The sequence below is a fragment of the Equus caballus genome, chromosome X (assembly GCF_041296265.1).
Source record: "Equus caballus isolate H_3958 breed thoroughbred chromosome X, TB-T2T, whole genome shotgun sequence".
In the NCBI taxonomy this organism is placed as follows: Eukaryota; Metazoa; Chordata; class Mammalia; order Perissodactyla; family Equidae; genus Equus; species Equus caballus.
Genome location: NC_091715.1, coordinates 40473652 through 40757327, shown reverse-complemented (window position 1 = coordinate 40757327; position 283676 = coordinate 40473652). Strand labels below are relative to the sequence as shown.

General features: G+C 41.3%; 1 protein-coding gene and 2 long non-coding RNA genes across 8 annotated transcripts; 1 reads left to right on the top strand and 2 right to left on the bottom strand.

Moving 5' to 3' along the window:
• Positions 1-40430: 40430 nt before the first annotated feature.
• On the bottom strand, positions 40431-43489 carry USP27X (ubiquitin specific peptidase 27 X-linked). The gene is given in 1 exon segment (NM_001433620.1): positions 40431-43489. A coding segment is annotated over 1 exon segment (1317 nt). The 5' UTR covers positions 42663-43489; the 3' UTR covers positions 40431-41345.
• Positions 43490-87768: 44279 nt separating this feature from the next.
• LOC138921999 (uncharacterized) lies at positions 87769-271657 on the bottom strand. Of its 6 annotated transcripts, none has more exons than XR_011435090.1 (5): positions 271569-271657; positions 91212-91297; positions 90635-90743; positions 89038-89164; positions 87769-87888 (listed from the first exon to the last, which is right to left on the bottom strand). It is a non-coding gene; the product is annotated as an uncharacterized lncRNA (long non-coding RNA). The 6 variants fall into 6 exon arrangements; XR_011435086.1 differs by lacking the exon at positions 271569-271657 and adding an exon at positions 270593-270692; XR_011435085.1 differs by lacking the exon at positions 271569-271657 and adding an exon at positions 93388-93480.
• LOC138922000 (uncharacterized) lies at positions 180165-182295 on the top strand. Its single transcript, XR_011435091.1, has 2 exons — positions 180165-180304; positions 182204-182295. It is a non-coding gene; the product is annotated as an uncharacterized lncRNA (long non-coding RNA).
• Positions 271658-283676: the final 12019 nt, after the last annotated feature.

Here is a 283676-nt window from a genome sequence, read left to right as displayed (position 1 = left end):
ATATGTATTTTGGGCAAGCTAAGTGGTCAGGGACACAAAAGCTGTATTCTAGCCAGGTCAGCATAAGGCCACCAAGAACAAATCTGTAATCCGAAAAGTTAGGCTTTTTGACCCATTGCAATGAGGGAGACCACACAGCAGAGAAAGCGTGGGGCATCTCACCAAAGAGAAAGAGCCATTATTAGATTTGGGGGAAGGGTGGAGTTTAGGTGAATTTTAAACAAAGCATTGTTTTGGTAAGCTTAAAGCAGGGCTGTGTGAAGGGGTCAACATCAGGTCTGGACTGCAAAGTGAACCCAGAGTCTTGTTTCCTTGGGAACCACAAAGTAAAGCTAGATGTGGGATGTGTGTCCAGATACCCCTTATCTGGAGCTCTGCACCTGGTTTGGAAATCAAGGCTGCTTCTCTGTGTCTGAAAAACTTATGTCCTCCAGACAAATGGGGGATGTTTTATTCTCACTGATATGATTTCAAGCAGCAAAGTCTCTGATAGTCTGTGATTGTAGAGAATGAAGTTTCTCAGTGAATAAAAAAACATGGTGGTCATTCAAATAAGGGGGTGGTTATCCCCTAACAGCTGCAGCATGTCTTTGGGAGAAATATTGTTCCCTGTTAAATTTGCAGCTGGCTTTATCTGTGTCTGTTATTCCAGCCTGATGAATGGCCGGATTTTTGCTTTCTCTGTCCAAGCTAATTTTTCCTTTCTCATCTGGTAGCATTTAGTCTCTGCCTTCAGGCACTCACGGTATGGGGGGGAGAGATGCCCACAAGTAACTAGAAAGAATCGGAGCAGTTTGGGCTACGTCCTCTGATAAAGGTAAATCCAAGTGGAGGTAACACCTTGTGCAAATTTGTGCAGGCAGGAAATCACATATGAGGACCTGTGACTAGTCCTGCATGGTTGAAGCTTAGGGTAGGGAAGTGTAGGGGAGTTGTGGGAGATATAATCAGAAGGTAAACTGAGGCTCAATTTTGGAGGATCCTGAGTGTTGGACTGAGACTTGTGCTTAATTCAGAAAGTGATTGAAAAAGAATTAAGGTTTTTGAGCAAAGCAATCTCTTCATTGGAACTCTTCTTTTTGTTCAACTGACATATAATTGATATATAACATATTAGTTTCAGGTGTACAACATATAATGATTTGATATTTGTATGTATTGCAAAATGGTCACCACAATAAGTCTAGTTAACATCTGTCACTCTTCTATACGAAGGTAAATATGGGGTCATTGTTCAAGGAGAGGTTGGTTTGTTTGCTTTGTTTGTTATTGCAGGATAGGAGAAACCAGAACTTATTTGTAGATTGAGCAAGAAGAGCCACTGGTGAAACAAATTGAAGACTCAAAAAGGAGGGGATAAATAATGGAGTAGGATACTGTGGACGTACAAATGAGATGCAAAATACAAGCTAACCTTGGGAAAGACTCCTCTTCTTCTGAGACAAGAAAAAAGAGTTGAAGGGTAGCAATAGTTGGAAGCAGACTTGTCATGAAGCCTCCTCTGTAGACAAGCATATTGGCTTTACTTGGAATATAGCTTTGTTTGGGAGAGTTTGGGCGGGAGTGATTTATGGCGAGCGTGAGAGGGCTGCAGTACACCAACATTACCACTTGGTGTCGCCACTGACCGGTGACAGCGCGGAGGGCCCCTGTTGGGGATTTTAGGACTACATTTCAAAAAAGAACATTTTATCTTTTGCGAATTGCAAAACAAAACAGTTATGAGACTGGGCTCTGGAGTCAGACTGCCTGGGCTCAGAACCAACCAGACTCAGATGCTTGCTAGCTGTGTCACCTCGTTTAAGTTACCCGATTTTACTCTCCTACAGGTTTCTTATTTGTAAAATGGATAAAGATAAAACGTATTAATCGATGTAAAACGGGTAGAAAAGATTAAATGCTCTATCAATGTTAGCTAGTATTACTATTGAGGATGATAAAGAAGGCTCGTTCAGCCTTTGGATCCCCAAGTTTCAGGAGGTATTTATGTGGTAAGTAGTAAATGTCTGTACAAGACCTGCCCAAGTGAAGCGGTTAGTGTGTGGTGATAATGAGGCAAAGTTAATAATTGAATCGAGAGGTCTAGATTCTGTTAACTCTGTTCTCTCCCCCATGAGAACCTTAACCAGGTGTCCTGTACGTGTGTGCACATGGTCACAGTGGAATTGGCCAAAAGAGTGTAGATAGGTCAACATAAATGAGTCCTCTGCTCTCCTCCCCCTTCCTTGGAAAACATTGCAAACATGTTCCCACTCCCCCCACAGTGGTCAACAGACTTTTGGTCAAAAGCCAGTTCAGGCCTTACAAAGCAAAGAGTAAACACAATGTGATTTTAAGAGTTAATTACAAGGAAAGAATAAAACGGTGAGTTTCTCTGTGTAATAAAAGATAGCACTTTAGAGTTAATTTTGCGAAAGAAAAACCTCCAGAGCAGTAAATCATGGTGGCACCTAAACTGTCATGTCTAAAGAAGCTTTATCTTTAATTTTGAAATTGTCGTTGCAAATAGGGACTAAAATACTTACATGAGTACACACCATGTAAAGTAGTAACTGAATGTTTCTGGTATTGTTCTTATTTATTGGTTCCACATTTTTTGGAGCCCTTACCATTGTGCCAGGCACTATGTTAGCCCCTAGGAATACTGGTTTTAAAATAAAATATCTGGGCTGCACAAGGAATGCCTAGAATAGTTCTAGAAAAATAGGACAGAATAAAAGGAAGTGAATAAAGTTCTCCAGCTCAGGGTATCTATCGAGAGAGTAGGTGAGGAAATTCTGAAAATAGAGTGATTTAGGATCATTTGCAATTGCCCTATACCTGGAGAGCTGAGTATCAAAATTAACAAATGGCTTCTATGCCAATAATGGTAACTAACCTCATGATTGGAGAAATACTAATGAAAACTACAGTGAGATACCATTGGTAAAGTATAAAAGTATTGATAATACACTGTGTTGACAGAGCTGGGGGAGAGTCCTCTCATAAACTGCTGGGGGGAAGGCAGTTAGTCAATTGAGAGCAATTTTGCAATAACTATAAAAATTACCAATACTTGAGACTTTGCTCTCAAAATTCCATTTCTAGTAATTTCTCCTCCAGTTATGTTTACATAGGTGTAAACTGTTGTATGTTCAAGATTATTCACTCTAGCATTGTTTGTAATAACAAAAAATGAGAAACAGCCAGATATCCATCAACAGAGGACTGATCAAATAAATAGTGGCACATCCACCTAATGAGAAAGTTCTTTATGTATGTATGTGGAAAATTTTATGGAAAAACCAAGATGTGGAGCTGTGTACTTCCTCAATTTTGTGCCGTGGAAGTGTATTACCTATTCAATTATATATCTTAAAAAGCAATATAGAAAACTTTTGAATAGCCTGTCAAAGATAGTGTTTAGGTTGAAGAGCCAGTTGATTAGCTTACGGCCTTAGTGCCAGCTGAAGAAAGACCCCGTTAGCCTGTGAGCATGTATTATAAAGTCTATGATATGCAAACACAGTCTTTATAGTTCTCTGATTGGGCCCAGCATAATTTTTGACAAATGGTTTTCATGAGAAATTTTACTTTTTAGAAATCCCATATCACATTGCCCTGTATTTGAGAGTAGTCCGATTCTCTCTAGATTAGAGCTGCTAGTATTCTCAGGGAACAAATGTGAACGTTTGTTTAGCGAGTGGTTTTGAGGCTTTGCAGATCTCTCTGTCATCTGTAAGTCCATCCAGCTCTGCACAGCCTTCTGTTCCATGAAGGGGTTGAAACATGTGGAATGTGGCAGTGTGATACCTGTTCACCCACTAGCGTGAGAGCTCTTTGAGGGCACAGACCGTGTCCTACACTTCCTTTATATTCATCACAGCAGGGCTCTTCAAATCATTTGTGAGGAAGGACCATTTTCCCCCAAATCCATCCTGTACCGATACTTTTATAAAATACAATAAAAATGAATTACTAGAAAAATGAAATCAAAACAAAAACATACAAAATACAAGCCCAATTCTTCTATGATTATATTCAACAGACATAAAATTACTCTGTCAAATTGTTGTTAAGGTTTTGAAGCATTTACTCTCGGTTTCTCGTCGTGGACCAGTAATAAACAGTTTGTGGACTGGCACTGGGCCATCGACCACACTTTGAGTAGTACTGTCTTACAGCACTACCACAGTGCCCAGCTCATTGTAGGCGTTCGACAAATGCTGGGTTTAATACAGCATCCGTATAGAGTTTTCTACCTTGTAGAATGTTTTCACATCTCTTTCTCCTTCTATCCTCACACTACCTACAGAGTTAAGTGGAGCAGATTGTGTCATTCACATTTGACAGAAGAGGAAATTGAGGCATGCGGATTAAGTGATTTGCCTGGTCTGAAACAGCAACTTAGTGTCAGAACCCAAATTAGTCTCTGCCTCCTATTGCATTTTGTGGCAGTGGCCTAAGAAAGCCCTCCAGTCAAAGAGGGCTTCCAAAGAGTTCCACCAAGTAGAAAAAAGAAAACCTGCCTTAGGCTTTCCACATGACAGCAGGTTGACAGGGTGGCGTAATAGAAAGAGCAGAGACTCTGGAATCAGAAACCCTGTTTGGAATCCAGGCTTGAGCAAGAGGTTTTACCTTTGAGCTGTCTCCTTATCTCTAAAGTGGGGATAATAACAGCTTCTCCATAAACTTGTACTGAGAACTAAATGGTGAGTGTAATAGCCAGGCACGTAGTTCAGAAAGAATTGTTATTATTAATATTAGGCTCAGTTTAGAAAGCCTGCATTGAAGGGCTGGCTCTGTAATCTAATCACGTGGAACGCACGCCATCTTCTGGTGAAGTAAAGAACATGGCTCTGGGAAGACAGCGTTGCTTTCTGTAGGAATGAGCTCAGTGAATCATGCCCTTCTTGTCTTTCTTAGCTGCTAGAAAGCTTGGACCCAAATGTTTGGCCCACCCATCGCAACTGAACGGTACTTTACAGATTGTGTTTTGTCAACCTCGCCTCTAGCTCCATTTTATTTTTCCTATCTGTATTTTTCTCTTGGCTTAATTATCTCATTTTTTAAGATACTTTTGTAGATCATTTTAAATACCCTTTAGAATATGCAGAATGGTGATTCATTAAACTGAATAAGAATATGAAAAGCATACATTCTAGTTTTGGTTACCGTGAGTCCATTATCCCGGTGACCTCCAGAATCTAACAATAAGTACAAGAATAGATAAGTTGACTCTAAGATGTAATGGAGGTAAAAAAAAAAAAAGTAATTCAAATTTAAAATAAAACTTTAAGACTCCAAGCCTGTGAAAATTGAAATGGCCCCTACCAATTAGTACTGGGACACTACAACCTGAGTTAGGTGATAAATTCAGTTTTTTACACACTGGGTACTTGCTATGTGCCATACACTGTTCCAGGTACAGAAAATACAGCAGTGAACAGAAAGACAAATGTCCATGCCCTCACTGAGCTTACGCTTTTCTGGGGGGCAGATAGGAAAGACAAATGATGAACATGATAAATAAGAATATTATATGTTATATGTAGGAAGTAAGTGCTATGAAAAAAAATTAAGCTGTGAATGGATATAGAGAGATCTGGAGAGTTACAATTTAAAATAGAGTAGTCACAGAAGGCTTCAAGAGAAGGTGACACTTGAGAAGGTGAGGCGTGAGAAAGAACTTGAAGGAAGTGACAGAGTAGGCCATGCTGGTACCTAGAGGAAGGGTATTTCAGGCAAAGGGAAAGCAGGTGTGAAGGCTCTTGGATGGGAGCATGCCTGGTGTGACTAGGAACAGTGAGGGGGCTGGTGTGGTGGAAACAGTGTGAGCAAGGAGAAGAGTAGTTGGTGGTGAGGTTAGAGAACTCACAGTGGGCCGGATCACGTACAGCTGTGTAGGCTAATGTAAGGACTTTGACCTTTGCTCTTGCTTGAGCCATGGCTTTGGAGCCATGGGAGGGTCTCAGAAAAGGGGTGCTATGGTTGAGTCCTCTCTTAAAAGAATTGCTCTGGTTACTGTGTTAAGTGAGAGAGTGAAGCACAAGTTAGGAGGCTATACAGCAATCTGGACAAGAGATAATGGTGGCTTGGACCAAGGTGATGGCAGTGGGGGTGATCAGAAATGGCCAGATTGTGCATTTGTTTTCAAGGTAGCATCCTGAAGATTTGCTGATGGATTGAATGTGACGTGTTAGAGAAAGAGGAAAGTCAAGAATGATCCCAAGGTTTGTGGCCTGAGCAATTGGGAATAATGAAAGACAAATAAGTTTGGGGAGGGTGGAGATCAGAAATTCAGTTTTTAACATTTAAAATTTGAAATATGTATTAGATATCCAAGTGGAGATACTAAATAGGCAGCTAGACGTGCAAGTTGTAGTTTAGGGGAGAAGTTTGGACTGGAGATACAAATTTGAGGGTTGACAGCAGATGACATTTAAAGCCATGAGATCAGATGAGATGACCAAGGGAGAAAGTAGAGCTATAGGAGAGAAGAGGACAGGATCGAGCCCTGGCCGACTCCTACATTAAGAAATCAGGAAGTCAAGAAGGAAGTGAAAAGAAAACTAAGAAAGAGTAGCCATGTGATGGGAGAAAATCCAAGGCAGTGTGGTCTCCTGGAAACAAGTGAAGAAAGTGTTTTAAGAAGGAGGGAGTGATCAGCTGAGTTTAATGTTACTGATGGGTCAAATAAAATGGGGACAACCTTCAATTTGGCAATGCAGAATCCCCAGTGACTTTGACAAGATCAGTTTTGGTAGAGCCATAAAAGATGGAAGGTTGATAAGAATGGGTTAAGGAGAAAACGGAAGAGAAGGAACTTCCAGTTCACAAAATGGAGAGAACACACTTATCCCTATTCCTCCTGCTAAGTAAAAATTCTGGACAGTATATATAAAACAAACCTAAGATTTTGAAACATGAAGAGAAGAAGGAAAACCAACTAGGGACCTTACAACCTGAGGAATGACACAGTGCTGGAAAGGTGTCAGAGGAGGCCTAGAGGGGAGCTTGAATTTTCACCCCTTCCCAATAGTAATGAGGCGTCTATCCTGCCTCACAGTGAAAACCAGGTGGGGAATATGGTCTTCCACCTGCAGCTGGCAGTGACCAGGCAGAGCTCCCTTCTTGACACGGTTTCTCAGGAAGTCAGCTAAACAGAAGACTGAAATAAGATCCTGAGTCTCATCACATAAGATCCAAAATGTCCGGGTTACAAATGAAAATCACTTGTCATTACAAGAAACAGGAAAATCTCAACTTAAATAAGAAAAATCAATCAACAGACACTAAGACCTATGTGACACAGATTTTTGAATTATATTAGAAGGATTTTAAAGCGTTCAACATAAAAATGCTTCAAAGAGCAGTTCTGAACAGATTTAAAATAAAAAGATAAATCGGAAGTCTCAGCAAAAAAGTAGATGATATTAAAGGAGGACCAAATGGAAATTTTAGAACTGAAAAATATGTCTAAAAATTTCCAAAATTTGGGAAAAAAACAAACCCACAGATTCAATAGCTGAGCAAACTGTAAACTGAGTAAACCCAAAGAAATCCAGGCCAAGATACATCATAATCAAACTTTTGAAAACAAAAGACAAAGAAAAAATCTTGAAAGCACCAAGTGAGAAATGACACCTTACTTAGGGGAGAAAAACTGTTTGAAGGAAGACACATTTCTCATCAGAAAGTATGGAGGCCAGAAGGAAGTGGCACAACATTTTTCAAGCACTAAAAAAATAGAATATGTAAAGAACACTCAAAATTGAACAGTAAAAGAAAACAATCCAATTAGAAAATGAGCAAAACATGAAGAAGCATTTCACTGAAGAGGATATACAGAAAGCAAATAAACACATAAGAAGATGCTCGACGTCACTAGCCTTTGGGGAAACGCAAATTAAGACTATGATGAGACATCACTACACATCTACTAGAACTGAGAAACTGAAAAAACAGTGATAATAGTAAAGGCCTACAGAACTCCATGCGGACCATCCTCGCCTGGCTGCTCAACCGCTGCCTTTGCCTCAGCACCGCTGGCCAAGAAGATCAGCACCAAAGCCCAACATCGTCCTAGAAGACCTGGAGACCAATGGCATCACTGCCTACTGCTAGCCCCATGGATGCTGCTGCTGCCCCTGTGCACTGCCTCCCACCCCCTTTTTCTGTATGAAACACAAGGAAAAGAGGGGGAAAAGATTGCTACATGCAATAATTTTAATGGATCTCAAGGATGTTATGGGATCTCCAAAGGTCACATATTGTAGGATTCTGTTTACTTAACATTTTTGAAATGAGAAAATTGTAGAGATGGAGAACACATTAATGGTTGCCATGGGTTAGGGATGGTGAAGGGAGGGGAGTGGGTGTGACTATAAAGGAGGGAGGTCTTGGGGTATGGAACAGTTTTGTATCTTGATTGCAGTGGTGGTTACACGAATCTACACATATGATAAAGTGTCATAGACCTATTCACACACTTTGTCCCAATGTCAGTTTCCTGAATTAGATATTATACTATAGTTTGTAAATGTAACTATGGGGGCAATCTGGGTGAAGTGTACAAAGGACCTCTCTGTCGTATTTTTACAACTTCTTGTGAATCTATAACTATTCCAAAATAAAGTTTTTAAAAGAATGGGAAAAGAGGAATTGTACATCGAGTAGAGACAATTCTGTGAGGAATTTTGCTGTGTAGGGAAACAGAGGAATGGGATGGGTAGTGAGCAAAGAAAGGTGGCTCAAAGTAAGACTTTTTAAATTTTTAGTGGGAGCAATAATAGCATGATTGAAGCTAATGGGAAAGAACATGTAGAGGGAAAAAAATTTGTGCTCGAGACGCAAGACAGGAGAGAATTGCCAGAAGAGGATGGGATCCAGTGAAAAAGTGGAGGGCTTGGCCTTAGCTAGGAGCAGGGACAGCTAATCCACAGTCATAGGAGAAAGGGTAGAGTATATACAGAGATTTAGGTAGACGCAGTGGGAGATTTGTGGGCTTTGTTTTCTGATTGCCTCTGTTTTCTCAGTGAAATCAGAAGCAAGGTCATGAGCTGAGAGCGAGGACGGGTGCGGAGGTGTTAGAGGCTTGAAGGGAGAGGAGAAGGTATGAAATAGTTGTCTAGGAAACCGGGACAGTAAATGGACTAGGATATTATTATGTTATTTCCTGGCAACATTAAGTGCCCACTTCAGGTTCATGGTCTTGAATTTAAAGCGAGAGTGTCATTTTGTGTTTCTCTCCAGCCATGTTCAGCTCCAGGGGTATAGGAGAGGGGCAGGAGTTATTGGCAATGATAAGATGGAGGCAAGTGACTACAGTTAGGTGGAGGACAAAACTGGAAGAGAGGATTTCAAGGAATTGAGAGGCTAGGGTGTTGGAAGGATCGGGTATTGAGATATTGAAATCACAAAGAATTAAGACAGGATTCATTGGAGAGAGTTACACTGAGAAGCTAAAATCTTTGAGAAACTGGAGGCGCACCTGAGGGTCTATAGATAACAACTACAAGGCAGGATACAAAAATGTATAATTATACATATTATTTATATTATATATTATATAATATATTCTATGACAAGGAATTCAAAGGCAGGGATTTTTAAGGAGGAGAAAGGGAGAATGATTTGGAAGTGGCAGTGAGGGATCTCAAGCTGTGGGAGAAAAAATTGCCACTGCTTGAGAGGGCTCTAAGGTCCTTAGATAGAGCCAGATTTCAGCCAGATCAAGGTAAGGGAAGCATTCCGCAGACAGGGAAAGGACATAGGGGATTTTGCGGGAGTCTTTGAATTCTAGATAAGGTGACTATATGTATAATTTATCATCCAATCGGGGCCACTTTTAGAATGACAAATGTTAAACTGGGCAGGGCAGTGGCATACTGTATAATGTCTCCTAAATTCCAGATCCTATATGTAACTGCCTTCTTGACATCTCAACTTGGATATCTAATAGATGTCTCAAATTTAATATGTTCAACACTGAACCCCTGATGTTTTTCTTAAAAATTTGCTCCACCCCTAGCATGCCGCCATCGCAGTTGATGGAAAACTATCCTTCCAGTTACTCAAGCCAAAATACCTTGGCTGTAACTTTGACCCTAATTTTATCCCCAATTCTCTTTGGTTTGTCTCTTTTTCTCACAATGCACAGCCAATCTATTAGCAAATCCTTTTTGCTTTCTCTTCAAAATGTAACCAGAATTGCGCCACTTCTCACCTTCTTCATTGCTACCACACCATTCCTAAACATCATGATTGCTCATCTGGATTACTATAATATTTTCCTAACTAGTCTCCCTGATTCTACCCTTGACACCCTATATTCTATTCACAAGACACAAGTCAAAGTGATCCTTTTATAACACAAGTCAAATTATGCTACTCCTGTGTTCAAAACCCTTTAATGGCTTCTCCATCTTACTCAAACAAAAATCCATACTCTTTATCATGGTTTACAAGACAGGCCCTATGATCTGTTCTCTGCATAACTCTCCTTTAGCCACAGGAACCTTGTGTTGCTGCCTTAGACCTGCCATGCTCTTCCCACCTTGGGGCCTTGCACTTGCTGTTCTCTCTGCCTGGAAAGCTCTCCTTCCCCCACCCCATCAGATAGCCCCTTGGCAAGCTCCCCATTTCATTTGGGTCTCTGTTTATAAATCTTCTCCTTCCCTTCTACCACTCTTTCAAAAATACCACCTCCTTTGTCATCCATTCCCTTAACTTGATTTTTTCTCCAAACACTTTTTACAAGGCTATATACTTTGCTCGTTTTATGTATTATCACTTTCTCCTACTAGAATGTAAGCTTCATGAAGGCTAGAACTTTGTTTCATTCATCACTACATCTCTGGCCCTAACAAAAGTGCCTGGCACACAGTAGGTACTCAAAATTTTGATTGAATGGAGACAAAAGTATAAATAATTAGATAGAAATACATTTTAAATGAAATCATATGTATATATATAATTTTAAGTAAAATATTGGTTTTAGATTTATTCCTAGATACCTTATAGTTTTTTTTCTATTGCAAATGAGAGCCTTCTTTAAAATTACATTTTATCTGCTAATTGCTACTATATAGGAACTCTGTTGACGTTTGTATGAAACTGTTGTATGTAGCAACTTTGTTGAATTCTCTTATTCTAATAGTTTGTTTATAGATTCTCATAGATTTTTTACACAGCCATATCATCTGTGAATTATGTTTTATCTTCTTTTTAAATCTTTATTTCTTCTTTTTATTGTCTTAGTTCATTTGATAGAACCTCCAATAAAATGTTGAATAATAATGGCACTAAGTTTGGTGCTGGTTTTGAGTAGATACCCTTTTTCACCTGTGTATCTGTTGTGTTTTATTGTTTGTTTTTAAATTATGAATGGATGTTTAATTTTATCAGTTGCTTTTTCTACAACTAACATGATCATATGGTTTTTCTCCTTTCTATCTATTAATGTGGTTAATCACATTAACATTCTCTAATTAAACCACTCTTGAAATAATGTAATAAACCCCACTTGTTGGTATTTTTTTAACATACATTAGGGAATAAATCTGCTTGTATTCTAGCTAGGGGTTTTCATTTATGTTTATAATCAAGATTGGCCTATTGAATTTTTTCATGCACTGTCGTGGTCAGGTTTGGGCATCAAGATTATTCTAGCCTCAGATGATGAGTAAGGTTTTCCTATTCACCAGGAAAGTTGAAGTTATATAATTTTTGAAAGTTGGTTCAACAAAAACTACTGTGGTATATTCATTTTGGCCTCATACCTTTCTTTAAGGGGATTTTTTTTCACTACCAATTTGACTTATTTAATAGTTACTTGTCTATATAAAGAATTTTTAAAGTTCTTTATATATTTTGGATACAAGTTCTTTGTTAAGTATGGACTTGCAAGTATTTTATCCCAAGCTGAAGTTTGTCTTTTCATTCTCTTAACAGGATCTTTCTAAGAACAGATTTAAATTTGATGAAGTCCAATTTACCAATTTATTCTTTTATGGACCATGCTTTCAGTGTTATATATGAGAAATATGTGCCTAACTCAAGGTTAAAAAAAAAAAAAGATTTTCTACTATGTTTTCTTCAAGGAGTTTTATAGCTTTAGGTTTTCCATTTAGGTATATGACCATTTTGAGTTAATTTTTATAAGTCGAAAAAAGCCTGCATCAAAGTTTATTTATTTTTTTGCATATGGATATCGAATCATTTGAGCACCATTTTTTGTAAATACTATACTTTCTCTAGTAAATTGCCTTTGCATCTTTGTGAAACATCAATTCCGTGGGCCAATTTTTAGACTCTCTATTCTGTTCCATTGATTTGTTTACCTATGTTCATGCCAATACCACACTGTCTTGATTACTGTACCTTTATAATAAGTGTTGAAATTGGTTATAAGTATTCCAACTTTAGTCTCCTTTTTCAAAATTGTGTTTGAATATGTATATCAAATCATCACATTCTACACCTTAAACTTATACAATGTTATGCTTGAATTATATCTTAATAAAGCTGGAAAAACTTAATCAGGCATCAAAAAACTCAGTAATCAAAAAAATAGTAGTTTAATGCAGTAATTTTAAAAATCAAAATTGATGTAAACTATCTGTACTGAACAAAATATAAAATTTTAAATAAAGACAGGATCTGACCCTGCAATCAACCAATCAATCAATCAATTCATGTCCCTTAAAAAGTTGTATTTGACTATTCTAGGTTCTTGGAATTAACATATGAATTTTAGAATCTGTTTGTCAGTTTCTTAAAAATTCTGAGGATTTTGATTGAGAAGGTGTTGAATCTTTAAATCAATTTGGGAACAACCAACATCCTAGCAATACTGAGTCTTCATATCCATGATTATGATATACCTTTATTTGGGTCTTTTATAATTACTTTCAGCAATAATTTCTAGTTTTCAATGCACAGATCTTCACATATGCTGTTAGATTTTTATCTCTAAGTATTTTATGGTATAGATTTGTTTAAAATTCAATTTCCAGTAGTTTTAAGCTAGTATATAAAATGCAATTGATTTTTGTATATTGATCATGTATCCTACAACATTGCTAAACTTATTTATTAGTCCTAGTAGCTTCTTTTGTGAATTTCTTAGCATTCTCTACATAGCCCATCGTGTCATCTGAGTATTTTTACCTCTCCCTGTCTATTCTATATACCTTTCATTTCTTTCTCTTGCTTTATTGTTTTGGCCAGGACCTCCAATAGAATAACAAATATAAGTGGAGAGCAGATATTCTTGCCTTGTTCCTGATTTTGGGATCAAAGCACTCTGTCTTTCACCATAAGTATGATGTTACATATAGGTTTTTTGGGACTGTCTTTAACAGATTGAGGACGTTCCCTTCTTTTCCTAGTTTGCTGAGAATTTTTATCATGAATGGATGTTGGATTTTGTAAAATACTTTTTTTGAACCTGTTGAAGTGATCATATGGTTTGTTATTTTTTTCTTCTTTTAATATTGTGAATTAGATTGATTGGTTTCCAAATGTTAAACCCTCCTTGTATTCTTGGAATAAATTACTTGTTCATGATATATTAGATTATTTGCTTAAATTTTGTTAAGAATTTTTGCATTTATGTTCATGAGGGGTATTGGTCTATAGTTCCTTTTTCTTTTACTTTCTTTTTACATTTATTTGTATCATTTTTGTATCAGAGTAATGCTGGCCACATACCATTAGTTAGAAAGTGTTCCTTCCTCTTCTATCTTCTGGAAGAGTTTGTATAGAATTTATATTATTTTTTTCATAAATGTTTGGTAGAATTTATCCGCGAAGCCGTCTGTGCTAGGAGTTTACTTTGTGGGAAGGTTTGTAAATAAAAATTCAATTATCTATTTCTTCTAGAGTGAGTTTTGGTAGTTTGCGTCTTTCAGATCATTTGTTCATTTTATCCATGTTTCTGGATTTATTGGCATCAAGTTGTTCATAATATTCCCTCATTATCCTTTAAATACGTCTAGGATCTATAGTGGTGTTCCCCTATTTCATTTGTGATACCAGTAAATTGTATCTTCTCTTTTTTTTCCTATGCAGTCTGAATAGAGGTTTATTAATTATATTGATTTTTTTTCAAACAACCTACTTTTGGTTTCATTGATTGTTTTCTATTTTACATTACAGTGACTTCTGCTGTAATATTTATTATTTCTGTTTTCTGTTCAATGTGTTTTGGGTTTACTTCTCTTTTTCTAGATTCCTAATACGGAAGCTTAGGTCATTTATTTGAGACCTTTCTTCTTTTCTAGTGTAAGTGTTTAGTGCTATAAGGTTCCAACTAAACACTGCCTTAGTTGTTGCCCTCATATTCTGATGAGACATATTTTCATTTTCATTCAGCTCAAAATGCTTTCTAATTCCGCCTGTGATTTCTCTTCTCTGACCCATGGGTTATTTACAGGTGCGTTCATTAGTTTCCAAATATTTGGGGATTTTATAGATATCTTTCTGTTAGTGATTTACAATTTTATTCCTTTGTAGTTGGAGAACATACTTTGTACTACTTGAATACATTTAAATTTATTGAGACTTTTTATGGCTCAGAATTTGGTGTCTTGTTAAATATTCTGTATGACTCTTGAAAATAATGCATATTCTGCTGTTTGGGGTGAAGTGTTCTTTTTTTTTTAAGATTTTATTTTTTCCTTTTTCTCCCCAAAGCCCCCCGGTACATAGTTGTATATTCTTCGTTGTGGGTTCTTCTAGTTGTGGTATGTGGGACGCTGCCTCAGCGTGGTTTGATGAGCAGTGCCATGTCCGCGCCCAGGATTCGACCCAACGAAACACTGAGCCGCCTGCAGCGGAGCACGCGAACTTAACCACTCGGCGACGGGGCCAGCCCCCCTTTTTTTTTTTTTAAAGATTGAAGTGTTCTATAAATGTTAATTAGGTCATGTTGATTGATAGTTTTGTTTGTCTTCTGTATCCTTATTGATTTTCTGTCTACTTGTTCTATTGATTATTGAGAAAGAGGTGTTGAAATCTCATACTTGTGAATTTGTCTATTTCTCCTTGCAGATCTATTAGTTTTAACTTCACACATTTTGAAGATCAGTTGTTTAATGAATTTACCATTTTATCATTATGAAATAACACTCTATCTCTGATAATATTCTTTGCCCTGAAATCTATTTTGTCCTATAATAATATATCCACTTCAGCTTCCTCCTAATTATCATGGAATATCTTATTCTATTTTTTAATTTTTAATCTATTTGTGTCTTTATATTTGAAGTGGATATCTTGTAGACAGCCTATAGTTGGGTCACGCTTTTTCATCCAGTCTGACAATCTCTGCCTTTTAATTGGGTTGTTTGGACCACTTACCTTTAATGTGATTGTTGATATGGCCACATTTAAATCTGCCATCTTGCTATTTATTTTCTCTTTATCCCATCTGTTCCTTGTTCTCATTTTGTCCTTTTATTGTCTTCTTTTTGGATTAATGAGTATTTTTTTTAGATTCCACGTTATCTCCTTTTTGGCTTATTAGATATATTTTTGTTGCATTACTTTAGTGATTGTTTTTATATATTTACAGTATACATCTCTAACTTAACACAACAGACCTTGAGGTAATATTATAACAGTTATATAAACTTACAACAGTATCCTTCTATGTTCCCTTTCCTTGCCTTTGTGCAACTGTTTTCATACATTTTGTTTCTGCATGTTATAAACCCCAAAATACATTGTATCCTTTTTGCTTTAAGCTGTCAATTATCTATTAAAGAGATTTTAAAAATAAGGAAAAGAAACCATTTACCCACATAGTTTCCTTTTTCAATCTTTTTATTTCTTTATGTAGATCCAGGTTTCAACCTGGTATTTTCTTTCTTCCTGAAAGATTTTCTTTAGCACTTCTTGTAGTACTGGTCCACCGGTGATGAATTATTTCAGCTTCTCTGTCTCTGCAAAGGTCTTCACTTTTCCTTATTTTTGAAAATATTTTTGCTGGGTATAGAATCACAGGTTTTTCTTTTCAGTCCTTTAAAGATGTCGCTTCACTGTTTTCTGCCATACATGGTTTCTTCTGAAAAATCTGTATCATTTTTATATTTATTCCTCTACATGATGTGTCTTTTTCCTGATTCCTTTTAGGCTCTTTTTTTTTCTTTATTATTGTTTTTTAAGCATTTAATTTTTGCATGCCTTAATGTAGTTTTCTTTATGTTTCTTGTGCCTAGAGTCCACTGAGCTTCTTAGATTTGTGGGTTTACAGATTTATCATATTTGGGAGCATTTTAGCCATTATTTCTCCTAAAAATTTTTCTGTGCCCTCCTCTCCTGGGAATCATACATATATTAGGCTGCTTGCAGTCACCCCACAGCTCACTAATATTCTATTCATTTATTCTCAGACTTTTCCTCTGTGTTTCTTTTTGAATCGTTTTTATTGCTATGTCCTCAAGTTCACTAATCTTTTTTATTGGAGCATCTAATCTGCTCTTAATTCCCATCCAGTGTATTTTATATCACTCTATTTTCATCTCTACATTTATTTTCATCTCTATAACTTCAATGTGGATCTTTATTTATATCTTCCATTTCTCTCCTTAACATACTCATGCTTTCCTCAACATATATAGAGTATATTTATAACAGTTGTTTTGATGGCCTTGTCTACTAACTCTATTATCTGTGCCATTTCTAGATCTGTTACAGTTGGTTATATTGTCCTTATTATGAGTCATATTTTCCTGATTTTTTGCATACCTGGTAGTTTTTTATTGGATGCCAAACATTGTTAATTTTATGTTGTTTGGCACTAAATTTTTTGTATTTCTTTTAATAATTTTTAGCTTTTTCTGGGATGCAGTTAAGTTACTTGAAAAGAGTTTGATCCTTCAAGGCTTGCTTTTAATCTTTGTAAGGTAAAATCTGGAAGGGTAAATAAAAATAACATTGAACTTTCCCTATTGCCAAAAAGGAAAGAGACCTTTTCTCCCTCTCTTTCCTTAGAGTATTTCCTTGAGAAACCTAATATTTATGAATCCTTCCTCTGTCCCTTTGATATGTATGTAAATCTTCTTAAGGATTAAATAAGCCTCTTGCCAGCCTTATAACCCAGAAATGTTTTTCTTAAAGGATTGGGAACCATGTCGTTGAAATGCAAACATCAAGGAAGATAGTGCCCCTATATTTCTCTGTCATCCTAGGAGTTTAGCGGAGGTGCCTTGCAAGAAACTTGTAAGCACTTGTTTGTTGTAGAGATATGAGAAGTTTTATTTTTTCTTCAGATAAAGGCAATTAACTAGCACAGATGGCTACTCCAATTACCAGGTGAACTTAGAATGAACTATGAAAGAATGTATAGCGAACAGTGACTTCAAGTCCTCTTACATAAGGACAATTTACCATTTATTTTAAGACCACATATGTAATGTATCCATTACATACATAAGAATGGGATTTATTTCTGTCTTTGCAATCTCATTAGCAGATTGCCTATAATGCATCACAGTCTGGTTTAATGCTTATTCAATAATAAAATTGTTTTCTTTCTTTTCTGCATTCATGGAGAGAATTTCTGGGATTGGCAAAAAAATTTATTTTTAATTTTTCCCCAACAGATCAGAGCAGCAGTTTAAGGCTAATATTGTCCTCTAATAAGACACTACACTTCTGAGGACTCTACGCAAACTCCTTGTATTACAAGATTTCTCCACTCTGGATATTGGGGATGTGAACTCTTCCCAGCCTGTTTGAGCTCCAAAACTTGTTCTCCATGCACATTTCTTGTGATTCAGTCCCTAGCCTTGAGTAGCTTCCTTATCTACATGTGCTGATCAGTACTCAGCTGAAGACTCTAGGAGAACCCTCTGCATATTTCCAGAACACTAGCGTGCTCTCCCTCACCCCACCACACCCCCAGTACTCTGCCCTGTAAATCTAATCACCTTGTCCTCCTTGAATTTTTAGCTCTGTCTTCTTGACTCGGGGAGACTGCCAGGCTCTGTTTAGATTCCCCCTGCCTGTGCTGTGACCTGAAAACTCACCAGGCAGTAAGCTGAGGTAATCATAGGGCTCACTTTGTTTGTTTTCTTTCTCTCAAGGTTCAGTGTCCTTTGCTGCCTGATGTTCAATGTCTGAAAACTAGTGTTTCATATAACTTATCAACTTTTTTTAGTTGTTTAAGGCAAGAATGTAAACCCAGTTCATTTTACTCCATCATGATTGGAAGAGAAATTCCCTATGTTTTGTTTGAACCATATTTTCTTCTTTTCCTCCCTCCTTTCTGCCTCTGTTGGATTAATCACTTCTTTAAAAAATCCCTATTTCTCTAAAGATTTTGAAGTTAGATGCCCCTTCTTTTAGAGATGAATATTTTTCCACCTATTGTCCTGGACAAATGGTGAACTTCCTTGCCATATTTTTGGCCCTGTGTGTAAAATTTTACTAGTTTCCTATGTTTGAAAGGGTGGCTCATGGCTTAATGGGTGGAACTCAGTTCCCGTTTCATGACCTCATCGTCCATCTCTGTGAGAGTACTAAAACTGCAGTCCCTAAAGTGCAGTGGTTCTCAAACTTTTTCACTTGAGGACTCATTTATACTTAAAAATTATTGTTTTGTTCTGGTACAGATGGAGTAAACAAACTCCAAACTGTCTCTCCCACTAAATACAGCTGTAAAACCTGGACAGAATGCATGGAACAGCTATTTGAGTACTCTGAAAGTAAATAAGAGAGTGGATTGGGGAAGAAGACCAGATTTTTTAGTATCACCAAATTATCAATGAGTTTACTGCTTTATTTTTTCTGGTATAACTGGCATGGACTCATGGAAGTCCAAAACCCAAAAGTGTATACTGAAAATTATAAAATGCTGATGGAAGAAACCAGTAAAGGCCTAAATAAAGGAAGGGACATATCATGTTCATGGATTGGAAGATTCAACATAGTATAGATGTCAGTTCTCCCCAAATTAATCTATACATTTAACACAATTCCATTTAAAAAATCCAAGCAATATTTTTTGTCAATATTGACATGCTAATACCAAAATTTATATGAAAAGACAAAGGAATGAGAATAGCTAAAAATTTTTGAAAGGAATAAAGTTGAAGTAATCACACCACCTGATTTTAAGACTTACTATGAAGTTACAGAAATCAAGACAGTCTTGTATTGGTGAAGGAACACACACATAGATCAATGCAGAATAAATAGTCTGGAAATAGAACTACACCAATATGACCAATTGATTTTTGACAAAGGTGTAATGGTAGTTCAATGAAGAAAGGATAGTCTTTTCAACAATTGACATCGGAACAACTGGATTTCCATGTACATAAAAAATGAACTTGGGGTCAGCCCGGTGGTGCAGCAGTTAAGTTCACATGTTCCACTTCTCAGCGGCCCGGGGTTCGCCAGTTCGGATCCCAGGTGCGGACACAGCACTGCTTGTCAAGCTATGCTGTGGGAGGCGTCCCACATATAAAGTAGAGGAAGACGGGCATGAATGTTAGCTCAGGGCCAGTCTTCCTCAGCAAAAAGAGGAGGATTGGCAGTAGTTAGCTCAGGGCTAATCTTCCTCAAAAAAAAAAAAAAAAAGAACTCAACTTTAACCTTATACTTTATAAAAAATTAACTCAAAATCAAAAGTAGATCCAAGTATAAAACATAAAAATATGAAACTTTTAACAGGAAACATAGGCAAAATAGCTTCATGACCTGAGGTTAGGTAAAGAGTTTTTTCATATGACACCAAAAGCATAATCCATAAAAGAAAAAAATGATAAATTGGACTTTATCAAAGTCTAAATTTTTTGTTCTGTGAAGACACTGTTAAGAGAATGATAAGAGGAGCTACAGACTGGGAGAAAATATTTGTAATTCCCGCATCTGACAAGGAACTTGTATCCAGCATATATAAAGAATTCTCACAACTCAACAGTAAGAAAATAAATTTTTGCAAATCTCTTCAATGTCTGGCTTAGTAGAAGACAGCTGGGTTCTCATATCTTTCTTCTGCATCAATCTGTTGCAACGTCATAGGTCATGTAGCTTCAGGAAAACTGCTATGCACTTGATAGCGTAATAAATGAGACTGATAGATTCAAATAAAATCTCAGTATTATTGTGAAAATAGTTTTGACTTTGTGGACCCCTAACAGGATCTTAGGGGCCTCTAGGGGTCCCCAGACCTCTCTTTCATTCTTGCTGCTAGAGTATGCCAAAATCTGATACCCTCTTATGTCATTTTCAGCTTCAGTTCAGGGTCACTGATCTAACTCGGCCTTCCCTCTTTGTCTCTGGTACTTGGGGATTTCCCTTTCTTGAGTCTAAACATGGCTATATATGTTTTGTTTCCATTGCATTTATCCAGCATTTATGAGTCTGAGGTGGGATGAAGGATTTTTCACCTCAGCTTCATTTACCTTATCAGCTGTAATTCTTTCTATAATCATGGTCCTATTGTCTTTTCCATTTTGTTTGGTATGATTTCCTTGAGCCTTTTCACAATGCTTCTATCTTTTCAGTTGTGAGGTTTGCTTGATTGTTTACTTCTAATGTGGCTTTGTAATTTATTTTTCTTTTCTATTTTGTTTTGAGATTTATAAACTTGTTTTCTTAATCTCCTACTGTCTTAAATATCTTCTGTGAACGCTTGTATTTCTTGATTGTGCCCTTTTAAAAGAGCCATCATGATACCTATAATATCTATATCCCATTCGGATACCTATAACACTTCCAGTGTTTCTCTGGTAAACCTCCTCATTGTGTATGCTCTTCATTTGCCTTTTGCTTATGTTTCATTCTCTTTTTCCTCATTTCCTCCCAGTTTCTATGCATGGGTCTTGAACTGGTTCCTTTTTGATTACTACTCACCTGTTGAAAAATACTGTAAAGCAGCCCACATCCCTGACGTAGGTTATTGTATCAAATATCTTGTCTCAAATTATATTAATTCATTTGTTCTAGGAGAACATCTCTCCTCTGTCTTTGTCATTCTGTGCCAAGGGCAAGGGTGGTGGGAACAGCTTTTTGCACTGGGTGGCAAAGCAATAAAGGGGTGTATTGTTTTTAGATAATTAAAAAAAATAAAAACAACTAAAAGTCATTCTGCTTTTTATTATCACCAAGCATCAACAATTCTAAATAATATCAGTGATAAAATACTCCTCCCCCCAGGGAATACTCTCATTGCTCTCCCCCAACCCCCTCCCTGCCCATGGCTCTGATTCATCAGCCCCATGGAATTCAAGTCCTTTATGACACAGGATCTTTAGAAAAGAGACTTCCAGTGTTTGCTGGGCCGTGTGTGCATATTTGGGGTGGGAGTGAGGGCAACAGACTCACCTGTCCCATAGACAAATCTTTAATCCATCCCCCTATTTTCAGCCCCACTTCTCATTCCTACCAACCCTCAAATCCTGTCTAGGATTCCATAGGCAAGATGGGCTTCAATCTCCACTCCAGTTTTCTCATAAAAGTACTCTGGAGTTAGGTTCCTTCTCCTCTTCCTCTAGAACATAGGCTCCAAGAAGGCAGGGATTTTCATCTGTTTTGTTCACCTCTATATCCCCAGTGTCCAGTACAGTGTCTGGTACATAGCAGATGATATCTATCTATCTATCTATCTATCTATCTATCATCAGCCACAATCATACATTTATCTGTATTGCGGTGTGGTACATCTCAGCAGACGGTACCATAGGCAGTATTAAGAAAGAGTTACATGTCCCAATGTGGCAAGGATTCATCAGATAGCCACCAGACTCCATGGGGCTCAAGGCCCAAGATTTTCTCAGCGGCGAACTATGCAGACAGGTGATTGAGGATTAGCTGCCAATCCCCAATATCCTAGCACTATCTATGATATCAGAATTGCGATACCATCTTGGCGGTAGATGGGGAGATAGGTTTAAAATAGTATTACTGGTGAAACTGTGGCTCAGAGACGGAAATTAGGTTGAATTATTGAAAATAAAGTATAATTATTTCACACAAGTTTATGGGTGGAGATTAATACCAGGTACACATATATAGCTTACATAATTGAAACTATATCTTTGGAAGAGATAATACATTCACATGCAGTGGTAGAATTTCATGCTTACTATTCCACACTTTGCCTTTTTTTTTTTTTTTTTTGGTGAGGAAGATTGTCCCTGAGCTAACATCTATGCTAGTCTTCCTCTATTTTGTATGTGGGATGCTGCCACAGCATGGCTTGATGAGTGGTGTGTAGGTCTGTGCTCGGGATCCGAACACACAAACCCCATGCCACCAAAGCAGAGCACACAAACTTAACCACTCAGCCACAGGGCCAGCCCTCACGCTTTGGTTTTTTTCACTTAGTATATCTTGCCAATTTTCCATATGAGTACATAAAAAGTTCATTTGTTTTTAAACAGTTGCATTTTAGTCCATTGTATAGAAGTACCATAATTTATTTAACCAGTCCTCTATTGATAGATATTTAGGTTGTCTCCAATGTTGTGGTAAATAACCTTATACATCATTTTACATGTGTGTGAGTATATCTGTAGGATGAATTCCTAGAAGTGGAAATGCTTAGTATAAGTATATGAATTTGTAATTTTGATAGATATTAATTGTTCTATAGAGAGGCTGTACCAGTTTAACAACTACCAACAACATATGACAGTGTCTGTCTCTTCACATTCTCACCACTATGGTGAGTTAGCAGACATTTTTTTATCCTTGCCAACCTGATATTATAAATATGGCATCTCAACTTAGTCATAATTTGCATTTCTCTTCTTATGACTGAGGTTGAGAATTGTTTATGCATAAGAGCCGTTTGTTTTCTTTTTCCGTGAACTGTCAATATTCTTTGCCCATATTTTTATTGTGGTCTTTTTCAGATGGATTTGTAGGAGTTCTTTGTATTTTAGAAAAATGAGTTGTAACTATTTTTCACAGTTTCTTATCAGTCTTTTGGCATTGCTTATGGCAGGTTAGAGTAATAAATCACACTTTTATTATGAAATATTTCAAACACATGAAAAAGTGCACAGAACAATATAACAAATACTCATGTACCTTACATTTTGTTATTTTGGCATGTTTACATAAATTCTTTTTCTTTTTAAAGAAATAAAATGTTACAAATACAGACGAAGCCCCCTTTGTACTCCTTCCGGATGCATTCCCTTCTCTCCTTTCCCCACGGTAACCACTATTCTGAAATTAGTCTCTACTCTTCCTATGAACGTTTCTATACTTTCACTATATGTATGTGTCCTTAAAAACAGTACCTACAGGGCCAGCCCGGTGGCACAGCAGTTAAGTGCACATGTTCCACTTTGGTGGCCCAGGGTTCGCTGGTTCAGATCCCGGGTGCAGACATGGCACTGCTTGTCAAGCCATGCTGTGGTAGGCGTCCCACATATAAAGTAGAGGAAGATGGGCACGCATGTTAGCTCAAGGTCAGTCTTCCTCAGCAAAAAGAGGATTGGCGGCAGATGTTAACTTAGGGCTAATCTTCCTCAAAAAAATAAAAATACAGTACTTAGTGCTGTTTGGTATATTTTAAAAATCTACATGAATAATATCAAACTGCACGTATCACTCCCAAACTCCTTTTTTCTTTTTTTACTCAATATTATGTTTGTGGGGTTTATCCATGTGGCTATATATAGATCAAGTTAATTGATTTTCATTTCTATAAAGCATTCCATTGTATTAATATATCAACATTTATTCGTCCCTTTCTTCACTGGTGGAAATTTTACTATAAAAAGCAATACGCTGTGTGCAAGAGTTCTCTAGGCTTTATACCTAGAAGCACAGTTGCTGGCTGGTACCACACGCTCTCAAAAATTGTGAGCAAAACAAACAAACTCTCCAAACTGCTCTCTAAAGTGGTATCACTAATTTATACTCCAATCCATAGCATATGAAAATCCCAGGTACTCTAACATCCTTGCTAATGCCAACTTGGTATTTTCAGACTTTTTAAAATTCCCAATCTGATCAGTATGAAAATGGTGTCTCAATATTGTTTAATTTGCATTTCCTTTTTTTTTCTTAAAGGTTGGCACCTGAGCTAACATCAGTTGCCAATCTTCTTTTTTTTCTTCTTCTTCTCCCCAAAGCCCCTCAGTACATAGTTGTATATTCTAGTTGTAGGTCCTTCAAGTTGTGCTATGTGGGATGCTGCCTCAGCATGGCCTGATGAATGGTGCTAGGTCCGTGCCCAGGATCTGACCCAGTGAAACCCTGGGCCACCAAAGTGAAGCACATGAACTTAACGACTCAGCCACTTGGCCGGCCCCCTGCATTTCCTAATTGCTAGTAAAATTGAATATCATCCATCTGGATTTCCTCTTCTGTAAATTGCCTGTTCATATCTGTTGCTCATTTTTCCCATTGGCTTGTGCATCCTTATTGATTGATAAGAATGATTTCTATATTCTGGATAATAGAGGTACATAGAACACACATGAATGACATTTGTGTTCAGTCAGAGCCAAGGCCAAAGCTGAATATTATTTTCATAGAATAAACTCCTGGAATACAAGAATAATTCTGAAATTTTATCAGTAAGCATATTTACAATTATATATTTTTAGATAGATAGATAGATAGATAGATAGATATTGTGGGGAAGATTGTCCCCTGAGCTAACATCCATTGCCAATCTTCTTCTTTTTGCTTGAGGAAGATTGTCACTGAGCTAACATCTGTGCCAGTCTTCCTCTATTTTGTATGTGGGACTCCACCACAGCATGGCCTTATGAGTGGTGTGTAGGTCTTTGCCCAGGATTCAAACTGGCGAACCCCAGGCTACCAAAGTCAAGTGCACGAACTTAACCACTGCACGACCAGGCTGGCCCCACAATTATAATTTTATTAATGAACTTTTAACAATTTGACATCATAATGTAGGAATATGAATTTCTCAGCACCGTCAGTAGCTAGACTCCTCCTATGCTCACTAGAATGCACATTTTCAGCACTAAATACTCACTTTTGATTGAGATCAGTGAAAGAATAAGATATTTTGTGGGCTTCTCATTTTCCTCTAAAACTTTTTTCTTTTCTTTGAACTCTTTATCATCTTTATTACATCCGAACTAAAGATGATTTAAAATGAACGTTGTTATACATTATTTGGGAGTTTTTCCACCACTTAAAATTTTGAGGTGGAAAAGAGGACATTTTGCTTTTAATTCATCTTCACAAGATATGAGGAATTCTTAAATAAGGCTTTTTCTGAAAAGATTTATAGTTTAAATGAAATTAAGCAACTAAAAATTAAATATAATTCTTAAAATTCATTTTGTTTAATGTTATGAATGCTCTGTATGCAAATAACTCTTACAGAGAATAAAATTATTATAGAATCAAATATTTGTCATTCTGCCTTGGATTATTATGTAAAATAATATATACAACTGTTAGGTCAAAAAGCATATAATGCCTTTCCTAAAATTGTCTAACTAATACACTCTCTCAATATTGGCATTAAAGGTCAACCTATGTCCCTATTTAACTATTTGAAATTTCTTAATTTCTTTTTGACATAAAATTAACAGGCTGTCCAATCATTAATTATTGCAGAATTTGCTCTTGCAATAAATAAAAATTTATTCTTCAAGGGACTGATCAAATTTCAATACATAAAACGAGTAAGTTTTTTTGGCTGCAGTTTACATCTGGAATCTTCTCCTTTATGTTTTTTGCTTTTTATGTTCTGTTTAAGAAATCCTGAGGTTATAATATTCTCCTATATTTTCTTATGAAAGTTTTAAAGTTCTGTTTTTCACATATAGGTCTTTGCCTGAGTTTTTTTCCAGGGTATGATGTCAATTACCGTCTTAATTTAATTTTTTCATGTGGGTAGCCAATTGTCCCAACAGATTTATTGAGTGATCTATCTTTCCCCACTAATTTTTAATGCTACCTATGTCAAATACCAAGTTTCCATATATATGTGGATTATTTTCCCTGGATTCCTATTCTGCTCTATTGATCTATCTCCTGTACCTTGTCCTTCAAAATTATCTTGGCTGTCATTGGCCCTTTGTTTTTCCATATAAATTTTAAATTTGTTTTTCCAGCTAGATGAAAAAACCTTTTGGGATTTTTATTGGATTTGCATTAAATTTCACATTAGTGACATTTCTTAAAATCCGTGAACATGCTGTATTTCTCCACTTACTTAGGCCATATTTATGTTTTACAATGAAAATTTTTACCACATTCCATATTAAGTTTTGCATCTTTGCCTAGATATTCCTAGGAACCTTATACATTTTGTTGCTATTGTGAAATACCTTTTTAAAAAACATTTTCTAACGGGTTGTTGCTGGCATATAGGAATGCTCAATTTTTGTACACTCGTCTCTAGCAACATGGCTGAACTCGCTTTTATTTGTTCTAATAGTTTGTTGTAAACTCTCTTGAATGGGGTGCTGTTGATGCCCTGTCTCATACCCCTTGGCCCACCTCTGAGTTCATCTATAGCTGTCATAGAAAGTTTCATCAAGCTGACTGCTTCCCACCTGAAGCACATGAGTCTGCTTCTGTGCTTGAGGGCTGTGTTCAACAATACAAGAGGCTAGCTAATATACTCTGGGAAGGTTGTTGGGGAGATAACACCTCTGGGAGTACTAGTCAACCAATGAGTGGGGGTAGTCAGTGGATAAATGCTCCTGTCTCCCTGTCCTTCAGGAGGATGATTCTGACACATGTGCCATATAGTTTTTCAGGTACTCCTAATGAAGTCGATTTCCAGATATGTACAGTGCTAACCAGCTCATGAATACATCTTTTTTTTTTTTTTTTGGAGGAAGATTAGCCCTGAGCTAACTACTGTCAGTCCTCCTCTTTTTTGCTGAGGAAGCCTGGCCCTGAGCTAACACCTGTGCCCATCTTCCTCTACTTTATATGTGGGACGCCTACCACAGCATGCCAAGCGGTGCCGTGTCCGCACCCGGGATCCGAACCGACCAACCCCGGGCCGCCGAGAAGTGGAACGTGCGGACTTCACCGCTGCGCCACCGGGCCCGCCCATATGAATACATCTTGTATTGGCCTTTCTCCCTTTCCCATGTAACTTTCTCACTCCCTCACTTGTGCTTCTTTGAATCAACTCTTAAATAAACTACTTACCTCCAAATCCTATTCTAAGGGTCTGCTTTTAGAGGAACCCTAAGTGGTTTATCTAGTTAATCTTATAGTCTTTAAATAATGAAAATTTTGTTTCTTCTTTTCCAATCCTCATACCTTTTTCTCCTGATTTTACTATACTGGTTAGGACGCCTGCCCCCACAACGTGAATGTAAAATAGTGTGATAAAGGCATCCTAGTCTCATTTCCAACATTATAGGGACTGCTTCTAACATTTTATTTTCATGTATGATGTCTGCTGTAGATTTTTGGTACTCTACAAAGCTAAGGAAAATTCTTCTAACTTTGAGAACTTTTTAAAGTCGTGAATGGGTATTATGTTTTATTAAAAGTTTTTAATGTATTTGTAAATATTGTTTTTCTTTAGCTTGTTAATGTGATGAGTTATTATAGATTTCTTTTAAATAACCTTTCAATTTAGCTTTATGTCTTATCAAAATTATACAAGCATTGAGTTAGAGTCAAATAATGCTACAAGATTTCTTATGAAAAGCAACATTCCTCTCCAGCCTTCACCCATTTCCCACTCCCCAGAGGCAACCACTTCCAACTCATGTTATTTTATTTTGATATTGTTAAAAGAATTGTTCTGACACTTGTTAAAATGATAAGGAAGAGTTTATTCAGGACTATTGTCCTAGGTGTCAAGACTATCACAACAGGGAAGAGAGATTGGGCTCAACTCCGAATACAACAAGGATAAATGGGAATTCATAGCCAACAAGCAGAATGAGGGGTCAATGGGTAGGAAATTACTGAGAGGAGACATCAAGTGTAGGGGAATTCTTGCTAAACCAACTCAACAGGATTCTTTTTTTGTTTGTTTGTTTACTTGACTTTTTTTTTATTATTGAGTTAATGATAGGTTACAATCTTGTGTAATTTCAGTTGTACATTAATGTTTGTCAGTCATGTTGTAGGTGCACCACTTCACCCTTTGTGCCCACCCCCCACCCCACCTTTCCCCTGGTAGCCACTAAACTGTTCTTGGTCCATAATTTTAAATTCCTCATATGAGTGGAGTCATACACAGATTATCCTTCTCTCGCTGGCTTATTTCACTTAACATAATTCCCTCAAGGTCCAGCCATGTTATTGCAAATGGAATGATTTTGTTCTGTTTTACAGCTGAGTAGTATTCCATTGTATATATGTACCACATCTTCTTTATCCATTCGTCTGTTGCTGGGCACTTAGGTTGCTTCCATGTCTTGGCTATTGTAAATAATGCTGCAATGAACATTGGGGTGCATAGGACTTTTGGGATTGCTGACTTCAAGCTCTTTGGATAGATACCCAGTAGTGGGATGGCTGGATCGTATGGTAGTTCTATTTTTAATTTTTTGAGGAATCTCCATAGTGTTTTCCATAGTGGCTGCACCAGTTTTCAACAGGATTCTTACTGAAGGCAAACCAGGGGGAGCAGATAGCAAGGGTAGGGGGATTCTCGCGAAACTGACGTAGCAGGATTCTTGCTACAACTGGACTAGGCAGGCAAAGGACAGGGTCCAAGGGCAAGGTGTAGTTGAAAAGAGGACTCAGAGGAGCCCGACTCAAGTTTGGTCAAGGGGAGAGACTTTGTCAGCTTTGACCTTGTGACAGAGATTGTTAGTTTTGCTCACCCAAATCTAGCTGGGCACACAGCATTTTTGCAGCTTCCCTTGCAATTAGGTAGGTCATTCATTTTGTAAAATTTCATCTAACCCCCTGCTTTCAAGATAGCTTCATCTATGTTTTGTGTCCCCTAATCTAGAAATCCTTTTTTTAACCCTCTCCAAAGAACAAATTTCCAGTCTTCTCAGCTTAGGTGGGAGGGAGAGGAAGTTGTATGGCTGAAGACTGGGAGAGAGGGCAGGTTCTGGGGTCTAACTGCTGCTTCTTTTTTTTCTGAAAGAATTGCACCTTTAATTTATTGAACACCTATGATGGTGCCAGAAATACATGCATTTGAATCTTCACAACTCTTTAGGAAACATTCTATTATTATAATTTACATTTTAAAATTGAGATACAATTCACATACTATAAAATTCACCCTTTTAAAGCATACAATTAGGTGGGTTTTAGTATATTGACAAGACTGTGTAACAATCACCAATATTTAATTCCAGAACATTTTCATTACCCCCAAAGGAAACTCTGTACCCATTAGCAGTCACTCCAATTCTCCACTCCCCCTAACCACCCCTGCCCCCGCAGCCACTAATCTAATTTCTGCCTTATGGGTTTGCCTATCCTGGACATTTCATATAAATATATTACACAATATGCGACCTTTTGTGTCTGTCTTCTTTCGCTTAGCATAATGTTTTCAAGATTCACCCATGTTGTAGCATGTATCAGTACTTTATTCTTTTAATAACTGAATAATATTCCATTGTATAGATACACCACATTTTCTTTTTCCATTAATCAGTTTAGGGTCATTTGGGTTGTTTCCAGATTTTGGCTATTGTGAATAATGCTGCCATGACCATTCATGTACAAGTTTTTGTGTGAACATGTGTTTTCATATTTCTTAGGTATATTCCTAGGAGTGGAATTGCTGGGTTATATGGTAACTCTGTGTTTAACTTTTTGAGGAACTGCCAAACTCTTTTCCAAGCAGATGCATCATTTTACATTCCCCCCAGCAATGTACAAGGGTTGCAATTTCTCCACATCCTTGCCAACTCCTGTTATTTTCTGCTCGGGTTTTTTTTGTTTTGTTTTGTTTTGTTTTGTCAAATGCCTTTTCTGCATCTAGTGAGGTAATCATGTGTTTTTTTCCTTCATTCTATTAATATGATGTATTACAGTGATTGATTTTCATATGTGGACCCAACCTTGTGCTGGGGCATAAATCCCACTTTGTCATGGTGTGTAATCCTTTTAATATGCTGCTGGACTTGGTTTACTAGTATTTTGTTGAGGATTTTCACATCTATTTTCAGAAAGTAAATTGGTCTATAGTTTTCTTGTAATGTTTTTGCCTGGCATTGGTGTGAGGGTAATACAGGCCTCATAGAACGAGTTTGGAAGTGCTCCACCCTCTAGTATTTTTGAGGAGAGCTGTGAAGGATTGTTGTAAATTCTTCTTATACATTTGGTAGAATTCACTAGTGAAATCATTTGCTCCTGGGCTTTTCTTTGTGTACTAACTACTTCTTAAACAAATTTTCAACCAAGCCTCCTTCTTTTAGTCTCACCATCACCCCTCCTTTCAGAGATCCTTGGTGCCATCAATTCCTAAGTGTTTGGAAAATCTCATGGTGTAAACTGGGTTGTCTCTCTACTTGTTCCACTGTCATTTTAGGATTCAACTTTCTTGGGACTGCTAAGTCAGTTATTCATCCATCTGCTTTCTCTGTCTTCTTTCAAGACTTTCTCTGTCTTTGGTTTTCTGAAGTTTGCATATACCTAGGTGTGGGCGTTTTGAATTTTATTTATTTATTTATTTGGTGTTTATCTTGCTTGTTTTTCTCTGAGCTTCCTGGAACTGTGGTTTTATGTAATTAATTTTGGACCAGTTTTGTCCATTATTGTTTCAAATTGATTCAAATATTTCTCCTGCCCTTGTATTAATCAGGGTTCTTCAGAGAAACAGGATCAACAGGATGTCTTTCTATACATAGATACAGATACAGATAAATATATCCATATATGCTATATTCTCTGTGTGTATAGACACTATATATGCATATATACACACACTATATATGTATGTATATATTCCAGTCCATACTCAGTTTCCAGCAATATGTCAAAATTACTAGTTAAGTAAGTCGTCTTACCACTATGGCTTCCACTGATTTCTATTCCAGGTAAGCACATCTTGGGTGCTGAATCTCTTTGCATCTGCCTGCCTCTCCAGATTTCAAGGTGGCAGTTTTCCCTGCGACTTCAGTTCTCTGATGGGTCTAAGAAAATTGCCTGTTTTCAGTTGGCCCAGCTTTCTTGTTGTAAGGATGGGAGTGATAACTTCCAAGTTTTTTACATGTTGGAACTGAAACCAGAGCTGCTTTCTAGATCCCCCAATTTTATTGCTCTTATATACTCTCATTCTCCTTGTCTTTGTGGATTTGTTACTTTTTAAAATCCCTTCACCATCAATTTAGTGAGGTCTTGGGAAGGAGGAAAAGCTATTGTGGGATTCAGTCCTCCATCTTCAACCAAAAGTCTCAATAGATTTTCCAATATTAAGCCATCCTTGCATTCTTGAGAAAAATAAAATTTGGTCATGACCTATCTTTTTTACAGACACTGCTAATTCAGTTTGCTAGTATTTTTAGGATTTTCATAACTAGGTTTGTAAGTGGGACTGGTTATTATCCATAAAGATTATACATCAGTTGGATTCAATGATGTGGAAGTGTTTCCTCCTTTTATATTTCCTGGAACAGTTTATATTAGGTAGGTTTGGTGGATCTCACCTTAGAAATTTTTTTTTTAATATTGTCTAGGAGAGAGGAGATTTTTAACTATCATTTCAATTTTTTAAAATATTTATATATTTTTTAGTTTTTCTATTTCTTCTTAAATAAGTTTTGCAAAGTTTTTCTCTGGAAAATTGTTCACTCCATCTACAATTTTATATTTATTGGTAGAAAGTTGTCAGTAGTATTTTTAAATTATTTTAAAATCTTTATTGTATCTATAGTTTTGTCCCTCTATTCATTCTTAATATTATTCACTTTGTTCCTTCTCTTTTGTTTTCTTGTTCAATCTTGCCAGAGGTTTGTCTTTTCAAAGAACCAAGTTTTGGTTTTATTGATTTTCTCTATTGCATCCTTGTTTTCTAGCTCATCGATTTATGAATCGATTTACATAGATGATGCCTTTCGTTCTGATTTTATTAGGTTTAATTTGTTGTTGGTTTTCTAACTTCTTGAATTAAATGCTTATATCATTAAATTTTAGCCTTCTCTTCTAATAAAAAGCATTCAAAGCCATACAGTTCCCTTTAAGTTCTGCTTTAGCTGTATCTCATAAGTTTTGATATCTATATTATCATTCCGTTCTAAATACTTTCTAATTTACTCTATGATTTTCCTTTAACCCATGAGCTATTTAAAAGTGTTTTTTAAACATTCCAAACAACTTTTTAAATGTTTTTGTTGTTGTTGTTGCTTTTTATTTCTAACTAAAATTACACTGTGATCAGGGAATGTGGTCTGAGTGAAATCAATTCTGTGGTATTTATTGAGACTTACTTTATGGCCAAGAATGTGGTCGCTATCCCAAGTGTGCTTGAAAAGAAAGTGTATGTATTAACTTAGGTGCATGGAGATAGTATACATACATACACAAACACACACACACATCCATTGATTAGATTGAACTTGATAGTTGTGCTGTTCAAACCCATGTTCTGATTGACATTTTTGTCTGATTAATCTAACAGTCTCTAAGGAAGGTTTGTTAAAATCTCCCACTACAATTATAAATTTGTCAGTTTCTCTTCATGAGTCTATTTTTGCCTTATATATTTTGAAGCTACGTTACTAAATATTATAGAATTTAGAATTTTTACATCTTCCTACTGAACTGTTCCTTTTATCATTATATAGTGATGTTCTCTATCACTAATAATGATTTTGGCCTTATGATCAATTTTTTATGTTATAAACAGAGCTACACTAGCTTTTTTTCGGTTAGGATTTTCCTGAATAGCTTTTTTCACTCCTTAATACTTCCAGTCTGTGACTTTCTGTTTTAGATATGTCTCTTTTAAAGAGCACATGGCTGGATTTTTCAAAATCCAGTCTGACACTATTAACTGGAGAGTTTAATTCATGAGAGTTTTATTATTATCATTGTTCTATGGCATTTGGATTTGTTTCCACCATTTCAATTTGTGCTTTCTATTTACCCTAGTTTTTCAATGCTTCTTTACGTCTTCTCTCTTTTCCTGCCTTCAATTTGATTGATGGGGTTACCCCCCTTTTTTCCCTTCAGTGGCTAGGAAGTTATATTGTCTTTTTTTATTATTCCATTTTCCCCCTCTACTAGTGTGTAAGTTATGCGCTCTGTATTTATTTATGGTTACCTCAGAAATAATGACACACATAATTAACTTACAAAAGTCTAAAATTTTTTTTAAAATCCTTTACCTTCCTTCCAGATAAGACAAGAGCTTAGAACATTTTAACTCCATTGACCCTCCCAATGCATATGCTTATTGTTGTCTGGTATTTTAAGTCTAGATTGCTTTCAAACCTCCCTAGCAATGATTATTATTGTTTTATACTTCCATATTTATTTAAATTTGTCCAGGCATTTACCATCATCTTTACTTTTTATTCTTTCATTCATCACAGATCTTCTGCTTGGGATCATTTTCCTTCTACTTTTTACTTACAATACACTCTTTTGATTTCCTTTAGTGAAGATTTGCTGGTGAAGAACTATCTCAATGTTTGTGTGAAAATGTCTTTATTTTACTCTCATTCTTTTAAAAATATTTTTCCTGAGTAGAGTATACTAAGTTAACAATCAGCAAATTGAAGATCACTCCACCATCTTCTGTTTGTTGAGAAGTCAGCTGTCAGTCTAATCACTGTTTCTATGACACAATCTGTCATCTTTCTCTGACTCCATTTCCTCTTTCTCTTTGGTTTTCTGCAGTGTCTGGTGTAGATCTCTATTTATCCTATGGAGGATTTGTTGGGCTTCTTGAATGTGTGGATTGATTTCTTTCATTAGGTCTAGAAAAATTCTCAGCCATTATCTCTTCAAATATGACTCTGCCTCATTAATATTCATTTTCATATTCTCTTTCTCTCACACTGTAGTCAGATGTGTGCTAGATTTACTCATTGTATCTCTACATCTCTTACTCTCTCTCCTATATTTTCTTTTTTTTTTCCCTCTCTCCATACTGCATTCTTGCTCATGTCTTCAGGTTTATCTTCTAGTTCATTAACACTCTCTTTGCTTATATCTACATTTCTGCCAGAGACATTCATTGAGTTGGTATTTTTCACTTTTAGAAGCTCTTTTTTCCCCAATATGCTATGCCACTTTTTATAGACTTCTCTTCCCTGTAGACATTTTCAAATTAATAGTTTGCTTCTTTGAACATGGTTCACAGAGTTGTTTTAAAATATGTGTCTGGTAATTCTATTATCTGAAATCTGTGTGGGTCTGTTTCTGTTGTTTCTTATCCTTGCTGTTTCTAACTCACGTTCCCTTGTTTCCTTGTGTGCCTGATTATTTTAGTCTGCTTTCTGATCATTGCCCATGAAAATTTATTTGTGAGGCTGAGGCCTGGAATGGATACATTCTCCTCCAGAGCCTTTGTATTTGCTTCTACCAAGCACTGGGGCATACTACCTGTCTGGGAGCCACCTAAAATCAAGTTTGTAGCTTCAAGTTCCCTGGCTGATTCAGGCAATGGGTGACAGGGATGCAAATCTGTTTGAGTACTGGAGTGTGGCCTCATTTTCTCAGGGATGGATTTTTTTTACCCCCCCCCCCACTTTGTTTTACCCTTTATTTTTAGCAGGAGCACTCTGCTTAGTGCCAAGGCAGCTTTCTGTACAGTTCTCTGAGATTGTTGGGAAAAGGGACAGGCTTCATTCTGGTTTGCCCTTATGCTGCTGGTGTAGCCTTTTGGGGTCTCTGCCTGATGTGTAGAGGGTCCCCTATTAAATTCCTACATTGGTCTTGCCCTGAGCCTTGACTTCTCTCCTTCTCGCCCTGTGTGGTCACTGAGTCAAAGCTCAGGTATGCAATGTAGGCAAATGCCCTCAGAGCAAATCGGCTTTGGTGCACCAATATTCTGCTTACCTGTCTGGTTACAAGCTTTCATCCAAAAATTGGCCTGGAAGTTTCCCTCTGTCCTCTCAGCTCTTCATTGCTTTTAAAGTGGTTTTGAAAGATTTTATCCAGCATATTTCATTACTTCAATAAAGAAAGATGAATCAAATAACCAAGCCTGCCATTGCCAGAAACTAGAAGTCCGTATTCTTAAATGCTTAAAGATTCATACTTGATTTAACAAGGTCTAAATTCAGGCAATATCCCTACCCTCTTCCCAAAGAATACAAGAACCTTAGAATGCTTTACCTACTAATAGTTCCCTGTTGTCTTACATGTTTTTGTGCTCATGTTTTTCGGGCCAGCTTGTTTTCATACCTCCATGTTACTCAACATTATTATTGTTTTATATACTTAAGGATTTCCCCCATGTTTACCAATTTTTGCTCACTGCTCTTTGCCTCCTATTCACCCCTTTTCTCTGATTTCAATTTCCTTCCTCCTGAAGTATATCTTTCAGTAGTTATTTTAGTAAGAGTCTGTTATTACTAAACTTTCTTAGGTTTGTTTTTTCTGAATGTCCTCATTTCATTCTCAAAAAGAGTAGTAGTTCTTCTCATGAGTACTTCATGGGGGTACTAGTTCTCCTTGTGGCAACTGATACCTCCTTCATGTTGTATCATTTCTCTGCAAGTACTATATTTTTATTGTTTGTTTCTGAGCACATCTTCAGCAGATATTCTTTTTCTGTGGGGTTCCATGTGCCCTGAATTGTAAAAATGCATTTGCTTTTGCTGAAGTTCTAGAGATTTCAAAGGTTCTGCTCTAATTTTTATTATAAATTTTCAGTATGCGGTTCCCATAATACACAGTAGGGAAAATTTAGACCCCGCATCCACATATGACATAGGCCTGGGGATTTTATTTCTTCTAGTGGCTCCAGAGAGAGCATGACTTTTCACTGCTTACTTTCCAAAACCCCTTGTAAAGGACAGAGAAGCTACTAAAGGCTTTTTCCAGAGGTTTCAGTTGCAGTTTCTCTGCCTCTGGTGGACTTGAGGCTGTGCTGCCAGTAACTGCATGGGCATCAGATTCCCAGCTCTAAGCCCACAGCCCCTCGGTCCCGATATCTGGAACCAATACCACAAGGGGTTAATGCAGTGTCTGTCTACAATTACTAGACTGGCTTTTTCTTTTTGCTTCTCTGGAGATTTTACTTTTTGTTTTTTTAAGTTCAGATATAAATTTAAATTTTTGTTATAGTTTATCTAGTGTTAATATGTGTTTGTAGTCGGGCAGGAGCTATTCGTGTCATCTTAGTGTGCTATATTGCCAGAAAAAAACATACTTTGTACGTGTGATGTTTCACCTTATTTATAATTAAGCATTTTTCCTTATCACTTCCATCATCATAAACACATACTTCTTTAAGTTCCAAGGAACTTAAGTCCCCTCAGGACCATCTAGGTTAAAGGTACATTTGAGACCAGGTCTCTGTAGCATGTTGGATTATTTTCCAGATATACTAGCCATGTAGTTTAAATACATCACTCCCTGGTGGTCTAAAATTCCTTAGCATCGTGATTTCCAACCTTTAAAGATTTTAGTAGCAGAGCCCTTTCTTCAAATATTACTTGGAACCCCAAAATATAAAATAAGAGGGGAACTGCTCTGGTTGAAGTGGGGTTGAGAGTTCCCGAGCTTCACCAACATACCCTCCCCCTTGCTCCACAGTGTGAAGACAAGTTGAATAGATCAGTGGTTCTCAAAGTGTGGTCCCAGAACCAGAAGCATGAACGTCACCTGGGAATGTGTTAAAAATACAAATTTCCAAGCCCCCATCCCAGATCTACTGAAATAAGAAATTCTGGGGGTGGGGCCCAGCAGTCTGTGTGTTAACAAGCCCTCCAGGTGATTCTGATGCGCATTAAAGTTTGAGAACTTACTAGAATAGAGTTTCCCATTCGGGAGCTATTGGAACAGGGCCACAGTCCAATATTATTGGACAGAATAGGGGCCAAGATGAACATTTCTGGGTACTTAAATTATCCCAAACTTATCTGGAAGGCTGTTTTTCATCCACCATTTTCTTGTACCTGAGTGAGATTATAAACACTCTCGCGGTCCAACTTTGCAATGGCCTGGGTCCCTGTGAACTGGTTCAATATGTCAGAAATCACTGGGAAGAGCAGGGATTCTGACTTTTAGTTCATTAAACAGAAATAATGACACTCATGATTTTTTGACAAAAATACTTCAGATCTGAAGCTCATAAAATAATATTGAGCAAAAGAAGCCAGATGCAAAAGTATACATATTGAAAATTCCATTTATAGAAAGCATAAAAAAAGCGACCCTAATCTACAGTGAAAGAAGTCAGGATAAGGATTAGCCTTTGGGGTTATTGACTGGAAGGAAGCAGGAGGGGGGCCTAACTTATGGGTAATGTTCTATTTCTTGATCTGTCGTTTACAGTGATATGTTCATTTTCTAGAAATTAAGTTGTACCCTTATGATATATGCATTTTCCTGTATATTTGATATACTTCAACACAAGAGCTTAAAAATGGTATCAGGTCACCTGCAGGGGAAGGTCAGTGTGTAATGACACTGCTGTGGGCGCTGTGCTTCATATTCTCAGAGGACCTGGGCCTTCACTGCTGGGTGTGAAAACATATTTGGTGCAAACACAGGTTCCTGGCACCAGGTCTGCTGCATTATGACAATATGAGTTCAATGGGGGCCACTCTGTTTCTTGATTGGAAAAGACCTCTTGGTTGATGGCATCCCTGATCAGGATTCCCTGTGGATGGGGAAGAAGTGAGGCAGTTACCTATGTGAACTGTGGGCCAGAATAAGTTTCAGCATCTGGCTACTCCAGGAAATGGGAAGTGGTAGAGTTCCAGATTTTCAACCAGGTTAGGCCAAGAAACACATGGGAAGCACGTGTAATGGGTGAAAAGGAAGTACCCCATTGTTTGGCCCCTCATTCTGAGCTCTTAGGGTAGATAAGGCCCCCAGTTGTGAGCACCCATCTTTAACCTGTGCCCTTCTGGACCTAGACTATAAATCTACATGTGAACTGAGTCGCCCTGGCCTTACAGGGTGAGATGGAATCTTAGTTAAAGAATTAACTTAAATTTCACCATCTCATGCCCACATGTACTTACACAGGAATTCCAGTCCTCAGGTAAAATAGTCCGATTGTGTCTGAAAGTTCCCAGCAGGTCACAAACCAATCTGTTTTTGGTATCTCTCACGTTCTTTCTTACTTATTCTGGGCCCCATCTTTGTGTCCTCTGCCCATGAAGCTGCTTAAAAAGTACGCGCCCCTTCCCTGCCCCCTCAACTGCTGCTGTGCCCACCATGGGAATGTTGATAAAGGTGCCAAGGGTGTTACTTCCTGATCCCCCTAAAGGCCCCAACCGTGGAGGTGCCCACCCATGTGCCAGACATGCTCAAACAGGCCTGAATCTCCATGTGAGCTCAAGGTAATACATACCTGCTGAATACGTGATGCCCCGGGTCCCACGGTGGTGAGATCTGAAAGCAGGCCCTGGCTGCTGTTACATTCCATGGCTCAATATGGGGGTTGGTGATGGATAGGGGCATAGGGCTGGGCTTGAATGGCTCCCCTGTTGCTGAGGGACAATGGTGTTTTCCAGAGAAGGTGCGTGCTTCAATCAGGAAGTGCCAGGCACAGCTGCTCCCTCTGGTGGTCTGTGCCTTCCACCAGTGCAGACAGGGAGGTCAGCTTCAGCAGTCTCGCGCCATTCATATTTCTTAGAACTAGTCCTGAGTGCAGGGTATTTAAAAGACAGTTTCTGTATCAGACAAACCCAAAATGAGGTACATTCTATTAAAAAATGCTAATGCCATACAAGACCAAAAAGAAAGGTTGTGGAAATATTCCATATTAATGGAGGCTAAAGAGACACAACACTAACAGCAATCCCTCGCCCTAGACTAGATCCTGTGATGGAGAGGGAAAATGCTGTGAAGGACGTTAGCGGGTCAACAGACACAACTGGAGTACAAATGGTAGACTAGATCATCAATGTTAAATTTACAGAGGCTGTTAACTATACCACGATGTAGAGGATATGCCTATTCTTAGGAAATGCACGCCGAAGTACTCAGACACGAAGGGCCATGATGTATGTATGTAAACTTTGCCCTCATATGGTTCAAATACACACACACACACACACTTATGAGAGAGTGCATACATGCAAACGATAAAGCAAATGGGGTAAAATGTCAGCAAAAGGTGAATCTGGTAAAGGGTATCCAGATGTCCTTTATACTATTTTTAGTTTTGCAACTTTCCCGTAAGTTTAAAATTATTTCCAAATAAAAATGTTTAAAAAATGTAAAAGGCGGTTTCTGTGCAAGCAGTCAGAATCTGGTGGCACATGCCTGACTGAGGCAGGGATGAGGGTTGATGGCTGTCTTCCCGGGCAGGGCTACCAGACACATCCCAAAAAGTAGTCAGATGCCCCGCATGAAGTTGCAAAGTGGCATCTGAAGCCATTCACCTCTTGACCTCCTCCATCATACAAGATATCAAAAATAACACTTTTTACATTCTCTCCTAAGGGTTATCGGCCCTGGGTGTTGGTGAAAATTTGGTTACGAAAGTAAGGTGTACTGGTTCATTCATCCATCTAATAAATGTTTTGCATATCTACTTACTTTGTGCCAGGAACTGTGCTAGGGGCTGAGGATGTCCCTCAGAGGAGACACAACCCCTGTCCCAAAAAGCCTATGAGCTAGCTGGGGATGAACCCACAACCACATAAATAAATGTCTATTTCCAAATGAGTTGACCATGAAGCAGACTTGGGAAGCCCTGGGGGAGCCCAGCCTTTGACCAGAGCCAATGGATCCAAGCCCCATGGGGCTGATATACAATCAGCACCCCCCAACCCCACCTCTGGATTTTCTAGGTTATAGGTATTTTTGTATCTGATGCTGAGGGGAAAAGAAGGAACCACCAGTGCTTACCCCATCCTGGAGGCATCCCATCTGTTTCGGCTTAGCTCTCTGCAGGCTGCTCTGCCCTCTGTGAGACTCAGGGGAGAGGCCAACATGCCACCCCATCCCTATCCCTGAGCTGGTGAGCCAGTGAGCTTCGGAAAACAGTGTTTCAACTGATCTATGCCTTCATGTGAATGTAGCAGCTATGCCTATAATGCTTTTGGAAGGCAAAGACCACCAACACTCTCATGTGGAAGCCTGGCAGCCTCCTGGCCCTGAGTCCCATCAGTGGGGTGCTGAGTCACGAAAACAACATGATTGTCTTCCAAATGGACAGAATAATGACTTTTGGGGACAAGTGTGGTTCTACCCCCCACCCTCGTGTGGCACCGACTGTGATGCCCTGTACACAGGGACAATAGTGGAGTCCAGTGCCCTGGGGCTCCGAGGAGACAGCGTTGGGAAGGAGTTGTAAGAGTGTGTGTGACTGCATGTGACACAATGTGTGTCCCTTCTGTCCATGGGTCTCAGGTGGGACTGACCTCACCTCTAATGCACTCTGGTCCTGGTTCAAAGAAGTTTCAGATCCAACAAACGTTTACTGAGCCCCTACAAAGTTCCAAGCCTTTTACTTTATACTTCGACACATTTTATATCATTTAATCTTTAACAATAACCCTTTAAGGTAGGAATTATCTGCATTGTACAGATGAGAAAACAATCGCAAAGAGGTTCATTGATTTGCTCAAGTATATCATACAGCTTTTTTTTTTTTTTAACACTCACACGCTATACTCTTAGCTGAGGCCTGTCTGTGCTGGTTGCTTATCTTACAGTATTTCTTGTCTTCTCTACTTTTGGAGCAGTTGCTCCCCTTATACAAGCCCCCTTCTGTCTTCTCCTTTCACTAGCCCACGTGGGCTTTTCTTTTTTTAATACTGCATTTAATAGCACAAAAAATCACGAATACAAAGAAACTGGCAAAGGTGTTTGTCAATGAGATATCCCTGCCTCCTCCACTTTTCCGCTTTCATACCCATATATGTAATGGGCTACATTTTTATAAACTTTTCTTTTTCCCCCCAAAACATGTAACTGTTATGTGATTGGTCAGTTGAAGCTGAAACACCCATGGAGAAAGATGTTTTACGGTTACAAGGGCACACACCCCCCCCACACCCCCCCTCCCACCCCACACTTTCCCACACAATCTTTTGGAGGAATATAGGATATGTACCAGTGTCAGGATTTCCCTGCTCCTGCCTCGCCCACTCAGAGCATTCCTGCCATTTAATTTTCCTTTAAGGGACTGCTTAGACTAGAGCCTCTTCTCCCACCCCTTCTACTTCTCTTCCAATCAGGACCTGTTAGACACTGGGTACTGTTCAATTCTTACTCTGTCAGGCCCATGGGCCATGCAAGTAGGTCCTTTAAAATCTCGATGCCAGTTGTAGTATGGGTGTCGTCATCTTCCATTACAGGTAGGTCTGTGTGTCACTTCAATAGGCTTGCGTATTCATTTCTTTCACTTTTTCTGACTCATGTTCCAGGACCTGTTTGTGATAGAACAGTAAATACCCTTCACTGTCCAGGACGTCCTTAATACTGGCCTTGGTGATGACAGCATCATCACACTTGAACCACTGGTCCTTGTGGTGCCGGATGAAGCTGGTGTAGTGGCCACTCTCCAAGGTTCCTTGGTGATTAACCACAGCAAACAAGGAATACTTATTCTCGTCGTTTCCACTATTGGTTGGCAGCTGCAACTGTCCATTCATCCTGCTCTCTTTACTCGAGGCCATAAACGGTGTCATATCCAGCTCCAGAGGAAAAGATATGTATGTAGTGATCTTGCGCCTCTGTTTGGCAGAGTGTTCAAACCGTTTGAAATGAAAACAGGCAACAACAGGTAATTTATTCATTGTGAGCTGTTTGGTGGATTCCTGGTAGCTTTGGCAACTACCACATTTGATTTTGGCACTGCTTCCTAAGTGCTCTGGCCTCGTAAACCTTCGCAAACAGTCCGTGAGGGTGGTAATTCCTGGTATGTGGCTTTCCCCATTCACACTGCTCTCCCTCCCTGGGCTCATGGGCCAGAAGGAGGTGCAAGAGCCAGGCAAGTCCAAACTGATGTCCCAGCACGGGTCTATCGTGGTGGAGACACCATGGCAGGCTTGACAGGTGACATCAGACTGCATGCCACCCGTGAAGATTTGGTCTATGATGCAGTTACAGTGGTTGGGATTGTTGGCCGCCTTCCCGGCATCATCACCTTTGCAGTGCCTGTGCAGGACATCTAACGCTGCAATGAGGAACTCATGGGCGTCCTGCTGCCTGTACCCTGCTAAATGACGCGCATGGATCCACACCAGGTGCAGTAATTTATAGGGAACGTGAGGAGATGGGTTTCCAGAATACAACTCTCGAAAAAGCGAAGACATCTCACAGACCAGACACAACTCGGGACTTGGCATTTCACATCTGTGCCTGTCAGAGAGGAAGAAATCTCTCAGTATCGGAGTATGGGTAAGGGCCTGGACGATGCAGTTCATAAAGCACGTGTTGCCAAGATTGATTAGTCCTCTTAAACCGATGGTAAAGCTGGAGGTGATTCTCCTTCTTCTCGGGTTGTGTCCCAGCAGTTCTAACTCGGGTTTGGTTGTCTCCCAGGTTGGATATTTCTCACCGAGGCCTGGCATTGAACACTGCTGGTGAGAAACCTCAGTTGAGGTGGAGGCTTGTAATTTCAAAGCTTCCCCTTGCTCTTCTTTGGCAATTTGCTCAATGTCTTTGTCATATACATAATCCTTACACATAAAGCAGTATATACCTCCATAATAAAGGTCTACGGCTAAGTTGTGTTGTTTTGTCTCAGCGTGCTCATGAATGTGTTTCTCTGTGAAGCAGCCAAAGAAGACACAGGAAAGGCAAGAGTGGAGTCTGTTCAAATGGGTGCCACACACATGGCAGATGCACGACTTTGCCTTGCTTTTCCTGGTCTCTGGGGTTCCACACCACACGAAGCACTGGTAGATCACCCGCAGTTCCTGCCTCCAGTTCTCTCCCACCTTAAAGCTGTTCACGTGGGAACAGCCTGGTGGACCCACAGTGAAATCCACATCCAGGCATCCGCCCCCAGGGCCGCGCCGGGGCCGGGGCCGGGGCGGGGGCCGTGGCCTAGGCTGCGGCGGGGTACGGAGCCGGGTCTGTGGCCGCGGCCGGGGTCGGCGGCGGGGGGCACGACTGCGCCGCGGAGAGGGATCGGGGGGCCGCGGGGGGTCGGAGGGAAGGGTAGGGGGAGGAACCTCGTCGCTGCTGCCGCCACCGCCGCTCCGCGCTGGGTTCTCATCCTCCAGCTCCTGCTTCGGCTCCCCCTTCGGCTCCTGCTCCGCCTCCCGTACCGGCTCGGGTTCGGGCTCCAGCTTGAGCTCAACCCGGCGGCCCGGACCCTCCGCCGTCTCCACCTTCCCGGCGGCGTCCACCTTCCCCGCCGCCTCCACCTTCTCGGCGGCGTCCACCTTCCCCACCGCCTCCACCTTCCCCTCCACCTTCGCCTCCGCCTCCACCTTCCTCTCCGCCTTCTCCGCCGTCTCCGCCGTCTCCGCCTCCTCTACCTCCTCCGCCTCCACTGGCGGCGGCTCCTCCCCCTGCTCGCAGGGCTCGGGCGGCCACTGGGCGTGGCGGCGCGGGGGCCACGCAGACCTGGGGTGTCCCCCGCCCGGCCTGAGGGAGCGCGGTGGCTGTGGCAGCTGGACCCAAAAGGGACTTTCACTGAAGGAGGCGGCGGCGGAAGCAGGCGACGCCCCCGGGAATCCTCCCGCCGTAGCCCCCTAGCGGAGGCCGCTTCTGCAGCCAGGCCCCGTTTCCTTTAATTCAATATTTCCCAAACTTGCTTGTTCACGAGAATCACGTGGGGAGCGTGTTAAAATTACAGATTCCTCGGCTCCACCCGCAGACCTACTGAATCAGAATCTCGAAGGGAGGCGCTCCGGAACCTGTATCTTTAACTAGGGCCCGAAAGGATTCTTATGATCAGGCAAGTTTGGGAAACACAGCTCTAATTCATTGAGGCTGGCGGGAAGGGGGGCGGGGACCGCGCAGTCTCTTTAAGGCGCTTCCAGTTCTCGGCTCCAATCGCTGCTCTGACCCCCTTCATCGTCTCCTCCCCTCTCCTCGTCCTTCCCTTCGTCTGTGCGGCTTCCCCAGCGCTGTGGGGCTGCGGACGGAGGGGTAGCCTAGTCCAGAAGTGTCTCTGGGGCTGTGAAATGTCCCCTCAGAGGGTGGGTCCTGAGGAGAGCAGTCAGAAGCTGTGATAGGCCATCATCTCTGTGGCTGAGCCTGCCCCCAGCCGTGTCCCAGGCTCCCCTCCCACCCCAGCTTCTGCTCTGCCAGATAAGGATGAAGTCCCAGCTCCATTCTGGGTCAGGCCTGGACCCCAGATCCGGAGGGGCAGAGCTCCCAAGGCCACTGGGCCTAAAGAGTCACGTCCCTTTGCCCATCTTATTGGTGCTCTGCACAGTCTGTGCCTGCTCCTCGCCTCCTGCTCGGGCTCCCAAGGCCACGGGTGGGTTGAGGATTTGGCAGCCAGCCTTCTGGCCCAGCAGACGCTGAGAACTCGGGGGCAGCGGGAGGGACAAGGCACTACAAGGCCATGCCTACAGCTGGCACCTCCCCTATGGCCCAGAGAAGGGCCTGAACTACAGGACACCGCCTCAAGCCCCTGAAGCCCTAGCAGAGGCCCGGGTCGGGCAGCAGGTGGGACTGGGAGGGAAGCAGCTTCGGTCATGGGGCTGCCAGTGGAGGGAACGGGCAGGCATGGGTCTGAGGACCTCTGGAAGCCCCTGTGCTGAGAGCTGCTGGCAGTGGGCAGCCGCACCACGGAGCCCAAGAGGAGGGAGCCCAGAACAAGTGGCTCGGGTCTTGGGCACACTGGGGCATGTCGGGAAGCAGCCCCAAGTGCCGGTCCCCGGGAGGGAGTGCTGCCCAGGGCAGGCTTCAGGACCTGGCTCAGAAGTAGAGGCCAGCCAGTGCTCGAGGATGAGGGAGTGTGTTCTAGGAAGAGTCTGGTCCCCGAGTCCTGGGGATGGCTGGCCTTGGCCCAGTACCTACTGCCCGGCTTGTGGGGCTTTGCTGCCTGATTTTACCCTAGCAGAGTTCTCCTTGGTTAGCAGCTGACATCACCCCTCGACCTGACCCTTCCCTCCAGGGAGGGGGGTGACTAGGCCTCCTGGGGTTAGCAGCAGGAGTTGGTTGTCAGGAATCAGGAGCCCTTAGGGAGAATAGGATGTCTGATTCCCATACAGCTGAGGTTCCCAGAGCTGCCCTGGTGCCTCCCCTTCCTAAGCCAACTCTCACTTCAATTCCTTGAAGCACCTCAGCATCCTTCCAGTCAACGCCTGCCCTTTGTGCCTTGCAACCAGAGGAACTGCAACTAGTGCATTCAGTGAAGGAATCTTGCTCCTGCTGCTGCTGCTGCAAATGACTGAGGTCATGGAGTGGGACCAGGGAATGGGAGGTACTCTCATCCCACCTCCACAGAATAACAGACATCAAAGAGACCTAAAGATCTCTGTATACCTGGGACAGTCTATGACTGAAGACTAAGCATGGCGACCTGACTGCCTTACTGATCAACTTCCTGCAGAAGCTCACAGGTCCAGCATGTTCTAGAAGTGGGGGGCTCTGCCATCATTCACTCAACAAATGAGTAGATTCAGCTCCAACCCAGTGCCAGGAGTTGTACTAGGAGCTGTGGACACAGCACTGAACCAAACAAACCTGCTCCAGGGCCAGAATCAAGGCTGGATTCCCCAGAAGGCAGACTAAGGAAGTGTCTAGGTCACCAGCAGAGAAGAGGCACCAAAAACAAAAGAATCAAGAAAAAAATCTCGGAAACAGTTTGACATTTGATTTTTTTTAAAGTAGTCCTCATGGGAAAAGTCAGAATTTTGTTGTACTTCCTTCCATTCATTTCCTGATTGCATGTTGCTTTTGCTCTGAATCACGTGTGGGGGAGTGTCAGCATAATCCTTTTGATGCTTGTGCTTGTATGGGTCTGGATTCAGTCCTGGGCAAATGTCACCATCTCTGCCTCACAAAGACCCCACTGAAGTCTAGCAGGAGGGACTGACCTAAGGAGAGACCCCTCCTCATCGCAGTTGTGGCTCCTAGGGTTGAATACAGCTCTGACCACAAGGTGGCAAAAGAGTATATGACACTTTTTATGTTTGTTTTATATGTTTATATAAAACTATTGGTTTATATCAAAATACTCTCTAAAAATATGTTTTAACGTTGTGCTCCTTCACACATTTTTAGGTTGACATCTAAAATTTTGCATCAGAAATGTCAGCTGAAAAAATAATGTGATTTCTGACAAATATTAATATTCACAAACAAAACTGTTATGTCATGATTTTACATAAAACTGGTGAAACCTAAATCCTTGAGTGATTTGAGAGCCACCATCATCAGTTTTAAAAATTCATAACTGAGCTCCTCTTTGATGGTTGGAAATTGTACATTTTCCCTTTTCTCCCTGAGTTCTTAATTCCATTCTATTCTTCTAACAGAATTTTATCCCAATAATTTATATTTTTGCACTTGAAATGATTTTGTTGATTATCCTATTTCCCTGCAGCAAAAATATGTATGTATTTTGCTATTTAAGTGCCTTTTAAATTTCCTGTGATTCTAAAGCTCTATGTGTTGTTTAAAATTTCACTCTCATTTGAGTTATGACAATTTGTATTAGGATCCGATGGATCAAAACATTATAAATATATTACAAATTTTGATAGGTAATTATTAAACATAAAGACAAAAATTTATTAGTAAGTCTTTTTTGGAAAAAAGTTAGTGGGTGTATCTGTGGATAAATATTGCGTATTTTTAGAATGAGACAGGATTCAGCATCAATTGTCTTCCTATTTTTTGTTTGGTTAAATGTTAGCGCACAGAAGCCTTGTTTATATAAATAAGTAAATGGGAATGGACATTTTGTTTCAGCAATGTCACTTGAGTCTTTGAATTCCTTTGGAGATATATAGGGGGAAATTACACAATGATTTATCTTGAGAATTATTTTTCATGATTTATCAGCTGACAGCTCCGTTGGGTTCTCCTTCAGTTTTATTGGAAGCCATCTCAGTTGCTAAAGGGTTTGATACCTATTCATTTGTTAGAGCAATTTGTTTCTTCTCCACTGACAGCAGGGTTTGGAACTGTTTTTCTGGTGCCCTGAGGATTTACACCACAGGGCAGTGTACCCAGGTAAGATTCAAGTTGGGTAAAAATATGCTTTTCTTTTGTAAAGTGCATAAAGGGCTATTGTAAAAAGGCAGATGGAAAAAGAGAAGCAGCTTGACTCCTCCACCACAAGTGTGTTCTCTGGCAGATCAATTTGAGGAAATACGAAATATGAAATTTGAGGTTGTAGAAATTGATCCCCTTAAAACTCTAAGTGCTGAGGCTGGCCCAGTGGCATAGTGGTTAAGTTCACGTGCTCCGCTTTGGTGGCCCAGGGTTCGCAGGTTCAGATCCCAGGCACAGACGTAGCACCACTCATCAAGCCATGCTGTGGCCACATCCCGCATAAAATAGAGGAAGATTGGCACAGATGTTAGCTCAGAGGCAATCTTCCTCAAGCAAAAAGAGGAAGATTGGCAATGGATGTTAGCTCAGGGCCAATCTTCCTCACCAAAAAAACAACAACAGAAAACCTCTAAGTGCTTATTTACCCCATGGAAACTCTGTCTGTACCCCCAGGGTAATGCACACTCCACTTTTAAGGTTGCTGGTTTATGTTTATAACTATAAAAGTAATGTATACAATATTTGTAGTTTTAAAAAGAGGTACAGAAGAGAGCATAACATGAAAAGTTAAAGCCCCTCTCTCCTCTGCCAATCACACCCCATTCTATTCCCCTGGAATAAGTGCTCGTTAACAGTGTCTCGTTAACAGTAGCCTTTAAGGGATTTTCTATGCAAATCCAAGCATGTTTTATACATTTATCCTTTTATGAAATATAAATGTGACTGTAATATACGTACTGACCTACCACTTAGCGGTATATATCAGTCATCAGGCTGCTTTCTGCAAGTCGATCTGCACATCCAGGGCAATGCCAAGAAAAATTACAATGAGTTTTTGGGGGGAGACTTTTACAAAATTAATATGGAAGAATAAAAGGCATTTCCCCCCTTTCTCATTTCTCCTTTTTTTCTCCCAGAAATAAGGATTTAATGGCTATAGCTGAGTAGCCATCTTGCAACCAAAAAAGTGATTACCTCTGGACCTGTTCTTACATGAGAAAAAAAAAAGCCATATTTTACCAACTCTAAGAAGTACGTCTTTTCATGTTTCAGCATCTCTGAAATCTTTGAATGACAGTTTAGGATTGTATTTGGCAGCATTTTTTTCTTTCTTAGTGGCACATAAAATAATGGTGTGTCTTACAGTTAATACTGTCTTTGAATCAATGTAACACTTGAAACATCATCCTGTTTGAGCCTTTGTTATTTGGAGCCCAGTTACGTGTAGCTGAATACAATTCCTAAGAGATAGCAGGCTTTCTGTTTCACTCCTACTCAAGTCCCAAGTCCTCACCCCCGCCTTTAAAGCCCTACACAATTTGGCCTTGGTCACTTAGACCTTGCCTGAAACAAACTAGATTTGCTGCTGTCCTTGAGTAAGCTAGGCTGGCTCCTGCTTCCAGGCCTCTGCCCTTATTGTTTTCTCTGCTTGAAAACTCTTCTCCTGGAAATCCTCATGGCGTTCTCCCTCACTTCTTCAGACCCCTGCTTAAATGTCACCTTACCTCAGAGTCTTTCCTTGACCTCTATATAAAATAACACCCCATCCTTGCTTTATTTATCTTCAAAACACTATCACCACATGATGTATTAAATATTACACACACATGCACACACACGTAAAATTACCATAATGTAAACTCCATGAGAGTAAGATGTTCAGTATTCTATTCCCAATGCCTCTTTAGCACTTAATACATACTTCAATATTTGTGCAATAAAGAAATGACTGCTTTTCATCATGAGTGAGGTCAACCATATTTTCGTGTTTATTGGTCATTTTGTATTGCCTTTATTTGTGAACTGCCTGTTCACATCTTTTGCCTACTTTTCTTTTGGGTTCTTATTAACCATAATAATAAGTAACACATATAGCACTTGAAGTATGCCAAGAGTTGTTCTATTAAATTGCTTAATCCTCGCTACAACATGAAGAAGTAGGTACTGTTACGATCTCCATCTTATAGGTGAGAAAACTGAGGCAGAGAGAGATTGAGTGGCACCCAAGGTCACACAGCTAGTAAATGATGAACCTGGAATTCAAACCCAGCAGTCAGAATCTAGAGTTTGGTCTCTTAACTACTAAAGTATGAGCCCTTTGTCTGTCATGGTCTAGTATCTATATCTATATACATATAGATATAGATATCCACAAGAGGAGGGTGAGGATAGACATGCAGGAAGGGATCAGATCCCCTGGAGCCTTGTAGACCACTGTGTAGAATTTGAATATTATCCCAATTGCAATTGGAATCATTTAGGGGGTTTAGCAAGGGAATGACATGATATGATTTATGATTTACATACAATAATTATAATCAAATAATGATAATAGTAACTAACATTTATTGATTGTTTATGATATGCCAGGCACTATTTTATAAGTACTTTACTAAGTTATTTAAACCTCACAACACCCTGATGAGGTAGATCCCAGTATTATTCTTACTATACAAATGAAACTGAGGCACAAAAACATCAAGTACCTTGAATTTGCTAATTCTTACTCTCTGCTTCTATCCCTGTTCCTACTCAGACCTACTATCGACAATGAGATGTCTAACACCTTCTTTGCCCAGGTCCCCTGATGTCCCACTAGTGGTCTGCAAGTCTTCACTGGGCTAAAGAAAGGGAAATGGCAAGTCCACTCAGCACCAGGGCCCTTAGGTCTTGGAGCTGGTCAGTGGGAAGACCCATCCCATTTGAACCATGCCAAGGTGCCCTAAGCTCGGGAATAGCTAGCTTGCAGACCCATTCATGATGACCAAAGTAACCAGCTTACCAGCCCATGCTTGCCATTAGAGCAAGACAAGGCCTTGCACTCTGCATTCCCATAGCCATACCAGCAACCAGGAACTGGCTCATTAGGATCCACCACAGGCTTCCAGGAGATGCCAGGCCTATAGAGGGAAGCAGCAAGCTTACTGGTGTGGAAGGGGCAGAGAATGGAGGAGCTCAAGGCCTCCTTCAAGCACACATCTTGCCATGGGTAGTCTATACCCATGTGATTCCAATGGCCTGGGCCCTTCTCTAGCTGAAAGAAAGGAAAGGCTCACAGACAGAGCAAAGTCATGCTTGTGAGGGATGAAAACAAAGCTGTAGGTTACACCGCATCATATCCTAACCAGCCATCTTCCCAGTTTTCACCACATATTGCCTCCGGGAGTCTGTTTGATAGCCTCCCTCTGTCTTCAGCAACTCTGACTATACCCCTTTAGACTGCTTCCCCATTTGACCTACACTTTTGATTCTCTTTACCTGTCTGCTTCATAACATGAGTGCTGATTAGCCTCCTGAGTGCTGGCACAGCATCTGGCCAACTACCCATCTTACCCCAGCCTTTTAGGAAAACCCTGGAATCCCAAAATCTGTGTCCAATGCTGGAGATTGGCCCTGTGGGATATGGCATGGCCCTGGGCCTGAGCTAAGAGGCACAATGAAGAACAAATTCTCAAATTTTAATCACCAAAATGTGGACTCTAACTTCTTGTACTTCCTGTCCTAAAAGTGTCTCTATGAAATTTGAATGGTGAGAAGGGTAGATGTTGTTATATTGTACCAACACTGGTAGTTAAAAATCCTAATCAGGGGTCAGCCTGGTGGCGTAGGTTAAGTTCTCAAGCTCCACTTCAGCGGCCCAGGGTTCATGGGTTCAGATCACAGGCTCAGACCTACACACTGCTCATCAAGCCATGCTATGGTGGCATCCCACATATAAAATAGAGGAAGATTGGCACAGATGTTAGCTCAGCAACAATATTCCTCAAGCAAAAAGAGGAAGATGGGCAACAATTGTTAGCTCAGGACCAATCTTCCTCACCACAAAAAAAATACTACTCACACTTTTTATTCTTTTTCAAAATCTTATCTCTTATATTATTTTACAGTCGTGTACCACATAACAACGTTTCAGTTGACAAAAGACTGCATGTATGACAGGGGTTCCATAAGATTAGTACCATACAGCCTGGGTGTGTAGTAGGCTCTGGCATCTAGATTTGTGTACTCTCTATGATATTCACACAATGATGAAATCACCTAACAACACGTTTCTCAGAATGTGTGCCCGTCGTTAAGTGACACATGACTGTATTTTTCTTCTTTATTTTTACTGAAATGTATTTGACATATAACATTGTGTAAATTTAAGGTGTGCAACATGTTGATTTGATACATTTATATATTGTAATATGATTGCCATTGTGGTGATAGTTAGCACCTCTATCATGTCACATAATTATCATTTTTGTGGTAGGAATAATTAATATCTAGTCTCTTAGCAAGCTTGGTGATTGTAATATAGCATTATTGTCTATATTGACTATACTATGCATTAGGTCTCTAGTGCTTATTTACTACTAGTTGCAAGTAAATCTTATTCCTTTTAAAACCACAAAAATCAATATAGCAAAAATTACATACAATTTTGAAATTAATAGAGGGAAATTTAGTAATGTCTAACAAAATTACATACGTATACACTATTTGACTCAGTAATCCCACTTCTAGGAATCTAACCCAAAGATACACCAGCAAAAGTACAAACTGACATATGCAGAAGGTCATTCATTGCAACACCATATTCATTCAACATTCATTGCAACAAAAGACTGGGGAAAAAACAACAAATGTCCACCAGTAGGGGGCCAGTTGAATAAATTATAGTCGAGTCATAAAATGGAAAGCTGGAAAAAAAAATTTAATAAAATAAAATAGAATACTATGGAATTAGATAGATTTCTATATAATTAGGAGTAATATCTAGGATATATTATTAAGGGGAAAAAACAAAGTATAGAACATCTTATATTGTATACCACCTTTTGTGTAAGAAAGTTGGAGAAACACAAATATTTACAGCAACATTATGAACTTATGATTTATTTTTCTCTCTCTAAAAAGTAAATATTTCCTAGCTCTTTCCTCTGAAAACACGTAGCAGCAATAGCAACCTAGTAGCAATGAGTGTGTCTAATGCCCAGACTGTGGTCTCTAAATATCATTTCTTATCAAGTGGAGCCAATCCTCCTTGAAGAAATAATTGTTTACCGGTCTGTAGCGGTAAATGTACAAAATGAACCTAGGACATCTTGTTTTGCCAAAAAGCAGGGGAGGTGTCAAAGACTAATGTAGTCCAGTCAAAAGAACATGGGATCCAAAGTGAAAGGGAGTTTCCCCTTGCCTATATTGAGACAATTAGAGCATTAAAAAAATCTGCAATTAATCAAGCATTAAATGTATAAAGTACATGATTTTATAATGACTTTAAAAAACATTGGTCATCCCTGGTTGATGCTAGGGCGCCAAATTATTATTGTAAAAATTAGTTAAGGAAAAAATCAAGAATTTATCCCACCCTTCCTGTGTGAACTGTATTTCAGGGTAATCAAATAGTTAATGATAGTCTTCTTTATGCAACAATTCCAGATAGAAAATGCAGAAGGAATGATGGAATTAGTATTTCACCACTTACAATCCCTAATGAAATAATAAATCTAGGCTACAGTTTCTCAACCTCAGCACTATTGACGTTTGGGGCTAGATAATTCTTTGTTTGGTGGCTGTTCTATGCATTGTAGGATATTTAGCAGCATCTCTGGCCCCTTCTCACTAAATGCCATTAGCACACACACCCCCAGTTGTGACAATCAACAATATCTTCAGACATTGTCAAATGTCCCCTGCAGGGGGACGTAAAATCATCTCTGGTTGAGAATCACTAATTTAGGACAATGATCATGAATGGATAAAAAAAGATTAGGGAAAATGATAGTGGGGAACTTTGCAATGGAGGGATCGCACTAATAACAGCTGAACCCACTGGTCCATTTTAGCATCACTAAGATATTACACAATATCGTATGCAGCTAGATATTATGTGCCTCCTGATGTGACGGAATAGGAAGCATACAGCACCACCTAGGATATATTGATGCCAGAAATAAACACTGAACTTAAATCTAATCAAGTGTCAAGCTATAACTCCAAGTTTATGGTGAATATAGGAGATAGAAGAACAAGTTTAATGTCACCACTAGGAAAAAATCGGCCAAATCCAGAATGTGGACTATTTTATAGGAAGAATTACCTGTTTTCTTCAATGACAAATGGCATTTAAAAGGGGATGAGGAAAAGAAAAATGGGAAACTTACTGATTCTTTTCCAGCTTTATTGAGGTATGATTGACAAATAAAAATTGTATGTATTTAAGCTGTACAACATGATGTCTTGGTAAACATATACGTTGTGAAGTGATTGCCACAATGGAGCTAATTAACATATCCATCACCTCACCTAGTTACCTTTTTTTATGTGAGAACAATTAAGATTTACTCTTAGCGAATGTCAAGTATACCGTACAGTATTATTAACTATATTCACTATGCTGTACGTTAGAACTCCAGAACTTATTCATCCTGCATAATAAAACTTTGTACCCTTTGACCAACATTTCTCCGCTTCCCCCTCCCCCAAGCCCCTGGTAACCACCATTCTATTCTCTGCTTCTATGAGTTGGACTTTTTTAGATTCCACATATAAGTAATATGCAGTGTTTGTCTTTCTGTGTCTGGCTTAGGAAATTTATGGGTTTTTTAAAGAGACTTAAGAGAAATAAATAAATGCAATGTTACGTTTGGTTTGGATCCTATTTTAGAAAAGGTCAACTTTAAAAACACTTCTTGAAACAATCATGGAAACTTGAATATGCACTAGTATTGAATTACATTAAGGAATTATTGTTAATGAGTCAATTGTGATAATGTCATTGTGGTTATGTAAAAATAATATTTTTCTGTTAGAGATGCATACACGTTGAGTGAGATAATATATCTAGGATTTGACTTAAGAGACTCCAACAAACCTTAGAGTGGGGAGAATAAATGAAAAAAGATTGGGAAAATGTTGAAAGTTGTTGATGCTGAGTAAAGAGGATTCATTCTACTAATCTCTCTACTCTTGTGTATGTTTAAATTTTTCCATAATAAAATGAAATTTAAAAACAAAGCAAGTGAGACTTCTGCTTATGGAAAGAAGTAGTAGATGTACCTCTCTATTCCTCCTGCTATGTACAGTTAAAAACTCTGGACATTGTATATAAAACAAACAGAAGAAGACTCTAGAAAGTAGACAAAAGCAGCAGACTGGTTATAGACCTCAGAACCCAAGGAATGACACAGCAGTGAGTTCCCTGAGGTTTTGTTTTGTTTTGCTTTGCCTAATATATCCTAGACTGAGTGCTGGAGAAGCTGAAAACCTAGAAACATCAATGGACATAGGCAAAAATACACAGCCCCAAGAAAAGCCTGCTCTCTCTAGGCAAAGGACCACAAAACGGGCAACCTTGCAAGACAGAAAAGTTTTAGATACTAACCGCTCTCTTCCAATCAAACACCACAGAAAAAATTGCAGCACCACCCATACCAACAAAGGCCAAGTGGAGAACTTAGATTTCCACCCTTGGCAGGACATGATAAAGAGCAAAACCCCTCCTGCTGGGACAGTGTCAGAAAAGAGCAAATTGGGAGCCAGAACTTTCATTCCTCCTGGGCAGTAACAAGCCCCCTCTGGCATAGTGTCAGTGGAGAATACATGGGAAGCCTGGAATTCATGCTCACTTGGTGATAATAAGGGGTCCCTCCTCTTCTCCCACTGGGGTGGTGTCAGAGGAGTCCCAGTGGAGAATCAGCACTTTCACTACCATCCAGCAGTAACAAGCATCTCCCCCCAAACTGTGGCATCAGTGGGGGTCATGAAAGGAACTATAACAAGGCATCCCTGCTCCTCTCAGCCAGGGTGGTATCAGCAGAGGCATGGAGGAGAGCCTGAACTCCCACCTTGCCAAGCAGTAATGAGGAGACCCTCCCCCCCAGGTATCAATGAAGGCTGAATGAGGAACCTGGACTTCCACTCCACCTGGCAGCAATGAAGTGGCATTCCCCTTCCCCTGCCAAAGCAGTGTCAGAAGAAGCATGAAAAAAAAGGTTTAAATAAGATCCAGAGTCTCATAACATAATACCCAAAATGTCCAGGTTTCAATTAAAAATCACTCATCATATCAAAAGCCAGGAAAATCTCCACTTGAATGAGAAAAGACACCAACAACAAGACAGCATAGTTGTTCATAAAGATGCTTCAACAAGCATTTACAAGCATAATAGAAACAAATGAAAAATAATAAAAGGCCTCATCAAAGAAATAGAAGACAGAAAAGAGAACTAAATGGAATTTTTAAAACTAAAAATGCAATAGCTAAATTTAAAAAAAAAATAATAGATGGGCTCAACAGTGGAATGGAAGAGACAGAGGAAAGGATCAGTGGACTTGAAAATAGAACAATAGAAATTATCCAGTGTGAACAACAGAAAGAAAATAGACTAGGGGAAAAAATGAACAGATCCTAAGGAACAAGTGGAACTATAGCAAAAGATTGAACATCTGTGTCATCAAAGTTAGGAAAGGAGAGGAGAAAAAAGGTGGAGCTGAAAAAGTATTCAAAGAAATAATGGCTGAAAATTTCCCAAAAGACATAACCCTACAAACTCAAGAAGCTGAACAAACCCCAAACTGTATAAACATAAATAAACCCATGCCAAGACCCATCATACTCAAACTTCTAAAAACAAAGGACAAAAGAAAAAGGAAACAATAGAGAAATGACACCTTGCCTATGGGGAAAAACAATTTGAATCACAGAGGATTTCTCATCAGAAACCATGGAGGTCAGAAGGAACTGGCACATTTTTCAAGTGCTGAAAGAAATAACTGTCAATCCAGGATTCCATGTCCAGTGAAAATATCTTTCAGGAATGATGGGGAAATCAAGACATTCTCAGATAAAGAAAAATTAAGAGAATTTGCCAGGGTAGCAAACCTACCCTGAAAGAACGACTAGAAATGAAGTTCTCTAAACAGAAAAAAAATCATAAAAGAGGGAATCTTGGAATATCAGGAAAGAGAAAAAGCATAACAGAAAGTAAAAATATGGGTAAATACAATAGATTTTCCTTCTACTCTCAAGTTTTCGTGTTTGATGGTTGAAGCAAAAATTGTAACAATATCTGATGTGGTTCTCAATATCTGCAGAGGAAATATATAAGGCAATTATATTATAAATGAAGTAGAGTAAGGGGGCATAAGGTTTCTACACTTCACCCAAAATGGTAAAATGTTGACACCAGTAGACTGTGATAAGATATGTATGTGTATATAATGTAATACCTAGAGTAAAAGCTCTATGTGTATGTATATAAAAGTTCTATGTAATATAATGTAATACAAAAATTTAAAAAGTGATACAAAGAGATACACTTCAAAAACACTTTAGGTAAATAAAAATTCAATCCTTAAAAAAAGTTCAAGTAACACACAGGAAGGCAGGAAAAAGAATACAGAGAAACAAGAAACAGAAAGATCAAAAAAAAATAAATGTCAGGCTTAAGCTAACATATCAATAATTAAGTTAAAGTGTAATGTAATGATCAACATGGTCAAAATACCATTAATTAAAAGTAAGAGATTGGTAGAGTGGATAAAAAACATGACCCAACTATATGCTATCTACAAGAAACTCACTTCAAATATAGCAGAATCGGTAGTTTGAAAGTAAAAGGATATAAAAATATATGCCATGCAAATATTAATCAAAAGAAAGCAGGAATGGCTATACTAATATCAGATAAAGTAGACTTCAGAGCAAAGAAAATTACCAGGGATAAATATCCATGAGTCCCTACTGATATAAATAAAAGCTTAAATGAATTAATAAATAGAGAGAAGAAACAAGTCTCCCTTGCAGAATTCCAAATAATTTATGTAGATACTCTGCTCTCAAGGAGGCCAAGCGCTCCCCCCTCAACTGTGGGTTGCGCATAGTGACTTCCTTCTGAAGAGGATAGTATGGGAAGAGTGAAACAGTGGAGAAACCTGACAAACGCTACTTCAGCTGGGTGATCAAAGCCAACACCATGTTGATAATTGTAATCTTGATATGATGTGATAAGAATGGCAATTTACTTCTGTGATGTCCCTCCCTAAAGTCCATAATCTCAGACTAATCATAAGAAAAACATCAGACAAATTCCAAAAGAGGAGCATCCTACAATATGCCTGACCAGTACTCCACAAAACTGTCAAGGTCACCAAAAACAAGGAAAGTCCGAGAAGCTGTTACAGCCAGCAAAGAGGAGCTTAAAGAGACACAATGACTAATTGTAATGTGGTATCCTGGATCAGATGCTGGGACGGGAAAAGGGCATTAAGTAAAAACTAAGGAAATCTGAGTAAAGTATGGACTTTAGTCAATAATAATGTATCACTATTGGTACATTAATTGTAACAAATGTACCAGACTAATGTAATATGTTAATAATAGGGGAAACTGTGTTCAAGGAGTATATGGGAACTCTCTGTACTATCTGCTCATTTTTTTGTAAATCTAAAACTATTCTTAAAAAATTAAGTCTATTAATTAAAAAATTATCAGGGGCATTACATAATTATAAAAGGATTAATCTACCAAGAAGGCATAGCAATCATAAATATGTACAAACCAAATAGCGGAGCTGCAAATTCATTAAGCAAAAACTAACAGAACTGAAGAAAGAATCAGACAAATGCATAATTAAAGTTGGAGACTTCAACATACGCTGATTTCAACAACTACATGAAAATCAGCAAGGATATAGGAAGATCTCAAAAACACTATCAAACAACAGGATCTAACTAGCATTTATACAACACTCCACCCAACCACAGCAGAATACACATTCCTTGCAAGCATCCACAGAACAGTTACCAAGATAGACCATAACCTGAGCCATTAAAAAACCTCAACAAATTTAAAAGAATTAAAATCATACACACTGTGTTCTCTGACTACAGTGAAATCAAACTAGAAATCAATAACAGAAAGATAATAGGAAAATTTCCAAACACTTGGAAACTTAAGAACACACTTCTAAATAATCCATGGATCAAAGAGGAAGTCTTAAGGAACAATTTTTTACAAATATATATAACTAAATGAAAATAAAAACACAATATATCAAAATTTGTGGGACACAGCTACCAGAGCTGCTGAGAGAGAAATTTACAGCATTAAATACTTACAATAGAAAAAAGAAAAAGTCTCAAATCAATAATCTAAGCTCCTACCCCAAGAAAATAGAAACTAGCAGGCTTAAGGCAGGAAATAATAAACAGCAGAAATCAATAAAACTGAGAATGGGAAAACAATAAAGAAAATCAATGAAACAAAAAGCTGGTTATTTGAAAGATCAATAAAATTGACAAACCTCTAGTAATACTGACAAAGAAAAAGAGACACAAATTACCAGTATCAAGAATGAAGCAAAAGATATCACTATAGACCCTGTAGACATCAAAGAAATAATAATAATAACAAGAGAATACTGCTAACGACTCTACACACATAAATTTGAGAATTTAGATGAAATGGACCAATTCCTCAAAAAGTACAAACTACCACAACTAACTAAATAGAAAATAAATAATTTGAATAGACCTATAACTATTAACGAAACTGAATTTGTAATTATAAAAACTCCCAAAACAGAAATCTTAGGCCCAGATGCTTTCACTGGAGAATTCTACCAAATGTTTAAAGGGGAATTACCAATTTTATATAATCTCTTATAGAAAATACAAGAGGAAGAAATACTTACATTTCATTCTATGAGGCCACTGTTACCACAATACCAAAACTAACCCAAGACAGTCAGAAAAGAAAACTGCAGACCAATATCCTTCATGAACATAGACACAAAAATCCTTAACAAAATACGGTATTAGCAAACTCAGTAATATATAAATCCAGCAATATATAAAAATAATTATACACAATGACCAAATAGAGTTTGTTCCAGGAATGCAAGAATGCTTCAAAATTTGAAAATCAATCAATGTAATCTACCAAGTCAACAGACTAAAGAAGAAAAATCATAAAATCATGTCAGATCAATTTATGCAGAAAAATATTCAACAAAATTCAACATCCATTCACAATAAAAAATTTCAGAAAATTAGGAACACAGAGAAACATCCTAAACTTTATAAAGAACATCTACAAAAAATCTATAGGTAACATACTTAATGGTGAAAGACTGAATCTTTTCCCCCTAAGATTGGGAACAAGGCAAGGCTGTTCATTCTCACTACAACTATTTAACATAGTACTGGAAGTTTAGCCAGTGCAATAAGTCAAGAAAGAAAATAAAAGGAATGGAGACCAGAAAGAACAAATAAAACTGTCTCTATTTTCAGATGACATGATCGTCTAGATAGAAAATCCCAAGGAATCTACAAAACTCCTAGAACTAATAAGTGAGTTCAGCAAGTTTGAAGGATACAAGATTAACACAAAAATGTCAATCATATTTCTATATATTACCATCAAATATATGGAAACCAAAATTACAAACACAATACCATTTTCAATTGCTCCAAAAAATGAAATGCCAAGGCATATATCTAACAAAACACATACAGGATGTGTACGTTGAAAATTTCAACATTCTGATAAAAGAAATCAAAGAAGATCTAAATAAATAGAGAGGCATACTATGTTCGCAGGTTGGAAGACTCAACATATAAAAATGTCTATTCTCCCCAAATTTATATACAGCTTTAATACAATTCCTATGAAAATTTCAGCAAGACTTTTTACAGATATAGGCAAGGTTATTCTGAAACATATCTAAAAAGTCAAAGGAACTAGAATAGCTAAAACAATATCAAAATAGAGAAATAAAGTTGGAGAAATCACACTGCCCTATTTTAAAACTTCCTATATAGCTACAGAATATGTGGTGTTGGTGGAGAGATGGACAAATCAATGGAAAAGAATAGAGATCAATGACAGATAATTGCTGATCAGTGGAATAGAATTGAGAACCCAGAAATAGACCCACACAAGTATGGCCAACTGATCTTTGACAAAGACGCAAAAGTAATTCAATGGAGGAAGGATAGTCTTTTCAGCAAATGGTGCTGGAGCAATTGGATATCTATAGGCAAAAACACGAACCTCTACCTAGACCTCAAGTCTTATACAGAAATTAACTCAGAATGAATCATAGATTTAAATGTAAAACTATAAAACCCTTAGAAGAAAACAGGAGAAAATCTTCAGACCCTAGGGCTTGGTGAAGAATTCTTAGACAATGCCAAAAGTATGATCCATAAAATTAAAAAATGATAAATTGTACTGCATCAAAATAAAAAACTTTTATTTTGTGAAAGTCTGTTAGGAAAATGAAAAGATAAGTTACCGACTTGGAAAAAATATTTGCAAATCACACATCTGACAAGGGACTCATAACTAAAATATATAAAAGTCAACAGTAAAAACTAATCCAATTAGAAAATAGATAAAAGACTTGAAGAGCTATTTCACTGAAGAGAATAAACAGATGACAAATAAACACATCAAAAGATGTTCAACATTACCAGCCATTAGGGAAAAGCAAATTAAGATCGTGATGAGGTATCACCACACACCTAATAGAACAACTAAAATAAAGAATAGTGACAATACCGCTACTGATAAGGATGCAGAGAAACCAGACCTTTCATGCGTTGCTGGTGGGAACGTACATTCTGGAAAATAATTTAGTAGTTTCTTTTTTTTCTTTCTGCTTTTTCTCCCCAAATCCTCCCAGTACATAGTTGTATATTTTAGTTGTGGGTCCTTCTAGTTGTGGTACGTGGGATACCACCTCAACATGGCCTGATGAGCGGTGCCATGTCCGTGCCCAGGATCTGAACCAGCGAAACCCTGGGCCGCCATAGCAGAATGCGCGAACTTAACCACTCGGCCACGGGGGCAAGCCCCAAGTAGTTTCTTAAACAATTAAACTGCCATATGAGCCAGTAATCTCACTCCCAGAAAAATGAAAACTTATGTCCACACAAAAATGTGTACTTGAATGTTCATAGCAGCTTTATTTGTAATAGCTAAATTTGGAAACAACCAAAATGTCCTTTAAGTTGGTTAAACAAACTGTAGTACATTCATGCTATGGAATACTATTCAGCAATACAAAAGACAAATTATACACACAATAATTTGGATGGATCTCAAGGGCACTGCACTGAGTGGAGAGCGCCAATCTTAAAAGATCGTAAACTGTATGATTCCATTTGTATAACATTCCTGAAGCAAAAAAATTAAGAGATAGAAAACAGATTAGTGGTTGCCAGGGGTTAGGGATGGGTGGGGGGAGTGGGTGTGACTATAAAAGGCAGCAGGAAGATCTTCACAGAGATGGAATAGTTCTGTATCTTGATTGTGGTGGTTGTTACACCAATCTACACGTTATGAAATGACATAGAACTATGCATACACGTTGTCCCAATGCCAATTTTCTATTACACAAGATGTAAGTTTTGGGGGAAACTAGGTGAAGGTTACACAAAACAAAACAAATACAAGCTCTTGAAGAAGGAATTTCAAATAAAAATAGGATGAAATTGAATTCTCAGCAATAATTTTGTACCATATTGTTTTCAACCAGAATGGCAAGGTTTTTTCCTGAATGTGGAGGTTCCCAAGTGTCCCCAGAGGCTTTAATAAGACTGATCTCATAGGGATCTATGTGACAAACGTCTTTTCCTGCTCCCCTGGGCAACATTGGTGGAATATAAGAAGCCCAGGACTTCATCCAGGATCACAGCTATAGGAGGAGTCCCCAGGACTCTGTGGGCTCTCACTGGACGTGTCTCCACAATAAGGAGACATAGTGGACTTGACTCAGGTTTCTTCTGTTCTTCTCTAGACCATAGGCCTCCAGCTAAATCAGAGTTAACTATGCTTCACCCCAGCCTAACCAGTGGCTGGTGAATACAAAATCTTTTTGTATGAACATGCTCCTTCATTCACACAACAGTGATTTGTATAAATTAAATATAACTCCCATGTCTGCTATCCTTGCTGGCACTCTGTTATTTCTTGGCCACCGTGTGTTGTCCTGCTGAGAAAATGAGCCTGCTTGGCCAATATCCTGCTTGGCCACCACGAGCCATCCTGCTGGGAGGGATGAACTGTGGAACTAGTTTCATGAAGTCACACTGAAGGTGAGCTTAAGAAAGATATTTAACCCAAACCTCAGGGCCTGGAGTTGCAAGCAGTAGAAGATTCAGATGCTGCTCTTTCTGTCTACCATTATTTAGGCCTCTGTGACTTTTATTTTTAAAAATTTCGTTTCCCAGTTATAAATTCATCTTCTTAAAAAAAGATTATTATTTTTGAGTGGAAACAACAGTGGCAACAGATCAGAGTTAGGCAAGCTTTGAGTCAGCAAATATATCAGGAAGACACCTCCCACAGAATTGGAAAGACCTCTAACGCCTTCACACTGTCAGTACAAGTTTGGGAAGCCCTACGTACGCCAGAAAAATATGCTGTCAAGAAATGTGACGTGGCGGGGTTGGGGGGAGTCCGTCATCCTGGGGAAATTTTGGGAGAGTGTTTTATGAGTGGATGGATCAGCTGGGATGGGGTTTCTTAAGAAAGATTTGTTCCGAAAATGAGCTCACTTTACTTAAAAGTCAGATTAAGAAAGATTGGGGAGAGAGGGGCAGAACATTCTGGGACTACATTCTCTTGGGTGAAGACAATTTTATCCCGAGTGGAGCAACAGGAAACCAAGAAGGTTAAAATCAGAGAGAAAAGGATCACATTACCGGAATTTGTGACAGCTTTCTCTTTCTATGAGGTGGGGGAGAGAGAGGATCAACAAACTGAATAAAGTGTGGTACAGCACTGACCTATTTTTTGTGGACAAAGGAAAGTGGCAGGCCAGACTGTTTCAGTTCTACAGGTCAAAGGGCAACAGCTCTAACAAATGGAAAGAAAATTGTGGAGAGCTGTAAAGATAGTGATTCTCAGTGATTCGCTAGGGACTCCACCCTAAGAAGTAAATGGAAAGAATCTGTCTGAAAGTGATGAGGTATTTGAGGAATGCTAAGGCAAGGAACAAACCCCTTTCATTACGGTGCACCCACCACCAGTTGAGCTTCACTAAGAGGGCAAGTCTGCACACGGGGCTGTCAAGGTGAATCAAACAAGGAAGATGATTTGGAATGCAGACGATAAACCTGCAGGTGGGAGGAGGGACAGGGCAGCCTGGGGCAACCCAAAAAAACCTACCCTGCTCAGCCATCCACCTACCCTGAAGTGGAATGAACATTTACCATAGAAAATCCTGAAGTCCAGTGAGTCTAAGAATGTTTTCAAGACCATGGAAGATGTTCTAAGGACTGAAAAGTTTTCCACCTGGCTGATGGAGATGAGCTAAGGTGTGCGGCAACATAACCCTGGAGACAGAAGAAGTGTGGGGGCCTTTGCTTGGACAGTTGATATGGGGATATGTAGAAGGAGGTCAGAGAACATACAGGGGGCATTTAGGGATTGGATCAATTAGAAGGCAATAGTAAATCAGGAGAGAGAGAGAGCGGTCGTCATGAGAATCACTAGGAGAACTTTTTGCTGGTCATCACAAAGGCTAGACCCTGGACAGCCACTCCATTTAATTAGGATGGAGCTCCTGGGCTTCCCAAACCTAGGAAGGGCAATAGCCACTCCAAAATAAAAAAAACAAACTTGAAAATTCGGCACCTGGCTCCATCATGTGAAATATGGAAAGACTATACGACTTTCCAATTATTACAACCAAAAGAACTAGAAAGTCAAAACAAAATGATTGATGCCAATTGCTTTCCAGAAAACAAACTTTTGGTGGTGAACTAAGGCTTGGGGATGGTGAATCCCTGCAACCAACCAATGGTAGTTACCATTTCAGAGACGAATGGGCAGAGACTGGGGAAGAATGAGAGGACTTCAAATTTCTTATAAAGTCAGGTATACACTTGCCGTATGACCCTCCAATCGCATTCCTAGGTATTTACCCTAAAGAAGTGAAACTTTATGTTCACACAAAAACCTGTACATGAATGTTTATAGAAGCTCCAAACTGAAAACAACCCAAATGTCCTTCATGGGTAAATGGGTAAACAGATTTTCCTGTGTCCATACAATAAAAGGACAATAATTGTCTGCAATAGAAAGGAATGAACTATTGATACACACAATAACATGGATGAATCTCAAATGCATTATGCTGAGTAGAAGAAACCAAAATAGAAAACTACATGCTGTATAATTGTATTTATGTTCTGGAAAAGGCAAAACTATGGGGATAGAAAACAGATCGGTGGTTGCCAGAAGCTTGCGGGCAAAAGGAGGAGTTGACTACCAAGGGACACAAGGGGGCATGTTGTGGTATGGAAATTTTCTATATCTTGATTGTGATAGTGGTTACGCAACTGTATACATTTGTCAAAACTCATGTGACTGTACTTCTGAAAAGGGTGAAGCTTACTGTATGTAAATTCTATTTTAATAAACCTGACTTTAAAAAGTGCTGAGTAAAAAAAAATTTTAAACTGACTATCCAAAAAGGATACATTGGAGCAAATAGGCCAATCTGCTTGGTTCCTGTTTGAAACCAGTTTCAGATCAAGGGCAGGGCCACAAACAAAAAAACTCACATGAACTCACCTATCATCTCTGGGAAGAGACCAGTGTCTCTACTCTTTAGGGAGAATTGGTGTGTCCTGAGGCACTATGATGAGCAATACATTTTGCCTGCCTGTTATTGTACTTTACACATGGAACTCTGAATCCAGGGGGAAATGGAAGAAGTTGTTTTGCTTCTGAACTAGGAATATTCAGAATCATCCGACTATTCCACTTTCACAAATTTTAAACTAAGAAGGCAAGAGTACTGAGTTCCCAGCACATAATTACTTCCCAAGGCCACACTGGGAGTCGATGGCTGGACTTTCCCACTAAACTCTGGGTACAGATCTAATTTATTAAAAACTCTTCAACTGTAGGCATTGTTTATGGGATGGGAGAATTTTCAGAAATACCTGAAATCCCACAAGCAGCACCCAAGATTGAACAGGGTTTAAAGTGGGCATGTCTTAAGAAGCTCAAGGATCTCTTGTCTTCTTTTTTTTTAATTTTATTTTTTTATTGCAGTAACATTAGATTATAACATTATATAGCTTTCAGATGTACATTGTAATATATTCCAAATTGTGTAGATTATATCATGTTCAACACCCAAAAACTAATTATAGTCCATCACCACATCTGAGCCTAATCACCCCTTTTGCCCTTCTTTTTTTTTCCTAATCCTAACAGTCATCAGTTTTTAAATAGGGTCTAGAGGAAGAAACGACTGCCACAATGCAATTAATTTTGACAGAGGAGTTGGTTGGATGGTAAAATCCATCAACAGGGTCATGCATTCATACTTGAGCTCAAGTTGGTGTAAGGACTATGGCTACCTCAAACTCCAATAAAAACGTAACCCCACTGCTGTCGATGTCATAGAAGAAATGAAGATAATAGTTCAAAAATTGTTGGCTTGGAAGTAGAGCTATTACCAAGGTTCATCCATAAACATTCCTTTCTGATTTGGAAACCAAATGGAACTTGGTGAACAACTATGCTCTGTTATGGAGGCTTCAATTTGTCCATAAAATCCCTGGCACTAATAGTAGCCTATGACTATTAATTGAGACGAGAAATTTCAAGCCTCCAACTTCTCCACGGGAAATAGTTGTATCAATATCAATTAACGTCTATGTGTCTCTAACTTACTCATTTTTATCCTCTAAATAGTCTTGTGAGAGAAATACTAACTGCAGGAGAAAACAAATTATACTTAGAGGATAACTCTTTTGCACAAGGCAAAGCTGGAATGGGGGTCCAGGGACCTGGGATCTAAATGAGATACCTTGGAAAATGGAATTGGGTCTAGGAAGTTGAAACTGCAGCCTTTGGGCTTCCAAAAGAGCAATCCATTTTGAGGAAGTCCAGACACCATGCTAACAAAGTAGCCCTATTTATTCTGACAGTCAGTAGGTTGTGGGCTAGTGGGACATCCAGTACTAGGCAAACTCTATTCGGCACTGCCTCTGCCATGCTATGTATTAGAGAAGGAAGCAGTCTGGCGTAACACTTAAGCACACAAATTCTGGAGCCTTTGTTACTAGTGTTCAAATCTTATCTCTGCCATTTCCTAGCTATGGGACCTTTGGCAGATTATTTAACATCTCTGTATTTCAATTTCTTCATCTGTAAAAATAGATATAGTAACAATAAATGACTCCATTTTAGCATTGTTGTAAGTGATGACTTCATAAATGTAAAAGCACTCAGAACAAGCAAGAGCTCCTGTATTATCTATTAGTATTACTATTTTCATTTCCAGGAGCCCAAAGTATAAAAATGAGTGGAGAAATAAGAATTGGGAACATTGGATGCCTTGGCCAAAGTGCAGTGAGATTTAACTATTAAGACTTCAGAACTAGAGACATGAGCTGGACCCTCTTCTCTCATTTATGTTCCTGGCCAATACATCTTAGAGCAGGACCAGGAACACCAAAGTATTGCACACACCCCTCTCTGATGGGTAGGTCCCAACTTTTCCCTTTTATATTTCTGGAAACTCCTGCCATAACTAACCAAAGTCAGTATAGGGATCTATATTAGTCTCCTAGGACTGCCATAACAAATTACCACAAAGTGGGTGATTTTAGACAACATAAATTTATTCTCTCATAGTTCTGGAGGTAAATCAAGGTGTCAGCAGTGCCATGCTCTCTCTGAGGGCTCTAGGAGAGAATCTGTTCCATGCCTTTCTCCTAGCTTCTGGTGTTGCCAGCAATCCTTGGCATTCCTGGGCTTGTAGACACATCACTCCAATCTCTCCCTCTGTTGTCACATGGCATTCTCCCTATGGATCTCTGTCTCTGTGTCTCTTCTCCTCTTCTTATAAGGAGATGAGTCATACAGGATTGAGGGCTCACCCTAATGACCACGTCTTAACTTGATTACATCTGCAAAGATTCTATTTCCAAAGAAAGTCACATTCACAAGTACTAGGGATTAAGACTTCAAAATATCTTTTTGGGGACACAGTTCAACCCATGACAGGATCTAAGACAATAAAACATTTCAGTATACCTGAAACCATGGTGCTGTCACACACATTGGCTAGTGGAAAGAAGTAAACGTTGAAGGGGAGGACTCTTTTTCTGCTTGCCTAGAATGCTCCCCATGATGGTCCCACACCAGCCTCTCTAAGAATTCCTTTCAGGCGACCTCTAGTTGGAGGCATAACTTTAAGTGAACTTTGCAAATTACTGCTTGAGGTTGACTCTTCTTGGTGGTAGTTCACAGCTACTCTCGTTGAGTTGAGGTCATTCCAACTATGAAGGAGGATGCCCCCACCACTGGAAACCCTCCAATTAACATGTTTTGCTGCTAAGGCAAGGAGGGTACTTCCAACTAAGAAATGACGTGGTAAATAGCAAACCTAGCAGATATGGATGGGCAGCCACACGTATCTTACATCTCCGACCCTGTGGACATTGCAGAGAGAATGAATCAGGTCTAAAGGTTGAGCTGCCTAAGGGCTGCAATGTCATAGGGTCTAATTGGGCTAATGCCTTTCTCTTTAGGTTGATGAGCCTGAGGAAGCAAGAAGTATACATATTAAGGCCTGACTGGTAAGTTTGTATGGAGGCCTTAATCCATTGGGGGTCCAAGAGTGGGGGTCGGAGGTCAAATACAGTTTGGCATAGAGTTACAACAGCTAGTCCGGGGTTTTACATTTTAAATCAATCAGCTATTTGCTATAATCTAAGGTCCAAGCCAGGACTCTACTCAGGCCAAAGAGAAGGCCCTAAAATGATTAAGAATTGGTCATTGCACGTTGCCAGGTTCCATTCCTGTTCCCAAACTTGAGTGAAGGGTGGAGGATGAGGGAGACTTTCTCAGTAATGTGCAAGCTTGTACTGGGTGTATACACATCGGATAAGAGGATCAATCAGCCCCGGTTTGTCCATGCATTGCAGTTAATAAGGCATGGGCAGAAGCCCTCAACCCTTTCCCCAGGGGTCAAAACCAGAGACCCATGCAAGGCTTGCTCCTAGAATGCTACCTGTAATAGTGATAAAAATGTGCCACTGAGACCTCCTGCTGCAGGAAGCATAGTTGACTAATAGCCCCAGCTTCCACCTGACTTGGTCCACCACCATGTTTGCACCAAGACCATGATTCCCCAGGCTACCAATTGCCACTGAATGAGCATGGTGAAAGTACTAGTGCTGGCCCATTCTTGTGGGACACAAGATTCCTCTAACCCATCTGCCGGCTCAAACTTTCTCTAAACTGTGCTACAGACTGGAACTCTTTCTAGCCAATCCTCCTTCCTTCCCCGTCTCCTTTCACAGATGTCAGACATGAATTGCAGTCTGAAGGCTCTCCCTGCGTCCCTCTACTTCTACCTCTTTATCACCCACAGGCATTTCTCCTCATAAATTTCTTGCACATCTAATCCCATCTTGCCACCTGCTTCTTGAAGGTTTTGAACAGACATAAATTGTACTGTCAATGCGATCCAAGAAAGCAGATGATGGGTTGGGGTTTGGAGACTGGGTCACTCCTGACCTTTTGGGTAAAGAGGATGCCATCCTGAGTCGTAGATGGGGATAGATATTCCTTTCCACAAGGTGTTAACTCAAATGCTGAAGATTTCACCAGTAGTGACTAGGGAAAATGTCTGGTGGAAGGGGATGCCCTTGCAGGTACAATGATTCCAGCATTTGAAAGATAGGTCAGCAAAGATAGGTCATGGCTGGTTATTACTAATTTGTATTGATGCCCTACAAAGTGGTAATGAGATTGAGAGCTGTTAACAAGCAATTAATGGCTAAGTATAAGAGCCAAAGGATCATGTTGATGGCTTATAAAGATGCCCTTTTCTCCTTCAGTAGAAGAGCAGACACATCAGAGGAGCAGACTCAGGGCTTGATAGTAAGAGCCTCGAGATGATTAAATGCTCATCCCAGGCAAGTCTGTCACGCTAAAGTCAGAGCTCTGGTTGGAAAAACCTGGGGCCTGAAAAATAGAATGGAGCCATCTGGATGGATACTCCTGAGATGTTGGCTCCAAAGATTTCCCTGAACTCTCAGAAACTGCAGAGGTGGCCCACCCTTCCCTAGTAATGGCTAGTACTTGTCTCATGCTGGAAGATACCAGTGAGGCTTCACCTCACAAAGCAAATGGTTTCCCTTTCAGGAGCTGCCTCAATCTCTTCTCCTGGCGCCAGGCTAATAACCTGGGTTAAATCCCAGTATAACCCAACTGGAGATATGCTGGGCCTGATAGAGAAGGAAAGAAATTACATACTAAAGGAGCTGTAAAAATTAGCTAACACATAGTGCCATTAGCCAGGTGAGTACCCCTGGGATGGGATTTTGAGGTGCTTGATCAAGGCAGCTAGAACATAACATTGAATAAGCAAGAATTTATCCATTTGAGGGTGCTTTCTTGGGAGGTGGATTTAACACCCTGGAAAGCACCTCAGGGGTGGGGCAAACTCACTGCTAGGGGGGCTCTTAGAAGCCTGGAGTAGGCAAAGGCCCAGACTAAGTGAAGTGGAAATGCCTGAGTTGCCTGGAGGATGGTAGAGGAAGGAATAAAGAGGCTGAAGGAACTCGACACACTGGAATGGATATGTAATATGAAGTCAGAAATACCACCAGAAGATTATGTTCATGGCGGGGGAGGGCGGGCAGAAAACTTTCTATTCACCAAAGCCACCAGGAACGTACTGGTGAGAGGAGGCACCAGCATCACTAAGAAGTTTTGTGATGGCTTTCACCCGATGGCTAGGGCTGAGGGTAAGAGAGATGGTCACAGAGCTGGGCTCATTAATGTTCACGGGGATCATGGAGCCTTGAAGTAATAGAGGCCAGGTGGCAGCAATTAACTGCCAGAAGCCAGAAGGCTACAGTCACTATAATGACTGGTAATACTTTAAGTCAGAAGAGGAGCCAAGAGGGCTTGCTAGGTAGGGTGTTGTGGAGATGGTTAATAAAACATGGAATGCTTAGGAAGCAAAACAGACAGGCAGCCAACAAAGGTGCTGCTGAGCATCTACAACCAGGAAAAGCCAAGAATGGAGGAGGATGCTGAGGGCAGTTGTCCCCCCAAAAATGTAATTATAAAGGGGTAGCATGAGGGAGATCTTTGTGGTGACAGAACGTTTCTGTATTTTGATTGTGGTAGTGGTTATACAAATATATACATGTGCTAAAATGTCATTGAATGATCCACAAACATAGAAAATAAATGAGTGCAAGCAAAAACTGGTAGAACCTGAGTTAAGATCCATAGTCTAGTTAATTGTATTGTGCCAATTGATTTCCTGATTTTGATAACGCACTATAAGTTGTGTAAGATGTCACCATTGAGGGAAGCTGGATGATGGGTACATGGGACCTCTCTCTATTATTTTTGGAACTTCTTGTGAGTCCATAATTATTTCAAAGGTTAGAAAAAAAGAAAGAGGCGTGTTAGAATAAAAAGTAATTGCAGCCCTCTGGCTGGAAATGGTCATTTGTGTAGCTATGGTTTGTTATGAAGCAATAGATACCTGAAACGTGGAGGAGTTATTGCAGTTCCACATTTTCATGCAGAGCAATAACCAAGTGCACTTTGAGTCCAAAGCAAGGAAGATACCTACAAGTAGCTGAAACTTTTGTTATGCTTTATTACTGAGATCTGTTCACTAGGGTTGCTTTTCACAAGCCAAGCAAGAAAGCCCATGTCAAAACTTGTAGCTTGGAAGCAACTTGGAAGAAAATCCCCTGGACAGTAGTCAGTCACTCTTTTAAGAAATGCTGCATTATCAACAATCCTGATGGCACAGAGGACAATATTGTGTGGAAAAACATGGACAATTCCAGCTGTGAGCTGCAGTGATTCAGAATAGTCATGTTCTAGACGTGAAGAAATTTTAGAAATACTTAAGGCAATTTATATTGCTTTTATTTTTATGTACCCATAAGAGTGATATATTAAAAGATAGTACCTCTATATAGGCCTAAAATAACTTTCACTAAGTAAAAATAAAAAATTATAAGTGCAAGGAAAACATTATGGCATGGTTTAATTGGTAGCCTTTTTACTTAGTGATACATAAAATAATGGTACATCTTACATTCGATGGCATCTTATATTTGATGAAGTACAGTATCTGGGGATAGTCCCTGGCCAGAGCTGGGTGAACATCTTTGCCCCCTACAGCTCAGCTCTGACCATGGTGTTCACCTCTGCCCTTTTCACCTTGAGGATGCTCATGCATAGATCAGGATTCACATGTCGGCCACTCCTGGAATGAGACAGCCCATCCGAGACAATCTTCACCTCACCATGACATAGCTCCATTCTAGGCCAGAGCCCTGGTGTCTGCTCCCCACAATACGAAGCACTTGCCCTCTTCGACCTGCTTCAACCTCCAGACCAGGGACCTCACTTTTTCTCCATAAACACCCTAGCCAGTTGTTCCAGCCTTTGGCCTGTACGTGGAAGACATTCACAACAAACAAAAGGATCTGTGAGTCACCTCCAATAGCCAACAAACAGGGAAAAGGCTAAGGATGACCATCATCACCCAGATGGAGCAGCCATCCAGGAGGGGAAGCAGGTAGGGTTTTCTTCCCATCACATCAGTATCATCTGGAAGTACCACAAGCTCTAGAAGAAGCTCCTGGTCCAATTCAGGGAGAGAGAATGCTACTGAGGAGGAGGAGGGGGACCCTAGGTCTGGCTGGGAACTGTTGGGATCTCTCTTGGGCCTTGCTGGGGGCACAGGCTATTTCATGATGTGAAGAGCAGACCTGAGAGTTTTGGTTTGGCAAAGTTGTCTCAGTGTGAAAGGCAGAAGGGAGAGCCGTGATCTTTGTGGGGACTGTTTTTGTTTGTAAGTGCCAAAGGGAGGCCTCCTGGCCTGCTCAGCAGCTGCCTAATTGTGTGCAGAACTTAGTTTGAATAGAATACAGGAGAACCCGGGAAAGAAGAAATTTTAGGAGGTGGTATTGTACAAAATTATAAAATTTCAAATTGGGTTAAAATTAAATGTTTCTAATCAATAACTAGGATCTTTCAGTAAATTCAAATAACTTTGGATGCAGTTTTCAATGATTTTATGAGTCAAGTAGATTTGCTTTAGGTTTTTTAAGAGTTGTTTCCTTGTTGTGGTTCTTTTGATATTCTTGTTTTTATTTCAATTTCATTTTAAGGTGAGTAATTACATCCTGTCTGTTTGGTTTTTAAAGCTTTCATAAACCTTTAAAGTTTGCAAACTGGCTGAAAACAAAATATCTCCCAACAGCAGTTTATACTTTTGTAGCTATTGACTGTATTCATTTTTAAACCATATTGTTACTGTTCTGGCATCAAAACATTTTTTTGGTTTGTGAATTCTTAAAAACTCATTTAAAATGTTTCAATGATATTGCATTATATATTTCTTTCATATTCAATAAGCTTTTCATTTCATAGAGTTTATCAGTCTCTGCTATTATTTTGGTACCATATGCTTTTCTACCAGAATTGAGGATGAGAATGTTCCTAGGCTTCCATTTGGACATTTGATTAATTTTTAAATCCTGTGTGGCATTTTCTAAGGTTTTTAAAAATTATATATTTGCATATCTTTCAGAATTTTAGGAGTGATTTATCTTTCTTTCAATTTTTGTATTTTATTTTTATTTTTCACTGAAATATAATTGGCATATAACATTGTGTAAGCTTAAGGTGTACGACATGTTGATTTGATACATTTACATATTATGTAAATAATTAAATCTAGTGGAAATAATTAAAATCTAGTCTCTTAGCAAGTTTGGTGTTTATAATACAGTTTTATTGTCTATAACCACTACACTGTTCATTAGATCTCTGGATTTATTTATCTGCTAGTCGCAAGTTTGCACCCTTAAACAACATCTCTCCTATTCCCCACCACGCAGCCCCTGGTAACCATCATTCTACTCTGTTGTTACAAGTTTAGCTTTTTTAGATTCCACCTATAAGTGATGCCACACAGTAGTTGTCCTTCTCTGTCTGACATCTCACTTAGCATAATGTCGTTAAGATCCATCCATGTTGTCATAAATGGCAGGATTTCCCTTTTTCTCATGGCTGAATAATGTTCCATTGTGTGTGTATGTATCTATAGATATAGATATGGATATAAAATTACTTTCCCTGGGCAATACATATATATATATATATATATATATATCACATTTTCTTTATTCATCCATCAGTTGACAGACACTTAGGTTGTTTCCATATCTTGACTATTGTGAGTAATGCTGCAGTAAACATAGGAGTGCAAATATCTCTTTGAGATCCTGTTCTCATTTCCTTTGGATATATACCCAGAAGTTGAATTGCTGGATCACAGGATAATTCTATGTTTAATTTTTTGAGGAACCTCCATACTGTTTTCCATAGTGGCTGCACCAATTTACATTCCCACCAACAGTGCATGAGGGTTCCCTTTTCTCCACATCGTCACCAAGACTTGTTATTTCTTGTCTTCTTTATGATGGCCATTCTAACAGGTGTGAGGTGATATCTCCTTGTGTTTTTGATTTGCATTTCCCTGATGATTAGTGATGTTGAGCATCTTTTCATGTACCTGTTGCACATTTAGATGTCTTCGGAAAAATTCATATTTCATTCCTCTACCTGTTTTGTAATTAGTTTGGGTATTTTGTTGTTGTTATATTGAGTTGTATGAGTTCTTTGAATATTTTGGATATTAACCCCTTATTCAATATATGGTTTGCAAATATTTTTTTCCCATTCTGTAGGTTGCAATTTTTATATTTTAAATATAATTTATTTAAGTCAATTATTCCTGTTCTGTTTGGCATTGTTTTCAAGAAGTTTTCAGTTGCAAATTCATTTATAATGCATGCCTTCAAGCACCAGCTAACACTTCTGGTAATTTTTATGTATCCTATTTAGATGTTACAAAATCTGGAGCTGAACTATTCATACCACACAGATTATGGTGTACTTTTATCATCGGTCAGTCCAGGCTATTCTCTTCTCTAATTTTATTTTATCATTTTTTTTCTCCTTGACTCCAAATCCCTACTTTCATTCCCCTCTTTCCACCACCACAAAAAGACACTCTAAATTTATCTGAAATATGTCCTGGATATGTTTGTATCTTTAAGAAGTATATAGCGTTGCTGGATGTCACAACATTTTAATACATTCTTTCACAAAAATCATTTTCCAAGTTTTAGTTTCCTTTTCAGACAGTAATATTCACTTTTTGATCTAGCCTTGTTATATTTTTGATTATCTGTAGCATTTATGTCAATGCACGTTTTACTCAGCATAATGTTCCTCAGCCCAATGTCATTATATTGCTACTATTTGTTTTGCTTTCAGAATGGAAGCTTTTATCTAATTGGGCCTGTTTCATATCACAAAAGGCCAGTCTCAGAGCATCAAGGGCAGCAATGAGGGTCTTTTTCTGGGCAGGGAATGACTGGTAGTGAACTCTGTAGCTTGGCTTGCTGAACATCTCCTCTAACCACTCTCTAGTGTCCCTTCCTTTATGAATAAGGCTGGAAAGCTGAAAGCTCTATTTTCTTACTCCTTTGAAACGAGGAAATGGATGTAATTTAGGTTCTGCTAATCAGATATACTCGTGTGAGAATGATCTTTGAAAATGCAGTTAAGTGAAGAGAAAGGTGGCAATATGAGAGGCTTCCATTCTGCTGCTGTGAATCTAGCAGGCACGGGATGGCTCTGGAACAACAGATATGATGGCAGCATTCTGATCTCAGGAGCACAGTATGTTCCTAGAGCCAGTGGCTGTGGTGGCAGATTCCTGAGCCCAGGATTGTTGCTAAGGTAGTGTAATCCTGAACCTAGCTGTCGGGAAGGAAACTTCCTGATTCCCCAGCTTCCTGACTGTGGCAGAGGTAGCAGTCTTCCTGGCGGGACAGTTTATTTTGTTGTTCTAGTAGTCACCCCTGGCAGCCAAGCCTAGAGGTTGCTCCATCAGCCCTTCTGATGATTTTGTGAGCACCTTATTCCCTGTGTTAAATCTGTATCCTGTTAAAGTGACTAGAATGATTTCTGTTATGGGCAACTGAACTTTGACTAACACACGTGCTGATCAAAATAAAGTTCTTCCCATAAGAACACTCTCTACTAGGAACACCAAGACTAGTGTCCTTTAAGACAACTACTCCCAACAACTTGTTCCTGTTTTTAGGAGCCCTCATTAAGGCAGCTCAGGCACAATGCCTCTTTCATCAGGCTAGTGACCAGATGAAAGAAATCTATCATATGTTGGCGGAGGAATTACTTTCCCTGGGAAATTAGAACTCCTTATCCTCAACGGAATTTGCTTTTAGTTACTGCATCTCCCCTCTCAGAATAAACTGACTTAATAGGGAAATGCCTCACTCTATTTTTTGCCCAGGACTCTGACCGGAGGCTTAGGTCCAAAAAGGGAAGAGATGAAAGGAAAAGAGTAGGATCTACAGATTGTCTTTAGCAGGCCATCAAAGGAAAAAGAGCAAGAGTTGTAAGCTCCAATGGTTCCAGATGTAGGAGCTGGACAGCAGGCTCCACCCATCTCATTGGGGCCACCTGGAACTGCACCAAACTCCAAAGAGTCAACGTGCTGAGCCCTTTCTGGGTGACCAAGACAGCCTGCTCACCAGTCCTGCTCCCTGCTTACTTTGCATCCTCGCATTCCCAGAGTGTGTCCCAACAATCCGAGAATGAGGAAGGCACACTCCTTTATAGAATGCTTGTATGTGCAACGCTTCCAGATGTTAGCTAAAGGCCTGGTATGTTGGGAGGGGCCTGGGAAGCCCAAAAGAAAATACACAGGAGGTGCGAGGCCATGCAGACAACTACACAAATGGCAGTTCCACCAAATCAGGTCCTAACCCGCCTTCCCTCACATCTGCAATTCATATCATCCCCAGCCATTTTGTTACTTAGCTTTCTTCTGTCTTTTCAAGCTTCTCTTGTTCAGGCTGATACTCCTGTCTAACCTACACTCTGAGTTTTCTACCTTTTGGCTGCATTTCCTGGGCTTCTATAAACCACCTGCCTCTTAGCATTGTGCCTTTTCCAACTGATAAATTCCTAAGCACCCCCTTCGGGGCCCAGTCCTGAGTCCTCTTGCCTGTGCCATTTCCTGGAAGGCCACCCTGATGGGACCTGACCCAGCTCAGACTGAGGGCTTAGTAAAGAACAGCCCAACCATCACCCCACGCATTATTTTTGTATGGTTTTCTGAAATGTATTTCAAAGTTGGAGGGTTTGGAAAGGCAGAATGTATTCCAAGGTTACGCTCCACACACAAGATTGATGACTGATTGGAGAAATCCGTGATATCCCTCTCTACGAGTTAAAATAACACCAGCTACTAGAACAGAGAAACTCTGAAACAGTTGTAGTGACTAAACACAATAGAAGGTTAATTCTTGTTCCATCAACTCAGTGACGACGTTCTTGCCTGGTGGTGGCCTCCTCCTATCTTGTGACCTCAATCTTCTCTGGGCCCCGGTGTTCCCTCCATTTAGGTGGCAGATTGGGAAAGAGACCATAGAGAAGGCACAGCCCCTTGTTTGGCCATGTAGTAACTCTCATTTCCACTTTCAAGAACTGGTCACCTGGATGGAGCTGGGGGTGGGTTGGGGGCGCTGAACTGTAATCCCTGGCTGGGCAGCTGCTCCTAGCCACCACCCATGCCACGGAAGGAGAGCATGAATCTTAGGTAGCCACCGAGCCATCTCGGCCACACCCTCCTTATTCCTTTCCAAGCAATTAGCTTCTAAATAAATCATAGCTGGAGATAAAATTTTAAATTGTATTAAAAAGCAGTGAGGCAAAAATTCCTGAAAATAAATCAGGAATAAACCCTCTTAGAATCTGAAAATTGGCCCGAAATGTAAAAGTGGACTTGAAATTTTTTAAGACTTTTTCATAGTGCATAAAAACTAGCACCCTTACTCTTTACCAACATTTAAATAATTGGGCACAAAGGCTGAAAGGCACAAATTATTAAGAGTAAAAGTCCTCAAGCTCCCTCTTAGTATACACATTTTTCAAATATTTGAAAAACATGGGTAATGAAATAATTGTTGACTCTTTGTGGTTTCTTTTTTTAAGACAGAATGTATGCTCATTCCTGCTGATAAGCTGCTCTTCCAAATCTGGCAAGACTATCCCCCAGCAGCAGTCTGTTCCCCCTGGGAAACATCTTTGGGGAACATGAAGCCCAGGCCTACTTCTAGGTGGTCAACTCCAGAAGGAGTTCCAGGAGCTTGTGGGCTCGCATTGCGGGGTACTCCATCCCAGTCCTCCTTATGCCTCTCCAGCCTATGGTCCTCCAGTCAGGCACAGTAAATACATTCCACCCCAGCCTAACCAGTGCATGGTGAACACTAGACCTTTTCAGGCAAAGCTCACAAGAGTGTATATAAGCCACATGTCTGCTTCCCTGACCCATAGGCTCTGTTTTTCTCCATATCTAAATCTTAAAGCCAAGTTGTGTTCACATTCACCATAGAGAATCCATTCCCATCAACGAGCGTTGTAGAATTAAAGGAAGATTTCCTGGGGGCGGGGGTTATGCTAGGGGTGTTGTCCCTTGCAGAATTTAACTAGAAAGTCCCATTAGGCATTATTTATTATTCCAAATCTTTCTTTTTAGTCTTTATGGAGCAGATTCCCCCTCCTCCCTGCCACCTGCACCATCTCCCAAACAACCTTCCATTTTCCCTGGCTTCATTTTCTCCCTCAGGGATCTTACCCAGGTCCTTCTGATCTCTCCTCTTATTCTTTCAAGGAAATTTAAATCTCTTCTAGCTGCTCCCTCCAAACTGGTACACTCCACCCACTACTGAAAATTCCCCTCAGGTCTGTGACAGGCCGTTAATTATATTGAGTTTGATGACTTTGTACCTAGCCGCGCCCCCCCAAAAAATCTTCCATTAATAGAGCCTATCTTCCTTGGAAAGTTGTAGGGTATTATATCTAAGTTTCCCTTCTGCCTGCCTGTACAACATAAACATCCTGGTATTTTTTAGCTGATTTCTAGGGGAAACACTATGTTTTGGGACACTGTAACTGCAGAAGCCATTCAACGGGACATTGTCAGATACTGAGTGGGGAGGAAATACAAATTATGCACCAAATAAAATGTAAAACACGTACAACATATTTTTTATCAAAATCTGGTCAATGTGTCTACTCTTGTAAATGGAAATCACTGACTGACACTTGAAACCGATCAGTCCATAAGGGAATTCAAACCCCCACAGTTGTTTGTCTACTCCAGCTATCAGAGTCAGACAACTACACTGAAGTTCTAGTAGGTGAAGTTGTACGGTGGCACAGATTAATATAAGTGATTAATTTTAAAACTGGTTGGTGACCAATATAAAAATACTAAGGTCATATACATTGTAGAACTGACTAAGAATATGAAAGACTACGACGAGGGCAGAATGATTGAGTCAAGTTATGTAAAAAGAGATAAGAGAAGATAACTTTGAAAGAAGACACTGCCTCAAATAGGACACTTGGCTCCCAAGTCTCCTCTCGATCCTGCAAATGTCATGGAGTCCCAGTTCTGAGGCAGAAAGGGCACAGGAGCCAGCCTATAAAGGTGTGGGATGTGACCGCACAGCAAAGATTGCCTCAGTTAATCCTTCCAGTCTGGGAAAATTGAAGGCCAGAAGAGCAGTCTTGAGAACCGACCTCCCTAAACTGTTATACAAACATGTCTGCCAATGAGAAAAAACTAATAAAACTGCCCCTGGGGATGGGATTAGTCCTGTGCTAGAGCAAGCTCCAATGGGCTCCTGAGAGTGGATTGTGGGCATCTCTTTCCAACTCCACATTCCTTTCAAAGACATCACGTTGGTAGCTTGAAATTGACTATAGTAGGAGTATTTACTCCATGGAAATAGGCAAATGCTATAAACCAGGGCTTTTCTCCCCCTGAGAACTGTTTTACCAGCACAGCACTGCCTTTGGATGTGTTTTTCTAGGGAGGAGACAGGTCTTCTCCATGTAAGCCCCTTCAAATGCATAGCACCTACTCACCCACTACCTGGAGTGGACATCTCCTGTTGAGATTTTCTGCCTGCTGCATCCCTACTTGTATTTATTTGGACTAATACCCCCGTTCTTGGTCCTGATTACTTATAAATTCCTGTTTTACTCCATGGATTTGCAGTGGACCCACTCATTCTATGTATAAAGGAAAGTGGGACATAACTATACAAATTAAATCCAAACTTACTGCTACATCAGAGCATTTTACTGCAGAGCAAGGGAAGTTATGGTTCCACCACCTCCCATCTCCCTTTTTAGTATAGGTCACAGCTACTGAACAGGGACTGTGTGCAGGTGCTTTAAATTGATTTTCTCCCTCAATCCTTGAAACTACCCTAGAAGCTGGGTCTTATCACCCCCCACTTTACACATGGGGACACTGAGACTCAGACAGCCTTCTAAGGGAATAGCTAAAGGACACACCGAGCCAGATCTTGAGCCAGAATTTGAACTCAGGGCTGTGTGACTCTAAATCCCATGTACGTAACCACCTCGTTGCTCTGGTCTGCCACATTTATCAGGAATCATGGTAAAAGCACTGTGGGGGAAGATAGAAAGTGCTTGGGGACCGGCATCCTCCTTTGCCCAGACTCAGTCTCATTATACTTCAGACAGTGTGTGGTGAGAGAGTTGAGGGGAAAAAAGCCAGCTGACGCGTGGGATTGCCAAGCAACAGCTTATGAAATGAACTCAAACCATGGCAACCAAATGCTGCGGACCCAGCAACAGCCTCATTTCATTTACAAGAGTAAGAGGAGGGCTTTGTCAACAACTGATGAGATAAATGAGAAGACTACCAGCTATGCAAGTACAAGGAATTATCTTCATCATCATCATTATTTTTAAAGCATACAATATCAAATAATCTATGAAAATGATTCCTTGAAAAAATATAGGATTAAACACATCATTATGTCACATATAAACTGTATGCATACACTTTTGAAAAATGTGTATCTCTGATATCCAAAATCTCAACTGATCACCTTTATTTAATAGAGCTATTCATTTGGGGGTGGTAAGAAGGGCTAACACATGAAACCCCTCATTTAAAAATCAATTTATTTACAAAGCACCTTCTAATTAATTCCTCACAATAACTCTGTGTGCTCGGTATTGTTTTTCCCACTCCACAGGCAGGAGAAGCATGAAGTGGGGATTGTAAATGAGTTTTCATAGGCTGCACAGATAATAAAGCACAGATCCAGGACACTCTCCTACAAAAACGTCATAAGCCTCAGAACCCTCTGAGAAGCTGATCACATCTACAGTAAAAAAATGCACAAAAATCAACTTGTATACTATAGTTTGCCTGCAGTTCAGTGGGACTCATGGTTCCCCCTGATGTATATCCATGCAACCCAGCTAGAAGAACACTATTCATTTGTTTTTAACCATGATACACAGTGCTCTCAGGGGATTTTTAATTTCTTTTCTTCAGTGGTTACATGAAGTCTCCCCAAAGTTCAGAGGTTTGTTAAACTAGAAGCCAAGGAATGTTACTAGTTGTACGCAGAAAGGATTGGACGTCACTGAGTTGTTAATAATTTTGATTTACCCCAATTTTGGTCCCTCAGAATTCCATCCTGACATCATCCTTTGCTCGCTGTCTCGGCCAGACACACATCCACCAGAAATGGGGGGACCTGACATGTTTCAGTGAACAACTGACCCCAGAGCAAGAGGCTCTGTGTCTGTCTGGGTGCATTGAGCCATTTTGTTTATCTCTTGTGACCTGAACATTGTCATCTTGTTGTCAGGAAACCTCACGTCTGTTCTGGTAGTGGGAGGAATGGGGTCTTCACCTGATAGTGACTACCAAGCCAGTAGGGCAGTGTCTTTTTTCTCAGAGGACCTAAAGTGGTTTGCTGAGGACCCACAAAGGGAAACTTAGGCAAACTCTAAGGCTTTAATGATACAGGCCTTTGGCTGCAAATCCCTTCTACCCTGATAGTTGGTGCTGGACATTCTATGAACGCCACAGACTCTTTTCCTCTCTCATTCCTAAGGCCCAGACTAAAAGCTAATTGAGTGTTCTTTCTGGTTCTCCAGGTCACACCATATGAGATGAGAGGGAAACAAAATTCAGTGTGTGTGGAGAGAGAGAGAGAGAAAGAGAGAGCAGTGTTTCTCCTTAAGGCTTCAGTGGAGTCTGAAATGGGGTTGGAGTCCCCTGGCCTTGAAAGTTGTCAGTATCTCTCTGCCTCCTTCTCAGCCCTCCGTTCAGTCTGTGGGATCTTTATCTAGTCTGGGATGGCTGGAAGTCCTTTGGACAGACCACATATTCTTCTACGCCAGGTCCTTATCTCTTGGTATTCAAAAGACCCAAGATCCTACAACTCAAAAAGCCTTTCTTTCAGTCCGATTTTCTCTGTGTAAATTTTCTGAAGTCTCTTCTGAAACTCAAAAGCTGATCTTGGGCTCTTTGATTCTATTTGCATTTCTGCTAAAACAACTCTACCCTGGGGCAGAAGCCTTGGACCTGCCATGTCTGAGGCAGGGCCAGGAGTACAAGGGCAAACTGGAGCTGGGGGTGAAAAACAAAGGTTAATAATTCACAATGCCACACTTTCACAGGAAGAAAGAGAAATAAATTTGTCAATAAAGAGATAAGGGTTCAAGAGGAAAAAAAGACCAAGGTAGATCCTAAAAGTGAGCCTCCACCTCTTATTTCTCTCCCAAGAGGAGGCCCCATGTGGAAATAGGAGATTTTAATCTTGTTTTTGCTCCCATTAGAAGTTCCATCTCCTGGCACACTAGCCATTATGACCTGGAAGGTATTGTCTTACACATGCATCATGTGCAGTCTCTCATTTAAATGTATAAGATAGTGGTGTTATAACTATAAGCAGACGAGGAAATGAGAATCAGAGAGAATAAGTAACTTGCTCTTGATACATAGCTAAGAATTTAAACAGGAATGTATTTTCTGCCAAGCCCAACTGCCTAAACAGTTTCTTTGACCTTGGCTCCTATCAGGGTTGAAGCGGGGTAAGAGACAGCCCTGTGCAGCCCCGAGGTTCCAGTGTGTCTGCAACACAAAGGCTTCTTTGTGGGCTGGGCTCTGGGTCCAGTTGTCTACGAATTCCAAGACATTACAAGCACAAGAGGGGCCACATGCTATTGGAAGGTGGTATAGCCTATCACTCATGATGTCACCTTCCTTTAGATATGCATGAGTGTGCAGAAAATAGTTAATACAGCAGACTTGAGACTCTTGTCTTCAGAAAGGCCTGCTTTCGAGGTTGGCCCTTGGCTGGCATCTGGGAACTTGGCACTTGTGGGCAGAATACTGGCTGCCTAAAGATGTCCATGTCCTAATCTCTGGAACCTAGAAATATGTTACTTTACATTGCAAAAGAGATTTTGCAGATGTGATTAAGGTTAAGGACTTTGAGATGGGGAGATGATCCTGGAGTATCTGGGTGAGCCCAAACTGATCACGTGAGTCCTCAAAAGTGGAGAACCTTTCTTAGTTGTGGCCAAAGAGATGAGATGATGAAAGCGGGGCAAGAAAGATCTGACTTGAGAAGGATTCAACTCACCATTCGGGCTTTAAAGATGGAGGAAGGGGCCACAAGCCAAGGAATGTAGTGGTCTCTAGAAGCTAGGAATGACCCTCAGTTTGTAGCCCACAAGAAAACAGGGACCTCTGAACTGACTTCTGCTAACAACCTGGAAATGGATCCTCCCTGGAGCCTCCAGAAAGGAATGCAGCCCTGCTGACACCTTGATTTTATCCTGGGGAGACATGTGCTGGACTTCTGACCTACAGGACTGTAAGATAATAAATTTGTATAGTTTAAGCCTCTAACTTTGTGATAATTTGTCACAGCAGCAATAGAAACCATTACAGCACTTGACTTGTTCCCTAGTTGATAAGGGTAGTTCAGTGTCTAATCTGTTTGTACAATGTCATTTATGTTGAACATCTACTTTCCTTCTGATAATCTGGAATTTTGCTACATGCTAGCCAGAGGGTGCCTAGTGACTATCCCCTAATCAAAACAAAAAAAAAGCCCTTGGGCACTGAGTGAGCGTTCTTGGGCAAAAACATTGCCCACATATTTGTGTTTTCATTCCTAGGGAAGAGTGTGCTTGGTGTGCCCCCTCTCAGAAGGGAGCGAGCATAAGGAAGCCTGTGATTCCTCCGGACCCTACCCATGTCTTTTTTTTCCATGCTCATCTTATTGTATATCCTGTTGCTGTAATAAACCTTAGCCGTGAATACAGTTATATACTAAGTCCCTTGAGTCCTTCTAGAAAATTCACTAAACGTGTAGATGGTCTTGGGGACTCCTGAAATAATGAGGGATAACAGGCCACATTTTGAGTGGCCAGTAAATTCCAAAGTGCTACAGTAGATGTGATCTGAAGGCAGGCTTTTTTCTTACATTCCATGTCTCACTTAGGGCTGGTGACTGGCGGAGGCATGGGGCCCTGCACGACTGGCTTCTCTGTTGCTCAGCAACAGTGGTGCTTTCCAGAGCAGAGGAGGTGGGAGTTGTTGGGGGGCGGGGGGAGGGGGTCCAAACAGGAAGTGCCATGATCCACCACAGCAGAGGCACACCTGCTCCCTCTGGTGGTCTGTGCCTTTCAACAGTCTCTGCTGAAGACGGGAACTCGCCACTCAGTGATGGGTAAAGCAAACACTGAAGCTGCTGGCTGAGCTTACCGCTAGATGTAAAAGGTCAACTCCAATAGGCCTTCAGACCCAGCAATCTTGAGCAATTCCACTGTTGAAATATTGCATGCATTCCTCCTGGAAATATTTCCTGAGCACAGAATTTTTTCTGGAAAGTATCTGTTTGGACAGTAAAATCTGGTGGCACACAATTGATTGGACATTTCACTCGGAATGGAGACACTGAATGTGTCTGTTCAGGCAGAATCCTCCTGGAGGGGAGTCAGAAACCCTATTTCATGAAGTTGTGGTTTGTTAAGAGTGTTGCTACCTCTCTTTTGATCTTATTTAACAAGACATCCCCAAATCAGCATCTCTTAGGCTTCTCCTGAGATTAGGGGCCCTAAGTGTCAGTGAATATTTACAACTACGCAAGGAAAGCAGCCAGCTTAATTTGTTTGTTCATTCCATCATTTGTTCATTCATGTATTGAGTCACCGACCTAGCTGCTGGGGAATACCGTGGTAAACCAGACAGACATGGTCCCTGCAGCCATGGAGTGCCCAGCCTAAAAGAACTCTCTCATCTGGTATTGCCATGGTCTGCCCCCTGGATAATCAGTATGGACTCTGACCACAGAATCAGACAGGCCTGGATTTCCAGTAGTGCCTGGACTATGTCTAGAATCTACTGCGAGACAGGAAGGGACGTGGGATTCTGAAGCACACATGCTCAAAATCCCCCCCCTAGGGAGATCGTCACCCTCTGCCCTGCCCAGCCTCTTCTGAATAGCCTTTCTAAATTTGCGGAATCCCCAAGTTAAGAGTCCTGCCTCCCTAAGGTGGAAATCAGAACTCGGCCTAGTGGAGAAGTGTGAGCCCTAGGCTCCACCAATCAGGTGTTCCCCATCAAGACTTTGGGTCAGGTGAGAGAAACAAGTGAGGAGACAATGGTCCACTGGAATCCATGCCTGGTGAAAACGTTGGAGCGTGGCCGAGAGATGCCGACTTTTCACAGGCAGCTGTGGTGGATGTCCTAATGGCATGGTGCTGGGCTCAGCCTCAGCAGTGCCTGTCCCCAGTGGAGGTGGGATTGCACCAACTTCTGACTACCTAGCACCCAAGCCAGATTCTCTTACCTTTTGGAGATTTCCTTGAGCTCTACCTAATAGCTGTTTAAAAGAAAAATCCCTTTTCTGCTTAAAGAAGCTAGAATGGGTTCTGTTGCTTGCAACTAAGAAGTCTGATGGATAAAGAGAGACTTGAAAACAAACAGGAACCAGTCAATGTGCTGTTTCTCCTTGACACTGTCAGGGCTGGGGATCCAGATCTGGGAGCAAAGATGACTAAAGAGTAGAGGACTCTAAGTCTCATCTAGCTACCTATTTATACAATTATTTATTTATTTAAATTCTTTTTCAATTTTAAAAGTCATAGGTCCACCACTCCACTAAGGCCTGAACTAATACACTCACCTAGAAAAGAGGGTTGAAAACATGCTTCTTATTGCATTGATGTTCTTGCACGGCATACACTGACCACAAGATGGCGAAAGAGATTTTCACATCAAGCCAGCCTGTCTTCCTCTGCACCATCATTAAAGAGAACACTTATTGAGCACTTACTGTGTGCCAGAAACTGTTCCAAGGGCTCCAATGCATTAAGTCATTTAGTCCTCACAATAACTCTATGAAATAGGTACCATTTCATATGTGAGAAAATTGAGGTGTGGAGATATCTGTGTGTCTGTCTACCTGTCTGAATCTAGCTCATCTCTTATTTATATATCATTTATCTCTATCCATTTCCTATCATCTATATCTACATATCAACTTATTATCTATATCTTTTGATTTAAAGTTTTCCTTACTATAAAATTAACACATGCTCATGGTAAAAATATTCAAATGATAATGACTGGTAAAAAGAAAAGAAGCCGTCTCCTCCCAGCCCATCATCCCAGTTCCACCGCCTAGCGATAACCACTGTTAACAGCTTCTTGTGTACTCGACCATAAATTTTCACAGAAATGAAAATTATTTACTCTTCCATATTCATAGAAAATAAATATGCAAGCATATTTTATGCACATATCCTTTACACACACACACACGCACATGGGAGCATAGCCCACACGCTGTTCTACAGCATGCTTCTCTGTTTAGCACTTCATCTTGGACATCAGATGCAGGCTGGGATGGCTCTTGCCTGAGAGCCTCTTTTATAGGCCTTGGGTATGAAAATTGGCTGCACTCACCTGTGCACTAGAGAGAAAGTAGTGTAGTCTGGTGCACTGGAGCCCCAGGTGACATGAGTGTTGGAGAGGAAGGGAGTTGACAGGTTGCAGGGGGTGGGGAGATGTGACAGGGTATGAGGTAATGATGTGACAGGATCTGTGAGTGGTTCTCAAGTGGCTGGCCCTCACCTCTGGTGTATTCTGGCATCTAGCCCTGGTCCCAGAGGAAATTCAGATTTCGATACAACCAACATTCACAGTGCCTTTAGAACAACCCTAGCTCTTTCCTTTGAAAACTGCCACTTTTTAATTCATTTAATCTGTGTGGAATCCCTGTGACGTAGGAATTGTCTCCATTTTACAGGCAACAAAGCTAAGACCCAAAGAGGATCAACTATGTGTTACAGATAGACACACACTTCTTAAAAGTAGAACCAAGAGCCAACTCAGTTCTTTTGATTCTCATCCGGGGCACTGTCCACTGCACTCCAGCAAAGGCCTCTGGGGAAACATTACCTTGTACTCCACACAGTATTCCTGGAGTTGAGGCACTGCATCTCCTTGTACAACCCTGATCTTCTTCCCCCATCCTTCCCTTTGGTAATGCAGAGCCAGGGACAGAGGGGTAGCCTAGTCCAGAAGCGTCTCTGGGGCTGTGAAATGTCCCCTCAGAGGGTGGGTCCTGAGGAGAGCAGTCAGAAGCTGTGATAGGCCATCATCTCTGTGGCTGAGCCTGCCCCCAGCCGTGTCCCAGGCTCCCCTCCCACCCCAGCTTCTGCTCTGCCAGATAAGGATGAAGCCCCAGCTCCATTCTGGGGCAGGCCTGGACCCCAGATCCGGAGGGGCAGAGCTCCCAAGGCCACTGGGCCTAAAGAGTCACGTCCCTTTGCCCATCTTATTGGTGCTCTGCACAGTCTGTGCCTGCTCCTCGCCTCCTGCTCGGGCTCCCAAGGCCACAGGTGGGTTGAGGATTTGGCAGCCAGCCTTCTGGCCCAGCAGACGCTGAGAACCCGGGGGCAGCGGGAGGGACAAGGCACTACAAGGCCATGCCTACAGCTGGCACCTCCCCTATGGCCCAGAGAGGGGCCTGAACTACAGGACACCGCCTCAAGCCCCTGAAGCCCTAGCAGAGGCCCGGGTCGGGCAGCAGGTGGGACTGGGAGGGAAGCAGCTTCGGTCGTGGGGCTGCCAGTGGAGGGAACGGGCGGGTGTGGGTCTGAGGACCTCTGGAAGCCCCTGTGCTGAGAGCTGCTGGCAGTGGGCAGCCGCACCACGGAGCCCAAGAGGAGGGAGCCCAGAACAAGTGGCTCGGGTCTTGGGCACACTGGGGCATGTCGGGAAGCAGCCCCAAGTGCCGGTCCCCGGGAGGGAGTGCTGCCCAGGGCAGGCTTCAGGACCTGGCTCAGAAGTAGAGGCCAGCCAGTGCTCGAGGATGAGGGAGTGTGTTCTAGGAAGAGTCTGGTCCCCGAGTCCTGGGGATGGCTGGCCTTGGCCCAGTACCTACTGCCCGGCTTGTGGGGCTTTGCTGCCTGATTTTACCCTAGCAGAGTTCTCCTTGGTTAGCAGCTGACATCACCCCTCCACCTGACTCTTTCCTCCAGCTCTAAACAGAACATGAAGAGTTTTTTAAGATAACCATTTACAATAGTATCAAGCTAGGAACAGACTTAACAAAAGATGTGTATGACTTCTGAGAAAACTGTAAAACTTTATTGAAAGAATTTAACATGTCAAATTATCAATATAACTAACAGCATGTGTGGCTTCAGCTTGTCTTCTTTTTAACTTGTTATTTGTCCACCATCTAAAATATAAACATAACAGTGAGATGCATTACTTGAGAGAACTTTACTTAGACGATAATAAAGGTACACAAAGGACACTAGTTTTGGTTTTGTAAGACGAGACTAACACCAGAACTCTTAACCACTGCACAGACTTCCATGCTAATGTACACTTTTAGCCATCTGAGCACAAATTTCTTAAATGCGTCACTCTTTTTGGTGGTATGAAGAAACATAGATTTCTCAAGCCCAGAACAGATTAAATCCCATGAGCCCTATTTAAAGTAATTTTAAGTAGACAGCAAAAACTGCCAGTGATTTCAGTTAAAATCAACCAAACAAAAACTCAAAGAGCGAAACAAGCAAGCAAACCCAGTGTTATTCAAACGCATTGACTTGAAATAGTCTTCTAATTATTTATATTAGCTAAAATAATGTCATACTTGCAAGTGCCTAACTAAAGAGAAAGCAAAGAACAGCACTCCATTTGGTTTGTCTCTTTTGTGCAAAAATATTTCATTTTTGAATTCAGCCTTTACATACGGTCTATTTATAGCAGGGTGGCCATTTACTCCATTTGCACTTGTTGTCCTGGTCTAAGCAGTCATAGTGCCCCCTTTAATTCTCAAGAGTGTCCCGCTTTGGATGATAAAAACGACATGGTCACTAGTTTTAAGCCACTACTATCATAGATACATTAAAATGTGAGGGGAAATACTACCATTTCTCAGCCTGGCTCACAATTTTTAAAAACCCAACAAACCAACCTAGAAAAGCCAAAACATACAGATCCATATGATTTTTAGGTGTCCAAAAGATAAACTGATTTTTGAGAAACAGTTCTGGCAAATTAAAAAAAATAATAATACAATTGTGTTGTTTAGATATCCAGTTATACTGAGGTATGTTAAATAATTTATGTACTTTAAGAAGTATTTGATCACTTGCCTTGGGTTTTAAAGGACTTCCACTCCAAAGTAATAATACTTCCATGTTTTATAATTCAACAACATGACTGACTTAATTCATTTTTTTCCCTGACACTGTCTTTGAATCAAGCATTTGGCGTCTGAACTACCTTTCAAATAATCTTTGTGCAATTTGTTAAGAGAGTGTAATACTGTAGAAAAGAGCAACTCCACAACTTGCATTCTTAATGGATAACATACCTGTTTCTGGAATTTTAGCAAGCACTAGGATTAGGTGGAGTCTTCCCTTTCTCATCAAGGCCATCTCCAAGCTTGCCGTCAGGCTTTTCCAGACCCAATACCTGGCTATCATCTTCCAATTCAGCTTCTTATATAAATAAAGAGGTATTAATGTAAGCAGTAAACCATAAATCAATGTTATTAAATAAGGCTCTGAAAGTTAGTATTGCAGTAAATGTGATGCATAACAATGCAATGAGTATTAGAGTTTTCTGCTACAAAGTAGAGAAGTTGTGTTTCTCATATATTCTCTCTTCTATGAAGTTTCTTTTTCTAAAACTGTTTCAGACAACTTAGTTGTCACCTTTGTAACCTATAGACATTTCTATTACTGCACTTATCTCATTAGATCAGCTGTATGTTTACATGAATTTGATAAGACTGTGAGCTCAAGACAGAAATTATTCTCTCATTTATATTTATATCCTCAGCACCTAGTACATTATCTACCACCAAGCAGGCCCCAATAAATGAGTGAAAAATGTCTTTAAAGATAGTAAAATGAGATAAACCCAAACTGCAGAACATTTCACAAAACAACTGGTTTGACCTCCAAAAAATGTCAATCATGAAAGGCAAAAACTGAGGAATAATTCCAGGTTAAAGGAGTCCAAAGAGAGATGACAACTAAATGCAATAGGTGGTCTTGGATTGGATCCTGGATCAGCAAAATATAATGCTATAAAGGATATTAATAGGCCAACTAACAAAACTAGCTATTACTAAGTCAACTGTCTACATATTAGATAATAATGTTTTCTCAATGTCAAATTTCCTGAATTTGATCATTGTACTGGGGTTATGTAAGAGAATTTCCTTGTTTTTAGGAGATACATACTGAATTAGAGAGTAAAGAGTAATATTTGAAATCTACTCTCAAATGGTTTAGCGATAATAATGTATGTATTGATAGCTAAAGAGAGGGTGGTATGTGGCAAAATGTTAGCAATTGGTGAATCAAGGTAAAGAGGATACAGAAGTACACCGTACTTTCTTCTAACTCTTCTGTAAGTTTTAAATCTTTTCTAAGTAAAAAGTTAAAAACAAGAATATGTGACAACTTGATTATGGTTTAGGAGGACAAAAATATTGAAGACTTTAAGAGCAACTAGGAAAGGATTTCACACTTCGATTTCTCTATATTATGAAAATTTTTAAAAATTACAATCTTAAGAGCTAACCAAAATATATTTAGGTCTACTGAAACTTTTGATGCAATGACTTAAGAAGCCCAGAAAACAACGTTCCAAGAAGACCAAGTTTAACCAGTGAAATAGTGTACAATTTTGTCTAAATTTAATGTTCTTTCTTTTGATTTGCTAACATAGAGCCTTGGCAAGAATTATTTTTTCCAAGCATGCCAAATAATTTAAAATTTAGAAAGGGTAAAAGGCTGACAAAGGGAAAACTCATCACCAAGAGGGACTGCAGTTAGCTGCAAACTCTACCTCTCCCTTACCAAACAGATTTCCAGCCACTCTGCAGGGGATGCTTTATCCACTCCTGTTACTAGTATAACATAAATGATACACAAAATGTCCCTCCTTCCCCCCTTCACCTTGAACTGCAGGTGCTCCTCCTTCTTCTCTCTCCTGTCCAAGTTCAATATCTGGATTCTCAGCTGGTGGTTTCTCTTGTTGAGAATTTTTGTCACCTGCTTGCTGGGCCTTGGGGGAGGGGAGGTGCAAATAAAAAGTATTGTTACTAATACTACGACAATAGAAGGCACAAATATACATACTATTGGACGTAACTAACCACAAAGCTGAAGAGGTTTTTCCTATACTCTTCTCTGTAAGTACTCTTAATAAACTTATTTTATATAGAAAATACTCTAAGAAAGGAATTATCTGCAAGGATCAACAATTCTGGAAACCTTTTCAATCTTTTCTGGGCTGTGTGTTGTTTAATAAGCACAATAGGAAAGCCATAGGGGTGATTTCTAGGCTCATATCAATATACATACCTAGGCAACACCAGAATATAAGTCTCCTTGCTCAATGTCTCATTCATGGGATTCACTTTTCACCCATTTTTGGCAAGGAAATCCCTGATACAACAGATCTATATTAGTTTAACAACTTTTCCCCCAAAATTAATTTCTGACAATGGAAGTAAGATGTTAAAGCACTCACAAGCACAGGTTCAACCAGATTGGAAGACTCTTGACCATTTCCCCTTTCTCGAGATCTTGATCTTACTCGTGCACTCATATTTCACCCTGAAAGCAGAAAAGTGTGAACTGGAGAATGTAATAAAAAAAGAATAATTATACTAGACTATTTCCATAGCCAGCTGCTGATGGTTCAAAAAACCCCCAAAAAACTCTTCTTTACATTTGGTGAGACTTAAGTCTTGAATTGATAACTGCCTGTTTTCCAATCACAGCAAATAAGGCTGTCCGCAAATCCTTGTTTCTCTCACAGCTAATTCGGGGAGAAGGAACCTTTAAGTACTTAATTTCCTAAAGAGATTTAGTTTCACAACTGGACTCTCCAGTATGAAGAGATTTTGTACTAAACAGCCACATCCAGTTCCCACCGAGGACTCCGGAGTCTGTGCTCTGTCGGAAGTCCCAGGTACCTCCAGGACCCAGATACCTCCAATAACGCCCCTAAGACTCACTCCATCTTCATCGGATCCGCTCCCCTCGCGGCCCGCCATCTTCCCTTGTCCACACCCCAACACAACAACAACGGGCATGGCAGCTGTGATGCCTGTAAGGAGGACTAGGACCTCGAGGACCCTCCTCCTCTGGGGCCACAGATTGCACTTCCACGACCCGCTCAAGCCTGCTGGCTCTGTCATCACTCATTCACACTTAAACTCCTGGGAAGACTGATCTCCAGACCCCCGATTGAGTCCAAGCCCACTAAAGAGAACCCAAATAGTAAGACGCGACCTGCAAAGCTCAGCTCCCAGAACGTTACGCGCCCCCGACGCAGACAGCTGCTGAGAAAGTATGCAGCACTGGGCATGCGCACTGCATCCCGCCTGTGCCTGGCGAGGTGTGTTCCCCGCCCCCTCACCGGAGCCCCACTGAGGACTCTCCAGTATGTCTTCCACCAGCAGTTCCTGGTGCCCCCAGGACCCAGATACCTCCAATAACGCCCCCAAGACTCACCCCGTGTCCCCTGAACCCCCTCCCCTCCTCAGCCCACCGTCCTGCCTTGTCCCAGCACCACCACGATGACAAGGGTCATAGCGGCTACAACACCTGGTAGTCCTCGAAAACCTTCCTCTGAGGGGGCCACAAATCGCGCCACCCAGATCCTCTGAAGCCCACTGGCTCCCTCCTCACACTCACTGACAGACTCCTGGGAGAACTGATCTACTGACCTAGCAACAATATCAGACAACAAAAAAGAACCCAGACAATTTAAGACACCACCCGCCCAGCTCGCCGCCCGGAACATTATGCACCCCAGACGCTGACCCCCACGGGCAAGCACGCGGCATTGGGCATGCGCACTGTGTCGCGCCTGTGCCCGGCGGGCCGGATTCCCCGCCCCTTCACTCCGGCCCCACTGAGGACTCTCGAGTCCGTCCTCTATGAACAGTTCCTGGTGCCCCCAGGACCCAGATACCTCCAGTAACGCCCCCACGACTCACCCCCTCTCCATCTGACCCCATCCCATCCTCAGCCCCACCGTCCTGCCTTGTCCTGGCCCACTACGACGACAAGGGTCATGGCGACTGCGATGCCCGGGAGGACTAGGGCCTTGAAGGCCTTCCTCCTCGGGGACCACACATCGCGCCACCCAGACCTTCCAAAGCCCACTGGCTCCCTCCTCACACTCACTCACACTTAAACTCCCAAGAGGACTCATCTCCAGACCTACCGACAGTCTCAGCCAACACAACAGAACCCACACGACTTAAGACACGACCTGCACAGCTCAGCGCCCAGGTTATGCAGCCCCAACGCTGACAGCCGATACGAAGGCACAGCACTGGGCATGCGCACTGCGTCCCGCGTGTGCTTGGCGGGCTGGATTCCCCGCCCAGTCTCCAGGGCCCCACTGAGGACTCCGGAGTCCGTGCTCTGTCGGCAGTCCCGGCTGCCCCCAGGACTCACCCCGTCTTCCTCGGACCCACCCCCCCTCCGCGGCCCACCGTCCTCCCTCGTCCCAGCACCACTACGACAAGGGTCATGGCGGCTGCGATGCCTGTGAGGACAAGGACGACGACCTCGAGGACCTTCCTCCTCCGGGCCAGGAACCACGCCGTCCCGACCTGCCGAAGCCCGCTGGCTCCCTCCTCACACTCACTCACGGTTAGACTCCTGGAAGGACTGCTCCGCGGACCTACCGACTGAGCCTCAGCCAAGAGGAAAAGAAGCACGACCGCAAGACGAACCCGCACAGCCCGGCGCCTGGAACGTTATGCACCCCGGACCCTGAGGGCTGCTGGGAAAGCGCGGCACCGGGCATGCGCGTTGCGTGCACCTGTGCCCGGCCGGCTGGGTTCTCCGACCCTCACCCGGGCCCCCGTGAGGACTCTCGAGTCTGTCCTCTATGAACAGTTCCTGGTGCCCCCAGGACCCAGATACCTCCAGTAACGCCCCCACGACTCACCCCCTCTCCACCTGACCCCTTCCCGTCCACGGCCCACCTTCCTCCCTTGTCCCGACCCCGCCACGACGACAAGGGTCGTAGCAGCTGCGACTCTTGTGAGGGTAAGGATGACGACCTCGGGGACCTTCCTCCTTGGGGGCCATAGGTTGTGCCACCCCCACCCGCCTGAAGCCCGCTGGGTCCCTCCTCACACTCTTTCATACCTGTTCACACTTAGACTTGCCGAGAAACAGCCGAGAGCCTGGTGGAGAATCAGAAGGCGAATGAAAATGGTTGTCTACCTAACGTTGCCGGCTAAACACAACCTCTGCGGGGTCAAATTCACCAGCCAATCCCAAGCCTCAGAGGTGTGCAAGGTAGCACCCGTGTGCATGCAACAGTGATGTGTGTGTCACATGGGCTGTGGTTCCAGTCCTCCCCCACCAGGTAGAGGCTCTGCCCTACCTAGAGCAGGGCGTTGCTTCCCAGTCCCAAAGGGACTTGTCCTTGCCTTCTCCACCCGCAAAAAACTTTCAGGCCTTTTGTGCCTAGGAGTGTTCCCAGCCCTGCATTTCACCTGCCAATTGACCTTCCAAATTTTCCTTTCAGTGGCCCTCAAGAGAGTCTTTAGTCTCCCCAGAGATGTGTGAAAGCTTTTAGCCTCTGAAAGAGTGCAAAGCCATTTAAAGTATGACAGAGATTCAGAAAATGTAAAGGATTGATAAATCCAAATACATAAGCCTTAAAACTTGCAGACATCCTGTGACCCAGCATTTCTACTTCTAGAACTTTGTATTAAGGAAACTATCTTGGATGTGAATAAAGATTTAAATACATGGGACTTCCAAAGCAGCTTAATTTATAAAAGCATGGTCATGAACTTGCCACATAAGTAAACCGCAGCTCATTTGAAAAGGGAATATGGCTGCCCATTGAAACTAATGCTGAATAATGTTTGCTGTCCTAGTGGTGCTGCTCACAGTAAGTTATTAACTTGAAACAGCCACTTCTGTAGCACTGTATACGTGCGGCATGATCCCAATAAAAGAGGGAGGCTTTGGAAAAGTTCACCAGCACTACTACACCACCAACCGTCCTCTCCGACAGTATATATGCTTTGTTTTCCTGAAGCCAGCACGTTCTGAGTCTCCAAAGACACATGATTCTGCAAGGGTAACCCAGCAGATAAAATGTAGTCCTCGGGGTTGTAGGTCTCCTGCACCTGGTGCATCTCACAGGGCTTTGCCACCACCTAAGCAGTCTGGTCCTCTGCTGTCAGGAAAGAGGTGGGATGAGGGGAAGTGAGAGGGAGGACAGCAGCCCGCTACACCTGCTTTGGGGTACCTTCAGGACAGAAGGGAGTTTGCCTTGCCCTTCCCTACCCCTACTCCCTCCAAAAAACCTTTCCGTCTTTGCATGTCCAGGACTGTCCCCAGACCCTGCAGATTACCTTTAGAGGAGCACACATTCTTTGAGAGTTAGAAAGATCCCCTGTAGCAAAAGTAGAATTGCCACATCCCTCGCTCTCTCCCTCCTTCCCTTTCACTCTCCTTCCCTCTCTCCTTTCCCCTCTTCCTCCCTCCCTCCCTATTACAGACAAGATATGTAGTCATTTTAGAGCCGAGTGTAAAGAACATATAATTCTTCCTTGATCTCACCAATCAGGGATAACTACTTTTAATATCTAATCAGGAGCTGCTCCTACAGCTCTGATCTTTATGTATATGAGATAAAAATTTATTGAGAAGGACTGAGTTCTCACACTCTTCAATCAACATAAATTGGGGCTCTGACCTCCATCTCGTGTTTCTCCTCAGTCTTTTCATTGGCTCTTAGTAATTTCCTGTTATCTCTTGGAAAGGCTCTTTGCTGCCCAGCTGTCTCCCTGACCTTGGTGCTTTGTCTTTTGGCAGCAGCTGTGTTCTCTGGGTAGGATCAAGTTTCTCCAGGACACCGTGAAGAAGTTAGAGGGAAGATAGGATCCTTTCTGTGTGAGAGCTTGGAGTCTGAACTGAAAAAGAAACCCTGATTTGCCCAGTGCAGCAAGCCTTCCCGGGTAACCTCATCCTCAGGCAACACTAGTGCAGAGCAAGCACTCTGACCAAGGACAATCAGGTACTCCCAAGCCCTTGTTTGTATCATTCTGATGATTGTAGATATCATTTCATTTTATTTATTTCATGGCACAAGTACTATCTGCTCCTTACAAATAATTCAGTCACTAACAATTGGCCAGTCTCACTGTCTTGTCATTATCATTTAAATCCCAGTATAAGTTACCTAATTCTGGATAGAATGAACACCTGGCAGTAATGGTGGTGTTGCTAGGACCACTGAGGGGAGCCACAGGGCATCCCCTCCTGCCCCACCACCCCCTCCTTTCCCTCACCATAGCAGACGAAAAAGAGACCCTTTGTTCTTCCATTTCCCATGGCCAGAGGTGATAACCATGTGTGGGGACTGGCGACTGTGCCCAGTCTGGAGTGGAGCAGGTGTCAAGGTCGAACACCAGGCAAGGCCCAAGTGGTGCCTGGGCCAAAGGTGAGCTCTATGCAGACTGTCCTGAAACCCAATGGAAGAAATATGGGAAATGCTACCTGAGCCAGCTGTGAGTGGGATGCACAGACACAAGGCCATGGTGAAGCTGTGGTGAGGTGGCAGCTGTGATTATACAGTGCATGGCGTGATGATCCAGCCCATTACCAATACCTGGAGGAGGGAAAGATTCAGGGTCACATGCTGACTGCAGATGTATGCTCCAGAGGGAGGCCATGGTGGTAGGGACCACTCTGTTCTTCCCTGTCTGGCCTCGGGTACTGTCCCTGTAAGTCTGGGGATGGGCCAGACCTGGGAGAGTTACTGCCCACAACCCTCACCCTCACCCACAGTTGGGGGAAATCCCAACAGCCAGCCTTGGAGAGAGAGCAATAGAGGCTGCAGTTGGGGTATGTGAGGGGTTCTGTATTGAGTCCCAACAGCTTGTGCAACCCATCCCACCCCTTTCAATGGAGGGAGAGGGAGCAAGTTTAGAGGTTCATGAGAAACTCCTAATGCTCTCAAGTATCTCAATTAGTAATGCCCTAAGCATCCTTTCCTAGCAGTCTCCCTTTGGGATTCATCCTGAAGTTATAATCATCCAAGAAGACTGCAGTATATTCACAACAGTTACAAAAGTGAAAACTCAAAAGTGCCTGTGTGTTCAGTAATGTACTTGCTCATATGAATTGCAGTAAAACTAGGCAGTTGGGGGGCCAGCCTGGTGGTGCAGTAGTTAAGTTCACATACTCTGCTTTGGCAGCCTGGGGTTCATGGGTTCAGATCCTAGGCATGGACCTAGCACCACTGGTCGAGCCATGCTGTGGCGGCATCTCACATAAAATAGAGGAAGACTGGCACAGGTGTTAGCTCAGCGACAATCTTCCTTAAGCAAAAAGAGGAAGATTGGCAACAGATATTAGCTTAGGGCTAATCTTCCTCACACAAAAAAAACCTAGATAATGGAAGTTTTGCAGCCATTGAAGAATTAGATAAATTAACATGTATTGATCTAGACTGATGTTCATTAATTAAGGTTAAATAATACAAAAAAGTATCTGTGGGTGTGCTTTATGTTGATTGTTCATGGCCTTTTACCATTATAGGTAAAATAGGAATGAACATCTTATACTTGCACTGTAGCACACTTTTCTCGTATTTTCTTAGGATATATTCCTGGAAATTGAATTGCTGGGTGAAAGGAAAGTGAGGGATTTAAAGGTTTTGATGTATATTGCTAGGTGATTCTAGCATCTAGAATCTCATAAAATGGTTTTGAGAATCCATTTTACACTCCAGCTTGAGAATAAGAATGCTCATTTTCTTCCAACCTTGCAATTGTTGGGTGTAACATTATTTCTTTTTCTGCTATTTTGATAGGAGAAAATAATACCACACTAGTATCTGAATTTGCATTTTGCTAAATAATGTTGAACATTATTATTCAAGTAATTCATGCTCATAGTAAAAAATTCATAAAATCAGAAAGAGAAGAACTAAGAAACAACCTTGGAATTCCAACATTCATTAAAAACCTCTCCTCTATTTGTCGTTTTAGTGCATGTATTTTCATATATATGAAAATATATTACACATTCATTCTAGATTATCATCCATGCTGCAGCAAACATCCTCATGGATCATTCCCTGCCCACTTCCTTAATAATCTTTTCAGGAAAAAAATTCTTATATGAGGAAATAGAGGCTTGAGAGTATTTGCGACTTGTCCAACATCACACCCTCTGGCGAGGTATTCCAGGAATTAAACCTATGTCTTTCTGATTCCACTGACTTCACTCATTTCTTTACCTTGTGCTGCCTCAAGAATCTACTAGTTCCCTTGAATCCTTTAGCTCAAGAAGAAGCTTAGCAACCCCCTGTCCACCATCCACAAGAGGTGATGTGGAGGTGATGTGGTATAAGTACCCAAACATGCGGGATGCAGCACTGGCAGAAGGAACCTCATGAGCTAAGTCATGGAAGCTGGTAGGTCAGAACACGCTTGGAAACTACAGAGTCCACTGAGGCTGGAGTGAGGCTATGGGTGAGAGGTGGATCTTTCTTTGGTGTTCTTGGCCAACAATAGACCACAATAAGTGCCCAAATAGACTCTGAATATAAATATTCTGTGAGGTAATTTTTCTTTTTTTCTCTCCAAAGCCCCAGTACATAGTTGTATATCCTAGTTGTAAGTCATTCTGATTCTTCTATGTGGGACGCCACCACAGCATGGCTTGATGAGCAGTATGTAGGTCTGCACCCAGGATCCGAACTGGCAAACCCTGGGGCCCTGAAGTGGAGTGTGTGAACCGAACCACTCAGCCATGGGGCCAGCCGGGGTAATTTTTCTAAATCACTGCCTGGTAAACATGAAGGAAGTTTACATTATTGCAAAAGAGAATTCCTGTAAATCTGATTGACAAACTATGTCATTTTAAACTTTGACTCCAACAATCTCAACTCCTTCAGATACTACTCATGCACATTTAGTTGTTATACACACACTCACATTTATTCAGATAGCTATTACTTAGTGTCAGCATATCTGAGTGGTTCACTTGAAATAGTAGAGAGGAAGGAAGGAAGGTTCTGTCCCTCTTGACACCTCCATCACCTAAAGGAATTGCCTTTTTTTCCCCATCCTCCTTACACAGAAGCCTGCAGGTTTGCCTTTCTATGCCAACCAATCCCCAGTTTATAATTGTGCCTTCAATCTTCATTGATAATATGCAGGCTTTTCATGTGTGCTAGAAAGCTTATTTGGCTCTGGACTTCTCTCTCTTGGATGAGTTTCCTCTTATGCCTGTATACCCTAGTAGTCAGGCAATTGGTGAGGGTACCTTGGTCATGCTGGCCGTTGCTAGCTGTTATGCCGCTCCCTATATACCTTTGCCAAAAATCTGTTGTCCATGTATATGTGGTTTTATTTCTGGACTCTTGGTTCTGTTCCATTGATCTATCTGTCTTTTTGCCAATACTAGACTATTGTGATATAGTTTTATAATAATTCTCAAACTGTTGTTTTGGCTAATCTAGGTCCTTTGCATTTCCATACAGTCTTACAATCAGCTTGGGATTTTGATTGGGAATGCATTAAATTTATAGTTACTTTGGGGAGAATTGACACCTTAACAATTTTGAGTCTTAAGACCCATGAACAAGATATAGCTCTCCATTTACTTAGGTCTTAATTTCTCTCAGCAATATTTTGTAGTTTTCAGTGTACTAATCTTTCACTTCTTTTGTCAGATTTATCCCTATGTATTTCATATGTTTTATGCTATTGTAAATTATATTAGCTTTTATTTCAATTTTTGGTTGTTGCTAGTATATAGAAATACAATTGGTGTCTTTATAGTGAGCTTGTATGCTGCAACTTGGCTAGACTCACTTGTTGGTTTTAGTAACTTTTAATTAAATACCATCACATTTTCTAGGTAAATGATCATGTTATCTGTGAGTAGACAGTTTTACTTCTTCATTTCCAATCTGGATGTATTTTATTTCTTTATCTTCCCTGATTACACTGCCTAGAAACTCGAGTACAATGTTGAATACAACTGGTGAGAGTGGATATCCCTGTCTTGTTCCTGATCTTAGTTAGGGTCAAAGCATTCAACATTCTGCATCTATTGAGACAATTATATGGGTTTTTCCTTCTTAGCTTGTTAATATGGTAAATTTCATGGATTGATTTTCAAATATTAAACCAGCCCTGCATTACTGAGATAAATTCCATTCAGTCATGATTTATTATCCTTTTAACATATCCTTTTGACATGATGTATTATCCTTTTAACTTATCCTTTTAGCAAAACATATTTAACATAATATCCATTTAACATATTGTTAGATTTAATTTGTTAAAATCTTCTTTAGAATTTTTGCATCTATATTTATGAGAGACATTGATCTGTAGTTTCCTTTTCTATTAATGTCTTTATCCGGTTTTGGAATCAAGGAAATTCTGGCCTTATAGAATGAGTAAGCAAATATTCTTTCCTTTTCAAGTTTTGGAAGAGTTTGTGTAGAATTGTTATTATTTATTCCTTAAATATTTGGTAAAATTCTCCAGTGATGCCATCTAAGCTTGGAGTTTTCTTTGTGGGAACATTTTTTCACTAAAATTTCAGTTTTTTTTAATAGATAAAGGGTTATTCAGGTTATTTATTTCTTCTTAGGTGAGCCTTGGTAGGTTAAGTCCTTCAGATTGTTTATTGTATCCTTGCTGATTTTCTGCCCACATGTTCTATCAATTATTGAAAACAGGATATGAAAATCTCAGACTATAATTGTGGATTTGTCTATTTTTCCTTGCAGTTCTGTCAGTTTTAGCTTCATATAGTTTGTAGCTATGTTATTAGATGCATAAAAATTTAGGATTGTTAGGATTGTCATAAGCGTAAATGTAAAAATCTTCAACAAAATATCAGCAAACTGAATCTAGCAATATATAAGAAGAATAATAAAACCACAGCCAAGGAAGGTTTATTCCAGGAATGCAAGGCTAATGCAATATTCAAAAATCAATCAGTATAATTCTCCATATTAACAGTCTAAAGAAGAAAACTACATGATTATGTCAATTGATGCAGAAGAGGCATTTGACACTACAACATCCTTTCATGATAAAAACTCTCAGCCAACTAGAACTAGAAGGAAATTTCCTGAATTTGGTAAAGCGTATCTACAAAAATCCTACAACTAACATCATATTTGATGTTAAAAGACTGAATGCTGTCCTCCGAAGATCATGAATGAGGCAAAAATTTCCATTCTCCCCACTCCTATTCAACAACATGCTGGAAGTCTTAATCAGTATTGTAGGGGAGGAAGACATTTCCTCTATCCACTCTCGGTCCTTCTGGCTAGACTACAAATTAAATTGACATGAGACAGAATAGCAGAAGAAAATTAAACAAAGCTTTATAACATGTATACGTGGGAGAGACTCAGGGAAAACCAAGCAACTCGCCAAAATGGCAGAAGCTCTCACCTTAAATACCATCCTCAGCTAAAGACAAAGGAGGATGTTGGGAGTGGGGGGAGTCAGTTATGGGAGATTACCAGAAAAGCACAGTAAACAAGAGTAAGGTTATTATGCAGATTTAAGTCCTTGCCTTCCACATTGATAAGAGTTTCTGGAGAGAAGGTCATCCCCCTTTCTTCCTGGTACAGAGAGGGAGACACCTTTACAGATGGAGATTTCCCTTACAAACGTAAATGTCTCTTAGCAGAGGGTAACTTCTACTTTTCAGAGTTTCTCTCATGTCTGCAGTTTTTAAAAGTAATCAGCCCAAAATAATCCTCAGATTATCATGCCAAAGACACATATCTTGGGGTGGCCAATGCCAATCCCCCACAGTATAATAAGGCAAGAATAAGAAAGAAAAAAGGCATTCAGTTTAGAAAGGAAGAAATAAAAATCACCCTATTTGCAGACATGTTTGTCTACATAGGAAATCCCAAGGAATCTACCCAAAAAATCCCTCTTAGAACTAATAAATGAGTTTAAAAGACAGCAGAAAACAAGACCAACACACCAAAAGCAATTGAATTTCTATACATGAGCAATGTACAATTGAAAACCAAAATTATTTTTTAAAAACATTTATAATCATTTAAAATGTAGAGGAGGAAGACAGTTCCTCTACCGTCTCTAGCTCCTTCTGGATAGCCTAAGAATTAAATTGACATGAGACAGAATAACAGGAGAAAATCAAACAAAAGTTTATAACATGTATTCATGGGAGAAATGCAGGAAAACCGAGCATCTCGCCAGAATGGCTGAGGTCACCACCTTAAATACCATTTTTAGCTAAAGACAAAGGAGGGTGTTGGGGGTAGTGCTTTGGGACTTCAAGAGGAGGAAGGCAGTTTACATGGAGATGGAGCTGCAAATGGGCCAACTATAGACAATGTGACCTGAGAGACACGTTTTACTTTACATTACGTTACATTTATCTGATGGTATCAGCTCCTCCCTGGAACAGGCCCTTCTATTTTAAATTCTTTCTTTGGTGGGAGGTCAAAGTTTTTTTCAGAGTCTTTTGTTCTTAAAAATAAGCCAAAGAGACACATTTTGGGGTGGCCAATTCTGATCCCCCACAAAACCATTGACATACTTAGATATAAATCTCACAAAACATGTACAGGATCTGTATATTGAAAACTACAAAACAGTGGTCAAAGAAATCAAGGAAGACCTAAGTAAATGGGAATACATATTGTGTTCATGGATTTGAAAACCCAACATAGTAAAGATGCCAACTATCTCCAAATTGATACAGAGCTTTAACACAACACCGAATAAAATCCTAGCAGAATTTTTTTGTACATATAGACAAGCTGGTTCTAAAACGTATAAAGAAAGGCAAAAGAATTGCAATAGCTAAAGCAATTCTGAAAAAAAGAAGAAAGTTGGAGGAATCACACTACCTGGTTTTGTAGAGTATTTATCGGGTCATTTTCAGACTGTCCCTCAATTTGGGTTTGATATTTTCTCAGGATTGAACTAGAATAATAGTTTTTGAGAAGAATACCATTCAAGTGAAATGCCCTCTTCATTACATCATATCAGAGGATACACGATATAAATATGACTTGTTACTGGTGATGTTAGCCTTGATCACTTGGTTAAGGTGGTGTCTGTCAGATTTCTCCACTATAAAATTACTATTTTTCCCTTTCCATACTCTCTTCATTAGAAGTGCATCACTGGGGCTGGCCCCGTGGCTAAGTGGTTAAGTTCACATGCTCCACTTCAGTGACCCAGGGTTTCGCCGGTTTGGATCCTGGATATAGACCTAGCACCACTCATCAGGCCATGCTGGAGCAGCATCCCACATAGCATAACTAGAAGGACCTGCAACTAGAATATACAACTATGTGCTGGGGGACTTTGGGGAGAAGAAGAAAAAAAATTGGCAACAGATGTTAGCTCAGGGCCAATCTTTAAAAAAAAAAAGTTCGGGGCTGGCCCCGTGGCGGAGTGGTTAAGTTTGTGCGCTCCGCAGCAGGTGGCCCAGTGTTTGGTTGTTTCGAATCCTGGGCGCGGACATGGCACTGCTCATCAAACCACGCTGAGGCGGCGTCCCACATGCCACAACTAGAAGGACCCACAACGAAGAATATACGACTATGTACCTTGGGGCTTTGGGGAGAAAAAGGAAAAAATAAAATCTTTAAAAAAAAAAAAAGTTCATTACTAAGTCCAGCCCATACTCAAGGGGAGGAGAGTTAAGCTCCACCTTGGAGGAAAGAACATAAAAGAATTTGTGGATATATGTTAAAATCTCTACAGGAACTAATAAATATTTGGACAAAAATAATTTGAGGCTGTGATTTTAGTATTAATCCATGGATCTTGCCTAGAGCAATTATTACTGTGCTGTTCTAATAGTGATTTTCTGTTTCACTCGTTCCTTCTACATTTATTATTTAAAATTCTTCTGTAGGGAAAATTTGTTCCTTTTCTCCCATTTACTTATTTATTCAATCATTTATTTATATCGATATGGACTCAAGGATATTTATTTTATTTTTTAGGTTCTATTCCAATACAATTGTTCTGTATTTTGTGACTCAAATTCTAGTTTAGTCATTGGGACCCCTTTCAGACTGGCTCTTATGTACTTTTGACATGGACTTCATCTTCTTTTGTTGTTTTGGAGTTTTTTTGTTTGTTTGTTTTTTAGCTTTCCCTTACTTTCTGGCACTGCAAGATAACACAGGTTCACCTTCTGCCCTAGAATCAGCCATTTGTCCAGGGTTCTTAGTTCCTTTTATTGAGAAATGGTATTTAGAAACTAAGATCTGGGTGCCGAACTATCTGACTTTAAGAATGATTATAAAATGACAATAATCAAGACACATTTATCAATGGGATAGAATAAAGTACAGAAATTGGCCCACACAAATATGGCCAATTTTTTTTTTAAGATTTTATTTTTCCTTTTTCTCCCCAAAGCCCCCCTGATACATAGTTGTATATTTTGAGTTGTGGGTCCTTCTAGTTGCGGCATGTGGGACACCACCTCAACGTGGCTTGATGAATGGTGCCATGTCCGTGCCCAGGATCCGAAGTGGTGGAACCCTGGGCCACCTCAGCAGAGCACACGAACTTAACCACTTGGCCATGGCACCGGCCCCGTGGCCAATTGTTTTTTGACAAAAGTGCAAAAGCAATTCAGTGGATAAAGGGTACTATTTTCAGTAAATGGTATGGGGACAAGCGGACGGTGATATGCAACAAAAATGAACCTCTGCTTAAACTTTACACCATATACAAAAATTAACACAAAATGGATCATATATCTAAACATAGAATTTGAAACTATAGAACTTAAAAAAAGAACTTAGGAGACCTTGGATTTGTCCATGAATTCTTAGACATGATACTAAAAGCACAATCCATACAAGAAAAAATTGATAAATCAATCTTCATCAAAATTTAAAACCTTTGCTTTGTGAAAGGACACTGTTAAAATAATGAAAAGAAAATCTTCTCTAAATGCAATGTAGTATCCTGGATTGGATTAAAAGAATATTAGTGGGAAAATTAATTAAATCTGACTAGAGTCTGTAGTTTAGTTAGCAGTACTCCAAGCATAATATGAATGTTAATTTTTCAGTTTTGACAAATGTGCCATGGTTATATTAGATGTTAACATTAGGTGAATCTGAGTGAAAAGTCTATAGGAACTCTCTGTATTATCTTTGCAAGTGTTCTGTAAGTCTAAAATCATTTCAAAATAAAAATGTTTATTAAACAAAAAATATTGCCAAACCTAATAATAAAAAATCAGAGCTGCTGTGCTTGAAGCCAGAGAGGAGAGGCTCTCGGTGGCTCATCATCTCTGTCCCTGAACCCCCATTCTCTTAGGCAGCCTCTAGGGGGGTTCCTCTACAGAACTTCTGGATCCCTTGGAGTCTGATTTCTAAACCATAGGACTAATTGTTAATAAGACTAGAGGATATAAATAGAAGCCTACCTTAGTCCTGAATAAATGAAAATCTATTAGTTTCTCTTTATCTTTAAGGCCTTTTCCTCTGTTAACCTTAAAAATAAAACAGGTAGTTATCATACCGACAAAATGAGTTTATTCAAGAATAGCAATTTGGGATGTGCATGCTATGGCAGGCCATAGGCAAATCTAACAAACGAGGAGAGGAATGTTATTTTATAGAGGAAAAGGAGGAAATTGCAAGGGGTTGTTTTGAACAAAAGTCCATTGGAGAAAAGCAAGAGTTCAGGGTGGTGATGGTTTCTTATTGGCTGAGTTGCTGGGGTAGTGATTTCTGCTTGGGATGGAATGTACGTTTCTTCCTGTAATTGATGATTCTTTCCTGTTGACAACTTTCTATTGGGGTCTGTGATTGACTATCTTTCCTGTAATTGACATTGAAGGGTACTGCATGGGAGCTCCCCCTTCTGGCCTCCTGACTCCATTTTAAATGAGGTTTCCCTTTATTAATTTTCACACCTCTATCATAGAAGAGAATTAATTTGAATTGATATAATCTTCCCTTTACAAGGTTGAACACATTACTGGCTAATATTCTGACCTTAGAACTACAAAGCACTTGATTCTTTGTTCAAGGTATCTTAAAAGTGTCCAAGATAAGGTGACTGGCTTATGATCATGCAAGAGTTAGAGAGGATTAGGCCATGATTTTGAAGATGTATGTGTGTATTACAAAGTCCTATGTGATGTTTGAATTTTCATGAGGGCTCTTCAACATTCTTTTAAAGATTTTATTTTTTTCCTTTTTCTCCCAAAGCCCCCCAGTACATAGTTGTGTATTTTTTAGTTGTGGGTCCTTCTAGTTGTGGCATGCGGGATGCCACCTCAGCATGGCTTAATGAGCAGTGCCATGTCCATGCTCAGGATTTGAACTGGTGAAACCCTGAGCCACCAAAGCAGAGCGTGGGAACTTAAACACTCGGCTGTGGGGCTGGCCCCTTCAATATTCTTAGAACAACAGAATACTAACTTAGAAAAAAAGGCAGCTACAGACAGGGAGAAAATATTTGCAAATCATATATCTGACAAAGGACTTCCATCCAGAATATATAAAGAACTCTCCAAACTCAATAACAAGAAAACATAAATTTCTAGATTGGCAAAAGTCATGGTCATTAAACCAAAGAGGATATACAGATGGAAAATTAGCACATGAAAAGATATACCACATCATTGGCCATTTGGGAAATGCAAATTACAACCACAAAAGATACCATTACACACCTATTAAATGACTAAAAGAAAAAGTATTGACAATACCAAGTACTGGTGATGATGTGGAACCCCTGGATCTCTCGTCTGTTGCTGGCGTGAATGCAAAATTATACAGCCATTCTGGAAGATGGTTTGACAGTTTCCTATAATGTTAAATATACACATACCATATGGCCCAGAAGTTCAGTTCAGAGATGGAGAGCTGGAAAGATGTTGCCTATCCTATCCAAGAAAAAATCTGGATATACTGCAAATTAATGAGTTTTCTTGGACTCATCAGAGAACAGAGGTCATAGAGTAAATGCCATCGCAAAATCTGGAGGGAGACAGGCACCGTCAGGGAGACACAGGACTGGAGCATTTGCTTACCATGGACAGAAGCCAATATGAAGATTAAACGAGAAATTTTGATGAATTCCTGAGGACCAAGTGTGGGCTAGCATGAGAATGTGAAGCTCCCAGGGGACTTCCACCCTCTTGCAGGCTTTTCCTCTAGGAATACCACTAGGGTCACACAGAGGATCCAGAGAAACGTCCCACATGGTACTGGCGAGAGGAGGAGAACAGCAGCCACTGCCTAAATCCTCCCAGACCTATTTCCCCTATCTCCCTTACAGATCAAAAAAAAGCTTCATCTGCAGGCGTTGGAGAATTCTGCTGCAACTAGGGGAAGGCAATGGAGGCCATCAAGGAAACTTGGCCCCGACCCGTCTTCCCTACCTCCCCTAAGTAACAAAAGTTTCCATCTTCAGGAGCCAGGGCATAAAAGGTGTAGCCAGAGTGCATGGGTGGGTAGCCATGCAGCTGAGAGAAGGGAATAGGGGGAAAAAGGCTCTACCCACGGAGGAAGGACAGGAACATTATGAAGTCCACTTCCCCAAGATACCTACCCACAGTGCTTGCCTAAGAATGAGACTTAATCAAAACCGCAGAGAAGACTCTCTCTCCCACCCCAATTTTCATTAGAGCCTTTAACATATTAACTACAATTATCTTAAATTCTCTGACAGTTTCATCATCTGTATTATATCAGAGTTTGGTTCTGATGATTGTCTCTTCAGACTGTTTCTTGCCTTTTTGTATGCATAATAATTCCATGTCGGAAGTCTAACCTGTTGTATAGGACAGTAAATACTAAAGTAAAGTTTTTTCATGTTTGGAGAAGAGCGCTCAGTAACTTCTCTTAGGCTTTTGGTATGGGTACTTCTCCTAGGATTTAGTGTTAATCTAGTCAGGAGTTGTACTTAAATTTGAAGTTTGTTGCTGCTATGGTTACTCTCAGTGCACCAGAGCCTTCAAATCCTTCTAGTGATGCCTTGTTTTGTTCTCCCGACTTGGCTTTGAGTCTTCGCACTGAGTTGTTTCCCAGAGAAAGTCTCTCTCTTACAGTTTTCTTAGCTGTGTTCCATGTTTATTTTCTTTATTTTATTTTATTTTATTTTTTTGAGGAAGATTAGCCCTGAGCTAACGTCTGCCAGTCCTCTTTTTGCTGAGGAAGACTGGCCCTGAGCTAACATGTGTGCCCATCTTCCTCTACTTTATACGTGGGACGCCTGCCACAGCATGGCTTGCCAAGCAGTGCCATGTCCGCTCCCGGATCCGAACCGGTGAACCCTGGGCCCCGAAGTGGAACGTGCGCACTTAACCGCTGCACCACCGGGCGGCCCCCATGTTTATTTTTTTATTGGAGGCTTGTTAGCATGGTAGGGAATGGAAGGAAGTATGTTCCCTGATGTTCTGAATAAGCCTCAGTCTTAGGCAGGCATTGTGGACCTGGGTCTCAGGTGTGTGGCCTTCACACGTATTTCTGCCCCTTTTCCAGATATTGTGCTGAGCCTAGCACGCTTATTACTCCAGGGATAGAGATTCTTCCGCCGCCCCCCCTTCCCTTCTCCCAGCTGTGGTAGGTTTCCACCTGTGCACATAGGATACAGCTTTGATGTCTTTCCCCCTAAAGATAAAGGCTTTTGTTTCTTAGGGGAGATAGGGAAGATGAGCAAGCAGAGTTTCAATGGCGGCCTCCATATTTTTCTCCCAGCTGTAATGGGTTTCCACCAGTGACCGCAGACAACAGGTTTTGATGGTCCTCAGCATACAAATTAGGGCTTTTGTTTTGTATGGGAGATTGAAGAGACTGGTCTGAGCAGAGTTTCAGCCGTGGCTCCTGTATCCCTTCCTCAATTTTCTCAGGATTCTCCCCAACTTCCCCTGTCAGTGCCTGGTAGTGTTCTAGAGTAAAAGCGTACAAGCAAGGGTGAAATTCCCATATCTGCAGCCCCTAGAACTTCACACTCTCACACTAGCCCACACTCAGCCTTTAGCAATTTGTTAAAAACTTTTACCTTAATTTTCTTAGCGATTTACATGGCATTTGGAGTCATCTGTCCCAGATAATCAAATGCTTAGATGCTGTGTCTTCCTATAGGCACCTGCTCTCCAGATTTCAGGTTAGTTGTTTTCCAGAAAACTCACTTCATTGATGGTTTCCAGAAAAGTATTTAATTTGAGATTTGTCCAGCTTTTTCTTGTCGTGGAGGATGGAAGTGATCCTCTGTCCAGCTCTCTGTATCTCCGCGCTGAAACCAACCATCCTTTTACTTTTATCCTACCTCTATCGTCACATTTGCAGACAGCATATAGTTAGGTCACGGTTCTTAATTTTGACAATCTCTTTTAATTGATGTTTTTAGACCATTTAAATTTAATGTATTATTGACATGTTTGGATTTAGACCTACAATTTTATTGTTTTCTGTTTGTTCCCTCTGTTTTTCATTCCTAGTTCACCTTTCCTGCCTTGTTCTGGGTTAAAACTTTCAGTATTCCATTTTAATATATCTGTTATGATTTTGACTTTGTTTTCTAGTGGTTGCTCTAGGAATTACAAAATACATACTTTTCACATTCTACTTAAAATCACTGTTTTATCACTTAAGTTGAAATGTAGAAACCTTGCCGTCTTATAGGCCTCCCCTCTTTATGCTATAGTTGTCTTATATATATTACATCTGCATACATTGAGAACTGCATCAGACAATGTTAAAATTTTACTTTTAAGTGCCAAACATATTTTATAGAACCCAGGAGGAGGAGAATTATCTATTATATTTACCCAGATATTTACCATTTCTGGTCCCTCGGTTCGAATCTGAGTTATGTGCTCTCAGTGTTAAGAGTGTGAGGCCTCAGAATCTGTGTTCTTTATCTGTGTTTAGGGTGTGAGGCCCTTCAGATCTTTGAGGTCTGTTTTATAAGGTTTGAATACGAGGCACATGGGGATTTGTATTCAGGATGTGAGGTCTCTGAAATTTTAGAGGGTCTGTGTTCCAAGTTTAGGTTTGAGTCATCTGGGTATCTGTGCTCGAGTATGGCCCCTGAACACTTTGAATGCCTATGCTCCAAGATTTTGTCTGAAGTGTTTGGAGTTCGTGTTCAAGAGGTGGGATCTCTGAACTCTTCGAGGTCTGTATCCCAAGGTTTGAGTCTGAATTATGTGGATCAATATTCAATGTGTAATGTCTCTGAAATTTTGAAGATCTGTGTTGTAAGATTTGAATCTGAGGTACTTGGGCTTTTTGATCAAGGTGTGAGGTCTCTGAAATCTTGAAGGGTATCTGTCCCAAATTTTGGTCTGAGGTATTTAAGTCCGTGCTCAAGGATTGGGGCCTTGAAGTTTTTGAAGTTCTGTTTTCCAATTTTTTATCTGAAGTGTTTGGAAGTCTATGTTCAGGAGTGATGTCTCTGCACTCTTCGACGGTTCCACAGTTTAAGTCTGAGATACTTAGGGGCCTGTGCTCAGGGGTGAGCTCCCTGAATTTTTTGAGGGTCTGCTCAAGGTTTGAATCTGAGGTCATTGTGGGTCTGTGGTCAGGGTATCAGGTTTCCAAACTCTGAGAATCTGTGGCTCAAGGTCTGGGTTAGAGGTATTTGGGTGTCTGTGTTCACCGTATGATACTGAAATCTTTGAGGTGTGCCCTAAGGTTTAGTCTGATTAATATAGAGAGAATGTTCAGGGTATGAGGTCTATGAATACTTTGAGGGTCTGTATTCAAGGTGTGAAGTCCGTAAAGTTTTAGTGGGTCTATGTCCCAACTTTGGGTCTAAAGTATTTAAGATCTTCGTTCAAGGGGTGAAGTCCTTAAACTCTCTGAGGGTGTGCGTTGCAAGCTTTTTGTCTGAGTTATTTGGCTGTCTGCATTCAGGTTGTAAGGTCTTTCAACTCTTTGAGGGTATATGTTTGGAAGTTTGAGCCTGAGATAGTTAGGAATCTGTGCTCAAGGGATGAGCTCACTGACTTTCAGAGTTTGTCCCAGTGTTTGAATATGAGGCAACCAGGAGTCTGTATGGAGTGTGAGGTCTCTGAACTGTTTTTGGGTCCGTGACTCAAGGTTTAACTCTGAGGTTTTGGGAGGTATCAGGTCAGTGAGAAATGTGTCTGAAATCAGTGGAGGTCTGTGTCTGAAGGTTTAAGTCTGAGACATTCAGGGATCTGTATTGATCATGTGAAATCTGAACTTTTAGAAGATCTGTGTCCCAAGTTTTGAATATGAGGTATTTGGGGTCTATTTTCAGAGTGTGAAGTCTGTGAAATTTTGGAGGGTCTGTGTCCCAAGGATTCAGTTGGAGTTATTTGGGCATCTAGAGTCAGAGTGCGAGGTCTCTGAAATTTTGAGAGTCTCTGTTCTAAGGTTTGATTCTGAGGGGTTTGGAGGTCTATGTTCAAGGTGTGAGGTCTCTGAACTCTTTAAGGTCTATGACTCAAGGTTTTGACTCCAAAGTATTTGGTGATCTGTATCCACAGTGTGAGCCCTCTGAAGTCTTCGAGGATTTGTGTTGTAAGGTTTGAATCTAAGGTCATTGTGGGTCTGTGTTCAGGGTGTAGGGCCTCTCAAATTTTTTGGTATCTTTGTTTTAAAGTTTGAGTCTGAGGTGTTTGGAGGTCTCTGTTCAGGGTGAGAAGTCTCTGAAATCTATAAGGGTCTGTTTCCAAAAGTTTAAGTTTCTTATATTTGGAGGTCCGCATTCGTGGCATGAGGTCTCTGTACTTTTACAGGATCTGTATCCCAACTATTGAGCCTAAGTTATTTAGGGGTCTGTATTCAGGGTTTGAGGCCTCTAAGATTTTCAATTTCTGTTCCAAGGTTTTAGTCTTAGGGATTAGGAGGCCTGGGTTCAGGGCGTGTAGTCTTTGAACTTTTAGAAAGTCTTGAGCCCTGCATTCGGGCCTGAGATATTTGGGGGTCTTTATTCAGGAAGTGAGGTCCATGAGTTCTTTGAAGGTCTTTGTTCCGAGTTTTTTGCCTGAGGTGTTTGGAAGTCCATGTTCAGGGTATGAGGTCTCTGATCTCTCTAAGGGGCGTATGTTCCACATTTTGAGTTTGAAACACTTAGAGGTATGTGCTCATATTCTCTGAAATTTTTCATGATCAGTCCAAAGACTTGAGTCTAAGGTAACTGCTGCTCTATGTTCAGGGTGTGAGGTCTCTGAAATTTTTCAGGGTCTGCACTGTAAGATTTTGAATCTGAGGTAGTTGGGAGTCCGTGATCAAGATGTGAAGTCTTTGAAATTGTAGGCTCGGATTCCAAGCTTCAGAGATATTTTTTTCTCTGTGTCCAAAGAGCGAGGTCCTTGAAATCTTAAGATCTGGGTTCCAAGCTTTTGTCTGAGTTGTTTAGACGTCCCTGTTCAGGATGTGAGGTCTCTGAACTCCTTGAGAATCCATGTTCAAAGGTTTGGATCTGAGGTATTTGGGGAGGGAGGTCTGTGTTCAGGGAGAGGGCTGTCTGAGATTTTGAGAGTCTCTCAGGTTTGAGTGTGAGGGATTTGAAGGTCTATGTTATGTGTGTACATTCTCAGAGCTGTTTGAGGCCTGTGTCCTCAGGTTTGAATGTGAGGTATGTGGGGATCAATGTTCAGGGTGTGAGCTCTCTGAATTCTTTCAGGGTCTGTGTTCCAAGGTTTGAATCAGGGGTTCTGGGGCCTGTGATCAAGGCATAAGAGGTGTCTGAATTTAACTGTCTGTGCTCCAAGGTTTGAGCTGAAGTATTTGTGGGTCTGTGATCTGGGTGTGGAGTCTCTCAGTACTTTAATTTAAGGGTGTTAGTACCAAGGTTTTGATTATGTTCTATGGGGCTGTGAGTTCAGGGTTGGAAGTTCTGAAACACTTTGATGATCTGCATTCTCAGGCTTCGGTCTGACATAACAGGGGATCTGGGTTCATGTGTTAGGTCTCTGAAATTATTGAACGACTCTGTTTCGGCCTTTTGGTCTTAAGTGTTTGGAAGTCAGTGAGCAGGGTGTGAAGCCTCTGGATACTTTTAGGGTCTCTGTTGCAAGTGTTGAGTTTGTGGTATTAGGAGACTTGTATTGGGGGTGTGAAATCTCTGACATCTTATACTGTCTGTGTTCCAGTGTTTGAGTTGGAGGAGGTATTGAGTGTCAGTGTTCAAGCTGCGAGGTGTCTGGAATTTTATGGGATCTGTTTCCCAAGCATTAATCTTGAGATATTTGGGAGTCTGAGTTCAACATGTGAGGTCTCTGAAGTTTGAGTGGGAGATGTTTATCGTCTGTGTTCAGAGTGTGAGGTCTATAAAGTCTTTCCCTGTGTGTTCCAAGGCCAAATCTGAGGGATTTGGGGTTCTGAATGCAGACTCGAAGTCTGTGATATCACTGAGGGTTTGTCTTCCGTTGTTTGAGTATAAAGTATTTTGGACTGACTGTTCAGGGTAAGAGGTCTCTGAACTCATTGAAGGTCTATTTTTCAAAGTTTTACTCTGAGGTATTTGGGGAAAGTGTTCAATCTGTGAGATCTCTGATCCCTTTGAGGGCTTGTGTCCTAAGTTTGCTTCTGTGTTATTTTGTGTGTGAGTTCAGGGGTCTTTTTTGAGGTTCTGTGTCTTGAGGTTTAAGTCTGAAGCGTTTGGAACTCTATTTAGAATGTGATGTCTCTGAACTCACTGAGAGTTTGTATCTTAAAATTGTAATTGATGTATTTGGAGATGCGTGTTTAGCGTGTGAGGGCTCTGAAATTGTTGAACGTCTTTGGTACGGATTTTGAATCTGAGCTATTTGGAAGTCTGTATTCAGGGTGGCAGAGCTCCAAAATCTTTGAGGGTCTGTATTGTGAGGTTGGAGTTTGAGCTATTTTGTAGTGTTTGTACACTGTGAGACCTCTGATTTGTTGAAGTAGTTTTTTCATAGGATTGAGTCTGAGGTATTGGGTTCTGGGTTTAGAATGTAAGGTCTTAGAACTCTATAAGGATTTATGTTCTAAGGGTGGAGTCTGGTGTATTTGCAGATCTTTGTTCAGGGTGTGAGTTCTCTGAAACCTTTGAGAATCTGTGTTCCAATTTTGAGTCTCGGGTATTTGGAGTCAATATTCAGGTTGTAAACACTCACAGCTCTTTTAGTGTCTGTGTTTTCATGTATCCTCTATCTGTGTTTCAAGGCTCAATCTAAGACATTTGGGGTTCTGCATTCAAGGTTAGAAGACTGTAATATGATTGAGGGTTTGTCTTCAGTTGTCTAAGTATGAAGTATTTTGGGGTTGGTGTTTAGAGTGAGAGGTCTCTGAACTCGTTGAGGGTCTGTTTTTCAAAGGTTTTGTCTAAGGTGTTTAGGGCAAGTGTTCAAGATGTGAAGTCTCTGAACTCTTTGAGGAGATGTGTCCTAAGTTTGCTTCTGTGTTATTTGACATCTAATTTCAGGGCATGAGGTCCTTGATTTTTTTTTTTTTTTTTGAGGTTCTGTGATCCAAAGTGTGAGTCTGAGGTGTTTGGGACTCTATATTTAGAGTATGATATCTCTAAACTCGTTGAGGGTCTGTGTCTTAAAGTTTTAATTGATGTATTTAGGGATTTGTGTTTAGAGTGTGAGGGCTCTGAAATCTCTGAGGGTCTGTGGTACAAATTTTGAATCTGAGCTTCTGGGGTCTATGTTTAGGGTGTGAGGGTTATGAGCTCTTTGAGGGTCTGTGTTGCCGGGTTGGAGTAGGTGTTTGGTGGTGCATATTCAGGGTATGAGATACCTGATTCTTCAAAGATCTTTTTTTATAGGATTGAGTCTGAGGTATTTGCACATCTGTATTTGGAGTGTAGTCTTTGAGGCCTATGAAGTCTGTGTCCCATGATAATGAATTTGATGTACTTGTGCATCTGTATTTAGAGTTTCAGTTCTGTGAAATCTTTGAGGATCTGTGTTCCAAGATTTGAGGTGTTTTATGTCTGTGTTCTGGGTGTGAGCACTCACAAATCTTTTAGGGTCTGTGTTTTAATGTTTATATGACATATATGGGTTATTTTTGGAAGGAGTAGGTTCTCCGAATTCATTGAAGGTATGTGGCCCGAGGTTGGAGTCTCAGGTGTTTCTAAGATGAAGTACTGAGTATGAGGTCTATGAATTCATTGAGGCTCTGGGTTCCAAATACTGAATTACCAGTGTTTGGAGGTATGTGTTCATGTTGTGATGATACAGAACACTCTCATGATATGTGTCCCAAGGTTGGAGTCTGAGGTGTTTGGGGTCTCTTTTCAAGGTTGGAGATGTCTGACCTCTTTGAGGTTTGTTTCCTAAGTTTGCTTCTGAGGGGTTTTTTGGTGTCTAAGTTCAGAGTGTAAAGTCTCTAAACCTTCGAGGATCAGTACTCCAAGATTTGCATGTGTGGTATTTGGGTAGTTATGTTCAGGATGTGCAATCTCTGAAATCTTTGAGGGCCTGTGTTCTAACTTTAGAATCAGATGTGTTTGGAGGTCTCTGGGCTAATTAAGTGTGCTCCAGTGTTTGAATGTGAATTATTTTGGGGTCTGTGTTCAGAGTGTGAGGTCTCTGCCTTTTGAAGATCTTTTTTTTCGTGTGAGTGAGTCTGAGGCATTTGGGGTCTGTATTCACAATAAGCATTTACAAATATTTTGGGATCTGTGTTTTAGTATTTAAATATGAGGCATATGGATTCTGTGTTCAGAGTGTGAGATCTCTGAATTCTTTGAAGGTTTGTGTCATAAGGTTGGAGTCTGAGGTGTTTGGAAATTCCTGTTCTGCGTATGAGGTCTATGAACTCTAGAAGGTCTACATTCCAAATATTGCATCTAAGATATTTGGATTGTGTATTCAAGTTGCAAGGTACAGAACTCTTTCAGGGTCTGTGTTCCAAGGTTGGCATCTGAGGTGTTTGGGTCAGTATTCAGAGTGTGAGGTCTCTGAACTCTTTTAGGGTTTTTGGCCTGAGTTTGCTTCTGAGGTTTTAGTGTCTCTCTTCAGCGTATGAGGACTCTGAACTCTGGGAGGTTCTGTGTTTAGTATTTGAGGGTGGTGTTTGGGGATTTATATTTAAGATGTGAAGCCTATGACTTATTTGAGGGACTGTGTTCCAGGGTTTGACTCTGAGATACTTTCAGGACTGTGTTCAAGGAGTGAGAGGAGTGTGAATTTATTAAGTGTCTATGCTCCAAGGTTTAAATCTGTTTAAGGTGTAAAGTGTTTTGGGGTCCATGTTCAGAGTATGAGGTCTCTGAACTCTCTGAAGGTCTTTTATTCACAGAATTGCATCTGAGGTATCTGTGGTCTGTGTTTGGAGTGTAAAGTCTTGAACTCTTTGAGAGTCTGTGTTCCTAAGCTTGAGTTAAAGGTATGGGTCTGTATTCAGGATGTGGGTATTCACAAATCTTCAGGACCTGTGTTTTAATATTTGAATATGAGGTATATGGGTTCTATGAGCAGGGCTGAGGTCCCTTAACTTGTTGAGGGACTGTGATCAATATTTGAATCTGAGTTAATTTGCAGACTGTGTTCAGTCAAGAGGTCTTCTGAATTCTTTCAGGCTTTGTGTCACAACATTTGAGTCTGAGGTGTTTGGAAGTTCGTGTTCTGGGTCTGAGGTCTATGAACATTTGGGGCACCAGGTTCCAAATATTGAGTCTGAAGTATTTGGAGGAGTGTGTACGGGTTGAGTGGCCACAGAACTCTTTCAGGGTCTGTGTTCCAAGGTTGGAGTGTGAGGTGTTTGGGTCAGTGTTCATGGTGTGAGGTCTCTGAAATCTTTGAGAGTTTGTGTCCTAAGTTTTCTTCTGAGCTTTTTGGTGTCTCTGCTCAAGGTATGAATTTCCTGAACTCTTGGAGTGTCTGTGTTCCAGGATTTAAGTTTGTGGCATTTGGGGATTTATGTTTGGATATGAAGTCTCTGAATTCTTTGAGGGCCTGTGTTCCAGTGTTAGAATCAGAGATATTTGCAGGTCTGTGTTCAAGGAGTGAGATATGTGTGGACTTATTGTCTATGCTGCACGGTTTGAATCTGAAGTATTTTGGGGCCTTCAGTCAGGGCGAGCGATTTCTGACTTCTTTGAGGGAGTTTGTCCCAAGGTTTGATTCCGTGTGGGGGCATCAGTTCATAGTTCGAGGTCTCGAAACACACTGATGATCTGTGTTCCAAGTTTGAGTCTCTGAGGTAATGGGAGGGCTGTGTTCAGTGAGTTAGGTCTCTGTAATAATTGTCTGTATTTCGGTAGTTTAGTTAGATGTGTTTAGGGTTGCTGTGCAGACTTTTAGGTCTCTGAACACCTTGAGGATCTGTGTCCCATATTTTCAGTCTGAGGTGATGGTGGGTATGTGTTCCGGTATGACATCTCTGAATTTTAGAGTGTATGCATTTCAATTTTGAGTGCGAACTCTTGGGGCTCTGTATCCAAGATGGGAGGTCTCTAAACTCTTTGATGGTCTGTGTTCCAAGTTGTTGAGTCAATGGTATCTGGAGATTTGTGTTCGCCGTATGAAGTCTCTAAAATCTCACAGAGCCTGTGTTCCAAGATTTGAGTTGGAGGTATTGGTTGTCATTGTTCAAGCTGTGACATATGTGAAATTTTATAGAGTCTGTTTCCCAAGGGTTGATAGTGAGATATTTGGGAGGCTGGATTCAGGACATTAGGTCTCTAAAATTTTAGAGGGCTGTGTCCCAAGATTTGGGTGTGAAATATTTAGGATCTGTGTTCAAATTGTGATGGCTCTGAAATCTTTGTGTGTCTGTGTTCCAAGATTAAATCTTATGAATTTGGGGATCTGAATTGAGGGTGTACAGCCCCTTATCTCATTTAAGAATCTGTCTGCCAATGTCTGAGTCTGAAGTATTTTGGAGTGTGTGCTCTATGAACTCATGGAGGGTCTAGTTTTCAAGGTTTTAGTCTGAGGCATTTGAGACGAGAGGTCTCTGAACTCTCAAAGGATCTATGTCCTAAATTTGCTTATGAGTTTTTTGATGTCTCAGTTCAGGATGTGAGGCCCTTGATCTTTCTGAGGTTCTGTGTCCCAAGGTTTGAGTCTGAAGTTTGGGAGTCTGTGTTTAGACTGTGGGTTCTGAACTCTTTGAGGTTCTGTATATTAAAATTTTAATTAACATGTTTAGGCATCTGTATTCAGGATGTGAGAGCTCTGAACTCTTTAAGCATCTCTGTTACAAGATCTGAGGTATTTGGAGGTATCTGTTAGAGTGAGAATCTCTGGTTCTTTGAAGGTCTTTTTTTGCACAATTGATTCTAAAGTATGTGGAGGTCTTTATTTAGAGTGTGAGGTCTTCGACCTCTTTGAGGATCTGTGTCCTAAAATTCTGAGCTTGATGTATGTGCAGATCTGTGTTAGGGTGTGAGGTCTCATGTATTTGTGAGTGTGTCTTAGGATGTACAGTTTGGGAAGCCTTGGAATTCTTTAAAGGTCTGTGTTCCAAGGTTTGAGTCTGAGGTATTTGAGAATCTGTGTTTAGACTGTGATGTCCCTGGACATTTTGGAAGTCTGTCATTTAACTGGTGGATTTGGGAATCTGTGTCTAGGACATGTGGTCTCTGAACTCATTGAGGGACTATGTTGCAAGGTCAGAGTCTGAGATCTTTGAAGGTGTGTGTACAAGGTATAAGGTCTCTGAGTCCTTGAAGGTCTTTTTCTTAGAATTGACTCTGGGGTATTTGGGGATCATCTTTAAAGTGTGAGGTCTTTGAAGTCTTTGAGGTCTGTGTCCTAAGATTTCAACTTGATATATTTGCAAGTTTGTGTTTAAGATGTCAGGTTTCTGAAAGCTTTGAGCAGCTGTATTCCATATTTTGAGTTTCTTGTGTCAGGGTCTATGTTCGAGTGATAAGCACTCACAAATCTTTTAGGATCTGTGGTTTAAAGTTTGAATGAGAGGTTCTGTGTTTAGTGAATTCGAGTTCTGTGTTCAGTCAGTGAGATCTCTGACCTTGTTGAGGTTCGATGACCCGAGTTTGAGTCTCAGCTATTTGAGGGGACCTACATTCAGGTTTCTAGGTTTCCAATCTCCTTGAGGGTTTTTGTCACAAGGTTTGAGTCTCAGGTATTTGGAAATTCATGTTTTGGGTGTGAGATCTATGAACTCCTTGAGGGCCTGTGTTCCAAATGTTGTGTCTGAGATATTTGGAAGTGTTTCTTCAGGTTGCAAGGCTGCAGAATACTGTAGAGTTTGTGTTGTAAGGTTGAAGTCTGTGGTGTTTGGGATCTGTGTTTGGAACGTGAGATCTCTGAACACTTTGAGAATTTGTGTTCCAAGATTTGAGTGTGTGGTATTTGAAGATTTGTGTTGAGAATGTAAATCTCTAAAATCCTTGTAGGTCTTTGTTCCAAGTTTTGAATTAGAGATATTTGGAGTTCTGGTTCATGGAGTGGGAGATGTTTTAATTCATTGTACATGCTCCGGGGACTGAATCTGAAGGATTTTGGAGTCTGTGTTCAGATGAGAAGTCTCTGAACTCTTTCAATGTGTTTTTCCCAAGGTTTAATTCTGATGTATGGGTGTGTGAGTTCAGGATTAGAAGTTTCTAAACACTTTCATTATCTTTGACCAAAGTTTTATTCTGAGGCAATGGAGGATCTGTGTTAAGTGCACATGGCCTCTGAACTCATGGATGATCTGTTTTTCGTGGATTTATTCCTAGGTGTTTGGCATTCAGTGTTCAATGTGTACGATCTCTGAACTCTTTGACAGCCTGTGTTCCAAAGTTGGAGTCTGAGATATTTGTTGGTCTGGGTTGAGTGTAAGGTCTCTGGACACTTCAAGGGTCTGTGTTCCAAGATTTGATTGTGTGGTATATGAGGGTTTGTGGTCAGGCTGTGGGTTCTCTTAATTCTTTCGGGGTCTGTGTCCCAAGGTTTGAGTTGGATGTATTTGTTTCTGTGTTCAGGGTATGAGGTCTCTGAACATTTTGCAGTCTCTATTTCAAGGTGTAAATCTGGGGTATCCAGGTATGGTGCTCAAGCAGTGAAGCATTCGGAATTTGATGGGGTCTGTTTCACAGGGTTAAGGTCTGAGATATTTGGGAATCTGTGTTCAGCATGTGAGGGCTCTGAACTTTTAGACCGTCTTTGTCTCAACATTTGAGATGAGGTATTTGGGGTCTATCTTCAATGTGTGATGTCTCTGAAATCGTTGGCAATCTATTCCATAGTTTGAGACTGGTGTTTGGGTGTTTTGGGATCGGGATGTGAGATACTTAACTCTTCGAGGGTCTACGTTCCAAGTTTTGAGTCTTAGGTATTTGGACTATGTCCATTGTGTCAGGTCTCTGAAATCATTGAGCATCTGTATTCTAACAATTGAATCTGTGGTATTTGGGGGTTTGGTGTTCAGAGTGTGCAGTCTGAATTCTTTGAGATCCTGTGTTCCAATATTTGATTTAAAGTATTTTGGATACTGTGTTCAGAGTTGGAAATCTCTGAACTTTTTGAGGGTCTGTGTCCCAAAGATTGAATCTGAGGTGTTTCGGGTCTGAGTTCAGAGTTTGAACTCTTTGATTGTCTGTGTTCCAAGGTTTGAGTCAAAAGGATTTGAGTATGTATGATGAAGATGTAAGGGATCTGAATTCTTTGAATGTCTGTGTGCTGAATTTATGTCTGAGATCATTAGAGGTCTATGCTCAGGCTATGAGGTCTCTGAGTTTTTTGAGGGTCTATCACAAGATTTGACTCTGAGGTATTCATTGACCTCTGAGGATCTGTGTTACAAGGATCTAGCCTGAGGTATGTGGAGGGTCTGTCTTCATGCTGGGGGGTTTCTTAGTTATGTGTGAAGTCATGAACACTTTGAGGTGTGTGTCCCAAGGTTTGAATATGAGCTATTTTGGTGTCAATGTCCTAGGTATGATGTCTCTGAACTTTTAAGGGACCTGTGTCCCAAGGTTTTTGTGTGAGGTGTTTGGGTGTGTGTTCAGGATATGAGGTCTCGGAACCTCACAAAGGAGACTGTATGTCCCAAGGTTTAAATTTAAATCTGAGGTATTTAGGTATTTAGTCTGTGTTCATGATGAGAGGCTTTGAACTCCATAAGGTTCTCTATTGCAAATATTGACTCCAAATTTTGGGAGGTTCTGTGATCAGGGTGTGAGGTCTCTGCACTTTTAAAGGGCCTGTTTCCAAAGATTTGAGCCTGTGGTATTAGGTGGTCTGTGTTCCAGGTCTTATATCTCTCAACTCTTTGAGAGTGTGCATTTCAAGTTGTGAGTCTGAATTATTTGGTGTCTGTGTTCAAGGTGTGAGGTAAATGAATTTTTATAGGATCTGAGTTTCATATTTGGGTCTGAGGTGTTTGGGGTCCAAATTTAGAATGTGAGGTCCTTGAACTCTTTAAGTGTCTTTGCTCCAAGTTGTGAATCTGAGGTGTTTGAGAGTCTGTGTTTGGGGTGTTAGATCTCTGAAATCTTTGGGAATCTGTGTCCTAAGGTATGACTCTGAGGTATTTGGAGTCTTGTTCATGGTGTGGGATTTCTAAGGGCTTTGATGATCTGTTTCCAAAGTTGAAGACTGAGATATTTAGGGTCCATCATCCAGGCCTATGGTCACTGAAATCTGTGAGATTATGTTTTCCATGATTTAAGTCTAATTTATTTGGGTGGGTCTGTATTCAGGGTGTTCAGTCTCTGAACTCAGAGGGTCTGTGCCCCAAGTTCTCATCTGAAGTATTTGGTGTCTGAGTTTGGAGTATGAGGTCCTTGACATCTTTGAGTATCTGCTCTAAATTTTGTATCTCGGTATTTAGAATCTCTGTTAAAGGTGTTAAGTCTGAAATCTTTGAGAATCTGTCTCACGTGATTTGAGTCTTAGGTAGTTAGAGTCTCTGTTCAGGGCATGAAGTCTCTAAACTCTTTGACAGTCTGTCCCATTGTTTGATTTCAGGTATTTGAGCATTTGTGTTCAGGATGTGAAGTCTCTGAACACTTCAGAGTCTATGTCACAAGGTTTGAGTCTGAGGTGTTTGTAGGTTTGCACTCGGGGTACAGGTTCTCTGAATACTTTGTGGGTCTCTCTTCAAGGTGTAAAGTCTCTGAAATTTTAAATCATCTTTGTCCCATGTGTGGGTAGAGGATTTGGGGTCTGCTTTTGGAGGGCGAGGTCTCTGACATCTTTGAGGTTCCTTCCCAAGGTTTAGAATCTTAGATACTGGGGCATTGTTCCAGATGTGCAGTCTCAGAAATCTGTAGGGTTCTGTGTCCCAAGGTTTGAATCTGAGGTAAAGGAGTTTATATTTGGGAAATGATGTCTCTGAACACTTTGAGGGCCTATGTTCCAAGAGATGTGTGGTATTGGGGCTTTAGTTTAGGAGGGAGGTTTATATGAGTTCTTTGAGGGTCTGTGTTCTAAAGTTTGAGTTTGAGGTACCTGGGGATCTCTTTTCAGGGTGTGACGTCTCAAATCTTTGAGGCTTTCTCCCAAGATTTGAGTCTGAGGTATTTAGTCATTTGTTTTCAGGGTATAAAGTCTCTGACTTCTTTCAGAGTCTGTGTTCCAAGGTTTGATTCTGAGGTAATTGGGGAGTTTTCAGGAAGTAAGGTTTCTGAACTCATTTATGGCTTCTTCCAAAATTTGAGCCTGAGGTATTAGAGACTGAGTTTAAGGTACAAAGACTGTGAACTTTTAGATGTGCTATGCCCCAGATTCTAGTATTAGGTATTTGGGTGTTTGTGAAATCTTTGAGGGCCTGTTTTTCTACATTTTGGTCTTAAGTATTTGGGGGTCTGTGTTCAGTATGTGAGGCCTCTGGACCCTTTCAGGGTCTATGTGCCAAGTTTCAAGACTTAAATGTTTGGCATACTCTGGTCAGGGTGTGAGTTATCTGAACTTTTTGAGGGTCTGTGTTTCCAAATTTGAGTCTGAGGTGTTGGGCAGTCTGTGTTCAAGGTATCAGGTCCCTGAAAATCTTTGAGGGTCTGTTTTCCAAGGTTTCAGTCTCAGGTTTTTGTGGTCTGTACTCAGTGTGTGAAGTCCCTGGATTTTTTAATGGGTATGTGTCTCGTGGTTTGAATCTGAGGCTTTGGGGATCTGAGGCCAGGTGTGTCATCTCTGCATGTTTGAGGGTGTGTATATCAAGCTTTAAGTCTTAAGTATTTGGTACTCTGGTCAGGATTTGTGGTCTCTGAACTCTTTCAAGATCTGTGCTGAAGATTCAGTATGAGGTGTTTGGGGCATCTGTGTTTAAGGTGTTAGGTCCCTGAAAATCTTTGAGGGTCTGTTTTCTAAGATTTAAATCTTAGGTGTTTGCTGTCTGTGTTCAGCTTGGGAGCTCTCTGAATTCTTTGGGGTTGTGTGTCCCAAGTTTTGAAGCTAAGGTTTTGGGGACCTGTATTTGTGGTCTAAGGTCTCTGAATCCCTTGGGGTTGTGTTCCCATGTTTGATTGGGAGGTAATTGGAGGTCTGTGTTCAGGGAGTGAGATTTCTGAACTCATTTAGGGCCCTTTCCAAGATCTGATACTGAGATATTTAGGGACTGCGTTCAGAGTATTAGTCTTTGAACTTTTAGGGGGTCTGTGTCCGAGGTTTGAGTCTGAAGTATTTGTTTAGTCCATATTCAGAATATGAGGTCTCTGAAATCTTTGAGGGTCTGTGTTCTAGAGTTTTAGTCTGAAGTATTTGGGAGTCTGTGTTTAGGTTGGGAGGTCTCTGAAATCTGTGGACTCTGTGTCTCAAGATTTGCCTCTGAGCTATTTGCTATTTAAGTATCTTTGTTTAGAGTGTGAGGTCTCTAAATTTTTTGAAACCTTGTCATGTCCTCAGCCTTCAATTCTATGTAACTGGAGATCTCAGTTAATGGAATGTGTGTAGTACTTGAACTCTTTGAGGCTCTGTCCCAAGGTGGTCAGTTTTTAGTGTGTATTGCCTCTGAACTCTTTCAGGATCTATGTTCCAAGGTTTGATGCTGAGGTTTTGGGGGTCTGTGTTGGGTGTGAGGACTCTGAGCTCTTGAGGATTCTGTGTGCCAAGATTTGATTCTGAAGTAATTGGGGATCTGTTTTTAGGAAATGAGGTTTCTAAACTCATTTAGAGCCTCTTCCAAGGTTTGAGTCTGAGATACTTAAGGACTCCGTTCAGGGTGAAGTCTCTGAACTTTTAGAGGGTCTGTGCCCCAAGATTTGAGTCTGAGGTATTTGAGGTTTATATTCAGGATGTGTGGTCTCTGAAGTCTTTGAGATTCTGTGTTTCAGAATTTTGGGGTATGAGGTAATTGGAGGTCTGTATTCAGTGTGGGAGGTGTCTGAACTCTTTCAGGGTCTTTGTCCCAAGTTTGATTCTGAGGTATTTGGAGCCTACATTTAGTGTGTGAGGTGTGTTTGAGTTTCTGTGTCTCAAGTTTCTAATCTGAGGTATTTAGGGGTTCCTGTCAAGGTATGAGGTCTCCGAACTCATTAAGTGTTTGTGTTTGAGATAGCGTCTTTGGTATTTGTCGGTTTGCGTTCAGGATGTGAAGTCTCTGCAATCTTTGAGGGCCTTCATTCCAAGGTTGAAGGTGAGGTTTCAGGGGTCTGTACTCATGGTGTGAGGTCTCTGAATTCTTTGGGATTCTGTGTTCCAAGATTTGAATCTGAGGTAACTGAATGAAGTGCCATTTCCTATTGAGAGGTCCTATATATACATAGCCAAAGGGTGGAGGGAACTTCATTTTTTTCCATCTTAAGCACATTTCCAAAATAGTGTCTGTAAATTAAAATATCCTAAATAAACCTTGCTTGTTATAGATTTCCATTATATCTTCCAAGAAAAAGAAAAGTTTGTCCTGAAGATATTGCAATGGTTGTTTTTAAAACATAGCATATAATTGGTAGGAAGAATGTTTCTGGGAAAAATATAGTGTTTATAGTAACACAGATATGTCTTCCATTAGCAGTTGTTTTAGAAGAAGAACTCTTAAGCATATCATATTTTCTAAACCAAATTAACTCTGAGTACATTAAAAAAAAATCAGGACTATGTTTAAAGAACGCCTCAAATGCCACATCCCATACAAAATCTTCTTGGTCTTGTAGATGCTAGAATGTTACCTGAAACCTTTCTGGAAATCCAGTCCACTCACACACACCCCCATGACTAGCCAAAGGCAAAGTGAATTGTTCACCCTCCTTCATTCCTGCAGCATTATCATAACACCTATTTTATGTGAGATTTCATTTCACACTGTCTACTGTGCCTCCTCCCACTGAGGGCAGAGACAGGGACTATATCTTCTCTCAGTATCTTTGGTTCCTACCATGGTGCCTGACCCACAGTGAGTGGTAAATATTAATGCTGGTATTTTTCATCTGTTATTCTAACAAGTCATCATGCCTTTATAAAATCCTCTCTACCTCAAGTCACTCTGTCATGTCACTGACAGTGTTAAACTGGTTTGAAAGGAAGCATTCCTAAAGGTACCTGGGGTGGACACTGTGATGCACCACCCAGATGCCCCTTTGATGAAGGGCTTAAGTCCCTCAGCTGCTGGGTGTGCTATTGGCAGACAGTTGTCAGCCTCTTCAGGGATTGTCTCAACTGCAGAGAGCTGCCTCACTCAAGGTGACACTCCTTCCCCGGGTGGCCCACATTTAGTGACTGATCAGTATAGGGGTATAAGGCATGGCCACTTAGGCCCAAGCTGGGATAACTCTGTTATCCTTTTAATGTCTGTAGGGTCTCTGTTGATGACCCCGTGTATGTTCCTGATATCAGTGATTTGTTTCCTCTCCCTAGTTTTCTTTTTCAGTCTAGCTAGAGGTCTGTCAATTTTGTTGATCTTTTCAAAGATCTGACTTTCAATTTTATTAATGTTCTCTACTGTCTGTTTCCAATACAGTTGATTTCTGCTCTTTATTATTTCCTTCCTTCTTGTTACCAAGGATTAACTTTGCTCTTCTCTTTCTAGCTTCTTAAAGGGAAATGTTAGGTTATTGATTTTATATACTTCTTTTCTAATATTATCATTTAAAGCTATAAATTTCACTCTAAGTATTCCTTTAGTTCAGTCCCATAAATTTTGACCTGTTCTACTTTTATTGTCATTCGGCTCAAAATATTCTCTAATTTCCCCCGTGATTTCATCTTTGATCCATGAATCATTTGAAAGTATGTTGTTTAATTTCCAGATATTTGGGGGTTTCCAGTATATCATATCGTAATTGAATTCTAATCTAATTCAACTGTAATCATAGAACATATTTTGTATTATCTTGGTCCTTTAAAATGTATTGAGATATGTTTTAAGGTCTAGCCTATGGTCTATTGTGGTGAAATGTACCATGTGCACTTGAAAAGACTGTATATTCTACAGTTGTTGGATGGAGTTTTCTATAGATGTCAATTAGGTCAAGGTAGTTGATAGTGCTGTTCAGACCTTCTATGTCTTTACTGATGTTTTTTTTTTGATCTAGCCATTCTATCAGCTAGAGAGGAGTGTTAAAATCTCCTACTATGATTCTGTCAATTTTTGCTTCATGTATATTGACACTCTATTATTAGGTACATACATATTTATAATTGTTATATCTTTCTAAGGAACTGTCCCCTTTATCATTCTAACATTTCCCTTTTATCTGTGGTAATACTGTCTTCAAGTCTATTTTATCTGATTTATAATATCCACTCCATCTTTCTTATGTTTTTCATGTGGATAGTGTAAGTTTTTCCATTCATTTGCTTTTGAACTTTCTGTATCTTTATATTTAAAGTATCTGTCTTGTATGTAGCGTTTAGTAGGGCCTTGCTTTTTATCCACGCCGTGCATCTCTGCATGTTAATTGAATTTTTGATACCATTAACATTTAATGTAATAATTGACAGGGTTGTATTTAGGGCTATCAGGTTATTGGGAAGGGAGGTTGTTCTGTTTATCCCCTCTAGTTTTTGTTTTGTTTTGTTTTTGTTTGCTTATCTGTTCTCTTCCCCCTTTCTTGCCTTCTTTTGGATTATTTGAGTATTTTTGATCTGCTGCAGAAACCCCAAACCAGGAGTGGTATTTAGGATAGCAGTAAACAGGCATTAACTCCCCTGCACCAATGAGAGGTAACAATGTGGGAACATTCATCAAAATAAAAAAATGGTCAATCCATCCTTAGGGATATTTGTCTGTTTTGTTCACTGATGTTTCCCCAACTCCTAAAACAAGCCCTAGCCACACAATAGGTGCTCAATAAGGGTTTGTTGAATGACTGCACTCTTTGACCAAGCAATCCTACTTCTAAGAATGTATAATAAACCCTCACATACACACAGAGCTGTGTGCACAAGACAGAAGGAGCAACCAACCTGTAAAAACATAATAGCCAATGCACATTGGAGGGTAAGTAAGTAATGGGGGTTCATGTTACACCATGGAGCATAAGCAAGCTGCAAAACAGAATGAGGGGTCTCCATCTGTACTGGCCAGAAGGATTTCTTCATGACACATTATTAATGGAGGACAAGTGGGTACCGCTCATAATGGAACCTTGTTTGTGTGTGTGATGTGTGAGTGCAGAGAAAAATGTCTGGAATAAAACACCCATAACTGACTCCACCTGTCACCTGTGAGGTGAGGGAGAATGGGATAGGTGATAATGGCCTAATGTTGTCCATATACTTAGATGTTGTTTGAAGCTTTGGCACTAGGCCATATGCATGTATTATCTGTGTATGTATTTATAAAGGAAAAGCATATACGGAAAACAATACTGGCACTACAGGGCTGCGTGAAATTGAGGATATGAGGAGTGTAGAGGAACAGGGTCTCAAACTCACAGGGACATGTAACTATAGATCATGAGAGAAACCCCTCATTTTGACTTCCATTTGAACTGTGATCCCTTTGAGAAAAACTCCTATTTTGGAATTCTTTACAAACAGTCCTTTTCCGGTGTCCTCCATGTCAACGGATAGCACCATCACCCATCTTATTACCCAAAACAGAAACCTGGTCCCAATATTTTACAACTCCCTCTCTTTTAACCCAAGTCCAAATCCTTGCCGAGGTCTGTCCATTTTACTTTTCAAATACCTGTCAAATATGCCCATTTCTTTCCATGTCTGCTATGTCCACTTAGTCCGGAGCATTTATCACCATCTCTCCCTTTAATTGCCAAAATAGTCTAATAGCCTTCTAACTCAGTTTTAGTTTATTTGCCCCCTAATAATGTGTTTTCTCATATTTGCATTCACTTCCACGTTTCTTTTTAGAGTGATCAAATTGAATCCTGTAATTCATAATTCACTGCCACAACAACTGGTATCATATTTCACTTTCTACTTATGGCTTTACAGATGTTGGGGGGAGAGTTGGGTCTAACTATCTCACTATGTACTGATTTCCTGTTTTTTCCTTTCTCAATCTATAGCCTTCCAGAAAGCAAGAAAAGTGTTCCAGGTGATCGCAACCTCAGCATTGCTAAAGTAAAAGTGCTCTAGGTGAGGCTTGAACCCACAATCTCAGCATTGCTCACAAGTAGTACTGCATTGTGCATACTGCAACCTAATCAAATGAGCCACTGGAGCCAAAACTGGGGGGAAAGTCTAGAAAGCCTTAATAAAGACACTTATCTTGGTAGTGTGCAGTCTGTTCTTAGGGACCTGTGTTTTGTCTTTATAGCCTTGGCATTTTCCAAAACACTTGCAGACTTTTGCTGACCTTCCATCCCCTCCACAATTCTTCCCCCTGCCAGCAGTCAATACCGCATCTCAAATCTTTCTTATGCTGTAAATGCTATTCCTGGTCACGCACTGATTCTAACCTGACAGAGATGACAAAACAACTTGCTACCCTAAAACATTTAAAGGGCTAAGAGAACAACTACTTATAAAAATAATTTTTTTAAGTTATAAACAAAACAATGACTAATTAATATAAACTAAGAAAATGCAAATAAAATAAGGAAAATAATTATTAAAAAATTATCCAAAATTTCTCCCTTGAGAATACCACTTAAGAAATGGTGTACTTTCTGCAAGAGAGGAAAAACTTTCCCCTATACTCTTAGGTTCTCTGCCTGGGGCCCTACAAATTAGAATGACAAAAGACAGATTAACAAGAGAAAAACAAACAAAAGTTTATTAACACCTGCATTGCTTGGGAGCATTCATTAATGAGTAACTCAAAGGGAAGGTTGAATTTGAAGTCTGTATACCTAAAGTAGTGTGGAAAAGGGAGGGGGAGAAAGAGCACTTATGGAAAAGCAAATGACTTTTTGGAAAGATAAATGGGCCTTTAGGAGAATAGATGGGAGACATAATAGTCTTGTGACAATGTCTTTTTGGATGTGGTGCTGACTTGACTTTTCTCTCAGAGAAGATAAGAGTTGCTCCTAGGGAGGGTATCTATGACAATTGAGTTCTTTAGAGAGGCTCTGCTTTTAAGCATATAAGGGATTTCAGAAATCCAGATGCCTTCAGCTCAAAATAATTCTTATGCCAAAGTGGCATATTTTGGAGTGGCATACCATGATCCCCTTCATTTCCTTCTAGGCTTTTGCTATACATTGCTAAAAACAATGCTTGGCCTATATTAAGCATCTATAAGTGTGGCTTTTGCTCTGATGTCTCTTGACATGTCCTTTCTGCCTGTATTGCTTCTTCCTCCCTCCCTCTTATCTCCTCACCCCCCTTGCCCTGTCCCCCACACTCTCACATCCCCCACTCACATTCTGTTGCAAACTGACCCCTCTTGGCTCTGTGTCCTGGGATCTGGCACCCTGGGCTGCCTGCCATACTTCTCCCACCAGGGCAGAATTCCTGTCTAAGGAAGTGACTTCTGTGAAGTTACCCTAAAGCACAAATCCAATTTTTGTTTCGAGTAAAGAAGAGAATGGTTGAATGTATGAGTGCACTTCAGGGATGACTTATTGGAGGCAGAGGTGCCTGCTGGGCTGGTGAGTTTAGGGGTGAATGGAGAACACATGACTGTAGGAGTTCACACGAGGTCAGCCCCCATGACCAGAGCATGGCTGCGGTTGATGAGCTATCTGATCCCTGCAGGGGTAGGGGTGCAGGGAGGAGTCAGGGATAATATCCTTTACAGGAGGACCACAGATGCTCCAAGATCGCTTCTAGCACTTATCACGTTCCAGTGCCAAAGCCCCGTCTCCTTAGTTGTGAAGGCCTACCCAGCAACCAATCACCTGTACCGAACTAGGAGCCAGTGAGAGCACAGCATGCAAGGAAGCGGGTGAGACTTACAGGGACTTCTGGAGATCCCCTGCAGCTGGGTAGAACTGGGGCATGAAAGTTCTTTAGGACCAATGAGAGCCCAGGAGGGTCCTTGATTCCTGTTCCCCTCATCCCAGAGCCAATGTCTGCCCCAGGGCTCATGGTCTTAAGGCCAATTCAAAGTGGACAAATGGGTGAAGAGGGGTACTGAGAACCATGATGGAGGCTGCAGAGCAGATGAACACCAAAGCTGGAAAGCAGGTGTCTGCATAGATCCCAAGTGGAAGCCTGGAGGATGAGGTGGTCAGATTCCTGCCTCCACCAGGAATAGGGTTGATTCCCCCTCCTCCCTGACCTACAGTTCACAGGTCCAGTGTAGCCCCTCCTCCCAGTGAACTCTTCTCTCCTTGTGTTCTGCCACCATGCTACACTAGTGGAGTGCTCCATCTGCAGCTCCCTTCCCAGTCACTCCAATGAGTCCTCTATCCACATCAACCCTCATGCACCCTAGACTATCCCTTCCTGTTTCCCCATCCCAGCGTCTGGAAATGAATTGTCCCAAACCCTGAATATTTTATAGAAAACAAAGACCAAGCTTCCAGTCCCTTGCGTCAGAACTTCATCCTAGCATGTGGTTCAGAGCCCCTTCCACAGAACTTAAGCCCAGGGTCCAAAAGAGGAACCCAATGTTCCTGCCCAAGGCCATCAAGCTTCAGAGTCTTTGCAGTGGCTGGGCCCTGTGTCTAGTCCATCCTTTACACAGCCCTGCACTTGGCTCATTGTCTACTCTTTTTCAGGGCTCTGTTCAAACATCACCTGATCTGAGAGTCTCTTCATGATCACCCCAAATAAAATATACAATACCTCACATCATCCCTTGTTGTCCCCTTAAGCATGTTTTATTTCCTCTTCTCCCCTCTTCTACACTCAGCCCCAGAGCAAGGGCCAGATATTTGGGGCCAGCTGAAGAAGGTTGGATTTCTGCGAGGTGGCGTGGTAGAGCTCTTGTCTGGCCCTTTTACCAATAAGAACATGAATCATATTGGACATCACTTGGGGTTAGGTGTTATCTCAGAAGTCCAGGGCCTAGACCTGAGTGGGGAAGGAGGGTAGACGTGGCTGAGACACAGTGGTGGCTTGTCCCTATTATAGAGATGAGAGTAATGAGGCCCAGAGGCCACTGGCCCCAAGATCCAGGAAGGTGGTGGGTGAGGAGTGAGACCTCTCCCTGTCCCCACCCCCCCATCTTGGGGCTGCTGCAGAACAGGGGGCACTAAGGAGCTGAAGGGGGCCCGTGGGACAGTTGTGGAGGGTGTTGTGGGCAGAGAGTCAGGCCCCCAGGTGGAACATCCCCTCTGCCCATTCTCAGGATCCTGGAGCACTGTGGGTACTCAGTTTTGTTATCAACCTTGGGATCTTGGGTTCTTCACCCTCCCCTAGTGGACACACACTCCAACAGTCCAACAGCTGGGACTGGGTCTGCTAAAGCCTTTGGGGCTGGAGGTCTGTAAAAAAAAGTCTCAGAGAATCGTGAGCTCTAGACCTGGGTGTTGGTGTGGCTCATGACAGACGGGTGGAGAAGAAGGCATGGCCAGAGGTGTGAACAGATGTGGACACACAAATAAACTCTCTCTGACCAGCATGTTGCCTGTGGCACAGGCTTCCTCACAGGGGGCACTCTCCCCACAGAGCCAGCTCCTGAGGGCTGCATAACGAGAGCATCCCAGTTTACCCGAGTCCTTGCCTGCTTCTCTGAGAATAATAATGTCTTGTCACTCGAGGTCATACTCCTGTGTGGAACAGGTCCCAGGCTCAGGGTCTCCACATCTGCAGGCCAGGAACAATGTGTGCAGGAATGGGGGAGGTCTGATTTACTGGGGTCTCCTCCCTCACTCCACCTTCTGAAGCATCCAACGTGAGTCCCTCCTCCCTCAGAGCCCCCAGAAGGTTTCTCTCCTTGCCCTGACCAGTCTGGTTCTCAACCATGTGCAGAGAGTCCCCCTCATCTTTCTGATGTGTTCCTGTCATCTTGAGGATTAGGCCTGCTTTTGCCACCTCACTTGGCTCCTCTTTCACAGACCCCTGGGCTCAAGGAATCCCCTCTCAGACCAGCACTCAACAATGATAATAATCTGATTGTTCTGCTTGTCACAGCAGAAGACAGGAGACAGCCTGCTTGTCCGTGCATGGGGGATGAGGAGCAAATGGTGGATTTTCATCCTCGCAACATGGGGGACAGTGGGCAGAGGTTAATCTATGGGCTGCTGAGGAACAGTCTCCAAAGCACATTGTTCAGTGAGACCACCAAAGGACAGACAGTATGTCTCCACTTGGGGACAAAATGAAGTGGGAGTGGGTGGTCACATGTGTACACACACGCTAGTGTGTGCAGAGATCATCTCAGGAGAGACTCACAAGAAACTGGTCACCATGATAGGGCAGGGGAAGGAAGCATTTTCACTGTATTCTTTCCTGTTGCGTTTGTGTTTTGTACAATGTGTACATGTGTGAGTTTATTACCTATTAAAATGGTTATTATTATTTAGTTCTAACAATGGTGGGGCTTGAACATCAACCTGATGAAGCAAAAGAACCCAAGCTCATGCTCCAAGAATATTAAAATCCTCACACAAATACCTGCTCAGGCCCAAAACCAGTCCAGAATTATTCATGAGTCCACTGGACCACCCCTACCCCCACCCTGACTGGGGCACAGGAAGGGTCAGAAGAGGGGTTGGGCCATCCTGGGATAGATGAATGGATGGACGTGGGGAAAGCCAGGACAGGGTGAGGAAGGACAGCCACCCGCTGGACAGACACAGATGTCCTTCAGAAGGACAAAAAAGAACTTTTGCCTGCACTGAAGAAACCTTGTCCCGTGGACCTGTAGGTGCTGATCTCGTCAGGAGTGAAGTGAGAGTGCAGTAAACATAATTAAGGGAGCCTCTTTGTTGAAGGCCACTGAGGTCCTGGGCTCTGTGCCAAGGGCTTCACAAAGCCCCGGCACACTTAATCCTCAGAGCAGTCACTCTAAGGGGAGTGTGGATTTCCCTGGGTAAAAATGAGGACAGATAAGCTGCGAGAGGTTTAGGCAACTGAGATGTCACACAGCAGTGAGGTAGTAATTATCATGAAGATAGTGTCCATCAGGAGCTGAAGACAAAGAACTTTATGCCCTAGATTTAGACCTCAAAACAGTTCTTAGACTTCATACCTTGGGATAAACACCCCCAAGCAGCTTAGAGACCCCACACTATGGAAGGACACCCCCATAGACCTCACACTGTGGATACAGATCCACAAATAACAGAGACCACACACCCAGAACTGGACACAGGCCCCTAAGCAGCTCACAGACTTCACATCCAGAACAGAAAGTCCCAAACAGTAAAGAGTCTTCATACCCTGGCACAGACCCTCAGCCAGCCTACTAACATCACACCTTCGGTCACACATACCCAAACAGCTCAGAGGTCTCACACCTGGGACAAACACGCTCTTAGAATTAGGCCATTTGACACCGGGGATATAGACCCTCTAAGTATCCACAGACCTCACAACCTGGGGAATAGATTCCCCAAAGAGTTCAGTGACCTCCAAGCCTAGGTGAAGATCCCTAAACAGGTGAGAGACCTAAAATCCTGGACACAGACCCTCGAAGACCTCAGAGAGCTATCCATGCACCACTTCATCCAAGCAGCTCCAACAACTGACGCTCGGGACACAGACATGTGAACAGCTCAGAGAGCTCATATCCTAAACACAGAACACCAAAGAATTCAGGGACCTCACACCCTCAGAATAGACCTCCAAATATCTCACAGCCTCGCACGCTAAACAGATTCACCAAAAGTTCAGATACCTCGCATCCTGGGGCACAGACCTTGAAACAGCCACAGAAAACACAAGGGACCATCAAATACTTTGAAAGCTCACAATGGACCCTTACAGCTTGGAGTCCTCAAACCCTTTACACAGACCCTCCCAAAGAAAGAGCTCAGAGAATCCACACCTTGACCTCAGACCCCCTAAAAGCCACAGAACTCACACCCTAGGAATCCGACTGCTGAACAGTAAATAGATCTTACATCTTAGACACAGAACTGTATACGGCCTGAGAGACCCCCATGGAGCTCAGGGACCTCACCCACAATCAGTGCATAGACTCAGACGACTAATGAACTCAGAGACCACATGTCCTGCACACAGACCTTGAAACAATGGACAGACCTCACACCGTAAATACAAACTCCCAAACAGCTCAGCATCCTTACACCCTGGGACAAGGATCCCTACAGAGTTCTAAGATCTCACACCAAGCATGCAGACCCAGAAGACTCAGAGACCTCAAAACTTGGGGCACAGACCCCCAAAGAGCTCAGAGACATCACACCCTGAAGACAAACCTCCAAAAAGCTGAAAGACCTCACATGAAGAAAGAGGCAAACAGTTCAGAGACCTAACATCCTGGGCAAAGACCCAAAAGCAGATTTACAAACCTCAGAGCCTGAACACAGATTCTCCAAATAGGTGAAAGACTGTAGACATTGGGAAATAGACCCACAATAGGGACAAGTCACACCTTGGACTACTTTGTCAAAGTGCTTAGGCAACTCACACCATGGTGATAGACCCCTGAAACAGCTCAAACATGTCACCCTCTGGGACACAGACCACAAAAGAAATCATGGACTTTACACCCTGGACACAGACTCCCATGCTGTTCAGAGACCTTCAAAACTCCACATAATTCATTCTCTGAACAATGAACTCTAAAGCTAAAAGACCTCACACCTTGCATACAGACACACAGACCCATAAGCAAGACAAAGACCTCACAACCTAGACAAAGAATCCCCTAATCTAAGAGCCTGCCACCCTGGGACACAGTGTTCCAAAGAATTTAGAAACCTCAAAGCCTGGGACTCAGATTCTAAAAATGTTCAGAGACCTTACACTTTAAACATGAATCCAAAGACAGCTCCAAGAACTCATACCTTAGAGATTCCAAAATAACATCCAGACTACATGCTCTGGAACCAGGCCCACAAACAGGAACCCATCTCCAACCCTGGCTTAAAGAGCTCCCAAGTACTCAGAGACCTCACACTCTGAGACCAATCTAAGAGTACAGAGACTTCACACTCGGCACAAAGACACCAAAAAGAGCTCAGAAACTTCTCATGCTAAAAACAAATTCCCAAATAGCCCAGAGATCTCAAACCAGACAGAAACCTATACACAGATCACAGACCTCATACCCTGAACGCAAAGCCCTAAACACCTCAGCATCCTTATATTCTGGAACAAGGACCCCCATCTAGATATCAGAGACATCACACCTTGAATACAAATTCCCAGTATTCAAACTCAAACCTTAAAACACTGGCCTCAAAGCGTTCTAAGACCTCCAGTCTTGGAACACAGACCCTCAATGAGTTAAGAGACTTCACACCCTGAACACAGATTCTGAGTCAGAAAGCTCACGCCCAGATGCAGTCCTGAAACAGCTCAGACTCAAATTCGGGAGACCACACCTCAGTGAGTTCAGAGAACTCACACCCTGAATACAGGCCTCAGAATACCTCAACTGCAAACCTTGGAACACAGACACCAAAGACTCTGGAGGCTTCGCATGCTGAAAACAGACCCCCAGGTAACTCATATTCAAAGCTTGGAACACAGGCTCTCAAACAACCCAGAGACTTCACATCTTGAACACAGACAACCAAATTCTTCAACTCAAACGGTGGAACACAGACCCTTAAATAGTTCAGAGGATTCAGCCCATGAATACAGACACACATATACCTCAGATTCAAACCTTGGGACTCAGACCCTCAAAGAGTTCAGAGAATTCACACCCTAAGCACAGACCCACAAATATCTCAGTTCAAATATTGGGATACAGACCCTGTAGAAGTTCACAGACCTGAAGCTCTGAACACAGACCCTAAATACATCAGACTCATACACTGGGATACATCCTCAAAGAGTTCAGAAACTTCACACCCTGAACATAGATCCGCAAATACTTCAGAGTCAAACCTTATACCCAGATCCTCCAGAATTCAGAGACCTGACACTCTGAAAAAGACCCCCAAACAGGTGCATACCATGGGACACAGAACCTCAATAATTCAGAGACCTCACACCCTGAATACAAATTCCCAAATATATTGGACTCAAAAATTAAAATACAGACCCTCAGAGATTTTAGAGCTCTCATGAACTGAACCCCCAAGTACCTCAATTTCAAACCTTGGGACTCAGACTTTCAAAAAGCTCAGAGACCTCATACACTGAACACAGACCACACATACCACTGTCAAAAAGTGGGAGAAAAGGCCCTCTAAAAATCATAAACTTCACGTGCTGAATTCAGACACCAAATGATTCACGCTAAAACTTTGGAACATGAAGTCTTATAAAAATTTAGAGACCCTCGCATCCTGAAACTGACCCCCACATACCTCAAACATTGGAACACAGACCTCAGTGAATTCAACCAAAGCACACCCTGAATATGGACCCCCAAATACTTCAGACTCAAAAATTGGAACAGAGACCCCCCAGATAAAAACCTTAGTACTCAGACTTTTGAAGAAATCAGAGACCTCAAAGCCTGAACAAGGGCCCCAAATACCTCAGACTCAATTCTTGGGACACAAATCATCAAAGAGTTCAGACCCACATCCCTCAGACTCAAATATTGAGATAAGGACCATCTGAAAGTTCAGACACCTCAAGCTCTGAACACAGACCCCCAAATACCTCAGATTCAAACTTTGGTACAGACTCTCAAGGAGTTCAGAAACTTCACACCCTAAACACAAACCTGAAAATACCTCAGACTCAAACATTAAAACATAGACCCACAAAAATTTGAGGGATCTCATACCCTGATCACAGATCCACAAGTACTTCAGATTCAAAACTTACAATGCAGACTGCGCAGATTTCAGAGACCTCACACCGTGAACACAGACTCCTTCAGACGCAAACTTTGGGACATGCTTAAGGAGTTGAGAGACCTCAAGCTCTGAACACAGACCCTCAGTTACCCCACTCTCATACTTTGGGACATAGACCCGCAGAGAATGTAGAGACAAACCCCGAAAACAGACCCATAGATATCTCTGACTTAAACAGAAAGGTGACACAGACCTTAGAGTTCAGAGACATCACACCCTGAACATACACTAAATACTTAAGGCTCAAACTTTGAAACAGAGATTCTCAATGAGTTCAGCAACCTCACACTCTGAACACAGAGCACAAATACTTTAGACTCAAACCTCAGGACAGAAACCATCAAAGGGTTCAGAGACCTGGCACTCTGAACACAGACCTCTAAGTACTCCAGACTCAAAACGGAATACAGACCCTTAAAGAGCAAGGATATCAAACACTGACTCAGACCCCGAACACCTCCAACCCAAACTTGGAACACAGGCACTCTAAAAATTTGTCCTCACACCGTGGACACAGATGCCCAAACACCTTAGACATGATCTTTGGGATATAGACCCTCTAAAGTTCAAGGACCTCACACCCTTGGCAGAGGTCCCAAATAACACACTAAAACCTTTGGATACAGACCCTTTAAAAGTTCGGAGACCTCACAGCCTGAATACAGACTGCAAATATCTCCAATTCAGGCCTTGTCATTCCGTCTTTAAGAGTTCAGAGACCTCATGCTCTGAAACAGACTCCCAGGTATCCTGTATTCAAACTGCAAGAAACAGATGCTCAAAGACTTCATAAACTACACGTCCTGAACACAGATCCCCCATTACCTCAGATTCAGACCTTAGAACACAGATCGTTCAAGGGCTTAAAACCTCAGATCCTGAACTCAGACCCCAAAAATGTTCAGACTCAAACCTTGGGACAAACATCAAGGATTTCAGAGGCCTCACACCCTAAACACAGACTTGAAATACTTCAGACTCAAACTTTGGAACCCACATCCTTAATGAGTTCAGAGACCTCACACCCTGAAATACAGTGCCCCAAATACCGTAGGTTCAAACTTGGAACATAGACCTTCAAAGAGTTTGGAGATTTCACACCCTGAGCACAGACTTTGAAATATTTCAGACTCATACCTTGAAACACAGACCACCAAAGAGTTCAGAGACCTCACTAGTGAGTACAAATCCCCAAACAGCAGTCAGACATTAAACATTTAACAAACAAACAACTTAGAGACCTCATATTCTGATATGAGGACCCTCAAACTGCTCAGACAACTCACACCTTGGACATGGGCCCCCAAATTGCTCAGAGATCTCATACTCTGGGCAAAGATGCCCACACAGCTCATAAACAGAGAGCTTCAAACGGCTCAGGGGATTCACTCCGCCGAACACAAATACCCAAAGCATTCAGAAACGACACACTCAGACCTCAGACCTCACAGCCTGAAAATAGATACAAAGACATCTCCAAGACCTGCAGACAGACATATCTTGGACACATACCCGAAACTCTCTCACAGACCATACACCAAGAATATAAACTCCCAAGCAGCCAGAGACCTCACACCCTGGAAAACAGCCAACCAGTTCAGGGCCGTCAAGAACAAAGAATCCAACCAGCCAATAAATCTCACACATTGACACAGACCCCTAAACAGCTCAGGGAACTCACACTCTGAGTTCAGGGACCACAAATCCTGGATACACAACCCACAAAGAGTCTGGAGACCGCCAATCTTGCACCCAGACCACACCAAATAGCTGGGAAACCTCAAACTTGTGATACAGCCCCCCAAATAGCCAAACAGCTCATAATGTCAACAGAGACCTGCCAACATCCCTGACATACTGTGACACAGACTCTCCAAGAATGCAGAGATCTCACACCCTGGGATACAGACCCCCAAACAGTTCAGAAACATTACACCCAGGGACACAGACACTCAAGGAACTCAGAGACCTCACACACTGTGAAACAAATCCCCAAAACCATTTGGAAACCTCGCATGCTGAGAAATGCAAACCAAAACCACAATGAGCTATCACCTCACACCTGTTAGAATGGTTGTCATCAAAAAGACAAGAGATAACAAGTGTTGGTGAGGATGTGGAGAAAATGGCACCCTTGGGCACTGTTGGTGGGAATGTAAATTGGTACAGTCACCATTCCACTAGAGAAAACAGTATGGAAGTTCCTCAAACAATTCAAAATAGAGCTACCATATGATCCAGTAATCCCACTTCTGGGTATGTATCCAAAGGAAATGAAAACGAGATCTTGAAGAGACATCTGCACCCTATGTTCAATTGCAGCATTAGTCACAATAGCCAATATATGGAAACAACCTAAGTGTCTGTCAATGGATGAATGGATAAAGAACATGTGAAAAAAATTATATATAATTCTATTATATATAATGGAATATAATTCAACCATGAGAAAGAAGAAAACCCTGCCATTTGCAGCAACTTGGATGGAACTTGAGGGCACTATACTCTATATATCACTTATTTATCTATATCACAAGAGCACAGTATACTGTGTTCTTGTGCACACAGTTCTGTGCACATGTGTAAGTGTTTCTTTAGGACACATTCTTAGAAGTGCTGCATCAAGGAAGTCATTCATTCAACAGACACCTAATGAGCATGTGCTGTGTACCGAGCGCTGTTCTAGGCAGTTATTCACTATAAGTGAAATAAGTCAGACAGAGAAAGACACTCACATGTGGGATTTTAAAAAGTCAAGCTCAGGGGCTGGCCCCGTGGCCGAGTGGTTAAGTTCGCGCGCTCCGCTGCAGGTGGCCCAGTGTTTCATTGGTTCGAATCCTGGGCGCCGACATGGCACTGCTCATCAGACCACGCTGAGGCAGCGTCCCACATGCCACAACTAGAAGGACCCACAACGAAGAATATACAACTATGTACGGGGGGCTTTGGGGAGAAAAAGGAAAAAATAAAATCTTTAAAAAAAAAAAAAGCTAGTATATTATTAAAAAAAAAAAAAAAAGTCAAGCTCATAGAAACAGAGTAGAGTGATGGTTACCAGGTGCTGGGGAGTGGGAGAAGTGGGGAGATGTTGGTCAAAGAGTACAAGCTTCCAGTTATAAGATGAATAAGTTCTGGGGATCTAATGCACAGCATGGTGATTATATCTAACAATACTGTATCATATAGCTGAAAGTTGCTAAGAGAACGAATCTTCGATGTTCTCACCACAAAAAAGAAGTGGTAATTATATGACAAGATGGAGATGTTAGCTAATGCTATAGTGATCATCATTTTCCAATACATAAATGTATCAAATCAACACGGTGTACACTTGTAACTTACACAATGTTGTAAGTCAATTATATCTCAATAAAGCTTGGAAAAAATGAAAACTCATACCCTGAAAAAGATCCCCCCAAATCTTAGAGACCTCATGCACTGGAGAAAAAAATCCCCCAAACAGCTCAGAGACCTCACCCCCTAGGACACAGACCCCCACAGTTCAGAGATGTTATACCCAGGACACAGACCCCATAACAGCTTAGATATTGCAAACTCTGAACAGAGACCCTCAAGCTGCTCAGGGTCCTTACTACACTCTAGAGAAAAAATTGCAAAGGGCTTAGGGACCTCACTCCCAAGAGAAGAACACTTGCCCACTGCCTAGAACAGCGCTCGGTGCACAGCACATGCTCATTAGGTGTCTGTTGAATGAATGACTTCCTTGATGCAGCAATTCTAAGAATGTGTCCTAAGGAAACACTTACATGTGTGCACAGAACTGTGTGCACAAGAACAGGGGGAGCAAACTGTTTTATTAATGGTTAATATTCTCATTATTGTTATTATCATGTATTGATGTGTTTTTCTCCCCTACAAGATAGGGACCTCACTACCCTTGGGGTAGGCCCCGTCTATCTACCTCTGTGGCCCCAGTGTGAGGCCCCAGTATGAGAACAGAGGTATTCACCACAAAGGTCTAGAAAAGAAAGAAGGGAAACGTGAATCCTCCTCTCTCCCAGACCCCCATTTCCATCAGAAATACCCAGTCCTGAGGCCCCTATGCGATGTGCCCCTGGGATAAGGTGGTCCCCTCTGTCAGCCTCAGAGACAGGGAGAGGCTGAGGAAGGTGCAGGTGCCCTGGGGAGGGTGTGTGGGAACCCAACACCTCTCAAGTGGGCAGACTGCGAAGGGACCTGGGATCTGTGGAGCCCCTCACCCTGCACATTTGCAAAAGACAGCCAACTGCAAAGTTAGAAGGAGCAGTCCACACAGGACCACTGTCACTACTAACAGCAATTGCAAGTTAAGGGGATTCCCAAAACCACCCTCAGTTTCAATAATTTGCTGGAAGGTCTCACAGAACTTACTGCAAGCTGTTATACTCATGTTTACAGTTTATTATTACAGGGAAATGATACGGATTAAAATTAAATTCAGCCAAGGGAAGAGACAAACAGGGCAGGGTCCGGGAGGACACCAAATGCAGAGCTTCAAGTTCTCTCCCCATGGACTCAGGGCAGTGTTGCTCTCCTGGAATCGATGTGTGACAATAGCATGGAGTGTTGCCACCCAGGAAATGCACCTGAGCCTTGGTGTCCAGAGTCTTCAATGGGGCTCCATCATGTAGGCACAGTTGACTGCTCACATGGCTGTCTCAGTTTCCACCCATCGGGAGGTCAAGCTTCATGATCCAAAGCCGCCTTCCCCCCTGCATCATGTTGTTGGTATGGCTCTGAGTCTCCACGTATATCACGTAGTTAGTGTCTGGCTGGACCAAGTCCCCCACGCTAAATCACATTGTTGATGTGGCTCAAAGCCCCAACTCTAAATCACATAGTTACTATCTGGCTGGACAAAGACTCCCAAGCAAAGACTCTCCTATCAGGCGTGACATCCCAAGGCCTAGAGGTTACCTCCCAGAAGCTGAAGGCAAAGTCCAGACCTCTCTCTCGGTACAGTTAAATTCTTTACTACACAACATTATACACTGTTATAATAATACCCACATAAGGGGTCATCATGGAAAGTTGTTAATAATGGAGAACCACTAATATCAGCTAATATTCACTAAGAATTTATCAAGTGCCAGACACTAACCCAAACACTTTACGTAATTAACCCCTTAAATCCACAAACAACCCAATGAGGGTGGGCCTGTTAATATTCTCTTTTAAAGATGAGGAATGCTGAAGTATGGAGAAGTTCATTCAATTCTCCAGGCTCTACAGCTAGTTTGTGGGGGAAGCAGGGGTCATGCGCTGCACTTTGTGACCCTAGGTGTCCTGCCTTTAAATAACCTCTATTCTGTGTAGATTCATAGTAGCAGATGCCCATAAATGGTGCCTGCATGCCCATACTTTACACAGGATGTCATGAATAATAGTCATCTCATGGTAAAAATAGCTGTCTAACCTCTTCACTGACAGAACTCAGAGAGGAGAACTCACTCTCCTCTTAGGTCACGGCCATCACCGTCAGAACAGCAAAGCCCTTTACCACAGCGTTCAAGATCTGATTCAAGCCTGGCCTATTTTTCTGGTTATTCCAATCACTCTTCTCCTACATTCTTTCACTAATTCAGTAAACTAATGTTTATTGAGGGTCCACTGTATGCCAAGCACTGTGCTAGGATCCGAGAATACAGCTATGAACAAAACAAAGTTCCTGCTTCTATGGGGCTTATATTCTAGAACAGGGATCGGCAAACTTTTTCTGTGAAGGGCCAGATAGCCAATAGTTTAAGCTAACAGGGTCATATTGTCTCTTTCACAACTATTCAACTCTGCTGTTGTAGTGTGAAAGCAGCCATAGACAATACGTAAAGGGACGAGTGTGGCTGTATTCTAATAAAATTTTATCTACAAAAACAGACAGTGGGCCAGTTTTGGCCCATGGGCTATAGTTTGCCAAACCCTCTTCTAGAGACAGGAATTAAACAAATACATAATAAATATATGCCAAGTGGTGATGAGTGCTATGGAGAGAAATTAAATAGGGTGAGAGGGTGGAGACCAACTGTGGTGTGCAAATATTTTCCAGAGGAAATGTCTGAGAAGGCATTTTTCCAAGAAGGAAATATGAAGCAGATAGACCTGAAGGAGGTGAGGGAGTCAGCCACGGGGCTATTTGGGGTAGAGTGTGCCAGGCAGGGGAAGCATCCAGGACAAAAACCCTGAGGTCCGAGTGTGACTCTCTAGCGTCACTTCCCTCTGGTCTCTGCTCAAGTGACCCTATCACTGAGGCCTTCCCTGCCCACCCTAAATATAATCCCCCCACTCCCAGTATACCCTTTCCCCTGACCCTCACTTATCTTTCTAGGTAGCACTTGCCACCCTCTGATGTGCTATATATTTATCGACCTACTCTATGAAATCAAAGATTCTGTTCGTTTGTTCTCTGTTGTATCCCCAGCACCCAGAATGGTACCCAGGCATATAGTAGGTGCTCATAAAATTCTTGCTGAAGGTGGCTGGGGGCCAGGCACTTGGCACGCAACACTAAGATGTACAGATATCCTCCAAGGCGGGCATTTTACTGAGACTCGGAGAGGACAGGCGATTTGCCCAAGGTCACAAAACCAGGGCTCCAGGGTTGAAATGAGGTCTACCAGGCTCCCAAACCTACAAGTCCTGGATTGTTTGGGGTGTCAGTGAGGCTTTAGGCTAGATGGACATCAACATGTGAGGACAAGATGGGCAGGAGGTATCTATCCCCTGTGAGATGGAGACCTATTTTGTGTCTGATGTCAAGAGACACAGAAGAAATTCCCCACAATGAGATCTCCACAAAGCAGTTCAGGGGAGATCCTGTGACCTCCTGGACAGCGGGTGTGACCCCCCAATCCCAAGGGATGATCTGAAAGAAATAGTCACCTGCTTCCATGTAGTCACCTACATGGTCTAGGCAGCAAGATGTGGATGAGTTTACAAAAAGTCACATCACACACACCTCTCATGGTCTTTTTGGACAGTGACCAGACTGGCATGTCAGGAGGAGGGCACTCATATCTGGAAAGTGATCTTTGATGAAGTTTCTCAAAATGACCTCCTGGAGAGACAGATGAATTCGGAGGGGTGAATTTGGCAGATTTGTACCCACCATGTGACTTCCGTAGAAGCCCTCACCATATACATTATAAACTGTTAAAATACATTCACACACACACACACACACACCCTAAGGGTAATGTTAATAATAATAGTAACAGCAGTAGTAAAGATACATTATAATACCTGATATTTACTAAGTATTTCCTCTATGCCAGATCCTTTTTAAGAGCTTTATACTTTGCATGTAGTAACTCATTTAATCTCTTCCTACCAAGACCTTTACATCTTTTAAGGCTCCATTGAAGACGCACCTTCTTCATGAAATCTGCCCTGATCATTGTACTTGAAAGTGACCTCTTTTTCCTTTGAAAGTGTATGACATTCTCTGTGTACCCCTTGAAACTTCCGGATACTTCTTCATCTTAGTTATTTGTGGGCATGCTTCAAGATTCTAAAAAGTTTTATTCCAAGACCTTGTCTCATACATCATTTTCCTTCACGAAGCTCACGTGTTGCCTAGAATATTTGACAGAGTCTAGGCTGAGACCTTCAGAATATTTGGCCCCTCCTCATGTCTCAATTTCCTCTGTCTAAGGAAGAGAATAATAGCATCACCCCAGTAGGGTTATTGTGAAGAAAAAATGAGATAATATATATAAAATGCTTCATATAGTACCTGGTATATAATTAATAATATTAGCTGTGATTTATTTTTATTATTTATCATATATTCAGAATGATGAATAAGTGAAAATAATAGGATACATCAATAGACACAAAAGCTTGAGTGCCTACCACGCACCAGAAACTTTAATGGAATCCTCCCCTTGATTTTTCAATTCAGGTATGATTATCATTATGTTGGAGTTACAGTTCAGCAAAGCTACATCTGCCTAGTAAATGGTGTATTACTCTACAGCCTTTGTTTTCCACATTTGCGCACTGGGTGATTTATCCGTTGGCCTGTCTCCAGCGAGGCCAGGAACTTTATCAACATATACTCAGGGACACCCCAGCCCCACCCGACCCTGTCCACCCTGTGTGTTAGAAGGAATGCACTACATTCCATAGGACCAGCCAGGTTAGATTTGAACATCCTCCTCCCATCCAGTTTACATTCAAGAATTCTCTGGGGCATTTATTTAAAATATAGATTCCTGGCATCATCTTATGTTCTCAGGAGGAACCTAGGAATCAGCTTTTGTAATAAACATCTTAGATGATTTAATACAAACTGACCTCAAACCACACTCAACAAAACAATGCAGTGGGTCTTTGGGTTATATTTAGGTAATTCTGTGCCACAGTTGTATACTCTGCAAGAATTCCTGAAAATGAGGCCCAGATTCTGATTCAGTAAATTTGGAGTGGGGCCTGAGAATTGCATCTCTAGCAAGCTAGGCCATACTTTAAGGAGCTAGGGTAAAGCACTATGCTCTGGAATCCTGGGTCAGGATTCTGAGGCTGCACTAGGGCTCAGCTGGAAAGACTACTCTAATAGACTTGTCATGTCCTCCAAGGGAATAGCCATGGAGGCAGCTGGCAGAAACGCCAGGTGTTTCCCATAATGCATCCCTTTGGAAATGCGCCACTTTACTCAGGATATGTGAATCACCTGATCATAATGCACCAGTGCCATTTTTCCCATGCAAAGTTGAAACAACTGACCCCCTTTCCCTCATCAGCATAAATTGTGTCCTAACTTATCTATAGACTAATAGTGATTGCCTCCTGTAACTACATCCACTCCTTTTAGCCAATAGCAACGAGTAGTGGAGGCGGTTGGTAAAGTTCAGAGGTACCATGATGGCTGAGAGCTGGTGAAACTGTGTGTGACTTTGACTAGGAACCAGGTGTGCCTAACAGGGCTGAATCTTTGAAACCATGTGGAGAATTGGACTGGCAAGAGGGAACGGGTGGTGTAGAAAAAGAAACAGATTTCACAAAGTGAAGCAAAACTTCATTTCCACCATTTTGTCCAGGACCACTTTTCTTTTAAAAAAAAAAAAAAGAACTATTATACAAGTAATACATATTTATTGTTAGAAGAAGCAGAGGAAGAAGATCCAAGTCAATTTTAAAAACCCTCAGCCATAATTCCACAATGTATGCTGTTAATGTTTTAGAATGAAATTCTGTGAGTACATCCTGTGCGTCCCCATTTCCTCAGAAGTGACATTTCCGAGTTAAAGGGCTGTGTACTTCACAGAATAACTGTTTGTACTTGGTGAACTGTCTGTGTCCTTAGCCCATTTTTCTGTTCTTTTTCTCCTCTGTCAGTAAAGATGCTTTATATATTAAGTATCTTAAAACATCTGTTCATTGTTAATTCATCTGGTATTTATTCTGGTATAAGGTATAAATATAATCCTAAAAGTTTGTATTTATTTTTTTTTGTAAACAATTAAACTGTGTTCCCATAAGCATTTATTGGACAATGAAAAATCCAGTTTTAAAAAAATTACATTACTGAATCCTCATAACCCTGTGAGGTAGGTGCTCTCATGAGCTCAGTCCTGCAGATGAGAAAATGGAGGCATAGAAAGGGTAAATAGTTTGGCAAGGAGTGGAGCCAGGCTTTGTTTTAGAAGTTGTCAGTAACCCTTACTTGTATTAAATAAATGTTAAGCATATCACTTTATTTTATCCCTCGAACATAATAGATTCCCATAAAGGATCTGGAGCATTCAGCCTCTAGAGTTCCTACTTCCCTGGGGACAGCAATGCTGACAGGCTTATACTGAACGGCTCCTCCTTTCTGAGAAGACATTTAAAATACACCATTTATCAAAAAAGAGTGTAAAAAGGAGGAAACAGAGTTCTTCAACCTTCTCGCTTTTTTATTTTTTAACTGAAAACTTGTAAATCATGATATTAAATGCTACATTATTAAAAACAAAACAAATGCATCTGTGATAGCAGAAGACGTAAAATTCAAATCTTTTAGACTCTTCCAGGAAGACCTTCCTGATTCATTCCATTCTGTTCTTATCTTATTACTCTTTCTTCCTGGGGATTTATTTTTTTATTACCTAAACGTTTCCTCAGGACTACTACCATGGTCTAAAACATTCAGTGGTTCCCATGGCAATAAGCTAATGTCCAAACATCTTCAATCAATTGTCCTTCGAGGCCATTCACAATGTAGCCCCAACCTGCCTTTCAACCCAATTCTCCACCCCTCTTCAGGAGCAAGGCTATGCATGATGTTACTTTTTCTAAGACACATCTTTTTTTCCTTTTTCTTTTTTTAAAATATTGGCACCTGAGCTAACATCTGTTGCCAATCTTTTTTTCTTCTTCTTCTCCTCCCCAAAGCCCCCCAGTACACAGTTGTATATTCTAGTTGTAGGTCCTTCTGGTTGTGCTATGTGGGACACCACCTCAGCATGGCTCAGTGAGCGGTGCTAGGTCTGCGCCCAGGATCTGAACCCATGAAACCCTGAGCCACCAAAGTAGAGCGTGCAAACTTAACCACTCGGCCCCGGGGCCGGCCCCTAAGACACATGTTTTTATATACTTCTTTGTTTAAGGCAATAAAGAAATCAAGAGAATTCTGGAACCTGAGCTTTAAGGTTCATATAGCCCTAACTGGACATTTCTGGTGCCAGACAATGTAACTTGCTCCAGGTCATATAGCCTGTTAGTGGCCACAGTGTAGACAGAACTTTGGTTTTTCAACTCCTTTTGGAGCTGCTGCCTCATGAACATGTAATATGTGCTAGGCAAATACTTGTTGAATGTGCTGCATAATTTGTGGCATATTTAATTGCATTCTGTTGACGTGGCAGGAGTTGCCATCTTTGTTGTTGAATGAAAGAAATGAGCCAAGGCAAGAAACACAATACATCACTTGAGCAATTCCAAAGCAATAGACCATGACAGGGGACTTCCTGAGGAATCCTGTGCATAACGGAGTGAGCCTTCTGATACATTAGGAGCTGCAGGGAGGAAGGGAGCCAGGAGGAAAGGTGGTGCATTTCAACTCCACAGAGCACGTCCCTCAGCCCCCACCAGGAGTGAGTTGAAGCCCTGTATGGGAGGGTCTGTCAGCAGGGTTTTTGCCCTCATTGCCCAGTCCTGGTCATCAGATGACACTAGAAATCCAAATTATTAGAATTTTAAGAGACCTTAGAGATTCTTCATTTTTAGGTGAGGAAACTGAAGTCCAACAGTGTGGGAACTGATATACAAGAATCCTTTATGGAAAAAAATCACTAGGAAACCTCATGAGTTATCTCAGCAATGGTTTTTAAAGTATGTCCTACGAGCGCCTCCTAGGTCCTCTGCAGCTTTCCCGGGCCTATTGCCCACAGCTAGAGAGAGTCTGTGTGTGTGAGGCTTGACCTCCCCCTACTCCTGTTTCCATATCAATAAGAGCAGCAGCTGGAGGGTCTCAGATAGATTTCATATGGCAAAAAATACAGGTTAAACACCTTTGGTCTAGGGGCCAGCCCGTGGTATAGTGGTTAAGTTCACGTGCTTCGCTTTCGTGGCCAGGGTTCTCGGGTTCAGATCTTGGGTGCAGACCTACACACTGCTCATTAAGCCATGCTGTGGTGGCATCCCACATACAAAAAATAGACAACGATTGGCACCGGTGTTAGCTCAGTGACAATGTTCCTCACGAAAAAAGAAGAAAAAAAAAAACTTTGGTCTAGATTTAGGGCAAGGAACTCAGGTAGTAGAAGATTTGGGGGGAAACTCCACATGTCTCTCCTAGTCTCCTGTTGTCCATTATGTTGGAGGACTTCCCCTACACACACACACCAGTATACACCCCATTCCTTTTACAGATATGGAATACCTTGGTGGGGGTAGGAGATGGGTGGGGAGGGATTATATTGTTTTTAGTTGCCATGTCAGTACTTCAACTTCCACACGGGTTTGTTCATTTTTAAAGCAGTGATCTTAGGATCTCAATGGTGTTACCAGTACTAAAGCCATCTCTGGAACTCCTCTCTTTGAAACTGCCTTCAAATATCAAAGCATAAGTATTCCAAATATTTAAAACTGTGGCAAAAGTGTGTTTTTTGAGTATGAACTTTAATTTTTGGAACTATTCAGATGATGTTTAGAATCATACCTGGTCCAAAAGGTAGGGAATCCAAAGGTAAAATACCACTAGACCCTAAACAGACTGTGGCTGAAAAGGAGCAGGGCTGATTTCTTTGTGTATTTCTGAAACCCACTTCTAAAAAAGGAACATAAGGAAGGCTTTCTGGTCTGGCTATAGCTTCCGAAAATAAATGTAGCCTCCTAACCAGACCGACTTGAAAGGCCAGCACCTAGTGAAAATGAGAAACTTCTAGGCATAGGGCAAAGAACAAGCCATTTGAAGCCCAAGAAACCCAAGTTAGGATCTCATCTCCACTGCTCCCTCTCTGCGGGACCTGGACCATTAGCTCAACATATCTGAAACTCGGTTTCCTCACCTGGAAACTGTGCTCAGTAATTCTTACCTTGCAGGACTTTTAGGGAAAAATGGACATACTCTGTGCAAAGCATCCAGCACTGTTCTTGGTCATATCAGACTTTCAATAAATGGTGCATGTTATCACTACTATTATGGTTAAGTTTCTCTAAAACTACCTGTAGTTTGTAGTTATATTTTTATGGGGCTTGTGTTCTCCATGAAACAAAGGTTTTTGGCAAATATTTGAGATGCAAAAAAGTAAAGTGGATTTCTGGACAGTTCCCTTTTCCTTTCCCTTTTTTGTCTACTTCTCCTTCCCCACAGCTTTGCAGGCCATGTGCCTTCTTAATGATTGCCACTTGGTCCATTTAGAATGAACTCCTTCGTTTTCAAATGAGAGACTATCTGCTTTGCCAAAGACCGCACCCAAGTTAGATTCTGAATGTATCATCAGTGTTGTCTGATTCCAAAGTAAGTGATCTTGCCACTCTGCCACCTGCTGCTTATCCTACCAAGGTATTTCAGAGAGCTAATATTCATTGAGGGCCTACTCTGTGTACTCAACCAAAGCTATTTCATTCTCACACCTATAGCCCTAAAAAGGCAAGAATGATCACTATTCTCACTTTACAAATGAAAATGCTGACATTCAAAAAGGGTAAGGAATTTGCCCGAGGACACACATTGGCCATGTTATAAAAGACACTTGGCCAAACAGAAAAGCCTTCAGAGTCATGGGAATCAAAATCCGAAGATGGAATGACGTCTATGCCCATCATCTCCACCACTGACTTCCCAGCTCCAGGTGCATGGAGTATGCAGTCCTGGGCTCCTGCCAGGAAAGCTCCCTTTCAGCCCCTTCCTGAGTCAGATCTCTAGTTACAACTGGAGAGGGAGGAGTCACCAAAGGATGTGAGGACTCTGATTCTAATCAGCAAAGTCTAAGGGCTGAGCTCTTTTAGAGAGGGTTCGTTCCCCAAGTCACAAAGCATTCAGAACCAGACATTCCATCCCCAGCACCGGGATAACCAGCATCAGAGGCACCGAGATTTTGCAAGGAGCTAAGTGATTAGGGATTAGGTGTACCACTCTCCCTCTTTTGGGCTTTGGCCAGCTCTTCATTAAAATGAGAGTTTGGAATAGAATCCAAAGGCTCCTCCGGCTTTAACATAGAAGAAATAATGCAGCTGTGTGCAGAGTGTCAGGACAGATAGGGGCTCTGAAATCAGACGGGCCTATTTGAGAAACTTTTCTTTGCTATTTGCTGGCCCTGTGATTTTGGAGAAATGATTTCTTTTCAAAGCCTCAGTTTCCTCCTCTATAGAAGAGAGATTACGTGAACTAGTGCACATAAAGCAATGGCTGGCGCATAGTAAGCACTTCAAATATGTTAACCAAGATACTTTTTCAATTAAAACTTAAGAAACACTCAGGGATACATGTGCCCTGTACATGTCTCTCCCACTTGCTCCTTACAGCAGTTTTCCTTTCCTCCCTGATTCCTAGTCTCACTGGTGAACCACAGTGCTTTGGTGCTGCCTCTGGGGGACCCAGAATAAATGTCACGCTTGCCTGTCAATGACTCTCTAGTCAGCAACAATTAGTCCCACTGCACATCTCAGGCAGATTAAACTTCTGTAAACACTACTTCCCTCATGTCACTCATGTGCCCCAAATCCTCCAACCTCTTCTGCCTAGCTTTTGGGGCCTTCCACAGTCTGCCTTTTTATCTCTCTAAATCCTATCAATTGTTAAAGCTCCAGCTCAGTTTTAAAGATCCTCCCCTTCAAGGCCTTTTCAAGCCTTTACTGGACTTGTCTATGAATTCTTATGACATTTAGCATGAACACCATAACACACTGTCCTGCCTTGTTCACTGTCACTTTAAATGGAGTAGTAATCACTCCCATACTAGATGTTTAAGCTTTTTAAGGATAGGGACTATGTCCTATAAACCTTTATTCCCTTATACCAACCAGTACAGAACTGAGCACCTAGAAAACAGGCAATAAAGATTTCATTGATTGAGGGAGCAATTGGTTGTTTTCCCTCTCTGGCCTCAGTGATCTCATCTGTAAAATGGCAGAACTGTGAACTACTTCTTCTAGCTTTGATGCTCAATAGAGCTATGAAAAAAAAGCACTCAACTTCTATCAGAAAAAGACAACAAATCTTAGCCACTGGCATAAATTGGAAGGATCATGTTCTGAGCTATAATGTTGATGATATCATAATACTTCTCATCTTTCTGCAAACTCCAGAATACTAAGAGTTACTGTTTCTCCCTCCACCGAAAGTAAGAAATATCAGAACCTCTGAGATGAAACATCATATCACCCAGTTGGGGAGGCAACCTGAGGAAGGTTCCCCAGAATTTGGTACAAACATTGCCAGTTTAATATTTTGCTAATAGGACATCATTGGGGTTTTTTGTTTTTGTTTTTGTTGAGGAAGATTAGCCCTGAGCTAATATCTGTGCCAGTCTTCCTCCATTTTGTATATGGGATGCCGCCACAGCATGACTTGATGAGCTGTGTAGTAGGTCCACACCCAGGATCTGAATCTACGAACCCCAGGCCACCAAAGCAGAGCGTACATGAACCCAACCATTATGCCACTAGGCCAGCCCCAGGACATCGCTGTTTTTCACACAATAATGATGTAGTAATAAATCCCAGCTTCAGGAGGAGTTGCCCCTCGGCTCAGTTTCAAAAGGAGCACTGTGCTGCCCCCTTGTGGTCTCAACATACGAGGTTGGAATTCCTTCCTAGAGTTTGAGGACACTTGTAAAAAAAGAAAAGAAAAGAAAAGAAAAAAGTCACCTTTCTTCTGCAGTGCACCATGCCTCCACTATTGGGTTGGACACGGAGCAAGTGCTTATAAAGTCCTGGCCACTGAGGGCGGAAAGAAGAGAACTTGGGATGAACAGAGAGCATTGAGGGAGGGTGCAGGAGGCCAGAGAAAAGTAACTTGCCTTTCTTAAGTTTAGCCCCAAAAGGGCCCTCCTAACTTCAATCTATTTTAATCTAATCATGAGAAATTTCTATCTTATTCTAATCATGAGCAGACATCAGACAAACACAAATTGAGGGATATTCTACAAAATTCCTGACCACTATCTTCAAAAATGTGAAGGTCATGAAAGACAAGGAAAGACTGAGGAAGTGTCACAGACAGGAGGGGACTGAGGAGACATGATGTGACTAAGGCAACAAATGCAATGTGGAGTCCTAGATTGGACCCTGGAATAGAAAATGGACGTTAGTGGAAAAATTTATGAAACCTGAATAAATTTTGTAGTTTGGTTAATTGTATTGTATCAAGGTTAATGCCTTCCTTTTGATAAATATTCTATGGTTATGTAAGATGTTAACATAAGGGGAAGCTGGATGAAGGGCCTGCAGGAACTCTCTGTACTATTTTCACAACCCTTTTATAAGTCTAAAATTATCTCAAGATAAAAAGCTAAAAGGGAGAGCTGAGACACACTGTCCCCAACGTCAAAAAGACAAAGATGTCCCTCCAGACACCCTCTTTCCTGCCAGCTTCTCACTTCCTCTGAGAACTCAACAGTGACTCTTAAAGTCCTCTAGCCTCAGTACCAGCAAATCATTTCAACAATCTGAAAAAATGAACTATTTGGACCTGCATTTTCTAAATCATTGAAATAAACGTGTTTGGAAGGCACTATTCCTAGAAAAATAGCGTCCATTTCTGCCTTCTTATACTGAGCATAGAAAACACTACTTAATTCTTCATTGTCCATAAGTGTTAATATAAACATCTGCTTTTGTACAGCATATTTTAAAAAGAGCTCTTGGGGCTAGTCCACGGGGAGAGCTAGTTGTAGTGTTGGGTCCTTTAAGAGGAAGAAGGGGGCACATCAGTTGGGTGGCTTTGAGGTGGCAGCTGGGGGGATCTGGTACCCCAAGGCATCCTTGCAAATCACTAGAGCACAAGTCATTTCCAACACTCTGTGGGTTTTCTGAGATGATGTCATCATTGTCATCATCATCATCATCACCGTCATCATCATCCTCATTGTTCTGGGTGGTGATCAGGGCCCACTCTGTGCACATTTCATGAAAGAAAATGTGATGTGGCAGCACTGAGGGCCAAAAGAGTCTATGATACAACAGGCACCACCTGATATGTTTGTGTATCAGTGAAATTCAGGGATCACTGAGGCCAAGGCTTCACCAGGTGAAGCAACCAGAGCACCGTCACCCCTGTGGGCTGTCCCATTGGCACCCATGGATACCACACACACTCCAGCTCTGTGCCACACTCCTTTCTTGGACTTGATAGTTGTATTTGTCTCTAAAAAGAAGGGCTGAATACTTAGTCTTGAAGGTCACTTCCAGCTCTAACATTCTAGGAATCTGATCTTTGAGATATGATTTTCTCTTTTACACGAAATCCTCCAAAGCCATCAAATAATAATTATCACCACTGCACAGTGCAAATCTCAGCTTTATCAATCAGATACAATCCTCTCTTTTCAAAGTCTGTTACCCCAGATCCCACCAGCCCACACCTTGAAGACCTTTACAAAAGTGTCAGTATAGGTCAAGAGCATAAATGGGTCTCTGTGCACCAAAACATTGGGCAACTCCAAAACCTCCTCTTGTGGAAGCATATATGAGCTGTCAGCCTTAGGCGTCCCTCCATAGAAAGGGGGCTGTTGCCCATTCAGTGAGCCCCAGAAGGAAATGTGCCCAAGCTGCAGATTTTGGGGAATGCTTGAAGAAATTCCATTGATTTTTTTTCTTCCCTCTGTAGAAGTCTTTTTTTTAATTTTTTTTTTCGAGGAAGATTAGCCCTGAGCTAACTGCTGCCAATCCTTCTCTTTTTGCTGAGGAAGCCTGGCCCTGAGCTAACATCCATGCCCATCTTCCTCTACTTTATATGTGGGACGCCTACCACAGCATGCCTTGCCAAGCGGTACCATGGGTCCGCACCCAGGATCCGAACCGGCGAACCCAGGGCCGCCGAAGCGGAACGTGCGAACTTAACTGCTGCACCACTGGGCTGGCCCCTCTGTAGAAGTCTTGAGTTGCTTCATCATGATTCTATGTGTAACCCAAAGCCAGATAAAGAAATACAGAAATTCTACCATACAAGCTCTTCAACCTACATGTCCAAAGTGAATGAAACCAAAGAGTGCAGCTGGGGCCTCAAGGGAGCTCCAGAGAGAAGAGGTCAAGCAGGACTTCAGCAGACAAATTTGCTGAAGTCTAGAGCACAGACTCAGAAGGAGGTGCCCCCTCCCGGCACCCCACTACTGGGCACCAAGCCCAGGAGAGCTTGAGGCTGCACTTTCCACCACCGTCGGACTGAATGGACTCCTTTGCCCTGGCTTCAAGACCACCACATTACTAGCCCACATTCATGTGACCTTGAGGCAGAGGGATAGAGTGCAAAGGGTATGGGATTTAGATACAGATAGACCTGGGCTTGCATTTTCACTTTGCCATTATGAGCTGTTGCACTTTATGCGAGTTACTGAACAGCTCGGTGACTCAGTCTCCTCGTTAAAATGAGGATAATAGTTTTACTCCGCCACAAGGTTATTGAGAGGATTAGAGATAATGCACATAAAGCTCTGAATAACAGTGCTTAGGACATGGTAGTCATGGCAACCAGTAAACGGTAGCTGTTTTTCTCTATTCCAAGTGAAAGAAGTCAGACACAAAAGGCCACATATTGTATGCTTCCATTTATACGAAATGTCCAAAATGGGCAAATCCATAGAGACAGAAAGTAGATTAGTGGTTGCCAGGGGCTGAGGCAGGGGAGAACAGAGAGTGACTGCTAATGCTTATGGGCTTTCTTTTTGGGGTAATGAAAATGTTCTAGAATTATATAGTGGTGATGGTTGTGCAACATAGTGGATATACTAAAAATCACTAAATTTTACACTTTAAAAGGGTAAATTTTATGGTATGTGAATTATGTCTTAATTTAAAATTCTTAAAAATAAATTCTCTGTTCCTCAGTTTATGAATATGAATAGAAGTAAGCATTTCTAAAACGAGAACAATAGTAGTACCCACCTCATAGGGTTTTTTGAAGATTAAATGAGTTAATTTGTATAGACTAATGCTGGCGCACTATAAAAGCTCAAGAAATGTCAGATATAGTAATTATTACTGCTGTTGCTATTATGATCATGATCATTTTATCACAGATAGCATAGTCTAGTAGTCAAGATCAGTGGGGTTTGAGTCAAACAGACCTGGCTTAAAATCTGACTTCACACTTACCAGCATAGACTAGAGTGGTTAATAGTGTAGCCACTAGATTCAGACGCTTGATCAAAATCCTGGCTCCATGTATTTATCAGTTGTGTGACTTTAGGCAATTTTTTCAACCCCTCCGTGCCTCAGTTTCTTCATCTGTAAAATGGGGGTAATAATAGTTCATACCTGGTGAGTTGCCTTGAGAATTAACTGATGTATCCATTAGGATGCTTTTGGCTTTAAGTTTCAGAAACCTGGCTCAATTCATCTCACACCAGGTAGATAGGAAAGAAAAAAGAGATAGAAAACAGAAAATAACAGAGAAAACTTAATACAAATCAAGAAGAGAGGGAGAAGGGAAAAAAAGGAGAGAGAAGGAAAGGTTTATTTTCGGCAGCCTTAAGTTTTAGGATGATTCGCAAAGACGTCTCTGCCCGGATTTTCTTCCTGCGTGGTTAAGATCGCTATTCCTATGTTTTTAGTGTGAACTGCTTCGAAATTCTTGGTAATAGGCAGGAACCAAACAAAGAAATACTATATATGCCTTATATGCTTGCTAATATCTCTGCTCACTAGGAATATGTCTCATTAAGAAGACTCTGCAAAATATTTTAATAATATAACATTTCTGCCCAGTCAATAGTGTCATTCAGAATGGCATTTTGAACAGACCAATATGATGCCAACATACAACCTAAAAGGCAGTTAATGCAAGAGGAAGCCAGGAACCAAAGCCATGAATTAGAGATGAGATTCCATCACCAATTGCTCTGCACTTCTCACAACCTTGCCTGGCTTCAAATTCCCCATCACCAAAATGGGAAATAAAAGCAGAATGCACAGCCTATGTACAGAAGGCAGCCTATGTACAGAAGAGCATCTTATCAATGTACTTATGATTACAGAATGACAAGATTGCATGGGTCCTTAGTAAAGATGAATTCATTCTCCGGATTTGCAGATGGAGGCCCTGAGACTCAATGAGAGGAAACCCTTCCCAAGGTCAGACTAGCTGTGTTTCAACAGGGTGGAACCTACATTCCAGCCTTGTGTTCTCCCATGATGTGACCCAGCCTGATGAATTTGTTTCTCTTTCGCTCCTCTGTTCGTCACAGCAACTGATCTACCTATCTCTCTATCTATATCGTTATAAATGATTTACGCTTTATATATAAATACACATGCTAAGAGAAGAGGATCACCTGGAGATATGTACCAGTTCTGTGTCCCAATGATAAATACACAAATATTTGTGTAGCCCTTAATATAGAGGTTGGTACTTGTTTAGAAATGAAAGGTCAAGGTGCTAACTGCTTTCTTTTAGGCCTAATTTGGCAAGGATCAGGTTAGCAAATCAGGGTGAAAGTGAGACAGTGATGTGAATATTCATTGGCCTCTCACTTTTCTAAGCAAGAAGGTCAAGGACTTCTACCAAGCCTGGAGATTATTTCTCTTAAGATACCAGAAGGAAGGTGTGCTAGTACAGGCTCCAGGAAGCACTGATCCACATGCCGTTTGAAAAGCTTATGAGATCTACACAATCATCGTAAGAGAGGAACATTTCTTTGCATCCCCTTTGGCCGCTGTCTGATTCCCATTCAGCCATCAGAGAGATGAAAATTAGTGGCTATCCTGTGAGCTCACAACATTGAATGTGGTGGCTTCCACACAACTGTTTGCTGTTATAATTTTTATATCTCATTTTACCTCTTTAAGACTGGTCTGGTAGGGATTTGAATTAGCCCAGCTTTCCTCTCTATCACACATTCAATTCAAAACTTTGATGAGCATTTTATAAGCGTTTTCTAATTTCAGTGACATGGTGACTAGCCTTTGGCCTTTAAATCAAATGATAGAAAAACATTTTTTCAGGCAGAAAAAATACCTTTTCTATTTCTGTTCCTAGATTGGTTATCACACAGTCACCTGGAGTCATGATGTCAGAAGTTTTGCTGCCCGGAACAAATTGCCAGTAACTGCTTGCATGATCAAGAGAAAGCATTGCTTCTCCGTCCCCGTTTTTCCCCCAGGGGGTTGTGGCTGCAACCCCATAGTCCTACTAGCTCCAGTTTCTTCCTTCCTTCCTAACCTAGTTGTATCAGTCTAACAAGAATATACTAGTATTCATTAGGAAGGAGAGAGACACAGGTTGCCAGATCAAAGCATTCATCAAATGATGTTTCCCAAGCACCCTAAAGCTTTTAGTCTGCCCTTCCCTTCCTCACATCTCCAAAGGGCCAGAAGTAGGCCCTCCCTGCAGCATATTGTGGAACTGGATAAGCCCAATGAGCTTTTATTTCCCCAAGAATGGAGTCATTGTCCCCACAGTTCCCCTGGTAGGTTGTTCCACTGCCTATAGTGTCCACTCTGCCATGGACTAACTATGCCCACCAAATTGATATGTTGAAGCCCTAACCCCCAGTGTGAGAGTATTTGGAGATGGGGCCTACAAGGAGGTTATTAAGGTTAAATAAGGTCATAAGAACAGGGCTCTGACCCAATGGATTAATGCCCTTCTAAGAGACGCCAGAGAGCTCTTTCTCCCTCTCTCTCCGCACTTACGAAAAAGAGGCCAGGTGAGCACACAACAAGAAGGTGGCCGTCTGCAAGCCAGGAAGGGAGTCCTCACCAGAAACTGACCATGCTGACACCCTTATCTCAGGCACCTGGCCTCCAGAACTATAAGAAAGTTAATTTCTTTAGTTTGAGCCACCCAGTATATTGTATTTTGTTATGGCATCCTGAGCTGACCAAGACACACCCCAACTCCTTTCTGCCCATTTGCTCCTCTGTAGTGCCCTTTTACTGCCCTGCAAATTCCTCTTTGGGGACTAACAGCCCTGAGGCAGAGGCACATTCCCAACTCTCCTTAGCAGCAGTTTCCCTGAGCTACACACTCTAAATTCTTTTAACCTCACCTCATTCTTCCAATCATTGCTATGGCTCTTCTCCATACTTTGTTCAATTTGAACTAATATATTACTTGTATGGATGAAAAATTTCAAGTCTTTAAGTGATCTTGCGTCAGTAGCTACAAGATATAAGTACTCAAACACTCACTGTATCCTCCAGTATGGGCGCACATGTACACTTGTGTGCGTGCACACAAACGCACGGACTGGATTGTCAGATATTTCATGGACAAGACTAAAACTCTAAAGGCATTCAGTTTTCCTTGATTGCTCCTAAGCAAAAATTCAAAGAGAAACCTGAGTTCCAACTCCCTGATCTTGTCTAAACATTTCTCTTCAATAAGATTTTTTTTCAAGATTTTATTTTTCCTTCTTCTCCCCAAAGACCCCCAGTACATAGTTGTATATATTTTTAATTGTGGGTCCTTCTAGTTGTGGCATGTAGGATGCTGCCTCAGCATGGTTTGATGAGCTGTGCCATGTCCACGCCCAGGATTCGAACCAGCAAAACCCTGGGCTGCGAAAGCAGAGTGCACGAACTCTACCACTCGGCCACGGGGCCAGCCCCTTCAATAAGATTTTGAAAACTCATCCAGGGATTGGCTAAAGATGGCACAATGCATACCAGATCTACTTCCTGCTTATTACCAAACACGAATTTGTGCCAGTAAAGGGGAATAAATGGGAGCATGTCCAGCCTGAGTACTACTCAGAGTTCTGTGTGAGAAAACAAGCTGGGTGTTCTGCTCTGGGTGGAGGCCTGACTTATAACCTCTCTCTGAGAGAAATGCACTGAATCCAGTGTTATCTAAATGCCGGATGGGATCATTCTGGAAAGCAGGCCCTGTAGCTCTGCTGAGGAGAGAAGGTTGAGTTCACTGTCAAAACTTGCACACATTCTACTCCCTCTTTTTTCAAAGAAAACCTTAGAGCTGAGGTAGCAAAGTGGCTTCCAGGAAGTAGGATGGCACAAATGTCCCTGCCTCTGTGGTATTGCCTTTGGTGTGGAGACAATTGAGCCACTGTGACGCTCACAGCAGCCCAGCTCCCTCCTTGTTGATTTGGCTGTAGGGCCTCATAAGCATAAATCACTGCTACATAGGCTCACTGTGCATCTTAGCACTTTCTGATGCTATATATTTCAAATAATTTTATTCCAGTGGGGAGTGGTGGGGTAAGCAACTGTCTGTGGGACAGAAGTTGGGAAGAGGTGGCCACCTCGGGTTCTCTCTGGCACACACAACCCCACAGCCCCGCAGACAGACACACAAAGCTGTCCATGTGAGCCAGCAGGGCCTTGTTCTTATTTGTCTTCCCCTCAAAGTATGTACACTTACTATTGCAACTTTTCCTTTCCATTTGCTTCTGTGAAAAACCGTAAATATCTCAATCAATCTATCTATCTATGAAAGCTGGTAATGGCTTTCTTCTTCCATTTCAATTGATAGACACAATGCATAAAAAGGAAGTTAATGTTGTTCCTATTTCATCAAAAGCAATTTCAAGAAATCTTTTGGTCAAAGAAGAAAGTTGTCAGCTACTGCTTAACTCTATGGTAACTGGCAATTTGTGTTCCTGAGGATATGCAATTACCACACCTGCCACTGCACTTCAGGCCAGACCTTTCTGGGAGAACATTTGTAGAGCCATGTGTGTATTCTGCCTCCGTGTGAAGAAGTGCACAGACGCCCCCCACATAATGCACAGTTGGTAACTCCATCACGTGCAATCTTGGCGTGGGGTGAGACCATTCATTTGCAGGTGCCAGCTCTGCCTGGAGGTGAGGAGAGAGACCAGATGGCTGCTGGGAGGCTTCCTGCCTCTCCTGATGCTCTGGATCCACCCAGAAGGGAATGCACTAGCAAACTCGCATACTAGTTTCTCTGGGCATGTCAACACACAAATAATTGTCCTTCCTCCAGGCAATGTATTAGTTTCCTGTGGCTGCCATAACAAATTAACAACTTGTTGTTTGGTGGCTTAAAACAACAAAATTTATTCTCTCACAGTTCTGGAGGCCAGAAGTCTGAAATCAAGGTGTCAGCAGACCCACGCTCCCTCTCAAGGCTCTAGGGGAGAATCATCCCTTGCCCTTGCCAGCTTAGGGTAGCCCCAGACGTTCCTTGTCTTGTAGCAACATAACTGCAATCTGCCTCTATGTTCACAAGGTTTTCTCCTCTGTGTCTCTGTCTCAAACCTCTCTGTCCTTTCTCTTATAAAGACATCAATCATTGGATTTAGGGCCCAACCTAAGTCCAGGATGATCTCATCTTAATTACCTTAATTGCCTCATACTTAATTACCTCTGCAAAGAGCCTATGTTCACATAAATTCACATTCACAAGTACTGGTGGAGGACTTGGACATATCATTTTGAGGGACACAATTCAACCCACTACAGGCAGCAGATCCAAGATTTCCTGTGGCACATTGACTCATTACAAATTGTAGCCATCCCAAGATCACTTTCGGTTTTTTTTTTCTTTTTCTTTTTCTTTTTTGCCTCAGGGACTAGGACTGAAGACAGGAACTTCCATGAAAATATGGGCCATGCTCAGAGGTTTTGACTTAGAAGCAGGGAGGAAAGGGAATTTGCAAAGCCCTGTGATCAGGGCGCTCTGCTAGGCTAGAAACTCCACACTTGCTTCCATTCAATCCTATAAAATAGGGATCACTGTGGCCAGACTGCAGACGAGGATACTGAAGCTCAGAATAACCTGGCCAAGGTCGGCCAGCAATCTGAGGGCGGGAGGTTGGAGACTGGGTCTGTCTGACCACCTGGCCTCATACACTGTGTGTGTCGCACACACTGAGCAATGTAGCCTCAGAGTCAACATCATTGGTAGGGAAGAAGGAGTCATTATCAGATGTTCAGTTGGCTTTAGGTAGAGACAGAATAGATGGAAGTGATGTGGCAGCACTGGAAGAGCTCTGGGGAAGACCCAGACCGTCCCCTCCCTGAGCTTCCCCCCAGCTTGTTAGTGTCTGCTTTCCTCTACAGGGAACAACTCCTTCCAATTCTCAAGTACAGACGTGTATTTAAACAAAAATCTCCCAGACAGCGGCAGCACCTGCTCTGAAATATGTGCTGAAAGTAGACCAGATCCTTTCCGGAAGCAAATGTGATCAGAAGAAGGAAAAATACAAGAGACAAGGGCTGGCTGCAGATCCCCCTGAAGAAGGAGGCTGCCAACACTCTAAAGACAGAAATTGTCAAGTCCAGTTGGCCTGCAGCGGCCAGCTTGTGCTGTCTGATCGGTTCTGTGTGTGTGTCTGGTAGCTGGGTGATTCTGGGTCAATCAGGCCAACTCTTTTTGACTCAGGTTCCCTTCTATAAAGTGGGGATAAACATTTCCACAGATGGCTTGGGCAATGTTTGACATGGAAACACAGGTCGTATACCTTGATCCAGGGGACAAACTCAAGTTAGGCCACCAAAAAGACATTAGAAGGAGAAGGAAACTTTTTTTAAACCAAATCTTTTTGTTTCTTTTTTTATTGAGATACAGTTCACATAACATAAAATTCACCATTTAAAAGAGTACAATTCAGTGGTTTTAGTGTATTCACTATGTTGTGCAACCGTTGCCACTATCTAATTCCAGAACATTTCCATCGGAGAACAGAACATTTTGAAAAAGAATTTAAATGTGTAAATAGTTTCTCTAAATACAAAAGTGATGAGCAAGGTATGTAGAGAAGATAATGCCAATTCCAGGAAATAAGTTAACATATTCTTTAGGCAGAGCTAGGAAATCAGAGCAATATAAAGTCCCAGCACAAAAACATCTGAGACAACATTGATAAACCACGCCATAACAAGAGAATAACTACACTTGGAATAGCAAGAAGAAATCTAAGGGAATTGCACAAAAGCAAACAGGCTAAAATAAAACAGGAGGGATTGCAGTCAGATATGTGAAAGAACTTCCTGACCATCATAGGGATAAAATGTTGATCCAGGGAGGTCTGGAAGCCATTGCCCAGAGATATTCAGAAACATGATACATATTTCTATTTGGTGTCCTAATTGCACAAGAGAAGGAGTTTTCTCTTCCTCAGAATCTTTTAGGAGCAAAAATATCCTTTAATATATATTTGATCCCCCTCAAAAATATATATTAACTCATATTTGTTTTTAACAGTTTTACATAATCATATCTGGTACTATTTTCCTAATGTTATAGTAATCATTATAATGATTATTTTATAGAAATATTTACTAATATTTATAGAACATCTCTTAGGTGCCACACACTTTTGATACATGCTCATAAGCACCTGCAAGGTAGTAAGAAGACTGAGATGCAGTGTGTTCCAGTGATCTATCTCTATCGTGTGGCTAATCAATGGTGTAACAGGAATTCAAGGAAAGTTTGGCTGACTTCAAAGCCAAGACGCTTTCCCCTACATTAAACTGCCTGAAATGTCCAAGGTTTAGGGTTTTGGGGGTTTTTTTGGTGAGTAAGATTGGCCCTGAGCTAACATCTGTTGCCACTTCCTCTTTTTTCTTTTTTTTCTCCCCAAAGCCCCAGTACATAGTTGCATATCCTAGTTGTAAGTCATTCTAGTTCTTCTATGTGGGATGCCACCACACATGGCAGACCTGTGTAGGTCCACGCCCAGGATCCAAACCTGCAAACCTCAGGCGGCTCAAGCGGAGCACACGAACTTAACCACTCAGCCACGGGGCTGGCCCCCAAGATTTACATTAACAAGTTATGTCTTTCAAGCATTCTGTAAGCTCCTGGAGGGCAGAAGCTCTGCACTTGACTTCTGTCTTTCCCGCATCTGCCCCTGCTCCACATCTAATCACCCAGCCAATCTAGTTGACTCTTCCTTCTCCTAAATATATATTAAAGATGTTGATTTCTCTCTATCCTTGACTCCATTACCTTCCAGCCAGCCACAACCATCCTTCACAGGGGGCATGAAGACCACTAACTTCGTTTCTCTCTTTCCAGGCTTGCCTTTCCATGGTCAACTTTCCACGGTCAACTTTCCACGTTGAAGCTAGAGAAAGCTTCCTAAAATGGCTCTGCATGGCCTCCCAAAGCTCTCTACACTCATAATTCAGTCCCAGGCCTTTGCACTGCCGTTCCCTATACCTGAAATGGCATCGCCCACCTTCTTCACCAGGCTAACCCCTACCTGTTGTATGCAGTCCTCCTGGGTTCAGCTTAGACACCACTTTCTCACCTTCCTTGATTGCCCAAGGCCGCATTTGACACTCCTTCTCTATACTCCTGTAGCACCCTGTGTGGTCACACTGTGTCATACACATGGCTGTTGATTTATTTTCGCAGTGACCGTGAATTTTTCATAAATGTCTCCTCAGCAGATACTCACAAGTCGTATGTTCCCAATAACCGTATGAATGGAAAAATGTATGGTAAGGGTCTGGACTCAAAATCAGTGCTTAATAAATGCTCACTAGCTAAATGAATGCATTGGTGAGACTGTGTAGGTTCTGCTCCATATTAATTGAGGATCCTCTTCTCTCTAGGCACTCAAACCTCACTTCAGACAGCAGAGCCAAAGTTCCGAGAAACAAAGGATGGGAAGTGTTATTCCTCTGCAAGCAGGAGAATGTTCCATGACCACTAGGTAATTCTCTCTGTTGTTGTTTATATCCAAAACTGCTTTTCTTAAACAATTCAGGCTTTTGGTCAGTCGCCATTAACAAACGTACTAACTCCCTGTGACAACAGATTAATTTTGGTTTAATGTTCTGAATACAAAGCAAGGGGTATTGGTGTGTGATGTGCACTTTAATGAGGTCACAGCACAAAGATGAGGAAGATAATTTAATTTGCTTTCTCTGGTAAGTCAGTTCTCCTGAGGAAAAACAAATTCTCCCTTAGGATGTCAGTGCCTTTCCTGGCATCTTCCCTTTCTCTTTTGCTTTTTTCTTTCCTCCTCTTGATCCTTGGAGGGGTGAGTATTTATATTTTAAAGATGATTAGATGATGATGTTGGGACTGTGAGAGAGTTGGTGGAGGAGGGCAGAAGACAGCAGTACTTTTAAAAGGAAAAACAAAAGCGGATATGCCTCCTCCCTTGACTTCATAAGTGTTTCAGGATGTGTCTTTGAGAAAAGGAAAGAAATGCAACTTGTCTTGTCATTTAGATACTGCAATTGCCAGTCTTTGTGTATATAAAGAAGATTTGTGACTCAGAGTCCAGCACAGTTGTCCGCACACCCCCTTTAAAGGACGTTGTATGCTGACTGGTCCGACCCTCAGTGGTCTCCTATGCATTCCCTGGCTCTGCATCTGGGATCTTAGAAATTAGCAAGATGAGTAGAACAGGAGAAGAGGAGATCCAGCAACAGGGGCGGGGGTGACTTCAAATACAGCAGCGGAAGCATGAGGAGAAGAACATACTTCCAGGAATTAGCAAAGATAAAAAATAATTGAAATACACAAAATGAACAAAATGCTAGGAGACCAAACTCACTTACTAAAATGCATGGCCAAGGTGTTCTGAAGGTCTTGTTAGTCCTTCAAGTATCACAAATCAAACCCATTGCCTTTTTTGCAAATTGTGTGGGACTGTTATTCTTTTATGATGCTTTCTTGAAGGAGAAAAATAAAAGTCACTACTTTTGTTGGTCTCTGTAGCAACCCCAAAGAAACATTTGGTCATTTCCCCCCAGCTCTTGGTGGAGAACCTCTAAGTGCTTGGACTATCATTCCTGTTAAAACTGTTTTTGTTTATTTGAGGCCTTAGCCATGCCAGATAGTTTATGCCAACAGTGTGATTTATGGTGGGGGCCTTGGGCTGTGTGGTATCAGTTTGAACTCTGGGGAGCTGGAGACTGAGTCACTAAGGTCAGTCATGTGGATGTCTATGCCTATATGATTGGCCCCCTGTAAAAACCCTGTACGCCAAGGCTCCTGTGAGCTTTCCTGGTTGACAATACTGCATACATGTTGTTGCACATCATTTCTGGGAGAATTAAGTGCTGTGCATACAACTTCACTGGGACAGAACGACTGGAAGCTTGCACCTGGTCTCTTCCAGACTCTGTCCTATGAGCTTTTTCCCATTGCTGATTTTAATCTGTATCCTTTCACTGGTATAAACCATAACTATGAATATAACAGCTTTGCTGAGTTCTGTGAGTCCTCCTAGCAAATCACTGAACCTAAGAGGGACCCCCTCTTGGGGATCCCCAAATACAATTATAATTATGGCCAAGGTCACTTATAAAGCCAGACTGTTGTTTGCTTGGCAAAAATTCAGATATTCATACACCCCTGCCTGCACCATCCATCTAAATCCAGGAGCCTAGGCTGTGCCCTTCACCTAGGGTCCGTGCTGCAGAGCCCAGAGAGTATCTATCTTCTCACTGTGCCCATGTGCCCATGTCTCCCTGTCCCAACCACAGTCTCCCTGTGACCTTCCCAAGAGGCATCTCCCTTCAACCAGTTAATCAGGTCCCTGTCCCCTGTTGCAGCCTAGCCAAGATAAAGAGACAGTGTCACTATTAACCAGCTGAGAAGCAAACACCACATCACAACTACAGTTTCAGATGAATGGTTGTAAGAAGGGCAGTGGCCTCCTTATGTTACCAAAAGTTCGGTCTCTCATCCCAATGCCAATCCAAATAACAAGAACAGAATCTTGAGTGGAAAAGGAAAGGCTTTACTTTGCCAGGCAGGGGTAGCACAGCAAGGGCTAGTACCTCCAGAATTGCTATCTCCCTTTTAGGAAACAGATAGGGGTTTTTATTTGGGGTTTTAGGTAGGAAAGGGGCAGGGGGCGTGGATTTCTTGGTCAGTGTTTTCCCATCAGCCTGTGTCTGGGGCTGCTTCCAGTGGAGGAGACAAAGGATTTCTCAGAGGAGTGTCCTTGGCTGTTTATCTCCATGGTGGAAGGTAGACTCTGATGTCAGGAAGCCAAGGAGTTGGGCCTGGGAAGCTTCGGTTTCTTGATATTCTCTGGACATTGGTTTCTCTGTAAAAAAGAAACTTGAAGGACCTGTGATTAGCTACAGCTTTAGTGGGAGCCCAGCTTGAGGCCATCTGGGCTTTAACAATTTGTAACTTCTATTTGGTTGCAAAGTTCATGGAGTCAGAGGTTAAAGAAACGGATATTTACATATGAGTGTAACTAAAGAACCAGGGAAAACGGAATGTGTGCTTTTAGTTTTAACCCCATATACGCTGGGTTCACTGTAGGGGAACCAATATCAGAGCTAATATTAACTAAGAGCTGGTAACACTTATTTGGTTGACACATGCTACTGCTGGCCCATGGACAGGTGATCTGCAGTCTTATTAGCTCCTTTCCAAGCTGCAGCACAGCATGGTAACCATCTGTCTCAGTAGCTCAGAGAGCAAAGCCTGGGACCTTTGGGGAGTGTGCCTCATTCCAGGGCTGGCCTTCTTCCTGACTAGAGTGAATATTAAACCCTTTCTGTCTGTCTTCCCGGCCCCAGTTTGTTAATATTAATGGTCTGCCCCTCCTCATTAGGACTCAAACATTATCACTGGCAAATATAATTCCCATTTTGTTTTCCAACAGATCATTGAGATGTTACACCTGAGCATCCTGGCCAGACCTGGGAGCTGATCTTTCTCTGATTTACTTTATGGTGCCCACCTGCTTGTCTGCCTCCTGGGCCTGTTCTCTTTTCACTCGAGGTTGCAGAGCATATTGGCCTGGTTTCCCACCGATTGTGTCCTCAGAGTGCCCTCTGTCTGGAAGACCTGAGGTGGGAATTGGCATGTATTTTCACACTTGTGAAGAGAGTAGGCCCAAAATATAAAGGACCCTGAGATTTCTGCTTCACAACAATCCCATAAAGCTGGCATTTTTATCTTAATATTTTTACAAAGGCAAGCCCCAAGACTCGGAGAGGTTGAATAACTTGTGCCATGTGACACACATGATAAATGCCAGAGCTGGGATTCGAGCCCAGTCTCCCATGTGTTCAAATGCCAGACTCCTTCTGGTCTCCAGTATTGCCTCTCACTGTGAACTAACCTATATGAGGGTTCTCCATCTAACTGCATGGCCTAGTGCGGGAGGAGCATAGACTCTGGGTCCAGGTGACCCTAGGGTTTTCGACTGCTCCCTCCTATGGTGGCCCTTAAAGGCTTTCCTAGGAAACGGCTGATCAGTGCCTCCTTTGCAATCTCACAGCGATTTGTTCACATTCAACTACTGTCGTAAAGATGTGTATCAGGCTCACTCAGTACTGTATCAGATTCCTTGACAGGTCCAGCCTCACCTTATTGATCTTAGTGTCTTCAGCTTCTGCTTTTATGCCTGCACACTGTAGGTGCTCAATAATGAATCTAACTATTAATGAACTAACTTGTGTCATATCTAGAATGCTCGAGAAGTAGATGTAATTGTAGTAGATGGCTCGGGGGCTTTGGGAACTAGCAAAGTTTCAGGGGTTCTCACCCAGTTGGCCAGCTGTTTGGGGCACTTTAATTTCTCTGAACCATGGTTTTCTCATCGGTAAATTCTGATCTTAGAGTATTGTCATGAGAATTAAAGGGGGGAGAAGTTATGTAAAACACAGCACAATGTCCAGCACTCTGGGGTACTCAGCCAAGTGAGTGCTCCTTTTCTCCTGCCTTCCCTTTCAATACTAATTTAGGGGGTGCCCTTGGAAGGTGGAAGTCCTTTAGAAAGCTAGAAACTCCAGGGATTCAGAGCTTCCTCCAGTCTCTGCTATTCTTTGGCTATAAGGTCAGTAGTCTGAAGTCATTAGTGATTCACTCATGAGTCTTAACAAACTAATAGAGCTCCTAAAGGTACTTTAGTAACATAAGTGAAGGAATAATTTATTCTGTGAATTTGAGAAAAGTCAAACGACAATCTAGATAGCTCAGGCCCAGCTGCACACTCTGTTTTCCTCCTTCGTGGCAGGATGAATTTTAGCCTGAATCATCTGAATAATTGCCTTTGCTCCTCAAGTTTCTAAAACACATCTCTCATTTCATGGGCATAGACACTATACAAAAAGGTATTATTTTAACCTCCTGGGGAAAAAAACCCACAAAATCTCAGACAATATCGCATAGTTCCTTCAAAGCAAAGCTGAAAGATGGCCTCCAGGTCTCCAAGCTTTCCATCCTCTCAGCACATTTAAAGAAAGTAGTAAGTGATGCTTGCTCAGCAAGCCAAGGAGTCAAAAGAAAGATTTCTTGGACTCTCAAGGTCTGGTAGTAGTGCTCTTTAATTCAGAGAATAGCATGAGGACAGGCCCCATGGGCAGTGAAGAGCTGCAATGGGTTGAGGACAGGGCTCAATTTATAAGGCATGGGTATGTGAGTTATTTCTTTACAAGACAAAGGAAAGATCATGTAAAAAAGTTGTTAAAATGGTATCAGAGCAGGTGGGGGTCTGGTTATCAGGTGGTCCTATAACCTGAATCAGTCAAGATGTCCTGTACATCTCGGAGGATAGTATAGATTGGCATGTGGACCAGGATGCCTTGGGCTTCTCTCCCTGGGGCAGCCTTGATCCTCATCATAAAATCCCCCCTGAACCCATTTGGCCCCAAAATCCTTTGGGGATATGGACAAGGGTCCATCTTCTATAACTACTTCTGGCTGTACAAGCAGAGCTGTCCCTAAATGGGGCCATAGGGGTACAGGCAGGAAGTTCAGTGAACTGGAAGGTTGCGCTCGCGGAGTCCAAGGCTGACAAGGTATATAGATCCTCTGGAGATGAGAGAATCGTTTGATGAGAAGTGGTCCAGGAGGCAAAACTTTGTTGACATGTGGAAGACAATGAAATAGACAACAAATTATAATAAGAAATATAAGCAATATGATTAACCCAATGAATAAGGCTTTGATAGTAGTCCGGAGACCTGGACCTGACCAGGAGTCCAACCAATCATTTAGGGATAGGTAGGGTCAGACATGGATTTCATTTTGTGACTCATATCAGATAGGAGGCCAGGGATATTTTGATGGTAGCCAGGAATATAGACAAAACATTCAGTTTTTATAATGGCACAAGTGCCCCCCTGTGTTGCCATCAAGACATCCAGTGCCATTCGGTTTTGGAGGACCATCCTATGCATTTGGGATACTTCTAAATCAAGCAGCGAAAGTCTATGTTGTGTATCATTTAATGCCTTCATGGCAAATTTGTTCAGGGCTTCCATGTGCCAGATGACACTTTCGATTCCTAATTGGGGAAGGAAAATTGAGGCAAGGTGATCATACCAGTGGAAGACAGAATAGGTCCAGCATTCTTGTAGGTTGGGTAGGTTAGCAGGAGGATATAGTAAATATAGTTCTACCTTGTATCCAGATGAAGCCTAGGGTACATCGTCCAATCCATCCAGGTGGCAACCAAGGCCATAAGTTGGAGCCACATAACCATTGAGTGCTGTTAGGGGCTAACCAATGTATGCTGGGCTGTCTATCCCAATCAGTCCCAAACCAATCAGTATTTTTTAAGGTTATTATATGAGAATACATGTAACGGGGAATTTGTCCCATAGGTCGGGTGCTATTAGGCCACATATCACAAGTATGATTGGTTTGTTCCCAACATAGAGTGGCCTTTTACTGAGTTGACCACTAGTAGGAGTGAGCCAAATATATTCGTTCCAAATTTGATATAGTCCATCCTGTGTGTATCGATAGGTTGGGGACTTTGCCTTAGGAACTCGTTGTTTATGATCCACCTGTGACAAGGCAAATTTATTTAGCATTTGGGAAGTAGAGTTGAAGGAAAAGGTTTTATCGTGGCCAGGGAGCTCCCAGGTGTCAGACACAGATGGCCACAAGGAGACATTATGATTAGCAATAGATGAATCTTATAGAAGAGAAGAGACTATACTTCTACTGAAACATAACTTTTCTCTCTAAAATCACCCTCATTTCTACAAAAGATAGCCAAATTAAGATTAACTCATTTGCAAAATAAGTGTAGTTCCAATAAAACTTGGTCAAATTATTTACATAAGTACAGCAAGAATAGGAATTGATCAGATAGGCTCTTTTAAATCTGCTTTGCTGGAATTTTTTATGAGGAATCTCAGATTGAACTTTAAAGACATCTTGAGGCCACAAAAGCCAAACCAAGGACTTGCATCAGATTTTTCCTGCAATACCTACAGATTTGGGTGGATTCCTGTCTTCTCGAGGTCCCCCAGAATATTTCGAGGTTCCAGGCACCTGCCAGATAAGCGACATTCCTTACTTACCAGGTAAGATTTCTGGAATCTCTGTAAACAAGGTTCCAGGCCAATAGTTCCTAGGGGCTTTATTCCAGAAAGTCAACCATACTCCTCAAAGGCTGTATTGTCATATCTGAGTCTGTATGTTTCTCTCAAATATGACATTCCACTCAAAGCCTTGGTAAGATAACCAATGTTTCCAAATGCGTCCTGTCATAAGGAGAACAGATTCTCATTGAACTTATGCAAATAACTATTTTGCCATGAAATAACCATGCTCACTCACTAAGTTTCCAAACTCTGGAGGAATCAGGTAAGGAGAAAAAGATAAATGTTTCAAGTCTGCTCACAAAGGTATAATTTCACCAAATTGCTAAAAGTCATAGCATAAGAGAAAAGAGAAAAAGATTTCCTTAAATCTGAGAAAACAAAGCAAAACATCAAAAACACCAATATTTCAAACAAAAGTCATAAAAAATTATAATCATCCTCATCAGTTCATACAGTCCTTTATAATGAATTCTTGATCTTAATCTTCTGCTAGCAGATTTATGAGGTCATCGGTTTCTCCATTAGAATTCTGTAATTTCTTACCCAGTTCAGTTTTACCATCTGAAAGTTTATCAGAAACTTACATTCCAGAGTAAATGTCAGAGTCCTTTCCATGAATCTCTCTGAAGATGAAACATATTTGCAAAAGCTTCAGAGTAAAACAATAACTGTCGGTAAATGAGAAAAGACTTAAAAATGACAATTGACAAAGAAACTTGGTTATTTCTGTTACATACAACACTTTAAGATAATAATTATAATTATGGCTGACTACCAGGACAGATCAGAATTTTAGGAATGTTATATAATTTTAAAACATTTATATCAATAGCATTCACCCACATAATACCACCTAAGAAAGTTTATCATCACTTCTTTGACAGTGCTTCCCATGTAGTTTTATAGACCAAATAAGCTTAATTAGTTTAGTATTTTCTTCCTTATAGGAAGACAGAGCAAATTTCTTTGAGAAGTCTCAGGGGCCCTCAAAATCCTCAGAGAAATTTTCTTCTTTCTACCAGGTCAAAAGAAAGCCTTCATTCAGGATTTGAATATTTTTTTGAGGGAGAAGCTTGTCAAGAATATCAAAAGGTTTTAAAACACTTGCTCACTGCAAAACAATGCTCAGGTATATATTCAAAATGACAACAGAAACAGTCAAAAAATCTTAGAGAGAGCTCAGTCTTCTGAACATACGGAATTATTTTAACAAAACATAGATTTTCTGTCTTTTAGGTAGACTTACTCAAAGAAACACCTTTTATAACCTCTTTATCAGGAGCAGACAAAAAGTTCAAGAAAATTATCGTTTTGAGAGAGAAAACCAAATTTTGATTTTTCCACCAGCTTATTTTAAGCATTAAAACTCAATTAATTGGATTTACTTTAATCTTAGCCAACTTGACCAGCATAAAACTCCCTTCAGAATTTCTCCTTCACAACATTCTAACAACTTTCTTTTTACATTTGGAATTTGTCCCATGCTTTCTTTCTTCCCTTCTAGTACTTTAGGACAAATTTTTCTTTCTTAATCCAACAAACAAAGACACTTCCATTCTTTGTACCCTCTTTACTGATAACATACATTTTAATTTCCTTACAGAGCTGTTTTCCTTATTAATTTCCAGTAGCTTTAACTACATATATTAATTAGAATTTTTAACCCTTAACAGACCCTAGTAAAAACTAAAAAACTGAGCAATTATGAACCACTTTTTATATCAGCATCTTAAACACTTTTCATAATTACTAGGAAACATGCTACTTCACAGTAATAAAATACAGGTATGTTTGCTAATAGATCCAGACATCCTTTAGCCTCTCTGCAATAAGAAGCCAAAAGTACATTAACTTAGACATGTTCAGCAATAATGTTTCAGTGTTCTATCCTATCCAAAAATGACCCAGATATTCAACAGATTTTTATCATTTAACTTAACTTGGCAAAACTCTAAAGTTTTAAGTTACCAAAAAGAATTTGGAAGCTGTTATTTCCCCCAAGTATACAGACCATAAAACATAATTATTGTACCCAAAAACTCTTACCCATTTTTATTTGTTTAAATCACTTGTTTCCAACAATTATGTTCAGATTATCCATGAAAACTTCATGAGACATTAGACAAAATTAGCTATCATTTAAAGCTATTATTTTGCTGATGAATTTCTAAAAGACAACATGAGCTTATTTGACTAGTAAACCCAGGCTACATGTCTGCATCATATCGAAATACTGACAATTCTAAGGACATGCCTATTTCAACCAAACCAACAATCTTAAACAAGCTTTTGTTTACCAAAGATTAATTTATCTCATGTTAACTTGAAAGACACTGGGTTAATTTCTATTACATTTAGAATTTATGTAAGCACTTAATTTAAGCCAATTAAACAGACCTCTTAATTTTGGCCATACCATCCAGAAGTAAAAATATCACACACATCTGACATACATATAGACATACATAACACAGAGTCTCCACAGCTATTTTTTTTTAAATTACTTCCATGAATCAGATACAGTAATACAAAGTTCACCAGTTATGAATCCAAATTTTGTTTTAAGCCTTTTTACCTATATTTGTGGAGAAGACACTCAAGATGCTAGATTTTTGGCAAGGGCGCTCTTATGGCTGTTTTTCCTTTTTCCCTTTTTTTTCAGTCCTAGAGTTAACTACATCACAAAGGCACAGAGAAAGCCCTCAAGTTTTCTCCAAGATGGAGTTTCTGGGGCATGACCCATCCAGTTGAAAGTGTTTCCAATTAGTTAAAATGCACCCAAGGGGTGAGTCTCCAGGGATGCTTGGGGCATTCCCCATGGTGGTAAAGCACCATCAGTGTCTGGTTGACAGCCGGCCAGAGAAGGGTGCAGAGCCCGACTGCGAGTATCAACATAGTTATAAGATTTAATCAAGTCCCACTCAGCCTGGGCACTTAGTCCCTGAGCCAGCACCAGGTAAGCCAGGGAAGCAGGAGGAGAAGGCCTGGAGTGGGCTGGGGGACTGGGGCTCCCAGTGCCAGGGTTGAGAGTTAAGTCCCTGGCAAAAAGTTTTTTGAAGTTTTCAATTTTACAGAAGGTCTACGTTCTATTCAGGTCTAGCCTGAACTTAACCCCAACTTGATGACAACAGAGAAGATGACGAACAAGACAGACAAAGAAAGGAAAAGAGGGGATTATGCCTTGCCCTCATGGCCTCTTCGCCAGGGTTATCAAGATAAGGGTCACATAACAGTTCCTGTGCCAGGCACACAACCCAGCAGGACAGTTCACAGAACAAATCACAGGTCCCCTATCCTCATAAGTGACTCAGTAGGTGCCTAAAATACTCAACAAGTCAACTGCCAAGAGAGGGCACCCCACTTGGGGTTGCCAGGGTGATCAGGTCCAGAAACCAGAGTGGGGGGACTCCCAGAGATGGAGCCTTTGACTCTTTAAAGATTTCTTTGTTTCTCGGTTGCAGAGCTCAAAAGGAGACCAAAATGGCCACTGTAACTTTAAGAGAGATGAAAGAAAAGGTTCCATTACCTTGAAATCCCCCCTGAACCTAGGACAGTGTCCTACCCGTTGTTCTGCCCATGGGGTTCCTATAGCAAAGGGTGATGTGGACGTCCCCCTGCATTGCATCCCTTGTATATCTTCCCTATTATACCTGGCAGTAATAGATGCCTGATGAATAGTCCCAGAGATAAAAGAAGTATAGAGAAAAATAGTGAAGAATTTTCTGCCGGTCTGGGAGACATTCTACCCAATTGCGTCCTGGAGCCGTTCTCCCAGGAAGGTGTTCCCATACTCAACCAAAGCTTAGAGTCTGGCACTTTCCTTGGACTGGAGTCTCAATTGGGACCTTCCTGCAGTTTGGAATGTGGTCAGGAGCCATAGGGAGGAATCCCAATCCAGCCTTAGGAAAAGAAACCTGCCATGAGAGTCTTGGAGATTGGCGACCGTCCTAATGACTTAAGTGGTCGACCTGCGCCCATGTAAAATTCATATATTAGAGATAGGATTAAGAGGGAATGGATTAATTCATTCTTCATCACCCTCAGGCTTAAGATACTAATTCTCTTTGGGCTGAATGCCATGGTTTTCCCCATAGAGTAGCCACGGGCAGCAAAGTTGGATTCATACAGCTGTCCAAGAAGGTTTCCAATGAATAAGTGAATTTAGATCCATCCTTGAAAAAGAGGAAGGCACAAGGAAGAAAAGCACACTTGCCAGAACTTCAGCTCACAAGCCAGTGAAGCAAGATCCCCGTACGGGACACCAGAAGAAATGATGTGGGCTCGGCAAGCTGAGTCGTCAACAGAAAGACTTCTTGGACTCTCAAGGTCTGGTAGTAGTGCTCTTTAATTCAGAGAATAGCATGGGGACAGGACCCACGGGCAGTGAAGAGCTGCAATGGATTGAGGGTAGGGCTCAATTTATAAGGCATGGGTATGTGAGTTATTTATTTATAAGACAAAGGAAAGATCATGTAAAAAAAGTTGTTAAAATGGTATCAGAGCAGGTGGGGTCTGGTTATCGGGTGATCCTATAACTTTACATATGAATCAATCAGGACGTCCCGTATATCCCAGAGGATGACATAGATTGGCATGTGGGCCAGGACACCTTGGGCTTCTCTTCCTGGGGCAGCCTTGAGCCACATCAGCGAGTGCTGCTTAAAAGCATCTAGGCTTTAAATAGAAACAAAAAGCTTGCAGTTGCCCATTTCTTCCCTTTTATGTAAAAATAAATGACACTGATGTAATAAGGAGGTAATCACATGGTAAGAATTTTCATGGTACCCATTCCCCAAATGTCAGATATGCTCGTGTTTTTTAAACCTTAGCATTTTGTACTTAGGTAAAGCAGAAAAACAAAAAGGTCAGAACCTCTATTTTTTATTGCCAAGTGACAGTGGTGCTACTAGGAAGTCACGAATTCATTCATTCATTCATTCAAGTTTCTCAGACCCCCTCCTCTGCACAGAGTGCTATGCTCTCCCAGGCTAACTTCTGAAAAAGTTGTGCACTGAGGCTCCATGAGGTGACTGGTGCTGATGGGGTGAAGAAGCTACAGGGAGAGAAATGGAAATGACGACGCCTGGCCTGCCTAAGTCACAAGAGTTATTTTAGGAATTGTGTGAGATAATGTAGAAGGCACTACTTCAAAAATAGTGGAGTATGCAAATATATTAGTATAATCCAATAAGGAAAGAGAAACAAGATTGTGATCAGCATAAGGCTGTATATAAATGCTATGCGCCAAATTAACAGATTCAGACATAGGTCCTCCGCAAGGCTACACAGCAAAAAATCACTCCACGACTTGGTAGTTGGAGAATAATCCTTGTCAGAGATGGAGCTAGAGTGGGGTTTTCCATTTGTCTTGATCTTCCATTTGTCCTTGACTTTTGGGTCAATGTGTATTATTCCAGAACATCCACATTATAACCTATGATTTGTTGAAGTATCAACAAAAGGATACTGGAGGGAAAGGGGTATTAGCCCCATTTTACATATAAGAAAGTCAAGGTGAAAGGAGGTAAGTTTGGTGACTTAATATCACAGTGCAAGCCAGCCCAGAAGGTGGGAACCCATACGGCTGGGCAGTGGAGCTGGAATGACTGCTAGCAACAATAAATGCCAAGATTAGAGGGAAGCCCTATTTGTTCCACTACTGATTTTGTAGAGGAGGACACTGGAAGGAAATGGAAGTCTGCAAATTACCTACAGAGTTCAGTCAACAGCTGAATGTCTCTTGCCTCATCTCAAGTGACTGAGAATTCTCAGCACAGCAAATTCTGTTTTAACCTGATTCCTCTTGATGGGAGTGTATTTCCTAATTCTAGAGTCCTGTGGAAGGAAGTAGGCATTAGGCTAGGAGCTGGGAAACCTCAGATCCATTCTTACTTTAGGACTCTTGTGCTTTGTGACTCTAGAAAAGTCCCTGAAATTACCTTTTGTGGGATCAACCCTCTCTTATGTAAAAGAGGAAATAATACCCATACCTACTTGCCTCACCAAATCATAGAGTTATCATAAGAATGCACCAGGATAACATATGTTAACACAAATGACTAAAGTGCCATACAAATGCAAGGTATTTTCTTAAGACTGTCTGTAGGAGCTGTTTTAGGACAGAATAACACATGTGATAATCAGTCAAAAGATTCCAAACCAGGGGGGCCAGCCTGGTGGCGCAGTGGTTAAGTTTGCACATTCCACTTTGGTGGCCCAGGGTTCGCTGGTTCAGATCCCTGGTGTGGACCTATGCACTGCTTATCAAGCCATGCTGTGGCAGGCATCCCACATATAAAGTAGAGGAAGATGGACACAGATGTTAGCACAGGGCTAATCTTCCTCAAAAAAAAAAAAATTCCAAAACAGGGGCCGGCCCAGTGGCATAGAGGTTAAGTTTGCATGCTGTCTTTCAGCAGGCTGGGGTTTACTGGTTCAGATACCGGGCATGGACCTACACACTTCTTGACAAGCCATGCTGTGGTAGGCACCCCACATATAAAGTAGAGGAAGATGGGCATGGATGTTAGCTCAGGGCCAGACTTCCTCAGCAAAAAGAGGAGGATTGGTGGCAGATGTTAGCTCAGGTCTAATCTTCCTCAAAAACAAAAATTCCAAAACAAAATTCTGACAGGTGCTCTAGAGATAGTAAAGAACTAGGACAGGATCTCTTCATTGCAGAACAGGCATCAAGCTGCAGAGAACAGTGAGCAAGCCCAGGCGAGCTCATCCACCACAGGAGCATCCGGTGACAAAGGTTGAACGCTTGGTTTTAATCTTAGGAAATGTAGAATTTCAGAGAATTGGGAAATGGTCAGTTAGGTCACAGATGAATGGGAAGGCAAAAAGTAGAAGAGAATTCATTCCCATTAGGAGACAGCATGTTAGCCCACAAGAGCAGAACTTTGTGAGCTTCCCTGCTGTGCCCCAGGGCCATGCTTCATCCATGCACCACAGCCATTTGCTGAGTGACTGAAGAGACGAGGTGTGGCATGAGCAAGGGGAAGGGGTGAAACAGCATGCAGGCTGGTCTTCATGACAGTGCCATGGGTGTCTTTTCCTTGACAACTGGACTACAGCTTGTGATGGCTTTATCCTTGGGCAAGTGAGGAACTCTTGCGATAGAGGCAGGAGTGCACATGTGGGCAGTTTCAGGACAACTTGTCTTAGGCTGCTCTGGCCTTAAACAAAGGTTCTCAAGCCTCCAAGGACAAAAGAGAGCATGAGTCACCAATGGGACAGAGAACAGTGTCAGCAGGTATAGCTGAGGCATGGATGCAATTATAGTAAAAAGTCTTGCTAAATGCAGGCCTTTGTTATATTTGCTGCATTTTGTCTGTTAATTTACTTGGATCACGGTGCTTTCACCAAGAATAGTGAGATGGAGTGGGACTTCTGGACAGTGTGAGGAGCTCAGTGGACCCTCACCCCAGTTAAAAAAAAAAGACAAAAATATTTAACTGGTGAAAATTATAAAACACAACCATTTAATGTTTCTGGAAGTTGATCTAAGATCATACAGCAAAATGAGAAACATTTATTCAAAAAAATCTAACAAAATTGGTAAGAACAGGGAGAGTCTGTGGCACGACTGCTTTCCTCTCTCCCCCTCCAACCCCCCACTCCCAGCTCCATGTCACAGAAGCTCTTACTCCAGGAAAGCAAGCCGAGAAGATGGGGGCTCCCTTCACCCACAGCTCCCAGTTTTAGGGCTACAGTTTCCTGGGAGGGGCAGGTCACAGGCATCTCTCATCCATCCCCACCACCCACCCACAAGCTCTGTGTTACAGAAGCTCTATTCCATGACAGAGAAGAGCAGAGCTCCCTTCCCCCTCCCAGCCCCACTCATGGGGTGGAGGCTGTACACCAGGCAGGACAACGCTGGGGTCCTAAGAGCAACAACCAGCCCCAGATCCCACTCATAAGGTGGAAGCTTTATGCAGGGAGGGGCAAGCAGAGAAGACAGGGGCTATAGTCCCTTCAGCTCCCACTTGCAGGACAGAGGTGTCACTCTGGGAGAAGCAGGCCACCATCCCTGTCTCCAGCCCTGTCTCTAGTGCAGAAGCACAGAGGTTCTACCCAAGGGGAGAGGTAAGATTGGAGGACTGGCAGCTCCACAGCTCTGCTGAGGGGCTGATTTTACTTAAAAGTGTTGAGTATAGGAGACCAGAAAATCCACCCCCAAATACACCTGTTTGGTATATTTGGAATATGTATTTTGAGCTGATTATTTTGAAAAACAGCAGACACAGGAGAAGCTCTGAAAACAGAGTAGAAGTTACCCTTTTGTAAAAGACATTTCCATTTATAAAGCAAATCTCCATTTGTCAGGGTGTCTCCCTCTCTGTACCAGGAAGGGAAGGATGACTCTGAGTCACAACAGACTCTCATCAGTGGAGAAAGCACTGACTTAAATTTCCATGACAAACCTTATCCTTGTTTACCATACTTTTCCTGGCCAACTCCCCATAACTGGCTTCCCCTACGCCTTTCTTTCTTTTGTCTTTAGTTGATGGTATTTAGGCCTGAATTCTAAGCCATCTCTGAGTGACTCATTTTTCCCTGGATACTTCCCATGTATACATGAGGTATACATGGAATAAACTTTTGTTTGTTTTTCTCCTGTTTATCTGTCTTTTGTGATAGGGGCCCCAGCCAAGAACTTAGAAGGATAGAAGGAAAATACTTTCCTCTCCTGAATGAGGAACTCATGTCTTAAGGTGTAGTCAAAAACAGTAATAATCTTACTACTGTAAGACAATTAAGAGAAGGCTAATAGGTTTTTGAAACCAGTACCAAAAGACAAAACAGCAAATCAGCTAGAAGTTTAACAGAGAACCAGGGAAATAGACAGCTCAATTGTACCCTATTAAGATCATACATCTCCCTGGGGATCAGGGAAGCTGTGCATATGTGCCAGGCTGCACCCACTAAAGAGCAACCCCTGTGGGCACATGAGAGCCACTAGTCTCCACTAGAAAATGTGGCAGAATGTAAAGTGTCCCCCATACCACTCACAGATCCATCAACAAAGGCCTCATCCCTTACTGGTGTGGGGGACTGAAATTGGCCACCCCAAGATATGTTTCTTTGGCATGAGGATGATTTGGGGCTGATTACTTTTAAAAACTGCAGACTTGAGAGAAACTCTGAAAAGTATAAGTTACCCTTTGTTAAGAGACATTTACATTTGTAAAGGAAATCTCCATCAGTAAAGATGTCTCCCTCTCTGTACCAGGAAGAAGGGGGATGAGCTTATCTCTAGAAACTCTTATCAATGTGGAAGGCAAGGACTTAAATCTGCATAATAACCTCACTCTTGTTTACTGTGCTTTTCTGGCAATCTCCCATAACTGGCTCCTCCCACCCCCAACATCCTCCTTTGTCTTTAGCTGAGGATGGTATTTAAGGTAAGAGCTTCTGCCATTTTGGTGAGTTACTCAATTTTCCTGAGTCTCTCCCACGTATACATGTTATAAAGCTTGTTTAATTTTCTCCTGTTATTCTGTCTCATGTCAATTTAATTTGTAGTCTGGCCAGAAGGACTTAGAGTGGGTAGAGGAAATGTCTTCCTCTCCTACAGTTTAGCAACTTAAACGGGATAAAATTTCACTGCCTGGACACTGCTCACTCCTGGACTGCTGCAGCCAAGAGATCCTGGACCCCTGACAAGAACCAGCAAAAGGTAAGAATTCTTACCACATCAGTCTCCTGGATCTCTGCCTGCAGGGTCCAATGGAAGTGAGAGTAGTGAGGGGTTTTTTTGCGTTTCTAAATTTAGATTAGCAGGAGAAAATTTTGGTGAGGCTAGCTTCTTGGACTCAGTGACTCTAGGATTTGATTGATTACTCATTGGTTGTAGATCCTTTTCCTCCCAGAGATAGTATTTTTCCTTGTCTCTGTCTTTTTTTGTTGTTTGTCCTAAGGCACAGGCATCCGTATAAGCCTGTTGTCTGGGAATATGCGCATAGGTGGAAGCTGTTGCTAAGGGCATATTGGAAGCCAAAAAGGCTGCAACTTTGGTGGGCATGGGTCGAGCAGTTAAGAGCCATTAGGGCACTCACCACCTCAAGAATTCTCAAGTGAAAGGGTGAGTTAGTCACAGAACAGGGTAGATGACACAGTTCCCCCGCCAACTTCAGGAAAATGTCCGTGCAATGACGAGGTACTCTGTAAAACACACACAAACCCCAACCCCATGGCACCTCCCTCCTAGGTGGTATTCTGGCTCCAAGAGACCCAAGGCTTAGCTAAAGCTGGTAATGTGCATATTAGATGAGCTTCGTTCTTCTGTCTTGTTCTGTGTCTTAAGAGCTTGGCTTTATGACCTTTCCGGTCTCCGCCATCTGGAGGATGCATGTACCAGCACACATCTTGGCAGCCAGTCGAGTAGACTGGGGTTCTGGGACACATTCTCTTTGTCTGGCAGTGTCGGCTCTCAGGGGAGTCTGTCACAAGTGGTCCCAATTGCTTTCATAAGGGGCCTTTGTCGTCTCAACCTTCGTTGCTTGCTGTGCAATGAAGGCCTTTACTTAGACTATTTTTGGGAGTGAACTTTCTGGATCTCTTGTGGGGATGCCTCTTGTGTCCATAGTTAAGCTTGTTGGTATGAGTCACTGTTAAGATCCTGCTCATCAATGTGCCCAGACGATGGATCATTTAAATTGGAAAAACTTCTAAACTGGAGAAAAATTTGTGGGAGCTCCCATCATAATTTTTATTGGTAGCTATGAAAAGGCCAAATTAAAAAGGAAATACACACACAAAAAAAATGACTAGTCTTAAGAGCCTGACTCAGGTTACAATTGAATTGAGAAAATATAAAAGTGTAAGTGTTGATAAGATTATACAGGTTGGAATGGTTGAGCTGATTTTTTTATAAAGAGGTTATATCAACTTTGCCTGAGTATGTTTTAAAATGTCCGACTGAGAACGTTTCCCCTATCCGAAATTATAAGACCAAGACCTATTGATAAAGTCCTAATGAAAACTATAATAAGAGGTATAAGAGTTGATGGAATTCAGATGTAATTTTGTAGAAAATTGATATATTTACAGGTTTTATGTAAAGTGATTGTATCTCTTTTTGCTTGATTGTATTGTGTGGATAGACATTGTCTCACTGGGGAATGTTTCCCCTGCCTGACTGTAAGACATTTAAAGGTGTGATATATTGTCCTGAAAGATTTTAGAACATACAAATATTTGATTCACCTCAAGTTAAAAATTTCCCTGATATAAAGAAGCAATTAGAAAGGTGTAGCTGGAGGGGGTGAGTCAGCCTCTTTCTTCATGTTCAGGCTGTAATCCAGTTCTTTGGGGAATTGGAAGCAACCATCTTTGTCTTGCAAATCCCTGCAAGGCCAGAGGGATGGTTCTAGAGGGCAGTTTAAGGTTCACCTGTCTTTTTGCCAACCCCAGGGCCTACCTTGTTCCTCCCAAAATGCTCCTAGATATAGAGACAAAAGATTGAGACATTAGAAACAGATAAGGCAAATATGCCCCAGAAACTCCATCTTGAAGAAAACCTGGCTGGTTTCTCTGTGCCTTTATGATGTAAATTTTCTGCTCTCATTTTCTCTAGGACCTGAGAGCCATTCTTTTGAAATGCAAATGTTTCTCAGAAACTGGTGAGTTTTGTATTGCACCTAATTCATAACAAAAATTTAACATCTCCGTCTGTGTCTACCTGTGTGTTTATGTGTGTCCATGTGTGATATTTTATCCCTGGACGGTATGGCCAAAATCAAGAGCTCGGTTTAATTGACCGTTAGTAAGTGCTTACGTGTCTCTCAAGTTAAGATGATATGAAATAATCTTCGGTAAATGAAAGCTTGTTTTAGTTTGTTGGTTTGATTAAAATAGACATGTTCTCAGAATTATCAGCATTGGATACAATGCAGACATGCAGCCTGGGTTCACTAGTTTAAAAAAACACCTCATGTTTTCCTCGTTACAAAGTTATCAGCATGATAACTTAAAATGATAGCTGATTTTGTCTGATGTCTCAAAGTCTTTATGGGCAATCTAAATAATTATTGGAAACAGGTAAACTAAACAGATGTGGAAAAGATAAGAGTGTTAGGTGAACTTTTAACAAAAATTATGTTATGACGTGTATCTAAAATAACTTCCAAAATCTCTTTGGTAACTTGAAACTTTGAACTTTTGCTAGGTTAATTTAAATGATAAAACTCACTGAGTATCTAGATCATTTCCAAATAAGATGAGATATTAGACTAATTATTAAATGCAAGTTCATCTACTTTTGGCTTCTTGTTGCAGAGAGGCTAAAAGTGTTTGGGTCTATTAGTAAACACGCCTTGTGATTTATTACTTGAAGTAGCATGTTTCCTAGAAATTATGAAAAGTGTTTAGAATACTGATATAAAAGACAGTTCGTAGTTGCTTACCCTTTTAGTTTTTGTTAGGGTCTGTGAGAGTTAAAATTCTAATTAATATATGTCATTACAGTTACTAAAAATAAGACAAACATCTTTGTATTCAAGGAAAGTAAAATGTATGTTTTCAGTAAAGAAGGTAAAAAAATGGAAGTATTTTCGTTTGTTGGGTTAGGAAAGATAAATTTGTCCTAAAGCACTAAAAGGGAAGAAGAAAAGCATGGGACAAACTCTGAATGTAAAAAGAAAGTTATAGAAAGTTTGTGAAGGAGAAATTCTGAAAGGAGTTTTATGCTGGTCAAGTTAACTAAGATTAAAGTAAATCCAATTAAGTAAATTAGTTTTAATGTTAAAAATAAGCTGGTGCAAAAATTAAAATTTGGTTTTCTCTCAAAGGATAATTTTCTTGAGCTTTTGGCCTGCTCTAAGTCTACCTAAAAGAAAATCTGTTTCACTAAAATAATTTCCTATGTTCAGAAAGACTGAGGTCTCTCTATTAAGATTTTTTGACTGTTTTAACTGTTTCCCCTTGACTGTTTCTGTTGTCACTTTGATTGAATAGAGTGAGCCTTGTTTCGTATTTGACCAAATGTTTTAAAACCTTTTGATACTTTTGACAAGCGCCCCCCTCCAAAAAAAAGTTCAAGTCCTGAATAAAGGCTTTGTTTTGACTTGGAAGAAGGAAGAGAATTTCTCTGAGGATTTTCAGAGGGCCCCTGAGACTTCTCAAAGAGATTTTCTCTTCCTATAAGGAGGAAAATACTACACTAATTAGGCTTATTTGGTATGTTAAATGACATGGGAAGCACTGTAAGATGAGTGGCGATAAACTGATGTATGCATTATGTGGGTGAATGCTGTTGATATAGGTGTTTAAAAATTATATAACATTCCTAACATTCTGATCTGTCCTGGTTGTCAGCCATAATTCTAGTTATTATCTTGAAATGTATGTCACAGAAGTAGCCAGGTTTGTCAGTTGCCCTTTTGAGTCTTTTGTCCTTTGCAGACAATTATTGTTTTACTCTGAATCTTTTGCAAATGTGTTTCATCTTCAGAGAGATTCACGGAAAGGACTCTGACATTTACTCTGGAATGCACATTTCTGATAAACTTTTAGATTATAAAACTGAACTAGTTAAAAAATTATGGAATTCTAATGGAGAAACTGATGACCCCATAAAACTGCTAACAGATGGTTAAGATTCAAAAAATCGATTACACAGGACTGAATGAACTGATGAGGATGATTATAATTTTAGGATTTTTTGTTTAAAATATGGCTGATTTTTTAAATGTTTTGATTTGTTTTAGGATTTAAGGAAAACGTTTCCTCTTATTCTAACTATGACTTATAGCAATTTGGTAAATTATGTTTTTGTAAACAAAATTGAAACATTTATCTTTTTCTCCCTATCCGATCCCTCCAGAATTTGGAAACTTACTGAGTGAGTGAGTATGGTTATTTCATGGCAAAATAGTTATTTGCATAAGTTCAATAAGAATCTATTCTCCTTATAACAGGACACAATTGGAAACATTGGTTATCTTACCAAGGCTTTGACTGGAATGTCACATTTGAGAGAAACAGGTACAGACTCAGATATGACAATACAGCCTTCGAGGAATAAGGTTGACTTTCTGGAATAAAGCCCCTTGGAACTATTGGCCTAATACCTTGTCTACAGAGATTCCAGCAATCTTACCTAGTAAGTAAGGAAGCTCACTTATCTGGCAGATGCCTGGAACCTTGAAATATTTTGGGAAACTCAAGAGAAAAGAGGAATTCATCCAAATATAAGTAGTGCAGGCAAGGCCTGATGACAAATCCTTGGCTTCCTTTCCTGGCCTTGAGAGGCCTTTAAAGTTCAATCTGAGATTCCTTATAAGAAGTTCTAGCAAAGCAGATTTAAAAGCGCCTATATGACCAATGGCTATTCTTGCTGTACTTATGTAAATAATTTGGCCAAGTTTATTGAAACTAAACTTACTTTGCAAACCAGTTAGTCTTAATTTGGCTATCTTTGGTAAAAATGAGGGTGATTTAGAGAGAAAAGTTATGTTTCAATAAAAACTACAGTACACATTCATGGATTTTAGGTTCTAGTTCTGATAACTGTCCTTGAGGGTTTTATTTTCTATCTGTGAACTGGACTGGATCCTGAATTCTTCTAGTCCCCTTAAATATCTGGCTACGAATCTCCAAACTAATGTTTTCAATTGTTTCCCTCATTTTCATTTGGAATCATTGAGAACTGAACCTGCCCTTTTTCCTGAAGCTTTGCAAACTGAAACTGAACAACTTGATATAAACTTAAAAGAGATTCATGTCTGTTGCTTGTGTAAGCTGTAAGCCACTCAGAAAGATACACCCAATGACATCATCACAGAAATCTCAAGCTGCAAAAGATGCTTCAACCCTGACATCTAGAGATCTTGACTGGCTGTTCCCTGGGCTCAGGAACTGGTTTATAATTTGCTCCAACCATTAACCTTGTTTTTTTTTTTTATTTCCATATAAATACTTCTTATTAGATACCTGATTGCTTGCTTCCACAATATAGGCCTAACTTTGGGAGCCACCTGCATCACTGCCTTTTAAAATGAATTTAACTGGACTGATCTATTATCAGGACTAAGAAATATGTTCAGTGAGATGAAACAATCTACCACCCAGCTTCTGGACTATGAAACTTCCTAAAGTTTCAAAGGACTGTGAAACTTAAAAGTTTCAAAGGCAGGACTGTGGGGGATTGGAATTGGCCACCCCAAAGTATATCTCTTTGGCATGAGGATTATTTGGAGCTGGTTACTTTTAAAAACCGCAGACATGAGGGGCTGGCCCCATGGCACAGCGATTAAGTTTGCATGGTCTGCTTTGGCGGCCTGGGGTATGCCAGTTCGGATCCAGGGTGTGGACCTATGCACCACTTTCTAAGCCATGCTGTGGTAGGCATCCCACATATAAAATAGAGGAAGATGGGCACAGGTCTTAGCTCAGGGCTAATCTTCCTCAAAAAAACTTCAGACATGAAAGACACTCTGAAAAGTAGATGTTACCCTTTGTTAAGAGACATTTACATTTGTAAAGGAAATCTCCATCAGTAAAGGTATTTCCATCTCTGTACCAGGAAGAAGGGGGGATGACCTTATCTCTAAAAACTCTCAGCAATGCAGAAGGGAAGGACCTAAATCTGCATGATAACCTTACTCTTGTTTACTGTGCTTTTCTGGTAATCTCCCATAACTGGCTCCCTCAACCCCCAAAATCCTCCTTTGTCTTTAGCTGAGGATGGTATTTAAGGTGAAAGCTTCCACCATTTTGGTGAGTTACTCAGTTTTCCTGAGTCTCTCCCACGTATACATGTTACAAAGCTTTGTTTAATTTTCTCCTGTTATTCTGTCTCATGTCAATTTAATTTGTAATCTGGCCAGAAGGACTCAGAGTGGGTAGAGGAAATGTCTTCCTCCCCTACACTGGTTTAGGGGAGGAAAGTTTTCCTCAACCCTCTTAGGGTCCCTGTCTGGGTTTGAGAATTAAACTGACAAAGACAGATTAACAGGAGAAAAGCATACACATTTATTTAATGTAAGTTTTATGTGACTTAGGAGCCTTTATAAGGAAATGAAGACCCAAAGAAACAGACCTGAGTATTTTTATGCTAAGTTTGATGAAAAGTCGACAGTTGTGGAGGAACATGAGAGGTCAAGGAGTATGAGGTAAGTATAGTAAACTGAAGGAAACTTAGCAAGGCCGGTTTGTTAGGATTCTTCTTGGTGTCCCCTTGTCCTCAAGATAAGGATGCTCCTTTCCTCAGGTATAGGGAGGGCACCTCTCACATGAGAGTTTTATAACCTGCTTCAGGGGAGAAGGGTGAAGTGAAGGTCAGAGTGACCTTCCTGTTTCTACTATTTTCTCAGTCTTTCAGTTTAAAATATTCAGTATGCCAAGGTGCCATATTTTGGGATAGTGTGTCCTGATCCCCATCACTGGCTAAAGAAGCATAAGCACAACCTCTAAATAATCATGATTGAATATTAAGCTATGCTGACCTAGAATATATTCTAGGAAACTAGGCTTAAAAATAAAAACAAGGAGGAAAAAAATCTGAGCAGTGACATCAGAGACTGCATACTGCAAGGAAAATATACTTCATAGAATTAGTCTAGGCAAGACATTAAACAAATAAACTAACAAAAAAACAGCAACATCAAGAAGCCTCAGAGGGAGTGTGAAGCAAATTAGAATCAAGAGTTGCTACAATATATTATCTAAAATGCCTAGTGTTCAACAGAGAGTTATGAGCCATGCAACAAAACAAGAGAGTGTGATTCTTGTACAGTTAAAAAAAAACAGGCAGCAGAAACCACCTTAAGGGAACCCAGATGTGGGACTTAGAAGACAAAGACCTCAAAGCAGCTATTATAAATATGTTCAAAGAATTAAAGGAAACCATGTGTAAACAATTAAAGGAAAGTTTCATGACAATGATTCATCAAATAAAGAACATAAATAAAGAGATAGAAGTTATGAAAAAAGAACCAAATGGAAATTCTGGAGTTGAAAATTACAACTGAAATGAAAAAGAAAATCACCAGAGGGGCTCAACAGTAGATTTGAGCTGGCAGAAAAAAAGAATTAGTGAACTTGAAGATAGATCATTCAAGATTATACAATCTGAAAAATAGAAAAAATAAAAGAATGAAGAAAAATGAGCAGAGCCTCAGAGACTCATGGGACAAAATAACATGCACCCACATGAAAATAGTGGGAGTACCAGAAGGAGAGGAGAGGGAGAAATGAACAGAAAAACTATTTGAAGAAATAACTACTGAAAATTTCCTAAACATGATGCAAACCATTAATCTACACACCCATAAAGCTCAGCAAACTACAAGTAGGATAAATATGAAGAAATCCACACCAAGGCATGTCATAATAAAAACACTGACAACCAAAGCCAAAGAGAAAATCTTGAAAGCAGAAAAAGAAATATAAGCGTACTCCAGTCTCTTGACACTGCATTGTTTCTCACTGGTCTCAATTCATCCAATCTTGGGTAGCTCTGAAAATGGGGCTCCACACACTAGCTGAAAAATATAAACTTACTCCTGGGTCCTGTTTTGTGGTCCCTTCTGAGAGGGCATCTACTATGGACATGCAAGAGTTTTGATGCAGCCCTTCCCCCTATTGCTGCCCTTTACAGGCTATGTAACTTGAAGACAGTTACTTATTAGCCTCTCTGAGCTCACTTTCCAAATCTCTAAGTGCACCTCATATCCCTACCTTGTTTTACTATTGTAAGAATTAGAAACAATATATGTGCAGTGTTGTGACTGTTGGAGTTACTGCAGAAATGATGATAGCTGATCTTGGAAGAGAGTGGTTATTATGTGCTCAAGTTTGGTGTGGTGCTCCAGGAGATGAATGCCAGCCCTCAGAAGTGCAGAAGTGAGGAGTGCAAACCATTGGTTGAGTGAGCACCATGCATTCATGGCCTCCAAGGGCACAGCAGTGCCTAGCAGCATGCGTTGTGATAATTTCTTCTTAACAATGACCTTCAGCACTGCCTTGCTCTGGCCCAGGCACTGTCACTAGGGCCTCCATTTGTGTAAATAAGTCATCCTCACACCTCTCAATAAACCTGTCTGATAGGTATGATGATGCCTTTTTTACAGGTAAAAATGTCATTGAGGCTCAGAGGCATGAATTAACCTACACAGTGTCACATAACATATAAGAGGCAGAGCTAGACTGTACACTCGGAGCCCTTTACTGGCAAATAAGAGCTCTTGTCCCACACTCTGCTGCCCCTCAGATTCACTCATTTATCCTGTATGTATTGAACACCCGCTGGATGCCAAGTACTGGGGCTGTCAGGACTAGACTCTGCATTCATTTGGACATTTCCATGTAATATTAGCTTTGGCTTTAGCTAAGGTGTTAAGTGTGTTGATTTTTCTCTTGGTTCAGTTTGGGCTGTGCCCCCAGAAATCATTAGCACACAATCTGCTAACGAGCAGAGCTCAGATGGCTCCTTAGTCATCTGAGACCCACCCCCAAGTTAACCTCTCCAAGATGCCAGAGGCTCCAGTGTTAAGTGGTGGTTTAAGTTCTCAGAGAAGCCTGTCACATGGATTGAACCCAAAGACTGCACCGTGGGGTGGCATTTGGGGCTTCAGAGTGGCTCTGTGCTGCTCCAATGGGTGTGCTCTCCCATTTTAGGTGGGTGCTTTTCATAATTCAACAGAGAAATATATGTGAGATAGATAGGACAACCTTCAGGTGAGGATTGGGTCCTTTTTAGATTCATTCTCATTTGACAGACCTTTACTAGACACAAGCCCTCAAAGAGTTCAGAGTCCTCACATCTTGAACATAGATGCCCAAATACCTCAACTTAAACATTAGGACAGATCATGAAACAATTCAGAGACATCATACCCTAAAAACAGAATTCCAAACACATCAGATTCAAACCTTGGGGCAGATACTTAAAGAGGTCAGAGACCTCATGCCAAGAAGACAGACCCAAATCTACCTGAGACTCAAACCTGAGGACATAGACCCTCAGAGAATTCACAGACCATGCCCTGAACACAGATACCTAAATATCTCTGAGTAAAATATTGGGAAATAGAACATATAGAGTGCAGAGACATCATGGCTTGAAAACCACCCCCTGAATAACTCAGACTTAAACCTTGGAACACAGACTATCAAAGGGTTTAGAAATGTCACACCCAGGGCTGGCCTGGTGGTGCAGTGGTTAAGTGCACACGTTCTGCTTTGGCGGCCCGGGGTTTGCCAGTTCGGATCCCAGGTGCGGACATGGCACCACTTGACAGGCCATGCTGTGGTAGGCGTCCTACATATAAAGTAGAGGAAGATGGGCACGGATGTTACCTCAGGGCCAGTCTTCCTCAGCAAAAAGAGGAGAATTGGCAGCAGATGTTAGCTCAGGGCTAATCTTCCTAAAAAAAAAAAGAGGTAGAATATAAAGATGTTTGAAAAAAAAAAAGAAAGAAATGTCTGAACCCCTGAACCCCAAATACCTCAGACACAATCTTTAGAATACATACCCTCAAAGAGTTCAAAGGCCTCACATCTTGAACACAAATCCCAAAGTCTCAGATTAAAAATTGAAAAAAAGACAATGAAAAAGTTCAAAGACCTCACATTCTGAACTTAGACTCCAAATAATTCAAACAAAACTTAGGACATAGAACGTCTACAAGGTCAGAGAACTCACCCCTTGAAGACGAACACCCAAACACCTCATACTCAAACATTGAAGCACAGACTCCTTAGAGACTTCAGAGATCTCATATCCTGAATACGGACTCACCAAATACCTCAGACTCAACCCTTGGGGAAGAGACCCTCTAAAACTTTAGAGATTTCATACCCTGATCATGGACCCCCAATTGCCTCAAACTCAATCCTTGGGGCATAGAATTCCAATGAAATCAGAGAACTCACACCCTAACCAGAGCACACTAAATACTTAAGACTTAACACTTGGTACATAGACCTCAAAAGTTCAGGGACCTCTCACCTTGAACACATCACAAAAACCTGAGATATAAACCTTCAAAGACAGAACCTCGAAGATTTTCAGGAACCTCACACCTTGACCACAGACCTCTCAGACGCCTCAGACTCAAATCTTGAAGAGCAGACCTTTGAGGAGTTCAGGACTCATACCCTGACCGGAGTAACATGGACAATTAAGTCTCAAATTTTGGTACACAGACTCTCAGAGTTTAGAGACCTCACACCCTGAACACAGACACCAAAATACTGTACCTCAGGCTGAACCTTGGAACAGATCCTGAAAGACTTCAGAGACCTCATACACGGAACACAGACTCCAAATTACCTCAGACATAAACTTGGAAAAACAGATTCTCAAAGATTTCAGAGACCTCATATCTTGAATAAAGACCCTAGAAATACTTCAGATTCAAAACTTGGAACACAAACCCTCAATGAGTTCAGAGACCTAATGCCCTGGACACAGATCCCCAGGTACCTCAAACTCAAACCCTGGAACAAAGATCACCAAAGCATTTAGGAAGCACAAACCCTAAACTCAGACCCCAAATACGTCACACTGAATCTTGAGGATAAACACACTCAAAGAGTTTAGAAACTTTACACACTCAATGAAGAAGCTGAAATATTGTAGACAATAAAAAGTTCGTAGACCTCACACCAAGAACATGGACTTCCAGATACTTCAGACTCAATACTTGGGACACAGACCCTCAAAGAGTTGAGTCCTCACATCCTGAACAAAGACCCCCCCCCCCCAAAACAAAACCCCTACATCCAAACTTTGGGTCACAGATCCTCAAGGAGATCAGATATCTCAAACCCTGAACACAGACTGCAAACGCCTCAGACTAAAACCACAGGACACAGACCATCAATGCACTCAAAGACCTCACCCAGTAACAAAACTCCAAATACTTTCAGACTCAAATGTTGAGACACACTCTGTCAATGATTTCAGAGAACTTGCATTCACCCTTTCTTTTATTTTCTGTATTCTGATGCTTTGACATCTAGGGCCTGGCTGACCCTGGAAGGACTGACCCTCCCAGAGTTAGTCAAGTCCTAGAAATAGTAAACAACTTGCCTGAGAGAGTGCTTTTCAAATATAAACTAACCAATCCAGAGCCCTCACCCTAAATACCTCCTCTATCAGGCTCTCACACTCCAGACCACTATTTCTGTGCCCTAATCACCAAGAGCCAGGTACCAGACAGCTAGGGACAACTCCTATACCAGAGCCCACTGAAATTATTCAAATTAGCCCATCCTAAGCCTGCTTACCCTGCTTAGCCCATTCCTTCCTGTGGAAACCACAGTAAAGACTCTTATCCACAATTTCCCTAGCTCCCTCTGCTTCGTGACTGACCCTGGTGCTTCGCCATGTGGCACCCCATGGTACGGCATGCCCCCTTCTCTTGGAATCTGTGAGTATAACAAACTGTGTTTTCAATGGCAGTCATTTCCTGATCTGTTGGCCTAAATAATAACAAAACCTATGTTAAAACAGACCTCATAACCTGACCAGATATCACCAAATACATAAGCCTCAAAACTTGATATACATACCTTCAAAAAGTTCAGAGAACTCTAACCCTGAATACTGACCCTGAAATATCTCAGGCTCAAACCATAAGATGGACCCTGGAAGAGTACAGAGACCTCACAACTTGGACACTGTTCCCAAATACCTCTGACTCAAACCATGCAGCACAGACCCTCAAAGAGTTCAGAGGATTCAAATGCTGAATGCAGACCCAAACACCTCAGACTCAAAACTTAGAAAACAGACTCTGAAATACTTCAACAAACTCACATCCTGAACTTGAAGTCCATAATACTTCAGATTCAAACCATGGGACAAAACCTCAAAGAGTTCACTTACCACACACCATGAACTAAGACCCCTAGTTAACTAAGACTCCAACCGTGGGACACACATCCTCAAAGAATTTAGGGACCTCACACCCTGAACACAGACATCTAAATACCTCAGAGTTAAACCTTAGAACATACACCATCAAAGTAGTTTGAAACATTAGACCCTGAAAAAGACCCCCAAATACCTCAGATTCAAACCTTAGGAGAGAGCCTCAAAGAATCCAGAGACTTCACACCCTGACTATAAACCTCCCTGCCACCAGATACCTCAGACTAAAACCTTGCGACATGAAGCCTCATACAGTTCAGGAACTTCACACCTAGAACAGAAATCTCAAATATATCAGATTCAAACCTTGGATGAAAGCCTCCAAGAGTTTGGAAAGCTCCCTCCCTGAAAGCAGACCCCCAAATCCTCAGATCCACACTCAGAAAACAGACCATCTAAAATTTCAGAGACCTCACACCTTAAACAGAGAAGCACAAATACCTCAGCCTCAAACCTTGTAAAACAAACTCTCAAATATTCAGAGACTTCACACCATGAACACAGACACTCAAATACCCGAACACTACGATGGGACAGAGCCTCAAGAGTTTGGAGACAGGAGGCCCTAAACACAAATTTCCAAACACCTCAGACTGATATCTTAAAACACAGACCATCAAAGTTTTCAGAGACCGCACACCCTGAACACAAACCCCACATATCTCAGATTCAAACTTTGGAGCACAGATACTCAGAGAGTTCAAGGATCTCACACTCTGATTTCCAACACCAAATACCTCAGAACCAAATTTGGACAGATGCTCTAAAAGTTCTAAGACTTCAGACCCTAAACCCAGACCTCCCAAATAAATCAGACCTAAACCATGGAGCACCGACTCTGAAGGATCTCAGTGACCACAGACACTGATTACAGAACCTAATTACCTCAGACTCAAACCTTGGAACATAGACCATCAAAGCATTTTAAAACCTCATATAGTGAAAAAGAGTCCAAATACCTCCGAGTCATACCTTGGTATATAGACCCTCAAAGATTTCAGAGACCCCACACCTGAACACATACCAAAAATACGTCACACACAAAATTTGGGATAAAGACCCTATAAAAGTGCGGAGAGCAGCATTATTTACAATAACCAGAAGGCAGAAGCAACTCAAATGTCCATTGAGAATGAACAGAGAAACAAAATGTGATATAGACATACAAGGGAATATTATTCAGCCTTAAAAAGGAAGAAAATCCTGACACACGCTGCAACACGGATGAAGCTTGAGGACAATATGCTAAGTGAAGCCAGTCACAAAAGGACAAATACTGTATGATTTCACTTATATGAGATACTTAGAGTAGTCAAATTTGTAGACAGAAAGTGGAATGGTGACTTGCCAGGGACTGGGGGTAGGGGAAAGTGGGGAGTTAGTGTTCAATGGGTACAGAGTTTCAGTTTGGGAAGATGAAAAAGTTCTGGAGATCTGTTGCACAACAGCGTGAATGTACTTAATGAACTGTACATTTAAAAATAGTTGAGATGGTAAATTTTATATTATGTGTATTTTATCACAATTATAAATATAAGGATTGGGAATATTAACTGGATCTCTGCATTATCTGCTTGATTGTTCACCTTGGACCAACCTGTAGGTCCTCCTAAATACGCTGTCAAATTGCTTACTCACAATTACTCAGAGGCAGCATCCACCCCCTAGAATGAGAGTTAGAAATTGCAAGGAGACTAACACGATTGTTGAGGATCATCTGTGTTATTGTTCCCTTCCTTAAAGAAAAAGAACAATGAGTAGACAGAGACACAAGAATGAGCATTTGTGGGAAAGAGGGGATTTTAAATTATAGAATCTCTCCAGTTTAACCAGAAGAGTCATGGAGAAATACCATTTCTATCACTTCTTCAATTGAGTTCAAATTCCCTTATTAATCTTGATATATGAATACTCAGAAAGAATTATAATAATTATCATAAGTATAATACTAATTACCATTGGATTTCACACATGTATAGTGCTTTACAATATTCAGAGCACTTTTGTGTTCATTTAATTCTTGCAACTCTAACAAGAAGACAAGACTGAGCCAAACAACTTCTGGCTTAGGATCAGTGCTCATGTGGGCATCTCTGGCTCCGGAAGTCATCAGCTCTGCCTTGTGACCTCCAAAACATTGAACATTGGTAACTGCCTGATCTGTCCTAATCTTCTATCTGCTCCTCTTGCCATTGACAGTACCTAGTTCCCATAATCTATGATCCAGCACAAAGTTTTGCAAAATTTACTTAATAATCTATCTGGAGTCCATCTACTACTCTCAGGCCTTTATCATTTCTCACTTGTAGTACTATAACGTCCTTCCAACTAGTCTCTCTACCTCCAATTTGGCCCCTTGATTTAGTCAGCTTCATGGCAATAAAAAATATGGTTCATTCAAAGTGTCTACATTTAAAGAGTTGAACTAATGGTTCATTCAGAGACATTTTGGCAGAGTTAAAGGAACCAACTGAGGAGGGTGAGACACCCAGGGAACAGCAACAGGGAGAAGCTATTACCATCCCTACATGTGAAGAGGCAAGGGGAAACAGCAATGTGACCAGAACCCAGTGAGAACTAGAGCAGTGGAAGAGGGGCCAGCAGACAGGAGCTGTGGCTGCGAGTAGAGAACCACAGTCATGAAGGATCCACAACCAGGCAGGGAGGGAGTGAGGGGTGGACAGATAAATACCCCCGCAAACTCTCTCTCTAGCCACACTCTGATCTGCTGATGTCCGCTTCTTCCCACCCACCCTTCCCACACATGCATTGTCCAAATTCAAGCAGAAGTTAGAGGATATAGTGGTTTTAAATGTCTTCGAATTCTTTTAATGTTTCTCATGAAGGGGTGGAGTCTAATTCTCCTCCACTTAAATATGGGCTGGCCTTAAGGACTCACCTCTAACAAATAGAATGTGACGGAAGTAATGCTACATAATTTCTCAAACTAGGCCATAAAGCAATACAGCTTCTGCCTGCCTCTCTCTCTTGGGATGCTTGCCCTTGGAACACAGCCATGCTGTGAGGAAGCCCAAGCTACCTAGAGAGCCCACGTATAGGTTGTATTCTGGCAAAAGCCCCTGCAGAAGCCTCAGCTGGCAGCCAGCACAACCACCAGACAAGTGAGTGAGGAAGCCTTCAAGATGACTTCAGCACCAGTCAGCTGTCTGACTAAAACCACATGAGAGACCCCCAACTGACAGCTGCCCAGCTGAGCCCAGTCAACCCCCAGATATGTAAGAAATAATAAAAAATGATTGTGATGCTTTATGTCACTAGGTTTGGGGTGGTTTGTTATGCAATTATAGATAACTGGAACTCTGAGAACCCAGGTGATGCAGTCTGTGAAAGCCTTTTGGGCACAGAGAAAGAGCAGAAAGTGAATCTAGGGGAGTACACAGAAGATAACCAGCACAGCCTTCTTAAATCTGTCCTCTATGGTATGACCAGAATGATTTATCCACCAAGCTAACCTGGAACCTGGTCACTCCAGTAGTTAAAACCCTTCATTGGCTACAAGCAAAAGCCTAAGCCTGGCATACAAGAACTTCCAGGGCCTTGCTTTTCCTGCTCTTCAGTACCATCTCCAGGAACCCCATGCTCCATTTTAATGGTTATACTGGATTTTTGTAGTTCTCCCTATACACCATGCTGTTTCTTTCCTCAAAGACTTTGTTTATGACTTTCCTTCTATTATACCCTTTCCTTTCTTTTTTTTACCTATCAATCTTGAGTGTCACCTCCTTTAGGAGCCTTGGCTGAAAATTCTATCCATATCTTTTTTGTATTTAGACTTTACCCTAATGTAATGAAATCATCTCTTTCTGGGTCTTGGTCTGTTTACCCTACAGGGGAAGCTCCTGAAAGGCTAGGAGGAGTCTTTACTCATGTTTGTATCTCAGTACACGGCACATGCCCACAGAGATTGCCTGAACAGAGGCCCGGGCTTTAATTTGTCTCGAGTCTAGACTAGAGGCATTATGAAGGGCAGAGACCATGTTGGTCTCATTCTCAACTCTAATCCCAATGCCTAACACAAGGACTGGCAAACAGGTGCTCAAAAGTCACCCTTGCATGAATGCATAAAATTGAATTCCAAAAAAAATCCAGCATGGAAATAACTCTGCACTTAATTTCTCAGTAAATACTGTTTGTCTGGAACTTGAAATATGTTTTGAACCATTGTTATCAACTCAAAAAAGCAAGAGAAATGGGTGGAAATTGTTCTTTCTACACTCTTTAGTATCTCAGGTTTGGGAAGGCTCAGTAAGCAAAGGCATCAAAAATAACAGCTTAAAAAATACCAGAATTTACTTCAATAAAATGAGCTGGCCAATGTAAACGACCTAATGCCCTCAGTAGCATAATACAGAGATATGACAATAAGCTTTTATAATAAAAAGATTTTTTTCAAGGGAAAGGAAGAAGCTGAGGTGGGAGGTAACATAGACTCTTAAAATCCATTCTGTTAAAGAAAAAATTATTCTAACACTCGTTAAAATGGTAAAGAAGACTTTATTCAGGACTATTGCAATAGGTTTGTCAGTGAGTTGAACTTAAATAGCCAGTTATTTCCCCAGCAAAAAATGAGTTTATTTGAGATCAGCAAAAAATTGCAATTCAGAGTCTACAACCACAGCGAGCCATGTGCAAGTCCCCCAGCAGCAAAGGGAGGAGAAACTCTTTTCTAGAGGGGAAGAGGAAGTTGGGAGGGCTATTGTAAACAAAGAGTTCCAGATGTAGTGGCTTTTCATTGGCCGAGTTGTGACAGTCTCTCGTTGGCTGAGTTCCTTGCCAGTCAAAAAGGAAGTCTTTCTTCTTCCTGTTGGGCTCTGCTATCCATGTAGGACGTGAGAGCTCCCCCTTTTGGCCTCCTGACTCCAATTTAATGAAGTTTCTGTTTATTAATTTGACAGAGGAAAAACTTTCCCTCTGTCCTTCTAGTTTCAGTGCTTGGAGCCTGCAAATTAAACTTACAAAATACAGTGAACAGTAGCAGAATATGCCATCCCAAAATATACACTTTGGCACAAGAATTATTTTGAGCTGAAAGCAATTAAGAAGAAGCAGATCAAGAAAAGCTCTCTGCTCTCCCTCTATTTGCCTAAAAGTAGGACAAAAATTTGTAAAGGGATCCCCCGTCCCCTCTATAACAGGAAGGACAGAAGTTAATCACCAGAGACAACTCTAGACTCTTGTCAGCCCAGAGAGGGCACCAGAGGAATCTACATAACAAACGTTACTAACCAGCCCTTGTCTTCCATTTGTTTCCCCCATATATTTACCTTTCCACAATTTTCCACCCTTAGAAACTCAAAGTTCTTTTCCTTTCCTTTGTCACTTCTCTAAAAATGTATTGTTCTTTTGTTAAGATGCTATATAAGCCCAATTTCTAACTACCCCTTTGAGTTACTCATCACTGAATATTCTCATGTGTATGCACAATGCACACATTAATAAGCTTCTGTTTGGTTTTCTCTTGTTAATCTGTCTTTTGTCAGTCCAATTAGCAGGACTCCAGCCAATGACCCTAGGATGGGTAGAGGAAACAGATTTTTTTCCTCTCCCACAACTGATTAGCAAGAGAAAAAACAGATTTTTATTTCTGTATGTACATACAGGAGTTCACAGAAAAGTGTGACTCAAGGAGGCATTTAGAATTTGTGGCTTAAATACCATCTTAATAGGGGAAGGGGGAAGGGGAAAAGGTAGTTACAGGAAAACAAATGACTTTTTGGGAAGATAAATGGGCCATTAGGAGAATAGATGGGAGATATGGTAGCTTTGCAGACAATGCCTGTTTAGGCATGGTGTGGAACCTCTCATCTCCAGTGATAAGGGTTAATCTTCCCTGGTTGTTCCCAGGAAGAGGGACAGTTGAGTTCTTTTGGGAGGTTCTGCTTTTAGGCAGATAAGAGATTTCAGGAACTCAAATGCTTTCTTCTTGAAATGATTTTTACGCCACAGTAACTTATTCTGGACCCCTTCAAGTGTCGAGACTATCACAGTAGAGGAGAGAGATTGGGCTCAACTCCAAATATAACAAGGACAAGTGGGGATTTATAGTCAATCATCAGAATAAGGGGTCAATAGATGGAAAATTACTGAAAAGAGACATCAAGTGTAGGGGGATTCTTGCTAAACCAACTCAACAGGATTCTTACTGAAGGCAAACCAGGGTGAGGAGATAGCAAGAGATTCTCACTAAACTGACTTAGCAGGATTCTTGCTACAACTGGACTAGGCAGGCAAAGGACAAGGCCCAAGGGCAAGGTGTAGTTGAAAAGAGGACTCAGAGGAGCTTGACTAAAGTTTGGTCAAGGAGAGAGACTTTATCACTTCTGAACTCAAAGTGAAGCTGACCATAGTATTTATCAGGTGTCATCTGAACTCCAAGGGCACTGTGTGACCATGGCCTAAATGGAGCCAAAGACACAAATATGGCATCTGAGCCTTGTGGCTTTATATTTTAGTTCTGTGTTGCTTTTCTTACTCTACTCACAAAAATTAAAGGAGAAATGTCCTCTAACCAAAAATGACTGAGACAACCTATGAAATGGGAGAAAATATTTGCAAACCATATATCTGATAAGGGGTTAATATCCAAAGAATGTAAAGAACTCATGCAACTCAATAACCAAAACCCCAAACAATCCAATTAAAAAGTGAGCAGAATAGAATAGACATTTTTCTAAGAAAGACATTCAAATGGCCAACAGGTATGTGATAAGGTGCTCAACATCACTAATCATCAGGGAAATGCAAATCAAAACCACAGTGAGCTATCACCTCACACCTGTTAGAATGGCTATTATCAAGAATACAAGAGAGAACAAGTGTTGGTGAGGATATGAGAAAAGGGAACCCTTGTGCACTGTTGGTGGGAATGTAAATTGGTACAGTCACTATGAAAAACGGTATAGAGATTCCTCAAAAAATTAAAAATAGAACTACCCTATGATCCAGCAATCCTACTCCGGGGTATATATCTGAAGCAAAGGAAAATAAGATATTGAAAAGATGTCTGCACTCTCGCGTTTGTTACAGCATTATTCATAATAGACAATATATGGAAACAACCTAAGCGCCCATCAACAGACGAATGGATAAAGAAGATGTCATACATATATACACAATGGAATATTATTCAGCCATGAGAAGGAAGGAAATCTTGCCATTTGCAACAACATGAATGGACCTTAAGGACATTATGCTAAGTGAGATGTCAGACAGAGAAAGACTATATGACCTCACTTATATGTGGAATCTAAAAAAGCCAAACTCATAGACACAGAGAGTAGAATAGCGGTTACCAGGGGCTGAGGGCGGGGGGGGTGGGGGGCGCGTTGGGGAGAAGTTGATCAAAGAGTACAAAGTTGCAGTTATGTAGGATGAATAAGTTTTGGAGATCTAATGCACAGCATAGTGATCATAGTCAACAACGCTGTACTATATACTTCAAATTCCTAAGAGACTAGATCTTAAATGTTCTGACCACAAAAAAGAAATGATAATAATGTGACGTGATAGAGGTGTTAGCTAACGCTATGGTGGTCATCATACTGCAGTATATAAACGTATCAAATCAACACGTTGTACACCCTAAACTTACACAATGTTATGTGTCAATTCTATCTCAATTTTAAGAAAATGACCCAATGAGTGTTCATAAATATCCCCTCAAATCTTATAAAACCTAAAGTTTCTGTGGGAATTCTGTTGTAGAAGAAAATATAAAGATTATTTTTAATAAAAAATTATTTTTGAATAAAAGAGGGAGCAAAGATTCTAGGCTGTGATGGGGATCAGGACATGCTACTCCAAAAAATGGCACCTTGGCATATTGAATATTTTAAGCTGAAGGAGTTTGAGAAGACAGCAGAAGCACCTTCCCCCCCTTCTCCCCTGAAGCAGGTTTTAAAACCCTCATGTGAGAAGTGCCCTCCCTATACCCAGAAGAAAGGAGCGTCTTTATCTCTGAGGATACAGGGACGCCAAGCAAAATCCTAACCAACAGGCCTTGCTAAATTTCCTTCAGTTTACTACACTTACCTCATACTCCTTGACCTCTCATGTTCCTCCATGACTGTCTACTCTTCATCAAACCCAGCATAAAAATACTCAGGTCTGTTTCTTCAGGTCTTCATTTCCTTATAAAGTCTCCCAAGTCATATAAAACTTACATTAAATAAATGTGTGTGCTTTTCTCCTATTAATCTGTCTTTGTCAGTTTAATTTTCAGACCCACCCAGGGACCCTAAGAGGGTCAAGGAAAATTTCTTCCTGTATAGCTGCATTCAGGAAGCTTTTGAGGAAAATTAGCATGGGCGTATTCTAGCCAAAATGGAACTTTGGCTCCCGTTTCCTGACTAAACCATTTATTGTGATGAGCCTTCCTAGCTGTCTTGTCTTTTATGTCTCCTCCCACAGCCCCCCTGCCCCCCACCATGCTTAATTGTATCCCCATTCCTCCTCTAACCTTATTATCCCCTCTGGGGGCCCCTCCTATGTAACTTGGTTCCTCTGTTCCAGCAGGTGATTCCTGAAGCTCTGACCACTCCTTTTGACTCACCCGAGCAAAGTTTTAGCCATTAAAATATTGAAGAAAAAGAGAGTTTGCAGAGGAAAAACTATTCTGAGGGGGAAATTGACAAGAAGTACAGAGTTATTTTAAAAATAAAAGCCAACACAGAAAGATAAAATATACCAAATTTCTCATCTTCTTTCTCTCCCCATCCCCCCATACAGTTCAAAGCTGTCCAAAGTTTTCAAAAAACCTCATAATGAACAACTGCAGAGAATACCTGGCTCACTGAAAAGGTCTGTAGCCACAGGATCTGGAAGCATCTAGAATCACTGATAGGAATCCTAAAGCCATTAGAATTAAGTAGGCACACACAGGAACTCCATGCATTAAAGACTTAGAGTATCTGAAGTCAAACCTACTCTTTCACCCTAAAAAAAATCACTGCGCCTCATGCTGATCATATTGCAAGTCCAACTAAATGGGTTAACCTTTTGTGACATTCTTACTCTTCCTAAATTCCTACTCTAACTTTCCTGCCCTTAACCCTTCCATTCACCTTGCCAGAAGCTCCTTGCAAAGAACTATTTGTGTTTAGGCGGAAAACTCTGTATCATCTATAGGATGCCTTTCTGGGTTATCCTGCAAGGGCTATCCAGTTCTAGAGTCTGCCCTGTTCATTGTCTTTGAGCTACTTTGCAAATCTTTGTAAGCTATAGGTAACTGATAGATATGTTAATTCTGCCCTTTTTGTTAGTAATTCTAATTAACTTCCTCCCCTTTGTGGCAAACCATTTTTGTGGACATTTGTAATTCACTTCAAGATTTCTTTACATTATATAAATCTGTGCCATTTTGACTTTTCCTTTGAACTGGTCACAACATCTGCTTGGTTCTCTCATATCATAGAGGTGTCAAAGACTTTGTCCTTGACCAAGTTGGTCAGGCTTCCCTGAGCCATCTTCTCAGCTATGCCTTGATGTTGGCCCCGAATCCTTGGGGTGCCTGCATAGCCCAACTGTAGCAAGAATCCTGATAAGTCAGTTTATCGAGAATGCTCCCATCCTTGATAATCCTATCGTCATGCCTGCCTTCAGCAAGAATCCTGTCAGGTCAGTTTAGCAAGAATATCTCTACCCTTGATGTCTCTTCTTAGTAATTTTCCTTCCACCGACTCCTTATTCTGTTCCTATGCTATAAATCCCCAGCTGTCTTTGTTGTATTCAGAATTGAGCCCAGTTCTATACTGAGGTCTCTTTTCCCCTAATGCAATAGTTCCTGAATAAAGTCTATTTTTACTGCTTTAACTACTGTCAGGCTCCAGTTCTCTTTAATAGGAGTAAAATTAATTCTTTAACATATGTTCATTTTTATATCTGTATGAGAGTCATGATTTTACCTTTTTCTGAAAATTATATTTTAACAGCCTTCTCCTGCTCCCACCAAAGCATATCTGTCACTTCTGCAAAGGAAAATTGATTATGTACATATCTCTTCCAGGATATCTTTATTATGTGTTCCTTCAGTGTTGAACTACTCCTTATGTGATGAATGAGTGAGGTGTTTCTTTGTTCTTGGGAGGATTTACTATCCCCAATTAGATTGAATTCCCAAGAATCCAGAGAGTCATGTGTTTCTTTGATATTCCCAGACAAGGACCTTGCACAAGACTCTGGTGGAATTTATTTTCACAGTGATGTCCTCCTGGGGTGGTTGTCTGACAGCCACTTCTACAAAGGTGGGAGGCAGGAATCATCCAAGCAAAGTGATGGAGCTCAGAAACAGCCATTAACACAGCCCATGCTCTAAAGCTGCACTGTTTCATTGCCCCGGGCCCTTATTCAGATGTGAAATTCCTCCCTCCACACAACACTTACTAACAAGCTTACTTGTCTAGTCCCTTCCTACAGCAGATTAGAAGCAATGACCTAAGAGTGGGCTCTTAGAAACAGGCATGATGACAGAAGGGTAAGGGACAGCTGCTGTGTAACTGAGAGAAGAGATTAAAAAAAGGAGTAAATCAAATAAAATGAATCACTATATTGCTGGGCAGTTTTAAAAAGTAGAAGTCAATAGAAAAGAGTTTGGACCTGTGTATAATATCATCTGCTAAATGTAGGGCAAAGTATAATATATTTTTGGTAGATGTACTTCATACGTGTGAAGTATTCATATATATGACATCTCCATTCATAACCATATCAGATAGATTTGCTGTTACTCAAAGATAGAGAATACATCCAAATTATTGTTTGGTTAATATTATCATGAAATCACTAGCTGCTAATGCACTTGCATTAGAGTCTAATGATTAGAATTTCGGAAGAAACACTGATCTTAGAAAAAACAACTGTTGGAGACCTATCTTGTAGTCAGGTACTGTTGCTAAACCTTACTACTGATGAATTGTCTAAGGCCAACATCCCAGAGTCCCTGCTTTGGAGTTCAGATTACAGCAGGCTTTTTCTTCCCCTGATCAGGCCTTACAGCAAGCCTGACTTTGGGCATTCCTAACTGTTAAGCTCTTCTCATGAAAGCAAACTTGCTGAAAAATCAGGGGCTTGGACATCAACATCAGGTGCAGTTCCCTTTGTCTCTCCTCTCTAAGTTACAAACAGCAGGACATCCATTGACCAACAAAGGACTGCCTGCAAACACACAAGAACTCCTGAGAGATCCATACATCTATACATGTGAAGGTGGGTAGACTGGACCTCCTGGACGTGGTGGAACCAAGAGAGCTGTGTCCACACTACCAAGGCTGGAGGCTCTAGGAACTGTGGCCATGCCTGAGACCAGAGGCCCAAGGAACTGAGGTAATGCCGAGAATAGAAGCCCCAGGAACCCAGGTAGTCCACGCTTCCAGAGGCACCAGGAACTGCTATGGGGCCACAACCAGAGGCTCTGGGAACCATGACAATATCTGTGACCGAGCCCCTTTCCCTGGCAGTGGTGCCTTTGACCCCAGCCCTCCTAGCAGTGAAGGCTGCATCCAAGACCCCAATACCCCACAGCAGCAGTGGTAGCACCTGTGACCTTAGGTTCCAAGAATCACACTGGCACTCGAGACCAGAGGGTGCAAGAACCACAGCAGCATTCACAATTCAGCCCCCTTCCCCTCCCCTGGCAGTGGCATCCCGACACTGGCCCTTCCAGCAGTGGGGGCCACACACAAGACCCCAGGCCCCTGGCAGCAGCAATAGTGCCCATGATCTGAGGTTCCAGGAGCCACACAGATGCCCAAGACCAGAGGGTTCAGGAATGCTGGCAGTGCTTATGATCCAGGTTCCCCTCCTCCCATTGTGGTAGTGGTATTGCCCACAACCCCGGCCCACCCAGCAGTGGTAGTGACACCTGTGAACCCAGCACCACCAGAAGCTGTGTTGCCAAGCCCCTAGAAAACCTGGGAGCAGCAGTTCAGGCAGCACACATGGCAGCAGCACCTGAGCCTGTGGAGAGCCAGGCAACAGCAAAAGCCCATGACCCTGGTCCTCCCAGCTGCAATGGTGCCTGCAACTTCAGCCCCCCAATCCATAGCAGCAGCGCCTGTAGATCCAACAAACCCAGATATGGGGAAGGTGCCCTTGACCCCAGCTCCTGCCCCACTCTTCCCCTCTCCCTTGCCACAGTACGGTAACCTGTGACCCAGATGACCCCAGAAGAAACAGAGGTGCTTGCCAGCCCAGTGATGACACCTGAGACTACAGAAACATCATATGCAGCAAGGCACCAGCAACCTCAGAGGCACAAGCAGCACAGTGAGGGCACTGATGACACCTCTGGCAAAGGCAATGGAGTGTGGGAAGTGCAGGCTCTCAAATACAACCAGAAGCAGCTCAGAATCAAAGTAAAAAAAAAAGCCTTACTGAAATAAGAAAGCTGTTTACTACCACAAATGCATGAGCAGAGGAACAACTCATCAAGAACCATGAAAAATTACAGTAACATGGCATCACAAAAAAAAAAAAAAGACAATTCTCCAAAAACCAAACTTGCAGTCCTGGAAGACTGTGATCTAACTGATAGAGAATTCAAAACAGATGTCATGAAAAAACTCAATGGAGCTACAAGAAAACTCAAAACAACAGTTCAATTAGCTCAGGAATAAAATTAATGAACAGAAAAAGTACTTCACCAAAGAGGTTGAAACTCTAAAAAAGAACTACACAGAAATTCTGGAGCTGGAGAAGAACACAATAAATGAGATGAAGAATAAAGTAGAAAGCATTGGAAATAGAGCAGACCATATGGAAGAAAGAATTTGTGAGCCCAAAGATAGAAATCTAGAAATGCTTCAGGTGGAAGAGGAGATAGAACTGATTTATTTTAAATGGAGAAATTCTATGAGAAATATCTGACTCAATTAGGAAAAGCAACACAAGGATAATGGGTATCCCAGAAGGAGAAGAGAGGGAGAGAGGAGCAGAGAGCTTATTTAAAGAAATAACAGCTAAGAACTTCCCAAACCTGGGGAAGGAACTAGATATACAAGTACATGAAGCTAATAGAACACCTAATTATCTTAATGCAAAAAGACTTTCTCCTAGGCACATTACATTAAAACTGTCAAAATGCAATGATAAAGAAAGAATACTAAGGGCTGCCAGAGAGAAGAAAATAATAACCTACAAAGGAACCCCCATTAGGCTACCAGTGAATTCCTCAGTAGAAACTCTACAGGCCAGGAGAAAATGGAATGATATATTCAAAATATTGAAAGATAAATGCTGTCAGCCAAGAATACTCTATCCAGCAAAGTTATCTTTCAAATATGAAGGAGACATAAAGGCTTTCCCAGACAAACAAAAGTTGAAGGAGTTCATTGCCACTAGACCTGCCTTATAAGAAATCTTGAAAAGAGCTCTCCTTCCTGAAATGAAAAGGCAAAGGTATACAAAGTTTTGAGCAAGGTGATAAATAGACAGAATCAGAAAACTACAACTCTATTTCAGAATAGGTTAGTAAACAATTATAACATAAAGGCTAAAAGGAAAGAAAGCATTAAAAATAACTATAACAATTTCAATTTGTTAATGAACTCACAATACAAAAAGGGGTAATTCATGACAACAAAAACCTAGAAGGAGAAGTGGAAAGGGCAGAACCTACATAGGCAAATGGAGACAAGATGCTATCAGCAGAAAAAGGACTATCCCATCTATGAGCTCTTTTATCTCATGATAACCACAAAACAAAAAATCAGAGCAAAGTCACAAAACATTAAAAAAGAGGAAATTGAGAAACACATCACAGAAAACCACCAAACTGAAATGGCAGACAGAAACACAAGGAAAAAGAAACAGGGAAAAATATAGAATAACCAGAAAACAAAAGAGAAAATGGCAACATTAAGTCCTCATATATCAATAATCACCCTAAATGCAAATGGATTGAATTCACCAGTCAAAAGACACAGAGTGGCTAGATGGATTAAAAAACAAGACACAAAAATATGCTACCTCCAGGAGACCCATCTCAGGAATAAAGACAAACATATGGGACAGCCACATGCAAAAGAATGAATGTAGACCATTACCTTACACCATGCACAAAAATCAACTCAGAATGAATTAAAGACTTGAATGTAAGACCTGAAACCATGAAACTTCTAGAAGAAAACATAGGCAGTATGCTCTTCAACATCAGTCTTAGCAGCATTTTTTTCAAATAACATGTCTGACTGGGCAAGGGAAACAATAGAAAAAATAAACAAATGGGACTACATCAAACTAAAAAGCTTCTGCACAGCAAAGGAAGCCATCAGCAAAATGAAAAGATAACCTAACAATTGGGATAAGATATTTGCAAACCATATATCAGATAAGGGATTAATATCAAAAACATACAAAGAACACATACATCTCAACAAGAAAAAACCAACAACCCAATTAAAAGTTGGGCAAAAGATCTGAACAGACATTTCTCCAAACAAGATATACAGATGGCCAACAGGCACATGAAAAGATGTTAAATACCATCAACTATCAGCGAAATGCAAATCAAAACTACAATGTGGGGGCTGGCCCCATGGCCAAGTGGTTAAGTTTGCAGGCTCCATTTCGGTAGCCCAGGGTTTTACCAGTTCAAATCCTGGGTGCAGACATGGCACCACTTATCAAGCCATGCTGAGGCAGCATCCCACATACCACAATTAGAAGGACCCACAACTATGTACCAGGGGGCTTTGGGGAGCAAAAGGAAAAATAAAATCTTAAAAAAAAAAACTACAATATACAATATGACATCACCTCACTGCCATCAGAATGGCTATAATTAACAAGACAGGAAACAATAAGTGTTGGAGAGGATATGGAGGAAAGGGAATACTTGTACACTGCTGGTGGGAGTGCAAATTGGTGCAGCCACTATGGAAAACAGTATGGAGTTTCCTCAGAAAATTACAAATAGATCTACCATATAATCCAGCTATTCCACTGCTTGGTATTTATCCAAAGAACATGAAAACACAAATACATAAAGATACATGCACCCCGTGTTCATCACAGCATTATTCACAACAGCCAAGACTTGGAAGCAACCTAGGTGCCCATCAAGGAACAAATGGATAAAGAAGATGTGGTATATATACACAATGGACTACTACTCAGCCATAAGAAATGATGAAATCCAGCCATTTGTGACAATATGGACAAACCTTGAGAGTATTATGCTTAGTAAAATAAGTGAGAGGGAGAAAGTCAAATACTGTATGATCTCACTCATAAGTAGAAGATAAAAACAGTGACAAACAAAGACACAACAACAGAGATTGGATTAGTGGTTACCAGAGGGGAAGGGGGGAGGGAGGAGGGTGAAAGGAGTGATTAGGCACATGTGTGTGGTGATAGATTGTAATTAGTCTTTGGGTGGTGAACATGATGTAATCTTCACAGAATTTGAAATATATTACAATGTATGCCTGAAAGTTATATAATGTTATAACCCAATGTTACTGTAATAAAAAAATAAATTAAAAAAAGACAAACATATGCTCAGAGTGAAAAGATAAAAGATGGTATTCAAAGCAAATAGCAACCAAAGTGGGTGCAGCTATACTTATATCAGAAAATAGACTTCAAGCCAAAAAAGATAACAGAGACAATGATGGACATTATATAATGATAAAGGGGACAATCCACCAAGAAGAATAACATTTATTAATATATATGCCCCTAACATAGCAGCACCAAAGTATATAAAGCAACTATTAATGGATCTAAAGGGAGAAATTGAAAGCAACACAATAATAGTAGGGGACTTTAATACCTAACTAACATCAATGGACAGATCATCCAGACAGAGAGTCAACAAGGAAACATTGGCCTTAAATGAAACACTAGGCCAGATGGACTTAATAGATACATACAGAACATTCCATCCAAAAGCAGCAGAATACACATTCTTTTCAAGTACACATGGAACATTCTCAAAGATAGACCATATGTTGGTAAACAGAACAAGTCTCAATAAATTTAAGAAGATTGAAATCATATCAAGAATCTTTTCTGAATACAATGGTATGAAACTAGAAATCAACTACAAGAAGAAGCTGGAAAAGTCACAAATATGTGGAGACTAAACTACATGCTACTGAACAACTACTGGATCAATGAAGAAATCAAAGGAGAAATCAAAAAACACCTGGAGACAAATGAAAATGAAAACACAACATACAAAAGTCTATGGTATGAAGCAAAAGTGTTACTAAGAGGGAGGTTTATAGCAATACAGGCCTACCTGAAGAAATAAGAAAAATCTCAAATAAACAATCTACAAACAATATTACATCTAAAAGAACTAGAAAAAGAAGAACAAACAAAGCCCAAAGTCAATATAAAGAAGGAATAGTAAAAATCAGAGCAGAAATAAATGAAATAGAGACTAAAAACACAGTAGAAAAGATTAATGAAACTGAGAGCTGATTCTCTGAAAAGATAAACAAAATTAACAAACCCTTAGCCAGACTCACTAAGAAAAAAAGAGAGAAGCTCAAATAAATAAAATCAGAAATGAAAGAGGAGAAATTACAACAATACCACAGAAATACAAATACAGAATACACAGAAACTGATAAATTTTTAGAATCATATAACCTCCCAAAACTGAATCAAGAAGAAATAAAGAATCTGAATAGATCCATCACTAGTAAAGAGATTGAAAGAGGAATCAAAAACCTCCTGAAAAGAAAAAGTCTAGGACCCAGATGGCTTCTCTGGTGAATTCTACCAAACATTCAAAGATTTAATACCTATCCTTCTCAAATTCTTCCAAAAAATTGAAGAGGATGGAACACTTCCTAACTCGTTCTATGAGGCAAACATTACCCTAATACCAAAACCAGATAAGGACAACACAAAAAAAGGAAAATTACAGGCCAATACCCCTGATGATCATAAATGCAAAAATCTCAACAGAATATTAGCAAATCGAATATGACAATATATTAAAAGGATCACACACCATGATCAAGTGGAATTTATTCCAGGGACACAGGGATGGTTCAACATCCACAAATCAGTCAATGTGATATACCACATTAACAAAATGAAGAATAAAAATCACATGATCATCTCTGTAGATGCAGAGAAAGCATTCAACAAGATACAGCATCCACTTATGACTAAAAAAACTCTCAACAAAATGGGCACAGAAGGAAATCACCTCGACATAATAAAGGCCATATATGACAAACCCACAACCAACATAATACTCAATGGTGAAAAACTGAAAGCCATCCCTCTAAGAACAGGAACAAGACAAGTGTGCCCACTCTCACCACTCCTATTCAACATAGTACTGGAGGTTTTGTCCAGAGCAATTAGGCAAGAAAAAGAAGTAAAAGGTATCCAAATTGGCAAGGAAGAAGTAAAACTGCCACTATTTGTGGATGACCTAATTTTGTATATAGAAAGCCCTAAAGAAGCCACAAAAAAACTATTAGAAATAATTAACAGATACAGTAAAGTTTCAGGGTACAAAGTCAACATACAAAAATGAACTAGCAGATAGAGAAATCAAGACTACAATCACAACAAAAATAATAAAATACCTAGGAATAAATTTAACCAAGGAGGTGAAAGACCTGTACACTGAAATGTATAAGACATTGTTGAAAGAAATTGAAGATGACAAAGAAATAGAAAGATATTCCATGCTCATGAATTGGAAGAATGAACATAATTAAAATGTCCATATTACCTAAAGCAGTCTACAGATTCAATGCAATTCCAATCAGAATTCCAATGACATTTTTCATGCAAATAGAACAAAGAATCCTAAAATTTATATGGCACAAAAAAAGCCCCCAAACAGCCAAAGCAATCCTGAGAAAAAAGAATGAGGCTGGAGGCATCACAATCCCTAATTTCAAAATATACTACAAAGCTGTAGTAATCAAAACAGCATTGTACTGGTACAAAAAGAGACACAAAGATCAATGGAACAGAATTGAGATCCCAGAAATAAATCTACACATCTATAGACAGCTAATTTTTGACAAAGGCGCCTAGAACATACAATGGATAAAGGAAAGTCTCTTCTATAAATGGTGTTTGGAAAACTGGACAGCCATATACAAAAGAATGAAAGGAAACCATTATCTTACACCACACACAAAACGTAACTCAAAATGGATTAAAGACTTGAATGTAAGACCTGAAACCATAAAACTCCTAGAAGAAATCATGGGCAGTACGCCCTTTGACATTAGTCTTAGTAGTATCTTTTTTAATATGTCTCCTCAGGCAAGAGAAACAAAAGAAAAAATAAACAAATGGAACTACATGAAACTAAAAAGCTTCTGCACAATAAAGGAAATCATCAGAAAAATGAAAAATAACCTACTGATTGGGAGAAGATATTTGTAAATCATATATCTGATAAAGAGTTAATATCCAAAATATATCAAGAACTCATACAACTCAACAACAAAAAAAACAAACAACCTAATCAAAAAATAGGCAGAGGATTTGATCAGACATTTTTCCAAAGAAGATATACAGATAGCCAACAGGCACATGAAAAGATGTTCAACATCGCTAATTATTAGGGAAATGCAATCAAAACTACAATGAGATATCAACCTGACACCCATAGGAATGGCTATAATTAAAAAGACAAGGATTACAAGTGTTGGAGAAGATGTGGAGAAAAGGGAACCCTCATACGCTGCTGGCGGGAACGCAAACTGGTGCAGACACTATGGAAAGCAGTATTGAGATTCCTCAAAAAATTAAAAATGGAAATACCCTATGATCCAGCTATTCCACTTCTGGGTATTTATCAAACAACACGAAACACTAATTCAAAAAGATATATGCACCCCTATGTTCATTGCAGCATTATTCACAATAGCCAAGATTTAGAAGCAACCTAAAGTGCCCATCAACAGATGAATGGATAAAGAAGACATTATATATATATATAATGGAATACTACTCAGCCATAAAAAAGATGAAATCTTGCCATTTGTGACAACATGGATGGACCTTGAGGTATTATTCTAAGCAAATAAGTCAGACAGAGAAAGAAAAATGCTCTATGATTTCACTCATATGTGGAAGAAAAACAAACAAACACATAGATACAGAGAACAGATTGGTGGTTACCAGAGGGGAAGGGGTTGGGGGGGGCAAAAGGGGTAAAGGGGCATATCTTTATGGTGATAGATGCAAACTAGACTTTTGGTGGTGAACACAACGCAGTCTATACAGAAGCTGAAATATAATGATGTACACCTGAAATTTATTTACTGTTATAAACCAATGTGACCTCAATAAAAAAGTAAAAATAAATCAAGGGCTTATCACAAGACCATCACTTATATCTCTGGCCCTTGTAATCAAGGCTCATCAACCAAGACCTTGTTTCCATGCTGTAGGGCAGCAGCTAGACTGGTGGAAGCTACAGCAGACATCTCTTAGCCTCTCCTGACCCTATGGATTCCCTAGGGGTAGAAGCCTTGTCACTTCAGAACAGCTAGTCACATTGCCTCCTATGAAATTCTTCCGTGGTCTGCTTCACACAAAACTCTTAAATGTTGCTCTGATCTAAATGCTGATATCCTACTTCTGCTTCTGAATGACTGAATCTCATGGCTGTCTATCAGCCACCTAAGTTCTAAGTAGTCTTCATCCTGACCTGACTGATGGTCCTTTACAGCAGTGGTTCCCCAAGTGTGGTCCCCAGCATCATCCGGCACTTTTTAGAAATGCAAAGTCTTGGACCCCACTCCAGATCTTCTGAATCAGAAACTCTGGGAGTGGAGCCCAGTGGTCTATGGTTTAACAAGCCCTCCAGGTGCTTCTGATGTAAGCTAAGGTTGAGAACCACCCCCCTAGACAACCCTGATATGTTTGTTGATGGCTCACATCTTGAGAATAATCAAGGCATATTTTGTGCTGGCTATGCTATAACTTTTGAATATTCTGCTATTGAAGTTGCTCCTTTACAGATAACTTTGCTCAAATAGTTGAACAACAGCTCCATCACAAGCCCGTCACTTTGCTAAAGATTTGAGTACACATCTATATTAATAGATATATCTTTGGAGATGTTCGTGATTTGAGTACTTTTTGTAAACAAGGAGGTTTTCTAACTTCTTCAGGCACCTCATTTAAAATGGAAAATTAATAATTTATTGGAGGCAATACAATATCCAAATGAAGTATCAGTTATAAGCAGAAGCTTATTCTAAAGAAAATATAAAAAGGGAATTAAAGCAAAAGGGAATTTCCTAGCTGACTATTATGTAAAATTATGTCCCTTCTGGTTTTGCTACCAAAGATATTCTAAAGACACTTGCTCAATCCGATTTCATGAATCCTGAAAGGCTTATTCAAATATGATAATCTGCCCTCTGAGAAGAAGAGAAATAGTAGCCATCTCAAAACTGTCACATGTACAATGATGCGTATTGGTTTTGCCAAGATGGATGCTTTATGTTGCCAGAGACCAGCTCCAGATGTTTGCCACTTTGTCTGTGGAATTATTCACAATGGTAAAGACAAATTTGTCCAAACTTAACAAAAATATTGGTGAGGAAATTTTACTCAAGAAAAGTGGCCAAATCTTGCCTTATTATCATAACCTAGGAAAAACTAGGCAAAGCTCAGAACCCCTGCCTCAAAAACCATTTGAACACCTCCAAATGGATTTCATTCAATTGCCCTGGAGGGGAGGAAAAATAATTTTCCCTCTACCCTTCTAGGTTCTTGACTGAGACCACCCTGTAATAAAAGACAGGTTAACAAGAGAAAAACAAACTGAAGTTTAATAACAGCTATACTTCCTGTATACATGGGAGATACCCAGGAAAACTGGGTAACTCCCCAAAATGGCCCAAGCCACCACCTTTTAAATACCATCTTCAGCTAAAGAAAAAGAAAGACGTTGGGGGTAGGGAGGAGGCCAGTTATGGGAGGTTACCAGGAAAAATACAGTATGGTTGTTATGCAGAATTAAATCTAGTGCATTCTCTATTGATGAGAGTTTCTTGTGATTTAGTCATCCTTTGCTTCCTGGTACAGAGAGGGAGACATCCTTGCAAATGTTAATTTCCTTTACAAAAGAGTAACTTCTTGTTTTCAGAGATTCTCCTATGTCTGCCTTTTCCTAAAAAAATAATCAGATCAAAATAATCTAAATGCCAAAAAGGCATATTTTAGGGTGGCATATTCTGCTACACTTCAGCCCAAATCACAAAATTTTGAATAACACTGAGGGGGTTAGGATATGCCATGTCAAAATCTGCCACTTTGGCATAAGGAGAGCTGAAAGCAGTTAAGAATCAACAGATGCAGAAAGACCCCTTCTCAGAGCTTCCCATGTATGACTAAAAGCAGCAACCAAGAGTAAACCTACCATAAATCTCCTCTCCAGGGAAGTTTCATGGCCATGAAGAAGAGGGAAATGTCACTCACATTTGCATAAACAAACATCACAAACTTTCTTATCTCATGTTTGTTCTCCTAAAAAACCATTTGTCTTTCATAAAGAAACCTATTTGTTCTTTCCATAAGAGCCTCTTCTGCCCCCTCTCTTTTCCCTACTAAGTTAGGTATATAAGCCCCCAAATTCTAACCACTCCTTTGAGTTTACTTATCACTGAGCACTCTCACATGTATGCACATTGCACATGTATATAAACTGTTTTTTTCTCTTGCTAATTTTTTTCAGTTTAATTCGCAAGCCCTCAGTGACTAAATCTAAGAGGGTAGAAGAAAAGTTTTTCCTCCCCAACAACACGTTTGTTAGTTTTATGCTTGGATTGAAATCTTCCCTTGCTAAAAGGCTAATACTGCATCACACAAAAAAAAGATAATAGATTTTGTTTTCCCCAACTGGATAGTATATTCATTATTCTCTAGTGATAGAGAACCTCACTTTACAGGTGAAATACTTAAGAAACTGTGTAAGATACGCCCATTAAAACAAAACCTTCCTTGTTCATATTGACCTGTAAAATTTTGGCAAAATTAAATGAGCTAATGATTTTCAAAATAAAAATTATCCCAATTTGCACAAGAGTTGAATTTCCCCTGATTTAAAATCTAACCATTAGATCTAATGATGGTGCAATCTTCATCTCAAAATCCTTGGGGGCCCTCCTCATGTGAAATGATTCCAGGAGGACCCATGAGACTGTGGTGACTCCTCCTCTCTCAGGCTCCACCTCATTAACACTTCGAGCTCATCAAATATTGTCAAAAACGACATCATATGGTCAACAGGTGCAAGCTGCATTCTCAAAGAGAATTATCACCAGATACAGCCTTCCATGATTTGCAGTCAGGAGACTGGGGTTACTGGGAAAAAACACCAATGAAAGTCTGCCTTAGAACTGGACATGACCATATCAGGTCCTTTAAACTGTAAGTACTATATTTAAACTCCAGGGTATGCACCCATGGGTACATGTAAGCCAGCATCAATGATACCATAAATAACACATTTCTTCCTTTTCAGTGTGCACCCCTGGGATTTCCTTTTGGTGTAATCAAATGGATTTCCTATGCTTGTCACATTAAAATATGCCATACACTTTGGGTATACTCATTCGGCCTCTCTAAGCATTCAAAACAGAACTTCCCAGCGCTCTCATTTTATTAACATTTTGACGTGTTATATTACCAGGAGGTATCCAAGCCACTATTTCACTGATTTATGCAAGGATTTATACTCTGGCTAAGAGTTCCTGAAATAGATCATGTTATCCATAATTTATATCAGACTCTGGCTCAAATAGCAAAAGAAATAGCTGAAGCATTAGAAGTAAAATAGATGGGCATAAATTTATCAGATAGAATTTTTATTTTCTCACCAGCCAAGGTGCAGTTAGGCAATGGGTAGCACATCTTATTGTACCTGAATAAATACTTTAGGAGAAGTAGAACAATTAACCAATTAATTAAAAAGCCACTTGCTTGCCTAATATTAACCAAACTAATCCTTCTGAATTGCTCTCCTGATTGGGCTCAGGCAAATTAAGAAATTGGATATGAAGTGGATTTCAATATTTCTTATTATTATGATTGTCCTGAGGCTTTTTTCCCTCCTCCACTGTCTAACATTCAGCTTCTTAAATGTTGCTGCACAGCCATGATCCCAAAGCAGCAGTTAACTCAAGATCAGCATCAAAAGGAACCTGCATAGTCAACCCAGCTCGGGTGCTGAGTGACTGAGATGGGTAGTTGAGAAATTCTGGGAAGGTTGCTGGTGCAGGGCTGGCAGAGCTGAGGTGGAGGTCCTAACTGAAGACAGTGACGGACAGAGCACAGACACAACCTGTTATGCATTGCTCAGAGTTAAACTCCCAAGGGCTTCTAGGGAATCCATAATCAACTGAACTTGTTTTCCTTGAGGATCCAGTCTGCTGCCCAAGGACAGAAAACCCCACCTGTCCCTTTGCTGGGTGCCAGCTTATCCAACAAGAGGAAGGCAAAGTTCACCATTTCCAAATATGGCTGTGGATTCTCCTCTTTCTTTGCTCATCTTTCTTGTAGATAAATCCTTTGTTAGATAAAAGCAATCTATTATTAGTTTTTTGTATTCGAGTAAATCAGTGTTAATAATTAATATGTCATTGAGTTATTAGACACATTACCTAAACTTTGTGAGCCTCAGTTTCCTTATCTTGTAAAATGGCAATATACAAGACACACCTAGAGAAAATTAGTGAAGTCATGAAAGTCCCAGTGCCCAGGACTGCATCTGGCACATATGCTGAAAAGCTGCCTGCCCACATGAAGTTGATGGTGAAGGCATTCAATCGGGCAGTCAATAAGGATTACAGATAGGAAGGAACTTAAGCGAAATGGTTGATGGAATCCTAATCAATCAATCAGCTGTCATGTGTGTTAAGCTCCACACTCCGGGGAAGATACAAAAGGACAGACAAGGTTCCTTCCTTTAAAGAAATAGATGAGTTGGGGAGATAAAATACACACATGAAGAAATACACACAATACTTCAAGAACATGGCCATGGTGGAACTTAACAATTTGCATAAACTGTGGAAAGGCAAAGGGGGGGTGAGGGTACTTAATGCAAGAATGCATGAAGTTGTGGACGAGCAGAATCAGACCAACCAGATAATCGGAACCCTCCGTCTTAGCTCCTTCTGGTACCCAACAGAGTTCCTCAGCACCACGTGTCACAGGCCAATACCCTAGATTGAAACCTTGAGTTATATAAACTCTCTGTGCCTCAGTTTCCTCACCTGTAAAATAGGAATAACAATACTTACTTCAGAGAGTTGTGTGCTTTAAATGTGATGAATGAAAAGCTTTAGCGAAGTGCCAATATGAAGTAGGCAATATTGAGCGGTTGTCATCGTGATTTCAGTTACCTATTGTTGACATTGCCTTTCTAGTCTTCACTCACATCTCCTCTGCAACCATGTTGCAAAACATCACTTTGCTCCCAGTTTCATAAAAATTCCTTGCACTTTCTGGCTTCTATCTTTGTTTATGCTGAATATACCATAACTCCCTCCCCCAACTCATAGCCCTCCCAAACACACACACAACTCCTCTACCTATCACAGCTGTTCTCAGCTTTCAAGGTATAGATTAAATTGGGAAAGTAGTCTCAGATTTATTAGCCCGCCACTCAATTGCATGTTTTTACCTTTATACAGCACTCTTCACAGATAGCATTGTGTTATAATTGCTTTTGTAGGCAAAAGCTTCTAATTGGCTTATGAGGCAAGCACACTGCTTTATTAACCTTTGAGTTCCCTAGGACCAGCCAAAACAAGGCACATAGCAGGCTAGCTAGACTCCAAAAGTCAGAAATTCTTGATTTGGCTTCTCCAGGATAAAGGCCAAGTAGCTGCCGTGCTTTCAGAGTTCTCTTGGGTTCTTCATTGGATGGGTAGGCCGTAAGAGGAAGTGATCTGGGGATGAGAGCCAACAACCTGACAATCTGTGTTCATTATGAGGCCTTTTGAACGACATTCAGCATTTTGAATGACAAACATTTTTCGTGACTGAAGCCCCTGACTATGATAATTCTTAATTCTTGGATTTGTAAGTGTTCTGCAGTGCATGTGTGTGTGTGCGTGTGTACACATGCACATGTGTGTGAGTCCAAATGCCACAAACCTCTATATTGGACAGCTTCCTGCAAGTTTTTCAAGGTTTCAAAACTTTCACTAACCAGAGTGTATTCAGCTTTATCCTGGGCTGATATAAGAGCTTTCATTGTGTGGGAACATGTGGGATTACTTTTTAACAAAAGCCAAGTATTCTCTTTGGATGAATTGACTTCTTCAATCTCACAGTGAAATAGTGCATATGTCAGTTTTCATTTATTGTCTCTTTAAACATCACATCTTCCTTTGCATGTTGATTAGTTTCATTAAAGATATTCTGCTTATCTTTTTCATGTCCACCTCCTTAAAGGCAAAGAAGGGCTCAGGCAGGGCCTTCAGAGGCCCCTGTAGAGATCCCCCCTCTCTGCTGAGTCCTGCCAGCCACTATCTTTCCACTGGCTGCATCAAAAAACAAGCCATGATCCTCTTCCAGCTTTTGCTATGGAGTTTATGAAAACATATATTAAATCTAATATCTTTGGTAATGGTGTCCCAAAAGCAGTGGTGGTGAATGGCTTACTTATCTTGCTGACAAATGTGCTTCATGAGGATCGACCCTTACCTTAGGCACTGAGAAAGATAAACAGGATAATCCAAAAGACTCCTGATCATCAAGGAACCTGGAGCCATCTGGTCAGGACAAAAATAAATCAGCAATTAACCCTGAATAAATCTCCAGGGACTTGGGCGACTGAATTAACATTACTCAGATTGAAGAGCAAAGGAAACTGGCAGCGGAGACCATTGAAACGATTCTAATTAACACACATGGAGCAAAGGGCTTTAGAATGAAATGCCTCGTATTGTCTGGGGCTAAAACCCAGACAATAATTTGACAGTCCTCCAGTCTGACAAAGGCAAATCAAAGCATGTATTGATTGGAGGATAAGCTCTGGTCTGGTACAGAAACACAACAAAGCAAAACAGAAAATAGAAATGTCATTTAATTGGCACTTAACAAACCAGAGAGTTTAGCTGAGCAGAAGTATTCAGCTGCTTTGTGTTAAGAAAGCCAGTATCTGATACCCGTCTCTGAGAATTCTGCGTGGACTTATGTTTTTACACATGCTTAGGGTTCCAGATCTAGCAAATTACAATTATCCAATATTTGGGACATAGTTATACTAAAAAATTGTTTGTCGTTTATCTGAAATTCAAATTTAACTGCACATTAACTGCACATCCTATATTTTATCTGGCAGCCCTACTGTGGAAATAAACAAAGACCACCCAAATGAGAACAAAAAGAGGCTATTTTTTCACACCTTGCTATATAGCAAGAAGTCAGGCGCCATCACTTGTGTTTGGAGGAGATTCAAAGGCAGGCAGAGGAGTGGGAAAGCTTTATAGTGAAAAAATGGAAGACTTCAGGTATGCCCTGTGGAAATAAATGAAGACCAACCAAGTGAGAAAAGCAAAGCCTACTTATTCTGAGCTTGCTACAGCAAGGGAGTCAGACGCTGTCATTTGCCTTATGGCAGAGACTCAAAGGCAGCCAGAGGAATGGGAAAGCTTCATCGTGATAAAAGGGAAGGCTTCAGGAGTGCTCTGATTGGAGGCTGTTGGCCCGGGGAAGCTGGAGGCAGGCTAACTAGAAGCAGGGCACCCTATGTGATTGGTTTAGGGTGCATGTTTCGCTTTCTCCCATTGGTCCTAAGTTGGAACCAGGGACAGAAATTAGGGAAGCTGTCAGTTATTAATCAAGTCTTTGCCATTACGTGCTGATTGTTACAAAAGTTATCATTTAGCTTCCTGCATTGTCGCTGGAGATAACAATCTGGCTTCCTGCAGGTCTGATTTACAGCAGGCTGGCTTCCTGGGTTGCTTATTGTAGATAAGAGGTTGGTTTCCTGGGCAGCTTGCTGCAGGTTGTGGGTCAAAGTTCTATTTTTATATATGGTCTGGCTATTTTCCATTTGTATATTCAGTCTCTCAGGCCTGATTGGAGGCTATTGGCAGGGGAAGCTGGAGGTAGGCTAACTTGAAGCAGGGCATCTTCTGATTGGTTTGGGGAGCAGATTTGGCTTACTCTGGTCAGTCCTGAGTTGCAAGCTTGGGCCAAAAACGGGGAAGCTGGCTGTTGTTGATGAAATCCTGATGGTTTGAGGCCAACTGCTGCAGAGGTTGTGGCTTGGCCTGCCCAGCAGTTTGCGACAGAGGTGATGATTTGGCAAAGGACCTGAATAGACATTTCCCCAAAGAAGACACACAAATGACCAACAAGTAACATGAAGAGATGGCCAAAATCCTTAGTCATCAGTGAAAATGCAAATCAAAACTACAATGAGATACCACTTCACATCCACTAGGATGGCTATAATTTGAAAGACAGATAGTAACAAGTATTGGCAAAGAGGTAGAGAAATGGGAACCCTCATACATTGCTGGTGGGAATGTAAAGTGGTGCAGCTGCAATAGAAAACAGTTTAGTAGTTCCTCAAAAAGTTAAACAGAGAGGAGCTGGCCCCGTGGCCGAGTGGTTAAGTTTGCGCCCTCTGCTGCAGGCAGCCCAGTGTTTCGTTGGTTTGAATCCTGGATGCAGACATCGCACAGCTCATCAAACCACGCTGAGGCGGCGTCCCACGTGCCACAACTGGAAGGATCCACAACAAAGAATATACAACTATGTACCGGGGGGCTTTGGGGAGAAAAAGGAAAAAAGAATAAACAATAAAATAAAATAAATAAATTCGTATATGTTTGAACCTTTAAAAATAAAAAAAGTTAAACATAGAATTACCATATGACCCAGCATTCTACTCCTGGGTATATACTCACAGGAATTAAAAATTTATGTCCACACAAAAAACTTGAATGTTCATAGCAGCACCATTCACAATAGCCAAAAATGGAAATGGCCTAATGTCCATCAGCTGATGAATGGATAAACACACCGTGGTATGTCAATACAATGGAATATTATTCAGCCATAGTAAAGAATGAAGTACTAATACATGATGTGAAACAGTTGAACCTTGAAAACACTGTGCAAAGCGAAAGAAGCCAGACACAAAAGGCTACTTATTGTACAATTTCATTTATATGAAATGGCCAAAATAAGCACATCCATAGAGACAGAAAATAGATTAATGTTTGCTAGGGCCTGGGAGGAGGGGAGAATGGAGAGTGACTGCTAATGGGTACAGAGTTTCTTTGGAGGACGATGAAAATGTTCTAGAATTAGACAGTAGTAATGGTTGCACAACTTTGTGAATACACTAAAAAACACTGAATTGTACGATTTTTAAAAATGATATGATTATATTTAAAGGCATATTTTCTAGTCATCTCTTGTGATGAATGAGGCATGTCTTATAACTTCTGCAGCCTTCCTGAATGTACATCCTTCTGGACACCTGCACAAAATGGACCTTCTTTTGGTCTCCTGTCCTTGTACCATGTTCTTCTGCAGACACAGCTTCAATGTCTTCTGTCTTGGTATCTGAGTCCCTTAGTTATGACTGCCAAGTGCCGATGGAGACCCAAATAGAGGACGTGAGAAGGTATCATGGGCCATTTTGTATAATAAACCATTTCAAAAATATCCTAATTTAGGAGTTATGTTTTCTTCTTTCCTTCCCTTCTGCTTTTATTCTCTCTGCGGACTTAGAAAATGTAATTGCCATGGCTTCTGGTTAGTTTTAATCACGTGAGGTAAACCAGGAAGGCCTTAAATTTCAGCTCTAATGCCCCTTAGCTCTCTGCTTCGCCACTTACAAATATTTAGCTTGTGTTTGTTTTCCCTCAAGCGGGGCCTTCTGAGTGTCTGATCTACCAATCTCCGATAAGCTGGTTGATTTTAAAATGGCGAGAGCTTCATGTTTTACCTTTCTCGCTGCCACTAACATCTTACCAAAAATCTACCCATAACTACCTCAACTCCACATACACATTCGAATAACCTGGGAAATAATTTTTGAATGTTGATGCCTTAGTCTCAGATCCAGCTTGATTGCTATAGAGTGTGCCTTGAAAATTAATATTTTTTAAAAGTTCCCCTAAGTGAGTCCAATGGGCAGCCAGAGTTGATGAAAACTGCACTAAAATAGAATTGATTATTTTTAAACTTTAGATTTACTAATTCCATTTTTATTGAGTAATATAGTTATAAAGTTCTAAGAAGTCAAATGGTACTTACCACGAGGCTTTTAAAAAAAGCAATTTCTTGATCCACCCCTCCCCATCCCTGATTCTCATTCTCCAGAGGCAACCACATTGAACCCTTTTAACTATTTCCTTAAATTATTTACCTCTATTCATCGGTGCTACTATTATAGTGATAGATCGTATTTATTTTCAAATGTGTTTATTATGAGTGGACTTCCTCCTATGGGAGGCGGAGGTCTACCTCTCTTCTTTCAGCATTTTGCACACAAAAGTTTCCCCTCCTCCCATCTTCCCAGCATAGTTATATCATGGTTTGTGGTTAAAGAAATATTCAGTGTTAACACATTTATGACTATATAAATATAATAAAGTGTCATACTTAAGCCCTAATATGTCAATAATTACCTTAAATATAAACAGTTTAAATATGCCAATTAAAAGACAGAGATTAGCAGAGTGGATAAAAAAAATTAATCAAACCATATACTGTCTTATAAGAAACTCACTTCAAATACAACCACATAGGTAGATGGAAAGTGAAAGAACAGAAAAATATATACAATGCAAACATTAATTTTTTCAAAAATGCATTAAAGTAGACTTCAGAGCAAAGAAAATTACTAGAAACAAAGAGAGACATTATGTAGTGATAAAAGGATCAAGTCACCAAGAAGAGATATTGAGACAGCAAAAGGATCTGCAAAATCCAACACCCATTCATGATTTTTTTTAGAAAACTCTCTGCAAACTAGGAATAGAGGGGATAAAGAGCATCTACAAAAAACGTACAGTTAATATTGTCCTTAATGGTGAATGACTGAATGCTTCGCTCCTACGATAGAGAACAAGGCAAGGGCGTATGTACCTCACCAATCTTATTCAGTATATTACTGGAAGCCTTAGCTAGTGGAATAAGACCAAAACAAAAAAATTTGAAAAAAAAAAGATGGGGCCGGCCCGGTGGCACAGCGGTTAAGTTCACATGTTCTGCTTCAGCGGCCCAGGGTTCGCTGGTTCGGATCCCGGGTGCGGACACAGCACCGTTTGGCACGCCATGCTGTGGCAGGGGTCCCACATATAAAGTAGAGGAAGATGGGCACGGATGTTAGCTCAGGGCCAGTCTTCCTCAGCAAAAAGAGAAGGATTGGCAGCAGATGTTAGTTCAGGGCTAATCTTTCTCAAAAAAAAAGAAAGAAAGAAAAGACTACAATAAATAAAAGTGATACAGGTTTTTTAAAAGAAGAAATAAAACAGTCCCTATCCACAGATGTCTATATAGGAAATTCCAAGAAATCTACCCCAGAAAAGCCCTCTTAGAACAAATAAGTGAGTTCAACAAGGTTTCAGAATACAAAATCAACACTCAGAAATTAATTGCATTTCTATATATTGACAGCAAACTTGTGGAATCCGAAATTAAAAACACAATACCATTTACAATTGTGCCAAAGAAAATGAAACACTTAGGTATAAATCTAAAAGCATGTACAGGATCTGTATGCTGAAAATTACAAAATGCTGATGAAAGAAATCAAAGACCTAAATAAATGGAGAGACACATCATGTTCATGGATTGGAAGACTCAAAATAGTAGAGATGTCAGTTCTCTCCAAATAAATCTATAGGTTTAATGCAGTTCCTATCAAGGTTTTTCGTAGACATAGACAAGCTCATTCTAAAATTTATATGGAAATGCACAAGCCCTAGAATAGCAATATTAAAATAAAACACACAATTTTTTATTTTAATTTAATTTTTAAAATATTAAAAGTAAAGCAATTTTTAAAAAGAAGAACAAATTGGGAGGAATCACTCTACCTGATGGCTTACTATATAGCTACAGTAATCAAGGTAATTATTGTATTAGCAGAGAGATCAACATAGATCAATGGAACAGAATCAAAAACCCATAAATAGATCACACAAATACGCACAACTTATTTTAGACAAAGATGCAAAAGCAATCCAATGGAGGAAGGATAGCCTTTTCAAAAACTGCTGCTGGAGCAAGTGGATATCCATAGGCAAACAAATGAACCTTGACCTAAACCTCAAACCTTACACAATTAACTCAAAATGAGTCATGGAATTAATGTAAAACTCTAAAACTTTTAGGAAAAAAAAATAGGAAAAAAATCTTTGGGACCTAGGACCAGGTGAAGAGCTCTTAGACGTCACACCAAAAGCACAATCCTTAAAAGGAAAAATTAATGAATTGAACTTTATCAAAACTAAGGACAGTTGTTTCATTGAAAGACTCTGTTAAGAAGATGAAAAGACAAGTTACAAACTGGGGGAAAATATTTGCCCACCACACATGTGACAAAGGCCTTATATCTTGAATACATAAAGAACTTTCGGAACTCAACAGTGAAAAATTAAGCAATCCCAACTAGAATCTGGGCAAAAGACATGAACATACATTTCACCAAAGAGGAGATATGAGTGGCTAATAAAAGTCTGAAAAGATGTTCAACATCGCTAGCCATTAGGGAAATGTAAATTAAGACCACAAGGAGATATCACTAGGCACCTATTAGAACAGTTGAAATTTTTTTAAAAAGTGGTAAATACCAAACGCTAGTGAAGACACAGAGAAACTGGATCTTCATACATTGCTGGTGGGAGTGTAAAATAGTGCAGCCAGTCTGGAGAAGAGTTGGGGGTAGAGTGAATACAAACAGATAACATGAGAGAGATCTTTTGTGGTGATGGACCAGTTCTGTATCTTGATTGTGGGAGTGGCATAGATCTACACACACGCATGCACACGCACACACAAATGCAGTTTTAAAAAATGGTGAAAACTGAATGTGATCTGTAGTCTAATTAAGAGTAATGTACCAATGTCAATTTCCTAGTTTTCATATTATACTAGAGCTATATAAGATGTCACCATTGGGGGAAGCTGGGTGAAGACTGAAAGTGTGCTATTTTTGCAATCTCCTGTGTCTATAATTATTTCAAAATAAAATTTCTTTAAACTTTAAGAAATATATCCCAAAAAAACTCTTTTTGGTCTTAAAGAGTCTACTGCTAAAATACAAATATCCCTGAGATGGAAAAATTCCTTAAGCAATTGCTTCCAAGCTATAGCTTTATCCAGCTCAGCTTTTTAGGTGATTTCCTGCCCTGAGAGCATATTGAACTGTATCATGGATGCTTCAGGAGACAGAAGGAGGGAGCCTCAGGAGAATGGGGGGCCTCACAAGGAGGGGTTAATGTGTCAACCACCACATTTTCTTCCAATCCTCATCCAACATGAGCCATCCCAGTCTCAATATCTCCGCCAAGATCCATTGGTTTCATCCACACAGAAATGGTGCATCAGAAGTTAGTCTACAATTCTCAAAGTTTGCTCTGCTCCCACATCTGCCTGATGCTTGCTGTATGCCTAGGTTTCTCTTATGAAGAAAAGAGTCATGCCATTGTGCCATGGTAACTTGGAATAAATGGACTAAAGAAGAATTTTCAAAGTATTATAATTGTAAGCTTTAGATAATTAGAGTAGCTTGGGATTTCTGAGGGATTTAAGGTCTGAGCTTGTCACAGAAAGGCTTCTGAATTGGAGATGGCAGTCTCCAAATTCTTCAGCATTCAACAGGTTCCTCCTGTCAGTCTGATCTCTTGCTCCTAAGCCGCAGGGCTTAAGGAGTCACTGAGAAGCTATTCCTCTGCCAAACAGACAGAAGCGCATAGCAAACATCACCCCATTTTTCTTGAGGGCTACATGTGAATTGCCCAGCATCAAGGCAAGAGAAACCCCAACATTCAGAAGGATTCTGGTTCTGACAACAGCAGGCCATTAATTCAGAAAGAAAGACCACTGTTACAATTGAATGCCAGAGGTGGGGAAATGTCAATCTAACTGCTGACCCACTCAGTTGTCTCGTCTACTGGCATCTAAAACCAGGCCACACAGAGTTTGGGGAGAGAACAAGAGTTTGTCTGGGGAGATCAAGCGTGAGGGGCTGAGGAAAGGGAAATATGTGTATTGTGAGTAGAAAGGGTGAGCAACGTTTCTTACATTCCAATTGCTCTGTGTTTTATAGAGCCTGGTCATGAAGGGATTCTATGCATGAAAAGTTAGTGAAGCGCCTGTGAAATAAAGCAAGAAGCTCTGAGACAGAACGTATTAAAGGTAGCCCGGGGAGACATACTTCTGACAACTTGATGAATGCTTAGGTGTGATGGCCCCTTCCTTCAACACTGATGGCAAAGTCTTTGATATTAAGGAAAGGACACAAAAGAGGTAATTCTGATAAATACGATTTTCAAGGAATAGAAAGGATACCATCAGAGTAAAACCCTGAAGTGGTCATAGCCACTAAGAATCATTATTAGTTTGCTGAAGCTAATGACAGTTTGGCTCTTAGAAATTGGTAGGAATGGGGTTTCTGGTGGGAAGAGAAGAGAACATTCAATTTCTTTTTATCCAAAACTTATCCCCCAGAAACAGCTAAAATGTCTTACCATGGTTAAACCCCTAAGCTACAATACACAAATGTTTTAATGATACAGTCCTTTTTAATGACACTACTGACTTGTAATGTGTTTGTGTTGGTTTAGAGTTTAATTTCTGCCCTTAGATTGACATGCAGAGTGTGCTTTTCAGTAAAATGGCATCATTCATCAAGGTGTGATCATGAATTCTGTCCAGATGTGTTAAGTGCCACTGTCCTTGGATGGCCTACTCTGCAGGGCCAATGGGACAAAGCCATCTTGCCCGAGGAGAGAGGAGACTCCTGAAGAAAGAGCTGTGAATAGCTCCTGAAGTGGAAAGGCACTCAGGAGAGAGGGAGTAGACAAACAGGGAAGGACAGGCCCCAACACACGGCATGCTGCTGCTCCAAGATGAGCAACGGAACCCAGCGTCCACTGACATGCAGACGTGGGAATCCTCAGGCTGGCCCTTGGCCCTGGGCCAGAACATAGGGCAGGCCAGGAGTATCTACCTCATTCTTGGTATCCCTCTCTGCTTTTTTGAGACCCTCCTATTTTAGGCTTTCTGACTTGCTCTCCAAAATGTTCTATCGCCTGGATAAGGGGAACATTTCCAACAAACTCTTTCACACTGAGATACGACCCAGGGCGCTTACCCCCACTATCACCTTTAAATTCTAAAAGAAGACGCTGAAGTGAGCAATGCATCACCCAAAGGGGTTTGGGTCTAAGCAAATATGTGATGTGGTCCCTTTATCCACCTGATCCCTGAAATGGACATCTGACTATGATTGTTCTCAGAGACTCTTTACCCCAGTCTGGAATGAGAACCCCTTTATCCTGCAGAGAAACCATTATCCTTGCAGTTTGGTTGGAGTTGAAACCACCGGCCCCTCCTGACCATAGGGCTGGGCCTCCTGTGATCTAAGCTGGCCAATCAGCATTGACCTCCCTCCTCAGCATAGTACTGGATGAAGGGAGGGCACATTACACAAATCAGCCAATCACAGTCCTCCCCAAGACCTTTTTTGCCTCCCAAGGAAAATACTGTGGGAGAGCCCTGATAATGCTATTTGAGTCCCTAGATCTAGCTGTACCACAAAACATAGAACACTGCATTTCCCAGTTGTATGAGCCAATAAATTCCTCTAAAAACTTTGGTGTTTGATAGAGAGGATCCAAAAGACCAACAGTCATCATAATTACTAACTATAGTTTTTGCCTTGTTTCTGTGTCCTTCTATCCAGGTCATTCTGAGTCTTTGAAAACATAGAGTAGAAATTCAGCCATATCCATTGGACAGCTTGGATGGAAATAATGATGGCACAGTTAACGTCGATGTAATGCTCAGATGTAAAAACTTTCTGTGAATGCTTGAAATTACACCATATTGGAATCTACACACCCTGTGCAGATATATGGCCCCTCTGCCAGTGAAATTCATTTCTGCCTAAGTTGAACGCAGTAAGCATATAATACAAGGAGGCAGATGGAACATCATAGTCAGCAGTTAAGCCAACTTTCCTATAAGCCAAGGAAGAGAATTTTAGACAAGTGCAACCCAGAGCTGAATCGAGTAAAAGGTATCTAACTGGAGAAGAATACCCAAATGTAAGATTATTATCTTGTGACAACAAGGCAGCCTCAGTTGCCTAGGTGACTCCTACAGGAACAGTTAGCCATGTGGCTTTCTTCATAACCTGGCAGGATAGGCTGTTATCTCCAGGGTCTGACATCAGGAGCTCCAGATAAATGAGCCCTTGTTTGCCATCTTCCAGGACATGGCAGCGTAAGTTCAATTAAGACAAGCCAGAGGCTAGAAATAGACTCACTAAGCTGTCCTTAAAAGGGAGCTGGCTCAACTTCAGATGTGGAGGCAGGATGAATATAATGTCCAGGAGCTGTGGGAGCAAATGGCAGAGAGTAGTCCAGGTCAGTAGTTAGGTTAGTTGAGTGACGGGGCGGAGGAAGCTCCTATTTGAAGTGCCAAGAATTCTGGCTAGTTCCCAGGGTATGGTGGCAGGGTATCAAGGAGCAGGCTATACAGGGATAGTGATTCTTGGGAGTCTAAGCAGTTGGCAGTAAGCCTCAGGAACATCTTACAACAGGGAGCAAGACTACGGGTACTGAACTGGCTATGGAAACCAAAACTTGACTCCATGGCTAGCCAGATTGGGGAAAAAGTGTTAGGATACACTGGAAAGAGAAATTGTGGAAAGGTGTTAGGATATGCTAGAAAGAGACAAGTACAGAGCTCTAATCTGAGAGCATCTGGGGGTGTATTGTCATGGCAGATACCCGGACTAAAGAAACAAGACAGGAGCCAATTCTATAAAATGGGCTATAAAGACCCAGAACCAATTTAGAAGCAAGCAGAGCCCAACGCTGAGCCCCAGAATGTTAAAATAGAGCTCCAGAAATTTCTGCTGAGAACAGACAGCATTTGTTGTAGAGAATGAAGCAAGATTTAGCCTCTAGGTGGGAATGGAGGGGTCACTTTAAGAAAAAAGGATAATAGTGACTAAGAACCCAGCTGGAAATGTCACTGCCACCATCCTGAAACCTCCCTCGGTTCTATGTATGCCAGCTCTAGAACTGGATCTTGTTTTTAGCACTGTTTTTCCATTCATAAGAAAAATTCGTATTAGTATATGGGTCATAATTTAAATAATTATCAGCCATTTATGGCTTAGAATGAATTTGCTTACACATTTCCTTCCTGAGAGCAGGTATTGATGGAGGGCGGAAGGAATTATTCATACAGCAGAGTCTTACTGAGAGGCTAAGAGCAAGGCACTGTGCTGTGAACCAGGGATACAAAGATGAGGCAAAGTACGTGTGCTTCATCCCTGGAGAGCTGTATAACTTTCTAGATTCAAGGTGGGAAGGAAGCCACTAAAAGGAAAAAAAAGATGTGCAAGAGGGAAGCTAGATAGATTAGAGACAAATATTTTCTTATTTTCCAGTGTTCCCAAATATGACTCATTTCTCCATGGCAATCCCACAGATGATCCTTGCTATCTCCCCACAGCCCTTAGCCCAACTCATCCCTAAGTCTTCAAACGGCATCAGGGCTTCTTGGTCCACGCTTACAGTCAGGAGTAGAGATGCTGGCAAGATGGTTTTGTCCAATATCCTTTGATTTATTGATAAGGAAAATCAAGCCCAAAGAGATAAAGCAATTGGACAAAATTATGAAGGGAGTTCATGACAGTTCATGGGTTCCCCAACCTTCTGGTCAAACCCCTTCCACTGCAGCACAGCATCTCCTAACAATAAGCCAGGGGGGCTATAACAACGGAGAAACCCCAGGTCATTTGTTCTCCAATGTCCACTTCACAAAGGTCAAACCCCCTGGCCTGGCTTTCAAAGTCTTCCACTCTCTTTGGTCTATATAACTGTACTACTTGATTTTTCATTACTCATCTACTTCAATTATTTGACTCATCATTCCCAGAATATCATCTGTGCTTTCCTATTTCCGTGCCCTTGCTCATGCCGTCCTCTCCACCAGAGCCTCTACTACCACCATCTCTATATAAAGAACTCCTACCAATTCTTCAGTGCTGTCCCATTCACAAAGTCATCCCCAATCTCACCCACCGGCAAAGATCTCTAGCTATTTTTGTGCTTGTACCGTTCAAATGGCTCTTACCACATACCACCTTCCCAGATGGATATTTTGTAACTGTCTTATCTGTCCTAATGAAAGACAGGGACTCTAATGCATATCCGGAACTCCTCCAACACTCCCAGCGCAGTAAATTCTGGGCATCGTAAATATCTGATGATGAATGAATGAACTGAAATGAATTAACTTGAATTCATGTTGTTGACAGAAAGGTGGAGACCAAATCAAAATGGTGCTGTTCCAAAGTTTAGCCTGGCTGGGGCAGGCTAGATGGGCCAGAGAAGGAGAAACCAGTTGGAGGCTGGAGAGGAACCAACTAAGGGACCTGTGATTATCACAGAGTGAGGAGATAAAAGTAGAGATCCAGACAGTAGAACTGTGCCTGGACGGAAAGAGCAAACAGGAAAGGCGTTACAAGCCAAGACACGGAAGGGTCAGGTTTCATCCTGGGAGATTAAACATGGAGGTGCCCGAGGCACAAATCAGCAGACAGCAATTGCCAAACTGTTTTGCGTTTTTCTCCTTCTTGATGAAAGGTCTGAACTTAGTTGATAATCATTCACTTTTTTAAATTTAGCTGAGAGGTCTTGGAAGTCTCTGAGGCACAGGTATGCAGGCTTTGTCCCCAGGAAGCCTGCCACGCCTCCTTCCTCCCCACACCCCTGCTCTGTGGAGACGTCTCCAGGCCAGCAATTAACCTCACTTCAAACACTCCACTTCAGTTTAGCTTATATTTGGGGATTTGCCGTAAGATGTATCTCGAAAAGAAGAATTTACTGTTTAAAAAAGTGCTTTTTGTGACTCAGCAATTTCATTCAAGAGAAATGAAAATATATGTCCACACAAAAACTTGTACATGAATGTTCATAGCAGCACTATTAATAACAGCCAAAAGGTAGATGCAAGTCAAATGTCCATCAGCTGATGAATGGATAAACAAAATGGGGCTTAGCCAGGCAATGAGATGTTATTCAGCCTTAAAAAGGAATGAAGTGCTGCTACGTGCTAAAAACAGGTGAACCTTGGAAATATTATGCTGTGTAACAGAAGCCCGTCACAAAAGTCGTGTATTGTATGATTCTGTTCATATGAAATGTCCAGAATAGGCAAATCCATAGAGACAGAAAGTAAATTAGTGGTTGCCAGGGTTGGGGAGGTAAGGAATGACTTCTAATGGGCACAAGGTTTCTTTTAGGGGAGACAAAGTTGTTCTAAAATTAGATTGTGGTGATAGTTGCTTGACCTGTGAATACATTAAAAAAAAAACTTTAAAAAGTGAATTGTATGGTATGTGAATTATATCTCAATAAAGTTGAGGGTTTTTTTCAATTTAAAAATCTTAGGGCCGGCTCCGTGGCTGAGTGGTTAAGTTTGCGCGCTCCGCTGCAGTGGCCCAGGGTTCGGATCCTGGGCGCAGACATGGCACCGCTCGTCAGGCCACGTTGAGGCGATGTCCCACATCCCACAACTAGAAGGACCTGCAACTAAGATATACAACTATATACGGGGGGGTTTGAGGAGATAAAGCAGAAAAAAAAATTTTTAGAATCTTTTGCTCTAGGGCAGTGGTCCTCAACTGGGAGCAAGGAGGTGATTTTGTCCCCCAGGGAACATTCGGCAATATCTAGAGACATTGTTGATTGTCATAACCAGGGAGGTGCCACCGGCATCTAGTGAGTAGAGACCAGGGCTGCTGCTAAACCTCCTGCAGTGCCCAGACGCCCCACAACAGAGCATGATCTGGCCCCAAATGTCAATAGAGCCATGGCTGAGAGACGCTGATGTAGGGTTTAAGTGCTTTAAAATAAAGATGACTGTTGCCAATACTCTTACCAAAGTTTGCTACTGTTGCTCTATTAGGCACTTGCTACCCACCATCCCCTGCACACCCCTGGGTCTCTGGAGTTGTTCCACATCTTTCATAACTGGCCTCTCAGGGCTAAAGTGGCCACTAGGAGGCTCGAATTCCTGTGTTTATTACAGTGATCAGCTCCTCCCCTCTCAAAATGGTTAGAAACCACTTTAGGATTACAGTCAGAGCTCTTGAAAATATTTATGCGACAAACAATTTTTCAAGATAATTATGGTTCTACAAAATAGACAGGGCATATCCTAACATTCTAAATAAAGTACCATATTTTAGAAAGTAAAGCAACATCCATATTATATGGTCTATAAAATTTAAATCTATGCTTTAAAAAGAGAACTTACATGAAATTCATACACAAGTCAGCAAGTTTTTTATTTATCAATATATCTTTATACAAAAGATGCATTATAAAGCTACAGGATCTGGTGAGACTAGGCAGGTATTTACAGGCCAGATCCAAATGAGGGCGAGCACCTATGGAAAAACTTTGTGGCAGGCAAGTTGAAGTTCATGGAAAAAAGCCCTGTACTGGGCTAGCTCTCTACAACACTGGGAGGCCGGAAACATTTGTTTTCAGCGGTCAGAGCCTCCCTCACCGGCTTTCTTGGTTTCCTTCAGGGACACCGCTCAGATGCTAGAAGCTTTATTCTTTCCGCCTTCCTCCTACCACACTTCTAACAAAAGCAATTCTCAGAAAAAATTCTGGCAAGATCTTCACCTGGAAGTGTACATGGTTCATAATGTCTAAATTTTATTTTCCCAAGAGTGTGTGTGTTATAAAAGCTATCAGAGCCTTTAGCCAAGGGAATGAGAGTATAAAATTGGAAACTTAAGACTTGCTAGATGGGGCTATGGAATTAGCACATCAAAGCAATAATATGGATGAATCTCCAAATAATTATGCTGAGTAAATGAAGCCAGACGAAAAAGATTGTATACTGCCTATACAGTATACAAAAGCTTGTATGCTGTAAAAGATTCCATTTATATAAAATTCTAGGAAATATAAACAGAAAACAGACGGTGGTTGCACAGGGATGGGACAGTGGGAAGATCGGGTGGGAAAGAGGGATTACAAAGGGGCATGAGGAAACTGTTGGGGGTGATGCATATGTTCACTATCCTGATCATGGCAATGGCTTCACAGGTGTGTACCTATGCCAAACTCATCTTATTACGTACACTTTAAATGTGCAGTTTATTGAACATCAATTATAATCAATAAAATGGTAGGAAAAAATTAAGCTTACAATATTTTTCTTAGAAAAGAGCAATGTGCAATTTCCAAAGGAAAGTTAAACTTGCAAGTTATAGGGATGGCAAAGCAAGATTATGTCCTAAAAACACGTTGTTCTAAATTTCATCCCAACTGAAAAAAAATTAATCTGTATTACACTGCAAGAGCGAAATCTAGTAGGCATTGCTAGAGCTTAATAAAACTGAAGTAAACCTTGGGTTGAGGCTTGAGATAATTCCCTCCCTTGCTGGTTCAGCGGGCTTACATTGTTCTCTTCTGAACCCCAAATCAGTTCCCAAGCTCCTCCCCCTCCATTCTACTCAGCACCCTGACCTCAGGTCCCCTGTAATCAAGAGATTACAAGAGGGTCATGAAGAGTTGGATGCAGATGGGGAACTGAACAGGACAAAGTCTACCACTGAGTAACCAGTGTCCAAGGCACACCTAGACAACCGTCTCTCATTTATGCCACCTAGATGACAGCCCAGGCGTCTTAAAATCAAGCTTCATGGATATCTTGCAGATTTCACTCAGGAGGTTGAGAAGCAGCAGGAACAGAGTAGTGGTCCCAAATAGTGACACTACTCGTACTGAGGCCACTGAAGTTCCGGCAAATTTACAGTTCTTGGCTCTGCTACAAAGAGTTCCACGTGAAGGTGGAGAGTTTGAGGGGCCGCATTCCCAGCTGTGGTCTATATATTTGTGTGGGGCTCAGCCAAGGTTCAGGGTGGAGGCACTGGAGCCCAGGCACAGGGTCTCTCAGGCGGCCCCACTGACATAGGGTCAGGAGAAATGGCTCCTTTCCCTCTGCATCTAGACATGTATGCCTATAAATGACATGTTGGTCTGGGGCTCCTCAGCCCGGGGACAGAATACCCCCTCCCCAAGCTTCTCATAAAGTGGAACAGGACCTGCAATGTTGCAAAGGCTGATGTTGCAAAGGCTGTTGCTCACAAATCCCACTGAAATGCACATCCCCCAGCCCATACTCACAACAAGATGGGATGCATGTAGCGCTGCAAACAGCAGCAAATAGAATCAGAAATACAGTCCATGTTGTTGCCACTTCTACTCTTGAGAATAGTCAGGCTTCTGGGCACCTAGCAGAGCAAGCTTTTTGTGAGACCCCAGGGAAACTCCAGAAACAAGCTCTAACTTGTCACTACCCTTGCAAAAACCCCAAGCCACCAGCTGAATATGCCTGAAATTCCTTCACAAAGGAACAAGGTGGTTTTGTTTTCCTTCCACAGCTGGGTTTTGATGGTATGTGGCGCCCATTTACCCCTACTCCCCAGCTGGGTGCTGGGCATGAGGGCTTCCTCAGATCGGAGTCAGGCCTTGGGGCAATGATGAAAGAAATGGTGAGTGCTGGGGGTCTCCTATTTGTCCTCCTTTGGAGTCCCCAAAGAGTCTTTCCTCTCTTAGCAGATTTCCTCTCCATCCTCACTCTTCCTGCTCGGTGCCCAGTGTCCTGCTCACTGCCTCCTGGGTGTGTTTCCTTCTAGGACCTCCCCATTCTCCTTGCCTCATCCAAACTGCCCTGTCCTGTATCCCACACCCTCAGGGCCAGTCTAGTAAGCTGACCACAGCTAAGGAGTAAATCCAGCACCACATTTCTTCTTCAGTTATGATCTTAAGGGAGAGAGACTTTAGTCCAAAGAGTAATTCACAGGAGATAGAAGAGAGAGAGAAGTTTTCGAGCAGTTAGGGCCTTTTAGGGCTCTTGGATTATTCTCTACATGCTAACCCCACCCCACCCCTGGTCAGACAAGCAGGGTTATATTCCTGACTCTGCAAATCACCCAGCAATGTGATTTGTGGCAGAACTCAGTAGAGTTGGAATCTCATCGTCACTTCTGCTAAGGCTCATCTTAACACTCAGGTTATGCTGCAGAGCAGGCTGTTGATGCTGGGCAAACATTTCGTGTAATGTGACCTTGGAAGACATTACAGAATGGGGCTTAGGAACTTGGGCTCCAGCACTAGATTGCCAGGGTTTCAAAGCACTTATGAGCCATGTAACTTTGAGCAAGTTACCTAACCTTTCTGTACCTCGGTTTCCCTCTCTGTAAAATGGGAAAATAATGGCACCTAACTGACAGTATTGCTGTGAGGATAAAATGAGTTAGCACATCTGAAGTGTCTATAACGGAACCTAAGTGCTCATTAAGAGCTAGCTGTTACTGTTAATGAAGGACAAAGGCTTCAGGACACAGACAGACAAGGTTTAAGCCTTGGCTCCATCATCTACTAGTAGTGTGACCTGAAAGCAAGTCACATGTCCTCTGTGTGCCCCAGTTTCCTAATCTGTAAGACAGGGCTAATAATGGCCCACACCTCCCCAAAGGATGTTGTAAGAATTAAGTGAGAGCATTTCTGAAAAGCAGTTAGCACAGTCCTGCACTGAATACCTACACAACAGGGAGACTGGTAACGGCAAAGTAGCTAGGCTGATGCCATCTGGTAAACCCAGTATCTCTCCTTGGGGAAGTCAATGCTGTTCCACTTGCCTAGGTATTCTTTTTGAGACCTCGCATGGAAACTCATTTCAAGGATTGGCTCAAAAGCACCAACTAATTCTGTCCTCCCAAAATCCTGGTTGTGGAAATGATCAAAAGGTGACTTACAGAGCATTTGCCTGGAATGGTTTATCACTCTTGGACTGATAAATGGAGAGAAGAGAGCGTGACACATACATCTTTTCATCCCCTCAACTGTACCAAGTAGCTGCGTGGCACGTTGCAGGTGGGTCTGGCCCTTCAGGATCTCTCTGGGATACTGACAACACTTTCCTCTGTGGTTGCCTATTCTGCTATTCATTCAGTGCCATGCTCTAACCCGCACGAAAGCTCTCTTCTTCTTCTTTTTTCTTTTTTTTTTTTAGGAAGATTAGCCCTGAGATAACTGCTACCGATCCTCCTCTTTTTGCTGAGGAAGACTGGCCCTGAGCGAACATCCATGCCCATCTTCCTCTGCTTTATACGTGGGACGCCTGCCACAGCGTGACATGCCAAGTGGTGCCATGTCTGCACCCGGGATCCAAACTGGCGAACCCCGGGCCCCCGGAGTGGAACATGCGCACTTAACTGCTGCGCCACCGGGACGGCCCCTAAAGCTCTCTCCTTCTTGATGCCAGCACCTCACCTCCTTCAAACATCTCGAGGCTTTGGTAAGAAGCAACTAGAACCAGAAGTTCCTGCTTTCCTGCAGGCTCCATAACAGCAGCCCAGCCCCCAGTCTGGGGAATCATCAGGGGGTCCCCGAATGGATCTGAGAGCAGATTTCCCATAGCTCTCTTCTCATTGCCTCAAAAAGGGTGATTTTCTCAAAGGGCTGAGAGAGGTGACATCATTACCAATTCTACAGATATTAAAAGGATAATTAAGGGAATATTATTAACAACTTTATATCAATAAATTTGACAATTTAGATGAAATAGATGAATTCAATGAAAGAAAAAATTACCTGAACTCACTCAGGAAGAAATAGATAACTTGATGTCTTCACTGGTGAGTTTTACTAAATATTTAAGGGGGGAAAAATAATACCAATTCTACACAAACTCTTCCATAAAACTGAAGAGAAGGAAATACTTCCCAACTCACTCTATGAGGCCGACATTACCCCAATACAAAAATCAGACAAAGACATTATTAGAAAAGAAAACTACAGACTGATATTTTTGTGATCATGACACAAAATTTTAAACAAAATTTTAGCACATCAAATACAATATATTAAAAGGACAATACATCATGACAGCTGGGGTTTATCCCAGGAATGCAGAGCTGGTTTAACATTTGAAAACCAATGTAATTCTCCGATATAACAAACTAAAAGAGAAAAAAAAATATGATCATCTCAATAGAAGTAGAAAAAAGCATTTAAAAAGCCTTAACATTGATTTCTGATTAAAAAAAAAAAAAAACCTCTCAGCAAATGAGGAATAGAATAAAAATTCCTCAACTTAATAATAGGCATCTATGGAAAATCTACAGCTAACACCCTACTTAATGGTGAAAGACTGAATGTTTTCTCCCTGAGATCAGGGATAAGACAGGGATGTCTACTCTTGCCACTTGTATTCACTATTGTACTGGAGGTTCCAGCCACTGCAATCAGGTAAGAAAAAGAAAGAAAAGTCATCCAGAATGGAAAGTAAAAAGTCATTATGATCATCTACATGATCGTCTATGTAGAAAATACAATGGAATCTATGAAAAAGCTACCAAAATGCAAAATTATAAACAAAATTTTAGCAAATTTAAAAATGAAATTGGGGCTGGCCCAGTGGCACAGCAGTTAAGTTCACACGTTCCACTCTGGCGGCCCGGGGTTCGCCGGTTTGGATCCCAGGTATGGACATGGCACTGCTGGGCAAGCCATGCTGTGGCAGTCGTCCCACATATAAAGTAGAGGAAGATGGGCACGGATGTTAGCTCAGGGCCAGTCTTCCTCAACAAAAAGAAGAAGATTGGCAGCAGTTAGCTCAGGGCTAATCTTCCTCAAAAAAGATAAAATAAAATAAAATAAACAAACAAATAAATAAATAAAAATGGAATTAATAAAACAATTCCACTCACAATAGCATCAAAAATATGAAAAATTTAGGGGTAAATCTGACAAAAGATGTGTAAGACCTACACACTGAAAACTATAAAACATTGCTGAGAGAAATTAAAGAAGACATCAGGGGCCGGCCCCGTGGCCAAGTGGTTAAGTCCACGTGCTCCGCTTCTGCGGTCCATGGATCCTGGGCGCGGACATGGAACCACTCATCAAGCCACGTTGTGGCGGCATCCCACACACCACAACTAGAAGAGCCCACAACTAAAGTGTACAACTATGTACTGGGGGAATTTGGGGAGAAAAAGCCATAAAAAGAAGATTGGCAACAGTTGTTAGCTCAGGTGCCAATCTTTAGAAAAAAAAAGACATCAATAAATGGAGAATTATACCTTGTCTATGGATCAGAATACTCAATATTGTTAAGATATCAATTGTTACCAGACTGATCTATAGATTCAATAAAATTTAGTCAAGATAGATTCGACACGATCCAGTCAAAATCTCAGCAGTTTCTTGTTTTTGTAGAAATTAACAAGCAGAATCTAAAATTCATATGGAAGCGCAATGGAATGAAAATAGCCAAAAGAGCTTTGAAAAAGAAAAACAAAGTTAGAGGGCTATCACCACCTGATTTCAAGACGTCATAAAGTGTGTTAGTTTTCCATTGCTGCCATAGCAAATTACCACAAAGTTGGCGACATAAAACAACACAAATGTATTATCTCACAGTTTCTGTAGGTCAGAAGTCCAGTTACTTACTGGAAACTCTAGAGAAGAATCTATTTCCAAGCTTATTCGGGTTGTCGGCAGAACTTAGTTCCTTATGATTGTAGAAATGAAGCCTCTGTTTCTTTGCTGACTGTCAGCTAGAAGTTGCCCTTTGCTCCTAGAGTCCTTTCTTTGGTCCTCACGTGTAGACTCCTCCATCTCAGAGTCAGCAATGGTGTTGGAATCCTTCTTACTCTTGGAATCTCCCTGACTTCCTCCATCTCTGCCTCATTTCTCCTGCCTGACTCTTCCACCTCATCTCTTTGTCACCAGCCAGAGAAATTCTCTGCTTTAAAAACTTATGTACTTAGATTGGGCCCACTCAAATAATCTAAAAGGATCTCCCTATCTTAAAGTCCATAATCTTAATTACATCTGCGAAGTCCCCTTTGCTCAGGGGCTAGAGCATGGATATCTTTGGGATGTCATTCTGCCTACAACAGAAAGTTATAGGAATCAAAAGAGTGTCGTCTGGGCATCAAGGTAGACAAAAGATCAATGTGACAGAATAGAGTCTAGAAATAAACTCACATGGACATGTACAACTGAAATTTTACAAAAGTACAAAGGAAATACAGTGGAGAAAGGATAATCTTTACAACAAATGGTGGTGGAATAATTGGATATCCGTATGCAAAAAAAAAGAACAAAGGACCTCAATCCATACCCCATACCATGCATAAAAATAACTCAAAATGGATCACAGACCTAAACATAAAACCTCAAACTATAAAACTTCTAGGATAAAACTTCTATGACCTTGGATTAGGTAAAGACTTTTTAGATATGACACCAAAAGGATCAGCCTAAAATAGCAAGTTAATAAATATGACTTCATCAAAATTGAACATTTGTGCTTTTCAAAAGATACTGAAATGACAAGCCACAGACTGGGAGAAAATCATGTATCTGATAAAGGACTTGCATCTAGAATATATAAAGACCTCTCAAAACTTAAGAATGAGAAAACAAGCAACCTAATAAAAAAAATGGGCAAAGAATGAGAGGAAACTTCACCAAAAAAAGATACTCAATTGGCAAATAAGCAGATGAAAACAAAGCACACGGAAAGATGCTCAACATCATTAGTCAGTAGGGAAATGCAAATTAAAACCACAGTGAGGTACCGTCCCACAGGGACACACCTATTAGAAAGGCTAAAATTAAAATGACTGGCCATACTGCATGCTACTGAGGATGTGGAAAAACTGGAACTCTCATACACCGCTGCTGGGAATGTGAAATGATACAGCCACTTTGGAAAATTATTTGGGAGTTTCTTAAAATGTTAAACATACACATATGATCCAGCCATCCCACTCCTAGGTATTTACCCCAAAGAAATGAAAGCATACGTCCACACAAAGACACAAATGTTCACAGTAGTTTTATTTGTAATAGCCAAAAACTGGAAACAACCCAATGTCTATCAACAGATGAATCGATAAAATAATTGTGGTATATCCATACAATGGAATATTCAGCAATAAAAATACACAAACTATTGATACATGCAACAACTTGGATGGATCTTAAAATAGTATGCTGAGTGAAAGAGAAAAAAGAATGCATACTGCATGGTTCCATTTATATAAAATTCTAGAAAATGCAAACTAATCTATATTGATAGAAAGAAGATCCATGGGGGGGTGTCAGGGAAGGCCTGGGGGGAGGGATAGCAAAGGGGCGTGAGGCTACTTTGGGGCTGATGGGTATGTTCACTATATTGATTGTGGTGATGGTTTCATGTTGCATATATATGACAAGATTCATTAAATTGCACAATTTAAACGTATGCAGTTTATTGTATGTCCGTTACCTCAAGAGACAGTAAAAAATTATAAAGGACACAGCTACTACCTTCAAAGAGCACACAGGATCCTTGGGGAAATATTATTCGTGTAGGAAATGAAGGATGTGCTGAAACTTGAGAGATGAGGAGCACTTGCACAGGTATGGAGAACCGGGGCAGAGGGTAAGGTGGGAAGAAGATACTACTAGTGACCTGAACAACATGAAAAACATAGATGATGACAAATGCAAAATGTGTTCAGAGAATTAGACATACAGTAAGTAAGAATTTGTGAATGGCCATTCTGTGGGCACGACCCCAGATAGGATTTTTAAGAGTAAAAAGATGATAAAAGAGCTATAAAGGAAATTTCTGTAGATTTACAGAAAGATTAATTTCTGTCTAAGGAGATGTTGAGGTCCGCCGGAAGGTCTTCCTTAGCCACCATTTTGTGAGAAGGTTTCTGATAAAAATAAGAAATTGTGATCTCAAGAAAGGGAGCTTAGCTTCAGTTTTACTGCTAAGATTTGAGAAAAGGAGATAAGGAAACTCTGGGGTGCCATGGAAAGCGCTGTGTATTCAACTCTTCAAAACTCCTGGAAGACAGCAGCCAGTTCCTGATTGAAAATAAAGGTCCAATTCCAAGGGCAAGAACGCAAACCTTCCATCACAGCTGCACTTCACAGCAGGTTCAGCTTATGGATGAAGAACCGTAAGGGGCAGGGGGAGGCTGGCTCTCCCACAGGCGGAGAGCTTCTGCCTTAGAGATGTTAAGAAAATTTATTCCAAAACTTGGAAATAAGGCAAATGGAGAGCAGTATGTCTATTTAATGTCATATTGAAGCATTGTTTAACCGGTCTCCCTAGGATTACTGAAAGTTCTCTAGGGAAATGTACCTTTGTTTGACTATTTACTATTGATTGAAAGCCCAGACTCTGTGAAGTTTCATATTAACTTGTAGATATTTGTCCAGTAGAGAAACAAATGACTTCTGTCCTGTAGAAAAGATAACCCCATAGGAGATGGTTTTATTGCCCTGTGAGACATTAGCCGGCTTTGTATTTAACCAACAATGTTAATCTAATATTCTTTTATATAAAGGATTACACAAACCCAGTTCCTCAAGTGCTTTTTGAACTAGCTTTCCATACTACTGGTTCTTCAATAATAAGTTGAATAAAATATTTGACATTTTGTGGTAAACACAGAGATGCACCACCCAGACCCCCTTTCAAGGAAGCTCTCTACCTCCAACTGTCGTAGGGGCCCTCAGCTTTGGAGACCCACCTCCCCGAGGTCATGCCCTGCCCAGGCCAGCCCACATCTGGCGACTGGGTGAGACAGAGGTATAAAGCCCGGTCTTTCCTCCCAAAAAGGGTGCTCTGACGGGCAACTCTTGCTCCAGAGCTACCCACTGGGCCGGCCAAGGCTTTGCAGGGCCTGCACCACAGCTCAACTGTCCCTCCACCCAATCCCGCTTCCTCCTGCTTCCCCGCACAGGAATCAATCCCTCATAAGCATCTTATATCTCAAACTCCATCTCAGCAACTGCTTCTGGAGAACCACTTTGTGAGATAATACTCAGAGTGGTTTGGGAAAGTAGGAGATAAGATGGGCATTTAGAGCTTGATCATTCGCCATCTGCTGGCAATGAGGGTCCCATCCCTGGCGGCAGGTGGAGCACAGACAGTCTCTGGTGCAAGATGGTGGTCCGATTGTTAAAGCTCTCACTGATGGTGAGTCAGAAGGGTATTCAGGTGGAAAAGAATGCACTGCTGGACAAGATTTAGCAGGCATTTGAGACATAAGGGGGAAATAGTAGACACAAGGATACAAGGATAAAAGGATTGGATGCTATTGCTAAGTACCACTGATGCTCTACAAAAAGATAATGCGGTTAGACAACTGAACTATAACAAACAAAAGAAAGCCTGGTGTGAGAGCCAGAGGGCCTCCTTGACCGCGTTCAAAATCCCAGATCACAATGGGCAGTTCTAGATGTATGACTGCTTGGTGTTCCGTGGTCAAGTATTCTGTGTCTGCCAGACCCCAGCAACATATCAGGACCTTTTATTTTCCTTTTGATAGAAGGAACAATGTGTCATTTTTATTTACAAGATTCTAAAATCTCTCTCTTTTTTTCACTATCTTAACCATTTAAGTGTACAGCTCAGTAGTGTTAATATAAGTATATTAACATTGTAGTGCAACAGACCTCCAGAACTTTTTCATCTTACAAAACCGAAACTCTATACCCGTTAAACAACAAGTCCTCATCCCCCTCCCCCCAACCCCTGGCTATCACCATCCCACTTTCTATCTCTATGAATGTGACTCCTCTAGAAACTTCATATAAGTGGAATCATGCAGTATTTGTCTTCTTGTGGCTGGCTTACTTCCACTTAGCATAATGTCCTCAAGGTTCATCCATGTTGTAGCATGTGTCAGGATTTGCCAGGACCTATTGTTTTTTTCCCCAAAGCCCCAGTGCATGGCTGTCTATCCTAGTTGTAAGTCCTTCTAGTTCTTCTATATGAGCCTCTGCCACAGCATGGCAACTGACAGACCAGTGGTGTGGTTCTGAGACTGGGAAACGAACCCAGGCCCCCAAAGCAGTGGAAGTGCCAAACTTTAACCACTAGGCCATCAGGGCTGGCTCAAGACCTATTTTTTTTTAATATATAATTCTCCTCTGTAGACGTCATGGACTTGCTCCAGAACCCCAGGAGTCTGAGTTGGGATTGTCCCACTGGGGCTTGCTGCAAATACTCCACCATTTTTTCCCACCACTAATATTTCCAACATCCTAGTGTCTGCTGGGTCATAGACCAAGCACCAGAGCTGCTTGAACTACGTCCTGAACCTGCCACGGGGCCCTTTCCTGCTCTGAGTTCCATTCAGATCTGGTAATCTTCTATGTCACCTGGCATATGGGCCAAAGCAATAACCCCAGTTGTCAAATAAGCTGCCTGCAGAATCTGAAGAGTTCCACCAGGCATCGTCCTTCCTCCATAGTGAGAGATGCAAGATACAATAATTCATCTTCCCCTTTGGAAGGCACCTTCTGGCACTGAGCTCCGGATCACTGAACTTCTAACATTTTTAGGCAAGTGACAGTTTCCTGAATTTTCACAATGCTCATCTCTCACCCTCTGAAGCGCATGTGTCTTAACGAGTCCTCCAGCATGCTGGCTACCTCAACGGTAATTGACGTAATGAATCAATGTGATGCTCTCTGAGGTGTCCAGTCAGTCCTGATTATCTTGTACTAATTATGACAAAAGGCAGGAGAGTTAAAAAAAAAGCTTTGGGGCAAAACTGTAAATTAATATTATTGTCTGTTCTGTATGACTGTAAACTGTTTTTGATCTTATTATCTGATAGGGATAGAAGAGAACGTATTCAACAAAATTGAGGGCCACATACCATGTACCTGAGGCCATATTAATCTTCTCTAGCAATGAGACTATATCTGGCTGCCACTGGGACTGCTGCTATTTGTTGGAGCTTATGGCAGTCCACTGCCAACCTTCAGAATCCAGCCAGTTTCTGCAGGAGCCAGACTGGCAAATTAGATGGAGATACGACAGGGATCACCATTCCTGCATCCTTTACGTCCTTAAAGGTGGCACTAATCTCGGCCATACTCCCAGAATGCAATGTTGCTTTTGATGTATTATCTTTGCTGAGTGAAGGGTAGTGTTAGGGGTTGAATTGTGTCCACCTAAAATTCATATGTTGAAGTCCTAACCCCCAGTACCTCAGAATGTGACCTTATGTGGCAATAGGGTTCTTTCAGATGTAATTAGTCAAGATGTGGTCATAGTGGAGTAGAGTGGGTCCTTAATCCAAAACGACTGGTGTCCTTATGAAAAGGGGAAATTTGACACACAAGACAGACACACACACAAACACAGGAAGAAAGCCACGTGAAGATAAAGGCAGGCGTGGGGTGATACGGCCGAAGCCAAGGAACGCCAAGGTTGCCAGCAGTCGCCAGAATCTAGGAAGAGGCACAAACAGGTTCTCTCTCACAGCCTCAGAAGGAACCTACCATGCTGACATCTTGATTTTGTACTCCTAGCCTCCAAAACTGTGGGGCAATAAATTTCTGTTATGTGAGCCACCCAGTTTGTGGTACTTTGTTACAGCAGCCCCAGGAAACAAATACAGGTATTTCCAGAGGTTTCCACTTAGCCTTCTCCACTATCATAGCTCTTACCCTAGAGGCGAAGGAGCCAATGTAGAAGTTGTGCCAACTACCCATAATGTCAATCCCAATTATACATTCAAAGACTGGTAAAACGACCACTGGTTGGGACTGTGGACTCAGTGCCCAACTATACAGCAGACAGGCTCACTGTCAGCTGGACTTGGGCCAGGACTCCATTTATTACCTGGTCCTTGTACACCCCCACTCTAATAGTGGGGCCACGATGACACTTCAAGTCTCCAGATATCAATGTCAACTCAGACTGTGTGAGTGTGCAACAGTCCTTAAAAAGTCTGGATATTTTCCTCCGCCAGTGTAATCGTCCAAGACCAGCTACAATGGCGGGGGCTCTAGTTCATCCCACTAATCTCCCTCTTCTAAGTCGCCCTTCAGGAACAGAAACCCACCAGAATTCTGGAGAAGCAGCTCCTCCATCACATATGGAGAAGTGGATCGTGTGGCACGAGGGGTAGGCTGTGCAGACACAAACATGTACCACCCGAGCCCCCTTCAAGCTCCTTCAGGGTCTGCCTCAGCTTCAGAGAGTCACCTGGCCTGAGGTTACAGCCTGCCCAGGACATCCCACAAGCAGTGACTGAGCAAGGTAGGGGGGATAAAGGTGGGGCCAGCTTGGCCCAACACAAGGCACTCTGACAGGCAATATCTACTGCAATGGATTGAATGTCTGTGTCCCCCCAAAATTCATATATTGAAACCCTAATCCCGATGTGATGGTTTTTAGAGGTGGGCTGTGGGAGGTGAACAGGTCATGAGAGTGGAGCCCTCATGAGTGGGATTAGTGGTCTTATAAAAGAGCCCAAAGACCTAGCTCACTCTCTTTCTGCCATGGGAGGACACAATGAGAAGACGGCAGTCTGCAACCCAGAAGAGGGCTCTCACCAGACTCTGACCATGCTGACACCCTGATTTTGGACTTCCAGCCTCCAGCACTGCAGATGTTTGTCCTTAATAAATGTCTTGCCCCCTACTGTCTCTGTAGAATACAACATGCAACACACGTATTGGTTCTATATTTGTATTAGAGTCATGTTTTTAACTTTTTGAAAATTGTACCTTAACAGATTTCACAGGCAGTATAGGAATTTACAAGTGCAAGCCCCTGGACAGGACACAGAATCAGTTCTTTACTAAGAGCTGTGTGAAGTCAATTGATGTCTTTACTATTATCTCAAGCAAAATTTATTTTCTGGGTTCCTTTCCTTGGGAACATGTGGAGTCATGCGTAGAGAGGGAGCTACACCAAAGAATGTAAAGGGAAGAGAAACAACTTCAGTAACACTGTGCCAACGCAAATAATCAATAACCAATCTATAGATTAGAAAGACAGAGTGATAGCTATTGAGCCAATGCTGAGGACTAGCCCAGAAGTGTTATCTTCCCCAGGGAAGAAAGCACTCCGGAGAAGCAAGGTTCACAGCGTGGTTATATACCATTTCAGAACAAAGAACATACATCAAGCATGACAGGGATACAATTCGTTCCCCAAAGTCACAAGGAGATGTTTTGCTGCAGTTTAGCACGGACACGGCAGGTCGGCTTGACCTTGGTTCTCTGGGAAGAAAAGCTTATCTTCAAAGAAGTGCTGGTATTGGCGTCAGAGAAAGGGGGACATTACACCCCTATCTTTAAAGAGTGCCTTCTTTGCTTTGGGAAAAGTTGGAAGCAGATGTACAATGCGTGTTTGGCAGGCTGTAAGTCAGGCTGCTCTGGGAAAAACAAGCTTTAGGTCCAATCAGGGTTAAAGCAGAAGGGCTTCCCCATATACCTCAATATGTGGAAACATTATTATTATTATTATCATCATCAATTGTAAAATATGTTGTGTTCCTTCAGGGCTTTCCCTCCTCCCTTTTGGCACCCCCCCTGCACCTTCCTCCTTCTCCTCCATTAAGCACGTGAATTCTCACTGTGACCTGGATCCCCAGAAAACCTCCAGGACCTTTTCCCCCATCAAACTCCCCTGCCCACTAAAAGTAATCCATTCTTCATTATCCCTATGGGTCACATCCCCTTAGACATGTGCTAAGAAAGGGACTCATTAATCTGATCAACCAGGCTATTTATAGCTCCTAGTAGCAATGAAAACAGTCCTGTTCCTATGCTTTTTCCAGAAGAGGAGTATATTGTGGGGATTTTAGAGCCATATTAGGGCCAGTAGGACAGACAGTCGTAAGTAGAGGCAGCCACAAGTTGTGACTTCTCAGCAGCCACTTCGATATGGAAAGACAGAGATCAGAGTGGGATTCTAAGAAGGGGTTAATGACAAGCACCATTCTGGGTTATGGCCCTCAGCAGCTAGAGTCACCTGGGCTACTCCAGAGGCTGGAGGAATGGTGAAGGCACCTGGGAGGAGAGTGAGACTGCTCCAGCCACCTTGTTACTGAGTTCCGACTCTTGTATTTCTAGGCAATTCCAGACAAGCAATTGATATAAACAGACTATTTGTCCAGTCTGGCCTTGTCTTGGAGAAATTGGCTTCAGATAAATAACAGCATCCTCATTAAAACAAACAGAAATCTTGACAAAAAGAAAATAAAATTGAATCCTGAAGGCTGTGCACGTGGAGCCCTTTCTCTGTGTGATGACCAATATTGACCCGGCCAGAGAACGTTATCTGGGAGAATACTTGTCTCTGTGGGTTATCAATTTGATCAAGAGTTATGTTCCTTGTGTATGTTGTATTCACCTTTAGGGCTTGCCTTTTCCTCCCATACTCCCACATTTATTTTTGGACTGTGTAGCTTTCCCCACTTTCCTGTGCATCACAAGAGGAAATAGTGGAAATACATGCTGCAAATGCAAGTGTTTGTTGTTGCCTTTAGATAAAGATTTCTGTTGTGTTTTAAAACTAGGTTGCAGTACAGATTCCAGATAAGCCTGGTTCCAGGTCCTTAACGTACTTCTGGAATTAACAAAAAGAAACCCGCATGGGAAAATATTTAATCTCAAAAGCACCAACTGCTGGGTTCTCTAAGGAGCCCTGTTCTATGTTCCTGGAATCAGGGGTCCTCCACCAGGGCAGGACTTCTGCTTAATAAAGTAGTCTCTAAATCTCAAATCTGAAGATGCAGTTTTAGCAATGGAGGGAATTAATAAATGAATGAATGCACTGCAAGGAGGCAGAGGCGCCTGCTGGGCTTGTGACTGAGTTTAGAGTTGAACGGCGAACATGAAACTAGAGTTGCTCACACAAGGTCAAACCACATCAACGCTGCGCTACGAGGCAGAGCATGACTACGAGCCAGCGATCTCTGTGAAGTCGGCACAGGTCATCTTCAGCCCCTTTGAGGAGTGAACGGACTGAGGTACGGTGACGGAATTGGCACCAGCCTCCATCCCTAAAGCCCCGCCCGCACAGCCCGCAACTCTGGCCAAGCAATCTTTGCTCCTGCGCCAAGCCAGCGGCCAATTAGAGCTCAGCGCGCGCCTAGGGGCGGGGCTAATGGCCCCTCGGCGCACAGGAAAAGCTTGAAATCGGTGAAAGCTCTCATTGGCCAATCGGATCCCAAAACGAGCCTTGACGCCCGCCCCCTTCTCCTTGGATCCAATCGCTTGCCCCCGCGCAAGCCACCGATTCAAAAATCAAAGAACCAAGAAGGGCGGAGCCCGAGAAGCTGAGGCTGAAGCCGGGGGGGAGGTGGAGGCCTCAGTCCAAAAGTGCATACCTGCCTGGGACTCAGATAGGAACCGGGAGGATGAGTGGGGGCTGCAGGCAGTCAAAGTAGTGCCATTCCTGCCTCCATCAGGGGCTTCTGCTGGAACTCCCTGCACAGAGGTGGTAGCGGCCCTTAGTGTCCCCTCCAACTCACAGAGTGGTTTGTTCCAAAATAGACGCCTCCTACCCAGTGGTACCTCCCAGAGCCGACTGTTCCATCTGTGCCTCCCACAGTGGTCTAAGCTGGGAGGACAAATTTATTCTCGACTCTTCATCCCTACGTCCCGTAGGCCCCCTAGTGGTGTGGTCAAGGAGACTTGCCCGGTGAGCCGTCCCTTATCAGCCTCCTCCCATTCCCTCGACACTTCCATCTCTGTCTCCCGCCACTCCACACCCACGTCCCCAGATGGACCTTCCGAGGCCCTGACCCTGAAGATCTTGCAGAGGGCAAAGGGCAAGGAGTCCATCCACCTGCCTCAAAGCTCCTGCCTGAGGAGTGGGTTGAGGATGTCCATATTTGGACAGCAATGTGGCAGCATCTATCAAAATAAAAACTGGGAACATCCTCTACTGGAATGTCAGCTCCACCACAGCAGGAACTTGTGGCTTTCTAGTTCCCTGATGTCTCCCCAACGCCTAGAGCAGTGTCTGGCATAAAGTAGGCACTCATTAGGTGTTTGTTGACTGACTGACTCCTTTGACTCAGCAATTCCACTTCTAAGATTGTGTGCTAAAGAAACACTCACACATGTGCACATAGCTGTGTGCACAAGGATGTACCAGCAAACTACAGGGCGGGGGTGGAGGGGAAGGACTCTAAATGACCGTTTATAGCTAGTGACTTGCAGAGTATGATTGGAGTTCATGTTACACCAGAGAGCACCTGCTGGATATGATACGAAATGAATGGGACCTGTGTGTACCTGCAGGGCTGAGGGGGCGTGCCTTGCACAGGACACGATGTTAACAGAGAAAAGCAGGTGGAACATGTGTGCGGGCAGAGGAAAGTGTCCGACCCCAAGGGGCTCGCGCCTGATCCCTGGGGGAGGAGAGGGAGCTGGGCTCTGTTTACCTTGGGGCTGGCTCCTCCGCGCTCCCTCCCAGGGCTCTCTCTGATGACTGGGCTGGGGGAGGACTGGCTCCCGAGCCGGCAGGCAGCGGATGAACCATTCCTTTCAGCTTCGTCCATTCACTCACAAATGCAATGCGCTGACATTTACCTTTGTGATTTGCATGAAGATGCAATGAGAAGCTCATCCAGACCACCAATGAGAGGACAGGAATCCCCAGTCCTAACAGTCTGGAGGGAGCCAGGCTTCCTGGGGTGGCCTGTGTGACGCCCTGACACCCAGTTGGGCCCTTGCATGGCAGGGAAAGGGGCTTCCATGTCAGTTTGGGGAGGAACCCCCGGGAGCCATAGGGAAATCTTACGACGTGGGGCCACATTAACAGAGTGCCATCCAGAATAGAGGAGGGGACAGGCCCCCTGCTAAGGGATGAGGCCTTAGCCCTTGGACCACACTTCAAGAAAGATGTGACGAAATAAGCACGATAAACTTTGAAGGGCGGTGTTCTTATCATTTCCGCTTCACCATTATGTCTATTTCACCCGTGTCCCTTCTTGAGCTTCAATGAACTTACTAATTCAATGCTTTAAAATGTTTTCTGTAGCAAGCACTTATTGAACATTTATTATATGTCAGGACCTGTTCTAAATTCTTTACAAATGTTAACTCATGTAATATTCCTCACAACAACCTAATGAGGTAGGTAATGTTGTTTTCTCCGTTTTACAAGTGAGGCACCTGGGAAACAGAGAGGTTTAGTAACCTGCCAGAGGTCACACAGCTGGGGAATCGTGGAGCCAGGATTTGAACCAAGGCTATCTGGATCCAGAGTTCTATCCTCAGAACCACATACTGCAGTGCCTTTTCTTTTTCTTTCTGTGGTGTTTGTGTGTGTGTGTCGGCCTCCCTCACCAGACTGTGCCACCTGAGGGTTTCGGTGGTGCCTGTGTAACTACCAGGTTTCCAGCAGTCAGGATGTACCTGACATAGCGTGGGCAACCCTGAGCAGATGCTTATTTAGTGGATTAACCTTGCCCCTTCCATCCTGGAGTGGGTTTCCGGAGTGCCCTCAGGGTGGGCACTAAGGGGTGTGAGTTTCTTTGCCTCTGACCCCAGGGAGACCCTTCTGGGCAGCTGGGAGAAGCTGAGGGGCCAAGACTCCATTCAGACTAGTAGTATTGAATCGCTTTTGTTCTTACATATTTTGAAAAGATTATATCACTACACAAAATTAGAAACAATATATTCCCACAGAAGGTAACTGTAAAAATAAACAATGAAAAATACCATATTTTATCAATTCTAAAATGCCCTTTTTTTACGTTTCAATGTATCAGAAATCAAAAATGCATCTTTTATTTTAATTGAGGTCATAATATATTATAACACTGTGAAATTCCAGTTGTACATTATTGTTAGTCAGTCACCAAACAAATATGCCCCTTTACCCCTTATGCCCACCCCCAATCCCATTCCTCTCTGGTAATCACTAATCTATTCTCTTTGTCCGTGTGTTTGTGTATCTTCCACATATGAGTAAAATCATACGGTGTTTGTCTTTGTCTTTCTGGCTTATTTCACTTAACATAATACCCTCAAGATCTATCAATGTTGTTGCAAATGGGATGATTTTGTCTTTTTGTGGCTGAGTAGTATTCCACTGTATATACATACACACCACATCTTCTTTATCCATTCATCAGTCAGTGGGCACTTGGGTTGCTTCCATGTCTTGGCTATGGTGAATAACGCTGCAATGAACATATGGGTGCATAAGTCTCTTTGAATTGTTGATGTCAACTTCTTTGGATAAATACCCAGTAGTGGGATAGCTGGGTTGTATGGTATTTCTAATTTTTTGAGAAATCTCCATACCGTTTTCCATGTGGCCACACCAATTTGCATTCCTACCAGCAGTGTATGAGGGTTCCCTTTTCTCCACATCCTCTCCAACATTTGCTATTTTTTGTCTTAGTGATTATAGCCATTCAAACAGATGTAAGGTGATATCTCATTGTAGTTTTGATTTGCATTTCCCTAAAGATTAGTGATGTTGAACATCTTTTCATGTGCCTGTTGGCCATCTGTATATCTTCTTTGGAAAAATTCCTGTTCATATCCTCTGCTCATTTTTTGATCAGGTTGTTTGTTTTTTTTTTGTTGTTGAGTTGTGCGCATTCTTTATATATTTTGGAGATTAACCCCTTGTCAGATACATGATTTGCAAATATTTTCTCCCAGTTGGTGGGTTGTCTTTTTGTTTTGATCCTGGTTTCCTTTGCCTTGCAGAAGCTCTTTAGTCTGATGAAGTCCCATTTGTTTATTTTTTCTTTTATTTCCCTTGTCTGAGTAGATATGGTATTCGAAAAGATGCTACTAAGACTGAAGTCAAAGAGTGTGCTGCCTGTATTTTCTTCTAGGAGTTTTATGGTTTCACGTCTTACCTTCAAGTCTTTAATCCATTTTGAGTTAATTTTTGTGTATGGTATATAAGATAATGGTCTACTTTCATTCTTTTGCATGTGGCTGTCCAGTTTTCCCAAGATCGTTTATTGAAGAGACTTTCCTTTCTCCATTGTATGTTCTTGGCTCCTGTTGAAGATTAGCTGTCCATAGATGTGTGGTTTATTTCTGGGCTTTCAATTCTGTTCCATTGATCTGTGTGCCTGTTTTTGTATCAGTACCATACTGTTTTGATTACTATAGCTTTGTAGTATATTTGGAAGTCAGGGATTGTGATTTTCAGGATTCCTTTAGCTATTCGGGATCTTTTGTTGCTCCATATGGATTTTAGGATTCTTTGTTCTATTTCTGTGAAGAATGTCATTGGGATTCTGACTGGGATTGCATTGAATCTGTAGATTGCTTTGGGTAGTATGGGCATTTTAACTATGTTTATTCTTCCAATCCGTGTGCATGGACTATCTTTCCATTTCTTTATGTCATCCTCGATTTCTTTCAATAATGTCTTATAGTTTTCAACGTATAGGTCTTTCACCTCCTTAATTAAATTTATTCCTAGATATTTTATTCTTTTCGTTGCAGTTGTAAATGGGATTGTATTCTTGACTTCTCTTTCTGTTAGCTTGTTATTAGAATATAGAATTGCAACTGATTTTTGTAAGTTGATTTTGTACCCTGCAACTTTACTGTAGTTGTCGATTATTTCTAATAGTTTTCTGGTGGATTCTTTAGGGTTTTCTATATAGAGAGAATCATGTCATCTGCAAGCAGTGAGAGTTTCACTTCTTCCTTGCCATTAGGATCCCTTTTATTTCTTTTTCTTGCCTAATTGCTCTGGCCAAAACCTCCAGTACTATGTTGAATACCAGTGGTGAGGGTGGGCACCATTGTCTTGTTCCTGTTCTCAGAGGGTTGGCTTTTAGTTTTTCACCATTAAGTATGACATTGGCTGTGGGTTTGTCATACTTTCTACTTTCTTTCTATACCCATTTTATTGAGAGTTTTTATCATAAATGAATGTTGGATCTTGTCAAATGCTTTCTCTACATCTATTGAGATGATCATGTGGTTTTTATTCTTCCTTTTGTTAATGTGGTGTATCACATTGACTGATTTGCAGATGTTGAACCATTCCTGCATTGCTGGGATAAATCTCACTTGATCGTGGTATATGATCCTCTTAATGTATTGCTGTATTAGGCTTGCCAATATTTTGTTGAGGATTATTGCATCTATGTTCATCAGTAACATTGGCCTGTAATTTTCCATCTCTGTGTTGTCCTTCTCTGGCTTTGGCGTTAGGGTGATACTGGTCTTATGGAATGAGTTAGAAAGTGTTCTATCTTCTTCAATTTTTTGGAATAGTTTGAGAAGGATAGATATTAAGTCTTCTTTGAATGTTTGGTAGAATTCTCCAGAGAGGCCATGTGGTCCTGGACTTTTGTTTTTTGGGAGATTTTTGATTACTGTTTCAATCTCTTTACTTGTGATTAGTCTGTTCAGATTCTCTATTTCTTCTTGATTCAGTTTTGGGAGCTCTTAGTTTCATTTATCCCTTCTACTGTTTTTTTTTTTATTGTTTCAATTTCATTTATTTCTGCTCTAATTTTTATTATTTCCCTCCTTCTGCTGACTTTGGGCTTTGTTTGTTCTTCTTTTTCTAGTTCTGTTAGGTGTAGTTTAAGATTACTTATTTGAGATTTTTCTTGTTTCTTAAGGTGAGCCTGTATTACTATGAATTTCTCTCTTAGGACCACTTTTGCTACCTCCCATATGAGTTGGTATGGTGTATTTTCATTTTCATTTGTCTCCAGATATTGTTTGATTCCTCCTTTAATTTCTTCAATGATCCATTGGTTTTTTGGTAGCATGTTGTTTAGTCTCCACATATTTGTCACTTTCCCAGCTTTTTTCTTGCAGTTGATTTCTAGTTTCATAGCATTGTGGTTGGAAAAGATGCTTGATACGATTTCAATCTTCTTAAATTTATTGAGGCTTGCCTTGTTTCCCAACATATGTCTACCTTTGAGAATATTCCATGTGCACTTGAGAAGAATGTGTGTTCTGCTGATTTTGGATGGAGTGCTCTCTATATATATCTATGAAGTCCATCTGGTCTAGTTTTTCGTTTAATTCCACTATTTCCTTGTTGACTTTCTGTCTGGATGATCTATCCGTTGATGTCAGTGGGGTGATGGGATCCCCTACTATTATTGTGTTGCTGTTAATTTCTCCTTTTGGGTCTGTTAATAGTTGCTTTATGTACTTTGGTGCTCCTGTGTTAGGTGCATATATATTTATGTGTTACGTCCTCTTGGTGGAGTGTCCCTTTTATCATTATATACTGCCCCTCTCTGTCTCTCATTGCCTTTTTTATCTTTAAGTCTACTTTCTCTGATATAAGTACGGCAACACCTGCTTTCTTTTGCTTGCCGTTAGCCTGGAGTATCATCTTCCATCACTTCACTCTGAGCCTGTGTTTGTCTTTAGAGCTGAGATGTGTTTGCTGGAGGCAGCATATTGTTGGGTTTTGTTTTTTAATCCATCCATCCACTCTGTGTCTTTTGATTGGAGAATTCAATCTGTTTACATTTAGAGTGATTATTGATATATGAGGGCATAATGCTGCCATTTTATCTCTTATTTCCCAGTTGTTTCTGTATTTCCCTTGTTTCTCGCCCTGTGTATTTCCAAGGGCCATTTCAGTTTGGTGATTTTCTATGATGGTTTTCTCAGTTTTCTCTTAATTTATCATTTGTATCTCTGTTCTGATTTTGTGTTTAGTGGTTACTGTGAGGTTTGTATAAAAGATCTCGTAGATGAGATAGTCCATTTTCTCATAGCCTCTTATCTCCTTAGCCTAAGCAAGTTCCATCCCTTTCCTCTTCCTCATCTAGATTATTGTTGTCACAACTTATTCCATTTTGTGTTGTGAGTTTGTGGTTAAAATGAAGTGATTATAGTTATTTTTTATGCTTTCTTTCCTTTTATCTTTGATGTTATAATTTTTTGCTAACCTGTTCTGATAGAGAGAGGCAATTTTCTGATTTTGTCTGTGTATCTGCGTGCTCAAGGCCTTGTAAGTCCTTTCTGTTTTTTCAGGTATGAAGGCCTTCTTGATCATTTCTTGTGTGTTGGGGGGAGGGTCTTGTGGCAATGAACTCCCTCAGCTTTTGTTTATCTGGGAAAGTTTTTGTTTCTCCATTGTATCTGAAGGATAGTTTCACTGGATAGAATATTCATGGCTGAAAGTTTTTGTCTTTCAGAATTTTGGACATATAATTCCTCCCTCTCTTAGCCTGCAAATTTTCTGCTGAGAAATCTGCTGAAAGCCTGATAGGAGTTCCTTTGTAGGTTATTTTCTTCTGCCTTGCTGCCCTTAATATTTTTTCTTTGTCATTGACTCTTGCCAGTTTTACTAATGTATGCCTTGGAGAAGGTCTTTTTACACTGAAGTAATTAGGAGTTTTATTAGCTTAATTTACATGTAATTCGAGGTCCATCCCCAGGTTTAGGAAGTTCTCAGCTCTTATATCTTTGAACAAGCTCTCTGCTCTTGTCTCCCTCACTTCTTCCTCTGGAATACCTATAATCCTTATGTTGCATTTCCTAATTGAGTCAGATATTTCTTGGAGAATTTCTTCATTTCTTTCTAGTCTTTAGTTCTCTCTCCTCCACCTGAAGCATTTCTGTATTTCTGTCCTCTAAATTACAAATACTGTCCTCTATATTGTCAGCTCTGTTTTTTAAGGATTCTAGATTTTTTTTTATCTCATTAATTGTGGTCTTCATCTCCAACATTTCTGTTTGGTTTTTCTTTTTCTTTTTTTAGAGTTCAATCTGTCTTTTGAAGGATTCCCTCTGTTCATTAATTTTATTCCTGAGTTCATTGAACTGTCTTTCTGAGTTTTCTTGTAACTCATTGAGTTTCTTTATAACTATTTTGAAGTCTCTGTCATTTAGATTGTAAATTTCTGTGACTTCAGGAGTGGTTTCTGGGTACTTGTCATTTTCCTTCTGGTCTGGAGTGTTGATGTAGTTCTTCATACTGTTTTATGGGGTGGACCTTTGCCGGTGCATAGTGGTAGTATCTGGTCAGAGATTCCACCTGACACCACTGGGGAAGCAGGAGCTATGTTTTCTGAGCCCACCATGACTCTTGGCAGTTGTGCCCATCCGGTGGAAGTTGTGCCAATAGGGCTTTCGACATCTGGCCACTGTTACTTCACACACACAGGCACAGGCAATCTGGCAGAGATTCCCTGCCCTGGGCAACTGGCCGAGCTGGCACACCAGGTGGGATGGGGGAATAGGGGGCACTTTCTTTCCTGCCCAAGCTCCCACTCTGCAGTCACTGGCAGCCCACCTGGCCTGCTCAGCTTGGTGGGGGAGCCCCCTTGGTGGTTTAGCCACCTGTGTGTGGTGTGTTCCCATGGGCTGGGAAGCAATTCTGGGAGCAAAAACGATCCTGTGGAGGGCTACCTTCTCCCCTCTCTCCTTTCAGAGTCATGTGCCAGCCACTGTGTGAGGTCCCACACCCTAGATAACTACTGCTGGAAAAGGGGGGAGAAGATCCACTTGCCTCCTTCCACTGCCTCCCAGGGAGTCCAACACCCCCACCTTCAGACATATGGGTGTGTGGATCTCTCAGGTGTCTATTGTGTTGTGTGGACGTCCTCTGTTGGTTAATGAATATCCTTTTCACTGTATCTTAGCGGGGAGAACCTAAGGGAACAGCTCATTCCACCATGATGCTGACATCACTCCAGGAATGCATCTTACAATCACTGAGATGAGAGGGTAGCAGGTCATAGTTTAATTAGCAGCATCTTTTCTTTCTTCAGGGTTACCTAAAATAATAGTGTGACACACAATCTATAGCATCTCAGATTTGATGAGATATGGTAAAAATGTTATGAAATTTCAAATTTTAAATTTAAAGAGTAACTTTGTTTTAGGTAATCCTAGATCTATCTGATTTGAGGTATCCTAACCACTTCTTTATTTTCCAGCTTTGTTGAGATATAATTAGTATATAACATTGTATATGTTTATTGTATATGTTTAAAGTGTACAACATAATGATTTGATATATGCATGTTATTGTTAAATGACTACCACAATAGGTTTAGTTAACATCCATCATCTCACATAGTTACAATGTTTTTCTTGTGATGAGAACTTTTAAGATCTACTCTCTTAGTGACTTTCGAATACACAATACAGTATTGTTAACTATAGTCACCATGTTGTTCATTACATCTCCATGACTTATTTATTTTATAATTGGAAGTTTGTGCCTTTTGACCCCCTTCACTCATCCCCCAGCCCCCAAACTCCACCTCCGTTTTAGTTGGAAATCTTCTCCCTGATATAAAGAAGCAAATTGAAGATAATGTAGTTGGATGGTTTTTAGGAACACCCCCTGCTTCCAGCAGCCACCAGTCTGTTCTCTGTTTCTATGAGTTTGTTTTTTGAGATTCCACATATAAGTGAGATCATACAGTATTTGTCTTTCTCTGTCTGACTTATTTCACTTAGTATAATGCCCTCTAGGTCCATTCATGTTGTTGCAAATGGCAGGATTTCCTTCTTTTTTGTCGCTTATCCCAAGCACTTCTTAAGTGCCATCTCACTTAATCCTCACTAGGCCCCTGGGAAGAAAACCCTGTTAGCCCTGTCACCAATGAGGACACTCAGGCCCAGAGAAGGCAGGTAATTGCCTATATCCCTGTGACATAGACCAATCTGTGCAACTATGTGCCTTACCCAGGGCCTAAATAAATATCTCTTCCCCTAGGTGCCTTGGCTGAGAGGGCAAACCCAGTCACATAGCTCCTGACAAAGTTCTGTGATCCAAGGCCTAAGCAATAAAAAGAGATTTCCAAATACTTTTAATGAGGAGACTCAAGACTAAACAGACTGGACATTAGGGATTTATCTATTTCTATAAGAAAAAAAAATCTTTTCTCCTTTCTTCATTGCCTGTATTTTCTGTCTTCCCTTTGAGTGCCTCCTCACCTAAATTTCTGAATCAAAGACAGTCATCAAGTGTCTTGGAGAGAATAACAGAAATCAGCCAGTTTTCCCTGGTTTCAGCTTGCCATGAATTCAGATTAGCTCAGTGAAAACATTCCAATTAAAGTTGAGACAACTTAAGAATTCCTGCTCCCCATAGGCTGTCTTTTGTCCTTTTCAAAAACATTTAAGTTATTATTGTCATGTTGGGGGGATGTCAAGACTTGTAAGTCTATGGGCAACATACAACTCCAGTGCTCCGTAAACCCTTCCACTGGGGAGGGAAAGAATGAGTTTCCAATATTTTGTAAGAAGTTGTCATAATATTGTATCAGAACTCAACAAGGAGAGTTGATTGGTTAAGCTGTATGTTTATATTCCAGGCATCCATTAAGAAAAAGTACAAAAGTGGATTTTTTTTTTTTGCTTTTTATCTTTTAAAAGTTGTTATTGAAGTGAAAGAAAAGTAGACTTCTAAAAATCTCTCAGAAATTTCTCTTTAAAATCAGGTAGTTAATAAAAAGCATTCAATGGAAGACCTGAAAAAGCAAGTTGAGCAAATCTTCCAGAAAGTTGAATAAATAGACAAAAGTAGTGAAACAATTTAAAAGATTAAAGTCTTAATAAAGGTGGTCTAGGATCAGATTAAGAAAATTTCCAGATACTGAGAACAGAAAAAAAGGAGAGAAAATTATCAAAGAAATAATGCAAGGATGCTCCTAAAAAACGAAGGGCATGAGTATCCAGCACAAATGAATAAAGACATAGACATAGGTATATTATTGTAAAATTTCAGAATACCAAAAAAATAAATAAATAAAAATAAATAATAAATCCTAAAAAGAAAAAAGAAGACAAACCATCCAATAAAACATGTACAAGAAATTTGATCAGAGAAGAATATATATGGATGAAATTTAGCACATGAGAATATGCTCAACATGTTGAAATGCAAAGTAAAACCTCAAGGAGACATCAGTATGCACCTATCAGAATGGCTGCAATTAAAGAGACTGGCCACCCCAAGTGTTGGTGAGGATGTGGAGCAACTAGAACCCTCACACACTGCTGGTAGGGATGTAAAATTGTATAGCCACTTTGAAAGATATTTTGGCAGTTTGGCAATAAAGCTGCAAAAAAAGAAAACTCCAGATTAATTAAAGAAAAATAACTTATGAGACAAGCAGAGCAAGAGAAAGTATTTATGGTGAACTTGAATTAAGGCATAAGACAATAATAAAAGCAAAAACATGGTTGTAATGAGAAGTACACAGGGGTTCTAAGGGTCCTGGGTTGAAAACTAGCCACACCATTGAAAACTAGCCACACCAAGGACTAGTGATTTGACCTTGAATAAGATACTTCTCTTATCCTCAATTACTTCATCTATAAAATGAGGATAATTGAGCAGTGAGCTTTTTTAATGAAAGAGGAATAATAATAGAGGGATTGAAATGTATTTATAATGAAGCAGCATCTAGAACATACAACTTCCCCTGGGGGAATCCTTTCCTGACCACCTGGGCTACAGGCTCTCCTCTGTGTTCCGAGTGTCCCCTGGCTCTCCACTGCCATGGCTCTCATCACACCTGTTCTGTCACTATCTTCTGGATGGTTCTCTGCTCATTAACACTGAGCTCTTTGAGAACTTATATCCTGCATGAATCATTCCTGTGTCCTCAGAGCCTGCCTAGCACAGAGCAAGGAGACTGATTCTCAGCAGGTGCTTAGACAAGGTTTTTGCGGTTTGGGATTTGGGTTTGGTTTTTTGTTTTGTTTTGTTTGTCTGAGTGATGATGACACATGCTACTCACTTAATCAAGTATAGCCAATGATGGAGTTCAGGACATGCTACCTCAAAATATGGCACCTTAGCATATTGAATATTTCAAGCTGAAGGTATTTGAGAAATGGCAGGTGCAAACAGGACTTTCTGACCTTTCCCTGAAGCAGGTTGTAAGACCCTCGTGTGAGAGGTGCCCTCCTTACACCCAGAGGAAAGGAGCATCCTTGTCTCTGAAGACACAGGGACACTGACAGGAATCTGAAGGAACAGGCCTTGCTGTTCCCCCTAGCTTACTATACTTGGCTCATACCCTTTCTGTTCTATCACATTTTTCCATGACTTTCCACTCTTCATCAAATCTAGCATAAAATGCTCAGGTTTAACTACTTCTTTGAGTCAGATAAAACTTATTATATTAAGTGGCCAGCCTGGTGAGGCAGTGGTTAAGTTCATGTGCTCCACTTTGGCGGCCCAGGGTTTGTGGGTTCAGATCCCAGGCGTGGACCTACACACTGCTCATCAAGCCATGCTGTGGCAGCGTCCCACATACAAAAAATAGAGGAAGACTGGCAAAAAATGTTAGCTCAAGGCCAATATTCTTCACAAAAAAAACCCAAACAAATGAAACTCATTAGATTAAATAAATTTGTATGCTTTTCTCTTGCTAATCCGTCTTTTGTTACAGGGGCCCTAGCCAAGAACTTAGAAGGATAGAGGAAAAATATATTTTTCCTCCCTACACCATTATTAAACCATCATTTTGTTTACTGGAAATAATACATTGTAAATAAGAGATCATAGGAAATCTCTCTTTGCAAACTTCTGTTCTCTTAGAGGGGGTTGCGTAGGACAGAGCTAACTCAGCAGGCCTGGGTTGCTCAAATTCTGCACATTCCAAAGAAAAGCCATCTCCAGGACTGGCCCTTGGCAGGCTCCCTAAGAGATAACCTCTGAGCCCTTGGAATATTTTGCCCAATAGGAGTTTTTGCATGCTTCATGCCTTAGGCCATGCTGTACCAGTGGTACCAGGTAAGTTTATCCTAACAATGTGATTTACGGTGAATGTCTGTTTCTGCTCTGGGGGATGGGGTCTGAGTAGCTGAGGCCAGTCACACAAGCTCAGCATGCCTATGTGACTGACTCCTAATAAAAACCGTGGACACCAAGGCTCAGATGAGCTGCCCTGGTTGGCAATACTTCACGTGTTGTCGCACATCATTGCTGGGAGAATATATAAGCATGTACCCATGCAACTCTACTGGGAAGGGACACCCAGGAAAGAAGTCTTGCACCTGGTCTCTCCTGGACTTCACCCCATGCGCCTTTTCCCTTTGCTGATTCTAATGTGCATCCTTTCACTGTAATAAACCAAACCATGAGTATAACAGCTTCTGAATCCTGTGAGTCCTAGCAGATCATCAGGCCTGAGGATGGTCTTGGGGCTCTCTGGCACAGGGAGCGTGTGCCCTTTACCCCACACTGTTTCCAGAAGCATCTAGTAGCAGTGTATTGCCTACTTTTATATTTATAATGAATCTTGGTTACTGCTACTTTCTCAGGTCAGCCCTCAGTTAGGGGCTGCGCTGGCTAATTCACTAAAGTCTTCCCATATACAAAGGGCTGATAAACAGACAAGGCTATCAATAAATACTTTGTGAATAAATGCAACACTGCCAATCTGGTTATTTTAGTTGTGAGTGTGAGGCATAGATGTCACCCAGCCTTACATCAACAAAATCGAGTGTGTGAGCCCAGTGATCAGTGCACATGGGAAGGCCCAGTTGACCTCTTTCACCTTCACAAGTCTCCTCTCCTTGTTTTCCTCCTGCTTTGTGGTCATCTCACTCACTGCTTTTTTTATCTAGGCCCCTTCCCTGTGCTCCTCCTTTGCACTTCAACTGCTCTTCTATCTATGTGTCTATCTGTCCCACCAGTGTGATATATCGTATCCCCATGGCAAACACCGTATGTACCAGTATGTCATCTCACTTATTCTTCATAGCAATCATTTAGTGTAAATATTGTAAGTCCTATTTTAGAAATGGGGAAACAGACCCAAAGGATGTAGACACCTTTCCCACCATCACACAGTCTGTCTGTGTCAGAGCCAGGATTGAGGCCTATGGCTATTCCATGCCATGGCCTGTAAGGAGACAGAGTAGGTAGGAGCAAGGCATTTTGCCTCAGCAGGTTGCCCTGGTTCCTTTTCCTCTTCTGCATAGGTTCTAATCCTTTCAGCCAGCTCTACAGCCTAGGGACTTCGCACATATTTTGTGGCAAATTAGGATACCCTACATTTAGTCTCACTTGTTATTTGAACCAAAGATTTTTCAGTCCTTCGGGGCTAGGAAATATTTTTAAACCCCTGTAAGAAGGAGAAATAATTACCGTTTATAATACCCTGCCACTCCTTAACCAGGCTGGATTCTGAGTAGGGCCTTTTTTTCAGAACTGTTTTTTGGCGTGTGAAGATACAAATGAGGGCTCAGAGATGTAACTTGCTGCCATTTTGTATAGTAACAGGGGTATAAGGCTAGACTCAAGCAGTTGCGGGGCTTTGAGTGAGGTCTGTGACTGTCAGGCCAATGGAGGAATCTATAGAGGAAATAAAGAGATTTGTGGCTGCTCCCTCCCCACCTCTGAAGAACTTTGAAGAACAGGCGTGTTTGCAGGGGAGTTGTGGCATTTTGCCATGACGCTTGTGGCAGAAGTTCTTTTCTCTGTCTCCCCATAAACTGTCCCAAATAGATTTAGTATTCTAGTTACATTTTTCTGTAGCATGAGAGGATAAGCCTATTGTTTGTAAATGTTTGTTTTTGTATCAATGATTTCACCTGGAACACCACGTGAGGTCTGTGTGCCACATACTGGGAAACCCTCTCTTCGAGGGAAGAACAAAACCTTTTAAGTCAAACAATTATATATATAATTTTATAAAAACATCAAATTACAACTAAAGTCATCACATACACCATCAGTTCTTCCGTAGCCAACCCTTTTAGGAGCTTTTATTCTGAGAAAAGAGCAAGGGTTTTGAACTTAGAACTTGAATCCTCAAATCTGCTTCTCACTAGAGTGAGACTGTCAATTTTGTGGAAACTCTGACTTATCCTCTTTGTGAGGATTTGAGGTCAGACATGTACAGAATCTAACACAAAGAAGTGGTTAACAGTACACACTCTATAAATGTGAGTTTTTATAATAATTTCTGTTATCATTAGATTAAAAACCCGATAAATGGAGCTATTGTCATAACTGTATGCATACAGCTCCAGGGTTGGTCAGCCATTTACAACCACACAGCACAGATCAAAACTATCTAGGCAAGTTAACAGAGCCATGACTTTTAACTTTCTGTGTATAGAAGACTAATGTCAGCGCAGAGACAGGAGCAGGTAGCTTTCAGAGTGATAGCATCATTAGCGGTACCTGGCAGGGAAGATGGGCGCCTCACAAAGTATGAAGAGATGGGAACCTGGAGCTTCCCCTTCAGTCACCGCCCGTTAAGTAGGGTCCCATAGTAAAAGAAAGAGACACAATCTAGACATGGCTGAACATCGGAAAGCCTAGCCCTACATTCCTCAGAGCCCTACAGAGACATAAGTTCCAGAGAATAGAAAAAGAGCTTCTACATACCAATTCATTTTCTGAAGCTAGTGTAATCTTGATAAAAAAATCCAAGAAAGAGAGTACATGAAATAAAAGTACAGACTAAGGTCACCCATCAGGACATACATAAAAATCCTAAACAAATTATTAGGACATAGATTACTCATGACCAAATTGTGTTAGCTTTAGGAATTTAAAGTTGGCTTAAACACAGAAACTTATCAATGTAATTCACCACATTAACAGATTAATAGAGGAAAAAATCTTATGATCATCTCAATAAATGTACCATAAGTGTCTGATGTAATTCCACATACATTCAAGATGAATACTCTCAGAAAACTAGGAATAGAATGACTTTACTCTGATTAAGTGTATCTACAAAAAGGGACAGTAAACATCACAGTGAAATGTGGACGATTTCCCATTTCTGATCAGGGCTAAGACAAGGATGTCCACTATCACCAGTTCTATTCAACATTGTACTGGGTGCGTCTGCCCAATGCCGTAAAATGAGAAAAGGAAATAAAAGATATAATGTTTAAAATGGCAGGAACAAAATTGTTATTATTATTCAAAGATGGTATGACTATATATGTTGAAAGATGAAAAGGATCTAAAGATAAACTTTTGGAATTAAGCATAAATTTAGCAAGGTTGCTGGATAGAAAAAGCAACATGCAAAAATTACATCTCTCTATACTAGCTCAAACAAAATATAAAATTTCAGAAGAAGATACAATTTCCAATAGCATCAAATACCTAGGAATAAACTTAACAAAAGATGTGCAAGACTTCTTTGGACAAAATTGCAAACTTTATTGAGAGAATTTTAACAGTCAAATTTCCAACGCAAGAACAGCCTGTGTGGTTTCAGCTTGTCGTCCTTTAAACCTGTGGTTGCCCCTCACCTGTAAGACAAACATAACAGTGGGGAACATTACTTAGAACTTTATTTAGATGACACTAAAGGCGTACAAAGGACGCGACAGTCTTAGTTTTATAGAATGGACTAAAAGCAGAACCCTAAGGGTGACCCTTCGGCTTATATCCAGTCAAACGTCTGCAGAGCCTTTGAAGCGAGACTCTGAGGCACACTAACAAAATCTGTTAAACACACCGCTCTCTAGTGGTGCAAAGAAACAGAGACTGCTCAAGTTCAGAACAGGTTAAACCCAATGAATGCATCTATTCAGAGGTAGTTTTAAGGAGAAAGCAAAAATTCTTTATACTTTTAGTAAAAATCCACCCAAACAACAAATGAAAAAACTAAGAAACGAAAGAAACCTTTCAAAAGAATCATTTAAATATCTTGATTTGAAAAAATATTCTGAATACATGTAGGATATCTACAACAGTAATATCACATTTGGAATTGCTTGAGTGAAATAAACAGAAAGGCTGGCATTACGTTTGTTTTGGCTCCTAGTGTGGAAAAGTGCAAAACTGTTTCTTTGAGCTAGTTTAGCCCTTATAAGCAGGGCAAGCATTTGTCCCTGTTTTCAACTAGACTCCTGCTGTACTTATGAATAGTGACTCACTACACACTGAAAACCGTTCCAGTTTGTACAATAAATTATACGGTCACACTAGTTTTAAGCCATTACCATCAAAGGTAACATCAAATTGTCAAGGAGAAATAGTACCATTTCTCACAGTCTGGCCAAAAAAGAAAAAGGAAGGACAGTGGGGGGAGAAAAAGAAAGAAAGAAAAAAACTTGGAAAGCCAAATACACAGATAAATATATATAATTATATAACATACTCAATATCTATTAGTGTCTTGTTCATATTCCTTATTATATATACTTGACCTTTATTTTCTTCAAGATTATGTAAACTAGTAGATCCTCTATTCATAAATATTTTCTCAAAGAGCTATCTCTTTGATCTATTTATTAGTTGGATTATTTTTCCTTCTCCCAATGATTCATATATATCTTTTATTAAGAATCTCAGGGCTGGCCCCGTGGCCGAGTGGTTAAGTTCGTGCACTCCACTGCAGGTGGCCCAGTGTTTCGTTGGTTCAAATCCTGGGTGCGGACATGGCACTGCTCATCAGACCACGCTGAGGCAGCGTCCCACATGCCACAACTAGAAGGACCCACAATGAAGAATATACAACTATGTACCAGGGGGCTTTGGGGAGAAAAAGGTAAAAAATATTTTAAAAAAAAAAGAATCTTTTTCTTTTTTGTTGCTTTTTATTATTTTTTTATATTAGATGCTCACGTAATTTATCTTTTTTTAATAACATACGTATTTAAGGCTATGATCTTCCTATGAGTACATTCTAGCCATGTCCAATAGGTTCCTGGAAGTAATCTGAAAACTCTCTCTTAATGTCAATAGTCTAATAGAATGGTCCAGCCATGTACAGTAAAAAACTTTAGAAGACTAATGCAAGGTAATTTCTTCCCTAAACATCAAGTGCTTCCTTGAAATTCAGAAGCTCTTCCAATTGGGGCCAGGCCCATGGCCGACTGGTTAAGTTCACGTGCTCCACTTCAGCAGCCTGGGGTTCGCAGGTTCGGATCCTGGGCACGGACCTAGCCCCGCTCATCAAGCCATGCTGAGGTGGCATCCCACACAGCAGAACCAGAATATACAACTGTGTACTAAGGCTTTGGGGAGAAGAAAAAAAAAGAAAAAGATTGGCAACAGATGTTAGCTGAGGTGCCAATCTTTAAAAAAAAAAAAAAGCTCTTTGTAATTAATAGTCAGCAACTGGGAAAACACATATGTAAAACATACTTAAGTTGATTACTCGGGAATTATTAAGGTTATGGTCTTCGAACTTCAAATCTTATCACTAGATGTCTCAAGGCAGAAACTTCTAAGATGCCACTTTTGATATGATGAGAGGTGATGGTATCACCGTGTCCACATTTTGATTAGGAACAGTGGCTCCTTAAGACCAACAGCGGGGACAGGGCGTGTGCTTGGCATGGGCATCCTACTCACAGCCGCCTTGAGCATCAGTGACTACGCACTCTCTCTACTTGATCAGCCACAGAAACCAGAAACTAGACTACGTCTTGCCATTTTATTATTCAGTCATTTGAGGCTTCATTGGGGAAAGGATTTAAAATGCAATTGTTCTTTAAGGGCAAGAGAATTCAGAATCTGACAGAGTCTGACAACAGGCACTCGGGACTCTGGACAGAAAAACAAACATCAAGCAGAGTGTTTGTTCATTTTCTTAGTAGTCATGAAACCTCAATTCAGATATTGTAATTTGACTCAGGCCAGGCTCTGATGATTTATGAGAAACAAATCACACAAAGCAAATTATCTTTGTACTCTATTCAACAGAACCAGAGTACGCAAAAATCATTAAAATAATTTTTAAATATCTGATTTGAATTCACCATTTTTATAAGAGCAAAGACGGGTTTAGACGTTAAGAGATTTGTCCAGAGTCACACAAATTATATTAGAGCTGGTCCCAGAACCTACTTCAGGGCCTCAGCTATTTCACACAAACTGATGTGTGTCACAAACGCATTATGTATTTGTTAAAAGAAGATCTCTATAAGAGTATCTGAAAATGATTAGCTGTTGATTAAAGGACCTATACTTAAAATTAAGAACATGCTTTCCTATTTTATAATTCAATATATCTTTGACCCAATTTGTTTCTATACCTGTTAGTCTATAAGTCAGGCATTTAAGGTCTGAAGTACATTTGAAATCATCTTTAAATGTGAACTCTGCTGTTATAGTAGGAGTAATCATACTTCCATATTATTAAAAATAAAGTATTGTGGAAAAATAGACACTCTACAATTTGCACACTTAATGGATAACACACCTGCTTCCGGCATTTTCATGGGCTCTGGATTTGGGAGTTTCTTTCCCTTGACATCAGGACCGTCACCACGCTCACGCCCAGTCTTTGGCTGAGCCAGTTCCTATTGACTAGTTTCCAGGGCAAGCCCTTGCAAATAAAAAGCTTATTAATTTAAGAAGTAAAACATGAGATATGAATAAGGAAGTGATAATATCCATTCCCTCAGTGTTATTAAATAAAAGTTTTAGGCTGTGTAGTAATAAATGTGATGCATAAGAATCGCAAGAGCATTATTTCTGGAGTCTATTACCAGAAACTAGGAAAGCAGGATTCTAGTACCCTCTTCCTTTCCCAAGACTGCCCTCAGACAACACAGGCGCTCCCTGTGTACTTACGTGTATTGTACTTGTGATTTTACTTATTAGTTATTTGTTTGAGTCTAACTAGACTGTAAACCGAAGGTTGAAATCATGTCTCTCACGAGTACTTAGCATGTTACATGGCATGAGTAGACACCTATAAATGCCGAGTGAAAAAAAACTCAAAAAAATACAGGAAAAAGCCCAAATTGATAAACATTTCCCAGACCAACTGGTCCATCCTCTTCAGAAATGTACCATGAATGACAAAGAAAAATAAAAGAACTAGTCCAGATTAAAGGAGACTAAATAGACATGACAACTAAATGCAATGCATGATCCTAGACTGGACTCTGGATCAAAAAAAATTCTATGAAGGAAATTATCGGGACAATTGAGGAAATTTGAATACACACTACATATTAAATGAATGCATTTTCTCATTGTCAAATTTCATGATTTTGATAATTGTACAGTGGTTAGCCAAGAGAATGACTTTTTCTTTGTTCTTAGGATATACTGAAACTTCATCTAAATGATTCAGCGTTAATAACAGTAAACATATCGCTAAGTGTGTATATGGGGAGGGAGGGAAGAGGATATGAAACCAATATGGTACAAACTATTAATAAGTGAATCTAGGTGAAAAGTATATGCATTAATTGTACTATTCTTGTAACTTCTGTAAATTTTTTGTTTTGGAAATATAAAGTAAAAATTAAAAAGAATATATGACAACTACATTGTACTTCAGGAAGACAGGAGTTATTTTTAATTGTGGTTTAACAACACAGAACATAAAATTCGCCATCTTAACCATTTTTAAGTGTACAGTTCAATAAGGAGTTATTTTTGCAGCATAAGCAGGAACTAGGAATGGACGCCATATTTGTTTTCCTGTATTATGAAACCTTTATTTTAAATGACAATATAAGGATAAACCATAATACATGTATAATTCCTGTATTTTGCCATAGGGTACAAACAGCAGTGAGCATCAGCTATCTATGAAGTCTACAGCATGGATAGGATTTCAATTACAATTAAAATGCAATTTTCTGAAAGATTAGCTGAGTGGATTTGCAGGCCTATGATAAATCTTATAGTGTGACACCTGTCCCCTACTGGGGTAACCAGAAAGTTCTATTTAGAGCCAGAGGCCCTAAGTGTAAAGTTCCATAAATGAATCCCATGTAGAACAAAGCACCAAAAATAACAGCAAAATTGTTTGTGAACAATCGCAAATATATTGTCTTACAGTGAGAATAAAGGAAGTGGGGTGGAAACACATGAATGGGCATTGTTGTCAGTCATATTCCAGAAACCTTTAACAGTGGCCTGAGTTATGTAAATATTTTGCTTCAAAATACTCTATATATCTGGGAGAAATAATTTATGTCTCATGTTAATATTAGGAAATTCACTTTTTGATTTTTCTAACCATAGAATGATTTACCCACCTTTTAAAAGCCACTTAAAAAATAATACTAAGCCAGCTACCTATATGCCAGTATCCTGAATTAGTCAGCTTTTACCAAACTTACACATCACAATATCAATCAAAGGAAACAGTGCCTATCATTCACTGAGCTCTTTTCTGGAGTCTCCATCCTGCTCCGCTGTACTGTATTTACCTCTGGGCCAGTACCGAGCTCCCTTACAGTACAGACAATTGAGTCTTAAGCATTTTAAGTAAAATCATTCACATTTTTTTACAGCAACATAGGTGGTAGGCAGACACAAACTTTGGAATGAAATACAGATTTTGTAATCAACAGTCAAGTGCTCTTTGAGAAATACAATCCTTGAGCCTCAATTTGCTCATTTATAAAATGGGAGAAATTCCTTACAATGCAGTATTGCCCTAAGCTGCAAAGTACACTCCGTTTACTTTTCCAGCCAATTTGCAGGCCATGTTTGAGATCCCTTTCTATTGTTTTCTTTCCTCTTGTTACTGGTATAACATAATGCATGAACACGCCCACATAAACATGCAAGAGGCGCTCTTCTTGCCTTTCCCTTCACCTTGAACCACAAGTGCGCCTTCATCTTCCTTCTCATGATCAGGTGCAACATCCTGACTCTCAGTTAGTGGTTCCTCTTCTTGAGGTCGCACATCACCGGGCTGCTGGGTCTGGGGGGGGGGGGTGTGCAAATAACAAGTTTTGTTTAAAAAAAATTTTGTTACCAATACATGTCAATAATATAAATATACAGAATACACAGATATATTTGATCATAAGCAAATCTAAAGAGATTTCCCCAAAACTATTCAATTACTTACTCCTAATGAAGTTACTCTTCCCACAGAAAGGCTGCTCCAAGAAAAGAGTTACCCACAAGGACTTTGGAAGCTATTTTAATTTACATTTGGATGGATGTGTGCAATCGATGGTTAACAAGCATGAGAAGGACGTCGTCAGGTGTACTGCCCAGGAACATGACAACATCCATCCAGACAATACCAGAATGTAACTCTCCTGGATCAATGTTCCTTATCGGTATGGAAGACCCTTTATCAGTGTATCTATACGAGTTCAACAACATTGGCACAAAAATAAATTTCTACTAATAAAAAGCATCAAACGTAAAAGTACTTACAACCACAGGCCCAACTAGCGGGGAAGATTCTTGATCATCTCTTCTTCCTCTAGGTTGGAATGTTAATGTTATTCGCCCACTCATATTCCACACTGAAAACAGAATATTGTGATTTGGAAAATGCACTTAAGAGGAGACCTATATTTGACCACTTCTGTGGGCAAATGGTGATGTGTACTTTTTCTTAATATTGAAAATATTTTCAAAGTAACTCTCAAGGTAAACCAATGGGACCTCATTAATTTTTTTAAAAACAAACATAACAACAACAAAATAAGTCTTAAGGTAATTTAAATGGGCATGCTTTCCAATCACACTAAATCTGGCAGCTTGCAAAGCCAACTGTTCATGTCATGACCAAGCTAACAAAGAAATCACCTCAAGGCACGTGATAAAAGACAGGAGTACATTTCTGAAGAGGTTTGGTTTCCCAACTGGATTCCCCACCGCGAAGACATTTAGGAAAACATCGCTGGAAAGTGACAACCTGAGTGACCACTGCTTTGGTCACACTCCCATTTCCTAGGCCCACTCTTCCCCCTTCCACCAAGTTCGGTTGGAACACAGGGAAAGTCTCAAGCCTTCCCATACGGGCTGCGGCGGTTTTCGCGCTCCAAGGGCAGAGTAGACCAGCTGGCACCGGGAGATTTACCAACCCGCCCACTGCCCAGGCCCCACGAGGACTCCGGAGTCCGTGCTCTGTCGGCAGTCCCGGCTGCCCCCTGGATTCACCTCGTCTTCCTCGGAGACCCCCCTTCCGCGGCCCACCGTCCTCCCTCGTCCCAGCACCACTACGACAAGGGTCATGGCGGCTGCGATGCCTGTGAGGACAAGGACGACGACCTCGAGGACCTTCCTCCTCCGGGCCAGGAACCACGCCGCCCCGACCTGCCGAAGCCCGCTGGCTCCCTCCTCACACTCACTCACGGTTAGACTCCTGGAAGGACTGCTCCGCGGACCTACCGACTGAGCCTCAGCCAACAGGAAAGAAGCACGACCGCAAGACGAACCCGCACAGCCCGGCGCCTGGAACGTTACGCACCCCGGACGCTGAGGGCTGCTGGGAAAGCGCGGCACCAGGCATGCGCGTTGCGTCCGCCTGTGCCCGGCGGGCTGGGTTCTCCGACCCTCACCCGGGCCCCCCTGAGGACTCTCGAGTCTGTCCTCTATGAACAGTTCCTGGTGCCCCCAGGACCCAGATACCTCCAGTAACGCCCCCACGACTCACCCCCTCTCCACCTGACCCTGTCCCATCCTCAGCCCCACCGTCCTGCCTTGTCCTGGCCCACTACGACGACAAGGGTCATGGCGGCTGCGATGCCCGGGAGGACTAGGGCCTTGAAGGCCTTCCTCCTCGGGGACCACACATCGCGCCACCCAGATCTTCCAAAGCCCACTGGCTCCCTCCTCACACTCACTCACACTTAAACTCCCAAGAGGACTCATCTCCAGACCTACCGACAGTCTCAGCCAACAAAACAGAACCCACACGACTTAAGACACGACCTGCACAGCTCAGCGCCCAGAAGGTTATGCAGCCCCAACGCTGACAGCCGATACGAAGGCACAGCACTGGTCATGCGCACTGCGTCCCGCGTGTGCTTGGCGGGCTGGATTCCCCGCCCAGTCTCCAGGGCCCCACTGAGGACTCCGGAGTCCGTGCTCTGTCGGCAGTCCCAGCTGCCCCCAGGACTCACCCCGTCTTCCTCGGACCCACCCCCCCTCCGCGGCCCACCGTCCTCCCTCGTCCCGTCCCGGCACCGCCACAACAAAGGTCATGGCGGCTGCGATCGATGCCTGTGAGGACAAGGACGACGACCTCGAGGACCTTCCTCCTCCGGGCCAGGAACCACGCCGCCCCGACCTGCCGAAGCCCGCTGGCTCCCTCCTCACACTCACTCATGGTTAGACTCCTGGAAGGACTGCTCCGTGGACCTACGGACTGAGCCTCAGCCAACAGGAAAGAAGCACGACCGCAAGACTAACCCGCACAGCCCGGCGCCCCGACCGTTACGCGCCCCGGACGCTGAGGGCTGCTGGGAAAGCGCGGCACCGGGCATGCGCATTGCGTCCGCCTGTGCCCGGCGGGCTGGGTTCTCCGACCCTCACCCGGGCCCCCCTGAGGACTCTCGAGTCTGTCCTGTGTTGGCAGTTCCTGGTGCCCCCAGGACCCAGATACCTCCAGTAATGCCCCCAAAAGACTCACCCCACTCCATCTGACCCCTTCCCGTCCACGGCCCACCTTCCTCCCTTGTCCTGACCCCGCCACGACGACAAGAGCTATGGTGGCTGCATGTGAAGAGAATGCCTCCTAAAACAGAAATGGCAACACACTCCATAGGATTTACACAAGACCAAGAGTCCATACCTAATATTCAAGATGTCCAGCATACAATTCAAAATTACTCAGAATATGAAGAACCAGGAACATCTCAACTCACATGGGAAAGACAACCAATGCACACCAACGCAGAGAAGACAGGTGTTGGGATTATCTAAGTCTTTAGAGCAACTATTGTAAAAATGCTTCAGCAAGCATTTTTTTTAATTTTTTTTAAAGATTGGCACCTGAGCTAACTGTTGCCAATCTTCTTTTTTTTTTTTCCTGCTTTTTTCTGCCCAAATGCCCCCAGTACATAGTTGTATATTTTAGTTGTGGGCCCTTCTAGTTGTGGCATGTGGGACGCCGCTTCAACATGGCCTAATGAGTGGTGCCATGTCGTTGCCCAGGATCCAAATCCTGGGCTGCGGAAGCGGAGGGTGGGAACCCAACCACTCAGCCACTGGCCAGCCCCATGAACACTTTTGAAATAAACATAAAAATAGAGTCTTGGCACCAAAAAAAATAGAGAATATTTAAATAAGAAACAAATGGAAATTTTAGAAGTAAAAAAATATGATAAAATAAAAACTTCACCAGATGAGTTCAGTAGTAGAATGGAGACGAGAAAATAGTGAACTTGAAGATAGAGCAATAGAAATTATTCAATCCAAGCAACTCAGAGAAAAAGAGATTGAAATAAAAATGAACAGAATCTCAAGGACTTAGGGGAAAATACTAAAACACTCATAATTTTTACCATCAGAAACAGAAGAAAAAGTGAAAAAGTATAGTGATTAAAAATATATTTTTTGAAGCAATAATCACTGGAAACTTCACAAATTTGGCAAAAGACATAAACCTACAGATTCAAGAAGCTCAGCAAACACCAAATAGGATAGACTCCCCCAAAAAATCCGTGCCTAGACATATCATAATGAAACTGCTGAAAACTGAAGACATAGAAAAAATCTTGGGCTGGCACAGTGGCATAGTGGTTAAGTTCACCCACTCCGCTTGGGCAGCCTGAAGTTCACAGGTTCAGATCCTGGGCACAGACCTACACACTGCTCATCAAGCCATGCTATGGCAGCATCCCACATAGAAAAAAAAATAGAAGAGGATCAGCATAGATGTTAGCTCAGGGCCAATCTTCCTCACCAAAAAAGAAGAAGAAGAAGAAAAATAATCTTGAAAGCAGCCAGAGAAGAAGGATGCATTACTTATAGAGGAACAATGAATCAAATGACTGCAGAATTCTCATCAGAAATCACGGAGGCCAGTAGGAAGTGTCTCAACATTTTTAAAGTGCTGAAAGAAAATAACTGTCAACCCAGAATTCTACATTCAGCAAAGTATCCTTCAGGAATGAACGTGTAAAAAAGACATTCACAGATGAAGGAAAACAAAGAGAATGTATTGTTAGCAGATCTAAAAGAATGCAATTGAAATTCTTCAGACAGAAGAAAAATGACACCAAAAGGAAACTTGGACATCAGGAATGAAGGAAAAGCAGCAGAAAAGGGTAAATATTTGCTCAGATATAATAGACTATTCTTCTCCTTTAATTTGAATTAATTAAAGTATATTTGAGGATTGAAAGCAAAAATTAAAACTGTCTCATGGGGTTTCACTGTATGTGGATGTGATATATAAGATAACTATAACATAAAGAGAGGGGAGACTAAAGGGACCTATATGGTGGTAAGGTTTCTACTTCCATGGGAAATGGTAAAAATACTGACTCTGAGTAGTCAATGAAGATTTAAGTATGCATATTTTAGTTCCCAGACGAATCACTTTAAAAAGCATACAAAGAGATACAGTCAAAAGCACAATAGATAAATTTAAAAAGAATACTAAAAGATGTTCAAATAACCCAAAGGAAAGCAAGAAAGCAGAGAGACAAAAAACAGAGGAAAGAAACAGAAAACAAATGATACACATAAATCCATACTAGTAATTACATTAAATGCAAGTAAAAGTGAAAGATTGTAAAGATGGATTTTTTTCTTTAAAAAAAGGCAAGATGACCCAACTATATGCTATATAAAATAAACTAACTTCAAATATAATGATATAGGTAGGTTAAAATAAAAGGATGGAAAAAGATATACCAGATAAACACTAATAAAAAGAAAGCTCAAGTGACTCCACTGATATCTGACAAACTACAGAACAAAAATTACCAGGCATAAAGAGAGATATTACAAACTGATAAAAATTCACCAAGAATACGTAATAATCTAAAATGTGTGTGCACTTGTGTTGGGATTCCCCAAGACCACCCCAGGTTCAGTTATTTGTAAAGAGGATTCACAGAACTCAGCATGTGGCTATACTCATGGCTAAAATTTATTGCAACTTAAGAATACTAAGAAAAATCAGCAAAGGGAAAAAAGTGCATGGGGTGAAGTCCAGAGGAGAGCAGTGCAAGCTTCAAAGAGTCCTTTCCCAGTGGAGTCACACAATTCATTCCTCTAGCAATGAATCGTGATAACATGTGTGCAGTGTTGTCTACCAGGGCAGCTCATTAGATACGCACCGCTTCCTCCCTGAGATCGGGAATGAGGCAAGAATGTCTGCTCTCATCCTTATTATTTAACACTGTATTGGAAGTCCTAGCCAGTTCAGCGAAGCAAGAAAAAGACATCAACGGCTTGCAGATTGGGAAGGAAGAAATAAAACCACTCCGATTCTCAGATGACATGGTTCTCTGCAGAAAAATCCACAGAATTTATGTTAAAAGATACTCGAACTGATAAGTGAGTTTAGCAACATAGCAGAATACAAGTTCAACACACAAAAATCAAGCATATTTCGAAACACCAGCAATAGAACAAAGAAAACCAAAATTTGAAACACACATACACACAATACTATTTTACAGTAGCTCCTCAAAAAATCCAACAAAACATGTGCAGGATCTGTGGATGTTGAAAGCCATAAGAAGCTGATGAAAGAAATAAAAGAAGACCTAAATAAATGAAGAGACACTATGTTCATGGGTTGACAGATTCAATATAGTTAACGTGTCAGTTGTCCCCAAATTGATCTACAGATTTAATGTAATTCCAGTCAAAATCCCAGCAGAGTGTTTCTGTGGATACAGACTAATCGATTCTAAAACGTATGCGGAAAAACAAAGGAACTAGAATTGTCAAAATAATTTTGAAAAGGAAGAACAAAATTGGAGGACTAACTCGGATTTTAAGAATTGCTGTAAAGCTACAGTAATCAAAGCCAGCCCTGGCAGTCTAATGGTTAAGATTGGGCGCACTCACTGCTACGGCCGGGTTTGTTTCTGGTCTAGGAACCACACCACCTGTCTGTTGGTCGCTATACTGTGGCGGCTGCCTGTTGCTGTGATGCTGAAAGCTGTGCCATCATATTTCAAATACCAGCAGGGTCACCCGTGGTGGACAGGTTTCAATGGAGCTTCCAGACTAACACAGACTAGGAAGAAGGACCTGGCCACCCACTTCCAAAAAGATTGGCCATGAAAACCCTATGAATGGCAGTGGACTATTGTCCGATACAGCACAGAAAGTGAGAGGATGGCGCAAAAAGACCGGGCAGAGTTCTACTCCGCCGTACTAGGTCACTAGGAGTTGGAATCGACTTGATGGCACTAACAACAAACAGTTATCAAGACAGTGTGGTATTGGCAAAGGGATAGACAGACTTTTGTAAAATATCAATTGACCGTATTTGTGTGTGAGGGCATGACTAGAAAGGGGCAGCACAAGAGGATGCCGTAAGGTGATGGAACAGTCGTGTATCATGAATGTGGTGGTGGTTACATGAATCTATACGTGTGTTAACATTCACAGAACCTCCAAAGCCAATTTTATGGTATGATAATTTTTAAAATTAAATTTTTAAAAATTTTGTCAATCAAGTAGGTGGGAATCCTTGCTTTCTGTAAAACTGTATGTAACACAGGTGTATATATGCCTCAATGGTAGTTTTGTTTGCTTTTGAGCTTATATATAAAGGGAATCCCATAGCACGTCCTCTCTGTATCTGACTTCTTTCAGTTAATATTTTGTCTGTGTGTGGTTTAGTTCATTTCATCTCATAGCTGTGTAGTATTCCATGGTGTCAATAGAACACAATTTATTTATGCATTTCCTGTTGATGTTTAATCGAGTCGTTTCCAGTTTTTTGCTATTACAAATAGTTTTACTATAAGAATATTCGTGTATCTCTCCCAGGTTTACCTGTATGTTGAAGAATGCTCACTACAGCTAGTTTAGGGTAGCAAAAAAGTAAATCAAGCAAATGGTTAGTAAACCTAACCATCCAGTAGAAGAATGACTAAATAAACTCCGGCTATAATAAGTGTGACATGTCATTGAAATCACTTCAAAACATCTGAGCCCCAATTTGGATAAGCGACGCTAGTGCTCACCGGGGGTGTTAAGATGATGACTCACGGCTCTAACGACAGCAGATGGGGCACTGAGCTCATCTCAGGGCTCCCTGAGGGCAGAGATGAGGACAAACCTGGAGCCTGTGACACAGACAGCCAGCCATCACAGAGCACTACAGAGAGGACCTCAACTGGTCCCTGGCCCAGGGTTCTGATCTCAGAGCTCCCCCACCTGCCTGACTGCCCTGAGTACTTCCAAGAAAGCAGCCCGAGGCCATAGCTGAGGCGGCTCAAGTCAGTACTTCCCCACCGACTCTGAGCAGCTCCTCCTCCTCTTGGCCAAATCTGCTTCTCATTGCTTCAGATCCCCCTCCATTCATGAGCATCCCTTGCACGCTGGGAGTGTAATTGTGCCCATTGTGCGGGTGAGGAGAGTGAGGCCCAGAGAGGGCAGGAGCTGGGCCTGCAGCCCCACGCAGATCAGTGGGCAGGTTGTGGGTGGGCCAAACCTCACCCCACAGCCGTATATCCCGTGACGCCGTACGGAGTTTCTCTGCTGCCTCCTCCTCTGAGGGGCCCTCCCTGCCGTGTCTCCTCCAGACCAGCAGCCCTGGTGCATCTACTCTCTCCAGCTAGGGGTTCTAGACCCAGCATTCAGGCCCTGGGAGGGGACTGGGTGGAGGCAGAGCTGGCAGCTGGCCAGGATCTAAATGAGAATTTAGCGGCCTTTTCCTAACACCCAGGCTCTGTTGGAGCTGCCCCCAGTGCCTTCAGGATCGAGGGCAAAGCCCTCGGGACAGGCCGAGCTGTGGCCTAACCTGCCCCTGGGTCCAGGCCACAGAGCCAGTCCATCTTGTGGGGAAAAAAGGTATACAATGCAAACTTTCAATGAGAAAAAAGAAGATTAAAAATATGAAAACTTCTCTTTAACCATGAAAATGAGCTTCCGGTAAGAGGAAGAAGAGCAGGTGGGGGGAAAAGGCCAGCTACAGAAGACTCTATACAGCACTAAGACCAGGGTCCTCCAGGAGGATGAGGCAGAGCTGGCCCCCGGCTGTCCCCAGCTGTCCACACGCAGAGAGGGAGGCTCCGAGGGACACTCAGGCCTGGAGCTCATGCACCCAGAGGCCTGTACCTTCTCAGGTGTGAATTTTAAGCCTCTGTCCCTCCTCTGTCTTCTCTGAAGCCTTCTTGGCCTTGGAGATGAGACGCTCCCTGCTGGCAAAGACAGGTGTTGCTGTAATGTAGACAGTCCACGGCTGAGCTGTGCCTGGTGACACCAAGACCTCACCATGAGACCAAGGCTTCAGTCAGGCTTCCCTGAATGAGAGGAAAAGTCCACGTTGACTTAGCAGGAAGTTCAGATTTGGGCCTGGACTCACTCTGGACCATAGACATCCAGAATGGGAAGTGCAAGGGTTGCTCCATGTGGTTGGGTGACAGCCAGGCTGAGGGCTCAGAGCAGGGGCCACAGTAAGATGAAGATACTGGGCCCAGTAACAAGGAGGCGGGGGCTGGCCCAGTGGAGTAGTGGTTAAGTTTGGGCACTCCACTTTGGTGGCCCAGGGTTTGCCGGTTTGGATCCTGGGTGCGGACCTACACACTGCTCATCAAGCCACGCTGTGGTGGCATCCCACATAGAAGAACTAGAAGGACTTACAACTATGTATTGGGGCTTTGGGGAGAAAAAAAAAGAGGAAGATTGGCAACAGATATTAGCTCAGGGCCAATCTTCCTCACCAAAAACCATACTTACAAAAAAAAACAAGGAGGAGGAGGATCCCAAAAGATCAGGAAGGCCCCTGCAAAGGACTGTGCTCTGGGCTGATGAGAACACAGAAGGCACTCAGGGCCTCAGTTTCCTCATCTGTACACTGGTGATAATAGTTGAATTTACATCACGGAGTTGGTGTGAGAAGAGCATGATTCATGGAAAGCCATCTGCCAGTGTCTGGCACGGAGTGACTGTGAGGTAAATGCTGATGTATTGTTATTGTTACTATTACAAGAATCACTCGATCTTAATTAACTGTTGATATGCTCTTCTTCCCACGGGATGGGCACCTTGCTCCCTTCGAGGGTAAGCCCCATCTGTCCACCTCTGTGGGGACACTGGCATTCACCACAGAGGCCTGGTGAGGGAGGGGGTGTTTGATAGGTAGAATAATGGCCCCCAAAAGATGTCCACATCCTAAACCACGGGACCTGGAATATGTCACCTTACATGACAAAAGGGACTTTGCAGATGTGCTTAAATTTAAGCTTTTTGAGATGGGGAGACGATCCTGGATTATCTGGGTGGGCCCGGTGTACTCACAGCAGTCCTTATAAGTGAAAGAGAAAGGCAGGAAAGGGAGAGTCTGAGTGATTTGACGTGAAAGATTCAACTGGCTACTGCTCTTTAAAGATGGAGGAAGGGGGCACGAGCCAAGGCCTTCAGGAGGCCTGTAGAAGCCGGGAAAGGCAAGGGAGTGAGTTATCCCCTAGAGCCTCCAAAAGGAACGCAGCCCTGAGGGCACCTTGTGAGACTTCTGACCTCCACAACTGGAAGATAATACATTCATGTTGTTTTAAGCCACTAAGTTTGCTGTTAATTTGTTACATCATTAATAGGAAATACTAGACGGGGATACACATGTCCTCCCCACTCCCTTCCTTCCTTCTTCCCTCTCAGGCCTCCACTGCTATCAGAAATGCCCAGTCTTGCAGCCCCTATGAGGTGGTGGCCCTGGGATGAGGTGGTGGTTCTGTACCCTCAGTCAGCCTCAGAGATGGGGGAGACTGAGGAGGGTGCACGTCCCCTGGGGAGGGTGTGTGGGGATCTCAAGGGGGCAGGCTGGGAAGGGGCCTGGGGTAGAAGGAGACCCTCACCCTGCACGTTATCCACCACTATAATAATACACACACTTGAGCGTGGGGACAGGTGACAGTGATTGTAAGAGTTCCAGAGGGGGCTGATAACAGCTGACGTTTACTCAGTGCTTGCTCTGTGCCAGGCATTGCCCTAGGTGACTGACGTGTTATGTCACTCAACCCTCACGCAACCCTGTGAGGAGGGAAAGTTGTTACCCATGATGACAGAGGAGCAAAGGGAGACACAGAGAGCTTGAGGAACTTGCCCGTGGTGACATGGTGGCAATTTAGTCCTAGACTGTGTCACTCTAGAGCCCCTCCTCTTGCCCACCCCGCTACACTGACTGCATTACTAGATCAATCAAATGCGGTCTCGAGTGAGGGCCATGGCTTTCCCCAAAGCCCAGTGAGCACTTAGCCCTCTTTTATGAATGAGGAACTGAGGCTACTCACCCAAGGTCACACAACCAGGACTTGGTGGTTCTGGCTTTTAAATAAGATTGGCCAGGCTCTAAAACCATGTGTCCTCAGTTACTATGGGTGCGAATGAGGTCCAAGGGCAGATGGACTCCAATGTCTGAGGACAAAATGGGCAGATCCTATCCATCCCCTGAAAGACGATGTCCCCACTGCATAGCTGGTGCCTGGAGACACAGAATAAATAATTTCCCAAAACATGATTTCCACAGAGAGGGCTGAGGGAGCCTCAGTAACTTCCAGGATTGAAGGCAAGACCCTGACCCCAGGGAAGGTTCTGAAGGAAGTAGGCCACCTACACTTCCTAGTCTAGACAAGGAAACCGAGTTGCTCAGAGCCTGTGTGGAGGAGTCCTGGAGAGCCACGTTACTCTCATTTCTCACTGCATTTTGTTTTAGTCGCAATTTCTTATTTTGCCCGAGAAATTTACATTTTAATGAATATTAATGAATTGCACATCCATGAACAAGCACCTAGGTGAAGCAATAGACTATTATTACCATTCCAAAAGTCTCCTGGATCCCTTCCCAATCATATCCCCTCCTCCCGTAGAAGTAAACACTATCATGACTTGGTGATAATCATTTTCTTGCTTTTCTTTATAATTTTACCACTAGTAATGGGTTCGTCTTGCCTGTTTTTGAACTTTGTGTAAATGGGTCATACAGTGTGTAACCATTTGCGTTGGGCTTCTTTTGCTCAACATCATGTCTGTATGATTCATCCAGGATGCTCCATGTAGTGGTAGATCTTTCATTCTCGTTATACAATATTCCATTCTGTGAATATACAATTTATTTATACACTTATTGGCACATCTGGTTTTTCTATTTGTAGTTTTTAATATATTCTAGGTTTGAGCCTTTCATCAATTATATGTGTTTCAATTATCTTCTCCCTATTTGTGGTTTTCACTCTCTTTATGGTGTTCTTTGATCAACAGACATTCTTAATTTTAATGTAATTGAATGTTTTATAATTGTCATTTATGCTTAGCGCTTTCATGTCTTCTTTAAGAAAAACTTTTCTACCATGAGTATACAAAGGTATTCCTCTATACTAAATTCTTAAAGCCCTTTGGTTCTGCCTTTCACATTTAGGTTCTGAATCCACCTAGAATTATTTTTGTGTTGTGATGTAAGGATCCAATTCATTTTTTCAATATAGATAACTGATTGTTCCATGTATTGAAAGTCCAACCATTCTCCACTGGTCTCACAATACCTCCTTGGCCACCTATTCTGTGTCTATATATGAGTGGGTCTGTTCCTGAGACTTTCTTTCGTTGGTCTACTTGTCTTTCATTGGTCATTTGTCTACCCTTGCACACCTTCTTAACTGTTAAACCTGTTAAACACACACACACATAAATCTACTGAAATTGTGACTGGATTTGCATTGAACCTACAAAACAGTTTAGAGGTAACTGAAAGCTTTAGACATTGACTCTTCCATTTGATGAACATGTATATCTATTTAGTCTTTTAAAATGTTTCAGTAAGGTTTTATATTTTTTTCCAGAAAGATCTTGCCCTCTTTTGTTACTCTAAGTAGTTCATAAATGGTATCTTTATTAAAGTTTTCTGTTTGTTGTTAGCATATAAAAGCAATAGATTTTTAAATATGAATTTTGTATCAGAAATCTTTTTACATTCTTAATAATTCTAATAATTTATCCATGGATTATTTTGGAGTTTCTATATACACAGTGGTATCATCTACAAATAATGGCAATTCTACTCTTCATTTCCAGTCTTTAAATGTTTTCTTTCTTTTCTTGCTTTATTTGGCTTGCTAAGACCTACAGTACAATGCTGAGAAGAAATGGTGACAGCAGGCATCCTTGTGACGTTCCAAATGTCAAAGCTCTTAATATTTTACTTTTAAGTACTGTATGTAGTTTACTGCAAGTCTTTGTAGATACCCTTTGTGTTAAGAAAATTTATTCAACTAATCTAAGATTTTTTAAATCATGAATAGATGTCGAATTTTATCTCTCTCTCTACATCTATTGAGATGATCATGGTTTTTCTCCTTTAATCTGCTAATGAGGCAAATTATGCTTATTGGTTTCAAATGTTAAAACACATTGCAGTTTTGAAGTAAATCCAATTGGGTCATATTATACTTTTTTAATATATTGGACTCAGGCAGTGCTATAGACTGAAAGTTTGTGTCCCCTCAAAATTCATATGTTGAAACCTAATCCCCAATGTGAAGGTATTAGGACAGAGGGCCTTTAAGAGGTGATTAGGTCATGAGGGTGGAGCCCTCACAAATGGGATTAGTGCCTTTATAAAAGAGACCCCATAGAGCAACCTTGCCCCTTCACCATGTGAGGACACAGCAAGAAGACAGCTGTCTATGAACCAGGAAGAGGGCCCTCACCAGACACCAAATCTGCCAGTCCCTTGATCTTGCACTTCCCAGCCTCCAGAACTGTGAGAAATAAATATTGTTTATTAGCCATCTGGTCTACACTGTTTTGTTACAGCAGCCTGAAAGGACTAAGACAGGCAGTTATCATTTAGTTTAAAATATTTGCATCTATTTTCTTGAGATTGTTCTGTAATATTCTTTTTTCATTCATCAGGTTTTAGTATCAAGGTTCTATCAGCCCCATAAAATGAACTAGGAACGCTCTCTTTTTTTCTACACTCTGGAATTGCTTTTGTAAAATTGGAATTATTTGTCCCTTGAGTGTTTCACCAGTGAAGCCAATCTGGGCCCAGAGTTTCTGTATGGGAAAACTTTTGGCTACAGGTTCTGCTGTTTTAATGGTTATAACACTACTCAAGTTTTCCTCTCTTTTGGAGACAGTTTTGGCAAGTCATATGGCTGTAGTAATTTGTCCACTTTATTTAGTTTTTCAACCCAATTGTCATAAAGTTGACTTTTTAGACATTGAGCAAATTATCACATCGTGGAGGGCTACAGACACATGTCTGGACTTCGATATTTAACAAAGTAGGAATGTCTTCACTGAAAGACAAGTGAAATATGGGTGCATTGAATTTGTTTTCACTAGCTGTTTTCCACTTCCAGACCTCTACAATGCTATTCCTTCTGAATGGACCGCCCTCTCTTCCCCTTCGTTACCTGGTGGATTCCTTTGTGTTTTTAAAACTCAGTTCAGGCACCAGATCCTCCAAGAAGACGTCCAGAGTCCCCGCACTGGGCTGGGCATCTGTCCTGGGGCCCCAACAGCACACTGGATCCATCATTGTTAATGCACTAACCTTACTGCACTGAAATACTTTCTCTGTGTCTGTCTTCCCCCACGAGACTGTAAGCTCCTTCCTGTGTGTCCTCAGAGCAGAGCAGAGGTGGTCAGTCAACAATTGCAGAACTGAACTAAGCTTGTAACCACTGAATGACCAACTAAGTTCTCTAGCGATGTCTCTGCATTTTCCCACACACATTTGTTTGTTCCTCCATTTATTTCATTCAATAGGTATTTATTGAGCACCCACTATGTGCCAGGCACTGTTCTAGAAGAGTGGCCAGTGAGGAAAGAGGAAAACTAGGAGAGTGTGGTGTCCTCGAAACCAAGTGAAGAAAGGATTTCAAGGTTGAGGAGATGATCAACTGTGTCAAATGCTGCCAATAGGCCCAGTAAGATGAGGTCTGAGACTTGACCGTTGATGTAACAATGTGAATATCACACAGTGACTTCAGCACTTTTGCTGAAGTGGTTGGGCAAAAAAAAAATCTGATTAGAGCTGTTTCAGAAAAGCACTGGAGCCCTGGAGGAGAAGAACCACAGAAAGCTGGCATAAAAGTTTTGCTGTGAAGGGAAGTAAATAAATATATGGTGTTTTATTTGGCTATGCAGAGTTTTTTATCTGCATGCAGTAAATATATCTATCCCTTCTTTCAAAGCTTCTGCATTTCCTGTTTCAAGCTAGAAATTCGATATCTGTGGACAGCAACTCTGGCATAAATTTTTCACAGCACATGAACTCCGTCTTTTCTGAGCCTTCCCAATCTTGGGGGCAGAGGGATCTCCCTGCTGGTGTCAA